General features: G+C 43.9%; 4 protein-coding genes across 6 annotated transcripts; 1 reads left to right on the top strand and 3 right to left on the bottom strand.

Annotated features, from left to right (window-relative positions):
- The first annotated feature begins 7,074 nt into the window (after positions 1-7,074).
- FAM184B (family with sequence similarity 184 member B) lies at positions 7,075-158,520 on the top strand. The gene is made up of 18 exons (XM_078446244.2): positions 7,075-9,634; positions 83,177-83,929; positions 84,685-84,820; positions 86,143-86,282; positions 86,807-87,013; positions 107,250-107,360; positions 111,654-111,761; positions 124,605-124,708; positions 134,854-134,983; positions 135,723-135,935; positions 144,458-144,611; positions 147,643-147,806; positions 150,368-150,540; positions 151,626-151,772; positions 153,632-153,749; positions 155,322-155,426; positions 156,441-156,640; positions 158,377-158,520. Exons 1-18 carry the CDS (start codon positions 9,488-9,490, stop codon positions 158,468-158,470), a joined length of 3,204 nt encoding a protein of 1,067 aa, XP_078302370.2. The 5' UTR covers positions 7,075-9,487; the 3' UTR covers positions 158,471-158,520.
- A 5,848-nt stretch (positions 158,521-164,368) lies between these two features.
- MED28 (mediator complex subunit 28) lies at positions 164,369-172,224 on the bottom strand. Of its 3 annotated transcripts, none has more exons than XM_078446246.2 (5): positions 172,037-172,224; positions 167,640-167,706; positions 166,855-166,967; positions 165,381-165,606; positions 164,369-164,535 (listed from the first exon to the last, which is right to left on the bottom strand). In XM_078446246.2, exons 1-4 carry the CDS (start codon positions 172,184-172,186, stop codon positions 165,409-165,411), a joined length of 528 nt encoding a protein of 175 aa, XP_078302372.2. In that variant the 5' UTR covers positions 172,187-172,224; the 3' UTR covers positions 164,369-164,535; positions 165,381-165,408. The 3 variants fall into 3 exon arrangements, with proteins under 3 accessions (XP_078302372.2, XP_078302373.2, XP_060511349.3); XM_078446247.2 differs by having other exon boundaries at positions 164,369-164,532; XM_060655366.3 differs by lacking the exon at positions 164,369-164,535 and having other exon boundaries at positions 165,148-165,606; positions 172,037-172,223.
- A 3,160-nt stretch (positions 172,225-175,384) lies between these two features.
- Positions 175,385-204,810, bottom strand: LAP3 (leucine aminopeptidase 3). Its single transcript, XM_060655367.3, has 13 exons — positions 204,659-204,810; positions 202,196-202,311; positions 200,815-200,869; positions 200,240-200,345; positions 199,008-199,167; positions 196,970-197,134; positions 194,177-194,335; positions 189,811-189,935; positions 188,291-188,379; positions 187,101-187,203; positions 179,872-179,951; positions 176,639-176,748; positions 175,385-175,940 (listed from the first exon to the last, which is right to left on the bottom strand). Exons 1-13 carry the CDS (start codon positions 204,758-204,760, stop codon positions 175,751-175,753), a joined length of 1,560 nt encoding a protein of 519 aa, XP_060511350.1. The 5' UTR covers positions 204,761-204,810; the 3' UTR covers positions 175,385-175,750.
- Positions 204,811-238,247: 33,437 nt separating this feature from the next.
- On the bottom strand, positions 238,248-248,601 carry CLRN2 (clarin 2). The gene is made up of 3 exons (XM_060655368.3): positions 248,113-248,601; positions 242,324-242,503; positions 238,248-241,679 (listed from the first exon to the last, which is right to left on the bottom strand). Exons 1-3 carry the CDS (start codon positions 248,363-248,365, stop codon positions 241,414-241,416), a joined length of 699 nt encoding a protein of 232 aa, XP_060511351.1. The 5' UTR covers positions 248,366-248,601; the 3' UTR covers positions 238,248-241,413.
- Between the last annotated feature and the right edge of the window lie 1,118 nt (positions 248,602-249,719).

Below are 249,719 nucleotides of genomic sequence, written 5' to 3'. Positions count from 1 at the left end.
TCCTTGAGTAGAAAGGATCATCTGTTGGCTTGAAGTTATTGCAGTGATGGAATCTTGGGACCAGGCAGAGAGACATGGGAGAAAACAGCAAAACATAATTAGAATAACTAGAAAGATTAGCTCAAATGAAAGTCCTTTGGTAGCTGTCAAAAATCCTCTAGTCTAGATGTTTAACCAATCATTAAAGGAAAAAGAGGGATTGTTTGTTTTTTTATACTTTTTTATAATTTTATTTTTTAAAATTTACATCCAAATTAGTTAGCATATAGTGCAACAATGATTTCAGAAGTAGATTCCTTAATGCCCCTTGCCCATTTAGCCCATCCCCCTCCCACAACCCCTCCTGTAACCCTCTGTTTGTTCTCCATATTTAAGAGTAAGAGAGGGATTGTTTAAAGCACCAATTTGAGAATTCATATCAGTTAAAATCCAGAAATATTTTTGTGGTAATATAGAATGTATACACAGCATTTTGTTTTTATGACAGTAGAAGTTCCACGTTGTGCAGCGGTTAAAACATCTAATGCCATTCTATTTTGTAGAACTATTTTATGCATTTGAGTTATTTTAGTATTTAATAATGTAATGTTATTTCGAGAGTCATTTAAGGCCTTAACCGTGTAACAGGTGGTGTTTAGCCATCATAAAGACTCTGTTTTGTTTAGTGAACAATCGGGTAATTAATAAGAGGTGTTTTTATGGAAACAAGAAAAATACAGTTTAATGGTTACAGCAAATTACAAACCCGGTGTCTGCCAGTGAGATTTTTTGGATGTCAGGCTTGAAGCATCCTCAGATGGGAGTGGGTCCAGGCAGCAGGTCAGATGGGTTTTTCTGGTTTGTAAGTTAAATGTCTGTGGTGATCCTTTTGAATGGCCCATTGTAAGAAGGAATTGTCCATATAAATCGGGGAAAGGAGAATGAAAAAGAAAGGTACAACCTGCCTAAGAGAAGTTTGCAGTCTTCTACAGGGTCACAGGAATAAGAAGACACATTAGTTTACTCATTAGTTTCCTGTTATGGGGATACAGGTTTTATTTTGGATACAGGAGCCCATGAAAAATGCCCCTCTAAGTTTATTGCAGTGGGAGTACATAATATGACCCAGTAGGGTCCCTTCCATTTTGGAATTAAATTCCCTGCTATTTTGGACTTTCAATCCTTTCATTAAACCAGGTCTCCTGGGTTTATATGGGGTAGGCTTCTAGGAACTGTCAGTTCAGGTTTAGGAGGGATTTAGAGATTTATTAATTAACCTGGCCTCAAGTGAATAACTTAATAAAGCATTATAGTCTTTATCTGTTGATAGATCTACAGTGAGTAAAGGTTTTTCATATACAGTTGTTGGGTGAGTTCATCCCATTTTCCAGTTGTTTAAATAATATACCCATAGGGTCCTGTTACTATCTCCACAAAATAACAAGAAGATTGTCCATACTTGTGCTATCGTGACAGTATCTCTTAAGTTTACCTCAAGTTGTCCAGCTTAGGCAGATAATAAACATTTAAAGACAATCAGAACTAGAATTTAACATCCATGAATGTGTGTTATTGAAACATAGTTTTTCTCTCTAAAAACCCTCATTTCCAGAGATAGCCAAATCAATACTAATTTGCTTGTAAAACAAGTCCAGTTTTAATAAAACTTGGCCTAATTATCTACATAAGCTCAGCAAGTATAGTGATTGATCATATAGATCTTTTAAAGTTTGCTTTGTTGGAACTTTTTATAAGGAATCACCAGATTGAACTTTTAGTAGCCTCTCCAGACCAGAAGCCAAGCCAAATACTTGCCATCAGACATGCCTGCAATACCTGTAGATTTGGGCAAATTCCTCTTCACCAGGTCCCCAAGATGTCCTGAGGTTCCTGCACCTGCCAGGAAGTAACATTCTTTACTCACCTGGTAAGGCTGCTGGGAACTCTGTAAGCAATGTATCAGGCCAACATTTCCAAGGGGCTCTATGGCTCCATGTTTCATAAAGTCAACCTTAGTTCCTTAAAGCTGTCTGGTCATATCTGAGTCTGTGCATATCACTCTCAAAGATGACATTGCAGCCTTGGTAAAATAATCAGCATTTTCAGTCGTGTCTTGTTACAAGGAGAATAGATTTTTACTGAACTTATGCAAATAAGAATGATTGCTGGAAGAATACCCACTGAGACTTTTTGAATTTTAGAGGGTTTAGGTAAAGAAAAGAGTTATCTTTTGCTTCAGTTTACAAATGAACATTTTATCACATTTCTGTATATCATAGATATTTTAAGAGAAAGTTTCCTTAATATAGAAGAACAGACATTAGAGAACCAGCAATATTTCCAACAAGAAATATAATCTTCACAAAACTATAATCTTCCTCAGTTCATTAGTCCCATGTTCCTAATTCTTGTTCAGTTTGGATGCAACTTTTTAGTTCTGGAAATTCTAACCCATTTTAGTATTAATCTTAAAGATGTCAAATACCTGTATTTGTCCTAAAAGTCCTTTTTATGAATCTCCTTGAAGATAAAACACATTTTGTTACAGCCTAAGTACAAAACTATTAGTGACAAAATCTCAGAAATGGACATTGTTAAAGATCTGGTAAGAGTTCATTATGATGCAAATGATAAGGAAATTCAGTTATTTTTATGACACGTAACACTTCCATAATAAGAATATCGGTCAGGACCTTATTCCAAAACATTAAAACTTTAGGAATTGCGTATATATTTGAGCAGTTATAGCATTTACCCATGCAGTACAACCTAAGGTTTACCATTATTTGAAAGTTCTTTTCCAAGTAACTTAGCAAACCAGATAAAAAAGCCTAATTGGTCACAAAGACTTCTTTTACAATTTAAATCTTGAAAGTTTGTTAAAACCTTAGAAAGTTATAAAGCACATCCTAACTAGGATTACAGATCATTACAAATCTCAAGACTTTAAATTATTTATTTAACCAAGATGGCAATAAGATTTCAAAAGCAAATATGTAGGATTATATAGTTGTTAGCAAAACTAAGCTCCTTTAACATTGAGAAGTTTTAACTAAGTAATCAAAGACCTGAAAAAGACAAAAATACAAGCTTTGGTTTTCCCAGCAGACAAAAGAGAAAAAACCTTTGTTTATATTTTCTTATCAAGAGCAGATCAGGGGCCCCTCAGTGGCTCCATCAGTTAAGGGTCCGACTTCAGCTTGGGTCATGATCTGGCAGTCTGTGAGTTCTAGTCCCACATCGGACTCTGTGCGGACAGCTCAGAGCCTGGAGCCTGCTTCGGATTCTGTGTACCCCCCCTCTCTGCCCCTCCCCCACTCATGCTCTGTCTCACTCTGTCTCTCAAAAATAAATAAACGTTAAAAAAAAAAAAAGAACAGATCAACAGTCCAAGAAAATTTTGTGTTTTGAACAGAGAGAAAAGTGGGAACTTCAACCTTACACCACTATACTTTTAAAATCCATTCATCTCAATCTTAGTCTATCCTGACCACACATAAAATTCTTTTCCAAAGATTTCCCTTCACGAACCTTCTACAACTTTCCTTTGCATTCAGATTTTGTCCCAAGCTACTTCACTCCAAACAACCAGTCTCATTTAGGATGCAATTACTTTCTTTTACCTTCAACAAAAGTGGACAGTCTGTGTTCAGAGACTACAAAATAGGATAGAAGGCAGGACGCTTTTGTAGGATAACGGATAAAGAACAAGCAAGAGAAAAAGAGAAAACACCTGATTGGCTGGGACCACAGAGTCAACCTCGTCTGGAGTGAGGAGGAACAGGAAATAAGCCCAGGGCCCAGAATTGGCTTGGGGTTTGAGGCTTGGCTGACTGCATATACTGATTCTGGTCAGGCAAAAAATTTACAAGGACACAAAAGGTATTTAAGTTTCAGTTGGCAGATGTGGCACTCTGGGCACTCCAACTTGGGCCTAGAAAATTATTCCAACATAAGGAAAAAAGCCCCGTGAAAACAATGAAAAAAGGTTTAATTCCAACAACTGATCAATTTGTGGAAAGGTGTTCCAATAGCCCTACTAATATTCACAAAAATGGTATGTAGGGAGAGACACGCTTCACCTATTAAAATGGAAGATATTTGAAGATCAGGAGCTGCTAGTGTGGGGCCCCTGGGTGGCTCAGTTGGTGGCTCATCCAACTCTTGATTTCGGCTCAGGTCATGATCTCACGGGATAGAGCCAGCTTTGAGCTGGCAGTGTGGAGCCTGCTTGGGTTTCTTCTCTCTCCCCTTCTCTCTCCTCTGCCCTGCTCTCTTTCCTTTTCTCTCTCAAAATAAATAAATAAACTTAAAAAAAAAAAAGCTGCTAATTTCGGCAAGGGTATGGGAAAACACTCATTTTTGTGCACTATTTAAAAAAATTTTTTTTTCATTTTAGTGGGGGGGAGAGTGTGCACAAGAGGGGGAGAGAGGCAAAAGGAGACAGAGAATCCCAAGCAGGCTCCATGCTCAGTGTAGAGCCCGATGCGGGGCTCAATCCCACAACCCTGGGATCGTGGCCCAAGCTGAAATCAAGAGTCAGACACCCAACTGGCAGAGCCACCCAGGCACCCCTTGTGCCCTATTAATGACAGTATAAGTTGGAATAACTTCAAGAGAACAGTATAGCAATATATATCAACATTTAAAATTTGCTGACCTATTGAAATTGGTTTATGAGGATTTATTCCTGTAGAAATATTTGCACATGTATGCAAAGATCCATGTATGATGTCATGTAGGAAGTTATCTCCATGCAATGGTAGCCCTCCAAATACACTATCCCATATGTCATGGACAGGAAGCTCCACAGCCCAAATTAAGGTGCTCAAATCACAAGGTTTACTGAGTCACTTTTCAATAGAAGTCAGCTGGAAAGTACAGTGAAGGTGAAGACATTGAGGATAAGGTGCCAGGGAGCTGGGAGGACCTTATTACCTGAACCCTGTGTCATGCAGTGTTATGTCCCGTCTGCTGCATCAACCTTCACTTCTGATAGTGCACTTAAAAGGGCAACAGCTGAAACTGAAAAGGGGGCTCAGCAGAGAGAGGGTGCCTAGAGCCGATAAGTGCTTCTATCAGAAATGTGCAGGGACAAGTATGCCTGGTTAGAAGTCTGCTGAGAGCCATGTTTTTTATCTTTTTCTGGACAGAACATTCATGGGGCCAGAATGGGTGTCAACAACGAATGGCATTTGAGGGGATAATGTAGCTATTGACCCGAAGTTGGTATCATCTTAATTGACAACTTGGCCTTCCCATCATTTTCAGTAATACTCTTGTTTGTGCCATCCTTTTTATATACATTCCATTCTCTTTATCGTGTCTTACAGTATACTTTCTGTACTTAACACTTCTTAACAATTTAAGCTATTTGTTTTTCCTATTATACTTAACAGATGAATATCATATATCCTTTTTGTTTCTCCTGTCCTTTGGGACACAATTGAATATTCTCAATACAGAAAATACACACAGCAAATAGGAACATATAGGAAACATTTTGCTTAAAATATAAATTTTTTTTCAATAGGGGATAGGATAAATAGGATATTTTGTATACAACAGAGTACTGGTTGTTAAACATGGGATTGTAGATCTTTCTTGCCAAAAGAGGAAGAAGATGTATATTTTATGTTGAGTGAATAGGGTTCAAAAACATTATGTACAGTATCCCATTTATGTTTTAAAACTGCATATATGAACATAACATTTTTTAGATGTGTGCAGAGAGACATCTACAAGAATCTTCTCTAAAATATTAATAGTTATTTTCTCTAAGTGTAGAAATTGGGGTAATTTTTTGCCTGCTTCTTATATTTTGTCTTATTACAGGCGAGGGTCTTTTTTTTTTTTAGGCAAAGACTACTGTAAGAAGCTTATATTTTTACAATCTAAAGAAAGAAAAATCAATTATGGCTTTAAGAATTTCATATTGCCAGCATCGTGCTCTGGGAAAAATAGCCTTCAAAATCAGACCCAGATCCATTACTAGCTGTATAAAATTGGGTGCTTAGCCTCCCTTAACTTCATAGTCTGTAGAATGACAATAATAATAAGTACCTCAGAGGAAGTAAGAACATGTGCCAAGAGCATAGTACAATGCCAAGATCATGTTAGTGGTCTAATAATTGTTCCCCACATACACACCCCATATGTGATACAGTGCTTAATTCTCTTCTGCCCTCTCTTTCATTCCTGATAGTGTGAAAGACCTACTAATCATAGCACTAGCAAATCCCAGCAGCTGCAGAGGACTCTTTCCAAGACGGGTCAGCTATGGTAACTTCCTTACAGCAGCTGTGGTCCAACAAAGCCTGATAAGGGAATCTGAGGTTTTCCCAGTCTTCCAGTATAAAGTTGAAAGTATAATATATCCTACTGGAAAAACATTTTGGCCCCTAGACATGATCATATTTAAATAAGTAAAACTTGTGGTTACATTGCAGTATTACTAAGCTTTAGTGTATATATGATCATCTACAGGAGGGATGCTCAATCCTATTCAGACCCAGTGTCACTTTTCTTTATAATGTTCATGTTACTATACTGAAGTTCAGAGATAATTTTAAAAATTTGTACACACATTTTAGGGGTGCCTGGGTGCCTCAGCCAGTTAAGCGGCAGCTTCAGCTCAGGTGGTCATCTCGTAGTTCGTGGGTTCAGGCCCACGTTGGGCTCTGTGCTGACAGCTCAGAGCCTGGAACCTGCTTTGGATACTGTGTCTCCCTCTCTCCCTCTCTCTCTGCCCCTTCCCCATTTGTGCTCTGTCTCTCTCTCTCTCTCTCAAAATTAAATAAACATAAAAAAATTAAAATTAGTACACACATTTTTAAAATCAATATAATTCCTTGACAGTAATATAAAGGAGAAATAAAAGGAAAATAATTATAATTAAGTCATATATATTTCAATATAGACATGCTCTGATATGATTAACCTTATGGTATCATATAGTATTCAGATGCTTGCACATATAGGTAAACCCCCCCCCATGAATGTGTCAAATATAGTACAAGGATGTTGCACTGGCAATCAAATACCATGAGTCATGTGGCCATTGTTGATGTGACTTTCCGAAATGGTGCACAACTTTTGGTAAAGTTTTGCACTAAAAAGGCTAATTTCCCTCAAGTTTACACAGTGGTGGAATTCCCATAAAATTTAATGTGTAATAAGATCCTGCAGAAACTACTCTAAAGGGAACTTGTGTAAAATGTCGATTCCTGGACCCTCAACTCCAAGTATTTTGACTCTGGGAGTCTAGCTTAAGGCTGGAAATCTGTGTCAGTCTCCTGGTGTAACGCCCCCGATTTCGAATCCAAGAGATCACCAAGGAGCCAATACCGATGCAAACGCACGAGGGTTTATTTGCAAGCTCGAGCTTGGGCCCAAGTATACCCAACACAGCAGAGCAGGGACTTGGACCCCTAGGTTAAGAGGCGTAGCAGTTTTATAGGGGCCAGTGGCCAATGAGATTGTAACACACACACAGAAAGTTGCATAGTCATGCCAGTCCACACGCAGGTGGCCAATTGAATTACAATCTACCTTATAGTAACTGTTTGAACTAGCCTATCACTCTGGTCAGAATTGGCGCGCAAGTTTGGCGGGCAAAAGGCGAGGTTTACATTCTTTGGCGGTTAGGGGCTCCGTATTCCTATATGAGCCAGTTTCCAGTAAGGGTGTGCTCAGCGGCTTGACTAGGGTGGGGGAGTGTGTTAAAGCAATAAGTAGGTCATGTGGGGGTTATACATGAGATGGTGGGTATAGCACAAAATGGAGTTAGTCTTGCTCTGCTTGTCCAGGGGTAGGGGATTTTTGTTAAATTCCTTGGGTCCCACATTGGCAGTGATTCTGATCCAGGCATTGTGTTTTCTAAATGAATCGGAAACTAAGATGTTGCCTTGGAGAGGGAATCTAAGATAATATACTAGGAGCCCAAAACCCAGATTGGCCTTTCCTACCCAGTGCAGTATACTGGGGTTAAAGTAAGCAATTTAGAAGAGGAATATCTTGGTTTCAGACACAACTGGGCTACTTTTGCAACTGCCTGACTGTACAAATTTTCTGGATCTATTCCCTTATCTATAAAAATGGGTATGGTTATCTGCGGTGTAGACGGATGGGATTGTGATTTCTGAAACCATTTGGAAGCTTGCTTGCTTTATCAAGATTATTAAAATTCTTGATATAAGGCAGTTTCTAAAATAAAATGTATTAACCATGAAAATTGCTTATTATGTTGACGCTGTTATTCATATGTTAGGAAAATCTGATGAGGGTGCTATCACTTTCCCCAAAGCCCACTGTTTGAAACCAGAGAAAGCAAGTCACAAAGAAATTTGGCCGCTAACTCTTACATTCAACAAACAAAAAGGCACAAGCTCGAAATCGTGACAAGATCTGCCTCCAGTTGGCCAGTGGCCAAGAGTGTGGAGAGGGATGAGTCACTTCCCTTTCACTGGGCTCTGTGTACTTAGACTTTCAGCTCCATCTGTTACTCAACTACCCCATTCCTCTTTGCTTCCTCCTTTCCCACACCTGCTACCATTGTTTCTATCTCTCTGAGACTTTCCCTCTTCGCTCCTGCGGCTTCTGGTACTACGCGTTCCGCGCTTTCTCTTCCCAGATTTCTGTCACCAGCTCCTCGGCCGCCCCTTTGGCTTCTTCCCTTTGTTCGGTGATCTCCGGCAATCCTCCCGCAACGTCCGGGCTCCTCCCCAAGATGGGGGAAGGGGGATTGCCACCCGCAGCCCCCGCTGGGGCCCGCACCGTGCGCCCTGGTCCCGGTACCTCCTTGCAACCGCGCGACTTGCTCTTTACCTCCCTGCCCCTCTCTCTATATCCCGCCCCCATCTCCGCCTTCAGCGCCGAGCTCCGAGGCTCCAGAGCCTCCGGCTGAGTGCGCCCATCAAGGTTGCCCGGTCCCTCGCCACCCGTTCGCCCCGGAGAACATCGCCGAGGGCCCCTTCCCAGACCGCGCGCCCCGGCTGCCCGAGGCTGAGGCCGGCTCTGATTCTTCCTTGGCTTGGGATGCGCACCGCCGGCGGGGGCAGTCGCTGCTGAGTCCAGAGCCCTGCGCCACCCACGTGTCCGAGAGCCCGGCGCGGGGCCAGCGCGAACCTCTCCAAGGCCAGCGGCTCCTCGTCGCGGAAGCACTTCTGTTGCAGGCGAAACCCGCACGGGCGGGAGAGCGGCGCGCGGGTCACTAGCGGCACGTGCGGATCTTCGGCGTGCCGCCGCAGGGTGCGGGTGCCCGCAGAGCCAGAGACCCAGCGAGCCAGCGAGCGAGCGAGCGCCGGAGAAGGGAGGGTGGGCGCGGGGACCGCCGAGAGGCCGACACCTCGGGGCAGTAGGGGCCGCTCGGCGGTGCGGGCGGCGGGACTGCAGTGCCACCGCTCCGGAGGAAGCCCGCACGCTCACACGCCCGCGCGCGCACGCACGTGCACACCACGGGCAGCGAGAACACTAGCGAGAGCCCTTGAGTGTCGGACGCGTTTTAGCCATGGCTTCTGTCCTTAACAGCAAAATTCACGCGTCCGGGACTTGCCAGGGCTCCAAAGCTGATGCCCGCGGTGGCACCGACTGGAGAATGGATTGGGATCCCGAGATGCACGTGAAAATGTGCAAGAAGATCGCCCAGCTCACCAAGGTAAGGTGAGGCGCTGCGGGCAGGCGAGCTGCGCGTCCAGGGGCCCCAGGTTGGGGGAGGGCAGACGCACCCAGGGGAGGCCCAGGACGAATCCGGGCAGAAACTTTGTCTGGGAGGCCAACCGGTTAGGGGAGCGGTCCTAAATCTTGGTAACTTGACCTTCTGGAAGCACCATACTTAAAGCAGCTGAGAGGATCCTTGCCAAGGAAACTCCAACAGACTGCGTGCCGAGCAGGTGGTCTGTGTTCCCAAGGTGGGAAACCTAGTTGAATCAGTGCGTGCGTGCGTGTGTGTGTGTGTGTGTGTGTGTGTGTGTGTTTTCCTTTGGCAGCTCTGCTCAAGTGATCGTGCCTGGAATGTTGTGATTTTATTCATCGTTGTACTTTAGAGCTGGGGAGGTCATGCGGGCTCTATTTAAACACTTGATTAATTTATTCTTTCATTCAACAAATATTTGAGCCATTTGTTGAGTGCCAGCAGCTTGCCTGGCACCGTACTAGACCTGGAAGGCAGCCCAGAGGACTTACTATCAAACTGGGTGCAGATGTGTGTAAGAGCATAAGTGGGGAAGTGTACGGCTCCCCCATTAATTATTGGATTACAAAAGACCTTGGGAGGTCAGCGGGCCCATCTCCCTACCTCCTCCCAGGAACTGGATTGAACCTCTCCAGACTCTGATGTCTTCCTTATGAAGACCAGCAAGAAAATACCACACTGGCCTTTGTTAGCCCTCTGCAGCTTCCCTATTAGGAGCTCCTTGTGGTAGGTTCCCTTTCTGTGCCTTGTGTATAGCTGGAAATAGCATCCCTCTCTGTTTTCTATACAAGGCTCCCAGTGTGAGAATGTAGCTTTTGCCTCAGGGTTTCCTTTTGATCTCATAATAAATTCCTAGTACCGTGCCTGCTAGTGGAAGGGTCAGGTCCAGATTCTGTCCAGTAGTGTATGGGACGTGCTCTCTTCCCTATCTTCCTTCACTTCCCCACACCCATTTTTTGATAGGTTCACAGGCATTTTCCTCTCTATTTTGCTGGAAGGAAGACAGCAGGGAGACTTGGAATTGGGCACTAGCTGCCTTCTCCCGCCCCTCCCATCAACTTGTCCACATTCTTTGCATATGACCCCGTCTCCAAACAGTGATCTCTTTAGTCAAGGATTGAAAAAAGAGAATGAAGATACCCCTTGAGACCTTGGCACCACTGATCTACATTTACTCAAATATGACATTCATCCCCCCACAAAGTATTGATTCAAGGTGCTAGGCACAGTATAAAACATCGTTATCTGTAAGGAATCTAAAATGCTTTTGGAAAAACAAGGTTTGAAATATGAAAAGAAAACTAAAAGACACTATTGTGTAATCAGTTGCTAAATTGGGTATTTCAAATTATGAGTTCTATAGAAGTGGAAACAAGGGGTAAGCCATTATAGGCAGAGACAGGGAGATTTTATGGAAGAGATGAACCTTGAATTCATTTGAATTTATGGAGTGCCTGCTGTGTGCCGGGCCCAGTGCTGAATATTGATGGCACAAAACTAAGACGGAGTCCCTACCCCTGTGTAGAACAAACACGTAAACAGATTATTTCAGTACAATGTGGTGATCATTCCACTCAGTAGTATTTATGGCACACCTATTATGTGCCGACCACTGAAGACACAGCAGTGACGAAAGCAGCACGATCCCTAGCACATAGTAGGCAATGTTTCTCAAAGGCTATTTTGCATTAGAAGTCATATTGATTCTTATTATGTAATGCCTCTCTCCCTCTCTCTGTCTGCCCCTCCCCCACTTGCACACTCTTTCCCTCTCTCTCCCCCCAAATAAATAAACATTAAAAAAATAAAAATAAAAATCATTTTTATAGTCAAGAGTTATTTAAATTCACTGACACTTCATCAGGTTCTTCTCACTATTTTTCCCTCAAATCCAAAGGCTTCTCTTTGGGTTTGCTTTTCTTCTAGCTGAAGTTCATTTTTTAATAATCCTTTCTGTTGGGGTCTGGGTGGGGGAGGGAATTCTTTGTATATTTGGAACTGTATTTTGCCCTCAGTGTTGGGTGAGAATGTATTTGGGTGTAAAATTCTAGTGAACAGTCATTTTCCCAGAGCGTGAAAATGTGTTTGGGTGTAAAATTCTAGTGAGCAGTTATTTTCCCAGAGCACCTTGATGAAGGTGCCCCATTGTTTTCTGGTACTGATTGTCACTGGTAAAAATTCTGCTGCCAGTCTAAGTTTCATTCCTTTGTAGACAGTCTGCCTTTCTGTTGAAAGTACTCAAGATTTGTGTTTGTTTTATTTTGACGTGCAGCGGTTTCACCAGAACTCTCTAGATGTGAGTGTCCCTTCTGGTGAGGACTGGTGTGCTCTCTTTAATTCTGGAAAACTATCAATGATTTTCTCTTCAAATATTGTTTCTCTGTCATTGCCTACATTCTCTTTTCTGGAACTACTGTTAGGTCAGTGAGAAAGCCAGCCAGTTCATCTATATCCTGAAATGTGATTTCAAAAAAAAATTTTTTTTTGCCTCTGCGTTGCCTCCTGGTGAATTCCTTAATCCAATCCTTCTGTGTGCCAGTTCTCTAAATAATTTATCCAGTCCAGAGTTTCTTCTACCTGTTAAGTTTTAGAATTTCAATAACTGTATTTTTCATTTCTAAGATTACTATTCATATTTCCTTTCTGATTTTAATAACTTCTTAATTTTTACAGTTTTATTCAAGTATAATTTACATATTATAAAATTCATCTATGTAAGTGTATGATTCAACTTTTTTAGTAAATGTACAGAGTTGTTACTCTATAACCATAATCCAGTCTGGGGACATTGCTATCACTGTAAAGAAACCTATCCTAGGGGGGCACCTGGGTGGCTCAGTCGGTTAGGTGTCTGACTTTGGCTCAGGTCATGATCTCACGGTTCATGGGTTTGAGCCCCACGTCTGGCTCTGTGCTGACAGCTCAGAACCTGGAGCCTGCTTCAGGTTCCGCGTCTCCCCTTCTCTCTCCCCCTCCCCCGCTCATATTCTGTCTCTCTCTGTCTCTCAAAAATGAATAAAAATGTAAAAAAAGAAAAAAAAGAAACCTGTCCTAGGTACCCATTAGTACTTAGTCCCCATTCCAACTCCAACACCAGGTAACCATTAATCTACTTTCTGTCTATAAATTTGTCTTTTCCAGACATTTCATCTCAGTGAAATGATACAGTATGTGGTATTTCCATCTAGCTTTTTTCACATAGTTGCTAAATCTTAGCAGAATGTTTTTGCAGTTAACCCATGTTGTAGTATGTATCAGTCATTCATTCCTTTTCATTGCTCAGTAGTACCCCAATGCATGAATATGTACCTTCTGTGGCACACATTTGGGTTGTTTCCACGCTGGGGCTACTATAAATAATGCTCTACAAACATTACATTCCTGTGCAAAGTCCTTGTGTGGACACACATTTTCATTACACTCAGGTAGATACCTAGGAATAGAATTGTTGGATTGTATGTTAAGTTTATGTTTAACTTTTGAAGAAACGGCCCAACCGTGTTTCAAAGTGACTCTGTCATCTTGCATTGTTCAGCCTACTTTTCCAAGAAAACCTAATCCAATTCCACGCACTCAGTTCTCAAGTCACAATGAAGTACACTTCTTTGCTTACTCCACGGTCACTCACTTCTCTCTATTGTCCTCTGGATGTCTCCTCTCCTGAAATGTCTTCATCTCTAAAAGTTGAGTCCTACTTATCTATTAAGTCTCACTGGCCCCAAGAAAAGCCTTTGAAAAACCTCACTTTTGAAATTAGCCATACATTCATTCATTATTAATTGTGCATTGATTATTTTTTTCTTACATCTGTTTTTCCAGAAGTTCGTACAATGCCTGGCACATAGTAGACTCTCAGTGAGCTTGTTAAATTTAATTAGAGTTTCCTCCCACAGACTTGGTAAATATTCTTTCATGATATTTATCCATCTGATGTTATAGTTGATTTGTAGATAGTATGTCCCTTAAAAATCATAAACTCTAATTTATTCACAATACTTTGCATCTGGTAGACACTCAGTATGTATTAGTGTGGTAAATATTCATTTACATGGGTTCACATTACAGTCATCTGGGGAGCTTTTAAAAATACACCAGGGGTGGGGCGCCTGGGTGGTTTGGTGGGTTGGGCGACCAGCTCTTGATTTCAGCTCAGGTCATGATCTCACGGTTCATGGGATGGAGCCCCACATCGGGCTCTGTGCTACCACCTCGGGAGATTGCGATTATTTCCCTCACGCTGTGGCCCTCCCCTGCATGCACACAAGCGTGCTCTTTCTCCCTCAAAATAAATAAATTAAATTTAAAAAAATATACACCAGTGAGCCGACAACTAGATGCCATGCCTGATTCCTAGACTGGAGTCTCTACTGGGTGGAAAAATTGTTGTGAGGAGACAGTGGAGTTGACTGACAAACTGGAATTTGATGACAGAGAAAGTAAAAGCATTTATATCACTGTGAAATTTGCTGGAGTTGACTGTATACCGTGGCTATACACCAACATGTCCTTATTCTGAAGTAATGCACTTTGAAATAGGTCTTACTTTCCAGGACATGAGTGTGATGTCTTACTCTCAGAGCATTTTATCTTATAAATAAAATATAGAAAATAGAATATAGAAAGAAAGCAAACGATAAAACAAAGGGCACTGATGTTAAGAACAGGTGAAAACAAAGGGCACTGATGTTAAGAACAGGTGAATGGGTGTGGGGATGTTCTTTGTGCTGTTCTTCTGGCAGTTTTTTTCCTAAGTTTGAAATTGTTTCCGAATAAAAAGTTAAAAACAAACATGAAGCATACAACGCCCCAGGCCCCACCTTTGAAGGAGACGAGAGAGAGGTGACAGGCATTGCTGTTTTCTCAAGGCCAAGAACAACCGTTTCAGAACAAGTGAAGGTTTAAACAGTAAAGTGGACGCAGAAGGGTTATTTGGGCAACAGGAGGTTCCAAATCCATCTCTATGAAAGCCTTTGGGAAGCTTTCAGTCTTGAAAACATCAGGCAGCTTGGCCCAGCCAAGCCTGGGACAGTCAGGCCTACCTCTGCTTTTGCTCTGTCCCAGCAATCTCAGGCTGATTCTTTTTTTTTCAGGGCTCTCCACATCCTCATACCCAGAAGGTTTGGCATCCCTCATACTCAGGGATTGCCCAGTTTCAACTTTCAAGGGATAGAAAGTCTTGCCCCATATAGAAGCTTTAATGAAGACCCCTTTAAATTAGAACAAGCAAATGAGTGGGAAAGTGTGCGTTCCCTGTCCATGAACCATTTCTCCAACTGAAGACTGACTCTCGGGAACCCGGACCACAAGTAACCACATACCCACGGCCCTCCCTCTCATCTCCCGATCAGAGAAAATGGGCCCAGGAGACAATGAGCAGTTCTGCCAGGTGCCAGAAGCTTCCCAGCTAAAAGTAGAAGGAGTAGACTAACCCTACGGGACCCTCTCAGTCACTGTTTTAAAAACATCTCCGCCAGTCTCTTGAAAGACCCTGCAAGCAAGGGCCTGCAACTTCCACACATTCATGATACCTTATGATTTGTTAGTGTTTGTAATCTTTTCTTTTTGAGCTTCAAGGCTTTATATTAGTTCCCTACCCCCCCTTTCATTTTTTACTTATTTATCTTATTATTTTTTTAAATTTTATTTATTTATGGGGGGAGGGGCAGAGAGAGAGAGAATCTCAAGCAGGCTTTGCATTATTAGTGTGGAGCTCGTTGCGGGGCTCAGACCCATGAACCATGAGATCATGACCTGAGCCGAAATCAAGAGTTGGACGCTTAACCAACTGAGCCACCCAAGTGACCCTATTTATTTATTTTATTAAGTATAGTTGACACATAAAGTTATATTAATTTCAGGTGTCCCACACAGTGATTCAGCAATTCCATACATGGCACCATGAAAATCATTGCATGATACAACATTATAATAATATTATTGACTACATTCCCTATGCTGTACTTTTCATCCCCTTGACTCATCTATTTTATAACTGGAAGTTTGTACCTCTTAATCCCTTTCACCTATTTCACCCATCTCCCCAAATCCCCCTCTTCTCTAGCAACAACCAGTTTGTTCTCTGTATTTATGAGTCTTTCTGTATTTGTTTGTTCATTTGTTTTGTTCTTTAGATTCCACATATGAGTAAAATCATATGGTATTTGTCTTTCTCTGTCCTATTCCACTTAGTGTTGTACCCTCGAGATCCATTTGTGTTGTTGCAAATGGCCAGATTTCATTCTTTTTTTTGTAGTGTGTGTGCTCTCTGCAAAGCCTTTGACACACTTACTCATCCTGTGCGCACAGCAGTTCTGCATGGCAAGGAGGGAAGCACCATCTCTAATTGAGAGAGAAGAAATCTGAGACCCAGAAGAGAGCCAGCATTCTTGCCCAATGTCACATTAGTATGTAGTGACAGAACCAGGACATCCAGAACCTAGTGCTGGGTGTGTGTGGAGGGTGGGGAATATTTCTTCCCTGGTCATCCTTATGTGTCCAGACTTAACCTCTCCCAATCATCTTTACTACTTTTTCCCATGGAAGGGGGAATGCGTATCCAATTACTGAGGCTAAGAGTAGGAATTGGGCAGAGCTCTTTCCTCTTCCTCCTTTTTTCTCATGGAGCCATCTGCCCATAGAAACGCACGTTGTCTGACATGCCATTGGTTTACATGATCTCCCCCAGGTCCAACGTCTACTAAGACATATTAGCACAGACAGTGGTACTAATGTGTGAGGGAGATAGTGGATGTCTGTAGGGATGGAGTGGGGGCTATTGTTATGGAGAGATTAAGGAAAAACAATGACAATTTCTACTCAAAGTTATCTTTTCAATCAATTTAAACTTGATTTGTTTCTAGAGGGATACTTCTTACTCTTATTTATGCTAATAAATAAAAATTAAATGAAAAAAAAACATGAAGACACGTGGAGAGCTAGCTAATGAATGATTTGGGGGTTTACTGTGGACTGTTCTTCCTCCTGATCTGGACGTGGCTGGTATCAGCTTAAATACCAACTCTTTAGAGAAGCCTTTTCTGACCTTCTGAGCCAAAGGGGCCAACTTTCCTCATCTCTAATTGGAAAAAATAAATGTTTCTTCCTTGGTAATTTGACAGAAGAGGTTTTACTGACTGCAAATGGAGCGTCTCGCCCAGGGCTGGTCATATTGTGAGCTTGATAGACACTGGCTTCCCATTCCTTTCTGGACTGGAAGAAGTGCAGAGGGACAGGACTCTTGCCCAGTTGTCCAAAGCAGCAGTGGGAACAAAGCCAGCCCTTCTCTGGGACAGAGAGGCAGGGTCCAAAGGCAGTAGGAGTGATGCCTGTTGCCACAGGAGTCCTCAGCCACAGGCTGCCACTTGAGCCCTGGGTTTTCATGGCTTAAAGGTGTGGAAGCTTTATTGTACCCCCTGACTCCCGTAGCTTCTCTGAAAATACCCTCCTGCTTGTAGGAGCTTGTTTGGGGACAGATGTTCACTCAGTTCCGTACCAGTTTGCTTTAGGATCCTAGATTTGGAAACTGCAGATCTGTTTTAACAGGTTCTCTCTGTTGGAATCTTTTCATTTAATGACGTGATTCATGGTATAAAGATGGCTTCCTCACAAAAATCTTTTTGCCATAAAACAAACAAATGAAGTACACCTTAAGTGGGGTGTCTGAACTCTACTAAGATAACCTCCACTTTTGCATGGCCGTTCTGATGTCTGCATCCATCCTTCTTCCACACAGGAGCCAGAGTGACCATAAAACAGGATCAAAGCCTCGGGGCGCCTGGGCGTCTCAGTTGGTTAAGTGTCGGACTCCTGATCTCAGCTAAGGTCATGATCTCACAGTTCGGGAGCTCGAATGCTGCGTCGGGTTCTGTGCTGATGGCGCAGAGCCTGCTTGGGATCCTGTCTCTCCATTTCTCTGCCCCTCCCCTGCTTGTGCGCTCTCGCTCTCACTCTCTCTCTCCTTCTCTCAAAATGAATAAACTTAAAAATAATTTCCCTTATATAAAAAAAAAAAAACAAAGCCTCACACACTGTTGGTAGGAACACACAACATTCCACCTGCTTTGGAAAACAGTCTGGCAGTTCCTCCAACAGTTAAACAGAGTTATCATATGAACCAGCAATTCTGCAGTACCCACGAGAAATTAAAACATACACCCACACAAAAACTCATACACTTTTCATAGCAGCATTATTCATAATAGCCACAAAATAGAAATGAGCTAAATGTCCATCAGTGGAAGAATGGATAAATGAAATGTGGTACAAGGTACGAGGTGGGGGGCAGGTAGTGGCTAAGGGATACAGGGCTTCTTTTTAGGGTAAAGAATATTATGTTTTTATATAATATATTTTTTAAGTTTATTTACTTTTGAGAGAGAGAGAGAGAGTGAGAGTGTGAGTGGGGGAGGGGCAGAAGAGATCCCAAGCAGGCTCTGTGCTATCAGTGCAGAGCCCGACACAGGGCTTGAACTCACCAACTATGAGATCATGATCTGAGCCAAAACCAAGAGTCGGATGCTTAACTGCTTAACTGACTGAGCCAACTGAGCCACCCAAGTGTCTCCCTGAAGGGAATATTCTAAAGACAGTTGTAGTGATGGTTACATAACTCTGTGAATGTACTTAAAGCCACTGAACTGTAGTTTAATTAGGCAAATTGTATGGTATAAGAATTGTATCTCAATAAAGCTGCTAAATTAAAACAACATTAAACAAAATAAACTGAATCCTATCTTTCTCCTGCTTGAATCCAGTTCTGAAAGCAAGTCCTGGTGACTTCACCCCATAAACAAATAACGAATCAGTCCATCTCCATTCTCCTTGTCCACCTCCACTTCTGCTCCAACCCTGGCTGTGGCCTCCTCAGGTTCCTGTGGTCTACCCTGGGCTCCTCACACAGTGGCGAGCATGAGCCTTTAAAATATAAACCAGAACGTGTCGTTCTTCTGTTTAAAATGTCGTGGCTTCCTGTTTCTCTTGGAATGAAATTTGTTCACCTAGAATACATTCTCAATGGTGGTCACTTGAGGTGGCTGCTGACCATGTCTCAGTGTCACCTACTGGGCCACATCGTCCTTCTCTTTGGCCTTTCAAATGTGCCCAGTTTGTGCTGCTCAGTGTCTCTGTCCTGTGGAGTCTTCTGCCCGACCCCTGGCTTGGCTGACCAGTCTCGGCTCAGATGTCTCTTCGGACCTGGCCTCCCTGTGCCCCTAGACTGTGCTGCTGCCCTGCTCATTTCTGAGGTCCTCTTGGCTCTATCTGCTATTTTCTTCTTCTCCTCTATTTATTGCCTTCTCTTCTCCGCAGAGGAAGTTCCTTGAGGGCAGGGATTTCTGTGTGCTTTCTTTTCTCCTCTACCTCTAGTGCCCAAAACAGTGCCTGGTTAGTGATCGGTGCCCACATGTGCTCATTGATGGACTAAATGAATACAGCTCTACCTTGACCTTCCTCTGCTCCTGGGATAAAGTATCAAATTTTAACCAGAGTCTACATACGTTTTGTGGGAAAGTGGGGAAGCTCTTCTCAAGGCCAGAACTCAGGAGGTGCTACTCTCTAATTTTGAGTGCTGTGGGGAACTGGTCAAATCTGACAAGTAAGTGGACTTCTTCCATTCCCTCCCAAGCCAGCATCTGACTTAGTCACTTCCAGCCCCTGACTACGGACACAGGGTCTGACCAAACTTGGTGCTTCCATTGGTCAGATTCCAATTCCTTCAGGACACCAGAATTATAAGGTAAAATAAAAGAGCAGTGACCAATCATATACTATTTTAGAAGAACGCATCCAGGGGTACCTGGGTGGCTCAATTGGTTGAGTGTCCAACTTCAGCTCAGGTCATGATTTTGCGGTTTGTGGGTTCGAGACCCAAGTCAGGCTCTGTGCTGACAGCTTAGAGCCTGGAGCCTGCGAGCCTGGAGCCGCCTTCGGATTCTGTCTCCCTCTCTCTCTGCCTCTCCACTGCTTGTGCTCTGTCTCTCTTTCTCAAAAATAAACATTAAAAACAATTAAAAAAAAAAAAAGAAAAACATCCATTTTAGAAAAATCAAAAATACAAACAGATTTTAAAGCATTTTCAAATATGTAATAACTATAGTGATACAATAACTAATATTTTTATACATCCTACTATATAATTCCCCATGCAAATATAGACATATAATTTCCAAAAATAGGGTTACATGATACATAACTATTGTGTTACCTTCACAATAGATCTTGAGCTCTCCAACATAATTTTTTTCAATGTTTATTTATTATCTACTGTTTTTATACAGCAAGCAAATTACAATTTTGATATGTTACCAAGCAAGAAGTATGAAAACATTGAACAGCCCGAGGCATCAAGGAAGTTTCCCTGAGAACTATTATTGGTGGGCATTTTGGTTGATTCCAGTTTTTCATTATTGTAATTAGTATTATGATGGATGTTCTTGAGACTGCACACATGCTATATTATTTTCTTTGGTTAAATTTCTATGAGCAAAACTCACCTTCGTTACAGGTAGACTCCTATGAAGGAATATCAGGAAGTTTGGAAGGGAGAGACCTGGAGAGAGGGGTATTTTGTGACTAGTTGAAAGCAGTCTCATATACAAGATGTTCTCCTGACTTGTTAACTGCAAAGCTTGCCATTTTTAAAGGCATTTATTACAGCTCTCTACCTCTATAAACTGCTGGAACAGTTCCATGAGAGCAACACTCATAGTTACCGAGACCATGATGTATAGTGGTCCCCCCCTTCTCCGTGGTTTCAGTTACCTAGGGTCAACTACAGTCCAGAAGCAGATGATCTTCCCGATACAGTGTGATATATATGTCACAATGCCTGTGGCATTTGCCTCACTTTGTCTCATCATGTAGACATTTTATCATCTCACATCACCACAAGAAGGGTGAGGACAGTACAGTAAGACATTTTGAGAGACAGAGACCACATTCACATAACTTTCTTTATAGTATAGCATTAAAATTGCTCTATTTTATTAATAGTTATTGTTGTTAATCTCTTACTATGCCTAATTTATAAATTAAGCTTTATCATAAATGTGTATGTGAAGGAAAAAACCTATAGCACGTACAAGTGAGTTCGGTACTATCTGTGGGTTCAGGGCATCCACTGGGGCTCTTGGAATGTGTCCCCAGCGGATAAGGGCAGGGAGAAGGGGCTACTGTAATTACTTTCAAACTACAGTGACATAATCACAGGCCCAGATTGTCATTTCACATTCTGACTGTGCAATGGACCTATTTGAAGTTACTGTTCTGATCCTCCAGAGTAAGAGGATGTAGCTCAAGGATGCTCCTGGGTTGCTCAAGCCATCAGAGAAGCAAGCAGCTTCCTCACAGCTCAGGGCTCCAGTGGAATCTGTGGCACATGAGCTGTTCTCCCTGTCTTGTCCCTGGTCTCCTGAGAACACCTTTTCCTTTGCTGTGGAACCTTCAGAACAGGAAGCAGGGAGGCCTGCTTGTGAATCATTGATGTCATCATCAGACATAGTGTTCTCCTTAGTCTTTCGAAGCAGAATGGTGGTAAAATTTTCCTGAAAAGCTATGCCCCTGCCTGCTGAATTCTGAACAGCTACCATAATAACTTTGCCCCTTGACCTTCGGGCTCCCATTTGGTTAACAAGCAAGCCCAAGAGACTGCTCAGTCTTTTACTGCTTCGTGCTAATTGTATGCTTGGCAGACGCTGTCTTCTCTTGTTGGTGACTGTGGTAGACACACACACAAATTGTGTCCCCGGTAGACACCAAAGCTCTGGAACCCGTGAATCCTACCTTATTGGGAAAAGGAGCCTTTGAAGGTTAAGTGTCTTGAGATGAGATAGTCTTCTATTGTCTGAGTGGGCCCTAAATCCAATGACACGTGTCCTTACAAGAGAACAGCAGAGGAAGATTTGAGATGGAAGAGGTGAAGGCCCTGTGACAACGGAGGCAGAGATTGGAGAAGTGCTCCTACAAGCCAAGAAACACCTGCAGCCACCAGAAGCTGGAAGAGGCCAAGAATGGATGATTCGCCCCCTGCGCTTCAGAAGGGAGTGAGGCCCTACAGGCACCTCGACTTTGAACTTCTGACCTCCAGGACTGTGAGAGAATAAAGTCCTGTTGTTTTACTTTATTTTTTAAAGTATTTATTTAAGTAAATTCTACACCCAGTGTGGGGCTTGAACTCATGACCCTGAGATCAAGAGTCCCACGCTCTCCTGACTGAGCCAGCCAGGCTCCCCTAAAGTTCTGTTGTTGGAAACCAGTCTGTGGGTGACTTGTTATGGCGCCACAGAAAGCAAATACACTGGCTTCTTACAATCCCCTTTTCACCGTTACTGAAGGCTACTGCTCTCTCAGATATCTGCTGAGCTGCTCTCCTCTCATAACCGTCAGGGTTTTTTAATGAAAATTTAGACCAGCAAAGTGTGGGGCTCAGGCAGTGATGCATTTTGAAACTGCACTGGTGGCTGTGACTTCAGCCTGACTCCGAGGCCACTGCCTCTGGCCTAGGCGATAGGTCCTGGTCCATTGCCGGGCCCTGGGCTTGGCCTGTCCAGTAGCAGCGAGATTGCATGTTTGTCTTATTTCCTACACTTCTCTAGAAGCTCTTGAGGCCTGTGCTGCTCAGATGTTAGTATTAAACACACGCGGCTAGGCCCACCTTTAGCATTTTGCATTCAGTTGGTCCCCAGTGAGGGCTGAGAATATGCATTTTCAGCCAGCTCAGGTGATGCTGCAGACTTCAGGTTGAGCAAGCCTGTAAGATAACCAGGACGCTCTGTTTTGTCTTCCTCATTTTTGAACTTTCAACAGCTTGGAGCATAGGGCTCTGCTCTCAATAATAGTAATGGGAGTCAGATTAGTTTGAACTGTTAAGCCTTTGAGGACAAGGTCCGCATCTTATACCTTTTTTCTATGTCTTTAGTGCTCCATGAGTGCCAGGACATGGCAAGTGCCAGCAGGAGACATGAAAGAGCAGGTGTGCCAGCAAAACTTCCATCTGCAAGAGGTGGCAGCACATCATAGGAAGGGCCCAGGGATGGCAGAAGCCGCTCCTTCAGAGAAGCATTGCATTGTTGGGGACCGTCATCAAAAAGACGGGACCACCAACTGACCTGTGAGCTGGACCCGGGCACCCCCTCTCCTGCCCTTGGAATGTGGGTTCCGCTTGCCTTTCCAGCTCCCAGAGGCTGCTCCGAGGACACAGCCTTGAGAGGGTGATGTGATGTTGAAAACCACCAGTATATACGTGACCGGGCCTGGTGAGGGCCTCTTAGTAACCTTTTAAGATTTGGAGGGTGGGTGCAGGCGTCCGTTTGTCTTACTGTCACCCAAGATAAGCCTCGTATGAAAGGTCCCTTTGCTGTTATTAAAACTGCCACCTACGCACCTGGAGTGGCCTGCCTCTTTCTTGGGTCTCTCCTCCTCATGTCATTCGCAGTGTCTTAAACAGGCCTTGGATCAATTCCAGGTTTTGAAGGAGTGGCAGGTGTTAGTCTGCTTAGTTTACCTGCGTGTCTTGGTCTAGTTTTGCACTCTGCTGATGGTTTTGTTATGATCAGGGTGACAGAAGCACTTGTGGGCGATATCAGCATGAGGGGCATGCCAAGAGGATGTTGGGGGTGGGTAGCATGGGGGCGGGTAAGAGCGATACCTTGACATTTTGAAGACAAAGTTTGTCTCGATCATAGTTTTGTTAGGTCAAACCAGTTCCAAGAAAGTGTGAAAGAACCTGTTTTCTGGTTTTCGTGCATCATCTTGCCAGGGTAGCCTGCCCTTGAGAAGCACGCCCCTGAAGCGTCTGCTTTTCCTTGCTCTTGCAAGCTCATTAATGGCGTTTTCCCAGAGACCCAGAAATAGCAAATTCCATTAAAAGCCTTATCATTAAACACAATACAGCTCTTTATGTGGGAGAAGGATGGCCTCTGAATAAGAGTCCATTAGGGCTGTGGGCTGGAAAAAATGGGTCAGCTTTCTTTTAAAGGAGAAATTAATACAGCAGGCAAGAGCCAGCAATACTGGCGACATTCGTCTTGCAAAGCTTTTCCTCTCCATGCTGCCAAAGTGCTCCTGTCCAGACTTGCTATTCCTGTCCTCAGCCTCCTGGAGCAGGGCCCATTGGTCCCAAGGAAGCCTATCAAATTATCTGGTGACAGCCTAAATAAAAATGAGTGGGGAAATTAGAACAGAGTATAGGGTTGTGTGTGTGTGTGTATGTGTGTGTGTGTGTGTGTGTGTGTGTGTGTGTGTATTTGTGAGCAAATGTAAACTAAACCATGCCTCAGGAAAGCAAATGCTAATCAGTAACTCATGTGCTGACCTCTCTCCCCTTTGGTGGGTCCTAATGTGAGTTCCATGAATAGTGGTTCATAGCCACATCCATGACATGCTGTCCCCAGAGAAGAGCTGATAGAGAGAAGCTTGTTTCCATTACAGCAGGTGAGTGCTCAAAAGGGCTGTGCAGTGTGTAGTATCCTCATTGTGACTTAGGGAAGCAAAAGCACAGGGCCTTGTGGGACCTTGGTAGCTGGAGTTGACTGGCAGGGGAAGAACCAGCATTGAACAACAGGAGCTGGGAAGTGAGCATCCCATTGAGATGCCAGGGACGCAGTGTCTGAAAAACCTAGGCAGCACAAGTGTGAGTCAGGCTGATGTCTGCAATGGGAGAGTTCTTCAGCTGTGTGGGCCAGGACAATGAGGGGTTCTAGAAGGTGGGTGATTCAGAATTCAGGGGAGCTGGCTGGTAGAAGTAGGTATTTGGAATTCTGTCCAAATTCAGCAGGATCGCCTGCTAATAGGACATGGACAGGGAGACGTCTCCAACTCTACAAAAGGAGGATTTGGTAGTGGCAGGTTCTTGGCAAATGACATGGAGAATTTAAGGACTTTGTAAGATATTCGAAGGGGAAATATCTTGTGGGAGATTCAATATATAGTTGTGCTAGCTTGGATGTTTGCATTAGTGTTCAGCAAATACTCCTATCCCCTTCCCCCATCCCATGAACAGAGTTTGCCTCCTCATCCCATTGATGATGGGCTTCTTCTTGAACCTGCTTTGGTCCATGGAATGTTAAAGGCTGTGAACATGGGCAGAGGCCTTCAATGTGCTTGTGCCATTTGGATATTGCCATGAGAAAACCATGTGCTGAGTGGCCACAGTCCCTATAGTCTGGCCCCAAAGGAGCAGACCTGAATCCAGCTCTCACAGCTTGGAGCCAAACCCGGATGATTCAAAATCTGAAACATGGGGCAGATCCACTCAGCCAAGACCAGCCTAGATCAGCTCAACCATAGTTAGCCTGCATGAGAAAAAAAAAATGCTTCTTGTAATAAGTCATTGAGTTCAAGGGTAGTTTGTTTTGCAGCTATGGGCAGTCCCTAAGACAGTAGGGTTGGACCTCAGAAGAAATAGCTAGGCTAGAGACTGGATTTTAGGAATTATTAACTTATAGAGGATAGTTTGTTTATTTCTTCATTTACTCCTTCACTCAGTAAATATTTGGTACAAACTGATTCTGGACTGGGTACTTCCATTCATTGCTATGGAGATTGTTTAAAATCCTTGTGGAAATAGGTCTTTTGGCAGCTTTCCCAGGGAGGATTTGCAGCATTAGAACAAAAGGCTGTCAAAAATGGAACCTTCAGGACAGCTATCCTATGAAAGAGAGAGTCTGAGTGAGCCTGAGAGAGCCCTGAGAGAGATATTGGGAGACATAGGTGAAGCTGGTGTTTCACACGGGAGGAGAGGCCTTCAAGAGGGAGTGTTGACTGGTGGCAGGTGGTGCAGAGATGGAAGGTGGTTTGAGTCCTGAAAAAGAAGCCATTATAATTGGTCATTGGTGACCTGGGTGTCATTAGAATGATGGGCCACGGTTGGGAGAGCCTGGCACAGGGAGCCAAATGTTGACATCTGTATTAATTGGCTCAGGCTGCCATAACAGAATACCACAGACCATGTGACTTAAACAATTGAAATGTATTATCTCACATTTCTGGAGGCTGGAAGTTCAAGAACAAGTTGCCAGTGATGTTGGTTTCTGTTGAGAGGGGTCTCTTCCTGGCTTGTAGACAGCCCCCCTCTTGCTGTGTCCACACATTGCTTTCCATTGTGCATATGCGGGGAGAGGTTTGTGGTGTCTCTTCCTTTTCTTATTGGGATGCTAGTCCTACTGGATTAGGGCCCCACCATTATGACCTCATTTAATTTTAATTACCTCCTTAAAGGCCCTCTCTCCAAATACACTTACACTAGGGGTTAGTAATTCAAAGTATAAATCTGGGAGGGCACCCAATTTAGTCTCTAAGAGCATCAGAAGACTTGGGTCTGGTTCCAGCTTTGCCACTGCTTGGATCACCTCTGTGAAATTCCCCGAGGACTCCCTGTCTGGATCTGTCTAATGGACACAGTGCCCACCTCACCTGCCTGCTTCAGGGTTGCTGCAGGGAGAACTTTGTGCCTCTTTGCTGCTGCTTCTGGTTGCCTTTTCCATCTATATTCCTTGGGAAGAGGAGCTCCCCAGCTGTCCCTGTCTACCCCCACCTAGATTCCTGCCACTTGCCTAGCCCACTCTCCTGAAGATGGGGAAACATCCCTTCCCCCTAGTGTTCAGCCACCACAGAAAGAGCTCTGAAGGCTCATACTTTAGTTCCCTTACATTCCCTTCTATGGGGGAACAAGCCACTTGTTTTTGAGGTTTCTATGTCAGAGAACACATGATAGCCACCACCTTGAGCTTGCTTTGTGTCGTCAGTCAACCAGGGCCCAGGATGGAGCCCGGGCATTACCTTAGGCTTATGGCAGGGTATCTCAGCCTGGGCCCTACTGACATTTGAGGCCAAATAATTCTTTGTTGTGAAAGGCTGTCCTGTGCATTGTAAATGTTTAGAAGCATCCCTGTCCTCTACTTATTAAATACCAGTAGCCCTCCCCTAGACAACAGAAAATGTCTCCAGATGTTGCCAAATAACCTCTGGGGGCTGGGAGGGGGGGTCCAATCAACTCCTGTTGAGAACCAATGACTTAGGCAGACTTTGTTCACTCAAGGCTCAAGCCATATTTGGACAGTGACTTTGAAGAGCCTTCAGTTCACTATCTTAGGACTTAATCAGAAGTCACAGAGTCCCCTGGAGAAGAGACATTTCTTCCCAGAAGCCCAGGAGGCTTCTGTGTAAATATGCAACAGTGTGGTGGTTCTTGCTGGTAAACCAGAGTTTCCAAGGGAGACCTGGGGATTGGGCTCCCCATTTTCCCAGAGGTCTTTTAAGACTCTAAGTGCTCTTAACATTAAAAGGACAAGTCACACATAAATAGCAATACCTAACAATGTTGAATGCATTGCCTGAGTCCAGGACGTGTGTCTTGTTTGGTTATTTATTTGGCAAGAGACACGGACAGACAAGGAGCAGCCTGGATGGTTTTCTGATTTGAATATCTGGTTGACTTTGAATTTCCTCTAGAGCTTCAGCTCCTCATGTGCAAAATGGGCATTTTAATCCCTACTTCCTCCACTGGACTGTTGCTCAGGTGAGAATTCGTATATGAATTCCTTACCAACTAAGCATGTTATGAAATCCTGAATTGTTTAGGGGCCCTAGTCAGTCAGGTCTGGATTCACATCACTCGTGTGCTCCAAACCGTCTGGAGCCTTAGAAAGTTACCCAACAGATTCCTTAGATTCCTCACCTGACAAATATTGGAAGCAGTACCTACCTTGATGTGTGAAGATGGCAACTAACTGACGTAGCAAATAGATTTAAAACAACAGCGAATGGCTGAAGATTTTCTTGAATTAACTTTAAGAACCTAGCTAGATGCCCTATACCCAACTTTGAGCTGCTCGCTGAGCTCTGATGCCATGCAATGGAACACTTCTCCTAACATTTCAGGCAAGTCTGCCGCCTTGACCCCCGTAGAGGTGGTTCTTGGGGGAGTAAAAGTGTCCGGGCAGTGTCCACTGCTTGACAATGTCTGAAGAAACTGGACAGCACTTCAAGGCAGTGAGCTAATCCCTAAAGGGAATGAGTCCAGTGGAAGCAGGGACGTGGAGCTGGTGGAGACCAGAAGAAACAGAAGCCAGTCCCCTAAAAACCCAAAGGATGGATGGTGCTGAGATTCCCACTGTCTGTTTAATGGGGGTTCCGGTCACATTTCCTTTGACTCCCAAGGATAGGATAGGATGCTCCAGCTGACGTCAGACTTCTACTGCTTCAGAGAAAAGATAAATGCATTATCTTTTATACCTTGGGGCGGGGGGCGGGGGGGAGGGGTGGTTCTGAATTGGCCGAAAGAGGCTGATCCATCTTTTCTCCACCTTTTCCCAACTATCTTTTATTCTCATTTATTTTAACCTTTCCCAACTTTTTAACCCCTTAAATCAAGTAAACCATCTAAGCAGAGAGACAGTGAAGTTGAACACCACCATCAGCGTGACAGTGTAGAGTGCCAAGGAAAGGGGAAGCGTGTTGTGATCCCTGAGCAGTGCGCACTTGTCACTCAGGCCTCCCTCCTGCTAAGTGCCATTTAACAGCCTCCAAGGATCTTATTTATCACCCCTTTTGGGGCGCCTGGGTGGCGCAGTCGGTTAAGCGTCCGACTTCAGCCAGGTCATGATCTCACGGTCCGTGAGTTCGAGCCCCGCGTCAGGCTCTGGGCTGATGGCTCGGAGCCTGGAGCCTGTTTCCGATTCTGTGTTTCCCTCTCTCTCTGCCCCTCCCCCGTTCATGCTCTGTCTCTCTCTGTCCCAAAAATAAATAAAAAACGTTGAAAAAAAAAAATTTAAAAATTTATCACCCCTTTCACTTTACTGTGGCAGTGCCCTCACTTATGCAATAAAAATGACGTCACCCTTCTGCAGATGCTTTAATAGGCACTAGAGGTCAAAACCATCTCTTCTTCCTACCTTGGAAAAAAATGCACCTGTCACATTTCAGAAACGGATACAAAAGCCTGGACCTGAAAAAAAAAAAAAAAAACCCAGTCATCTAAATTATCTTCCCAACAACAGACAGGCCCTTGGCTGTTGCTACAGGGAGGCAGGTGGTTAGCTACTTGGCTGGTTGGTTCCAGGATGCATGAGCCCATAGTGAAAGCAACGATGGGCTATTTGAAATTTCAGCCAAATACACCGCAGTTGCCAGTACTGAATAAATAATCTCTGATGGCTAAGCTGATGCTAAGATTTATCATGCAGTATTGCTGCTTCCAAGAATATATAGGAACTTAGTGTTGCCTTAAAAGTGGTTCAGTTTTAGAAACAATGCACAATTAAATTAGTACTGACAAATGGGGGCAAGTTTTAGTCCCACACATTCCTTCAGCTGGAAATGACCTAGAGATAATTTAGTTATTGGCCCAGTTCACACACTGGAGACTAGACTAGCTAAGAGGCTTCTCTGAAGTCACACAGCTAATTAGTAGCAAGGCAGATTTAGTTGGGGATGGGGAGGAGGTCATTTGTTTTGTTTTTGGCATGTTGAGTTTAAAGGTCTTATGAAACATCCAAGTCAAGATGTCAGGGAGGCAGCTGGTTATTTTTAATGGTCCTTTAAGAGAGAGGTCAGGGTTTGAGTTACAGATTTGAGGATGGACATTGCTAAATACCTTACTCACATATTTCACACATCTTTCAACCCTTGTTTCTTTTTAGTAAAAAATGGCATTAAGAGCCTGCAGTCTACATGCTGAGGGCACTCATTGCTACTAGGTTGTTCCTCAAATCTAGGCTTTTTTTTTAAAGTAGGCTCCACGCCTAGCGCAGAGCTCAACATGTGGCTCAAACCGATGACCCTGAGATCAAGACCTGACCTGAGATCGAGTCAGACGCTTAACCAACTGAGCCACCCAGATGCCCTGAATCTAGACCTTCCATGCAGATATATGAAATATGTATTTTTCTAAAGATAAATTGCATCATGGTTTTATATTGATACTTGTAAGTCAAGCTGAAAGTGTATAGGGTTTTTAATTCAACCTTAATGATTTTATATCTGTAGGTGTCATGGACAGAGGCCTAACTTGCATCAAGCTATTTGAGAGTCATTGCTCCTTGAACTGTTACAGACCTGCATCAGTTCATAGGCCCAGAGCCCCTTAATCTAGGGGAGAACAGGTCCCCTTAAGAAAGAACTCACACCTCGGTACTGAGTCTTTCCCCAAGGGGAACTGTTGTGTGAGTGTATGAGGGTAGCTGTGTCCTGGAGAAAGTTGGATACCTAGACCTTTGATTATTGGACATTGACTCTGAGAAAACTGAGGCACAGAAACGCTAAATAATTTTCCCCAAATCACACAACTAGTAAGTAGTAGAGCCAGAATTCAAATCCAGACATTCCATGCTATTAATTACTATGCTTCACAGACTCTCATGTAACCACCATGGGACTAGGATCTATTCTCACTGATGTTGGGGTGACCTCTCTGAAACCCACTGGATCATATATGCAGCTACATCACATCCTGCATTGGCTCCCTATTGCCATTAGAGTAAACAGGGCCATCTGTGATATGCCTTTTTTTTTTTTTGCCTTTCCAATCTCATCTTCTGAATACTTCCTGGCCTCACCCCATGCACAAGGCATGCCAGATGACCTAAAGATTTGTAAACACACCATTTCCTTCCACCTCTTCTTGTGTTTGCACGTTTCCTCAGTTTGATGTCCTCTCTACCTTAACACTTCCCAAGGTCATGTTCAAGTGGCTTTGTGAAGCGTTTATGAATCACCCAAGGCAAACAGATCCCTCCCACCTTGGGAACTACCACATATGGCACTCTCCTCCATGACAGCATCGTGGACAATACATTCCACTGGCACAAATGCCCATGAGCAACTTGAGGATACTGTCCATGGCTTGTGATCTTTGAATCTGTAGAGCTTCTTATATAGAGCTAAAACATGGTGGCCTTTCACATATTTGCTGAATTAATAAAAAAAAATGAATAAACTTAAAGGAAAGCTGTGGCTTGATTATAATGGCCTTGAATATGCTGCTGAATAGTCTGCTTTCCAGCCAACCATCCAAATGACTCTCCAGTGAATTCACTGTCAAACTAACTTCTATTTGTTTTCTTTAATGCACAGATATAAAAAATAAAACAAAAATGTCAAATTATTCCACAAGTCAGATAACCAATGTGAACTATTTAAAAAAATTTGTATAAATTGTCTTTCTCTGCAATTTTTTTAAATAGTCCACAGTAGTTCATTTTTGCTTTTGCTTCCCTTGCCTCCAGAAACGTTTTGAGTAAGAAGTTGCTGCGGGCAAGATCAAAGACGTTTTTGCCTGCTTTCTCCTCAAGGATTTTGATGGCTTCCTGTCTTACATTGGGGTCTTTCACCCACTTTGAGTTTATTTTTGTGTATGGTGTAAGAAAGTGGTCCAGGTTCATTCTTCTGCATGTTGCTGTCCAGTTTTCCCAGCACCACTTGCTGAAGAGACTGTCTTTATTCCATTGAATATTCTTTCCTGCTTTGTCAAAGATTAGTTGGCCATATGTTTGTGGGTCCATTTCTGGGTTCTCTATTCTGTTCCATTGATCTGAGTGTCTGTTTTTGTGCCAATACTACACTGTCTTAATGATTACAGCTTTGTAGTATAGCTTGAAGTCTGGGATTGTGATGCCTCCTGCTTTGGTTTTCTTTTTCAAGATTGCTTTGGCTATTCGGGGTCTTTTCTGGTTCCATACAAATGTTAGGATTATTTGTTCTAGCTCTGTGAAGAATGTTGGTGTTATTTTGATAGGGATTGCATTGAATATGTAGATTGCTTTGGGTAGTATTGACATTTTAACAATGTTTGTTCTTCCTATCCAGGAGCATGGAATATTTTTCCATTTTTTTATGTCTTCTTCAATTTCTTTCATAAGCTTTTTATAGTTTTCAGTGTATAGATTTTTCACCTCTTTGGTTAGATTTATTCCTAGGTATTTTATGGTTTTTGGTGCAGCTGTAAATGGGATCAATTCCTTGATTTCTCTTTCTGTTGCTTCATTGTTGGTGTATAGGAATGCAACTGATTTCTGTGCATTGATTTTATATCCTGCAACTTTGCTGAATTCATGAATCAATTCTGGCAGTTTATTGGTGGAATATTTTGGGTTTTCCATATAGAGTATCATATCATCTGCGAAGAGTGAAAGTTTGACCTCCTCCTGGCCGATTTGGATGCCTTTTATTTCTTTGTGTTGTCTGATTTCAGAGGCGAAGACTTCTAATAATATGTTGAATGACAGTGGTGAGAGTGGACATCCCTGTCTTGTTCCTGACCTTAAAGGGAAAGCTGTCAGTTTTTTCCCCATTGAGGATGATATTAGCGTTGGGTTGTTCATATATGGCTTTTATGATCTTGAGGTATGCTCCTTCTATCCCTACTTTCTTGAGGGTTTTTATCAAGAAAGGATGCTGTATTTTGTCAAATACTTTCTCCACATCTCTTGAGAGGATCGTATGGTTCTTGTCCTTTCTTTTATTGATGTGGTGAATCATGTTAATTATTTTGTGGATATTGAACCAGCCCTGCATCCCAGGTGTAAATCCCACTTGGTTGTGGTGAATAATTTTTTTTAGTGTATTGTTGGATCTGGTTGGCTAATATCGTGTTGAGGATTTATGCATCCATGTTCAACAGGGAGATTGGTCTATAGTTCTTTTTAGTGGGGTCTCTGTCTGGTTTTGGAATCAAGGTAATGCTGGCTTCATAGAAAGAGTTTGGAAGTTTTCTTTCCATTTCTATTTTTTTGGAACACCTTCAAGAGAATAGGTGTTAACTCTTCCTTAAATGTTTGGTAGAATGCCCCTGGAAAGCCATCTGACCCTGGACTCTTGTTTTTTGGAAGAATTTTGATTACTAATTCTATTTCTTTTCTAGTTATGGGTCTGTTCAAATTTTCTATTTCTTCCTGTTTCAGTGTTGGTAGTGTATATGTTTCTAGGAATTTGTCCATTTCTTCCAGATTGTCCATTTTATTGGCATATAATTGCTCATAATATTCTCTTATTATTGTTTTTATTTCTGCTGTGTTGGTTGTGATCTCTCCTCTTTCATTCTTGATTTTATTTATTTGGGGCCTTTCCTTTTTCTTTTTCTTTTTCTTTTTCTTTTTGACCAAACTGGCTAGTGGTTTATCAATTTTGTTAATTCTTTCAAAGAACCAGCTTCTGGTTTCATTGATCTGTTCTACTGTTTTTTTTGGTTTCGATAGCATTAATTTCTGCTCTAATCTTTGTTATTTCCTATGTTCTGCTGGTTTTGAGTTTTATTTGCTGTTTTTTTTCCAGGTCCTTAAGGCATAAGGTTAGGTTGTGTATCTGAGATCTTTCTTCCTTCTTTAGGAAGGCCTGGATTACTATATACTTTCCTCTTATGACCATCTTTGCTGTGTCCCAGAAGTTTTGGGCTGTGGTGTTGTCATTTTCATTGGCTTACATGTACTTTTCTATTTCCTCTCTAACTTCTTGGTTAGCCCATTCATTCTTCAGTAGTATGTTTTTTGGTCTGCAAATATTTGTTATCTCTCCAATTTTTTTCTTGTGGTTGATTTTGAGTTTCATAGCATTGTGGTCTAAAAAATATGCACGGTATGATCTCAATCTTTTTGTACTTACTTAGAGCTGATTTGTGTCCCAGTATATGGTCTATTCTGGGGAACGTTCCATGTGCACTGGAGAAGAATGTCTATTCCGCTGCTTTAGGATAAAATGTTCTGAATATATATGTTAAGTCCATCTGGTCCAGTGTGTCATTCAAAGCCATTGTTTCCTTTTTGGTTTTTTGATTAGATGATCTGTCCATTGCTGTGAGTGGGGTGTTGAAGTCTCCTACTATTATGGTATTACTATCAATGAATTTCTTTATGTTTGTGCTTAATTGATTTATATATTTGGGTGTTTCCACATTTGGCACATAAATGTTTACAATTGTTAGATCTTGGTGGATAGACCCCTTGATTATGATATAATGCCTTTCTGCATCTCTTGATACAGTCTTTATTTTAAAGCCTAGATTGTCTGATATAAGTATGGCTACTCCAGGTTTCTTTTGTTGACCATTAGCATGATAGATGGTTCTTCATCCCCTTATTTTCAATCTGAAGGTGTCTTTAGGTCTAAAGTGGGTCTCTTGTAAACAGCATATAGATGGATCTTGTTTTCTTATCCATTCTGTTACCCTATGTCTTTTGATTGGAGCATTGAGTCCATTGACGTTTAGAGTGAGTACTGAAAGATATGAATTTATTGCCATTATGATGATTATAGAGTTGGAGTTTCTGGTGGTGTTCTCTGGTCCTTTCTAATCTTTGTTGCTTTTGGTGTATATATATATATATATATATATATATATATATATATATATATACATACACACACACACACACATATATGTATGTGTATATATTTTTTCATCTTTTCTTCCCTCAGAGAGTCCCCCTTAAAATTTCTTGCAGGGCTGGTTTAGTGGTCACAAACTCCTTTAATTTTTGTCTGGGAAACTTTTTTTCTCTCCTTCTATTTTGAGTGACAGCCTTGCTGGATAAAGAATTCTTGGCTGCATATTTTTTCTGATTCAGCACATTGAATATATCCTGCTACTCCTTTCTGGCCTGCCAAGTTTCTGTGGATAGGTCTGCTGCAAACATGGTCTGTCTTCCCTTGTAGGTTAGGGACATTTTTCCCTTGCTGCTTTCATGATTCTCTCCTTGCCTGAGTATTTTGTGAATTTGACTATGATATACCTTGTTGATGGTCAGTTTTTATTGAATCTCATGGGGGTCCTCTGTGCTTCCTGGATTTTGACATCTGTGTCTTTCCTCAGGTTAGGAAAGTTTTCTGCTATGATTGCTCACATATCCCTTCTACCCCTATTTCTCTCTTCCTCTTCTGGGATCCCTATGATTCTGATGTTCTTCCTTTTGAATGAGTCAGTGATTTCTCTAATTCTTAAATATGCTCTTTTGCCTTCATCTCCCTCTTTTTTCCTGCTTCATTATTCTCTATATGTTTGCCCTCTGTATCGCTGATTCTCTGTTCTGCCTCATCCATTCTTGCTGCCACGGCATCCATCCATGATTGCAGCTCAGTTATAGCATTTTTAATTTCATTCTATTTTTTACTTCTTTTATCTCTGCAGAAAGTGATTCTAATCTATTTTCAACTTCAGCTAGTATTCTTATTATCGTGATTCTAAATTCTGGTTCAGACATCTTGCTTGTATCTGTGTTGGTTAAATCCCTGGCTATTGTTTCTTCGTGCTGTTTCTTTTGGGGTGAATTCCTTCGTTTTGTCATTTTGAAGGGAGAAAATGAATTAATGAGGTAGAAAAATTAAAATTAAAAAATATAAAAATTAAAAATATTAAAATTAAGAAATTAAACACACACACACACACACACACACACACACAAAATTGAATAAATGATGCTAGATCCTAGGTGTGTTTTGGTCTGGGTGTTGAAAGTGGTTTGACAGATTAGAACAGAAAAAATGGGGGGGGGGAGGAAATCATTTGAGAATTTGAAAAAATGAATACACTGAAGTAGACTAAAATGAGATAATGGGAGTAAAATAGAATTTGAAAAAATTTACACAAAAGTAAAGATTATAGTAGAAAAAAATTAAAGAAAAATATTTTTAATAAAAATTAAAAATAAAAATGAACTTTTTCTTTCTGTATTCAAGAAAAAGAAATGAAAAAGAGAAAAAAGAAAAAAAAGGAAATCATTTGAAAATTTGAAAAAATTAATACACTGTAGTAGACTAAAATAAAGTGATGGAAGTAAAATAGAATTTGAAAAAATTTACATAAAAACAAAAAATATAGTAAAAAAATTAAAGAAAAATATTTTAATAGAAATCGAAAGTAAAATGAAGTTTTTCTCTTTCTGCATTCAAGAAAAAGAAAAGAAATGAAAAAGAGAAAAAAGAAAAAGAAGGAAATCGTTTGAAAATTTGAAAAAGTGAATACACTGAAGTAGACTAAAATAAAATGATGGAAGTAAAATAGAATTTGAAAAAATTTACACAAAAGTAAAAAATATAGTAAAAAAAAACTAAAGAAAAATATTTTTAATAAAAATTGAAAATGAAAATGAATTTTTTGTCTTTCTGTATTCTAGAAAAAGAAAAGATGTGAAAAAGAAAAAAAAAGAAAATTGAATAGATGGTCCTGCTAACAGATTGAAATAGGACTGAAATCACTTTGTTTTCCCCTAGAAGTCAGACTGTGTAGCGCTCTATAGTCCAAAAACTAAGTAGGCAGTGAGACCTGTGTTCTTGAAGAGTGAGGTTGGCTCAGCTGGGTGGGGCTCAGTGTAACGGCTCTGTTCTCCACTAGATGGCGCTGCTAGCCGACTGGGGTGGATTGTTGCGTGCTCGTGGGTGCGTATGCCCATGCGCGGTAGTGGTGAACATGGCATCACCCAGCTGATACTTCTCTAGTATCAGAATTATGTTCTCCCCGATCAGCAATCACGGACCTGTCCTCTGTCTTCAGCTTTTGACCACTCCCTGCTTGTTCACTGTCCGTGACCGAGCCCCAGGCAGTACCTCTCTCCTGAGTTTTGTCTCAGATGCGGCTCTTTTCCCCGGCCCCTCACTTCTGAAGGACTGCGGTTTTGACCCGCTTCACCCCTCTGCAGGAGGGTCTCACCGAGCAATGGCCGAATGAGCAATGGCCGAATGTCAGCCTCAACCAAGAACACTTGCTGGACCCTGCTGCTGCCGGTGCCCCAACACTGCGGCCAGGTGCCAGCCCGTCCCAGAAAAGGTTCGCGAGACAGTGTAGCAGCAGCATTTCAGGGATTATGGAGAATCACAACATACGTCTGGCACCAGGCTTCACCTTTGATGACCTTGTTCCAGCATCAAAGAAAGTGGCCATTTTCTGGGGTCTGCTGGGACGAGGTGGCTTCAACAGTCTCTACCAAATGTCCTTCCAGCAGTGGAACCGCTTCTCCCCGTGTGGCCCGAGAACCTCCCGGACCCCACTCTGCTCCTGGGGATTCGCCCTTCCCACCAGAGCACCACCAGGTATCGAGCTGCGGAGTTGCAGCCTTTGCACTCCCCTTGTTTACAGTCTTAATGGAATTTAAACCCTCTCCTTTCTCCTTTCTCCCTTTTTAGTTTAGTCCCTGCGGCTGTTTCCAATTTTCCACTTTCTCTCCAGCTGCTTTTGGGGAGGGGTGCTTTTCCTGTATTCTCCCCACCCCACCCCCGTCTGTGTCCTCTCTCCACCCGCAAAAGTACCTCCCTTCCCGAGGCTTCTCGATCCCCAAGTTCACTCTCTGTGCCGTGTACCTGCTGAATTCTATGGTTCAGGTTGTGCAGATTGTTGTGTTAATCCTCCAATCAGTTTTCTAGGTGTGCAGGATGGTTTATTGTTGGTCTGGCTGTATTTCATGGACGCGAGACACACAAAAAACTTCCATGCTGTTTTGCCATCTTGGCTCCTAGCTTAGCCTTTTTTAAAAAAATTCGTTATTTCAAGTTTGTTTATTTATTTATTTATTTAAATTTTATTTATTTTGAGAGAGAGCACGCACAAACGGGGAAGGGACAGAGAGAAGGAGAGACACGGTCCCAATTAGGTTCTGCTCCATCAAAACAGAGCCGGATGCAGGGCTCAAACTCATGAACTGTGAGATCATAACCTGAGCTGAGATCGAGTCAGATGTTTAACTGACTATGCCACTCAGGCACCTTAGCCTTTTTAATGGCTGCAGAATGTCCATAATTCATTATTTGGTTCTCCTTGGGCATCATAGTTGGGTTTTTTTCTTCCATTCCAGATGGTACTGCAGTAAATATTCATGACCTACATCATGTTATGGCACCCATAATATAAATCCCAAGCAGTGGAAATGCTGGATCAAAAGGCATATTCATTGAAAATTGTGGGAAATGTTGCTGAGGTGCCCCCCAGAAAGGTTGTGTTGATTTGTATACTCTCATCCACATGGAGAGGCCTCTTTCCCCAACCTGAACCAACCTCATGAAACTTTTTCCTCTGATCATAGTTTTAGAAAGTAATCTACTTAATTAGATTACCCTTTAAAAATTTTGAGTTTGAGCATTCATTGATTTGATTATTGGCTGCTTGCATTTGTTTTTCTTTAGACTATGTAAGTCCCTGTCCATACTTGTATTGGGTTCCACATTCTTACAATTTATACATGCTTTTGTTAAGTCAGGTAATTGGTTGTCATGTCTGTTGAAAACATTTTTCCATGTATTACTGTCTTTTGACGTTTTTATACTTTTCCCACTTGGAACTTTAAAGTTTATTGAGTTTAAAATTTACTGGAATATATCCATATTCTTCTTACTGGCTTCTGGGTTTTATGTTCTGGCTATGTATCAGTTAGGATGCTCTTAGGGCAATTAACAGAAAACCTACCCAAATATGGTTTAAAGAATTAGAAAATTTCTTATTTTCTTTAACAGAAAATCCAATAGTAGGGAAGACTTTGTGATAGGCTGATCAAACAGCTCAACGATATCATCAGGACCTGAGGTCCTTCCTGTCCCTGCTTTGACATCTGTAGTGGTGACACCATACTGAAGTTGGCCTCCCTGCTTGTCATAAGACGGCTCCTAGTAGCAACGGGAGAGACACACCCCTTGTTCTTATTCAGTGAGAGTGAAATCTCTTTATCTGCCATGGAATACTAGTTCTCACTTTCTTGATTGTACCAATGAATTAGAGCCCATGACCATTCTGGATCAATAACCATCACTAGAGGAATGTTATGCATCAAATGTCTGAACCAGTCAAAACCCATTGTTGCAGCCAGACATGTGGTCTTCTTTTCCTGAGTCACCCAGACTGTATGGGGTAGAGGTGGCTACATGAATATAATTGATGTCCTGTTAATGAAGAAGGAAGGAGGGGTGCCTGGGTGGCTCAGTCAATTCAGCGTCCAACTCTTGGTTTCTGCTCAGGGCATGATACCATGGTTCATGAGGATCCAGCCCCATGTTGGACTCCATGTTTGACAGTGTGGAGCCTGCCTCAGATTCTCTCTCTCCTCCTCTCTCTGCCCCTCCCTCTCTGATGCATACACACACACACACACACACACACACACACACACCCATGTTCGCTCTCTCTCTCAAAATAAATAAGCTTTTTAAAAAAGGGGGAAGAAGGAAGGAGTAGCTATTGGGTAGTGCTATAGTAGACAGAATAATCCCCCCCCCCCCATTGACCAAGATGTCAGTGTCCTAATCCTTAAGACCTGAGAATATATTCCTTTACATGACAGAAGGGACTTTGCAGATGTGATTAAGTTAAAGTGCTTGAGATGGGTTGTTTTCTTGGATTATCCAGGTGGACGGAGTGTAATCACAGGGGTTCTTCTACGAGGGAGGTGGAAGGGTCACAGGCAGAGCGGGACCTGTGATAACAGAAGCAGAGATGGGAGTGATGCAGGAAGAGGCCATGAGCCCAAGAATCCAGGTGGCCTCTAGAAGCTGAAGAGGCAGAGTCATCCCTAGAGCCTCTAGAAGGGGTGCAGCCTTGCTGACACCTTGATTTTAGGTCTTCTGACCTCCACAACTGTGAGATAATAAATTCGTGTTGTTGTAAGCCACTAAGTTTGTGGTAATTTGTTAAAGGAATTAGCAAAAGGAAAATATAGTAGGTAAATAATACCTTAGGCCTTTATCCTTCTCTAATATTGTAAGTTATATAATATATAAAATAAATATAAATTAATCTATAGTTTCCTCTAATACTTATCTGGTTTTATTTTTTACATGTAAGTTGTAGTTTTGATATAAAGGGTGAAGTGGGGATCCGACTATATTCCTTTTCAAATGCTTGGCCAATTGCCCTATACCATTTATTGAATAATTCAGCCATTCCACATGGATTTGAAATACAATCTTTACCATGAATTTAGCAATCTGAACTCTCCTGTTCTTTTTTTTTTTTTTTAACACTTCTTTAATTTATTTTGAGAGAAAGAGAAAATGCACATGTGAGCAAGTAGGGAACGAGCAGAGTGAGAGGGAAAGAGAGAATCTGAAGCAGGATCCGCACTGTCATCGCAGAGCCCAATGCAGGGTTCAAGCCCAAAAATTGTGAGATCATGACCTGAGCTGAAATCAAGAGCCAGACACTTAACCAACAGCCACCCAGGCGCCACTGTCTTCTCTTCTAATCATGTATTTCATGTCTAGAACCAAGCAATTTAATTTAATTATTATAACTTTATAATAAGCTTTGATATCTTACTAAATATCTACCATAGATTTATAAAATGGTCCCTGGATTATTCACCTATTCATTTTTCTATGTGAATAGAAAAAAATCCTGTTGGTGTATGTATAGGGATTGCATTGCAATTATACATTAGTATAGTGAAAATTTACATACTATTATATTAAGTGTTCCTCTTCAAAACCACAGTAGGTCTTCTCATTTACTTTCACATCTCACAGCTTAAAATTTTCTACATATAAATTCTACATATTTCTTACATTTGTTCCTCTGTGTTGTGTGTGTGTGTGTATTTGCTGTTTTTGTAAATAGAACATTTCCTTTCTTAATGTTGGGAACCTTTGGAATTCTCGTGGTGAAAATCAAAAGAGGCCCCTGTATAGAAAGGACAGGGAGAGACTGAAGAAAAAGGCAGAGCACCTTAGGTTGGTGGATGGCAGGTGTAATAAGCAAGGAAAACTTACATATAAGGCTTCTCATGGATGGCTGCAAGAGGAGGAGACTTTCACACCCACCCCCAGAATTTTAAAAGTTTATATAGAGGCCCTAAGTGGGTTCAGTCACATATTCAGTCCAGATGGTGGCAACAAGTCCATGGCCTTGAGAATGGCTCCCAGTGTGGAAAGAATGGGCCATAACACATTCTGAGAACAGGGCAAGGTGTGAGAAACTTCCAGTCTCTCTGGTCCAGCTCATGGGTCAAGCAGCGGGAATGTCCTCTCTATGACCACCTCCAACATTTAATCCTTTTCAACTGGTTATATTTTATAATTAGCAAAGCTGTTGAATCATAGTCAATTATCTTAGTCAATTATCTTAGTCAATTTTTAAATTTTTTTTTTAACGCTTATTTATTTTTGAGACAGAGAGAGAGGCATGAACGGGGGAGGGGCAGAAAGAGAGGAGACACAGAATCGGAAGCAAGCTCCAGGCTCTGAGCCATCAGCCCAGAGCCTGATGTGGGGCTCGAACTCGCGGACCGCGAGATCGTGACCTGAGCTGAAGTCGGACACTTAACCGACTGAGCCACCCAGGCGCCCCACTTAGTCAATTTTTAAAGGCCTGCAGAGAGTGACAGCCATCCCAGTATTTAATAACCTGTTTCTCTGAATTACTTAATTATGGAAATTTTTGACAACAGAAGAGCTGATTTAAGTGAGTGGAAAAATGGCTTTATCTATATATTTTCAAGAGAATATTAAATTGTTTATTGATTATGCATGATAATGAATGATACACAAGCTTTAGTCCCATCTAATTTTAGCTGATACCACACTTCAATTTAGATATATTGCCTAGGATGTGTCAACAATCATATAAATAACCAAATAAACTCCAGGACTTTGCTTGGATGGCCCTTTTAACAGTGAACTACAGGTCACAACACATTAACTGTCAGTCCAGTTACACCAAAGTTTGTGGAGATCATGGCTTCTGTGCCCAAGCAGGTTGCAGAGAAATTTTGAATCAAACCTGGCATCACTGTGAAGGAATTCTAACTTCACACTGTTGGGTTAGTTTACCAAGATGGCTTCAAAGTAGACTAACTATACACAACACATTTTTAAAAAGACACATTTATTCGACATCCTGATAACACTATTTAGCAGTCAACAGCAAGGAGGCAACAACCAAAAAAATCTACATTAAAACCCTTTGTTGGAATGCTTTGCACTTTCCACAGATCAGCAACTAAAATAACCTGTTATACAGTTAGTCACAAATACAGTCCTCAAGGTTTTTTGCCCACACACATGAGTATTGTCTAAGACATGTCTTCTTTGTAGCAGCTAGGCCCTGATACCACTATGCTGGGCTGAGTTCACCTTATAATCTGTAGCTTCCCTGTCACTTCTCTGGCTCTCCTTTCCTGCTATGCTTTGTTTCCTGACTGTAATTAAAACCTTCTGCCACTGCCGTGGCTACTGCTCCTGCTGGAACCACGATAGCCACCTTGGTTTTGTGGTTTGGCAAAGTATTGGCCTCCACCAACATAGGGGCCAGAGCTCTGCCTCCAAAATTCTCTCCTTTCATGGGCCCAAAATTTGAAGATTGATCATCAAAATCATTATAGCTTCCACCACCTCCAAAGTTGCTTTCATCTTTAACAAATCCATTATAGCCGTCCCTACTGCCACCATATCTATCACCCCACCTCGATTGCCACCAAAGCCACCTGGCCCACTGAAGTTTCCTCCATGATGAAAGTTGTCATTCCCACCAAAACCACCTCCATGACCGCCATGAAAGTTTCCAGAACTGCTGGACGTCTTTGGTTGAATGAAACATTAGCCATCTGTTGCTCAGATAGGGCTTTCTTATGTCACAGTTATGACCATTCACAGTATGGTATTTTTGAATGACAGTCCTGTCTATGGAGTCGTGGTCATCAAATGTTAAAAGCAGAGCCTCCCTTCTTGCCACTGCCTTCGTCAGTCATGATTGCAACCACTTCAATTTTCCCATACTGTTCAAAATAATCTCTTACGTGATGTTCTTCAGTGTCTTCTTTAATGCCACCAACATAAATCTTTTTCACAGTTAAGTGGGTACCAGGCGTTTGAGAATCTTCTCTGAGACAACCCTCTTTGGTTCTGCAACTCTTCCATCCACCTTGCGTGGCCTTGTATCATAGCTGTATCCACCTCCTCCACAGTGGCATCCATGACAAACCCAAAGCCTCTTAGACTCCCATTGGTTGTTTCAAAGCTAAACCTCTGATGAAGGGCTTCTTCAGCTGTTCAGGCTCGTTGGGAGACTCTGACTTAGACGTGATGGTGGTGGGAGGGGAGACTTTAATGATGCTTGCTTGGCGGCATCCATGGGGAGAAAGGCTGCCTTATAGCTATCTTGAAAATAATGCTACATTTCATTTCAACATGTTTTAAAATTTTTTATTTGAGTAAAAGTTACATACAGAGAATGTTTTAAAACCTTTTTAAATAAAACTTGGTCTTGTTAGTTCCAGCTGATGTATTTGTTCCTAAAATATTTTTGAGATCTTTTCATGCTAGACACTTGGTCAGTAACAACCTGTTCTAGCTCCTCTCAACTACTGCGACTGTACTGAAGACCTCCAGTCTTGCCCACTCTGAGAGAGTGAAAACAGAGCCATCCTTCTGTACCAAAAGCTTCTGTTACCTTCCATGGTGGGCTTGAAATTCATCTGCTTCCCTGAACTCCTGGACCTTGAGGAGCAGCTTCCTTCCTGCCACACCTCTGTCTTTTTAGACCTGCTTACCTGGTTCTTTAGGACAAGAATTAGCTGTCTAGATTCCCTGCCCCTTGGTTGAGCTCTTTCTTCAACTGGCTGGACCTTCTGGAGCCATGTCTCTGCTTGGAGATGGCCCTTGTGGCCATGGGCTGCCTATTGCTCCAACTTGGATGTTGGAACCCACCCAGAGAGGAACTGATTTTACCACCTCTCTTGGGCACTGTGTTTGGGGTTCCAGAAAGTCTGTTAGGATGCAAATAGTGGAAGACACAACAATAACAAGTAGTTTAAAAGTTTAGAGATGTGTTGTGTCATGTAACAGGAATCCAGGAGGTAGAACCTCTCCATGGCTGGATGATTCAGTGTCTCAAGTATTTCCTCATAGGCTGAGTGCTTTCCATCTTCTTAGTCCTCTGCATGTCAGTGCTTTCTCCCATCAGAGTTCCAAGGTGGCTTCAATTCCAGGCAGCACACAGAGACATGACACCATCTGCTGAAGGTGAAGGGCATTTTCTCCTATGTGCTTCTTGTTGTTAGTAAGGAAATATTTCCCAGAAGTCCTTCAGCAGATATCTCCTTGGGTCCCATGGCCAGGACAGACTACTACACCCAAACCAAAAGTAATCACTGATAAGGGAAACAGGACTCTAGGGCCTGGCTTAGACAAGGAGTAATTAGTCCTAATTCATGTCCTGAGTCCATGGGAGGGGAACAGCTGAATGAAATAGGAGTTCTATTGCAAGGGAGAAACCAAGAAAGGGTGTTAGGCAGGCACTATCAGGTCGAAGATACTAAGAAATAAAAGTTTAATATTGGAATGGAAACCTGAGCTAACAGAACTCAGAGGCCATTAGTATTTTTGTATTAGTGTTTTTCCATTAGTCAGAGGCCATTTTCTTCCTAGGAGACATTCGATTCTCAGTTAGGGGCTATTTTCCCCCAGGGGACATTTGGTAATGTCTGGAGCCATTTTTAGTTGTCACAATGGAGTCACAGGAGATAGAGCTACTGGCATCTAGTAGGTCAAGGCCAAGGATGCTGCTTCACACCCTACAATCCCTACAACAAAGACTTATCTGGTGCAAAATGTCAATAGTGCCAAGGTTGAGAAATCCATCTATATGAAAATACAAAACATGATGAATTGCAAGAATCAAACTGCTTTAACGAACATTTGTAAAATGTTTTAGTCCATTTTTTACATACCTCGGATACTGGTTTGCAATGTCTAATGGGCATCTCTGCGAATCAAGGGTCATGGGATTAAAACAGGACCATGGGAAGTATATCAACAATTTTTGCCAATCAACTTGTAAAGATTAAAGGAAAGGAAACACACAATGATGGTGAGGGTGTGGTGAAGCAGACTGGTGGCAGAGTGAAATGGTCCCACTGTCAAAAGCATTTTGATGATATGTATGATTACTCTTAAAATCGTGCCCTCTCGGGGCGCCTGGGTGGCTCAGTCGGTTGAGCGTCCAACTTCAGCTCAGGTCACGATCTCACGGTTCGTGAGTTCGAGCCCCGCGTCAGGCTCTGGGCTGATGGCTCATAGCCTGGAGCCTGCTTCCGATTCTGTGTCTCCCTCTCTCTCTGCCCCTCCCCCATTCATGCTCTGTCTCTCTCTGTCTCAAAAATAAATAAACATTAAAAAAAAAATTAAAAAAAAAATCGTGCCCTCTCATCTTCAAATTCCACTTCTGAGAATTCTCCTAAGGGAAAAATCCAAAACATGAAAAGAGCCTTATTGCAAGTCTTTATTCTAAGCACCATTATTTATAAGCAAACATTGGAAATAATTTAAACTTCCAACGATAGGTGTATATAGCAATAAAATAGGATTGGGGTATATGATGGAATTTTATGTCCACAGTAAGAATAATGTTTGTGAAGGGAAAAAAACACTTATGTTTATGAAGAAAAGACGCTTATAATGGTAAGTTAAAAGTAAGGAAATGAAATTGAATATATTCCATGATCATAATTATGAAAATACCTTAAAACGTTAAGTACAAAAGTAACCTGGCAGGAAACACACCAGAATGTTAGTGTAACCATTTCTTTGTCCTAGTGGGTTTGGAGGTGACTTTTATTCTTCTTTTGATTTTTTTTATTGTGTTCGAGGCAACGAATGCAGAATATATAGGTTATGCTAACAATTCAATTTTTAGATCTGTTTCCAGTATTTTAGATTTATGATCTTTTCTGGCTTCCTTTTTCCTTACTGCAAAGTTTCCTGAACAAGGCGCCATAGACAGTAAGAGGCTTATAGATGCACTTCAGAGGGTCCTTAAACCCCTATGATTGTAGAATATGTGTACTCTTTTTTTTAAGGGTATATTTTTAAAGTTTATTTATTTTGAGAGAGGTGGAGACAGCGTGAGGGTCGCAGAGAGAGGGGGAGAGAGAGAACCCCAAGCAGGCTCTGCACTGTCAGCACAGAGCCTGATGTGGGGCTCAAACTCACGAAACGGTGAAATCATGACCTGAGCCGAAACCAAGAGTTGGATGCTTACCTGACTGAGCCACCCAGGCGCCCCTGAGGATATTTTAATTGGGAGAATATTTTTTTTTTAAGTAGGCTTCATGCCCAGTGTGTGGAGCCCAACATGAATTCACAACCCTGAGATCAAGACCTGAGCTGGGATCCAGTGTCTGATGCTCATCCAACTGAGCCACCTAGGCACAATGAGAGCAGTTTTTTTTTTTTTTTTAATTGTGGTTCTTTTGACTTACTTTTACCTTGATCATGTACTACTTTTATAATGAAAAATCAAACGATTTTTTAAAATTATACAAATGATTAAAATGTAAGGAACAAAACTGTGTCAAATGCAAGGTGACTATGGATCAACTTTGAAGACTTTCAGTGAACCAGAGGATCTTGATTCCCATTTCTTCCAGGGACAATCCTCTTGAGGATACCCTGATAGTTGGGCCAGATTAACCTTGGAAGACGGATGAGATGGCCAAAGCCAGTTAGATGCTCCCTCCTGGGACTGAAAGATGCCCCAGAAGGTCCACTGAGGGAATGAGAGCAGAGATCCTGCAGCCTCACAGAGCAGTTTGTTCAGAGCACCATTCTTTTTTTTTTTATGTTGATTATAAGAATTCCATTTTATTATTTTTATTTTTTAAATTATTTTATTTTATAATTTTTATTTTTATTTAATTATCTCTTTAAATTTAAATCCAAGTTAGTTAACATATAGTGTAATAATGATTTCAGGAATACAATTTAGTGATTCATCACTTACATATGACACCCAGTGCTCATCCCAACAAGTTCTCTCCTTAATGTCCCTTGCCCATTTAGCTCACCGCCCCCCCCACCCAACACCCTGCCAGCAACTCTCAGTTTGTTCTCTATCATTAAGAGTCTCTTATGGTTCGTCTCTCTCTCTATTTTTATATTATTTTTGCTTCCCTTCCCTCATGTTAATCTGTTTCGTTTCTTAAATTCCACATATGAGTGAAATCATATGATATTTGTCTTTCTCTGACTTATTTCATTTAGCAAAATACATTCCAGTTTCATCCATGTTGTTGCAAATGGCAAGATTTATTTCTTTTTGATCACTGAGTAATATCCCATTGTATATATATATATACCATATCTTCTTTATCCATTCATCAGTCATTGGACATTTGGGCTCTTGCCATACTTTGGCTATTGTTGATAGTGCTGCTATAAACATTGGGGTGCATTTCCCCCTTTGAATTAGCACTGCTGTATCCTTTGGATAAATACCTAGTAATGCAATTGCTAGGTCATAGGATACTTCTATTTTTAATTTTTTTAGGAACCTCCATACTGTTTTCCAGAGTGGCTGCACCAGTTTGCATTCCCACCAGCAGTGCAAAAGGGTTCCTCTTTCTCTGCATTGTCACCAACATCTGTTGTTGCCTGCATTGTTAATGTTAGCCATTCTGACAGATGTGAGGTGGTATCTCATTGTGGTTTTGATTTGTATTTCCCTGATGATGAGTGATGTTGAGCTTTTTTTCATGTGTGAGCCATCTGGATGTCTTCTTTGGAGAAGTGTCTATTCATGTCTTTTGCCCATTTCTTCACTGGATTATTTGTTTTTGGGGTGTTGAGTTTGACAAGTTCTTTATAGATTTTGGATACTAACCCTTTATCTGATATGTCATTTGCAAATATCTTCTCCCATTCCGTCGGTTGTCTTTAGTTTTGCTGATTGTTTCCTTCTCTGTGCAGAAGCTTTTTATTTTGATGAGGTCCCAATAGTTCCTTTTTGCTTTTGCTTCCCTTGCCTCCGGAGACGTGTTGAGTAAGAAGTTGCTGCGGCCAAGGTCAAAGAGATTTTTGCCTGATTTCTCTTCAAGGATTTTGATGGTTTCCTGTCCTATGTTTACGTCTTTCATCCATTTTGAGTTTATTTTTGTGTATGGTGTGAGAAAGTGGTCCAGGTTCATTTTTCTGCATGTCGCTATCCAGTTTTCCCAGCACCGTTTGCTGAAGAGACTGTCTTTATTCCATTGGATAGTCTTTCCTGCTTTGTCAAAGATTAGTTGGCCATACATTTGTGGGTTCATTTCTGGGTTCTCTATTCTGTTCCAGTGATCTGAGTGTCTGTTCTTGTGCCAGTACCATACTGTCTTGATGATTACAGCTTTGTAATATAGGTTGAAGTCCAGGATTGTGATGCCTCCAGCTTTGGTTTTCTTTTACAAGATTGCTTTGTCTATCCAGGGTTCCATACAAATGTTAGGATTATTTGTTCTAGCTCTGTGAAGAATGCTGGTGTTATTTTGATAGGAATTGCATTGAATATGTAGATTGCTTTGGGTAGTATCAACATTTTAACAATATATGTTCTTCTAATCCATGAGCATGGAATGTTTTTCCATTTTTTTGGTGTCTTCTTCAATTTCTTTAATAAACTTTCTATAATTTTCAGTGCATAGATTTTTCACATCTTTGGTTAGGTTTGTTTCTAGGTATTTTATGGTTTTTGGTGGAACTGTCAATGGGATCAACTGCTTGATTTTTCTTTCTGCTGTTTCATTATTGGTGTATAGAAATGCAACCTATTTCTGTACACTGATTTTAAATCCTGCGACTTTGCTGAATTCATGTTATCAGTTTTGCAATTTTTTACAGTCTTTTGGATTTTCTACATACAGTATCATGTCATCTATGAAGAGTGAAAGTTTCACTTCCTCCTTGCTGTTTTGGATACCTTTTGTTTCTTTGTGTTGTCTCATTGCTGAGGCTAGGACTTCCAATACTGCTGAATAACAGTGGTGAGAGTAGACATCCTTGCCGTGTTTCTGACCTTAGGTGGAAAGCTGTCAGTTTTTCCGCATTGATGATGATATTAGTTGTGGGTCTTTCCTATATGGCCTTTATGATCTTGAGGTATGATCCTTCTATCCTTACTTTCTTGAGGGTTTTTATCAAGAAAGGATGCTGTATTTTGTCAAATGTTTTTTCTGCATCTATTGAGAGGATCATGTGGTTCTTATCCTTTCTTTTATTAATATGATATATCACATTGATTGATCTGCAGATATTGAACCAGCCCTGCATCCCAGGAATAAATCTCACTTGATTGTGGTAAATAATTTTTTAAATGTATTATTGGATCCAATTTCCTAGTATCTTGTTGAGAATTTTTGCATCCATGTTCATCAGAAACTGGTCTGTAGTTCTCCTTTTTAGTGGAGACTTTGTCTGATTTTGGAGTCAAGGTAATGCTGGCCTCATAGAATGAGTTGGGAAGTTTTCATTCCATTTCTATTTTTTGGAACAGTTTCAAAAGAATAGATATTAACTTTTCTTTAAATGTTTGGTAGAATTCCCCTTGAAAGCCATCCAGCCCTGGACTCTTGTTTGTTGGGAGATTTTTGATTACTGATTTAATATCCTTACTGGTTATGGGTCTGTTCAAATTTTCTATTTCTTCCTGTTTTAGTTTTGGTAGTTTGGTAGATCTTTGTATTTCTGTGGTATTGGTTGTGATCTCTTTCCTTCACGATTTTATTTATTTGGGTCCTTTTGGGTCTTTTTTTTTTTTTTTTTTTTTATCAGTCTGTCTAGGAGTTTATCAGTTTTGTTAATCCTTTCCAAGAACCAGCTCCTGGTTTCATTGATCTGTTCTTTTTTTTTTTTTTTTCATATAATTGATTTCTTCTCTAATCTTTATTATTTCCCTTCTTCTGCTGGTTTTGAGCTTTATTTGATGTCCTTTTTCCAGCTCTTTTAGGTGTAAGGCTGGATTGCTGTATACTTCCCTCTTATGGCCACCTTTGCTGCATCCCAGAGGTTTTTAGGCTATCATGTTTTCATTTTCATTGACTTCAGTGTACTTTTTAATTTTCTGTTTAAGTTCTTGATTAACACATTCGTTATTTAGTAGGATGTTCTTTAATCTCCAAGTATTCATGGTCTTTCCAAATTTTTTCTTGTGGTTGATTTCGAGTTTCATAGCATTGTGGTCTGAAATATGCATGGTATGATCTTGATCTTTTTGAACTTCTTGAGGGTTGATTTGTGACCCAGCTATTCTGGAGAATGTTCCATGTGTACTCGAGAAGAATGTATATTCTGCTGCGTTAGGATGAAATGTTCTGAGTATATATGTTAAGGCCATCCAGTCCAGTGTGTCATTCAAAGCCATTGTCTCCTTGTTGATTTTCTTCTCACATGATCTGTTTATTGCTGTAAGTGGGGTGTTGAAGTCCCTTAATATTATATATAGTATTATTATCAATGAATTTCTTTGTTAGAAATTTGTTAGATCTTGGTGAATAGGCCCCTTAATTATGATATAATGCCCTTCTTCATCTCTTGTTACAGTCTTTATTTTAAAATCTGGTTTGTCTGACAAAAGTATGGCTACTCCAGCTTTCTTTTGACGACCTTTAGCATGATAGATTGTTCTCCATTCCCTTACTTCCTTTTTTTAAATAAGATATTACTAAGTCACTCAATTCTTTATTTTTTAATCTTTATTCACTTTTGAGAGAGAGAGAGACAGAGTCCAAGCAGGGGAGCAGCAGAGAGAGAGAGGGAGACACAGAATCTGAAGCAGGCTCCAGGCTCTGAGCTATCAGCACAGAACCCGATGTGGTGGTCAAACTCATGGACTGTGAGATCATGACCTGAGCTGAAGTCAGACGCTTTAACCAACTGAGCCACCTAGGTGCCCCTCCATCCCCTTACTTTCAATCTGCAGGTGTCTTTAGGTCTAGAATGAGTCTCTTGTAAGTAGCATATAGATAGGTCTTGTTTTCTTATCCATTCTGATACTCTATGTCTTTTGCTTGGAGCATTAGTGTTGGTTTTCTGGTGATATTCTCTAGTACTTTCTAGTCTTTGCTGCTTTGGTTTTTTTTTCTTTTGTTTTGTCTTTTCTTCACTCCAGGAGTCCCCCTTAAAATTTCTTGCAGGGCTGGTTTAGAGGTCACGAACTCCTTTAGTTTTTGTTTGTCTGGGAAATTCTTTATCTCTCTTTCTATTTTGAATGATAGCCTTGCTGGATAAGGAATTCTTGGCTACATATTTTTCCAATTCAGCATGTTGAATATACCCTGCCACTCCTTTCTGGCCTTCCATGTGTCTGTGGATAGGTCTACTGCAAACCTGATCTATCTTCCCTTATAGGTTAAGGACTTTTTTTTCTCCCTTGCTGCTTTCATGATTCTTTCCTTGTCTGTGTATTTTGTGAATTTGACTATGATATGCCTTGATGATGGTCACTTTTTGTTGAATCTAATGGGAGTGTTCTGTGCTTCTTGGATTTTGATGTCTGTGTCCTTCTCCAGACTAGGAAAGTTTTCTACTATAAGTTGCTCACATAAACCTTCTGCCCTTTTTTCTTTCTCTTCATCTTCTGGGACTCCTATGATTCAGATGTTATTCATTTTTAATAAGTCACTGAGTTTTTTAAGTCTCATATTTGCTCTTTTGTCTTTGTTTCCCTCCTTTTTTCTGCTTCATTATTCTCCATAATTTTGTCTTCTATATTGCTGGTTTGCTGCTCTGCTTCGTCCATCCTTGCCATTGTGGTATCCATTTGAGATTGCATCTTGGTTACAGCATTTTTAATTTCGTCCTGACTAGGTTTTATTTCTTTTATCTCCACAGAAAGGGATTCTATGTTTTTTTCAACCCCAGCTAGTATTCTTATTTTCATAGTTCTAAATTCTAGTTCAGATATCTAACTTATATCTGTGCTGATTAAGCCCCTAGCTGTCATTTCTTCTTGTTCTTTCTTTTGGAGTGAATTCCTACATTTTGTCATTTTGAGGGAAGAAAAAACAATAAAATTTTAAAAATTAAAATTAAAAAAAATAAAAACAAAACAAAAAATCAAATAAAGGAAGCTGGATCCTAGGTCTGTTTTGGTCTGCTTGTTGAAAGAAGTTTGATAGAATAGAGAAAAAAGGGAAAGAAAAGGAAAAAGAGATAAAGAAAAATTTTAAAATTAAAAATAATAAAATAGAATAAAACAAAATAAAGAAAATGGAATAGAATAAAAATTAAAAAAAAAAAGTAGAAGTAAAAATAAATGTTCTCTTTGTGTATCCTGGAAAGGAAGAAAAAGAAAACAAAAACAGAAGCAAAGAACACAAACCAATAAATGAAACCCGAATGAAGTTACATTCAGTTTCCCCTAGAACTGAAACTATGAAGCCCTCTATAGTCTGTACATTAAACAGGTGGAGTGACTTGTGCTGGTCTTCTAGGGGATGTGCTTGGAGGGCGCAGTTTGGCAGGGTTTGACATAATGGCTCCATTCTCCACTAGGCGGCACTGCTTAGCTTACTGGGGTGGATTAGTGTGGTGTGCATCCACTCACATATATGTGCACAGGAGAGGTGGAAATGGCTTCAGGCAGCTCCCTAGTCTCTGGCACAGGAACTTCAAGCTCTCACCGACCAGTGATCTCACCTTACCCTTCTTTGTCTCCAGCCTCCGTCCACTCCTTGCCTCTACCCTGGCCATCTCCAAGCTGTCCGCCAGCCAGGTGACACCTCCCTTCAGAGTTTTATCTCAGAAACCCCAAGCTTCAGAAACTCCCTCAGCTTGGACCTGTACCAACTTTCTGGGGGAAGGTCTTGCTGCACAATGGCCAGGTACTGGCTTGCCCCAGAAAACATTTCTGCAATTGTGCAGCAGCAGAGGTTCAGAGATTATGGCAAATCCTAACACACAGCCAGTGCCAGGTTTCACTGCACTCTGGCATCTTTGTTCCAATACCAGCAAACATGGCTGCCCTTCACAGCCTGCTGGGACTTTTGCCTGTGGGGAGGCCATATGGTCTCTACCAAATGCACTCCAAGCGGGGGAACCACTTCTCCCTGTGTGGCACATGGACCTCTCAGACCCTGCTGCCTGCTCCTGGGGATTCATTCTACTTCCTTACCAGGCACTGAGCTCTGAAACTTCAGATTCTGTGCTCCACTGTTTATCCAGAGCACCATTCTAAGTTCTAGCACATGTTATGCCAGAGAAGAAAAATAACATTCACTGCATCTGACTCTTTCTCTACTCTTTGTTGACCCTGTGTTTCATCTAGATGAGAGAGATGCTTCCTAAACTTTGAAGTGACATTCTCACAGATCTTTAGAATAAGGTCCAGGGGCACCTGGTTGGCTCAGTTGGTTAAGCGGCTAACTTCGGCTCAGGTCACAATCTCCCTGTTTGTGAGTTGAAACCCCACGTCAGGCTCTGGGCTGACAGCTCAGAGCCTGGAGCCTGCTTCAGATTCTGTGTCTCCCTCTCTCTCTGCACATCCCCTGCTCTCTCTCTCTCTCTCTCTCTCTTTCTCTCTCTCAAATAAATAAACATTAAAAAAATTTTGTTTTAAATAAAATACAGTCCAAGCCAGAAACTGGGATAGAACTGAGGGTCCACACTCCCTCCTGTGGTCTCTTCTTCCATTGCTGAAGTTTCTTGAAATTCCAGAATTCCTCAGCTTTCCCAGCTGTTATCTAAACATACTGGAAATGTCTTCACCACATTGCCACCTGGGGAACAAACTACCAGCATCAGAGTCACTAGAAAGCTTGATTGTTAAAAAGTGGGGCGGGGGCAGTTTCCCAGGAGCCACCACCCTCCTCTTGAGTGAAGCTTTCTATGGGTTGGGTTCATGAATCTGCCTTTTTAAAAGTGCTTCTTCTGTGCATTGAAGTATAAGAACGATTAGCTCAGGCAAAGTGATGGTGCAAGCCATGTGTAGAGTTTTCAGACAGTCTCTAAACACTTTGTAGCCATTTGAAACATTGCCCAGAATTATTTACCTTTCCTGATAAGGTATTAGCAACAAGAAGTTTCTTTATAGTGACAAAAATCAAACATAGCAAGCATCAGAGGCCCTAAATAGCGTGGGTCAGAGATCTAGTTGCTTAGCCCTGTTTCTCTTCTTTCATCAAACAGAGATAATCTTCTAGAATTTCAAATATAGGTGAAATTTCAGAGCTAGAAAGGATGCTAGAAATCTAGTCCAATTTCTTTCATGTTATAGATCAGAAATAGAGCATTGTCATGAGTGTCAGTTTAGATCCTCCAAAAAGTGGATACCAGGACCAATTTAGATGTGCAAGAGATTTGTTAGGAGAAATGTCTGAAGAGTAAAGGAGTAGTCAGGGAGCACCCACTTGATGCAGGCCTGACACCCATGAGAGGAGAGGAAAAGGGACAGGATTGAATAGGAGAGCCTGCAGACTGCAGTACAGCTTTAAAAAGGGTCTTGGCCAGGCCAATGAAGAGCTCCTGAAAAGATAGAACATTACAACAATCTTGTGTTGGGCAGAAATAGCCCAGACTTGGCATCACCATCAGGCTTGGTTGTTGGCTCAAAGCAGATTGGAGGGATCATTGTCTTGGTGTGAATGTCACAGTGAATCCAAAGATGTGAAAGTGGAAGCTGCCAAATGACTATACTCCTGATGTCAAGTTCTCCAGAAGAGAGTTCTGAGTTGCAGACCTCCATGGCTACCACATTGTGCTCAATGTCAGTTAGTAGCAGAACAAGAACTACTCTCTGGTGCAGAATTTTTTCTAGATTATTCTACAAGGCATTATCCCCTCACTGTCTAACCCCATCCCACACCCCCAACTGATGTAGGTTTGAACTCAATCTTGTGGGCAGTGGAACCATATCTCAATCCCTTGAGAGGTGGAGAAGGCAAGACTAGTCAAGTAAGAAAAGAAGGGAGAGATGCAGAGGTGATTTGAAGTCCTCGAGGGAAAGAGTGAGGCTGATAGCTGACTAGGGTCACAGTTGGTCTGTTTGTCTGTCTATCCAGCATACCTTCCATTTCTCTCCTTTGGGGAACTCTTATCCCTTTCCAAACAGCTCTGAAAGCATCTCAGTCTTGGTGCTCCACTTCCCATTCCAGCCATAGCACATGATCTAGTATCCTTCTCTGGATTGATATTCATACATAAGGAGAAAGAAATCCACTTTCTGCTGGAATAGCAGAACTGTGAGAGAAGGAACTAGAGCAGTTGATGGCTGTCTTTCTTGTTATATGGGGAAGGCGACTCTGCAGAAGAAAAATGAGCAGGAGTCAACAGAGTTAAGAGGTGAATGGAGAGAGAGAATGAGTAAGTTGGGGGTGCAATGAGTCCTAGTACCAGTCCCTAAGGCCCTGCTTGGCTCCCATAGCTGTGCCTTCCTCTCTGGAAGGTCTTTCCCAGACACATGGGTCAGTATGTTCCCTTTTAGTTGATGTATTAGGCAGAATTTTAAGATGGCCCCAAGTTCTCAGCCCCTGGTATTCAGGCATTCAGTGAATCACTAATCTAGGTTTTGCAGTGAACGGATTTTGCAGTTGTAATTCAGTTCCCAAATAAACTGATCTTAAAGTAGGAAGATTATCCAGGTAAACCTGACCTAATCCCATGAGCCCTTAGAGTCAAGTCTAGAGATTAGAGAGAGAAATCAGAGAGATCTGAAGTGTGACAAGATTCAGTGAGGGAGCTGGAGGGACCACGTATTCAGGACTGCAGGTAGCTACTGGGAGCTGAGAGCAGTCCCTGATGACAGTTCTGCAGCCACAAGTAACTAAGTTATTCCAACAAGCTGAATTAGCCTGAAACAGATGTCTCCCCAGTGCCTCCAGACAGGAACTCAGCCGACCAACACCTTGATTTAGCCCTTGAGACCCTAAGCAATAACCCAGCCACTCCATACCTGGACTTCTGACATATAGACCTTATATTAAGTGTCTAAATTTATGGCAATGTATCAAAACTAGAAAGTGAGTACAGTTGGATTAGTTTTACTTATACCTGAAGAAGTCCTGACCAAACAGTGGGAGATCATAAGCCCACTGTACTCCATAAAGACTCTACAAATTTTTGTTCATCATTTTGCTCTTCTTGGGTTTGAATTTGCCACAGTGGTATACATTGTTGACTATCTAGTGTGATTAAAGAAGCCCAAAATACATTTTGATGGGGACAGAAGAGCTTGTGGTTCTGAAGTGGCCTGGGGAAGAAGATCACAGAAGGAATGAAGAAGGTAGAATGGCTGGCGACAGACAGTGTCTGGAGATGCCTAAGAGAAATGAATCCTGACCAATCCTGCTTCCACTGGTCCCAACACAGGCACCTAGGTAATTGTTATAAAATACATCACATAGTGTCATCATGCTCAAAACTCTCCAGGGCTTCCACCTCACAGCAGGTAAAATCCCAACTTCTTCAATCACCTGTGAGATCTCCAAGACCTGGCCCCAACACTTCTCACCTGCTGAGTACTCTCCACTACTCACTCTGCCCCAGCCACACCGGCCTCCTGCTGATCGTCTGCCCACACACAGCCTCTCACCTCTGCCAGGAGGGCTCTTCCCTTATAAACTGCACTGTTTGCTCTTTCCCTTCACCTACACCTTCCCTCAAATGTTACTTTCTGAGGGAAGCCTTCCATCACCACCCTGTGTAAAATTTTAACTACAATCCCCCAAACATTCCTTTTTTGCTCTATGCTATTCTTTAGCATTTATCACTAACAATTTGTTTATTTTACTTATCTAACATATTGTCTGACTCTCTCACTAGAATGGTTAGCTTTGTGCACACCAGTGTTTGGGTGTCTTTCAAGCACACTGTATCCCCAATACTGAGAACCATGCCTAGCATGTAGTGGACCCTTGATAAATGTTCACTAAACAATTGAACGAAAAGGGAATGTGTGCATAAGGAAGATATACTCCACTTCCTAATGGTAACTTCTTTTTCCTTCAAGGAAATTGGTACTAGGTATATTTTTTAAGAAAAATAGTGAGTTGAGGGGCACCCGGGTGGTTCAGTCAGTTAAGCATCCAATTTTGGCTAAAGTCATAATCTCATGGTTCATGAGTTCAAGCCCTGCATTGGGCTCTGTGCTGACAGCTCAGAGCCTTGAGCCCACTTCAGATTCTGTGTCTCCCCCCTCTCTCTGCCCCTCCCCTGCTTGTGCACATGCACGTGCGCTCTCTCTCTCTCTCTCAGAAATAAATAACCATTTAAAAAAGAGGAAGAAAAATCGTGAGTTGGCTCTTTATTTTCTCCAGCTACAAAAATCCAGAACAAGGGACCATATGGTTTTGTACTTTGCTTTATATGTGGAGCCAACAGTGAAGGCCACTATGATGGAAAAAGAAATACATGATATAAAACACAACCCCCCACAAGGCTTTATGATACAAATTACCTGGTAGCCTGGAGATTGGATCCTGATGACAGTTATCTTTTATAAATATTAAATAAGTATAATCATGAAAACACTCACTCATCTGTCTCTCCCAGCCAGCTTCCAGCTGAGCAGCTGCCGCTCTTTCTTGTCTGTTTATTGTGACCAAACAATTAGGCCAGCCTGACAGCAGACTCTTCCAAAAGCAGGATTATGTGTTATTTCAAGAAATGAAGAGTGTAAACAGCACTCAACTGGGTCTTAACAGCTACAGTGAAAAATCTCTGTATGCCCCAAATGTTCCCTGAACTATAAATATCTTTGTATGTGTTACATATGTATGTACAATATTCATTTTGTATTATCTTTGTGGGGTGGGTCATTTAATACACACCCATTTTTTTATGAACATATGGGAAGGGGAGGGGAGAAGAGAGGGAAATAAACCACAAGAGATTCTTTTTTTAAAAAGTGTTTATTTTTGAGAGAGAGAGAGCGAGAGAGTGAGCATGAGCGGGGGAGGGGCAGAGAGAGAATCCCACGCAGGCTCCTCATTGTCAGCACAGAATCTAACGTGGGCTCAATACAACAAACTGTGAGATCATGACCTGAGCTGAAATCAAGAGTTGGACATTTAACCCCCTGAGCCACCCAGGTGTCCCAAGAGACTCTTAATGATAGAGAACAAACTGAGCATTGATGGAGGGAGGGGGATGGGAGATGGGCTAGATGGGTGATGGATACTAAGGAGGGCACTTGTTGGGATGAGCACTGGGTGTTGTATGTAAGTGATGAATCACTGAATTACCCTGAAGCCAATATTGCACAGTATGTTAACTAAAATTTAAATTAAAAGTAAACAACAGCAACAAAATAAAACCAAACACACACACACACACACACACACACACACACAATCACTGAAAATGTCAATTCTGATGAGGAGGGAGGAGAGGAGGATGGATGTCCAAGGACCTAGGTATTGGTTGCAGTTAGACAGGTATCCTTAACTTTTCTCCCACTCCTGTCTCTGCACTGGTCTGTGTGACAGTTATTCTTCTCCATGGCTTTTTCCATGTGATGGAGAATAAGGCCACAGGTCACTCTGAATTCACATCCTTCTAACCCTCAGACCCAACAGGGGAAAGGATGATTCTCTCCCACCTCAGTGAATAAAACCTCAGGAAGGACCCTGCTTGCCCTTGCTTGGATCACATGCCCATCCTCTGCCAATCACTTTGGTAAGTGGGATGGTATTCTAACATCAGCTTAGCTGAAAATGCCTACTCACCCCTCTGCCAGAGAGTCTGTCACAGATGGTGTATGAGGTATTATGTTTTCTGGGAAAATAGATAAAGTAGTCACCGTTCTAGATCCGGCCATTGTGTCATTTTGCACTGCTTCATAACAATTGTTTATGTATTTGTTGCTAAATTGTAGGGTCCCAGGACAGGGACCATGGCTTCCATATCTTTGTATCCCTTCACCACTAGCATGTTCCTAATGAAGGGAAGGAGTTCTATAAATGGAGATTATTGAATTGTAACTGTCTAGATCAGAGAGTAACAGATTTCATAGGTAATGCCCGAGGAGGTAGAAGTGGGGTTTCCAGGGAATCAGTCACATGGGCTCCAACTTTATGGTGTTCTGAGGTGCCTTCTCCTTCTCATGAGGGACTTTAAGGTTCAGTGGAAGTAACACTGAAGATCGAGAGATAAAGCCAATCGTGACTCTTCCCCATATGCTGGGTGACTATGTAGAAATCAGTGGACTCCTGAGGCCATAGTAGCCTTATTTATGAAATGAGGAAGATGGTCTTGGTGATATCTTGCTTACAATCTTAAAATTCTGTGAATATATTCACCTTTCTTTTGGCCTTCATTGACTTCTTTTGAACGTCTGTTCAACATTTGAGCAGTGTCACAACCGGCTGTCAGTCTTTTAAAGGTCATTGTGTTTATCTGGCACAACTTAGAATTTTGATGGTAACCTTTTCAATTTAATCTGAAGACTCAATTTAGAAAAAAGGAACATTGGACTGAAAGTCAGGGGACTAGCTCTAGATTCTTTTCTGCCCTAATGAGATGAAGGATACTGGCAAAATTGCTTAAACTCTCTGAGCCTTGCTTCTTAATCTGTACATAAGACAGTTGGTATAGAATCAGTGAAAGGCACGATCGAACTTTTAATTTTCTAGGGCACTGGCACAGAGGAAACAGCCTGTCTACCTTTTTTCCTTTTAGTTGTAGAACCATCTATGCTTTAGCTGGACATATGGCAGCCAAGCCAAAGACTGCATCTCCCAATCTCCTTGTTGGCTAGGTGAGGCCTTGGGAGAAAGTGCAAGCAGAATCGTGGGAGGTGAGTGGGTGATGTATGCACCTCCAACTTCATCCCCACCTAAGTTAAAGCTGCTTACCCTGGACCTCCTCTTTTTCCCTTTTTTACTGATTGAAATGGCAACAAATGTGGCAGAGGGTGTGGGCCAAGATAACAGAGGCTGCAGGTTGAGATTGATAAAGGATGAGCGTGGCAGAACTGAGCTGTAGACCAGAGCCTTCCACCCACTTCTGACCAGCACTCACCTTGGGACTGTTCTGAGAAAGAGAAAAATAAATCCCACCTTATTTAACCCTCTGTATTTCAGGGAGTATTTTTGTAACCCTTTACCATACAGCCCCTTACCATTTTTATAGCGCCTACCATTGAATGAGTAGGATTCAGCTGTACTTAAGATTAAGTAAAGATTAAGAATAAGATTCACTTTGGGATGCGTAGGTGGTGCAGTCAGTTAAGTGTCTGACTTTGGCTCGGGTCATGATCTCACCATTGTGGGTTCAAGCCCTGAGTAGGGCTCTGTGCTGACAGCTCAGAGCGTGGGACCTGCTTCGTGTTCTGTGTCTCCCTCTCTCTCTCTTCTCCTCCCCTTCACTGTCTCTCTCTGTCTCTCTCTCTCTCTCTCTCTCTCTCTCTCTCTCTCAAAAATAAATAAACATTAAAAATTATTTAAAAAAAGGAATAGGATTCACTCTTACCAATCATAGATTTAGAATTCACTTTTACTTAATTGGCCCTCCAGTTTTGTTTAAATGGTTTATGCAGTGGTTAAGAACACGGGCCCTAGAGCAAGCCAGAACAGAGTCTTGGTTTGTTTGGTTGCTCTCCAGTCCCATAACCTCAGGCACATTTCCCAGCCCTTCCTGTGCCTTAGTTTGCCAATCTATAAAATTGAGGAAATAATGTGATTTACCCACTGTGGGATTATTGTGAGGGTCAGATGGGAGAGGGTGTATCAAGCTGTGACCTCAGTGCCTAGCACCTTGTAAACCCTCAGGAAGTGTTAGTTGCTGCTACAATTATCATCTGTATTATAAAGATCATCCTGCTATTACCATCACCACCACCACCACCATCGTCATCATCATCTAGTTATGTCCTTTTAAAACTGGCTTGCTGAGCATCTCAGATTTTGGAAACCTGATGAGAACAGTCACCCATCCTGACTTCAGCACTCTGGGACTCTGTGTACCTCTGTTTGATGCAGGATGAGTTTAGCAGCACCATGGATGGGTATGCATCCTAAATACCTGCTGCTTTTGCATTTATTCTGCTTGTAGTGTCATCTGCAGAGTGATTGAGCATGGTGCTCATTGCACCCATGGTCCTGCATGGTCAGCATCCTTTCAGGAGCCAGAGTACCTGTAATGAGACAGGGAGCAATGAGGAAAAATGAAGAGTTGAATAGAGAATCATTTCTCTTCATAATTGTCATCCTTATATTTGCTTTTTCACTACAGGAAAAAAGGCCAATGACAGAGATTAAGGAAGTTACCAGCTTTTAACTTAAAACTTACCTGCTTAAGTTCCTTTTCTTAAGTTTTTATTTTATTTATTTTGAGAGAGACAGAGACAGCATGAGTGGGGGAGGGGCAAAGAGAGAGGGAGAGAGAGAATCCAAGCAGGCTCCGTGCTGCCAGCGCAGAGCCTGACGCAGGGCTGTAACTCATGAAACCATGAGATCATGACCTGAGCCAAAACCAAGAGTCGGACGCTTAACCAACTGAGCCATCCAGGCACGCCTTAAAACTTACCCATTTAATCAAATAGAGTATGGGTTATAGAAAAACTACATGGTTAATTAGTTCATATAGTTTTTGCATTTTAAAAAATATTTTAAAATGTTTCTCTCCCTTGGTCATTTTATTTTTTCAAAGTAATACATACTTTATAAGAAATTAGAAAATGCAAAAAAGCAAAAATTGCTTAAAAGTTCAAAGCCCCTGTAATGCTACCACCTAGAGCTAACTATGCTAGAATGCTGAGATGCCTTCTTTGAGTCTTTTTTTTTTTCTTTTGCCTTTTTTGAGTCTTATTTCTCCCAGCTCCCCACAGACAACATTTGTTCTCCCTGCACACCTCGACCCACTCTCTCTCTCCAGAAACTTCCTCACTCTACTCCCCCAGTTCCCGGTCCCCTCCAGGACCTGTCTGTGCTGACTATCCAGATGGAAAGAGCTCCAAGCCCTGAGCACTCCTACCATGTGCTCTCCTGTGCCTTTGACACTTTACTTCACACAGGTCAAAACCTAAAGAACTCTTGGCCCAGCACCTCCCAAAATACAATTGAAAGGACATTAATTGGCATTACAGTGAAACCTTGGTTTGTGAGCATAACTCATTCTGGAAACATTTTTGTAACCCAAAGCACACGTATATCAAAGAGAATTTCAGGAACCATTGGCTCAGTTGTGATCATGCCATGTTCGGCATCACATACTACTAATATTGCAAGACATTGCTCCTTTATCAAGTTAAAATTTATTAGAAATGTTTGCTCGTCTTGCAGAACACTCGCAGAACAAGTTGCTCGCAATCCAAGGTTTTATGCATAAGAAAAAGAACTCAATGGCTACCTTCTGTGGGTAGAGACAGCTAAACAAGTATCTTTATAACAGAGGTGCCCAAATCCTTTTCAGGCCTATTTGACCTTAGACTCCCTCGTTCACATCCATTCCCTTTGTGAAGTATCAGTTCAGTTTGACCATTCTGTTTACTAGGAGAGGAAACCATTTTCTCAGAGAAATTGAAGATCTTGTCTTTCCCAGGAGTACTGGCTGTAGTGGACATCTGTTCGTGCTGGCACAGTGTCCCCCACTTCAGTCTCTAGACCATATGGTTGAGGCAGGTAGGCCCCATTTTCCTGGATCCCACATGACCTGAGCTTACCTGATCAGTGTATTCTATCTCATTGGCCACAGAAGTTAGTGTTAGAAACCATGACTCTTCTTGGGTGAATACCTTGAGACTTTGTTGAAGTGGTTGGCAAAGGCACTCTCTTTCTAGGGGCATGCTAAGTTGGTAAAATGTATTCTTGAAGCTGCCTGTGGCTACTTTGCTAAGAACCTCCTGAAGAATAAAGCCAGCTCAAAGGGAAGCAAAACTATGAGATGGAAAGAGATAGAGTCAATAGACATTTGAGAGCCTGGATCTATCTGTACCAGAAGCCAGAACTGGCTCTGGACTTTTCAGGTACATGAGCCAATTAATTGCCTTCTTTTCCCCAACCTGGTGAATTTGATTTTCTGTTTTTGTATCTAGAAGAGGCCTGATTGTTAAATCTGTACATTGCTAGGATTTGGTTGCTAAAACATAAAGATTTTAATTTTTTTAATGTTTTTTTTTTTTAATGTTTATTTTTGAGAGAGAGAGTGTGAGTGGGGTAGAGGCAGAGAGAGAGAGTGAGACACAGAATCCAAAGCAGGCTCCAGGCTCTGAGCTGTCAGCATAGAGCCCAACGTGGGACTCGAACCCATGAACTGTAGGATCATGACCTGAGCCAAAGTCGGATGCTTAACCAGGTGAGTCACCCAGGTGACCCTAAAACATAAAGATTTTAAAGGGGAGTTTCACATATTTTTACTGGATCAAGAAGGATCAGGCCAAGAAATGCAGGGAAGGCATTACTCCATGACCTCTGGATCTTTCTTTCTCTTTTAAAAGCAAAGAAGGGACTTTCAGGAGTATGTAACAAATGTATTTTGGGCTTTCTAATGCTGGAAGACTTAAGATTGATTCAGGGAACTCAGCCAAGAGAAAGAAGACTGTCACCATCAGTGAAAATAGACATGATTTTATACTTAATGTTATTATCAGAACCCATCCTGGCAACCTCTTAGATGCTCACCCACAGAATGTTCTATTAAGGGTTTTTGTAACCCCACAGATAGCTATTGGATTTGAACGGAATGAAAAGAGCTCTAGATTCAAGGTCAGACTCATATTAGATGCTTACTAAATGTTTACTGAAGAATAATTTCTATTATTTTCTGACTTTACTACCTGGGGTGATTAAAATTGTTTTCACTAGTTAGATGAAGATAAGAATTGCGTGCCTCTCTTCCAAGGCAGCTCTATATAATATCACTTGCGTGTATCACATTTGAGTGATGTCCCCTCTCTGTCACATGGAGTTCTTCATTCACTTGTCCGTCACTTATTCATTCATTTATCTTCTGTCAAATTCTGGACGAGGGGTTCTGCCAGGTGGGGAGGATACAGTGCTGTGTAACAGTCCCAGCTAGTTCACTTCAGCAACCTGTCACGGAGGACCTACTGTGTGCCTGCTAGTTGCCTGGCCCAGGGTTTGGCATCTGGACACACAAAAGTGTGTCATGACTGTCCCAACAAAACCAACAGGCTCTACAGTGGTGAGTCCCCATAGGCCATTTCCTACCATCAGGGACACTGGGACAGCAAAAGGTTGAGGGCCACTGCTGTGGGTGATGAGGAGCCTCTGAGGATTGTTAAGCAGGACTGTCATATAGTCAGCGCTTAGATTTAGAAAGAACACTCTGGTGAGCAAGGGGTGAAGGGGTTGTCAAGTTGAGTAGTCATGGGGAGAGTGGTTTTGAGGGGACTATTCCAGAATTGTTGAGGCAGTACAGACAGCAGGTTGGCTCTCAGGTTTACAGAAGCCAAATGCTCTTGCTGTTGTTGTTACATTTGTTTCCCGAAGAGGTTTATGCGAGGTTGACCTCAAGAGCTCATCTCTGAAAGCAGAGAGTGGCCACCGAACATTGGCATCCATTATTTGTCTGTGACCCGTGGTTCCCTATCTCCTGGATCAAAGTTTTTCACACATCATTACACCCACAGCAGCAAAAAGACTCTCTTAAACTCTCCTTTTTTTCTTTAACTTTATTTTTTATTTTTTAAAGTTTACATCCAAATTAGTCAGCATATAGTGAAGCAATGATTTCAGGAGTAGATTCCTTAATGCCCCTTACCCATTTAGCCCATCCCCCCTCCCATAACCCCTCCAACAACCCTCAGTTTGTTCTCCATATTTATGAGTCTCTTTTGTTTTGTCCCCCTCCCTGTTTTTTATATTATTTTTGTTTCCCTTTCCTTATGTTCATCTGTTTTGTCTCTTAAAGTCCTCATATGAATGAAGTCATATGATTTTTGTCTTTCTCTGACTAATTTCACTTAGCATAATACCCTCCAGTTCCATCCATGTAGTTGCAAATAGCAAGATTTCATTCTTTTTGTTTGCCGAGTAATACTCCATTGTGTATATATACCACATTTTCTTTACCCAGTCATCCATTGATGGACATGTGGGTTCTTCTCATACTTTGGCTATTGTTGATAGTGCTGTTATAAATATGGGGGTGCATGTGTCCCTTTGAAATAGCACACCTGCATCCCTTGGAAAAATGCCCAGTAGTGCAATTGCTGGGTCATAGGGTAGTTCTATTTTTAGTTTTTTGAGGAACTTCCATACTGTTTTCCAGAGTGGCTGCACCAGCTTGCATTCCCACCAACAATGCAAAAGAGATCCTCTTTCTCTGCATCCTTGCCAACATCTATTGTTGCCTGAGTTGTTAATGTTAACCATTCTGACAGGTGTAAGGTGGCATCTCATTGTGGTTTTGATTTGTATTTCCCTGATGAGGAGTGATGTTGAACATTTTTTCATGTGTTGGTTGGCCATCTGGATGTTTTCATTGAAGAAGTGTCTACTCATGTCTTTTGCCCATTTCTTCACTGGATTATTTGTTCTTTGGGTGTTGAGTTTGATAAATTCTTTGTAGATTTTGGATACTAACCCTTTATCTGATATGTCATTTGCAAATATCTTCTCCCATTCTGTCGGTTGCCTTTTAGTTTTGCTGATTGTTTCCTTCACTGTGCAGAAGCTTTTTATTTTGATGAGGTCCCAGTAGTTCATTTTTGCTTTTGTTTCCCTTGACTCTGGAGACGTGTTGAGTAAGAAATTGCTGCGGGCAAGATCAAAGAGGTTTTTGCCTGCTTTTTCCTCGAGGATTTTGATGACTTCCTGTCCTTTGTTTAGGTCTTTCATCCATTTTGAGTTTATTTTTGTGTATGGTGTAAGAAAGTGGTCCAGGTTCATTCTTCTGCATGTCGCTGTCCAGTTTTCCCAGCACCACTTGCTGAAGTTTCTTAAACTCTTCTTTGTAGAACTAGAGACCTTAATGGAAAAGACAACACATTTATCATTGGGCCATTCAGACCAAAATAGACCAGCCAGGTGGAGGCAGCATGGTCGGACGAGGCCTCAGGACTTGATTCTTCTCTGTCAGAATCTGTTTCTCCAGGGCTTGTGCCTCAGGCCAGACCCTTGTGGATTAATTGATGCTGAACAGTTCAATGGTATATCCCAACCTTAAAATAAAAGAAAAACACATAGATTTTTTTTTCTGATATAACTGAAGTACACACTCATTATAGAAAAAATTGGAGAATGCAGAAAAACAAACAAAAAACAAAAAAGGAGAAAAATTGATCACCCTTCATTTTGTACCATCCAGAGATCACTCTGGTCATATTCTGGTATATTCTTGACCCTTTTCTTTGTTGATGTGTGTGTGTGATTTTAAAACACCATCTTGCCTCTTCAATTTTATATCTTTAATTTTAACTGAATCTACTCTAACTTTTTGAGGCCCCTGCTGTGTCTGGCTTCTGTGGACTCTGTTTTCTCACAGATGCTCCCGATAGGATAAGCCAGAGACAAAAGATGGTCTTGTCTGTGAGCTTGCCCCAGTGTGGCTCTTCCATTTCTTGTGCGAAGGTTAAGTGAGCCATGTCTACCCATCACCCATAAATTGAGAATTGAACAGAGCATCTAGCAGAACTCCCTGCTTGAGGGGGCACCTGGGTGTCTCAGTAGGTTAAGCTACCTACTCTTGATTTTGGCTCAGGTCATGATTTCATGGTTCATGACTTTGAGCCCCACGTCGGGCTCTGTGCTGACAGCATGGAGCCTGCTTGGGAGTCTTTCTTTTCTCTCTCTTTGCCCCTTCCCTGCTCGTGCATGTTTTTCCTCTCTCTCAAAATAAATAAATAAACATTAACAAGATAAAATGTAAAAGAATTCCCTGCTGTAGTACTCAAGGCCACCCATGGTCACAGCACAGAAACTCAGCTATGGCTGGGAAGACAATTTGCAAAGGAGACCCGAGTATTGTAAATGGGTCTTTGGGTTTTAAGGTGTTATTTGGACAAGAATATTTAGCCTGAAACATACCATTTACTGAACATTATGCAGAAGGTACAATAAATGGATTGGAAAATTCTTAAGGAGATTTTTTCCCCCAGAGAACAGTGAAGAAAATAAAAATTCATTTAGAATGAGCATTCAATATATTTATCTTTCATGCTGTGGGGTTTACCTTTAAAGTTGCTTTCTGAACTGTAAAGTGCTATGTAAAAATAACATTAGCACTCATTGTTACACCATTTGTATGGAGCAAATGGATATGCATGTCTGTATAAGATACACACACAACCTGCTTTCAGAATTTAACTTTATAAAATCGTAATTTAAACAGGTGAACTTGAAGAACTGCTGTTTCTGCTTTTGAGTTCACACAATTTCATTTGTGTGCGCTGTTATAGATTTTGATGCCCCAGTTTGGATTACTTGTCTGTTACAATATTCCCTGTGAGCAGTGTTAAGATTTCTTTGGATTGGCTTTATCCACAAAGGAAGTATGACTAACATACTCGTATCCATTGACCAGGTTAGCTAACCAAGGGAACTATCCCTAGTCTTCCCTTTCCAAAAAGCTGTAAACAAATAATTCCATGTTTACAAGTCAAGATGGCCACTTTCCAGGTCCCACATCTGCTTTAGTGCAGCTGACTAGAAGGCAGGAAGGCCCATGTCTCTGTGAGAGCAGGCCTGGACCAGGAAAAGAAGGTGCTCTAATTGAGAGCCTTTGGAGAGGGGCGCCTGGGTTGCTCAGTTGGTTAAGCGTTGGACTTCGGCTCAGGTCATGACCCCCGAGTTTGTGGGTTTGAGCCTCGCATCAGGCTTGTGCTAACAGCTCAGAGCCTGGAGCCTCCTTTGGACTCTGTCTCCCTCTCTCTCTGCCCCTCCCCTGCTCATGCTCTGTTGCATTCTTTCTCTCAAAAATAAATAAACATTAAAAAAAAAAGATCCTTTGGAGAAACTGCACTCACCTTTTAGCTAAGTCTCAGTCTAAACTGGTTTGAGAGACAGTGGGCGTCAGTTACGCAGAAGCCTAAGCCTCCCAGCACAGCCATGTGCAGTTAGGTACCTAGCAATGGCTCTCTGATGGGTTATGGGGAGATTTTTTTTTTCAACGTTTATTTTTGAGAGAGAGGGAAACACAGAATCCAAAGCAGGTTCCAGACTCTGAGCTGTCAGCACAGAGCCTGATGCAGGGCTGGAACTCATGAACCATGAGATCATGACCTGAGCCAAAGTCAGACGCTTAACCAACTGAGCCACCCAGGTGCCCCAAGGTAATGGTGAGATTTTAATTAGCATCAAGGACTCCATCTAGGAGTCCGTCCCAAGCCCATTTTCCTGCAGGAGCCCAGCCTTACTTGGAACCTGTTCTATCCCATTTCCACAAAGGAAGGGGTAGCAACCTCATGACATCTGCTCTTTCTGGGCATTTTGGCACTCAAATTCAGGTCTTCCTTCTTAAGAGCTAGCTAGTCCTCTATTCTGACTTGGTGCCAGGAAGTTGGGGCTCCACCATGTGTGCAGACATTTGAGTCAAGAGCAAGGACCACAGCCTTTCCGTGTTCTCGCATCCTACGATGCTATGTTTCCAAGGTGGGGTGGAATGGACACCCCCTCAGTCGTGCAAGCAGGAGAATCCTCTGGACTCTTTTCCCTCTTCCCCACCCCACATACAGAGCATCTCTAGGTCTGCCATCCTTCCTGGTACTTCCTCCCCTCTCTGGCTCTAATTCCAACTTTTGCCACCCCCAGCTTGTTCTTGGGCATCCTGCAGTCCTCTTCCTGCCCCCATTATATTGGGACTCCACTCTGCAGCCAGGGCGGTGGTCCCAAACTTATGAACTGGAGAGTGTATTAGGTTCTCCACAGAAACAGAATACACACACTTGCACACACACACACACACGTACACGTGTGAATGATTTCTTTTTTTTTTTTTAAATGTATAGCACCTAGAATAGTCGATGGAACTTTTTGTTTTTGTTTTTGTTTTTCTTTTTTTTTTCTTTTTTTTTTTTTTGTGAATGATTTCTTATAAGGAATTGGCTCACCAGGTTATGAAAGCGGAGAGGCCCCTGATGTCTGGTCTGGCAAGCTGGAGACCCATGAGCACTGGCCGTGTAAATTTCAGCCCCAAGTCCGCAGGCCTGAGGAGAACCAATGGTGCCCTGTCCAAGGGCAGAAGACTGATTCCACATGCGGCAGAGTGAATTCTCCCTCACCACGGCCTTTCCTTCTATTCAGTCCTCCATTGGAGCTGCGGAGGCCCACCCACACTGGGGAGGGCAGTCCGCTTCACTCTGCCTACTGATTCAAATGTTAATCTCATTCAGAAACACTCACAGACACACCCAGAATCCTGTTTAACCAAATAGCTGACATCCCATGGCCTAATCAAGCTGACACATCAAATTAACCATTACAGAGTGTGTTATTCACCACATTACAGACAGGCAGAATCTTATGAGAAAAGCTTCCTGCAAGACATGTAAACATAGTTCCCCAATGTATGCACACATCATTTTTCAGGGTCTGAGGACTCTGCAGATGAGTGTGAAAAATGCAGATCCCTGCCCCACCGCCACCTCGACCCCACGACCTACCACACCAGGCTTCCTGGGGAGCAAGGTCCCATGGGAATCTACATGATCACTACGTGCTAGTCACACAGGATAAACCCCTTAACATGGATGCTGCAGCCTTGAGGGTCCAAGCCCTGCCTGCCTGTCCAGCATTGTGTCACACTGTCCTCCCCTTTCTGCTAGTGTTCCTCCCCAGGAGGGCTCCCCTTGTGTGTCCCTTCCCAGCCCATTCTGTGTCATGCTTTTGTGCTACCTGCTGTTTCTGAGACTCCCCCTACCTGTATTCTCCTCCCCTCCCTGCCCACCTAGCTGACAACTGCTCATCTTTTTAAACCCAACTCATTCTGACGCCTTTCTGCTAGGATAAAGAGAAACTTCATTATTCGACAAATATTTACAGGGTCCTTTGCACATGTCAGGCACTGTTCTGCGATCTAGTAGTGGACTTGACAGACGAAAGTCTCTGCATACAATTCATTTTCTGGAGAGGGAGGCAAATAAGTAAATTTTTAAAAATATGTTAGATATATAATATGTCAGATGAAGGTGACATGGAGAAAAATCAAGGGGGAAAGATACGGGGAGAGCAAGGCTTTGGGGTAATCAGGGCAGGTACCACCGATAAGGTGGCATATGAGCAGAAACCCAAAGCCATGTAGATGTCAGATGGAAGGATGGTAATCCCCAAAAGGCAACAATATATGCACAGATACAGAGAGAAGGCCATGGCATGACTGAGGCGTAGCAAGGATGTCAGTGCAGTGGAAGGTGGGCGGATTGAGAAAGAGCATGAGGTGAGCTCAGAAAGGTCATGGGGAGCCAGGTCAGGTAACCCCTTTTTGGCCATTTTAAGGCCCTGACTTTTCCTGAGTGCACTGGAAACAAGGGGAAGATTTTGAGCAGTGGAGGGACATGATTCGGCTGACTTTTAGCAGACTGTATGGGGAAGGCAGAAGCAAGAGTTGGGAGGTCATTGCAGTGGTCCAGGTGGGAGGTGCTCATGACTCAGTTTAAGGGGAGGATGGGAAGGTGAGAAGTGGCCACGTTCAGGGAGTGGATGTGGGATGGGAGAGACATATTTGAGCCAGGAAATTTTAAACATGTTTTTATTCTGACAAAATATAAATAACATAAAATTTATCATTTTAAAATGTATAGTTCGGTGGCATTTAAGTACATTCACATTGTGCAACCATTATCACCAGCTAGCTCTAGAACTTTTTCGTCTTCCTAAACTGAAACTCTATACCTTGTCAACAATAACTCCACGTTCCCATACCTTCCTCCAGCCCCTGCAACCACCATTCTACTTTTTGTCTCTGTGAATTTGACTACTCTAGGATCCTCATATAAACAATCACACAATATTTGTCATTCGTGACTGGCTTATGTCACTTAGCATAATGTCTTCAAAGTTCATCCAAGTTCTGGCATATGTCAGAACTTCTTTTTTTTTAAGTTTATTTATTTATTTTGAGAGAAAGTGTGTGTGTGAGCAGGGGAGGGGCATAGAGAAAGGGAGAGAGAGAGAGAGAGAGAGAGAGAGAGAGAGAGAATCCCAAGCAGACTCTGCACCATCAGCACAGAGCTTGACATGGGGCTTGAACTCATGAACGGCAAGATCATGACCTGGGGTGAAACCAAGAGTCGGACACTCAACTGACTGAGCCACCCAGGTGCCCCAGAATTTCTTTCTTTTTAAGTGTGAATAACATTGTATGTATATACTACATTTTGTTTATCCATCCATCCACTGATGGATGCTTGGGTTGTTTCTGTCTTTTGACTATTGTGAATAATGCTGTGAACATGGGTGTACACATACCTGTTCAAGTACGTGCTTTCAATTCTCTTGGAATTGAAACTCTAGAAGTATAATTACTGTATCAACTGGTAATTCTACGTTTAATTATTTGAGGAACCTTCCTACCGTTTTCCAAGTGGCTACACCACTTTACATTCCTGCCAGCCATGCACAAGGGTTCCAATTCCTCCACATCTCATCAACACTTGTCTTCTGTTTTTTTAAAAATAACCATCCTAGGGCACCTGGGTGGCTTAGTTAGTTAAGTGGTAGGTCACGATTGGCTCAGGTCACGATCTCATGGTGTGTGAGTTCAAGCCCTGAATTAAGCTATTAGGCTCTGCAGTGACAGTGCAGAGCCTGCTTGGGATTCTCTCTCTCCTTCTCTCTGCCCCTTGTCCATTTGCCCTCACTCTCTCAAAACAAACAAACAAACAAACAAAAAACATCCTGATAGTTGTGAAGTGCTATCTTATTGTAGTATTGATTTGCATTTCCCTAATGATGAGTGACATTGTGTTGAACATCTTTTCATGAACTTGTTGGTCAACTCCAAAATTTGACCTAAGCAACTAGACGGAGGGAGTTGGAGAATATTGCATGAGGTGAGATGGAGAACATTGTGGGAGGAGCAGGTTTTGAAGGAAAAATCCAGAATTAAATGTGAGATGTATATTAGCTATCCGAGTGAAGATATTGGTAAGCAACAGGATACATGAGTCGGACGTTCAGCTGATGGGTCCAACCTGGCCATTTAATTTGGGAGTCATTAGCAAATAAGCATGCATGAAATCATGAGCTTGGATAAGATCCCAAAGGAATGTTTGTAGAGAAGAGTAGCAATCTGAGGCCTAAGCTTTGGGGAACCCCTATTTGAAGGGTGAGAGATGACAAGAAACTAGCCAGATGAGGAGTGGCCAGTGGTCAGTAGGTGGATGATGTATTATGGGAGCCAAGTGAAGACTGTTTTGGGGAGGAGGAAGTGATTTCTAATGTCAAAAAGCTGCCGAAAAGTTGAACAGTTGGAGACTCAGAATTGGCTACTGTTTTAGCAATGTAGAGATCATTAGTGAAAGAGTGAGGAGTTGGCTTGGTGGATTGGTCAGCTTGGAAGCCTGTTTGGAGAGGGTTCAAGAGAGAAGAGGGTGGAAGGAATTAGTGACAATAGGTACAAACAAAGTATTTGAGAAGTCTTTATAAAGGGGTGCAGAAAAATGGGGGACTGGGATTAAGAAGGATTTTTGTTAATGAAAAAAATTACAGCACATTTATATGTTGGTGGGAGTGATCCATTAATGATGATGCAGGATGGAAGGTGGGGGAGGATTACTGGGCAGTGTGATCCTTGCTTTCCTGTGCCTTTCCCTGTGCCCCTGAAGACTGCTAGCAAAGTACATCAGATACTGTTAAATATACTAGTTGTCTTTACATTTATGGCTCTCAGCTGTCAGCACAGACCCCGACATGGGGCTGGAACCCACAAACTGTGAGATCATGACCTGAGCCGAAGTCAGACGCTTAACCGACTGAGCCACCCAGGTGCCCCAATATACTAGTTGTCTTACTTGTTTCTTTCTCTCTCTCTTTGTGTTTTCCCGGCAATAACGCTGTGTTATAAACAACCCTAAAATCTCAGTGGCCTCCAACAACAGTGGTTTGTTTCATGCTCAGCCTGGCTGCTGCTCAGCGGCTCTCTGCTGAACTTGGCTGAACCAGGATAGCTCCAGGCTTTGAGTTGAGGTCTGGAAGGTTCCACTTGTCTCTCATTCTGGGAACTGTGGCTACCCTGCGTGTACTCTTCCAGTGGCAAAAGGTAGAAGCACAAGAGGGCAAGCCAAAACACGAACACATTTAAAGCCTCTGTTTGCAACAAGTACTCTCAAATTCCATTTGCCAAAGCAAGTGATAAATAAAGCCCAACAGGGATTCAAGTAAATGAGGTCCATAGACTGGGAGGGCCATGGTCAGGAAGGGGAGGGAAAGGGAAAAAAAATGGACAAATAATACATCTACCATATCTCATACAAGTTCCTAAATAGAATGATTTTCAGTTTTCTCTGTTTTTCCGGGGCTGAGCACCGTGACTGCTAAATTCTGCAAATGTGGTAAATGCTACAAAAAATCTTGTAGGGAAGAATATTACCAGCTCTTTTCTAACCACAGTTATGCTTCTGTTTCTTTTAATTTTAGATCCAGAAGGGTTTGGGGTTGAATTCCAGCACCCTTACTTTTTAGCTCAATGACTTTTGGCAATAATATCAATAATAGTAAAAATAATAACAGCATTTTTTGAGTGTTTATTGTGTGCTAGAAACACTGCTATAGGGTTTTAGGTTCACTATGTCATTTTAATCTCTAAGCAAATCTACGAGGTAGGCATTGCGTTTTCCACGCCTTAGATGAGGTTACTGAGAATCAGAGAGGTTCAATCACATACTCGAAGTCACACAGCTAGAAAGTGGTGGAGCTGTGATATGAAGCCAGATCCAGTAGTCTGTAAAGGCTCCTAGTGAGCACCATGCCGTAGGACCCTTGCACATTAAGTTAGGCCACCCAATGTCAGTTTCCTCAAAATTGTCAGTTTCCTTCCTGTAAAATAGGGATAATCATGAGAATGGTCACTTTCTAGAATCATTAGAAGATTATTTGAAGGGGTGCCTGGGGGCTCAGTTGGTTAAGTGTCCAACTTTGGCTCAAGTCATGATCTCATGGTTCATGAGTCCGAGCCCCACATTGGACTCTGTACTGACAGTGCAGAACCTGCTTGGGATTCTCTCTCTCTTTCTCTCTACCCCTCTCTCACTTGCATTCTCTCTCTCAAAATAAATAAATAAACTTAAAAAAATAATTAAAAAAGATTAATTGAAAAATCCTATGTCAGTTACCTGGCCCAGTGAAGCTTATACTCTGGGCACTCAATAAATATTATTTCCTTCCTTCCTTTTTTATTTCACTTCTGACTCCTGCTTCCAGACTTGATGGAAAACTTCCTCAGGATCTCATGCACATAATACATAAATTATGACTTTGTTAAACCTACAATACTCAACCTCTAAGACCCTCACAGGCCCTCTGCTGAAATTTTCTCCGGAATCAAACCATTAGCAGTGGATTTCTAAAACCCTTGGGAAGACTGTGACTGGCTCAGTATTTCTCTTGGCTGCTAAATTATTCATGTCCCTTGATGGATTCTGAAGTCGGCCTCCTACTGAGGAGGTGGATTTATAAATGAGGTTCGGGCAGTTCCTTTGATGTTTCAGTTGGCTAGGTGGTGAGTGAAAGAAAGCATGGCACCAAGCCCAGAGAAAGGGTGGGTCTGCTCCAATTCTGCTCAACAATTGCAGACGTAGAGGAGGGCGGGAGGAGCAGATTGAGTCTCCAAAAAAGGGGGACGTTTCTTTTTGAGAGCAGAACATGAGAAGAGAGGAGGAAGAAACATTTAATGAGTACCTACTATGTGCCAGAACCTCAGAGATGTAATCCTATCGTATCCTTAAAAAACAGGTCTATTTTATAGGCAAGAAACAGTTTCCAAGAAGTTAAATAACTTGAACAGTTTTTTAAAAAGATAAGAGTCAGAAAGTATATATATCAACTGAATTAGGTTTTCTGAGAGTGACAGAAAACCCAAATGCAATCCAGTTGAAATCAGTCCAGGGCTGGCATGGCCTTCCACGGCAGCAAAGGCCTTGGCTCCTCTTATCTCATTGTTCTGCCAATCTTAGCCCATGGTGTTCACAACATGGTCCAAGAAGACCGCTCAGAAATAGAGGACCCATCCTGGAAGAAAGGAATGACATGTCTGCTTATATCCAGCTGGGCAGAACTTGATCACATGGCTGTTCAGAGCTGGAAGGGAAGCTGAGAATTGTGGCAAACTTCCCATGGAAAGGTTAGGGCTTCTATTTTTTTCTTAAGTTTATTTTGGGAGAGATAGAGACAGCACGAGTGGAGGAGGGGCAGAAAGAGAGGGAGAGAGAGAATCCCAAGCAGTCTCCACACTGCTAGCACAGAGCCTGATGCAGGGCTTGAACTCACCAACTGTGAGATCATGACCTGAGCTGAAACCAAGAGTCAGACGCTTAACCTACTGAGCCACGAGGCACCCCTAAACCTTCTATTTTTAAGGATGTAGGAGAGAAACAGATACTGGGCACACCAGCAATCTCTGCTACCAGGAAGGTAAACCTACGCCCATCTCATTCCAGAGGATCCTGGCCAGCTCCATTGTTCCTACCATATTGCCTTCCTTAGGAGAAATGCCACTGCTGCAGGGACCTCTGTCAGGATTAAAGTGCCCTACGGGAAACCATAATAGTAACAGCGGAGTCTCATCAGATGCTTAATGTGAGCCCGGCACCATGCAACATGCCTTAGAGCAGTATCTCATTTAATTCTTCAATAACTCAATAAAGCTCCCCCTTATTCTCCCCCTTATACAAATGAGGAAACTGAGACTCAGCGAGATGATATAGCACGTGCAAGGTCACACAGATAGCAAATAGCATCTGGGTCCATACATCGAATGACAAACAGGATCTGAACTCAGGCAGGAGAGATTCCAAGCCTAGTATTTTCATTGTTATCTTTGTTTCCTGTATGTTCCCACTTGAGGGCCTCTGCTCCTGCAGGTCTCCCTTCTCGAATCCTATTCTTTTAGTTTTTCACTACCCCTTTACAAAGTCCTCCTTCTGTTTAACAGTAAACACTCTGAGAACCTGAATCAAGCCGGACATTGACTATACTAGGTGCCTGGGAACTATGTAATATAGAAAGGTCCTGTTGAGGGTCCCTGAGGTCCCTACTCTGATGAAGCTCACATTTTACTTCAACATCTAGCACCCAAGTGTCCATCTTGTGACATGAAAGGACCATAACAACCAAGTGCTGCAAAGTGCACTAGAAGAAAGATGAATGGAGTAAGTTTCTATTGTTTGTAGGGGACTAAAGGACACTTTATATAGGAAGTGAAATGTCTTATACTTTTTTCCAATGGTTCCAAATAAAACTTAGTTATATTGCATCTTTTCCGTTCTTCTAAATTCTTCTCATCTGCCTTTCTCTAGTGCCTCCCACTTGCTTTGATCCTGTTTGTCTATCTTCTCTGTTCCCCTTCCCTTCACCAGTGTCTTTGGGGAATAGTAGGCACCCATCAGTCACCTCCCTTTCCCTGCCCTCCATTCTCTCCTTAACTGTACCAGTCTGCTTCTGCCCCAACACTGCACTAAATACTTTTTCCCAGCTTATGGTTAAGAATTCAAGTCTTTTTTTCTCTGGATCTCAGGTACATTAATTATGCAGTTATTCAATATCTAGTGTTTCGGTGCATTCTCTCATGTAGTTCTCAATATAGCCCTAAGAGATTGATGCTGTTGTTAATGTCATTTTTAAAAATGTTTATTTATTTTTGAGAGAGAGAGAGAGAGCAGGGGAGGGGCAGAGAGAGAAGGAGAGAGAGAATCTTAAGCATGGGGCTCAGTCCCACAACTGTGAGATCATGACCTGAGCTGAAATCAAGTCAGATGCTTAACCGACTGAGCCACCCAGGTTCCCTTTGTTAATACCATTTTGCTGTTAAAGGAACTGAGCTCTAGAGAGGTTGAATTATCTTCCCAAGTCACCAGGTAGGAAACAGTGAGGCTGGAACTCCAACCTAGGTTGGCTAGCCCTGGAGCTCAAGCTCTTAATGACTGCTCCTCCAAAAAGCAAGAGATAACACTGTATGGTAGAATAGGAATGGGCCAAGAATTGGGGATGTGGCCTATGAAATGTGGTAGAGAATTAAAATAGCCCTGACAGGGAAAAGGAATAAGGAATGACTTCGAGACATATTGATTAAAGGTATCAGCATGGAGACCACAGGTGAAGTCAGGCATTTTTTTTTTTCAGTCTAACAAGGTCTTATTTAATGTTCCAGACTACCTCAAATCCATACTTGTCAAGTTTCTTTTTTTTTTTATTTAACATTTTTATTTTAATTCTAGTTAGTTAACATACAGTATTACATTAGTTTCAGATGTGCAATATAGTGATTCAGAGGTTGGGAATCTTACGGACCAGTTAGGAGTATTTGACAAGAGTTGAGGTGGTTGGGTTGATCTGCTGTTTTGAATACCAAGGATGTGAGGCTAAAGATGAGATGGGCAGAAGGTTTGAGGATGTCAATAAGAAGGTAGTTGAAATGATTGGCTATGGAGTTCAGGTTAAAAATTGGCAGTGGTGGTGGGGGGCAGTTAAGATGAAAACAGACCATTGCACCAGGTAAAGAAAGAGAGGTTAAACTCAGCAAACTTACAAGAGTGAGGAAGTGGAGAAGATAGAAAAAGAAGAAGATGTCTTGATAGTAGGCAGGATATCCCAGTGGAGCCCCCCAGGAATGCCCTTGCCATGGTCATAGTCGTGAACATTCACACATGTCTCCATGTTGCACAGGAAGACAAATTTGACACATTTGAATGTTCTCAAAATTTTTTGAGTTAGGTTTATGACACAAAATGGCGTCTCTTTCTCCTGCAAGGAGAGGAGACTCTTCCTCCGTCTCTTCACTAGGCTTCTGTATTAATTATGAAGATGTAGGTTGTTGTTTTTTTTTTTAAACGCCAAGCTCTAGAATTTCACTCATAAGCAGGGGCGCCTGGGTGGCTCAGTCGGTTAAGCGTCCGACCTCGGCTCAGGTCATGATCTCACAGTTCGTGAGTTCGAGCCCTGCATCGGGCTCTGTGCTGATAGCTCAGAGCCTGGAGCCTGCTTCGGATTCTGTGTCTCCCTCTCTCTCTGCCCCTCCCCTGCTCATGCTCTGTCTCTCTCTCTCCTTCAAAAATAAATAAAAACATTAGAATTTCATATGCAAAAAGCAGACCTCAAGTTTACTGGCAGGAATGGAAAAGGAAAAAAAGTTTGTTTCTTAACAGTGAAATAAGAAACATATCAGTAATCTTCCATGGAGAAACACCTCAATGTCTATCAGAAAGCAGCAGAAAAATAAATTATAGCACATCCATACAATGGCATATGAAGCAGCCAAAAATAAAAATAAGGAATTGCTTTATGTACAGAATTACATAACCTCCAAGATCTATTGCAGGGTAAAAAAAAATCACGGCCTAGATTAATGCACATTTGTGTAAAAGAGGGTGAGAAATATATGAAATATAACATAACATAATATACTTTCTTATTTGTGCATACACTATCCTTGGAGTAACCTTCTGGGTGAGGGAATGAGGGGAAAGGGAGGAGGGCACTTCTGGACTCCAGGAATTCTGTAAGTGGATCTCAGGCAAACAATTGGAGCAGACCCTTGGTGGGGATTAGTTGGGGACTTTTCATTGGGAGCCGCCATGAGTAAACGTGCATATGCGCAAGAGCTCTCAGACATCATGTGCCCACCCACAGTGTGATACTCTCTCTGCTACCTCTGATCTTGTGTTAATTCAAGGGTATGCACGTGGGGAGAGTTTTCACAGGACAGAGCAGACTCACATGAGCAAATGCTGGAAACAGTTATAGTCCTCAAAACCCAGAGGACAGTGGTTTCTACTCAAACGGGTGGAGTTCTTTCTTCTTTGAGTTCTTTGGGTTCTTTTTTCATTGAGTGCTTTTGTGGCATCAGGATATGCAGAATCTTCAACTAAGTTTTCTGTTCTACAGCTGTAGATGAATGTAGGAATTCCATTCTCCATGATCACCACCTACACCAGTTGATTTTATCCTTCATGGAATCACCTATGCCAAATTTCATGGAATAACCTTTTCAAGGATGTTTTGTTCTTCACCATGAGAAAGCCTTATTTATGTTCAGATTTACTCATGGCACAAGCTTGACTCTACTGAAGAGAATCTTTATCAGTTGGGTATTAGGCGCACAGAAAGAGTTAACTTAGATGGCCCAAGATGGCTTATGCTTAGATTGGCTGTCTTGCAAACTGGCCCTCACTTGGCATCTAGGAACTTAGCTCTCCAGAGGGTTCCCACCACCCAGACTGTTAAGAGTGACTCACTATGCCTAAACTGTTTATGCAAATGGTGTGATTTATACTGAGCACTTGCTTTCCTCCTGGGAATCTGGTATTTTTGTACTGCCAGTAGAAGTTGCCTACCTGGCTAGCCCCCAGTAAAAACTGTACTCAGCCTTTAATGAGCTCCTTTGGTAAACAGTATTTCACAGTTGTTGTTACAATGCTTTGATAGGGAAATTAAGCAAGTCCTGTGGGATTGTGCTGGAAGAGGTCTCCACTGGGGGAGGACTTTTGGAAGCTTGAGCCTAGTTTCCTCCAGACTTCTCCCCATTCATCTTTTCCCTTTGTTGAGTTTACTTTGTAGACTTTCACTGTAATCATAGGATTCTGACTGTATGCTGAGTCCTGTGAGGTTTCCTAGGGTAACAGTAGCTGTTGGAACAAATAAATGCCAAGACTTCAGAGGCCCAATACTATAGGTTATTTCTTGTTTATATAAAGATCAGTGCCAGTGCTCCTGGTGAGTAGATGGTCTTCCATCAATCATCAAGGACCTAGGTGCCTTCCATCTTGTATTCCACCTTCTTCTAAAGCCTCTGAGTCCTGTTCATTAAGTTTGTAGATGGAAAAAAGAGACTATGGAAAGTCCATACCCCCTTCTTAACCCTCCTCTTCACCTTAACTCCACTGTTGGCCCGAAGATGACACCACTACATCTGGCTACATTCCATTGACAATTATGGTCCCATGTAGATACAAGGGGGCTACGAAATGTGGTCTCTGCTTGGTGGCTGTTCCCTTGCAGCAACTCTGTGGAAATAAAGCATAAATCCTTGATGGCCTGCAACAGGATCATAATAGATCTATTTATTATGAAACTGTGGCACCCTCAACTTCCTCCCAAGTGCTAGGAGACAATACACAGAAGCCATACTGTTCTTGCCTATATGCAGGTTGACATGTAAAAGGAAATAGGTCATCCCAATTGAGTAGGCAAGGCTAACTTTTCCCGGGAAGTCTTCTTTCCAAATAGACCCCTTCTTCTGTGTTTCCATAGTAATTGGTGCTGATCCCTCTCATAGCACTTATCACAAGGTATTGAAACTTCACTGATTTCTTGTCTGACTTTCCCATTGAATCATAATATTTCTGAGGCTACAACTTTAGTTGTCTTATCGACCATATGTTCTGTGCCCAGAACAGAATCTGGTCCATCTGAGATGTGCAGTAAATGCATAAAGGAATAAGTGGTTGAATGGGACTGGGAGACGCAATGTAGTAGCAGGCTGTGAGCATGTGCTTCAGAGTTTGTGAAAATTTCTTATCTCCTGTGACCTTGCAAAAGTTACTAAACTTCTCTGAACCTCAAATTTTCATTCTTAGAATGGGGATAAAAATACTAACTTTGCAACATTGCTATGAGGATTTTCTGAGATTATGAATGTGTATACCGCACCTAACCTTGTTCTAAGGATATTAGTAAACTCTGTAAAAATGGTATTTATTATTGACACAAATGACAGCCAGTGGCATTACCAGTTTCAACATTCGGTTACTCCAGATACACTCTTAGATGCAAACTATTAGAAGCCGTAGAAACCAAAGGTGGCCAAATTGTGTGCAAGGGTGATGAGAGGAACGAGTTGTAGAGACAGCAGCTTCATTTCATTGGCGAGTCTTCCTGGGAGGACAAAAGGGCTTCCTTCCCTTGACCTTGACATCAAAGAGTATTAGATTCACATTCTCAAAACAGTGCTTATTCTCCCAAGACTTCACAAGATGTCAAGCTCATCTCACACCTTTAGAACAACATGGTTCAAGATAGAGCTCTGATTCCTTCTTCATTCACTCATCCACTTAAGAAATATTTTTAGAGTGTTCACCTTGAGTCAGGCACTAGGGATCATTAGTAGTGAACAAAGAAGACCAGTCTCCTCTGTCACAGAGCCTACATTTTAGGAAGGGAGACAGACAGCCAACCAATAGGTATGTCACATGTAGACGGTGAAAAAGAAGATTTTAGGAGTGCCTGGGTAGCTCAGTCGATAAAGTGTCTATTGATTTCGGCTCAAATTTGTGATCTCACGTTTCATGAGTTTGAGCCCCATGTCAGTCTCTGTGCTGACAGTTTAGAGCCTGCTTGGGATTCTTTCTCTCTCTCCTTTTCTCTCTGTGCCTCCCCTATTTGTGTTCTCTCTATTTAAAAATAAATAAATAAACTTAAAAAAATTGAGATTTTAGGCAGCATCCTGGATATGTGGTTTCTTTCTTTTTTTTTTAATTAATTAATTTATTTATTTATTTTTGAGAGAGAGAGAGAGAGACAGATAGATAGACCATGAGCAGGGGAGAGGCAGAGAGAGAGTGAGACACAGAATCTGAAGCAGGCTCCAGGCTCTGAGCTGTCAACACAGAGCCCGATGCGGGGCTCAAACTCAGGAACTGCGAGATTGTGACCTGATCTGAAGTCAGAAGCTTAACTGATTGGACCACCCAGGCACCCCTCAAGTTCTGCAGTCTTAAGGTAAACTGTTATTAAACGTATCACAGGTGTCAGCTCTAGTGGTGCCATTTGGCCTTCTTCAACAACTATTTCATAATTACATATACATACATACACACAATTACCCCAAACTTTCTCTCATATCATGTTTCTGATTGATTTATTCTCATAATCATCTAAGCCCCTGTGTGTTTTACTGTTTTAAAGCAATGGAAACATTTTGGATTATTTATAAACTCCATGTCTGGTAACCCCCCAGTGTGAAAGCAGTTCTTCTCTGGTTCAGGGGGGTCTCCACCTGCTTTGCCTCCACCTTGATCCTTTCAACGGCCTTCAGTCTCACAGAGGAACTTGGGGATATAAGGAACAGGATTTGAAAGCCATTAATGAAGTCTTAACTAAGTAGTGGGAAATTGATAACGAAATTCTAGTCCAATTCAATAGACAAGACTTATGAACAAGGGAAAAACAGCAACCTACAAAGGTCAAGGGTCTATAAGTGTGAAACTGTGTGACAGGGCTCCTGGGTGGCTCAGTTGGTCAAGCATCCAACTTCGGCTCAGGTCATGATCTCACGGTTCGTGAGTTCGAGCCCTGCGTTGGGCTCTGTGCTGACAGCTCGGAGCCTGGAGCCTGCTTCCCATTCTGTGTCTCCCTCTCTCTCTGCCCCATCCCCACTCATGCTCTGTCTCTCTCTGTCTTAAAAATAAATAAAACATTAAAATTTTTTTTAAAATTTGTTCAATACAGATTTCTTGATTTTCTTCCCCATGCCTGTCCTACCTGTAGCTTTTCCCTTTTAGTAAACATCTACCTGTTGCTCAGGCCAGTTCCTGGGCCCTACCATGCTCCCACCTTCCTTCCTTCTCTTCTCTGCAATAACAAAGTGCCCCTGTTTTGTTCCTGAAGTTATGGAGAAACAGTGTTTCACCATGGATACAGCGCAAACTGTTGCCTCTACCAGATTGAGGAGGCTCCCTTCTATTTCTAGGTTGTTGAGTGTTGTTGGTATTACGAAGGGGTGTTGTATTTTACCAAATGCTTGTCCTGTGTCTATTGAGACAATCATGTCCTTTTTGTCTTTTATTCTATTCATATGGTGCATTCCATTAACTGATTTTTAGATGTTAAATCAACTTTGCATTCCTGGGATAAATCCCATTTGGTCATGGTGTGTAATCCTTTTTATATACTGCTGAATTCTATTTTCTGATGTTTTGGTTTTTTTGGGGGGGGTTGTTTGTGCCCCAAAGTGTTTTCTGTTTTTAACAAATCTGAGCTTTAAATCTTTTGCTGGATTCCCATGGCACTCCAGAACTCCCCTATGGATCTCTGCCACAGATATGTGGCCTTTATGCATTAATCACTCCCTCACTTCACTTTGCTTCCACCACTTTCCTGTCTCACCTCCCTGCTTCCTTACTAGTCTCTCCTGGGGACAATTTTTTTAAATCTCTTTTTTAAAGTTTATTTATTAAGTTTTTTTTAATGTTTATTTATTTTTGAGAGAGAGAGACACAGAGGATGAGCAGGGGAGGGGCAGAGAGAGGGAGACACAGAATCCAAAGCAGGCTCCAGGCTCTGGGCTGCCAACACAGAGCCCGATGCAGGGCTCAAACCCAAGAACCGTGAAATCGTGACCTGAGCCAAAGTTGGACACTTAACCAACTGAGCCACCCAGGCATCCCTAAAGTTTATTTTTTGAGAGAGAGAGAGAGAGAGAGAGAGAGCAGGGGAGGGGCACAGAGAGAGGGAAAGATAGTATCCCAGGCGGGGATCCCCAACAGAGGGCTCAAACTCACCAACCGTGGACTGCGACCTGAGCCGAAACCAAGAGTCAGAGGCTCAACCAACTGAGCCGCCCAGGCACCCATCCCGGGAGGGGTTTCTACTAAATCGTTTCTACTAGTTTCTACTAAATCATTTCCACACAAATCCTCTTCTCAGGTGCCGCTGGTGGGGATCAGCTTAAGTCACTACCATGGGAGAGAAGCATCTCTGGCCACGTCGTCCCTCACATATCCACACTCCTCTCACTAACTGGGCTCTGTGGATTTTCCTGCAGGTGATTTACGCCCTCAACACCCGCCAGGATGAAGCGGAGGCCAGCGTGGAGGCTCTGCGGGAAGCCCACCGGGAGGAGCTCCAGAAGGCCGTGGCGGAGACCGAGGCCAGGCTCCTGCGGGAACAGGGCCACGCAGAGGAGGAGGCCCTGCTCCAGCGCATTCGGGCCCTGGAGAACGCCTTGGAGCTGCAGAAGAGGCTGACCCAGGAGGCGCTGGCTCAGTCGGCCACGTGCAGGCTGGAGACCAAAGAGAGGGAGCTGAGGGTGGAGGCGGAGCACGCCGAGCGGGTCCTCACCCTCTCCAAGGAGATGCTGGAGCTCAAGGCCGACTATGAGAAGAGGCTCCGGCACCTGGCGAGCCACGAGACGCCCCAGTGGGGCCAGCTTTCCCAGGAGGGCCCGGAGCCCAAGGGAGAGCCAGGCCACGGCCACGAGATGCGGGACGTCCTCCTGGAGGTGGAGAGGCTGCGAGCGGAAAACCAGCAGCTGAGCAAGGACTACGCCCGGAAGGCTGAGGAGCTGCAGGCCACCTATGAGCGGGACACCGAGGCCATCCGGCAGGCCATGCAGCAGTCCGTGAGTGAGGCCCTGTGGCAGTGGCAGGAGAAGGAGACGGACCTCCGCAAGAACTTCCAGGTCCAGGAGTCAGCCCTGCAGGCTCAGGTCAGGAAGCTAGAAGGGGATCTGGAGCACAGGGGCCGCAAGATAAGTGACCTGAAGAAGTATGCCCAGAAGCTGAAGGAGAGGACTCAGGTAAAGCAGGGTCTCGGATGGCTTGCAAATGAGATCATATTCGTGGTCCTTAATTTTAACACGTACTGTGTGTTAAAACTGTTTTTAACATCTACTGAGCTTTAAACTCTTTGTGCAAAGCCCTTAACTTCTACCAAAGTGACTCCTCTTATTTCCCTTGAGTTCAAGTACATTCTGTCAGCAAATATTTACGGAATGCCTACTATGTGCCAGGCCCAGGGCTATGGCCAGGAGACACATGGTGAGCGGGCTCCCTGACCTCAGAGAGCTTAGACACTTACAGTTTGCAGAAGAAAAGAAATTGGGAGGCTTAAAGACTAACCTCTCTGGTCAGCTGCATTCTATAGCCCTCTTCATTCCATAACAACTTGCCTGTCCTAAACTCCTTGGGACTTGGCTTTCCTGGACAGCCAGAACATTGACAAGGCAGATCATTGACAAACCCCACACGCTCACAACACCCTGTCTCTAAAACTTGCAGCAGCTAATATTCCTAATAATCCCTGAGCACTTTTTCTGTCCCAGAGACTTTATCTCATTTAATCCTCACCACAGAAAGGTTAAATATGTGCCCAAAGTCACACAGCCAATCTGGATGAGTAGGGATTTGATGAACATTAGCCACCGAATCGCAGGGACGCAGAGCTTATGCTGTGCACTGACCCACCTTTCAGATGTGATGCTGGTTCTGTGTATATTGGATGTCTCCACAGAGAACTGTTCCCAGAGAAATGAGACCCTTTCTGTCTGTTTAGGACCTAGATGTGCAGCTCAAGGAGGCTCGGCAGGAGAACTCTGAGTTGAAAAGCACTGCAAAAAAACTCGGGGAGAAGCTGGCCATTGCCAAAGACAGACTGATGCTGCAGGAACGTCATGTAACACTGAAAACCGGTCGGATGTGCTACAACAGCTTTTTTAAACATTTATTTATTATGAGAGAGAGAGCACGTGCATGCGTGAGAGTGGGGGAGTGGGAGAGGGGCAGAGAGAGGGAGAGAGAATCCCAAGCAAGCTCTGTGCTGACAGCAGGGCTCAATCTCATGAACTGAGCTGAAATCAAGAGTTGGATGCTTAACCAACTGAGTCACCCAGGTGCCCTGCAACAGTTTTGCAGCCTTGAGACTGTTGAGGGAGCAGAGCCAGGGGCGGGGCTGTTTGATCTGACCCCTGGTGAGCCAGCTCAATCCATGCAGGACAAAGGTGAGCTGCCATCTGGAGCCACCACAGTGCAAATAGCTAAAAGGCATGACGCAAAGGGACACCTTGCCCCCCCAAATGCTTCGTCACCAGGCCTACCACATGCCTGAACTCCTCAGCATTGGCTTTTCCCCCACGCTTGGGCAACACTTCATTCTTTTCCCATCATTTCACACAGCAACGTTACTGGGTCTTCCCAGTTGTTCTGTGAGTGGGTGTTGTCAGTATCTCCCATGGTCCAGACAAAGAGATGGGGCTGGAAGGGTAAGTGGCTCACTCAAGGCCACTGATTAATGGGATAACTGGTGTGTGTCTCAGAATATCTGACTCCAGGAGGCCTTCCAGTAGAGTCCCTCATCAGAAAGTTCTTGAATACCTACAGTGTGATCAACTTGATACTAGGAGATATAAAGAAGGCACAAAACATAGGCTCTTCCCCCAGGGAGCTTATGGGACAGTGACTCTACAGCCCAGAGCATGCTTTGGTATCATGCGGTGGCCCAGGCTGCAGGGAAGTGAAGCGTCCTGAAAAGAGGTCACCATGGGCTGGAAGGGTGTGGAGGAGGAGGTTCGAACTGGAGCCACAAGTGTGTGGAGGCTTTAGTGCAATGTTTTCAAAAGTAGGGCTTGGATACCTCTGAGAATATGGGAAGAAAACGGTGAGCATTTCTAGTTATATTTGTTTTTTGTTTTATCTTTTACATTTAAATATTTTGAATGTATATCTATCCAGGGATATGTTCATTTTTTTTTTTTTTAACCTATGGAAAGCACAATCAAAAAGCTTTGACAATGACTTGTTTAAGAAGCTAGCATTCGGGATGCTGCTTGAGCAAAGACAACAATCACCACCTTGACTATGCTTGAGGGGCCAGAAGGCCACAGAGCAGGGGAGTCCATCTGAGAGTGGTGGGTAGAATAGTCAAACAGCAGAATGGGTACCCGACTGCAGAAGACCTTGGACACGAGGCCAAGGCCAAGGACATTTCAAATGATGTTGAAACTTATGCTTGCAGATGAAATGAAGACAGAGCTAGTTGCAGAGAATGAAGTCCTAGGGAAGGCGAATGACCTGGAAGGCCGCAGTCTCCATCCTCAGCAGGACCCGAACTTTCCCAAGGAGTGTCCATGTACCAAAGGAGGCCCAGAGACACAGGTAGTGTCTCACCCAGCCCTGGGAATGGAGAAGTCACAGGAGGCTTTGCTGGAATGAGCTTCAGGCAGAGGCCAATCTCCTAACTATGACAGAGCCACTTGGAAGAAGCAGGTCCCATGGTTTCAGGGGTCAATGCATGGGTGTGAAGTTCCAGCTAACTTCTTGCCTTTGAAATTAGGAGACTAAGAATATAGCAGAACTTCTATCGATGGCTCCTGGGAAACTTGCATGGGATTCCCACTGTCTGTTCCCAGTCAAAACAAAGCATTCTTTAGACACTGCTATAGTGGGCTGGAGTATCTCCTTCTGTGACCATAGGTACACTATTCCAAAGGGCCCTTTGCTGATTCAGGTGGATAAAGTGGTCTCTTACGAATATCAGATATATAGTCTCGTGAACTTTATGGCACCTTGTGCTACATGCTGTAAAATCAGTGTGTAAATGTTGTACCCAAGAGAAATGGTAATTCCCTGCTCCTCACCCCATGCTGGCAGGTTTACAAGGCCCTTTTTCTTTTTTATAGACCAAGAAAGAGGCAAGTATTGAGACGGAATATATGAAGAAGCAATATGAAGAAGACCTTCGTAAAATCAAACATCAGACAGAAGAGGAGAAGAAACATCTCAAAGACCAGCTAGTGAAGCGCCTGGAAGACTTGGTAAAGAAGCACGCCATAGAAATCAAATCGGTTCGCTCTTCGGTGGAGGCCGAGAGGAGGAAGCTGCAGAAGGTGAGACCCCCTTTCATAGACCCTGTTCCGATTCTTTTTCCTTTCCTCTACCTCCCTCCTTTTCTCTTGTATTTCTTCTTTCCTTCCTTGGACATTTACTGAGCTCCTGCTGTGTATACATCTAAGTTATTTCTCTGCCCAAGGCAGTTCAGAGTCTTTTAGAGGAGACGGGGACATTCCTTAGACTGTGAGCCGGTCAGGGCCTAGAATCGTTGACACGATGTAGAATTGTGTCCTCTGAACATTTAACTGAGGAAATTCAACTCTCCTCAGCAAAGACAGAGAGAAATAACATGAAGCAAGCACTGAGGCCCTAGCAGACTTGCCTGGATTCAAATCCCAGCTCTGCTAGGAGCTTTGTGAGCACAGTTGAGTTATTGAACTTGGGCCCCTCAGAGGGAAAACTTGTGTGCCTTAGGTTCCTCATTTATAAAGCAGATGACGATAACAGCACCTCCTAGAGGAGCTGCGAGGATTAAATGAGGTAATCTGTGTGAAAAGAAACAAAGCATAGTGTGTGCCTGGGGCATAACAGGTAGATGAAGGTAATTAATCAGTGGCTTGCCAACATGAGAGAAGATTCCCAGCCTCTGGGTACTTTTCCGACTTTCTACCAAAGGAGGCAGCTTTCTGCTGAGAAGAAATGCAAGGCTTCATCTCTTCCTGTTTACTGGGAAGAGCAACTCACGTCTGTGACATTTTAGGAAAAGAATGAAGTGTAAATCAATAATATCGTGAACTTACTCTCTTTATAATGCAAGAGCCTGCATTATCAGCTTTGAGTTTTTGCTGAAAGACAATCAGATAGCACTGACGATTGCAGTGTTGTGTGGCGGTTACAAGTAGTAGGTACTCAATAAATGTGTGTGTTGGGTAAATAAATGAACTCATGAAAGATCCAAACTAGTCCTGGTCGAAGAAGTCCTAACACTTCCACCAGCTGTATGACCATGGCCAGGTCACTTAACCTCTCTGAGACATGATTTCTAAAATAAGGGCAAACACTTTGAAGGCTTGTTATGGATTCCTTATGGTATTAAATAAAAACTCTTAGTTCAGAGCACAGCATGTAGTAAAAGGTGGATAAACAGTGGCTATGCTGAGTTACCCTGAGCACCGGCTGACACAATGCATGTTAATATTGGTTAGCGCCTGCTATACTTTCTTTTTAATTTTTGATTTATTGTGTATGACCACCACACTTATAAGGCACTTCAGTCTCAGAAACACAGTGAATCTTCCCAACAAGATGACAAAATTGGTATTCATATTTTAGAGATGAGAAAATTAAGGCTCAAAGATGTTGCGTATCAACTCACACAGACAGAGAGTGCTGGAGCTAGTATTAGAACCTGATAGCTCGAGGGTCACCTGGCTCAGTCGGTTAAGTGACCGACTCATGATTTTGGCTCAGGTCATGATCTCACAGCCGTGAGATTGAGCCCCGCATCAGGCTTGCACCCAGCGCGGAGCCCGCTTGCTATTCTCTCCCTTCCTCTCTCCCTCTGCCCCTTCCCTGCTGGCTCACACTCTGTCACTCTCTCAAAAAATAAAACTTTAAAAAAATTTTTAAAAAATCTGATAGCCCAAGTCCAGAACCCCTGGTTCCCACCGCTGCGCTGAGCAGGAGGCAGCTGTTTGGAAAGCATTTTCCTCCCCATGAGCTGCTAGTGGTCACGCAAACCCGATCCTCAGACAAATAGCTGACTGCTCTTTCTATCCAGAGTCACAGTCAGTGGAAGGAACCATAGCTCCCAGAGCTACAGGTTGCCCTGGTAACCTGTCAGCGAAGCCTGACTGACTGCACAAATCCCATTTTGGCTTTAATCAGGGGGCATGAATCCATTTGGGAAATGAATCACATAGAAATAAATTGTGTTTCTCTTCTGGTTTGGGAGAGGGGCGTTATGCTTTTTACCCCACCCCCTTTTTTTTGAGGGGCATTTAGACCATTTACATTGAATATAATTATCACTAAGTCTACTATCTTGCTGTTTTTGTATTTGTCATATCTGTTTTCTTTCTCTTTTTTACTTCTTTTTCTGTTTATTTTTGATTCATCGAATTTATTTTTTGTATTCCCTCTTTTATCTCCACTAATGGCTCATTAGCTATTTTTCCTTTTTTTCTTCAGGGGTTGGGGGCTGCTCTAGTGGTTGCTCTAGGATTTACAACATACGTCTTTAATTTATCCCTGTCTGGTGCCAAATGTTATTTTATTTCACATATATAACTTCGCTGTACAAACCTCACAACAATGTATTTCCATTTATCCCTTCCTGATCTTTGTGTAATTGTTGTCATACATTCTAATTTAGACATGTTACAAACGAGACAGTATATTGCTTTTATATTTCCTTAAAAGTCAATTATTTTTTTGAAGTTTATTTATTTAGTTTGAGAGAGAGAGAGAAAGAGCACATGAACCAGGGAGGGGCAGAAAGAGAAGAAAAGAGAGAGAATCTCAAGTAGGCTCCTTGCTGTCAGCACAGAGCTGGACAGGGGCTGGAACTCATGAACTGTGAGATCATGACCTGAGCCAAAATGAAGAGTGGATGCTCAACAGACTGAGCCACTCAGGGGCCCCAAAAGTCCATTATTTTTTAGAGGAAAGTTTTCAATAAGAAAAAAATATTCCTTGCATATTTTATTTTTAAATTATAATATTATACTTATTCTTTCCCATTTCCCATTTCTACAGTCTTTGTTGCTTTGACCTGAAGCATTTCTTGTGGTGTAGGTCCACTCATGGCAAATTCTGTTTTTGTATGTCTGAAAATGTCTTTTTTTGCCTTTATTTTTGCTGGATACAGAATGCTAAGTTTACGGGTTTTTTTTTTTCTTTCAGAACTTTAAAAATGTCATTTGACATTTTTTGGTTTGCATTTTCTTCAAATGCAAGAAACCTTGGCAGTCCCCCTTCTCATATTCCCCCTATTCATAATATGTCTTTTTGTTCTCTGACTGCTTTTAAGAGTTTCTCTTTGTCACTGGTTTCCACACCTTGATTATGGTATGCCACGTATGATATTTTATATGTATGTTTTTCTGCTTGGGATTCATGGAATGTCCTGGACCTGTGGGTTTATAGTTTTTTCCAGTTTGGAAATTTTAATGCCATTATCTCTTCTGCTTCACCCTCCTTCCAATATTGTCCCACAAGTCACTGAAGCTTTGTTCATGTATTTATTTATTTATTTTCTGTTCATTTATTTTTGGTCTCCTTGGCTCTCTGTGCTTCAGTTTGGATAGCTTTCATAGCTGTATCTTTTAAGTACACTCATTTTGTTTCTGTATATTATGCAATTTTTTTAAAGCCTATTTGGTATATTTTTTCATTTACAATATCATGTTTTTCAGCTCTTGAAGTTCCATTTGGTCTTCCATTATGGTTTCCCTTTCTCCTCATTATGCTTATGTCTTCCTTTAAATTCTTCGGCATGAGTGTAATTGCTCTTTTAGCATTCTCATCTGTTATTTTGGGTTTTTTTTTTCTCTATGATTGATTTTTCTCCTGGTTACAAGTCCCATTTTCGTGCTTCTGTGGATATTTAGTAATGTCTTATTGGGATGCTGGACATTAAGAGTGTTAACTTATTGAAAGACTGCATTTTGTTATCACCCTTTTAGGAGTGCATTTTGTTTTGGCAAGTGGTTAAATTACTTGTGACTCAGCTTCATCTTTTCCAGACTTATTCTTTTTATTGTGTTAAAAGGTACCACTTTTGAGATTTATTTTTTTTTATTTTTATTTTTTTTAACGTTTATTTATTTTTGAGACAGAAACAGAGCATGAACGGGGGAGGAGCAGAGAGAGAGAGAGACACAGAATCGGAAGCAGGCTCCAGGCTCTGGGCCATCAGCCCAGAGCCTGACGCGGGGCTCGAACTCACGGACCGTGAGATCGTGACCTGAGCTGAAGTCGGACGCTTAACCGACTGAGCCACCCAGGCGCCCCTGAGATTTATTTTTAAACTTGGTTAGGATGAGTGTAGAGTAGCATTTGGGCTGGTGCCACTTTAGCTTTACTACTGAAGTGTGACCTTCATGGGGTCTAATACCTCATGTATTGATTAATACTGGGGTTGTTGTGATTGCTGACATTTTTGGCTTTGTACTGGTTGACTGTTGTTGCCGCACCATGAACTTTATAGATAGATTCCAAAAACAGTAATGTTTCTTCTCCAAGCAAGTTTACATATTTTCCTTTAAAAACATGGAGGCCAGGTGATGACAGCAGGTGGGCCACGGCGAGAGCCATCTAGTGATTGGCCAGTTGAGCTGCCTGGTGATTGGCTGCATGAGCAAGACCAAGCTGAGAGCCCCCTGGTGATTGGCTGGGGCACAGTGGTGCCCTCAGGAGGTGTTGGGATGAACCCTGATTGTTGGAAAGGCCCAGCACTGACCCAAGGCTGCACTGGAGAGAGGGCTCCTGGGTCACAGCTCCTCCTATTCAGGTACGCTTCAGGGTTCTCCACCCCCCACTGATCCCATCCCAGCCTCTCACCCACGCCCTGCACTCCACCTTCATGTTTGCTTCTACCCTTCTGCCCCTCTGGGGTTGCGTGAGTCCTTATACCAGCAGTGGGCCCCACCTGGATCCAGACGCCACTGCAGGGCTGGCCAGAACACCCAGTTACTCTGGCCCATTTGGCAGAAGGGTAGGGGGTTGTGAGAATCAGAGTACAACAGACCCTTACCCAGCCAGGCAGAGCCTCTCCAGTGCTCTGGGGTCATAACCTGGCTCAGCATGAGGAAGCTGGAGGCATGTCCTGAGGGTACCCTGGACATTCTACTGACGTGGAGTCTTCTGTCAAGGGTCAGCACAAACTAGTCCTCTAGATACATGACCAAGTGCGAGCACACCAGACCACAGTGCAGGATAAGAGACTCTCCCAGAAAGATGGCTTGTGAGGACTTCTCTAACCCAACTCAGCATGGAGCCAACAAGCCTCCAGGACTCTAGGCTGACCAGGAACCCTCTAGTTGGGAGCTCTCTGAATCAAGACTACAGGGCAATCCAGTCTTCCAGCTGGGCCAACCAGAAGCCCTGCCACCAGGAGCCAACTGACCTTCATCAGCACAAGGCAATAAAGTTTCCCAGACCCCCGGCCAATGTGGAATTGTCTGAACCAACTTAGCATGGGGCAATGGAGTACCCCAGACACTGGGCCCACCAGGAACCCTCCGACCCAGTTTAGCACAGAGCAAACTAATCTCCTGGATACCTGGCTGATGGCAAGCCCTTTGACCTAGATCAGTACAAGGCAAGCAATTCCCCTGGACACCCAGCCAACAAGGAATTCTCCCAATCAACTCAGCATAAGGCTAACGAGTCCCTAGGACAGTGTGCCCACTGGGCACCCACATGCCGCAAGCCCTCTGACCCAGCTCAGCATGGTACAGATGATTTGCCTGGACGCTGGGCCATCCGGGAGCCTTCCATCTGGGAGCTCTCAACCCAGAAGAGCACAGGGCAATTGAGTCTGCCAGACACCAGGCCATCCAGGAGCCCTGGGACCTAGCTTATCACAGGGTGAACTAACCCTCTGGACATCTGGCTGACCAATACTTTCTGACCCAGATCAGCCCAAGGTGAACCAGTCAGCCAGATCCCTGGCCAATGGGTTCTCCTAACCAACTTAGCACGGAGCTGATCATTCCCAGGGACAGTGGGCCTACTGTGCGTCCTTGTACCCAAAGCCCTCTGACTCAGCTCAGCATGTGTCAAAAAGTTGGCTGGGCCAACTGGGAGTTCTCCAACCAGCAGAGCACAGGGCAATTGAGTCTACCAGACACCAGGCCAACCAGGAGCCATCCGAACCAACTAATTGAAGGGTGAACTAATCCCCTAGACATTCAGCCAACCACTAGCTTTCTGACTCAGATCAGCACAAGGCAAAGGCGTCCCCCAGTCCATTGGCCAATGGGTAATTCTCTGAACCAGTGTAGCACAAGGCAGTAGAGTCTCCTAGACACCAGGCTGACCTGGAACCCACTGACCCAGTTCAGCACAGGGTAAACAAATACTCTGGACACTTGGCTGATGGCAAGCCCTTTAATCCAGGTCAGCACAAGGCAAGCAAGGTCCCCGGATTCCCAGCCAATGGAATTCTCTGAACCAACTCAGCATATGGCTAACCGGTCCCCAAGATAGTGGGGTCACTGAAGACCCACATACCACAAACCTTCTGACCAAGCTCAGCATGGGGCAAACAAGTTGCCTGAATACTGGGCCAACCGGGAGCCCTCCTACTCAACAGAACACAGAACAATCAGGTCTTCCAGCTAGCCCAGCCAGGAGCCCTTCGACCAAGAGCCAACTGACCCTCATCAGCACAGTGTGAACGAATCCCCCAGGCACTTAACCAACTACAAGCTTTCTGACCCACATTAGCACAAGGCAATCATGTCCCTACTGCCCCCTGGCTTGTGGGGATTTCTCTGAACCACCTTAGCACAGGGCAAAGGAGTCCCCGGGACAGTAGGCTGACTAGGTGCTCTTGGACCAGGAGTACTCTGACCCCACTTGGAATGGGGCAAATGAATTCCCCAGACATCTGACCAAGTGGGAGCCCTCCATCTCACTCAGCTCAGCACAGTGCAAACACGTTTCCCAAACACACTGACGACCAGAAGCTCTCCTACCAATCAGAGGAGGGCAAATGAGTCCCTGGAACACTGGGACAACCATGAGCACACTGACCTAGTTCGGCACAGAACAAGTGAGTCTCACAGACACTCCTGTTTGGGAGGCTTCTGACTCCCTGGCTCAGTTCAGGGCAGTGAGCCCCTGTATACCCACATGACTGGGAGACTTTTGACTTGGCTCAACACAGGGAAAATGAGGCCCATGGATACCTGGCCGACCAGGAATTCTCCAAACCCGCTCAGCACAGGACAAATGAGTCCCCTGGACCACTGGCTGAATGCAAACCCTCCAAAGTGGGAGCCCTCTGACCCAGCTCACCACAGGACAAAGGAGTTGCCTGGGCACCTCACCAACTGGGAGCCCTGCCACCCCAGCTCAGCAAAGGGTGAATGAGTCTTCCAGACACTCGACAAACCAGGAATTCCAGCCAACTCAGCATAGGGCCAAAGATTCCCCTGCATGTCTGGCTGACTGAGAGCTTAGTGCAGGGAAAATGAGTCCCCAGAACATCTGTCTTTTAGTGGAGGAGCCAGGATAGAGGCTGTCTGCGAAGGTAGAGGTTCTTCTCTCTGCTGGAAGCTTGCTCCCAAATGTCACTCAGCTGTGGCTCAAGGCTGAGGCCTGACGAGTGCTTGAAACCACTCAGACTGCAGTCCCCACAGTCAGACCTCTGGCCCGGGACCAACTTCAGCCTGGTATCCTGATGGCACTTCATTTGAGGAGCCTTCATCTTCTGGGGAGTTGTCTTCAGAGGGAGCAAAAGATACCATGCCTTAAACGAGATAGACTGAAAGCTGGAAGAGTTTTCCATGGAAATGAAGTGTATGGATAAATCTTTGACAGCATTTGACAGAAAGTTTGAATTTATGAAAGAAGCTTTCAATATAAGGAGGGAGAGGAATAAATCCTTCAGAAAGTGTCTGAGCTAAAAGATTTACTCTTAATGTGTGAAGAAGAAAACCAAACATTGAGAAATCTGCTTTGTCACTGGGTGTCACAAGAAGGACACAATTTAAAGAACACCTTGCCAGAGAGCCAGGTCTCCCTGGACAGGGGCATGAGATGCAGAGGGGGCTGAGAGCAAGTTCCAGAGGGAACCCAGGCCCTGAGCATGGAGAAGTCATCAGCTGAGCTTCTCCAGGCTAAGGAGAGGTGCTCCAGCCTCACAAGAACAGGGCGACCAGTGGGGTCAGAGGCAGGCTGATGTCCATGAGCCGGAGAGCTTCATCAGCAACATGCATGGCTTCCTGGGAGCATTTGCCTTGCAGGCAACATTTTCAAAGGGGTGATGTCCCTGCACACGCCCACCCTGAAAGGCATGGAAAAGGAGCTGGGGTGGATTGGGGGTCACCTCCCAGAATGGGAGATGACATGAGTTTCAGGATTTATATGAACTTCAAATAAATAATTTTAAATAATTATTTATGTTTTTAATGTTTATTTTATTTTCGAGAGAGAGAGAGAGAGTGTGAGTGGGGGAGGGGGAGAGAGAGGGAGACAAAGAATCTGAAGCAGGCTCCAGGCTCTGAGCTGTTAGCACAGAGCCTGATGCGGGGCTGGGACTCAGGAACCATGAGATCATGACCTGAGCCAAAGTCAGATGCTTAACCAACTGAGCCACCCAGGTGCCCCTCTGATGTCTTTTATAATGGTGCTAATTCCATCATAAAGGTCCTACCTTCATGACCTAATCTCCACCTAATTATCTGCCCAAGTACTACCTCCACAAATTCACAGAGGTTTAGGACTGCAACATGTGAATATGGGAGAGGACACAATTTAGTCTGGAACATGTGTCTTCGTGTGAATTTCTTTGGGTTTATCCTGTTTGGGTTTTTCTCAGTTTCTTGAATCTTTAGGTTTATATCTTTTGGCACATTTGGGAGATTATCATCCATTTTTTCTTGAAATACTTTTTCATTCCCACTTTTTTCTTTTCTCATTCTTGGATTCCAATTTGGCAAATGTTAGAGTTTTTGCTGCATTTTCACAGGTTCTGTTCTTTTTTTCCTTTTTTTTTCAGTCATTTTATCTCTCTTGTTCAGATAAAGTAATTTCTGTTATTCTGTCTTCAAATTTATGACTCTCTTCTAGATTCCTCTCCTTTTTGCTATTGAGCCTATTTATGGTATTTTCAAAATTTCAGTTATTGTATTTTTTCAGTTCTAAATTTTCAAGATAGTTCTTCTTTGTATCTTTTGTTTCTTTGCTGAGACCTATTATTGTTCTTTTGTTTCAAGCATGTTTGTGATTGCCAGTTGAAGCATTTTTTATGATGGCTACTTTACAATACATCAGGTAATCCCAACACCTATGTCATTTTGGTGTTGGGCATCTTTGGATTGTCTGACTTGTACAAGATGACATTTTCCTGGTCCTTGGTATGATGAGTATTCTTAATCGTATCCTGGATATTTTGGGTGTTGTTATGAGACCCTGGATCTTCTTAAATCTGGTGCGTCAGCAGATAGTGGGTCTACAGGAGTGTGGCTAGCAAGTGCAGTCCCAGACATGTGCCCAAACCAGAGGGAGCACGTTGAGGCCCAGAAAGAGCTACTGCCGCTCAGTCTGGCCAGACACAACTGGGAAATAGAGGACAAACTGCGTGGAAAGTCACACCATCGTGGCATTCTTCCCTGCAGGCAACAATGAGGACACATGACAACTAAAAACATGCTGTTTGCTGAATTTACCCCTAAGGATGGATCAGAACCCTGTAGTGATCAAAACTCTGGTTGGAACTGGGGAGTCCTCAGGAGATGCCTGTTTCTGTGTGTCAAGTGCATTTGGCCAATTTGGTGTATGCTGGTCGAAATCAGTAGGGACGGGCTTACTGGGATGGTTGGTATTGATGTTGGACTTGCTCAAAACTTAAATCAAAAGGCCCTGTCTTGCGGTGCCTGGGTGGCTTAGTTGGTTGAACATTCGACTCTTGGTTTCAGCTCAGGTCACGATCTTCCTATTCGTGAGATCCAGCCCCAGCTGGCAGTGTCGTGCCTGCTTGGGTTTCTCTCTCACTCTCTCTCTACCCTGCCATGCTCATGTTCTTTCTCTCTCTCTCTCTCCAAACAAATAAATAAGCATTAAAGGGAAAAAGGCCCTGTCTTACTAGTGTCCTCATCCTAGGCTTCATCCCACCCAACACCACTCCCCACCCTCTAGAGGGAACCTGACCAGGTTTCCAGCCCAGGATGGATTGGCTGGCTCTGCCGGTGGGCTGGTGTGCTCCACTGATGTGAGACACACGTTCCCCTCCCCACCTACTCCCCCCAGTTTCCGGCTTGAGGATGACCTCTGCCCTCATTCCCATTATCAGAGTACAGCTACAGAGGAAGAATAGTGTGGCGGTCGGCCCACCTGGAAACCCCAAAGGTCAGTGTCTCCTTCCTCCACATCAGCTTGGGGCAGCCTTGAGGTCCTCCCATACTCCCCTGGACACTCTCGCAGAGAAGTGAACTCCAGGACCAAGGGTCTCATGGCGGGTTTTCCCTCCAGGCAACCACCCAAGGCCATTCCGAGGCATGGCCCCAGCTGGGACCCCCAAAAGCCTGCCTCCCGACAGGTTCCCTCTTGCTCAGGTTGGCCAAGGCTAGCCTCTCCACTTGAACTGAAGAACCCAGGTGGCATAGGATCAGACAGTTCAACCCGAATCCATCTACAACCAGAACACCTGCCTACATGCCCCATCATGTCTGGCCCCACAGACAGAGGAGTACATTCATTCAGGGCTAATGAAAACGTATCTTTGGGAAATTCTTTTACAGAAAATAACCCTGAAGTTTTCCTGCAAGGAAGTGGGGGTTTTTTTGATTGTAGGTGATGGCCCGAGCCACACTCTCAAAGTCAGGCATTTCGATTCCACAAGAGAAAACTGAAGATGAGCTCACCCTGTTCACACCACACTCCTCAGCCGGACCGCAGCCGGAGTGCTGACTGCAGGGTGGCAGGCTGAGGGGGTGGCTTGGGGGCAGCTGCAGCGTTACTGAGGGAACAGAGTTCTGCGGGTGTCACAGGACAGTCAGCCCGAAGGGAGCATGGCAGCACAGCACCTGCAGAAGCCTTCATAGACGTCTGCTTTCCACTGTGAAAATGAAGGAAACACCTTGGGACAAAGGTGCACAAATCCACAGAGATAGTCCCCCTGACTCCCCGTTAGCAGGTGGCCCCATTCTCCCACTTGCTCATGCCCCAAACCAAAGTGTCCTCCCTCCTCCCTCCTCCCAGCGCATCTGTCACCCCAGCTGAGCTCCTGTGCACCTGGCTGCTGGCTGTTGTCCTTTCCCCAGGAGACTGAGCAATGACTACGTATATTCACTGCATCCTGCCTGGCCATGTTTGGACTTCTAGCTTCCAGGGCACATGCTTCTCACTCTGCCTGACCCTGGGGAGCCCCCCCCCCCAGGCCTGTGTGTCACCCCCTCCTTTGCTGGCCACCTCCCCTGAAGTGATCTTCCCCATCTCCGTGCTTCTGGGCCTCCTGGGGACCCCCCCTGAGAATCCCCACATAGAGGACCTCCCCCCACAAACTAGCCCAGTGCCCAGCTTGGTCCCTCCATCCCCTGAGCTCACACACCAGCCCCAGTTGGCTTTTAGAGCCACTGTGATTGCTTTGCTTGATTGTAGTCCATCTCCTAGAATGTGAACTTGGTGGGCCCGGGGACTGAACCCCTCAATCTAGTCGGTGCCCAGTAGGTATTTTGCACTAACAAATGCATTGTTCTTTAGGACAGGTTATATTTAAATAAACAGTCGAACTCAATATAGTGCTATGTGGTAGAGAGTAATATTTGAACAAATGTTTATTTAGCACCTATGCCTTAAAGCACTGTGCCAGTGAACAGGACGGGGTACGCCCCTGGACGCAGTGCGGGCCTGCTCTGTAGTTGGGTAAACTTAAATTGAATGCAAATAGAGACACCCAGCTCCTGGCCAGATGGAGCCTCAAGACAGAGGGACGATGGGGTTGGGTGGGATGAAGCCACAGCTCCAAGGGGCCCGTAGTCACACATGGTAGGCACCTTCCAGGCTCTGGGGACTTCACACAGACATGGAGGAGGTACCCGCTTGCCTGCCTTCCAGCCCAGCTCCTCAGGGCAGCAGGGCTGGCACAGCGAGGTGGCCGGCTTTTGCCCTTGTGTCCCTCTTACTGACTCTGTGTGCCGCCCCCCAGCTTTTACATTTCTGGCCCCTGCAGCCTCTATTAGTAATTTTTAATTGGATGCTGGACATTCAGAATGTTAACTTGTTGGGTCGCCTGGGTGGCTCAGTCGGTTAAGGGTCAAACTTTGACTCAGGTCATGATCTCAAGGCTTGTGAGTTCAAGCCCCACATTGGGCTCAGTGCTGACAGCACAGAACCTGGAGTCTGCTTCGAATTCTGTCTCTTGTCTCTGTCTCTCTCTGCCCCTCCCCCATTCATGCATTTTCTCTCTCTCTCTCTCTCTCTCAAATATGAATAAATAAATAAAAAAGAATGTTAACTTGTTGGAAGTATGGATTTTTTAAAGCATCCTTTTATGAGTGCTAAATGTTTTGGCAAGCCGAGAAGTTAAATTACTTGTGAATCGGCCGCATCTTTTCCAGACATTTTTTTTTTCATTGTGGTCAAATGCATATAACAGAAAATTTACCATTTTTCCCGACTTATTTTTAAGCTTTGTTGGGATGAGTTTAGAGTAGGGTTTACGCTAGTGCTGCTCCAGCCCTACTACTGAAGGGTGACCCTTTATAGAGCCACATGCCCCACGTATTGATTAATATTGGTGTCATGGTGATCGCTAATGGTGGCTCAGAGTGACTTAGGTCACTTAGGTGGCTTAGGTGGCTTAGGTTTTGTACTGACTCTTTCATGGGCTTTACTATAAGTGCATTCCAAATCATATTTTTTCTTCCTGAAAAACAGTTAATACGTTTTCCTTTAAAACCCCAGTTGAAAGGTCTGTTTGGTAATTTTCTGTGGTTGCTCATTTATTGTTCCCATTACAGTGGCTCCTTCCTGTGTCTTTTTTAAAAAATTACCTGTAATTGTGGACAATCTAGACAAGGAAGCAGAAGATGGGTGTGAGTCCTGCTTCTACCTTATGGGATTTCTTCCATGTGAAATGGATGTACTAAAGCTTTTTCCCTGCGTACCATGAGAGTTCAGTGAGAACAGAGTTTCTGGAAGTGCTCTGTGAATTCTGTAAATTAATGGCTCATGGAACCCTGTTCCAGGTATGGATAGGAAGCTGCAATTTTTAGATTTGAAAGCACTAGTCTCCTTTTTCCTCATGTTCATATCCTGGTAGTTGTTTTTCCTCTTTGCCTAGCTGGGAGGATGTTAAAATTTCCTGCTGAAATCCTCAGGTTCACTTTGGCCTGAGCTGGCTATGGGGATGCTTTCTTTCCAATCTGTGTTCTGGAGGCAACCCAGAACCATTCATCTTCTGACAGTAAGTCTCATTATTCAGCACCTAAAATGAAGCTTACTGAAATATCTCCAAAAATTATTAATGAAATCAGCTATTTCCATCTGTGGGGACATTTTTTTCCACTTTAGGTCCATTTGTCAAGGCGACAACTGAAGCTGTGATTGATTACATGGACCCTGGGAAGGTGGGCTGCATAAAATTAGAAATAGCCATTGCTTTCTGCTAAGAATCTGTCTCACAGGAGTCTACACTGTCGTTGTAGTGAACATGCTTTGGCAAAGTCAGTGAGTATCTGCACCAGGAAGCATGTTCAACAAAACTTTTCAACAAAAGCTTCACTGACTGAGAAGTTAATCAATGAAGTAAAAAAAAAAAAAAAAAAGAAAACAAAAACTTTGCTGGGGGGATGGCTTTGTTTCTGATGGTTCTTGGGACAAAAGGATAATTTATATATATATTTTTTGCAAGTGATCTCTCCGAACAACAAGCCATGCAAGAGGGATCATAGATTCACTGAAGAGACTGTACGCATGCTAAGTGTCCACCTCATGTGACCTTATAATCTAATCACTTCTCTCTTTTCTTCTAAGTGACTGACCCCAGGGCCACTGGCCTGACCTGGACTTGGCCCCACAGGAAGTGCAAAGTGTGTCCTCCAGGTGATCAATAGCAGCATCTTTTTAGATGCCCGAGTCAGAAACCCAGGAGTCAGACATGACTTCTCTTTCATGCATTACATTCAGCCAGTCATCAAGCCCATGTCGTCCACTCCTTTGATGGCCCTGAAATATCTCCATTTCCTTCCATCCTCAGTGGTAGCACAATGATCCAGTCACCCACCATTTCCTGCCAGACCATGCGATGATCTCCTTACTGGTCTCCCTGTGTCCCCTCTCCCACTTCCTTGAACCCAGTCTCCATTCCAGGGGGGATCTTCTGAAAACTCAGCCTTGGTTTCAAACTCTCCAAAGGCCCTCTATCGTCTTCACAGTGTAGTTCAAATTCCTTAATGTGGCTTTTTAAGACCCTACATCACTGGACTCCTGTTTGACTCTCTTGCTTCATCCCACACCTCTCCCCGGTTTAATTCTGCCTTCCAGCCTTTTAGGTCCTTCCTCATTCATGACAAATCCTTTTCCTTCTTGGCCTTAATGCATAGCTCTTCCTTGATGGGGAACACTCCCCCACCAACTCCCAAATTCATCTGTCTCATTTTGCCTCGTTTTTGCTGATCCTATTGGTCTTGGTTTAAATATTGATCTTTCTAGAAGCTGTCACTTGCCTGGCCTAGTGTTTGGTACGTGGTCCCCTCTGTACCTACCTTAGCTTGGCTGTTACTACACTTCATTGTAATCGCCTATTTGCTACTTGTTTTCCCCACTGGGATACCCTGTTCACTACTACCTCCAGTGGTGTGTTAGAGTCAACTTGTACTGACTCCTAAGAGACAATTGTTACATCTTTTCCCAATTCTGTGTTCAGTGACATCATGGCAGTAGCTTGAAATTGGCCACAGTAGGAGTTCTTATGCCACAGAAATTAACAAATGCTACAAATCAAATTGATTGGTTGGAAGCCAGCTAAACATTTACGAGTCACTATATCTCTAGCCTCTTCAATACTTGGCCTGTAATAGACATTCAGTTAATTTTGGTTGGTTGAATGAATGAATGATAGGTTTCCATTTAACCCCAGGTCATCCCCCATCACATAAGCCTTTGCCTCTCCACATTCCCATATGTCAGCTCAAGTGCTGACACTCCTTGGAAACAGAACAAGGCTCCAGTTTCTGAAGACTGGACTTCCAGCTTCTTTACCCTGCTTTGGGGAGCATCTGGGGCCTGCCCACAGGACCTCCCTCAGCTTTGCTGTAGCAGAAGTAGGATGGCCTTTAAGTCAGGCGTTTGCCTGTGCTGCATGCCACATTTCCCTTAGGATGGCGGGGAAGAAGTGCAGCCAAGCAGCCAGCCTTCCCTGAGTTCAACTTTGACTTCTCCACTTACTGGCTGCACAACCTTGGGCAAATCACTTAACCTCTTAGAGCTTCATTTCTTCATTATATAATGACCATTAACACTGGTACCCAGTTGATAGGGTTTTCGTAAGGATCAAAGTGATTATTTGTGTAAAGGAGCAGCAGATGGCATGCACTCGGTAAATGTCAGCTGGTATCACTATGGCCATCTCTCAATGAGAGCATAAAGGTCTGTAATCAATTGACAGCATAGAAGAACTACACTCCAGGTAGCTCTCAGATACTATAACCTCAACTTCACGGGAAATTCTTGAGTGTCCCAGGGCTCAGTTCTTGAATCTCTCCTACTTTTCCTTTTTATTCTCTCTCTAGCATTTTCATCCAAATACATGGCGTAATACGTTCTGTATGCTGACTCCCAAATGCATACCTGCAATCCAGAACTCTCCCCTGATTTCCAGACCCATGTGTCCACCTGCACACAGGACATCTAACAGAGGTCTCAAACTCAACAGGTCCCCGAGCTCCTCCTGCTGACCGTAAACCTGCTTCCTTGTCTGTGTTAATGGTGGCATCATCCTCCTCCACCCCGCTCAGGTTAGAAACCCTGGTGTTGTCCGTGACTCCTCCCTTTACAGCAGGTCCTTGCAGTGAACTCTGAGAAAACATCCGTGGTTCTATGCCCGTCACCAGCCACGCTGCTGCCTCAGTCCGGCCCCCTTCTGCTCCTGCCTTGGTTACTGTAGCAGCCTCCACGCTGGCCTGCCTGCTGCCCCGCCTGCCCCGTCCCCCCTTCAGTCTGCCCTCAAGACAGAAACCAAGTGACCGTGTTAACGCCGAATCATCTCACTCCACTTTCCAGCTGTTGGCTGGCCTTCATCTTACTCGTCTGTCTCTACCACAATGTATGAGGGTTCCTGTGGTCTCCCCCGTGTCCTCTAACCTCATTGCCCACCCCTTCCCCCCTCGGTCATTCCACTCCAGCCAAGTGGCCTCCTGTCTGCGCTTAGAACATGCCAGGGTCTGTGCAGGTCCAGGAGGGCTCACACCAAGACATCTCATTGGTTAGCCTCCTCACTTAACACAAGCCTTTACTCCAGAGTCGTTTCTCCTGAAGACTTCTTTGGCCAACCTATGTGAACTGAACCCAACCCCTCGACCTTCCATAGCCCCCTTTCCTGCTTTGTTATTTCTCCTTGGCACTTGTCATCATACAACATAGTGTATACTATGTTGAGCCTATTGACTTTGATGCCTGTCTCTTTTATGCCAATGTAAGTTCCTGGTGAGTAGATGTTTCATCCGTTTTTTTTTTTTTTTCTTTCTGAGTGTGTGTGTGTGGGAGAGAGAGAGAGAGAGAGAGAGAGAGAGAGAGAGAATAAAGGGGGAAGAGGGATAAAGAGAGAAAATATTATGTGGATGTGGAGCCCCATGCGGGGTGCGTCCAAATGTTTCATCTGTTTTTATCCCCAGCTCTGAGAACAGTGCTTGGCACATGGTAGGTTTCAGTAAGTATTTGTTGAATGAATGATCTGTTTTCTACTTATAAAGACCAGCTAAGAGGAACAGAATATTTCCTCCTTTTCCTCAAAATAAGCTAAATTGGAAATACTATGCATCTGTCAGAATAAGAGTAATACTTCTTATTTATGGGTCCCTCATTACTTATTTATCCACCCCTCACCTGCTGGCACTGTGCTGGGCATGGAAAGAACACACTGAGTCACAGAGAAGTTAGGAAATGTGCTCCAGATCACATAGATAAAAGGCTGTGCCACTCACATGGTCTCCAGAATGTTCCTCTACCTGGATCTTCTATGTGAGGTTGTCAGTCTATGGTGAGAAACTGTGGAGGAAGCAACCCTGTGAGCCTCATCATTTTGACTAAAGTATGGAAGTTATTGAGAAGACCACAGGAAAACTTTGTTCTGATTTTAATATTTCCCTGCATCTGAGAATGTAGTTGGCTTCTTGACTTATGGAACACTGAGAGTTGTGTCAATGAGCATTCCTCTTTTCTCATTTGACACTACAAAACTTAAACCTGGGTGTCTACCATGCCCTCTCCAATATAGGTCAGATTTTGGGTATGATTTTCACATTTGTTTTCTTTTGACCTGCGTATGTATCTCTAATTTCTATTTTCCTGAAGTATTTTATGATTAAGTTTCTTTTTTTTAACTTGAAGTAGATATTTAATAACTTTGCAGTTATTTCCTTTAAGTAATATTAAAAGCTGAGCTGAGGTACAAAATTAAATTGGTGCCAGGAGTGAAGTAATGGTTTATATAAAATGCTGCTGACTCTGGACTTGCTCATCCCAGCAACTTTTTAAAAATGAATTATTAAAAAAATTTTTAATTCCAATATAGTTAACATACAGTGTTGTATTAGTTTCAGGATACAATATAGTAATTCAGCAGTTCTATACATTACTCGGTGCTTATCATAATAAATGTAGTCTTAATCTCCTTCACCTATTTCACCCATCCCCCCACCCACCTCCTCTGGTAACCATCAGTTTGTTCTCTATAGTTAAGAGTTTGTTTTTTGGTTTCTCTCTCTCTCTCTCTCTCTCTCTTTTTTGTATATTTGTTTTGCTTCTTAAATTCCACATATGAGTGAAGTCATGGTCAGTCTGACTTATTTCACTTAATATTATACTCTCTAGATCCATCAATATTGCTGCAAGTGGCAAGATTTCATTCTTTTTTATGGCTGAATTTTATATATATACAGCACATCTTCTTTATCCATTCAACTATTAATGGACACATGGATGCTTCCATAATTTGGCTATTTTTTAAGTTTATTTATTTTTGAGAGACAGAGAGACAAGTGGGGGAGAGTCGGAAAGAGGGGGAGACAGAGAATCCCAAGCAGGCTCCATGCTGTCAGAGCAGAGCCTAATGTGGGACTCAAACCCATGAAACTGTGAGATCATGACCTGACCCTAAACCAAGAGTCAAACGCTTAACTAACTGAGCCACCCAGGTGCCCCATTTTGGATCTTTTAATTAATGTTGCAATAAACATAGGGGTGCATGTATCCATTTGAATTGGTGTTTTTTTACTCTTTGGCTAAATACCTAGGTGGAATTACTAGATCATATGGCAATTCTATTTTTAATTTTTTTGATGCACCTCCATACTGTTTTCCACAGTGGCCACACCAGTTTGCATTCCCACCAACAGCACACAAGGGTTCATTTTTTCCCCACATCTTCAGCAACACTTGTTGTTTCTTGTGCATTTTTTAAATCATTCTGACAGGTATGAGGTGGTATCTCATTGTGGTTTTGATCTGCATTTCCCTGATGATGAGTGATGCTGAGCATCTTTTCATGTGTCTGTCAGTCATCTGTGTGTCATCTTTGGAGAAATATTTGTTCATGTCTTCTCATTTTTTTTAAAGTTTATTTATTTATTTTTGAGAGAGAGCACAAGCAGGGGAGGGGCAGAGATAGAGAGAGAGACACAGAATCCCAAGCAGGCTCCAGGCTCTGAGCTGTCAGTGCAGAGCCCGACGTGGGGCTCTAACTCACTAACCATGAGATCATGACTTGAGCCAAAGTCAGATGCTTAACCAACTGAGCCACCCAGCTGCCCCTCTTCTTCCCATTTAAAATTTTTTTTTAACATTTTGTTTTATTTTTTTGAGAGACAGAGGACGAGCAGGGTAGGGGCAGAGAGAGAGGGAGACACAGAATCCAAAGCAGGCTCCAGGCTCTGAGCTGTCAGCACAGAGTGCAATGCAGAACTCAAACCCACAAACACAAGATCATGACCTGAGCTGACGTCGGATGGTCAACCCACTGAGCCACCCAGGCACCCCTCTTCTTCCCATTTTTTAAATAGATTATTTGGGGGTGTTTTTGGTGTTGAGTTGTATGTTCTTTATATATTTTGGATACTAACTCTTTATTAGATATGTCATTTGCAAATGTCTTCTCCCATTCAGGAGGTTATTTTTAGTTTTATTGATTGTTTCCTTTGCTGTGCAATAGCTTTTTGTTTTTGTTTTGAAATTTTTTAATGTTTATTTATTTTTGAGACAGAGAGACAGAGCATGAGTGGGGGAGGGGCAGAGAGAGGGAGACACAGAATCTGAAGCAGGTTCCAGGCTCTGAGCTGTCAGCCAAGAGCCCAACATGGGACTCAAACTCACAAACCATGAGATCATGACCTGAGCTGAAGTTGGACGCTCAACCAGCTGAGCCACCCAGGTGCTCCAGTAGCTTTTTGCTTTGATTTAATACCAGTAGTTTATTTTGCTTTTGTTTCCCTTGCCTCAGGAGACATATCTAGAAAAATGTTGCTACAGTAGATGTCAGAGAAATTACTGCCTGTGTTTTCTTCTAGGATATTTATGGCTTCAGGTCTCACACTTAGGTCTTTAATCCATTTTGAATTTATTTTTGTGTATGGTATAAGAAAGTGGTCCAGTTTCAGTCTTTTGCATCTAGATGTACAGTTTTTCCAACTCCATTTGTTGAAGAGATGGTCTTTTTTCCCATTGCACATTCTTGCCTCCTTTGTCAAGGATTAGTTGACCATACAATTCTGGGTTTATTTCTGGCCTATCTATTCTGTTTTGTGCCAGTACCATACTGTTTTGATTACTACAGCTTTCTAGTATATCTTGGAATCTGGGTTGTGATACCTCCAGTTTTCTTTTTCTTTTTCAAGATTACTTTGGCGATTTGCGGTCTTTCATGGCTCCATGCAAATTTTAGGATTATTTGTTCTAGTTTTGAAAAAAATGCTGTCAGTATTTTGATAGAGATTGCATTAAATATGTAGATTGCTTTGGGTAGTATTGACATTTTAGCAATATTGGTTCTCCAAATTCATGAGCATGGAATATCTTTACATTTGTTTCTGTCATCCTCAATTTCTTTCATTAGTGTTTTATAGTTTTCAGAGTACAGGACTTCCATCTCATTGGTAAAATTCATACCTAGGTATTTTATTTTGTGGGGTACAATTGCAAATGGGATTGTTTTCTGAATTTCTCTTTCTGCTGCTTCACTATTAGTGTATAGAAATGCAACATATTTCTATGTATTGATTTTGCATCCTGTGACCTTTATTGTAAGCTTCTTTGAACTCTTTTGGGAATAGGGCAGGGTGTGAATAGGTACATGTCCTGTCCATGCATTCGTGACTTGTGTGGATAACTCTACTAATCATCATTTAGGAAGTAGAAGCACAGTTGGAGGAAGTGAAGAAGAAATCAGAAAATGAAATCAAGCAGCTGGAAGAAGAGAAAGCAGCCCTAAATGTGAAGCTCCAGAATTCTCTGCTCGAGGTAAATCCTGAATTAATGCAGTGCTTGGGAGTGATGGTTCTGGGTGGGAGTCTTGGTTAACTGAGATGCCAGGAATCTCAGAAAACTGGCCCAACTTCTGTACGTTCAGCATCCTCAGCAGAAAGGAAAGGACTTCATCCTGACAAGAAATATGTCTCAGGAGGCATAAATTTAGCTGCAAGTAACAGAGAGCCTGATTTATGGAAGCTTAACAAAGAGGCGTTTAATGTCTCGCATAAAAGAAGGAGGCAGAAGGCTTCTGGGGTTGATTCTGTGGCTAAATTATATCAGGCCTGGTACATCTGAGATTCCCATAGTCCTGCCTCCTCCTGGGCTCTGTCCTCACTTTCAGGAGTATTAGGTGCTTTGCCTTCATGGGCTCCTTCCTCTACTGGAAAAAATATCAAAAAGCATATTTTGGGGCGCCTGGATGGCGCAGTCGGTTAAGCGTCCGACTTCAGCCAGGTCACGATCTCGCGGTCCGTGAGTTCGAGCCCCGCGTCAGGCTCTGGGCTGATGGCTCGGAGCCTGGAGCCTGTTTCCGATTCTGTGTCTCCCTCTCTCTCTGCCCCTCCCCCGTTCATGCTCTGTCTCTCTCTGTCCCAAAAATAAATAAAATAAAATAAAAAAAAAAAAAAAAAAAAAAGCATATTTTATGACTACATTGGTATGAAGATGAATATAGCCAAGCTGTATTTTTACCTTCTGACTTTAAAAGAAATTAAAACATTGTCGTGGCCCCTAAAAGTATTGTGGGCCCTAGGCCCTGTGCCTTCTGTGTCTAATGGAGAAATTAGCTCAGATTCCCCCAGACTGGGAAAATGACTGTCACTGCTTCATTGTTGAGCCCAAATTTACACCAAGAAATGGGGAGAGGCAGTGAAGACCAGGCCTGTCCACTTCATCAGGAAACCACCAGCCTCCACAGAGGGCTCCCACTGACTCTTCCTCCCACTGGTAATGTCTGCATCACGTGACCAGCCTGGGAAGCGAGAGTGGAGGCAGGGAAGGGAGAAAGGGGTAGAGAATGCCTGTAGACCAGCTGAACATCACAGTTTGCTTGGTAGGGAAGTCCACCTACCCAGACCACCCAGAAACCAAGTCAAAGTTTAAAAGACCTGTTGACCCTGTTATGGTGGGGGAAGAACTCTTGGGAGGGCCTGGAAACAGGCTTCATTCTTTTTTTTTTTTTTAATGTTTATTTATTTTGAGAGAAAGAGAGAGCATGAGCAGGGGAGGGAAAGAGAGAGAGAGGGAGAGAGAGAGAGAACCCCAAGCAGGCTCCATGGTGTCAGCACAGAGCCCCATGCGAGGCTCAATCTCACAAACTGTGAGATCGTGACCTGAGTCGAAATCAGGAGTCGGATGTTTAACTGACTGAGCCACCCAGGTGCCCCCCGGCTTTGTTCTTGAGCCTAATTAGACCCTCAAAAAATGTAAAGAGGTTTCCTTACTTCCCCTGTCCTCCTTCACACACTCCAGATGAGCCCTGAGTCCACCGTCCCCTCAGGAGCCCACGAAATTGGTTCCTCAGCCCTCATCGAGCACTACGACCTCCTAGGGGGGTTTTGAGAATATAGAAGCCGTGTGCAAAATAGTCTGGATTGTTTAAGGATACCTCTAATGGAGTTCGGTCTGGAGACATGCATGGTGAGAGAAGAAAACCTGAACTGGTGGTTATTTCTAGAAGGGAGAGGGGGTGGTGGATCAGGGAGAAGCTCAGGGGCCTGCAGCGGTGTCTGTGATGTGTTCTCCCTTCAGCTGAGTGATGAAGGGAGAAAAACACATTCGGTTTTTCTATGCCACAAGTTATCATTTTTCTAAAAGGTGAATGTGCCAAGCCTTGAACTTGATATATCAGGGGCTCTGGAGGAGAGGTCCTGGTGGGAAGTCTCTGCTCCGGAGGCTTTGGTTCCACCTCAGCCCCAGGTGGCTGCACAGCAAAGATGCCCGTTTTGCTCTCACTCCTCTCTCCCTCCCTTGGATTGGAGTTATACTGCCAATCTTTACACCGGATCTGGACTACTCTGTGCTGAAGAACTTAGGGAGGCTTCAGCCCAGTTATCCTTCTGACATGGGACCCTGGGGTCACCACCTGATGATTTCCCCGAATGCCCCTCAGGACCCCTCAAAAAATGACAAGAGTGAGTTTCGTCAAGTGCTTCGTTTAGTTCAGGTACTACCTGAGCAGTTTCCATATATCAACTTTTAGTCCTCACAACTGCCACACAGTAGGTGCTGTTGTGATCTGTGGTTTACGGATGAGTTAACTGAGGCACAGAGATGGTAAGTCACTTCCTCAAAGTCACACAGGTAATGAGTAGTGGGTCTCAGATTCCAACCCAGGTTATGCGGCTCTGAAGACCCCACTCTTAACCGTTATGCTAACACTATGTGCAGCACAGTATGCCGTGTCTCTGATGCCCCAGGATCACTCAGGACATGAGTATCTGCAGATGGCTGGTGTGACCCAGAGGCTGACCTTGACAAAGTGCCTGCCCGTCACCCTCCATTCCTTCCACAGCCTTGGTGGCGACATCATCTATTCACCCGCTTACCAAAGCAAGAAATGGAAGCGTCAGCCCTGACCTCCTCCTCTCCTGCTCCTCTGTCCTCACCTATAGTCCCTGCCCTGCCCACCCTCACATCCACTCAGCTGTCAAGTCCTGTGTGTCCTACCACTGAAGGCTCTCAGTCCCCCTCCCCTGTCTTTATCAGCCTCCCAGGATGGCTCACCTAGGCTCTGTTTTTCTTTACCTCTTATAGACATTGTGTGAACAAGTGCATAGAACTCATTTGAGTATTTCAAAAGCCTTAGCAAGATGTAGTGTAAGTAGTTGCATAATCTTCTTCTTCTTCTGTGATGTTGCCTGGAGTCTTGAAAGTCTTGGCCTGTATCTCCCTGCCTCTACCTTCTCCCTAGGCTGGCTAATTCCAGAACTAGCATTCTAAACCCCAGATATGCTCAAGGCCCCACTCCTCCTTCTCCCAAATCTTTTAATCGCCATGTGTTTCATAATTTGGGCCTAACCTAACTCTCCACCACTACCCCCCAGGACTCTGTTTTCTCCCATCCATTCCTTCATGCTGAGCCCCTGACATGGAACTTTCCTCCAATTCTCACACACATCCTACCTTCCCTCTGCCATTGTACCTACTATTCCTACCACCTGGAATGTCCTTTCTCACCCCGGCCACGGATGGACTCCTATTCATCCTTCAGTGCCCATAAAGCTGCCCTGGACTCCCCTCGGCAGAGTTTATTGCTGTAAATTCTCTGCAGTAGTATGTGTCTCACAGTAATTGTTGTGAGGGTTAGAGGAGTTTATACTGTCAAATGCTTAGGTCTGTTCCTGGCACAGAGCAAACTCAGCATCAAAGGTACTATTATTAGTTTGTCTTCTGAATGTTGCTGTGATTATAAACGTGTATCTGCCTCCTCCATAAGATGACAACTCCTAGAAAGCATGGGCTATATTTTATTCTCTTACCATCTTGCTCTCACTCTGTCCCTCTCCCTTATCTCCTCATACCTGGCATGATGCCTGAGGAGCACTAGCTTTCCTACAAAGATTTGTTAGCAACATCTGAGTTTCCTGTATGGTTCTAGGCCTTGTTCTTCCCAAAGTCTAGAGCAGAGAAGCCAGTCTGTTTAATTGAGACTCTACAGTTAATTGGTTAATAATAATCATCATAATTAAGGCTCTACAATTTAATAGCACCTTCTGCCACTGTTTCATTTTATTGGTATAATTCTTTTTTTTAATATTTGTTTTGAGAGAAAGAGCAGGGGACGGGGAGAGAGGAAAGAGAGAATCCCAAGCAGGCTCTGTGCTGTCAGCACAGAGCCCGACATGGGGATTGATCTCACGAACAGTAAGGTGACCTGAGCCGAATTCAAGAGTTGGCCGCTTAACCAACTGAGCCTCCCAGGCACCCCTTATTGGTATAATTCTTAAATACTGTTCCTTTTCTTTACCAACTAACTTTTTAAAAAAAGAAATAGAGTGACCTTCCAGGAATGGTATGAAAGCCAGTGAAAACCACCCTGCAGCTCTAGTATAGGTGTATTTATATAAATAATTTAAAAGGAAGTATAGGCTCATCTATTCCAGGAAGACGAAGCAACTTGCCAATTAGAAATGCCCTTTCCAGAAGCACATTTGGAATTTGTCTAATGGAGCACTGTCCCCAGAACTGATTGACCCAGGAGAATGGTTTCCCAGATTAATGACCCCATCAGGAGATGGGACTTTGTTTCCATTACCAAGCGTTTCTTTTCTTCCATTTTAGGTTTTAAGACTGGAAGAATTTATCCAACAGAATAAGGTACATCCCCGAAGAGGCAAAGAAAGGCCCCAGGAATTGGACAGCCAGCGCTGTAGTATTTTAGAGACCCAGGTAACCTCTGTTTTTTCTGCTTTAATTAAGGATATTTCTCTTCTTTCAGCACTTCATCGTCCCCAGTGACACATGCTGGCATTAAGAGGTTCTTTTATTTCCCCCCTCAGAGCTGCCAAAATGCCTGGAAAATAAAAAATCACCACAAAATCCATTTGCACAAACCGTGAAGAAAATAGAGTTCCAAGTAATTATGCATGTGGTTTGAAAAAGAACAAGGCTTGTCAGATGAAACCTTCTCTCCCTCTCTGAGAGCAGCTTGCCTGGCAGATAGAAGGGCACTCACCAAGAGCTGGCCTCCTGTTCCGCCCAGCAGGAAGCATAGTAATAATGCTGTCTGGCCACCCCCCTCCACCTCTGTGGTATCAGTTACTCTCATACTAGCTCTTCCCCACGATGCTGCCCTTTCAGGGACTCTGCCCCAGGGCGGAAGCTGGTTCCTGTTTGTCCTCTGTCAGCTCACGATAAGCTATTTTATTTTCCTAGGGACACCATGATGAATTACCACACACTTGGTGGCTTAAGCCACAGAAATGTGTTGTCTCACAGTTTTGGAGGGGAAACATCCCAAATCAAGGTGTCAGTAGGGTTGGTTCCTTCCTGAGGCTCTGAGGGAGAATCTCCTGCATGCCTCTCTACCAGCTTCTGATGGCTGCTGGCAACCTGTGGCACTTGTGGTTTGCAGATGCATCACTCCAAGCTCTGCCTCTGTCATCACGTGTGTCTATGTGTCTGGCTATGGAAGACCTTCTTCTAAGGACCTTCTTCTAAGGACACCGGTTGTTGGGTTTAGGGCCCACCCTAATGCAGTTTGACCTCATTTTAACTAACTACATCCACAAAATCTTATTTCCAAATAAGGTCACCTTAGTAGGTAATTGGGGCTAGGGCTTCAATATATCTCCCTGGGGGCACAATTTAATGCAAACCACAGGCACTCATTTAACATTTGTTGCATGATGTCAAAAACAGATAATTCCTGTGAAGTTAGTGTTTGAGCGCCCTGGCTTGGATGATCCTCTTGCTTCAGCTTTCCTATTATTAACCTTCGCATCTGGAGCCATGAAAAGTCCACCACTGTAAAATTTTACTTATTACTGCCCTAAATTTTCAGTCCGCTTCATACTCCATGTGGGAAAACACATGTGGGTCTGAATCTCATTGTTTCACCCTCACCCATCTCTTATTCATCACATCCGTGTGCCTGAGTGTCTACAGAAACAGGCAGTTTCTCTTCCTCGACCTCAGACTTCCAGAGCTTGAGCCCTGATCCTGCCAACAGTCCCCTGGCTTGCCCCACTGGGATTGCTCATACTTAACCATGTATTCATCAGGGTAAAAATGAGCCTAAAATCTGGTGGATAAGGACTTGAATAACAACATTTGTATGGGACCTGGTCAGTTCTAGAGCACGGTCCCCATCTATGACTTCATTGGAGTTTTACAATAACCCTGTAATGTACTCATTTTACAGAGGAAGAAACTGAATGACAGAGCAGTTGGGTGACTTGCCCATGGTCAGAGGCATCCAAGCAGCCAGGACAGAACAGAACTACTTGTCTATGGTTCTGATCCTCTACTCTTCTTGTGAAAGTATCAACACATGCCCAGATGCCTCCCAGATAAAACTGACCTCAACTCTGTCTTGGGGTTGAGAAGAGCGGCAAGGATTCCCTGTGTTTCCTTTCCTGACACCCAGAGACTGGGGGGAATCCTTGAGCAGCCCTCATTGCTCCCACATAAGCCTGTAGGAGAAAGCTGAAGGCACCTTCATCCGTAGGGCTGGTCCTTCCTGATCTGGGGCTACCCATCCTTTCTGATGATGTCTTCCTGAGAAGTAGGCAGATATTTTCATTCTCCCGCAGTTTCTCAAGAACCAGCCTCACGAGCGAGCCGTCTGTTGGAAGAACTGCTAGCCCCAGGGACAGCTGAACTTCCCGCCAGCACACTGTGCAGTTTCTCAGAAAGACTCTTCCTCAAATATTTGAATATTTCTCAGCTCCTCACACTGACTGTGGCAGGGAGATCAGATGGAGTTGGCTGGGATCCTGAGTGAGGAGATTCCAGTGAAAATAAGGTTGATAAGCTCAGGAATATTGTGCATTGGCTGCATTTTCAGGGGACAATACACAAACATAGAAATTCTAGGTATGTTCCAGGACTGATGAATAAGGGCCAGAGCTGGTATGGCAGCTCAGGGTTTCTCTGCCTGATCCCCAGTCACTACCCACCAAGTGCCAATAGCATCTCCCCAATAAAAATGTCTCAGCCAAAAATGTCTCCAGATGTCATCAAGAGTTTCTTAGGGACAAAATTGCCCCCAGTTGAGAACCACTGATGTAGCTAAGAGCCCTGAAGAAGTTCAAAATCCAAGTGCATGTTGACAACCATGAATTGGTTCACCATGAAACTTGGCTCTCCTACCACCCTCCTTGGTCTAGAACATTGTCCCTTATGAACCCAGTTTCTAGAGAGTGGTATGTATCTCTCCTACGTAGAATTGCCCATGGAACCTTGAAGAATACCAGTTCCATTTGGTTCAACTCTGCATGCACATTATTCATTCATTCCCCAGTCATTTGTGGAATAGCTAGGAGGTATCAGCCTCTGAGCTAGATGCTGGAGGAGAGAAAGATTCATAAATCAACAGTGTTAAGACTATGTGGACATTTAGAAATAGAATTAAACTTCTATTTAAATTTAATTTAAATTAAATTAAACTATGTTTTCTATTAAGCAACTATTATATACTTTACAGGTAGAGTTTGTTCTTTTAACTTGTTTTCTTTTCAAATAATCAATCCATGTTTGTGGCACAGAATTTAAAAGGTATATAAAGGCATACTATGAAAAGGATCCCTCCTCCCCCCAGTTCCCTATCTTGTCTATCTGCTTGTCTATCTGCTCAGAGCTATACTGTGCGTATGCAAGCATAATTATGAATATATTATTTTTTCTACAAATGATAGCATACTGCCTTGTGCTCTACTTTTTGTACCTTAAAATTTCATAGAGAAAATTTAAGGAGATTGTAACACGGCAGTAAACCTCCATATCAACCTCATTTTTTTAAAAAGAAAAACCGTAATATATTTAACCTTTCCCTTATGATAGATATTTTGGTTGGTTTTTCCCTTACAGGGACTACTTCACTGGATAGCTCTGTAGTGGGATATAGTGTAGTATAGTGGTTAGGAAAGCTCACCCCTGAACCAGATGCTTGGGCTCTTACTGGCTAGAGAATCTCAGACAAATGATTTAGTCTCTTTGCTTAAGCTTCTTCATCTGTAAAATGGGGCAATGATACCATCTATCTCAGAGGGCTTTTGTGAGAACTAAATGAATTAATATATGTACAGTGTCAGAAAGTACCCAGCATGTGGAAATGCTCAGTAGGTGCCAACTCATGATTGCAGAACTTTCTGGCTCCTGTGGCATGTGATTTTTTAACTTTGATAGTTATGCCACATTGCCTTCCATTGATGATGTCCCATGGCACACTCCCAATGGCAGCTCATGTGAGTGCCTGTTTCCCCACAACTTGGCCAACACAGCACATTACAAAACTTTCTGAACATGACCAGTAAGAGAAAATTTAGAATTTAGTTAAAATATTTTTGACAAGCCAACTATATGCCAGCCAAGGGAGTCGAAGCTTTGCTCAGGCTCTAGAGAGACAAAGTCCTAGAGATTCTCTGAGGCTGGTGCAGAGGATATGTTAGTGGCCCTCTGCTGTGCAGTGATAGCTTTCACTACACAGGAACCCGCAAGGGGCAGAGTCTTGAAGAGAAGGCTCAGAGGGGATTGAACCATCTGGCTGCTCATCCAGAGGTGGAAACAGGGACAGCACGCCACTTCCCCAAAGATATTCTTGCTGAACTGGGGGCTATAAAATTTAAGTTTGTTCAAGACTCAGGCATTCTGGGGCGCCTGGGTGGCTCAGTCGGTTAAGCGTCCGACTTCAGCTCAGGTCACGATCTCGCGATCCGTGAGTTCGAGCCCCGCGTCGGGCTCTGGGCTGATGGCTCAGAGCCTGGAGCCTGCTTCCGATTCTGTGTCTCCCTCTCTCTCTGCCCCTGCCCCGTTCATGCTCTCTCTGTCTCAAAAAAATAAAACGTTAAAAAAAAAAAAAAAGACTCAGGCATTCTGGGGTGTCTGGCTGGCTCAGTAGGTTAAGCATCTGAGACTTCAGCTCAGGTCATGGTCTTGTAGTTCATGAGTTCGAGCTGCGCATTGGACTCTGCACTGGTGGTGCGGAGCCTCCTTGATATTCTCTCTCCCTCCCTCTCTCTCTCTCTCTCTCTCTGCCCCTTCCCTACTTGAATGTGTTCTCTCTCAAAATAAATAAATAAACTTAAAAAAAATACTCAGGAGTTTTAGTTTAGGCCATTGACTCTTCTGCCAAAGCAGTGCAGAGAGTCAAGAAGATATAAATAATAACGCCGATTGAGAATCGAGCTGTTTTCACTCCACTCCCAGAACATGCAGAGAGAGGGTTGCCAAGCCTGGGTGTGGCTCTGTCCCTGGGACAGTTAGCTGGGACTCTGCTGAAACTTTTGTCCTTGTCTCTCATGTCAAGTCTCTTTGATTCTCTTAGATTCATAGTTTTATTCTCTGGGTTTCAGAAAGCCATGTCAGTCTTGCTAATTCTGAAGGAAAACTTTCTTTTTTTTCTGGAAGACTCCTCTGTTGCCTGGTTCACAGTGAACTAGGGAAGATAAGGGAGAACTTTTCATATTCTTGTGCCTATACCTCTCCAGAAGAGAAAGGAGAGTCATTTGTGGTAATTATTATTCAAGCCTTTTTTGCCTCAACAAATATTTCTGTGTAGTGTCTGTGCAGGGCAGGGGGGCTGGATGCTGGGGTAAATGAGATCCTCAGAGAGTTGGTCCTCAGAGAGTTCCATTGCAAGTGGGGGAAATAAATTTTTATTTAAATAATAACCCGGTATGAGAAATACTGTAATAATGGCAGGAAGATTCTTTGCAGCCAATATGGGAGAGGCAGGTTTCTGCCAAGGGGAGTCCAGGAAGGTTCCACAGAGGAGTGACATCTGCTGCCATCTGCCTGGACACTGAAAGTTGAAGATGACTTCATCGGCAAAGGGAAGGACCACAGTGAAAGGTCCCAAGTCGAAATCGCCAAGACTGTTAGGAAGGGAGATGAGGGGTACTCCAACACTTTCCCAGGCCTGAGAAGTGTCCCCTGGTCACAGGAGGCCCTGTGCACTTTGCCGGGTAGCTGTCACCAAGTACCATAACTGGATCATATGAATCCAAGGGTGTCAGCTGTCCTGAGGGCGGGCAGACAAATAATCACTGAGCCCTTGAACAACTGCAATGTCTCTGTGTGATGTGAGTAGAGGGGTCTGGTTCTATCTGACATGGAACAGGCAGGCTGCCCTGAAGAGTTACTCTGTGGAGAGATTCCTGGCCGAGAATCAGACTGAGATCTGCTGATCCTGGGAAGACAGCATAGGGAGGGCAACAGCTCCTGTCTGAGATTAGGACATGGATTCCACCCCAGCTGTACCCTAGACCTACTTGGGGACCTCAGGCAAATCCACAAGCCTGAGATCAATTTCCTTATTAATCTGATAAGGCCCTGACTATGTGCCAAGAACTTAGTGCTTTACACGGTCACACAACAACCCTAAAAGACAAGTGTCATTATTATGTTCATTCTGCAGGTAGGGAAACTGAGGCCCAAAGAGTAGCATCATGGCCCATGATATCATTCCATACTGCTTCTCATTAGTAAAATGGTGGCTATAATCCCTGCTTGGCTCCACACCCCAGGGACTTTTGGTAATGAACAGAAGAATGTGTATGAAGGCGCTTTTCAAAACTATTCAAGATTCTATAAATGTAAGGTGACTTTATAGTATCTATTACAGTCCCCTGTAATCATTTCAGCAAAACCCCATTGCATTAGGTGTTCTATTTTAAGATGTACATAATGCTACTTTTGAAAGATTGTCAACTGAACTTGAGGATGACTTTGAATATTCCCTTCCAGGAGATTTCCTGGGCGTGGGTGTTCCTTTAAAATAGAAACAATCCAGAAGAGGTTAGCTGCCTGGAAGATGAAAGATGAAGACCTAATGTGAACACAAGTTTAAAATAACCAGCTATTTGCTTGGGAGGAGTTGGGAGGAGACTTTTATGATGGATGGTTGCAGAAGAAGCAGAACTATTTATTTTTCTGTGCATACCTTATGCCCAGGCCACTTTGGCTCTGGACAGAGAGTGCTGGACTGAACTGGAGCCTGATGGGGAAACCAGGAGTGTGAATTAGGGTTGGATAACTTAGAATACACCAGGAGTGGCTCAGAGTCCTTCCTGGGAGGAACTCACTGAGACCCTAGGCAGATAACCAGGAAATGGGCAGCTGGAGAGTCTGCTCTATTTGAAGGTCAGAGAAGAACACACCATTGACATGAGTGGTGGTGGGCTTGAAAGCATTCATTCAGCCAACTGGTGATGTCCATGGTCATATCCATTTGTGAAATACTCCAATGGCACCCTAGTGCCTTTTGAATGATGTACTTTGTCTTCAAATGCCAGGCGCACAGATAGGGGGAGAGAGGGAGGAAATATTTTTGACATTTATATGGTCTATTGGTCCACACCCCGCCTCCCCACATCCCGCTACACCAAAAGTTTGCTGAAATCAAGAACTATGTGTTCTTAATCTTTACCCTTTCCAGTACTTAATGTATCTGCCTGTGGCAGATGTTTAGCACCATCTCATACACAAATTGATACATGACATGACAACTGAATGAAGGAATTAAGGGTACCATTTTGGGTCCCGATAGTTAAAGGTTGGATTAGGAACCCCATACAAAATTTGCCTTGGCTGGAGGATGATTTAGAAGAACACTGGGGTCCTTCTCCAATTACATGTGGAGGAAGAGGAGGATTCACCTTCCTCTTTGGGAAGGATGTCCCTGTCTCTGGCCCTAGGGGATGGAAAAAAAAGCGAATAGACCGAAAGGATTACTGAGTTCACCTCCCTGTTGATTAGGAAAACAGCTTTCATCTGTCAGGTTGATTTTGAGCATCTGTTTCACAGACAGTTCTCATATCACATTTGTACAATGTGGTTTGAACTCATACCCAGTTAAGTCCCAGTGCTGGCACCTGGCAATCTTCCCAACATGGTGATCACATGGAATCATGGCAGGGAGTGGGACAATCCAGGAGTACAGTCCTCATGCCACCCTCCAGGCTATGTGACCTGAGGCAAGTAGCTGGACTACTTCTCTGACCTCACATCCCCATCTGTAATGTAAGGATGGCAGTGTCTTTCCTGCCCACCTTACAGAGCCATAGGCATCCATCAGTTAATGTATGGAAATAGAAAAATGTGATGCAGCTGGGAGCCGGTGCAGTCATCTGGGTGCATCATCAGCTCTTTATAGCGTTTTCCATTCTCTCCTGTTTCTGGACTCCTGCCCAGGATGCCTTTAAATATATCAGTTGTTGATAAGGTGGCCCAGAAATTACATCCTGCACATTCCCTTTCATGATCTTCACAATGGCTCAGTACATTTGAAATTCTTTTTCATCTCTATAATAACTTTCGTGAGATATTTGTTCATTATTCATATTGCTTTAAGTTTCTTCTTTTTCCCTTGATCAGGCTTCATGTGTCTTTTCAAAAAGTCACCTTTCAGATGTGTTGGCTGGATCTCTTCTTTTCTATGTCGTTAATTTTGTCTTTCATATCTCTTTCCTTCTACTGACATGGGGTTTATTATGTTATTCTTTTTCTAACCTCTTGAATGTTTTCTAACAAATACATTTAAGGCTGTATATTTCCCTGTAAAAATGTATGTCTTTAGCTGTATCCCATAGTTTACTTTTTAAAACTTACTTTCTTGTTGCTTTCTAATTTTATTGCGTTGTTATCAGATCACGTGGTTTGTAGAACGTCAACACTCGGAACCATGGTGAGATTTCCCTGTAGACTGCTGTGGGGTCATTTTTAAAAGTAACCAATGTGATAGAAAAAAACCTATATTCTCATTTTAGTAACTTAAGTATACAGTTGACCCGTGGACAGTGTAGGGGTTAGGGATGTCAACTGCCCCACATGGTCAAAAATCCACATGTAACTTTTAACTTCCCCCAAAATGTAACTATTAATGACCTACTATTTACCAAGAAGCTTTACCAATATCATAAACAGTTGATTAACACATATTTTAAAATAAGCTACAGGAAAGAAAACGTTATTAAGAAAATCATAAGGAAGAGAAAATACATTTATAATACTGTACTAGATTGTGCTGAAAAAAAAATCCACGGATAAGTGGACCCTCACAGTTCAAATCTGTGTTGTTCAGGCGTTGACTGTATGTTTGAATTGTTGCTCTGTGATATGTTCACTGTATGATCTTAGCGAACTTATGTATTCTCTCTTGCCTCAGTTTCATCACCTTTAAAATGGGATGATACTGCCCATCTCATAGTTGAGGGCCTGGCAACATGTAGCACCATGTAAATGTTAGCACTGATTAGTATTTCTTTTTTAGCTATTATGTTTGGGTTACTAACTTTGTTGTTCAAATATTCTATATCCTAGCTCATTTTGTCTACTTAATATATCAATTTCTGAGAGGTGGTTATTAGATTCTCCCATTACAGTTACAAATTTGCCCATTTCTCCATACAGTTCTGAACATTTTGCCTTATGTTTTCAGGTTTGATTGTTAGATGCCTACAGGTTCATTATTAGAGAGTTTTAGTGAACAATTCTTTTTACCAGGATAGATACCATGTTGAATTTAGCCAGTTCATGTTTATCATGCTTACTGATACCATTAAGATTATTTCTGTCAATTTATTTTGTGCTTTCTATTTGTCAACATTTCCTGATAACCCTCAGTTTTCCTTTAGAAACTTGGACTAATTACCTTTATCATTATTTATGTACTTATATTGTAGTATTATACTATTCTGATTTATTGTTGCTATTCCACATTTACTGCGTAATTTTCCTTGGATTATATCGAACATGTATTTATAACAGGTGTCTCAAAAAGCTGTTTTGCTTAGACTGTGATATTAGCTCCTGGCCTTTGTAGGAATTAGATATCCAAGATCCTTTTAATGCCCCAGATGCCTCATAGTGAGAGGCGAAGGTGGGTCTTTTAGCTTACAGTCCACATGGAGGTTGTAAGCTGGTCAATGACGACATTTTTGAAAGTGCACAGCCAGGAACTAAACTCACCGGGCCCTGCAACTAATGGCATGTCAGCCAGCTGGAATTTAGTATCCCGTTACACACAATAAAGAAAAAAGATTCAGGCAAAGGAAAATGGCCATGCAGAATGTTCTCAGTTATTGGCTGTGGGATTTATAACATTTTAAAAACTGTATATGGGATTACTTTTACCTTCTAGGATGGGAGACAGAGAACACTCCTATAACTAACGCAAAGCAGAAAAACTATTTTCTGTTTTATTTATTGCCGTGTCTCTGGAATAGTGTTCGTCACCTAGTAAATGACCCATAAATATTTGTGAGCAATTTACAGTAGCAAAAAAGAAAAAAAATTTTATGGGAACTTCAAGAGCAGAGGGTATAATTGCAGCAAAAGAGATTGTGAAGGCTTCATGGAGGAAGTGGCTGTTGAGTGGGGCTTTGGAAGGATAAGCATGATCTAGAGATTAAAGAAACAGGGTACTAGAAGTGATAGAAAATATGGGATTCATTTTAGGAAACAACGTGGCATGACTGTGGGAGACATTCTATATTCCACTGTTGCATCTGCGCCCGGTGTTGGGCTTAAAGAGGGCCTACAGCAGGGCGGGCAGTCAGAAGGACAGAAGGACAGATGTGGAATGGGGAAGACCAAGGACGAATACAGCCCAGGAGGCTGAGCTGAAATGGTATCAGTTTCTGAGGCCGATGAGCCTCCAGCTCTGATGATTTTGGTGACCTGTAGGAGAATCCGGCATCCTTCATCATAGGGCTAAACATGCCCTGGGCCCAGGGTGTGAGAAGCCTATGGAGGGTCTGGTGAGAGGTAGAGGAGCCGAGAGCCCCAAGCAGCCCAGGCCAACCAGCCGAGCCAGCAGATCAGCGACAATGTGCACCTACATCAAGCATCCAAGCATGAAAAGAAGCAGGCTGCTCCTTCACGCCCGTATTCCAGGTCTTAAGCAAAGTCACATGGCCCAGAATTATGCAGGGAAGGAAAACCTGGAAAAGGTAGTTTTGGCTTAGCTAAGGACCCAGACAGGGTTTTGAAAGTTTGGGTGTGGGAGGCAGAGGGAACTCTTACTCTCCAATGGGCCACCACCTCTGGGCACCCCTGAACACACCCACCCAGGTAGAGATGGGCAGGGGTTCCCTGAGGGCCACTTCTACCCTGATTCTCTAGAAATGAAGGGTCCAGGATCGCATGGTATCTGCTATGTTTAGAGGAAACACAAATGATTCAAACAGAACTTGGAACTTAAGAATCATAAAGGCACAAAGGGCCCCTGAGTAGCGCTGGAAAACACCCGAACTCTGGGCCATGGGATGTAGTGGGAGTGTGGGGCAGGTGTGGAAGAAAATGGCCCTCCTGCTATCCTCTAGTGGCCCGTGATTTGTTTCGGTTTATTCATATAGTGTGTACTGAATGTTCTCCATGTGCCACACACTGTTCCAGGAACCAAGGAAAGGAGCGTGAACAGAGCAGAGTCCCTGCCGCCCTGGAGCTTACCTTCCAGAAAGGGAAACCGAAGAAAAAAGTAGACAAGTAATTAACATGAGGCCATGATTTGCACTTTGAGGAAGTTATAGAGCAAGGTGGGAGACAGAAAGGGAGAGGGGGTGGTATTTTAGAGAAGGTGATCAGAGAACAATAATCTTGGGAAATATTAATTTGAGTATTCATTCTATTTCAAGGACTTTACATTTATTGGTTTATTTAATCCTCATGACAACCTAAATAGTTTTTCTATTTAGTATTAGATATTAGATAGTATTACTATCATTAGTAATACAGAGAACTGGGATTTAAACATAGGTATCTGGTACCAGAGCCCAGAATTTAAACCAGGGAAAGTCTCTCTGTTGTGGTGAGTGAAGTGAAGGAGCAAGGCATGCCAATATCTTAGGAAAGAGCATTGTGGGTGGTGGAACAGTCTGTGCAAATGCCCTGAGGCAAGTGCATGCTTGTTGTTTAGGGAGGATGAGACCAAGAGTTCAGATTGGGACATGTTGCAGTTTGAGAAGCTTGTTAAGCATCATAGCGATATCTAGGATATCTCTTGGAGATAAGCATCCAAGAGATATCTGGAGGACAATTGGGTATCCGAGTCCAGACTTCAGGGGAAAGCTTGGAAATAGATTAAATTTCTTTGTCATCAGTATTCTTGGAACTAGATGAGATTCTGGGGAGTGAGAGAGAGAAGTCCAAGGACTAAGGTGTGGAGCAGAAGAGCAGGTGGCTTGAGCAGAAGAGACTAAGAAGGAGCAGCTGGCAAGGGAGGAGGACAGAGGGCCGCATGCAGAAGGGAGTGACCAGATATTTCCAGTTCTGCAGGGACTGGAAATGGCCCAAGGAGTGGCCATTGAGTTCGGCAGCACAGAGGTCATCACTGGCCTTGACATTGGTGACTTTTAAACACTTTTTTAATGTTTATTTATTTTTGAGAGAGAAAGAGAGACAGAGCATGAGTGGGGGAGGGGCAGAGAGAGAGGGAGACACAGAATCCGAAGCAGGCTCCAGGCTCCAAGCTGTCAGCACGGAGCCTGACGCGGGGCTTGAACCCACGGGCCTTGAGATCATGACTTGAGCCAAAGTCGAACACTTAACCGACTGAGCCACCCAGGCGCCCTGACATTAGCGACCTTTGATAGACATTGCAGTACCTGGAAATACAACCAAAGCAATTTCATGTCAGGTTGAGAGGGAATGGGAGCCCCAGGCCCCATCCTCCAGCCTCTGTTCTGCCCCTTGCAAACCCTGAGGGTCCCAGGGACATGTCCCAGGGTCTCTGGAGCACAAGCTGAAAACCACAGATGTAAGCAACCTGTTTGTTTCACAGCGGATGAAGCTTTTGTCCAGAAAAGGGAGAAGGAGGCTGGCTCAAGGCCATACAAGTAGTTAGCGGAACCCCAGGTTACAATTTATCATTATTTAATGAGATTTGCCCATAAAGAAATCTGTTCCTAGCTTGTCTTATAATAGTGTGTTCCATAGACAGTGGTTACTATGACAAATAGAAAAATCAAAATAAAAAAGTCTTTTTCACCTTTTATCTCTTTGGAAAGGGGAGAATGCTAACACGAACAAATTAGATTCACAGAAAAGTCTGAGGCCTCAGTGATCATTCCTGGTTTCCACATTCTCCTCCTACCACACCTTGTGTCTCAACATGTACGGTCATTCAGAGAGTCCCATGTTCTCCGATCCTATGTAATGAGATGTCACAGGCTGCCACCTTAAAACAGGTATCATGATAATAGCAGTTGTTCACACTGATCAGTAAGCTTTGCTGGCAGTGTTCTCTGATCCCCACAGCAGCCCCAGGGTCAGACCGCCTGATTGTATGTCCCATTTCTGCCACTCACTGATGGTGGGACCCTGGACAGGTTACTGATTGTCTCTGAGCTTCAGTTTCATCAGCTATGTGAAATGCTTGGTCAGCTGAAAGACAGGACAAGGGGACAAGGGCTGCTGCTAAACCAGGCACTGTGCTGGGCACTGAATCAAACCAGGCTGTGCACCGATCGTGGATCACTGGGGGCCCTTTCTCCTCCACTCTCTGGTTTGATAAGCCACAGGCTGAATCAGGGAAGTGTACTTAGTCTCATCTTGCAACTGTTTTTGCCTTAGGATCCATGCTCGAAGCTGAATAAACCTCAGACCCCACCCAAAGGAGAAGAGTACCAGGACAAGTTAGCAGCTGAAGAAGGAACCAGCAGTGATGAAGAGGAAAGGTACAGGAGGCCATACAGGCTTGCAAGTGCTCCAATGAATGAGAACTCAGATTTGGAAGGACTCATTCATTCATCCATCCATTCATTCATTCCTCAAGTATTTATCACTGCCCTTTACATCATGTCCTCAGTGCAGCTTTGGATTTTACACAATTTATCTTATTTAATTGTTATACCAACCTGGAGAGTCCATTTATATATTAAGAACCTGAGACTCAGAGAGGTTAGTAAGCCTGTCTAAAACTCAGACCTGGACTAGCCTCAAACCTCTATTCCTTATTCTTCCAAGTTTTTTTAAACTAGGGGAGATATGGGGACTCTGTCACCGATGGGAAACCCCCATCTCTATCACCTATATTAGTCAGCTTTAGCTGCTGTAACAAACATCCCCAAAATATCAGTGATTTTTAACTCATAGGTCAACTATGTATAATCTTGGCTCCTGGCTGAGGGTCCCATGTTATTACCTGCCCCAAACCTTGGGTAGAGTTCAAGTCTCATCCACATGCTTTATCATTCTGGGACCGAGACTGAAATATTAGCCCCTATTTACGGCATGTTGTTGTCATGGTAAAGGGAAGAATCTCAAAACAGCTGATGAAAATATGTAGTGGCTTTTAAAGCCCACACTCAGAACTGCATTCTCTCATTTCTATTCGTATTCCACTGGCCAAAGCAAGTCACATGACCCAAACTATCACTGGACAGAGAATATGCTGTCCACATGCCTTATAGTCAGCTCTGGCTGCTATAACAAAACTCCACAGATCGGGTGGCCTAAACAACAGAAATTTGTCTCTCATAGTTCTGGAGGCTGGGAAGTCCAAGGTCAAGGTGCTGGTCCTGGAGAACTCTGCTCTGGCTTGCAGGTGGCCATTTTCTTTCTGTGTCCTCACATGGTGAGCAAGGTTGAGGAAGGGGGGTTAGAGGAGAGAGAGGGTGGGAGAGGAGAGGTCTCTCTCATGTCCTTTGTTTTAAGGGCATTAATCTCACCACGACCAACTCCACCCTCATGACCTAATCACCTTCCAAAACCCCCATCTCCTGACACCATCACATTGGGCAATAGACCCTCTGTCCCCTTCTCTCTCTGCCCCTCCCCCCTCACGTTCTCTCTCTCTCTCTCTCTCTCTCTCTCTCTCTCTCTCTCTCTCTCTCTCAAAAATAAATACTTAAAAAAGGATTAACCTGGGGCGCCTGGGTGGCTCATTTGGTTGAGCGTCTGACTTCGGCTCAGGTCATGATCTCACAGTTTGTGGGTTCAAGCCCCGCGTCAGGCTCTGTGCTGACTGCCTGCTCAGAGCCTGGAGCCTGCTTCAGATTCTGTGTCTCCTTCCCTCTCTGCCCCTCCCCTGCTCACGCTTTGTTTCACTCTGTTTCTCAAAAATAAATAAAATGTAAAAAAATAAAAAATTTAAAAAAATTTAAAAAGGATTAACCTATCTAATTATTATGTAAATACTATTTTTGAAGTACCTCACTTGAAAGATGAGGAAAATAGAGGAAAGGGAGGTAACTTAACAGGGAGGTTATTGTCTCCCAAGGTAAACAGTAGGATTGGATGAGTGTCTCTGACTTCAGAATCACGGTTTTAGCCACATCTCACTTTAGGGCAGCTAAATTGAGTGTGTGTAAAACCAAGAGCCACAGGCCTTCCACCTCTCCAGGGTCACTTGATCCACTAATAGTAATAAGAACTGAAACTTCCACTTCCAGCCATGGGCTTCCAGTCTGATACTAGTTACTCTTTCTGGAAACAGCTATAAAACTGGAGAAAACAGGGGCCCCTGGCTGGCTCAGTCGGTTGGGCATCTGACTTCAGCTCAGGTCATGATCTCACGGCTCAAGGGTTCAAGCCCTGCGTCGGGCTCTGTGCTGACAGCTCAGAGCCTGGAGTCTGCTTTGAATTCTGTGTCTCCCTCTCTCTCTGTCCTTCCCCTGCTCAGGCTCTGTCTCTCGCTCTCAAAAATAAATAAACGTTAGAAAAAAATTTTTTTTAACTGGAGAAAACATGAATGCATGCTTGAGTAATGGGACAACATGCAAGGAAGGTTTGTCTTCTTGAGAAGGGAACTGTAGGTCCAAGCCCACGACCACCCCCTCTTGCCCCTGCTCTTCTGCCTGTGTGGAGATGCCAGCTGCGGCGGGGGGAGGTGAAGTCAAGCTGAGCTGAGAAGGCAGACAGCAGGGCTCAGGGCAGCTAAGGTGGCTGGAATTTATAAGGCAGGGTATCAGAGGAGATGGTCCTGTGGGGGGCAGGAAGGGCAGAGATCTGTTAGGACTTTCCACAGGTCCTCGGCCAAGGGCTTCAGAGAACATCTACAAGATGAGACCCCCACGGGGCCCAGATGTGTGCCTGCTGCCGTGGCACTGAGAAAATGCGAATACTGGAGGCGGTGCTGAGCTGGGAGGTGGTTCTGTCCCAAGCACTACGGGCCTTCGGTGGAGACGTCGTGGAGGTCATACTTTGGGGGTATGAAGGCTGTGAAGAAGAGACAGTTATAATCAGGGAACCAATAGGGAACTCAGCCGAGCAATGAAAACCTTGAAACAAAAGGAAATTCTGAAGCTGTAAAGTATAGTGTTCAAAATGAAAATCTCACGGGTGTGTATAATAGCAAATTGGAGACCAGGAAGAAAAGTTAATCACTTAAAGACAGATGAATAGAGGGGCGCCTGGGTGGCGCAGTCGGTTAAGCGTCTGACTTCAGCCAGGTCACAATCTCGCAGTCCACGAGTTCGAGCCCCGCGTCGGGCTCTGGGCTGACGGCTCAGAGCCTGGAGCCTGCTTCCGATTCTGTGTCTCCCTCTCTCTCTGCCCCTCCCCCGTTCATGCTCTGTCTCTCTCTGTCCCAAAAATAAATAAAAAACGTTGAAAAAAAAAAAATTTAAAGACAGATGAATAGAAACTACCTTATCCAGAGAATGAAGAAGAAGAAGGAAAAAAAAAAAACATTTTAAGGAAGAGATCCTCAGTGACCTGTGGGACAAAATCAGATGGTCTAACATGCATGTAGTTGGGGCCCAGGAGGAAGAAGAGAAAGAAAATGGATCAGGAAAAAATATTTTAAAAAATAGTGGCTGAATATTCTCTCAGAGTGATGAGGAATGTCAACTTACATATTCAGGGAGCACAGCAAACGGCCAGCAGGCTGAATCCAAAGACAGTGTCACAGATACATCCCAGAAATCCCTAGATACATCACAGAAAAGCTGCCAAAACAAATATACCCCCCAAAATCTTAAAAGTAGCCAGCCTTTGAAAAGACATTACAAATATAGGGGACACTTAAATGCTCATGAGTACTAATGACAACAAACTTCTCTTTGGCCTTCCAGCCTTATTCTCTTTCTGCATTCCAAAAAAATCACTTGAACACTATCATTAAAGTACTAAAAGGAAAAATAAAAACAAAAACAACCTGTCAACTCCAAATTCTAAATCCAGTGAAAATATCCTTCAAAAATGAGAGTGAAACAAAAACATATTCGGGCACACAAAAGCTAAGAGAATTTTTCACCACCCAACTTTCAGTATGATAAATGCTAATGGAATTTATTTAAGCCAAAAGGAAGTGACTGGATTTAAACTTGGATCTAGAGGCAAAAATGAAGAACAACAGAAATGGTGAACATTTAGGTAAAAGTCTATTGTTTTACTTTCTTTCCATTTCTTTAAAACACATCTAACTGCTTAAGAAGGAGCATGATGATAATGATATTACCATTTTACTGGGGGATTCATAATGTATGTTACTGACAATATATGACTACATTAGCACAAAGGACAGGGATAGGCTTTTTTTTTTCATTTTTTTGTTTGCTCTCACTTCTTTTTTAATAGCAGTATAGTTGACAGGCATGTTACATTAGCACAACACAGTTATCCCAAAACTCTATGCATTATGCTATGCTTTCCACAAGTGTAGCTACCATCTGTCACCATGCAACACTGTTACAATACCATTGACTGTGTCCCCTGGGCTGTGCCTTTCAACCCCATGACTTCTTCATTCCACAACTGGAAGCCTGAGTCTCCCTCTGCCCTTCACCTGTTTGCCCAATCTCCCCACCTCCTCCCCTCTGGAAACCATCAGCTTGTTCTCTGTATTTATGGGTCTGTTTTCTGCTTTTTAAAAAATTTGTTTGTTCATTTGCTTTGTTTTTTAGATTCCACATATAAATGAAATAATTTGGTATTTGTTGTTCTTTGTCTGACTTATTTCACTTAGCATAATACACTCTAGGTCGTTCCACATTGTCACGCATGGCAAGATCTCATTCCTTTTTATGGCTGAGTGATATTCCATTATATATGTATATAATGTACCATAATATACATACACATATTATCTTTATATACATACATATCCATCCATCCCATATTTTCTTTATCCATTCATCTATGGATGGACTCTTGGGCTGCTAGGATTAATGGAATTATATTGTTGTAAGGGACTTATGTGTTACATCAAGAGGTACCTTTTTTTTTTTTTTTAATGTTTTCATTTACTTTTTTGAGACAGAGAGAGACAGAGTATGAGCAGGGGAGGGGCAGAGAGAGAGGGAGACACAGAATCCGAAGCAGGCCCTAGGCTCTGAGCTGTCAGCACAGAGCCTGATGCAGGGCTCAAACTCACGGACTGCGAGATCATGACCTGAGCCAAAGTCAGCCACTTAACCGACTGAGCCACCCAGGTGCCCCAAGAGGTACCTTATTAACTCTAATAGATTGTGATAAGTTAAGGATACAAATTGTAATCCATAGAGCAGCATTAAACATTAATACAAAGAAGAACTAAAACAATTCAATAAAAGAACTAAAATGGAATACTGAAAAATATTTGCCAGGTAGGAAGACAGAAAGGAAGAAGAGAAGAAAAACAGTTTAAAAAAAAAAAAAAGATTGGGCAAATAGAAAGCAAATGGCAAGACATAGATTTAAGCCCAACCATTTGAATAATTACAATGTACATGAACGAAACATAGCATCTAAAAGAAAGAGATTGTCAGGAAAACAAGGCAAGATGTTGCTATGCACTGTCTACAAGACAGACATTTAAATACACATGAAGACACTCACGAGCAAAATTGTATCCCCCGCAAAACTTCTATGTTGAGGCCCTAACCCCGCGGACTTTATAATGTGACATATTTAGAGCCAGGGCCTTTCAAGAGGTAATTAAGTTACAATAGGGTTGTAAGGGCCTTCCTACTCCAACATGACTGGCGTCCTTATGAGAACAGACCAGCACACACACAACAGAGACGGAGGAGCCACCACATAAGAACCCAGCGAGAAGGGAAGCCTCGGGAAAACCAAATACGGCACCTTGATCTTGGACTTCTGGCCTCCAGGATTGTGAGAAAATAAATTTCTGTTTTTAAGCCGCCCGTCCTGTGGTATTTTGTTATCGCAGCCCTTGCAAACTGATAGAGGCACAGAGAGGTCTGAAGGGAAAAAAATGAACTATACCATGCAAACAGCAGAAGGAAGCTAACGTGGCTACATTCGTATCAAAGTAAGTTTCAGAACAAGGAATGTTGTCAGGGCTGAAAGGAGGTATGTCCTAATGCTAAAGGGGTCAATTCATCAGGAAGACATAACAATCCTAAATGTGTTTGACCTTATAACAGAGCTTCAAAAATAATGAAGCAAATAGTGAAAGAACTAAAGGGAAAAATCCACAGTCGTAATTGGAGATTCATGTCCTAAAAAATATCGCTGCCTACCCCAAATTGCACAGATGTTCTGATTATGCTTTATAGTTTTATATTGTATATTTAGAGTTAATTTTTGTGAAGGAAGGGTCAAAGTTTATTATTTTCATATGTTTGTCCAGTTCCAACACCATTTGTTGAAAAAATTTTTCCTATCCCCACTGAATTGCCTCAGCACTTTTTTTTAAGTTGATTTATTTATTTTGAGAGAGAGAGGGAGTGTGTGTGCGTGCATGCATGGAGGATGGGCAGAGAGAGAAGGAGAGAGAGAATCCCAAGCAGGTGCTGCACGGGCAGCACAGAGCCCGACTCAGGGCTTGATCCCACGGACTGTGAGATCATGACTGAGCGAAATCAAGAGCTGGATGCCCGATCTACTGAGCCACCCAGGTGCCCCAAATTGCCTCAGCACTTTTAGCAAAAATGAATCTAACCTCTTTGCATGCGTCTGTTTCCGACACTGCGTTATTTTTCATTGATCTATTTGTCTATCTGTGCATTGATATCATACAGTCTGTATTATTTTAGCTTCATAATGTCTTGGAATCAGTGTAGCCTGCCTCTTCCAACTTTGCTCTTTAAGATTCTTTTTTCTTTTTCTAGGTCCTTCACCATTCCTCATCAGTAGTCAAAATAGCCTATTTATTTCTACAAATAAGGCTGTTAGGATTGTATTCTGGACTGAACTAAATCTATAGTACAGGGGCACCTGGGTAGCTCAGTGGGTTAAGCGCCCAACTCCGGCTCAGGTCATGATCTTGCGGTTTGTAGGTTCAAGCTCCGCATCAGGCTCTGTGTCAGCTGAGAGCCTGGAATCTGCTTCGGATTCTGTGTCTCCCTCTTCTCTCTGTCCTTCCCCCATTTGTGTGCTTGCTCTCTCTCTCTCTGTCCTCTCAAAAAATGAATAAACATTAAAGGAAGAAAAAATTGGGGCACCTGGGTGGCTCAGTCGGTTAAGCGGCCGACTTCAGCTCAGGTCATGATCTCGCGGTCCGCAAGTTCGAGCCCCGCATCGGGCTCTGTGCTGACAGCTCAGAGCCTGGAGCCTGTTTCGGATTCTGTGTCTCCCTCTCTCTGACCCTCCCCCGTTCATGCTCTGTCTCTCTCTGTCTCAAAAATAAATAAATGTTAAAAAAAAAAATTTAAAGGAAGAAAAAAAATTTAAAAAATAAAAAAATAACTCAGTAGTTCACTTTAGAGTAGACTAACATCTTAACAACATGGAGTATTTCAATCACTATCATTCTGTCTGTAAATAAAGACATTTTTACTCTTCTTTTCCTCACCTGTAGCTCTTTTTCTTACTTTATAGGACTGGCCAGGACAATGTCAAGTAGTGAGAGCAGAATTTTTGCCTTGTTTCCAATCTTAGGAGGAAAGTGTTCAACATTTCACCATTAAGTATGTTTGCTGTAGTTTATCATAGATTATCTTTTTCAGGTTGAAGAACTTCCCTTCATTAGCCGTATCCCCCCAAATAAAGATGTGTCCTTTTTAAATTATCATTGAATTTGAAATAGGCAATTATTTTTTAGGACATGAAAACACTAATCATCCAAGAAAAAATTGATGAATTGGTCTTCATCAAAATTAAAATTTCTGCTCACTAGAAAAGTACTGTTAAGAAAATAAATATACAAGCTCAGAGAAGTTATCCAGTCTGTATCCAGAGTATATAATGACTTCCTATAAATCAATAATAGCAAAGATAAATATATTTGTAAGTGGATAAAATGCTTGAACAGACACTTCCATTAAAAAATTACAAGAAACAGGGACACCTGAGTGGCTCAGTTGGTTAAGCATCCAACTTTGGCTCAGGTCATGATCTCATGGTTCATGAGTTCAAGCCCCGAATCAGGTTCTGTGCTGACAGCTCAGAGCCTGGAGCCTGCTTCAGATTCTGTGTCTCCCTCTGCCCTTTGGCCACTGGCACTCTGTCTCTTGCATTGTCCCAAAAATAAACAAACATTAAAAAAATTTTTTTTTAATTACAAGAAACAGACACGTCCAAAAAAAAGTTCCATAAGCACATGACTATGTATTTCACATCAGAGTCATCAGGGAAATGCAACTTAAAGTTACAGTGAGATACCATTTCACACCCACCAGAAAGACTAAAATGAAAAGGACCGAAGACCCAGAACATCGGCAATGATGTAGAGCAACTGAAGCTCTCGTACGTTGCTGGTGGGAGCGAAACATGGTGCAGCCACCCCAGAAAACCATTCGATGGTTTTGTAAAAAGTTAGTCATACATCTACCAGCAATTCCCATCCTAGGTCTTGAAGCAAACGAAATGGAAACACAGATCCACGAAAATACTTGTACAGGAATATCTCTAGCAGCCTTATTCACAATAGCCCAGAAATGTAAATGACTCAACATGTCTATCAGTAGGAAGATGGGTGAACAAATTGCGGCATATTCACATAATGAAACACTACTCATCCACGCAAGTGTGCCCCACTGATAGGCTCAACAATGTGGGTGAATCCTGGAGACACCGTGTTGAGGAAAAGAACCAGACAGAAGAACGCATACCATATGATTCCATGTGTATGATGCTGAAGATTAGGAAAACGTATTCTGTAGTGATGGAAGTCAAAACACTGGCTACCTGTGAGTGGACATTGGCAAGAAGAGGGTGCAAGGGGAGCTTTGGAGTAATGAAAGTGTCCTATATTTGGATTGGAATGTTGGTTTTATAGTTGTATATATTTGTCAAAACTCATTGAATTGTAGACTTAAGATCTGTGAGTTTCACTATATGTAAATTTTATCTCGATAAGTCATTTCAGGGCACCTGGGTGGCTCAGTCGGCTGAGCGTCCGACTTCGGCTCAGGTCATGATCTCATAGTTTGTGGGTTCGAGCCCCACGTTGGGCTCTGTGCTGACAGCTTGGAGCCTGGAGCTTGTTTCAGATTCTGTCTCCCCCTCTCTCTCTCTGCCCCTCCCCTGCTTCAGATTCTGTGTCTCCCTCTCTCTCTGCCCCTCCCCCACTTGTGCTCTGTCTCTCAAAAATAAATAAATGTAAAAAAAAAAAGTTTTAATAAATCATTTCAAAAATAATAGCTGAGCCCTGGGAGGAAGTCCAGTGTCCTCCTCAGGAGTCGTCAAGGTGAGCTAACCTGGTCCACATATCCAACGTGGTCACGTGGCTTCTCACTCTTGCTGGAGGCCTCTTCCCTGCTGATCCCCTTCTGACGGTCTCCTAATCCTTGGTTTGTTTCATACCCAGAGCTCAGACCCAGGAGGCTTCTGTTTGTTTCTCCTTCAAGGTAGTTATCCTCAAAAGCTTGAAGGATTACCTAAAAGAAACAGAATGCAGAGAAAGAAACCTCTCTTTGCTAAGTGTTTGGTTAATTCTTTATATAATTCTTACTATGTGCCTGACATGGTTTTAAGTTTTTAAAAGATATTTACTCTATTAATCCTTACAACATTTCATGTGAATGTTACCATTACTAACCCCACATTACAGATGAGGAAATTTAGGCCCAGATAGTTTAAAGGCCTCACCCAACATCACATAACTGGTCCATAGTAGGACTGAATTTGACTCTGGGGAATCTGGTTCCAGTTCATGCTCTGAACCACATTGCTGTGCTGCTCTTGGCTTCCTGTCTTCCCTTTCGGGGGTCCCTGCTGACTATCTATTCCTTTACCCCCCAGCTTGTGCCCATGTTGCTGGGCCTCCCTGCCTCTGCCAAGCCAGAGTTCCCCCTTCTCAATGCCTTTCTTCCCAGATAAGGGCCCTCCCCTCTTAACCTCTGGTCCTCTGGCCTAATGTCCTTGCTGGAAGGAGAAAATTCCACCTACATCCTAGCAATCTCTGCAGAGATGCCCACGGCATGGCATTCTTTCACACTGCTACACAGGATAAATACTTAAAATCCCAGTTCGCAGTCAGTTATATTTGAATTTCTCTGCTGGTTTAAAAGTTCAGCATTAAGTAAAGGAAGGTCTGCTCCAAAGACCTCCTTGAACATCTCTCCTGGAACAAGAAACTCCTGCAGCTCTAACCCAGCATCTTCTTGTTCGTGCTGTATATGTAAAGGCCTCTTTGCAATCCTCCTATGTATTCCTGGGACCGTCAATAAATGGTATGAGCATGCTTTGAAAAGTGTAAAGTGCTGTATTCAAGTAAAACATTATTATTTCTTTTTTTTTTCATCTTCAGGAAGAGTTGTGAAATTAGGCCATAGAGACCTCTTTTTTGGAGCTCCCAAGGGCCCCATAAGTAACTCATAACTGAGAATTGTGATAACACTTAGAATTGTGTGTCAGGTTACTTTTTAAAGCCAAGGAAAATGTTTCTCACCCCACTCACTGCCGTGGCAGGTCCCCTCTCCCAGCCCGAGGTGGTCACGTCATTCTCCACCCAGGACTTTGTGTGATTTGAGCCTCTCTCTCTTCAAAGGATCAAAGTGCCCCTCAAGGAAGGAGATGGCCTGCAACCTCCACTGAGCTCTTTGCTGGAGGAGAAGGCACCCGACATCCAGCGTCTGCAGGAGGAGTGGCAAAGCCAGAAGGCCAGATTGCAAGCCCAGGTAGGACAGCCATGGGGGGGTGTGCCCTCACTCTGAAGGAGACCCTGCCTCCTTCTCATCCCTACAGACAGCCTTGGAAATACATGCAAGGACTGATTCATGGGGAGGGCATTCCGGGTCAGGGCAAGGTGGGATTCTTGGCTTCATTCATTCATTCATTTATTCATTCATTCAACACATCCTGTGGCTCATGAGTACCTGCCATGAGCCAGGAACCCTTCTAGATGCTTGGGATACATCAGTGAACAAGTTAAACAAAAGTCCTGCATTACAGCGTTTATATTACAGTAGAGGAAGTGGGTGCAGACTGTAAATACTAGACATACGAATTAAGTAAAGCTCATGGTGTATTAGAGGATGATAGGGTTTCAGGAAAAAGGAAAAGCAGAACACGATAAGAAGGATTGAGAGGCTATCTGGTGGTGGGCGGGAGGGGGGGTGTAATACTAAATGGGATTGTCAGAGAAGACTTCAGCGGTCCCCTCTTTGGTTTCTCTTGGATAGTTTACATCCCAACCCCCCTGTCCCTCTCACCTGGCATCTGTGACTCTAGCCAGGAAGCCCCGCGGAGACTGGCCATCCCCAGGTGTTTCAAGGTTACAGGTGCCCTCCTCAGAGTTCCCACAGATAAAGGAGGCTCAGCTGGTTTGAGATGCTCGGAACACTTATTTTTTTAAAAGTATCCCAGGAAGGGGGAGGGAGGGGAGCTAGCCTGAGGGCAGGATGCCCTGTCGGGCAGGTCTCCCAGATGCAGCAGGCTCTGGAGCAGTGCGCCAGCAGCTACCGGGAGGACCTGCAGGAGCTCAAGCAACTCTCCGACCACGAAAGGGAGAAGCTGCAGCACGAGCTCCAGGAGACCGTTCAGCAGAACCAGGCCATGAAAGCCCAGCTCGAGGCCTCCCACCAGCGAGCCTTGCGCATGCTTGAGAAGGCCAAAAATCAAGAACTCAAGGTAAGGGTGATAGTTATGAAATCCACTATTTACTGAGCGCTCGCTATGCAAGCACCTGCTATGCACTACATGGGGTGCCTTTCTTTTTGTACATTATCTCCAATCCCCACATGAATCCTACAAGGTCACTGTTCTCATGATCCCTTTTTTCAGATGAGGAAAAAGGTTCAGAGAGATTTATTAACTTACTTAGGGTCACACGACTCGTAAGCGGCCAAGGAAGGATTCACACATGGGTTCTGTTGTGCTTCTTGTGCTGCTTCTCCTTATTCTCGTGTGATCTTGATAACATGAGAACTACTTTCTTTATGACTTGGGCAATGTCATGTGTGATGCATGCTGGGAGAGGCAGGCTTGGCCCAGAGGTAAAAACAGAGAGGACAGCTTGGAAAGTTGGGATGAGGTGGTCAGGCTCATGACAATGTGTTATCCAGCAGGAGCACTTTTCATCGATCTCCTACCTCCTGCTCTCTCAGGAGCTGAGTCTCCTACTATGTCACCTTGGTCTTTCTTGGTCATGGCAGTCTGCATGCACTGACGAATGACTTTTTTATATGATCAGATCTACTAAGTGTAGCTCCTTGAGGCAGGAGCCATCTGTATTTGTTCATCACTGATTCTTCACCTACTTCACAATAGTTGTTTAGTAAAGTGCCTCACTGAATTAAAGTCTCAAGTGTTTTTTTTTTTAAGTTTATTTATTTATTTTGAGAGACAGAGAGAAAGCATGGTTCGTGGAGGGGTGGACAGAAAGAATCCCAAGGAGGCTGTGCCCTGACAGTGCAGAGCCCAACACGGGCCTCAAACCCACCAACCATGAGTTCATGACCTGAGCCAAAGGAAACGCCTGGATAAACTAAGCCAGAGAGACTCTGAATTAGGAAATACCAGTCACAGAGGCTAGGGTGAGGCTTGGGTCTGAGAACAGGTGTAGGTGAGAATCTGTATACTGAGCCATTAGATAGACTGCTGCCACCTCTGTCCTGTCCCCAGAAGTGCATTCTGCTGCTCAGCTCCAGAAGGCAAGTAACTAGAACTTAGACCCCCTAAGTAGGAGACTGGAGAACCTTCTCTGGAGAAATTAAACCATCCTGGAGAAAAGACCTGTAGATTCTCACATTTGTGGGCTTCTAGTAAAATTGCTGGTTGGCCATCTGGTCAACCTCCAGAGGGTGCCCGCCACCCAATGGGACCCTCTTCCAAGTAGCCTTCAGTGCTCCATCTTAAATATGAAAGGACAGCTAAACTTTTTATGGAAGCCACTAACATGGAAGTTGGAATCCAAGATTATGGAGGGAGAAAGAAAAGATGCAGAGGGGCACCTGGGTGGCTCAGTCAGTTAAGCCTCTGACTTCAGCTCAGGTCATGATCTCACAGTCTGTGAGTTCGAGCCCCGTGTCGGGCTCTGTGCTGACAGCTCAGAGCCTGGAACCCACTTCAGATTCTGTGTCTCCCCCACTCTGTGCCCCTCCCCTGCTCATGCTCTGTCTCTCTCTATCCCAAAAATAAATAAAAACATTAAATAAAAAAAAATTAAAAAAAAAGATGCAGAAGAAATGGTTAATGCAGTCAGAAGAAAAAGAGGAAAAAAAGCTTCTGAGGATTGATCTCCTCAGAATTAAAAGATGATCTTGCATCCGTGAAACAAGAACAACACGCTATTTGTAAAGGAGGGGCAATTAGAGTAAGGAAGAGCTCTTTATATTATATATATAATGTCAGAATTTCTAAAAATCCAGAAACGATTTGAAATGTAAAAAATGAAGAAACTTTCTGGAAAGCAAAGATGGAAAGAACATGAAATGGATGATGGAGGAGAAGGAACAAGAAATGGAGAGACTAGATGTCAGCTGGGACCCTGATATCTAACAAATGGGAGTTCCAGAAAGAGATAATGGAGGGGAGAGTATTTTCAAAGAAACAATGAAATCCTTAGACCTATATGAGAAGGACCCCTACCGAGGTTCTTCTTGAAATTTCAGGACACCAGGGAAACAGAAGCAATTCCAAAGCTTCTAATGCGGAAAAGCGATACCAGGCACAAAGTACTTGAATCAGAACGTCATCAGATATCTCCACAGCCAACACAAGAAGCTAGAAGCCAACGGGCGATTTTGAGAAATTTAATTAAAACTATTCATAAGTGTGAGAATTGATTACAAATATTTACTGGGATATGAAGTATTAGGAAATTTACCTCCTGTTATCAATTTATTGCCTCTCAGCTCCCAATTCATTCTTCAGTGCTTGTCCTGAAATAATGACCAGATTCTTGAAGCATTGCTCCTTTGCAGAGGGCTCAATGTTAAGCTTTGTCAGTAGAGGGCGCTGGAGGCACCTTGTAGGAGGAAAGAGGCTTCTCTTCCTGGTTCTTGCAGCTGTGTTTTTGCTTTGTTTCTGGCTTCATTTGCACAGTTGAACAGTGATGTGGCTGTGTGAGGACATCAGGTGTTACTCTGCCCCTGTAACCTCGCAGTGACTCCACAACCATGGCCAGTGACTACCTTCCTGTGGCCTCCCCTTGTGGACACAACACACTCCAGCCCTCACGCGTACACACCCTGACTCTCCCTGGGATCCTGCCAATGTCCACTGTTGCCTACAGCCCAGAGATCGTTCTGTGCCAGCCTCCTGAGAAAAATACTGTCTGCTCTGGCCCTCATGCCTTCATGGTGCCCCCATGTCCTCTGAGCATCACCAACTGTGGCTCATCTGTGCCATGGAGGGTTGTTCCTGCTTGACCAACTCTGGCCTGGGCAGCCCAGTGATCTTCTCCCCCAGTGAGCTGCCAGCGTGCCTTCTCCAACAAGGTCTGGACCCAAACTGGGGAAGGACTCCCGCCGTCCAAGTTATCCTTGTCTTGGGTGCTCTCTCTCAGCCTCAGGACACCTGGAGTTCTCTTTGCATCTCTAGAGTTACTCCCCTGTCATAGCGCAATAGTTCTTTATATTGAGCTTCTCCAACTTAAAATACCGTGTGGTTTCTGTCTCCTGTTGGACCCAGACTGGTATACCTTCCATGTACTTTTTCTTAGGAAGTTCCTTGAAGAGTGGCCCACAAAAAAAAAGGGAGCAAACCAAGGACGAGGGAATAAGAGAGATCTAGGATAGAGGAATCCAGTGTAGGAGAAGGAAAAGGGAGGAGCTCAGCTATGCTGCTGGCTGAGCCACAACCCAGTGTGGGCTGGAGCAAGAGGACGGAGGTCCCGGGAGAAGGGCTCTGGGGGAAAATAGAACTGACGGGTTCTCTGATCAACTTGGCCATGTGGAAAGTCGTATTGGCAGTGTTTACACACACACACACACGTGGGTTTTTGGAATTTTTTTTCATGTTTATTATTTATTTTGAGAGAATGTGAGGCAGGGAAGGGCAGAGAGAGAGAGAGAGAGAGAGAGAGTCCCAAGAAGGCTCCATGCTGTCAGTGCAGAGCCCGACACGGGGTTCCTCTCATGAACCGCAAGACCATGACCTGAGCTGAAATCAAGAGTCGGATGCTCAGCCGATTGAGACACCAAGAGCCCCCCAACACACACACACACACACACACACACACACACACACACACACACAAATGTTTTACAAAGCTTTTAGATGTTATAGGAAGTTTTAGCCAAATATTCAAAGAAAGCTAAGCAACATTTTTTAAGCTTAGCAAAGAAAGCTAAGCAAGTTATTTTAATACAAGGAAAAAGAAAAAGTTGTGCAGGTAGGCTTTAATCATAATAGTTTATTTCACTTGGGAATGAACTGTATTTACTCATAATAATAAAGGTATTGAATTTATGTCACTATAATGAAAAAGTAATTTAATGAAATATGAGGAATGGAAGGGGGAGAGTGTATGAGACCTGAAATCCTCATCTACCCTAATGGGAAGATAATTCCTAATGTCTAAAACAACTAAGATGAAGCAGAATGGAGATTCTAGCCTGGTGATGGTAGTAAATCCCAGAAGAAGCAATGAGAAGAGTTGTCATTGGCGGCCTCCAGAGAACAGAGGGCGGAGAGGAAAAGGAGGGTTCCAAGGTGCTGGTTTTCCTTACTTTTAATACTATTTAGCCCTTTATACTATGTGTATTCATTGCCCTGATAAAAATACAAAATAAGCTTTAACAAAAAAAAGAAAAATGAAACAATGCATGTGGACTACTTGGCACTTGGTAGGTGTTCAAAAAATGTGAGTTCTCTTTCTTCTTTTACAAGAGCTCAGGTTGATGAGATCCTAGATTGTTAGTGGTGGGTAATTCTGGCCTTTGTGTTTTCCTGAACTTTACCCATTCAGGCTGCAGACCTTGACCCTTGATTTCAGGCAGAGGAAGCTGGGAGGCGTGACCCACCGGTGGGGAGGAGAAGTTCCAGGGGCTTTGGTTGATTGGAAGAAGGAACATGTGAGGTCTGGCCTCAGGAGAGGGGGATATCCTGCAGTTCTTAGCTCCAGTCCCTGGAGACCCTGCAGGCTCACGGGGTCCTTGTTGCTGGCTCAAATCTGATGATTCCAAAATGACACCAAGGAAATCAAGTTCCAGTTCTAATTAGAAATAGCAGATAGAGGGGCGCCTGGGTGGCTCAGTTGATTGTCAGACTTCAGCTCATGATCTTGCAGTTTGTGAGTTCAAGCCCCGCATCGGGCTGTCAGCACAGAGCTTGCTTTGGATCCTCTGCACGCCCCCCCCCACTCTCTCTGCCCCTCCCCCACTTGCATGTTCTCTCCCTCTTTCTCTGTCTCAAAAATAAATAAACATTAAAAAAAAAAAAGAATGAAATAGCAGATACACAGTCATTCCTGGGACAGGATAGTGATGAAGGGTGGGATGCATGTGTTCAAATCCTGGGTCTACCACTTATGAAGTGTGGGCTCAGGCAGTCACTCAGCTTCTTTGTGCCTCAGTTTGCTCATTTATCAAATAATAGCTAATAGGACCATTGAGAGCATCAAAAGAGATAATACATGTCAAGTACTTAGAACCATATGTGGCTAAGAGCTTGTCTTTGTCCATTCAGGCTGCTGTAACGGAATACCATGGACTGAGTGGCTTGTAAACAACAGAAATTTATTTCCCAGAGTTCTGGAGGCTGGAAGTGCAAGACCAAGCACCTACTGGTTTAGTGTCTATTGAGAGCTCACTTTCTAGTTCACAGACACCTGTCTTGCTGTCACCTCACATGGGAGTAGGGGCAGGGAGCTTTTTAGGACGTCCTTTACAGGTGCACTGATTTATGACGGCTTCACCATCGTTGACGTAATCACCCCCACAAGCTCCACCCCTAATACCATCATTTTGGGGATCAGGTTTCAACATATGAATTTGGGGGATGGGAGGTATAAACATCCTGTCTGTAGCAGAGCTCAAGTTTTTGAAGATCCCCTGTCACTGCTCACTCATGATTCTGCAGTTACTTATTGAGCAGTGACCACAAACTACCACGGAGCTGAGCTCCAGAGATTCCAAGATGATAACACACTCCTGTCTTTATGGAGCTCACCTCTAGGGGGAAAGGCAACCACTCAAACAGGCTGCTGCAATTCAGTGAGTTGGGAGCTATGAGGCAGTTGCCCAAGGTATTTGGGGAGCACAGGGAAAGGAGACTTTACCCAGGATGGGGCACGGAAAGAATGATATTGTGATTTATAACAAGAAATATTATTTAGTCTTAGTCTCATTTCTGACACAGAGCTCCTAAAACTCTTGGAACTTCCTAAGTGATGAGAGCAGCTAAGGTGTCTTTTGTTATGTTAAGGAGGTGGCTTCTGGACCCCACCTGAGGGTTGGGGAGCTTGTGGCCAGGGGAACCAACCTTAGGATTGGAGGGTTGGAACTTTCAGTCCCACCCCTGACCTCTGGGGAGAGGCTGGAGATCCAATCAATCAAATGGCCAATGATTTAATTAATCATGTCTATGTGATGAACCCTCTTAGAAACCCAAAAGGAGGAGGCTCAGAGAGCTTGCAGGTGGGTGAACACATCCAAGTACCAAAAAGGTGACACACCCCAGTTCCCTGGGAACAAAAGCTCCTGTGCTTGGGACCGTCCCAGACCTCTTCCTGCATATCTCTTCATCTGGCTGTTGATTCATATCCTTTAATATCCTTTGCAATAAATCGATAATCTAGTAAGTAAATGGGTTTCCTGAGTTCTGTGAGCCACTTTAACAAGTTAATCGAATTCAGGGAGGGGGTCATGGGAACCTCTGACTTATAGCTAGTTGGTCAGAAGCACAGGTAACAACCTAGTCTTGCAATAGTTACCTGAAAGGAGGGCGGTCTTGTGGGACTGAGCTCTCACCCCGTGGGACATGCTGCTGTCTCCGGGTAGATAGTGTCAGGACTGAGTTGAATTGTGGGACACTTGGGCTTCGATCATTGCTTGTTGGGGTAGGGAACCCACACCCCCCACCACCCACATACATTGTAATTGGTGTCAGAACCTTTGTAGAGAGACAGGGTGAAAATGGGCCTTTGGGGTGGCTCTAAACCGACCACAGCAAAAGCAGAGCAAACTTCCCATAGGTTTACTGGAGCAACTCACCAGGGATGAGGGTCCAGTTTTGATAAAAACCCTGGGTGCTAAACTTTGCTTAGTCCTCACTGCTAAGGGCTACTGCCCCCAGGCACCGAGGGCCTGGGTCACAGACTGAGAGACTTTGGCACTGTCTTGGGGCAAGCCTTAGCTCATACTTCTCGGTTCCCATTTCCCTTGGGATAAAAATGCCACCAGTTGGAGTTCTCTGAGCCTTGCAGCAAGTGCAGGAGGAGGAAATATCAGAGTCTGAAAAGCAGGAGACTCTTCTTTCTTATTAAATAAACTCAGCACCGTTTGAGTTTCCCATGGGAGGAGTAAAACCGGTCCCGTTTCTAGGAAGCCAAAGGCACAAGTAAGCATCTGGAGGCCCTGCTGCATTCAGCTAGCTGCCTGGGGGGGGGGGGGGGGGGGGGGGAGGTGGGAGGTGGGAGGGCTCAGTGCTCCCCAGCAGGAGCCTCCTGCCTTTGCTGAAACCCCATTTCTCATTGGGCCCAGGACCGCTGCCGCCCAAGGTTGCGATCCTGCCTCCAACTTTACCTGTCTGCAGTCAGGTCAGTCCCTGCAGCTGGCTCTTAAAAAGGGGGAGGGAGGCGATATTTGCCACATCTTTCCTGTGTGACTTTCGAAAACCAGTCCATCTCCCCCAGCCTCAATTTCCTCATCTAAAAGGTGGGCTGTGTCTTAACTGGAATTCTCTGTTGTAAACAAACAAACAAACAAAAAATAAAAAACAGAAACTTAATACATTTCCTATCGCTGCCATAACACATTGGTGGCTGAACACATCAAAGATTTATTACCTGACAGTTCTGGAGGTCAAGGTGTTGGCAGGAATGTGCTCCTTCTGAAAGCTCTCAGGGAGGATCTGTTTTCCTGCCTCTTGAGGCTTCTAGAGGCTGTCTGCTTTCCTTGGCTCCCGGCCCCTTCCTGCATCATCAAAGCCAGCAGCCTAGCATGGAACATCTTCCCATACCCGCCTCCCTTCCCCTCTCCCCCATCACCCTCCCAACTCCTCTTCCCCTCCCCTCCCCCTCTGCTTCCTCTTAGCACCTCTCCTCTCACTGGCTCTCCCGCCTCCCTCTGGTAAGGACCTTTAGGACCACATTGGACCCTCCCAGATAATTCGGGATAATCTCCCATTTCAGGATCCTTAACTAAATCACACCTGCACACTCCTTTTACATGTAAAGTAACATATTCACAGGGATTATTCCAGAGATTCCAGTAACATATTCCAGGGATTCCCACATGGACATTTCAGGGACCATTCATGGTTCCTACCCCAGAAACCACCTTGAGCTAGCTTTGCTGTGGAGAGATTTCTATTAAAGTTTACACAGCTGCTCATAGAACCCACTTTGGGTGTTTGATATATAAGAGAGTTTCAATAAATGAATGTTGAGTAAAAGAATGACTGAATGAATGAAATAATTATAAATGAAGTAAGTAATAAAAGAATAAGTGAACCTAAAGGCAGAGACCCAGCCAGTTCCGAGGACCAGACTAGACCAGAGACTGAAGAAGCTATACGGGCCCCTCCTTCTGTCACTGCTGCTCTGCTCTGCACTCAGCCTTTGGCTGTCCTCGCACACAGCTCTCTGCACCTCTCTGGTCCTGGGGCAGGTGCGAGTGAGATGGTCACCTCACTCCTCCCGAGTGTGTTAAAACGAACCAACCAGTCAGTGTCTGTCTGTCTGTTTCTTGCTCGCGCTCTGCCTGGCCTCCTAACACCAAATTCCCAATGACTGGCTCAGGTTAGAACAGGTGTCCACTCTGGTCTAATCAGCTGTGGTTTGGGGTCAGGTTCACATGGCACAAAATGGCTGCTGGGGCCCAGCTGTCACTGTCATCCCAGATGGGTTGGGGAATGTCCTCTGTAGCCTGATAAGGCCTCCACCCAACAGTGGTGAGTGCTCTGTGGGCCCTGGTGCAGAGGCAGAACTTGGCAGAGGGGACAGGTCTCCCCTCCATTCCCACTTTCTCCCACTTTCCCCCCCGCAGGCCGCAGAGGAGCGCCTGAAGAAGGAAGCCAGCCACAGCCTGCAGATCCAGCACCAGGCACACCGGCTGGAGCTCCGGGCCCTGGAGGAAAAGGCCCGGCAGGAGCTCCAGGGAGAGCGGGAGAGGACGCAGGCTCAGCAGGCTCTCGTGTTAGGTATACGGCCAGCCAGCCGCCCCTGGGAGGGCCTGGCTACCCCGCCGAGTCCACGCGTGGACACCTGGGGCAAGATGGGGCCCGGGGGTCTGTGGGCACACAGGTCAGGGTGGGACACCGGGGTTGGGAGGCGGGTGTCACTGCCAGTCTCAGTTTCCTTTTCTGGAAAGTGGAGTCACAGTTGTCCCTACCTCATAGGGGCGTTGTGTGGACTTGAAGAGAGATTAAATATAAAGTGCCCAGCATACGACAGGAGCCCAGTGAATGCGGACTGTAGTGTAGGTTTTCTGCTACCCCAAAGCAGAGCGTTCCTGTGAAACGTGTCATGAGCCGAAATGGCAAAGAGCGAAGAAGCAATTACCATTAATTTAAATGGAAAAAATGTTGAGCGTTCCCAGGCCCCCCAAATCACCTCTCTGAGGCTTTCCTCATATCGTAGGACACATCTGGCTAACGGATGGACACACTAGATGGAGAAACAGCCCAGATGCTCACAGACACCGCTCGGAGCCCCGGTGCTTGGGCCGGAGATGCTGGGTGTGGTTCTCGCGGAAGGCGCTGGGGGGCGCGCGCTGCCTCTGGACCTCTCGCTGCAAAATTAGCAGTGAACGCTGTTGTCGCTTTTCACTTTGTTATATAAAAATTAAAATCCTCTTCAGATTTCTCTGGGCTAGTGAAAATAGGTTCTAATGTAGGTGAACTTTAAGTTTTAAAAAAATTTTCAACGTTTATTTTTGAGAGACAGAGACAGGGCACGAACGGGGGAGGGGCAGAGAGAGAGAGGGAGGCGCAGAATCCTAAGCAGGCTCCAGGCTCTGAGCGGTCAGCACAGATCCTGATGCGGGGCATGAACTCACAAACTGTGAGATCATGACCTGAGCTGAAGTCGGATGCTTAACCGACTGAGCCAACCAGGCGTCCCTGTAAGTGAACTTTTGAAAAGTAGAGGCACCTGTATTATCATCATCATCATTATTATAAAATATAACCAGATCGCTGAGCCTTCATGAGAGTTGCATGGGATTGTCTCAGCCTCTCATTTCCGTTCGGAAGATTCCTGAAAATCTGGGCAACTTACACCTCCAGACTCCTGTAGTTACTCTGCTTCCTTTGCCTGCCCGGCCCCCCATGATCCTTGGCATGAAACTCGCCTCCTCTTTCCACATCCAAAACCAGTCACACAAAGCATTCTGGAAGTTACCAGAAGCAGTAAAGATCTCCTGAGTCAAATCGTCTGGACTTGAAGCCCAGTTCCAACACTCACTAGTTGTGTGACTTTGGGCAAGTTACTTACCTACGCTGTGCCTCAGTTGCTCATCTGTAAAATGGAATAACAGCATCCACCTAGCGTGTTACACAGATGTGGCTGACCCTAGAAACTTCTGTTTTTGTAGATCAACTTTTCCCTCATTTTCTCATCTTCCTTCTCTCTTTTTTAAAAAATATTTTAATTTTATTTATTTATTTTGGGACAGACAGAGAGTGGGGGGGGGGGGGCAGAGAGAGAGGGAGAGAGAGAATCCCACGCAGGCTCCGCACTGTCAGCACAGAGCCTGATGCAGGGCTTGAACTCTTGAACCGTGAGATCAAGGCCTGAGCAGAAACCAAGAGTCAGATGCTTAACCGAGCCACCCAGGTGCCCGCCTTTCTCACTCTTAGGAGCAAGACAAATGCCTCCCCTTATTTCATGCCTAGCATTAAAGATCGTATTGGCCTTACTAAATATTTCTTTTCACACCCAGACGGGGGTCTCCTTAAGAAAATTTGGGAGAAGAGCATTTTCTTTACCTGTGTAAGTGAGTAAGATCTACCTGCTGCTTGGGTGAGCTTTCATTAGACAGCGTGTCCCGCTGACTGAACGTCAGCACATCCACTCTATTTCTGGAGGAAGTGATGCAGGAAGCAGGCAGGAGAGAGAGAGAGAGAGAGAGAGAGAGAGAGAGAGAGATTCCCCAGTTAGTGTCCAGGTGGGACGTGCTAAAGTTAGCAGCATCTAAAAGAGGCAGATTACACAAGATAAGGCCCAGGGTGTACCATATGTCTCAGGTACACGACAAAATTCAGATCCGGTTGGGCACCCCTGGTGATTCCAGCACCCGACAGCAGCTGTCCCTGCTGCCTGTCCCCTGGCCCCTCTGATCCCACAATAGCCTGGTCCTTTCCTGGACAAAAGAGTCAGGAGAGACCCTGGGTACATGCCGGGATTCTCAACACAATCCCAGGAAGAAGGGGGTCAGTGGACTCTATAACAATGAGAGCGAATCACTGGCTTTATGAGTGGTATTGGGTGGGTGAGAGCACCTGCCACAACAGGGGGGGTATTAGACATTCCTGGTCTCGATTAGCTACTGCACTGTCTGTATGAGACACACCCGACCTGCTGGTCAGTGTGTGAGGGGCAGGGAGTGTCCATCAGATTACCTGATACACTGAGGTGGAGACCCAGACATGCTGGACGGACAGGTGGATGGGTGTGGAGGGAAGGAGGGAGGGAGAAGGAGGCCAGGGGAGACAGTGGGTAATAAATGAGCCCACTGTAGTTATGCTTTGCTAAAGAGTTTTATTGCACATATTTTTGTGATAAGGGATTTCAAAATATTGCATTGGGTGTGGATTTTTTAAAGAAAATAAGCTGTAGAAATCACTATATTAAAATCCTAGTGGGGAAGAAAGATGATCAAGTAAAATTTTCAACATATCATCAGAATAACTAAGCTTTGCTGTGTTTGATATACTCTAACTTTCAGAGAAGTAAGTTTATGGGAAGTGTTTTGCAATGGATATGCTTTTACACTGTCATTAATTTCCACTCTAAACATCACTTGGTTATTTAACAAATGTGTGTGGAGTATTTGCCCTGTGCTATCTTACGGGTATCTTACGGCTTACGGAATTATTGGAACGACGTTTCCAAAGTTAATTTGCAATAACTAAAATACAGAGTCTCGAAAGTCCGTAACAGGAAAGTATCAAACTTACTAGCCTTGAAAATCATCTTCTCTTTAAGAAATGACAGCCCTTCCTTCTGCAGAGTCCCTGAGGCAGGAGCTGTTGGAGCAGCGGGCCGCCTGCTCTGGGCACCAGAAGGACCTGGAGGTGCTGCAGGCCGAGCTGAGGGCTCTGGGCAGCTTGGGCAAGCCGCAGGCCACCGCCCAGTGTCCAGGGGACAGTGAGGACCACGCCGTCGCTGCAGAGGTCAGCACCCCCACTCTGCCCACACCGCACCCCTCTGGGAGCAGTGTCCAGGCTGCAGAGAGAAACTCATAAAGGAGGGGCCCCGGGTGCTCCCCATTCCTGTCTGAAATGGGGAAGAGCCTCGCTCCACGGTGCTGGGAGACACTCGATGGGCCTGCGGGCTCCCGTTTTGAAAAGCAGAACACAAGTTTTTCGTGCTGCGTGTTATTTTTAAGGCAGATACAATAGCATTTCAGAGTGTCACTGCCTGAGAGGCCCTGGGGACAGACAGTCAGGGTCACTCCCTCAAGTCTGCAGAGAATGCCTCAGAACACCTTTCCAGACAGACTCCCTGTCTGTCTGTTCCCATGAGTGGGAGCTGCCTTTTTGTCACTGAGGTTCAACACTGACTCTCTTTGAGCCTCGTAGTCAGACTTGGCCCATCAACCCCTTCCGGGTACATCCATATTCCCACATGGCTGGCAGTACAGTGACCTCCTAACAGCCCAGGCCTCTCTCCCCCCTCAGCCCACCATGCACCATATGGTGTCAGCTATTCATCTGTATAAAGGCTTCAGTGACTCCCTCTTGCTATCAGAATGAGCTCCAAATGCCTAAGCCTGGCAAGGAAAAGCCTTCACCCACTGGCTGCACTTTGTATCTTCAGTCGTATCCCCTTCTGCTCTCAACGTGGGGCCTGCATCCTGCCTCTGGGCCTTTGCATGTGCCCACTCCCTGCTTGGGACACCGTCCTCCCTCAGTGCCCAGCTTACCCTCTGTGCCAGTGGTCTCCTCTCCAATTTTAGTATATGTGCTGCCGAAGTCAGCTCTAGGGGGCTCCCCTCCACACCTGGGACCCCACCAGTCTCTGAGTACTTCTGGTTATAGTTCAGCTGGCACTGGTGTCTACCGCATGGCCCTGTTAGGCAGCCAGCATATCATGCGTGTTCTTCATGGATGTTCTCAACTGGATTAGGAGTCTTTCGAGAATCAGCCACGTCTGCCTCATTTCATCCCTGCCCCCACTCATCACTCTGCACGAAGTCTGCACATGGGAGAGTCTTCTCCAGGGTTTGTGGTGGCCAACAGTGGGTTCATGTCCCAGCCCTGCTGAAGATCCGGGGGACGTGGGCATCCTTTGCTCAGGATTGTGTCAGTACTGAGCACCTGAAGACAATCTGTGTTTAATGAGAAATTTAAACGATGACTCACAAGGAGCTCAGCCCAGTCAGTAAAGTCTAGCAGAGGGAAGACAGAGTGTGTCCCAGTAAGCGTTCTAGATTGGTGGGAGCCACCCCTACCTATGGGAGGGGGCAGGAGAAATGTGGGGTCGTGACGTCTGCAATGACAAACTCCCTCCCCAAGTGCTATGGATCCTTGGATGGGTGGGATGACACCCGGCCACCAGGTGCCAGCCTTCACCTTCACCTCATTGGAGGGAAGCCCTGACCCCTCTGGGAGGAATAGCAGGGCCTCAGATGAAAACCCACACAGAGAAGAAAGGTGGGGGCGTGAGCCAGGAGGAAAGCAGCCCCGGGCAGCAGCACGAGTGAAAGACGGAAGGGAGGGTACCCAGTACAAGGATGCGTCCTTAAGTCGGCCACCACTGCAGGTAAGTGGTGTCCCGCCTGCTGGGATCTTCCGAGGAGCCCTGTGAGATCATCCTCATACCTCTCCCAGCTTGGGACAGAGGGGGATGCATTTATCCAGCAGGTTCTTTCTCCCATTAGTCAAGCATGGCCCCCCAGGACCTTAACCAAGCTCTTCCTTAACCAAGCTCTTCCATGGCCCCCCAGGACCTTAACCAAGCTCTAACCATGGCCCCCCAGGACCTTAACCAACCAGGTGAGTGCCAGGTGCCCACGTGCCCATGGGTGTCACACACACACAAGCCCCAGGGCAGGAAGCAAGAGGTGTGGGGCATGGGCCACAGATGTTCCCTGTGCAAAGCTGTTCCGTGTGGAATGAACAAACGCAGAAACCTTCAGGCATGTTTGAGTGAACTTGAAAACTTTAACATTCACTAAACAGGGGTTAACTCTGTTGAATTTCTATCTGAACCACTGGTGTTCAAGTATCATTTCATTTAGCAAGCATTTATTTGGCCCCTTCTGATCCCAGCCCCCGAGCCAGGTGCCATCAGATTGGAAAACTCGAGGGGAGACGGTGCCTTCGGGAGGCCCTCCCAGGCTAGTGGAGGAGACCACCATTAAACAAATGAGCGCACTTCGGTGTAATCGCTCCACAGACGGGATCGGGATTCGGTGATAGCAGAGGAGAGCGGGCTTGTCGCTTCTTCCCCGACGCAGTGCTGTTGAAGTGGGGAGGGCGCTCCGGGTGGAGTGTTTGGCTTGCCTTGAGTCACGTTCCTGGCTCACCAACGTTATTAGGCTTTGTGAGGGCGGATCTGGCCAACTCGGAAAGCGGGAAAACCTGAAGAGCCTGGATGTGAGCTCCTCAATCGGGAGCAGGAGGCTGGTGAGGGCTCCAGGCTGGGCGGAGCACGGGTCCCCGTCCTTCGGCGGCGCATCTGGGGCCCTTGGCGCCTCCTGAAAACGCCTCTCCCGGGTGCTTCTCCCCAGGACGCGGGCGGCCCGGGCCAGGCGGGCTCCCCGAAGGGCGCCGCGGAGCCGGGTCCGAGCGAGGGCTGCGACCCCTGGGAGGAGAACTCGCAGCTCAAGGACGCAGTGCAGCGGCTGCGGGCCGAGGTGGAACAGCATCAGCAGGAGGCGCTACAGCTCCGCGAGCAGCGCAGGTCGGTCTCCGGGCGGGGCCGGAGCTCCCTTCTCCCTCGCTCCCTCCAGCGCCCCGGGGTGAGCCTCTGAACCTAAGGCTCACCCCCTGGGCTTCTCCGCAAAGGAAAGACTCCCTAACACGCTAGCACTGCCCTGATGTTACTCCCGACGCATGAAAAGGATCAGTGCTCTAGGAATTCGTCTCAAAACTGCAGGGTTTGCCCTGGGATAGAGGAGGGAACTCTGTTTCCTACAAATCAAGGAATTTCTGGGATCAGACCTTACCGTACTAGAAGTCCCTTCAAAACCAGCCTTAGGGAGGTAGTGCGGTGAAATAGCTCAAGCGGTGCCGTGTGAGCTCAGGTGAGTCCGCTAGCTTCTCCACGCCCCCGCCCTCATCCGCGAAGGAGGTAAGACCGCCACCTCTCAGGGCTGTCCTGGAATGCAGTGACAGATGAGCAGGATTTAGCACCCGCCCCGGAATGCATGGAGGAAGCGCTGGGTGAACCGCTGTTACTTTGTTCTGGACATGTGTTAGCATGATTCATCCTTGCACTAACCCTGTAAGCTAGCCACTATCATCACACCCATTTAACAGGTGAAGAAACTGAGCAGGGTGTGGCTTGCCTTAGGTCACACAGCTAGGAAGTGATGGAGGAAGACTTAGCCCCTATCCCCTCCCTGCCTTTCAACACTGGACTGGTGACTCCCCAGGCCTCAGAGTCCCAAGGATCAGTAATTACGATACACAATCTCAGCCCCCAGGCCTCCATTTGCCCCCCCCCCCCGTGAAGGGAGGATTTTCCAGAACCCTCCAGAGCTGTCCTCCACTGCTTGCCCCTGAAGGCTTCACAGTCGGGTTTCTCCTTCATGGGATGCTGGGGCAGGAGGTGCTGAGAAGGGGTCCCACAAGCAGGGTGTATCCTGGACCCCACAACTCAAGAGATCCCAGGTCTCCTTCCCAGCATCCTGACCTCATTCATAATCACCCCCACCCATTGCTTCCCACCCCAGCCACCCAGCAGAGCAGGGAGAAACCCCAGTGCCCAAGAGGCTCAGTCCCTAGAGCCTGGGCCAGCCCGGCTGTGCTTCCCTCCACCCACAGGCTGCTGGAGGAGGATCAGCAAGCCCAACGGGCCCGGGAGGTGGAGAAGCTACGCCAGGAACACCGGAAGGAGATGCAGGCCATGGTGGCGGATTTCAGCAGTGCACAAGCCAGGCTCCAGGCCCGGCTGGCTGCCCTGGAAACTGAGTAAGTGAGGCCTTGGGCCCCAGGTTAGGAGGGACTAGTAGAGGTACATTTTATTAGGGCGACCAACTCATCCCACTGTGCCTGGGACGCTCCCAGTTTTAAAACTACAAGTTCTGAATTCCAAGAAGCACCTCAGTCCTGGGCAATTGGGGATAGTTCGTTACCCCCCATCATTTTATGAGACTGCATTCTCTCCGTGCAGGGCACTGGGAATCTGTGAGGAATGAACACCGCCTTATGGGCTTGGTTTGACCCCTCACCCTGGGAAGAAATCAGCGGGATCAAGTCTACTTTTTAATGAACATTTGCCCCATTCTAACATGCATCACCTCACTGAATCTTCACAGTCTCCTTCATGGACAGATAAAGAAACCGAGGGGGTCTTGTGCCTGTATGCATACATCTTTATTATTCAACAGATGTTTATTAAGAGCCTACTGTGTGCCTGGAGTTACAGCCAGAACTAAACAAAGACCATGCTCTCATAGAGCTCAAAAATTCTCGATGGGAATTCAGACAAGAAATAAACAGATGAATATTTTTCATATCAGGTATTGAAAGTACTAAAAGAAAAACAGGATCAGTGTCTAGGGAGTGGCAAGGGTGGGCAAGGAAGGCCTGTCTAAGGAGGTGACATTTAAGCACAAGGAGGCGAGGGAATGAGAGAGCCGTTTGGAGGAGGAACATTCCAAGTGGACGCAACAGCAAGTACAATGGCCCTGGGGCCTGCTTCACATGACTGAACAGCCAGGAATAAGTGAGAGGGTGAGTGGCAGGAATTGAGATTGGTGGGCTAGCTGGGAGGGATGAAGGAGACCCGCACTAAACAGGAAGGAGTTTGGATGTGTTCAGGGTGCACTGGAAGCCATTGCAAGGCTTTGAGCAGGAATGACATGGTCAGATTTACCTTTCAATAAGGTCACTCTGGCTGCTGAGAGAAGAGACTAGGGGGTCAGGGTTAGCAGCACGGAGGTGGAAGATGACAGGTAAAACCACCTGCCCAAGGTCAAGCCACACTAAGTGAATCTGTTACCTGTCTGTGCTCTTAAAAACATGTTCTCCACTGTCTCCAGTACAAAGCAAACCATCCAGAACCCAGAGTGAAAGGTTTTATCAGCTACCATCTAATGGGCACTTACCACAGGCCAGGCGCCCATTATCTCGCTGAATGCTCACAACCACCCAGTTTCGTGCCCCTTTTAAAGAATAGGGAACTGATGATCACAGGGAAAGGCTACGCAAGGTCACATAGCCTTTTCCTAAAGGCAGAGTAGGGATTAGATCCCAAGTTATCTCACCCGGAAGTCCCGGCCCTCTTATCACTACAGTCAGTAGGTCACCTGCAGCCCTCACCCCCTCCCCCACCGTGCGCAGATTTACTTCTCTCTGGCTTCGTGCTGAAAGGGCTGGGGGAACTAGCTGCCCGCAGCTCTGAGGGAGAACCAGCTCATCCCGTTCTCCGTTTCGGCCAGCAGATGGCGCCAGAGCCACGTCGGCATCAGCCCAGACTTCGGGCGGCCGCAGTGGGGGACATTTTTCTGCTGAGGCCTCTCTGCCCAGGCATCCCTGGTTCTTGAAGCTTCACTGAGGGCAGTGTGTGCATCAGCCACAGGCCTTTGGTTCCTTGGCCCCGCAGCCTTGGGGTAACTGGCAGACGTCAGACTTGGAGTTGGGGCCCTGAGCTCTGCAGCCAACTCACTGGCTGGTCCCAGGCAGGGTCCCTCGGCCTCCATTTCCCCTTTTGTGAACGGAGATATTAGCTGGCCAGGCTAAGCTCACAGCAGCGTCCCCACCCCATGCACCTGCTTGTTGTTGGGCAACGGCAGCAAGGAGACTAACTGCATGCCTGTTCCAAACAGACTGAAGGATTCCGGAGAGAAACCAGGGAAGGGGGCGTCCAGGCCAGAGGACGTTCAGCTCATAGGCCGCCTGCAGACCCGCCTGAAGGAGAGAGAGGAGATCATCAAGCAGCTCATGGTGAGGCCGTCAGGGCCACCAGGGGGTCTGCAGGGTTCCTTCCGGAGGGCCATCCACTTTGTTCTTGCCATTGCTCTGCCTACCTAGCAATTTTAATCCTGATAACTCTAAAACCACCTTCGGAAGATCCTTGATTACTTTTGTATATTATCTGAAACAATATATGCTCACTAAAAAAATTAATACAGAAAAATAGAGCCCCCCGCCCCCCAAGCACTCAAGTCCTACAGCATCTGCCCATGGTTGATTGGTTCAGTTTTTTCATCTATGGAATTTGGGAAAATCCAGAATGGCTTGCCTTCTGTTGGAATTTTAGTAGACTCAATCAAGCCAGTTATTGTTTGTTGATCTTCCTTTTGTAAAAATGACTACCTGTTTTCCAGTTCGCAAAGCCGCCCCGGGGCCCCTTAGGAAGAAGTTTTCTCCCTCGGGGTCTGTAGCCCACAGCCACCAAGGCCTGAGGCCATTTCTTTGGAATGCCCCTCCCTCCACCTGCCCCTGAGCTTTCACGCAGTCCACCTCCCTCACATCCGTCTCCTGATACTCCATCCATTGCTTTGGGCTCTAACCCGGCGGCCCCGTGCTCCCTGGTCTGGTGGCAGGTTGCTTGTAGCACCCCAGCTGAACCGGCGGGCGCTGCTCCTCCTGGCTTACGTCCAGCTCTGCAGACGGTGGCTCTCGACTGGCGCCTGTCAGTGCAGCCCACGGTGGGAGGGCTAGTCGGCCACCTGAGAAGTCCAGCCACCTTCCCCACCCGTCTCTGTCTCCACCGCTTTAGTCCAAGCCCCTCTCACGCGCGCAGTGAACCACTGGACTCCCCACTCACTCCAGCCTTGCCCGCACGCTGACCTCACATCAACCAGGGCAGTCTTGGGAAGCGTGTCAGATGAGAGCTCGGCTCCATTCTGCACCGCTCACGCCTCCCGTCCTTCCCCGAGTGAAATCCAGGATCTTCGGCAGCCTGCCAGCCTCACGTCCTCCCACAAACACACACCCGTCTCCTCTCTCACTCCCATCCCTGCCCCTACCACGCAGTTCCGTGTCAGGACGCTGAGACAGGAAAACTTCACCACTAACTGAAAATTAAATGATACTAAGGAATAGCTTGTTTGCTAGGTGTGACAAGAGAATTGTGGTATTTTTTTTTAAAGAGTCTTTATCTCTTAGAGATAGATGTGGATGTTTTTAAAGATGAAATTATACAATGATTAGAATCTGCTTTAAAAATAATACAGCAGGAGAGAGAAAAGTGGACAGTGACACGCATAAACAAGGTTGGTGATATAGTGATTGTACCAGCTTTGAGTCTTCAGATGCCCAGAGTACCTGTTTCTCTAACTGCCCAAGACGTTTCAAATAAGCTCGCCGTTCCCTATACAGAAGCTGGGGACTCAGGCCACAGGACTAAAGGTGCTTCCTCAAAGCTTCAGTGGACGGCAGCTGGATCCCCACACATCCTCCCCCTTCCCCTGGGCTTTCCCTCACGGTGTTCTGCCCTCACTCGACCATCTTCCATCAGGTCAAACCCAGTGGTGTGGTCAGGCTCATTTGGACTCAGTTGTGTTTTTCCAGGAGGAGAGAAGATTTCACTGTGCAGCCTTCCCCAGCGCCATGTCCCATCGGAACCGGTCTTTCTCTTTCAACCCTCACCCAGGATATTTGACCCCCTCCATGAAGGTAAAGTGGTTCTGCCGATTTCAGGCATTACAGTGCTGCTGGTTTCATTTTCCTGAAGGTAACTACAGCTTACTTATCGGCGTGCTGGCATACAATCAGAGGAATGTTCACTGAAAATAAGACTCATGGGGAACGGTCCAAATTATTAACAAACAGTATTTATATCTGGCGAGGCAGATTACGTGTACTTTTAATTTCTTACGGGTTTTTGTATTCTCCGAGTTTCCTATAAACATGTCACTGTTAATAATGGTTATATCTGGATGATGAGAGAAACAAACAAGAATCTCCCACTTTTTAAAAAATGTTTGAGAGAGAGTGGGAGCGAGTGCAGGAGTAGGGGAGAGGCAGAGAGAGAGAGAGAATACCAAGTAGGCTCTGTGCTGCTGTGCGGTTAGCAAGAGCCTGACACGGGGCTCGACCTCACGAACCAGGAGTTCATGACCTGTCAAGAGTTGGATGCTCAGCCAACTGAGCCACCCAGGAGCCCCAGGAATCTCCCACTTCCTTTTTTTCCTTATATATTTTTGGAATTTGTTATAATGAGAATATTCACATCCAAATCTCTCATCTGCTGTAACAAAATCCTAAAAGTGCTTAAAATGTTTAGTAGTTCAAAGGACAATAACCCTACCCTAAGCTGAACAGATGTGAGCTCATTTATGATTTTTATGTATGCCTCTCAGTGAAACAATGTTGTTTCACTGCAGAAATATTAATGCATTTGAAGACAATGGACCCAGCTCCTGTTGGGGGTCTTATATGGCCTTCTAATGTCTAAAAAAAAAATTTGAATTACCAAACACACGTCCCCAGAGGTTTTGGGCAAGAGATTGTGAACCTGTGTTTCATAAAACAAAGACTGGAGGAAGAAATGCTTTAAAAATAACATGTAGGTATATAAATAAAATTACTGCCTCTTCTACCATATAGTTTTGGTTGGGTGGGCCTTTTTTATTTACAGTAATGACTCTTTAGGGTGGAACTAACTGGCCTTTCTTTTACTACAAACAGAAAAAGAAGCTGGAGGAAGTGCCCAGCCGAGTGGTCAGCGTGCCAAACCTGGCCTCCTACGCAAAGAACTTTCTGAGTGGTGATCTGAGCTCCAGGATCAACGCCCCTCCAATAACGAAGTCACCCAGCTTGGACCCAAGCCCTGGCTGTGGCCAGCCTTACAAACCCACCCAGGCTCTAGATGCGAAAACTGCCACAAGGTGGGGGGGGGGGTTGTGATTCCAGTTTTCCATAGATAGGGGGGGAATTCAGATTCCTTTCTGGCACCTCTTCAATACCCAGACTTTGGGCAGGTAAAAAGGACAGGGAGACAAGCCCCTCCCTGCCTTGGACAAATTACAATCCAGCCAAATGGGAAGGTGGTGTAAGAGGAAGGAAGTAGGTCATTCTTTAGACAAGTACTATTCTTGGTACCAAGTTCCAGAAAGTCTTTTTTTTCCTCTCATGGATGATTAGATCACTTAGCTAGCCGTGTCAGTGTGGGTAACACAGAAGATGGACTCTAATCGCCTGGCCCTGAGGTCTGGATTCAAATTCTGGTCTCTTGTTCTTACCTAGGTGACTTTGGTCAGGTTACTTGACCTCTCTAGGTCTCCATTTCCTCACCTCTAAAACAAAGATAATACGGCACCTGCCTCACCAGACTGTGAGACTGACGGAATTAATCCACAGGACGCAGTTAGCACAGAACCTGGTACAGAAGCATTCAGTCGATTTCCACTATTACTGCCACTGCTATTATTATTAAGGTTATTTCTCAAGATTTATTGTATCATCTTGAGAGTTTAAGGCCTCTTAATCTGGGTTGGTAGCTCATGCATGATCAGTCATCTCAGATACTACCTTATTTTTCCAGAAACCCTTGCAACATGTTTCTCTTTCACAATCATTTCCCCGTTTATTAATTCTCCCTCCTATCCAGTCTTCTTTTCAGAGGCAGAACTTGACATTCTGTGCTTTGAATTTTGCATTTCAGAAATGGCTCCTTCTAAAATGTTCTTTTTCCAGGGATGCCTGGGCGGCTCAGGTGGTTAAGCATCTGACTCTTGATTTTGACTCAGGTCATGATCTCACAGTCGTGGGATTGGGCTCCAAGCTGTCATCTTGGGATTTTCTCTCTCTCTCTCTCTCTGTCTGCCCCCCGCCCCCCACCCCCACTGGCACTTGTCCTTTCTCAAAATATAATAAAAATAAAGTGTTCTTTTTTCAAAGGCCCTGCATACCTGCGGCTATTGGGACAAATGGGAGGCACAGACCTTTATAAATGTTGAGTGGCAAGGACCTCCTGTCAGTCAATGAAGGAGGCCAGCCCTTTTGTTTCAAAGCTGCAGAAACTGAGGCCTGGAGCCCTAAGCACACCCCTGTATTAACGGCTAGAGCCAGCTCCTGACTCTGGCTGTGGGTTCATCTCAGTATCATACACCTGTGAATAAGCTAGGTCCCCAGTTTTATATGAAGCTTCACAAATGCAGACAGAGACCAGTCAGCAGGTATACATCATACTTTCTTGCTTACGGTTTCCTCTTTTCAATTTATTAGGCTAATGTCACAGTCTTATTGAGGTGCGAACACATTAGATAACTTCTGAAGAAGCCAGACATTATAAGGCTGTGTTGATTAACTGTTTCATTCCTTACCTTTTTTATGAGGTTTAGTGTTCAATTTGTGCCTGAAATATAAGTTTATACAATATGCTCATTAGTCTTAAGTAAAACAGTGGAGAACCTCATTTTCGAAACAGGAATTAGACGTTCCCTTCCCACCCCATCTTTCACACCTTGTTTCTAGCCATGAGTGTTAGCCAGTTATACTCACGGTCTTTCAAAGAGTAAAGCAACAGCTTTACTCCCTGAAAGATAGTGGGGTATTAAGTTGTTTACTGAATAATTTTCAAAGCCATCTAAAACAATCTTTTTGTTTGTTGGTTTGTTTTTAGGACACAAGATGGTGAAACAGCCCAACCCAAAGAAGTCCAGCAGAAACAGGGCTCTGCCCACCAGGAATGGTTTACCAAGTATTTCTCTTTCTAAACTGAGTCTCAGGATTCCATCACAAAGAGGACACCTGAAACACATGTAAAGCATCTGACTGAAGGAATGAACTAAAAAACCAAATTAACTTGCTTGTGATACGATTTATATATAATAGCCAAAACAAATTTTGGCATTAACATTTCATACTGTTTCATTGTGAAACCAGTGCTTAAACAAAATTCTTGACATTAAGGTAAAAAACAAAACAACATAAACCAGTGTTATCAAAATGCACCCACAGAAAATATTAATGTTACTGATGACCCTCACATTGTATTTCTAGTGTCCATAAGATTTCACTCCACTTTGTGGAATGTCAGGCTTTGTGATTTCCATGATCTACTTTAAAAGTGGTTTCACTTGTCCTTAGAATGCTAGTCACCTCCACTTGAAAAGTATTTCTGTGTAAATGACAGAATTCCAAAATGCACATTCAACCTCACTAGGAAGAAGAATAAAAGTTCGAAATACTCATGAAAACCAATTACAAACACAAAACAAGGCAAAACTAGGAGTGGATGACAGCAGCCCTTGGCACACTTCGACTGAGTGCTCTGACTTCCTAAGTCCAGGACCTGAAGTAGATGAGAGAGGGGATAACACCTACCTCAAAAGGGGCTTTTGGAGAAGTAAGCAAAATAGGATAGGTATGACACCAATCACGAACTGGAATGAATCACTGCCAGAATTTTTCTGTGAATAACCGAGCCTCACTCTGTCATATGACTGTAGTTTCAACTTGGTCACTTGTGAAAGTTTCTAGAGTATTCTTTGAAGTCAAAGATCTACTGAGCCCATAGTCTTTGGGCCTGGGCCCTTTGCCTCATGGTGCATTGCTTCCCCATCACATGGATGCTCAGTACTGTAAGGGAATCGGGACTGGCCATTCATGGTGCTGACCCATGTCAGTCCACACTGAATAGTCTGGCCTTCTGATGGAGCAGTGTGATTTGACAAGACTCAATACAATTTGGGCAAAATATGTTCTCAATCCTTTGGTGCTGGCCCCACACGTGGCCATAAACGTTTATTCTATGCACTGTCAAATCTTTGCTCTTTGAATAAAACTTTAAACTGGGCAATTAAAAATGGCTGTGACTTGTATTGTTTTCCCAAAGAAAGGTGAAAGTAGATGAAGACAGTTTGGAAATAAGAAATTCACATTAATCTCAATCAGGTCAACTTTAAATGAAAAGTAGCTGCTTACATAATTTTGGGAGAAATGCAATTACAACTCAAATTACAACTGACAATTTAAAGGTAAAATCACTATCTTTTTTAATGTTTTTAAGGTTTATTTGTTTTGAGAGAGTGAGCACACGTGAGAGGGTAAGAGGCAGACAGAGAGGGGAGAGAATCCCAAGCAGGCTCTGACACACTGTCTCCAGGGCTCGATCCCACCAACTGTGAGTCATGACCTGAACCAAAATCAAGAGTCGGACACAAAACCAACTGAGCCACCCAGAGGCCCCTAAAGGTAAAATTCCTATCTAATCAAAACACGTGGCCCTGATAATTTCTTAAATGAAAACACTTGTTACCATACATGTAACATGCCATGTTATTTCTCAGTATCAATTTTTTTTAGTGATCTTGTTTCCTGCTTAGGGTGAGCACTGTAGGATTATGCTTGCGTTTTGTGTTTTAAAAACTAAACTACGTACAGATAGTTGTACTGTTTATTGAAACATTCTTCCAACACTGCAACTACTGATGACTAGCAACGTAGGCTGCACTTTAACTCAGCATGACACCTGCTGCAGGGACAGAATTTTACTGAGACTCTACATCTGTTTGATTTCTTTCTTGTTGCAGGTTGAGTGAAAGATTCTGTTAAATTTCTAGATTCCACACTGCAATAATTGTATCTGTTAACTAAATCTGAGCATGCTTCTATCATTTATCTCCTTAGGACACATTCCTTGGGTATCTAAGTAAAGCATCAAAGGATACATGCTTAAGCTTTTTGATATAGCAGAATTATCATCCAGAAAGTTTCTTTCAAGGTTCCACCTTCACCACAGTGAATAAAATCCTCTCTGTACCCTAGATAATACTGACAAAGAAACTCAATTTGATAGATAAAACATTCTTCTGGTTTTTGTGTATACAATCAGATTCCATCAATCTCTCAAGAGTGAGTGGTCCAGACATGACAGTGATGGCTTGGGGAAAACAGTGCAGATGAAGAGAAATGAACTGATTCAGGACCGAGTCAGGAGGGAGAAACAGCAAGATTTGGTGATAAATCTTGTTAGGCTCTTTTAGGACAGAAGGAGGGGCTAACATACGGCTGGAGCAAAACTGGAAAGGAAGATTGCTGTAAAGTGTTTCTTAATTAGGGTAGAAAAGACTGAACTCGCTCAAGAAATGGCTGCATATTGTGTACCTGAACCCTTTAGCTGCTCTAGCATTGATGTAACATCCAACACAGTAGTTGTGAGTGAGGCTACTTGGTCTATATTCTCTCCAGGATCCATCTGGATTCTGCAAGGGCGACGTTAGGAAATTAAATGGAGCTGTGGTAAGGAGCTGTCCCTGCATTCTTCAGATTTCTTACGGTAGCGCTAATCTCCACCATCACCCCTGGGGATGCAATACTATTTTTGATCTACTCCCTCCTGCTAGTTCCTCAGCTGTCTCCCCTCACCCTACAGGTGATAATCAAAGATGCCCCAGGCACTCAGAGTGGCCGTTGACTATTAAGTCCTGTTAGTCATTATCCCTCCATGGGGAGTCAAGACAGTGAGGTGCTAACCAGCCAACTCCACTGTTCTTGTACACAGTATGCCCCCTTACCTTCCAATGTTTGGTCCTTGTACTGACAATGTTCCCTTCCACTGGGACATCACCCTGTGGCACCACTGGTGGAATCTTCAGCAATTGGGCCACTGGCAACTACACTGCCATGGGTCTTCGTTGCCAATTGGGACAGTGCATGAGCCAGTCCCCAGGCCCCATCCTACTGCCTGCTCTCAGACCACGTCCACTAACAGCCATGTCAGTCAGGTCCTCCAGGAGCTATCTCCCAAGACACAATTAGAATTAGAAGACATTTATTGGGGATTTCAATGGCCCTCAGCCAAGGACCACCAGAAACACATCTGCAGGGAACAAGTTGGGTTTATTACTTGTTGCAATAGGGAGAATGCTCATTGCGGAGATGGTAGGGCTTCTCAGAAAGAGGGTGTTAGAACCTATTTCAGAATTCTGGCTTTGATGAGTGATTTCAGACAGCCTAAGGATGCAAGGGTGCACTCTAGTTTGGATGCTGTAAACAAGTCGGGGCAATTCTATGACTGGGTGCCTAAAAGAAAATTTTATTTGTTCGGAGCACAGACTAGAGTGAAGATAAAGCTGAAAATAGTTAAAAAAAAAAAAAAAAAAAAAAAAAAAAGCAGTTACTCACTTCAGTCAGAAGAATGTTTGGTGGGTTAACACTGTGACCTTATTTTTTCTCTGAGCCTAGACAAAATAATGAGGTGCTTTTGTTTTGTCCTACTTTATCATGGTCTTGGGGCAACTCTGAGTTGGTATTCTGAGATTGTTCATGTCCAACAGGAGAATACCATGGCCTAGTTGGATAAGTGTCCATAACACAGATCAGTATCTGGATGTCAGGGACAGGTTTTTCTTCCCCTTCTCAAGAAAAACCACCTGTAACATAAAGGGAAGAGGAAGCCTAAGGCAAGAAGAGCCTTCAGACTATGGTGCAGGTTGACACCAGTGAAAGGGAGGCCAAGGAAGATTTGAGCAAAGAAGCTCAGACAATAAGACAGCACCAAGAAGTCTTGGCCAGGCCAGTTGGAGCTCCAGAGCAAAGACTGCCCATGAGGAGTCCCATGTTGAGCAGGAATGACCTGGCTTCAGTACCCCACCTGTGTCTGATCACAGCCAGGGAGAGCACGGCCTCCAGGGAACCCTGCAGCAGATGCCCAGAGGTGGAGCTTTGGTAACTGTACTCCCCACAACGACTCTCTTGAAGGGAGAGCAGCATTCCTCCAAGGCCTCCAGAAGCCCAGGACCAAAGGCTCAGAAATGTCAACACTGAGAAGCTGGATAGAAAAGGAAAGAGAAGGGAAGACGTATCAAAGAGAATGAATTCAAGTAAAGAAGATGAAGTGGCCAGTACCCATCATGAGCACAGTGATGGTGGTATGGAAGGGGCAGGCTGGAAAAGGAGGAAGAGAAGGAGAGATGCCGGAGACTGTGAACGAGGGGCAGGGAGATAGGGCATCAGCTCAGGTACCGAAGGAATGTTGAAGATGGGAGATGAAGAACTCGTGAGCCGCAGGGAATGATCCAGGAGATGGGGGATTCGGAAGATGGACACCGCCCAAGGATTAAGCCCTAGAGAAGGTGACTGGCCTGGGGCCTAGAACCCTGGTGGAAAGGCTGGTCCTACACAGGGTAGGCACTTCAGGAGATGGAACAGGAAGGAAAAAAAGGAGACCCTGAAGATGTGGGTAGGTTTGTCCTTCTGGGACTGGAAAAGTAAGGGAAACCCTAGCTGATGGTTTCTTCTCACTAAAGACAGCAACTCAAGAGTGTTTTCGATGTTAATCACCAAGAAATTAAAATGATATTCATAGCTAAGATTGAAAAGTTGTATTGACAGAAAACTCTGAATTCATAATAAAGAAATGGCAATAACTGGTTCTTGAATGAATTCAAAATATTTTCACTAAGCACCAAAAAGAATAGTTCCCAATATTTTCACTAAGAACCTCTTTATTACTCAAAGACTGCCTAAAACTTAAGCAGTTTATTTAGGTTTTTAATCAAGAAATCAAAGCTGTTGGGATGCCTGGGTGGCTCAGTCGGTTAAGCGTCTGATTTTGGCTCGGGTCATGATCTCACATTTCGTGTCAGGCTCTGTACTGACAACTCAGAACCTGGAGCTTGCTTCAGATTCTGTGTCTCCCTCTCTCTCTGCCCCTCCCCCACTCATGCTCTGTCTCTCCCTCTCTCTCTCAAAAATAAACATTAAAAAAAAAAATTTAAAAGGGGCACCTGGGTGGCTCAGTCGGTTAGGCGGCAGACTTCGGCTCAGGTCATGATCTCATGGTTCATGGGTTCAAGCCCCGTGTCGGGCTCTGTGCTGACAGCTCGGAGCCTGGAGCCTGCTTCGAAATCTGTGACTCCCCCTCTCTCTGTGTCCCTTTCCCAGCTCATGCTCTGTCTCTGTCTCTTAAAAAATAAACGTTAAAAAAAAAAAAATTTTTTTTTAATTAAAAAAAACAAAAAAGAAATCTAAAGCTGCCAATCAGAGCTTCGAATTGGCATGAAGTGACCAGGTTAACAACCCTGAGGTCATATATTGTGAGTAAAACCTTTTTTTAAAAGCTCTGTTTAACCTATACTGAGGGGATTTGTTAGCCTCAGGCTGTGTACCCCACACATGGGCACACAAACAAAAATGAGTAAAAAGTATTACACATAAAAAATAAATAATAAGTGGTCCCTGTACATTCAGTGAGGAACAATGCCTACTTCTAATGAGAGGCACTGAGACAGATGCAAATCACTAACCTCCACAAGGAGAACCATGCAAGGTTGGTAGAGAGAGAGGTAGTCCTGTGTCTTGGGGGGTGAGGCAGAAAGCATGCAGTGGCTTCAGGGACCAGATGGCATCAGACCAAACAACCATGAATGGATGGGTAGCAGTGTTATATAGGGAGGGCCTTCAAGGCTGAAGGAAATAAAACACTTCAGGACACTGAGTCACAGAAGTATTGCCTGTTCGGAAGACAATAGAGCATCTGTTTTGGGTAAAGAGATGTAATCTGATTAGATTGTAAACAACGAGAAAGGAAAATCTCATCCAAGGAGAACCACACACAATGCCGGTCTGTATTTCTCAACGGCAGCTCAACAGAGAATCTCATTGGCCCATGTAACCAACAAGAGGGTAAAATGTCTTCCCAAATGCTGAGATCCCATGATCTTCGAGGATGGTGAGTGGCTGAGAGTCACCTGCAGCCCATTCTCCATCCCAAGACCCCAGTCCCTTGGAATCAATGTCACTCATTAGCAAGATCCTTCCTTAATGAGAAATTCTGCTACAAAAAAAAAAAACAGAAACAAAAACAACACAAGCACACAAAACTGAAAGTGAAAAGAGATAACCAACCATAGCAAGCTTTAACCTCTCATACTGCGCGTATACCTCAACTGTTGTGCTGAGCACAAGGTCTACCCCCTTACTTAAAATGGATGCATCACTGCAGAACCTAACAATTTACCATATCACTGCTCTTGCTACACACCCCCACCCCAAAAGTGAAAAAAACACCACACAAAATATAAACTTACCCCAAATAAAAGTCAACATCAACTTAAGGATCCTATGTATTAATACTACACTAACTTAGGATATGATAGTCCTTTCAACCTATTTACAAAATACCCTCATTTTGAGAGCTCTGGAAGCCTTATGGACATTGCTGCATTAGATTCCTCTTCTTGAGGTAATTCAAAGTCTTAAAATATGCAAATTTACCTATTTTACTATATTACCATTGAGGGGTAATTGTTATAAAAGGTCTACAACCAAAATCCTCATCCTCTGATTCTCAGATCAAATCATACAAACTTTTCTCTTCATAAGCTAATCTAAAATTGGAAACACAAAAAGACTTAGTCATAAAAAAAATACAAAGAAACATAAAAAGGAATCTGTAAGTGGCATCATATTAACAGCCTAAACTTTGCTAAAGACAAAAATTTACTTGATCTACCAAAACCATTTTATAAAGTACTCAAGAAAAGATGTTTATCAAACTAGGGGAACGTTTTAGGTGAGACCATCAAACAAAAATCATCTCATTCTTTGGCAAAGAGTTCTTCCAAAATGTCACGTCCACAAGAAGTGATGTTTGTCAAAACTGTGCCCAGGCTGACTCACACCAGATCCCCTTCAGGCCCGCTTTGAGTCAGCTTTGCTTCATGGGTGCAGGGATGTTAGCAGACGCCTGCTCGAGGTAGGCCAAGGAGCCCTGAGGGATTTCGGCTGGCTTTTTGTGCTGCGCGTTGATGTCCTCCAGCACCTGCTGCCAATGCCTCAGTTTTGTCAAGTGCTTCTGGACCAGAGCATCCTTCCGCTGCAATTCATTCCTTAGTTCTGAGACATCCTACAAACAAAGACGATTAAGTCAGGGCAAACTCATGAAAAATGAAAATAGTTCCTGATTAGGTAAGAGCACTAAGAAGTAAACTCAAAGAGAATCAATTCAACCTTTGTACATCCAACACTCTGCTTGGCTCCTCTATCCGAGTAATACACAGCAACTCCTCTAATGGAAGATGCTGCGTAACGCTGGGAGCTTTTACTTTTCATTTTCTTTTAATAAGTAATACAGACGTTCCAGTATTCCAAAGTACCAAAGGGCAGGCAAAGAAAATCAGGCTCTTTCCCAACCTGATCCCCAGGCACCCAGTATTTCTGTCCAAAGGTCACTGCTGAGAATCTGAAACATATGTTAACAACCGTTTAAAAGAGTCCACACCACTATTCTATCAGTTTGGGCTGAAGTGTTAAAATCTCATCTTCAAGAGCTTTTTAAATGAATACCAGCATTGTAATTCTTTATGAAGGCCTGGCATTGAACACACCTATGTTCTCAGTCAAGTACCAAATCAGGAAATGCTCTGACATAATAAATTATAAGAGTATCATCTTATCATTCACATTCTCATCAGCTGATATCAATTAATAAAAAGAAGGTTTTCATTTAATTCAGCAGCTTGTGGGAGTAGTTACTTCAAACAGTACCAAAAAACAATCATGTCCATTTAGTGTTTCTCATCAGGGGCATGACTGGTCTCTTGGGCAAGACAATTCTCTCTTCCACACTGCATGGGGCAGGCTTTGGCCCAACACACTAAATGCCAATGAAGCTTCCCAGTCATCATGGCAACTCCAACACATTTCCAAATGCCCCAGTTTCAAACAACTGAGATAAATGAAACCCTGAGTCTCAAGGAACCTGGGACAGAACATTTAAATTTTGATTCCTTGAACAAAACTTGAGCCCTTCCTCTGTGTAAGGCAGCTGGGGATACACACAAATCAGTTTCTGTCCAAAATGAACTTATCATCTATATTAATGACTTTTCAACCTTTTTCAAGCAGCAGAACCTTTTCTTTAAGAGAAGTCATCCAGCAAATGAAACTCTGTTTGAAGCCCAGCCTTCCACCTCCACCCCTGGCTCCACTACTTGCCCAACTTGTCGTGAACACTGACATCTAGCAACATGTGTATTCAATCTGTAAAGCCTACTATAACTCATGGGAAAAGGGTGTATCTCATTTAAAGCACAGATGGAATCCTGACCATATGTGCTCTTCCTGAAAGTTGAAGAGAAAGTTGAGTTCATACCTCTTTGATAACTTGCTCTGGTTTCTGGACAGATAACTGCAATCTTTTTTGTAGGAAAAAACATTCTGTCTGTCTTGCAATATCCAGAAATTTCTGGATACACTGATCAACACCTTATAAAAAAAGACCAAAATATTAAGAAAAACACTAGACACATATATCGTCCTCATAAATGAACAGTCAAAAATATCAAAACAGCACCTTCCCAAAGATGTAATCTGGAATTTTAATTCTGACAACAGAAATACTGACTCCCAACCCCCATGTGTTAACCAACATTAAATAGCAGATAATTTGCGTTTACATAAGGTTAATGAGACCTCAGCACAACACAAAAGTTCTTCTGAGGAAAGACAATCCTGACATCCAGCAATTAGAATCATGACTTCCAGTTAAAATGTAACATGTAAAATATAGTAAAAAACAATCAGAAACAGAGGTTGCTTCTTGGGACAGAACTTGGGCAAAGTCAGGGAAACACAAGAGACTTTTCTCTGTAACACCTTCAAAAAATAATCAAAACTTATTTTTTTAAAAAAACAGCACGCACTGTTGGTTATTACTGTCCTATACAATATGGACAGCACATTATAACTAGCTCATTATGAGTGTGACATGTCAGTTGATAAACCGAACAAAGAACCAGCAGTATATAGAAATGACTGCATAAATCTCATTCACTGGAAAAGTTCTCTAAGGATACAAACAAAACTGTGAAGTGTAAAATAAGCAATCAGGAATCTTGCTGAAGGCAAGAACGTGGTCTACAAAGAGTGAATTCTTACCAGTTCTAATTTCCTCCTGATCTGTGCCATTGACATAGTCCTGACTCACAAGAGAAGCAAAGCAAGCCTGTGTGATTCAAACATATAAGAAAAAATGTCATTCACATGTCAAAAATACTACTTCAGAGTAACAACTTCTCTTGAAGTTATTCAATGAGTTGACACAGTCTGGGTTTACACATTAGCTGACAAGATATCCTGCTAATGAAATAACTTGGTAAACTAAGTCCATGAGACACATGGAGGGAGAGCCTCCAAATGAGGCAGCTGGTATTTGCAAGCATCGCAACCAGGCCTCTCTCCTGCCACTCGCCCCTTTCACCAGGATCCCATTCCATACCAGAGCCTGGGCCCCTGGTCCAACTCCACTTAAAGCCCCTCCCTCTGATGCTTACATGAATTGTACCATCACCCTATTAGGGCTCAGATAAATCCTTACCTCCTCAGAGAGGCCATCTCTCTCTACTCTTTTGAAATGGCTCGCTCTATCCTCATGGCCAGCTTTATTGTTTTTCATACGGTTAACGGACATCATTCCATTCTTCTAGTCCATTATCAGTTGTCCCCTGCCAGCAGGTGGGAATTTTGCATATCTTGTTCTCATACTCCTAGAGCAGGAATACTGCTCGGCACTAAGTGGGTGCTCACTAAATACACGTTAATGACAGACGGGACAACCTAAGAGCTTGCTATCACATGGGTAAACAAGTCCGAGAGAATTTCTCTCAAGGGGCACTGATCTAGAGGAATACATGATTCAGCCAAGCACTTCTGTGCACAGGAAACCATCAGGAAATGCATAAAGAGGTCTATCACAGGGCAGTGGGATCAGAAACAGAATGGGAGAGCTGGTGGGGAGCAGTGGTCAGAAAGGAAGCCTCAGGGCGTCTGGGTGGCTCAGTCAGTTAAGCGTCTGACTCCTGATTTCTGCACATGTCATGATCTCGCAGTTTTAGAGATGGAGCCCCGTGGGCAGCTCTGTGCCAGCAGCACAGAGCCTGTTTGAGATTCTGTCTCCCTCTCTCTCTCTCCCTCCCGACGCTTGTGCCTTCTTTCTCAAAATACATAAATGGAAGGAAGGAAGGAAGGAAGGAAGGAAGGAAGGAAGGAAAAAAGGAAGGAAGGAAGGAAGGAGGGAAGGAAAGAAGGAAGGAAGGAAAGAAGGAAAGAAGGAAACCTCAGGAAAGCACAGCCCCACCAGCAGTGAGCAAAGTACACTGGTGTGAGGCAGGCATATCTGGGCCCAAATTTAGGCCATCACCCACATGTGAGGGCCCTTCGGGAAGCAACAAATCTGCTGCCAGAAGTTTCCCCTATTTGATTTATAGAGAAAAATCACAGGATTCCTCCTGGGAAATCCCTGTAACACCTCAAGAAATCCGAAAAACAAATTGCCCATTCTGTGTATTACATGGAAAGATGACGCCTGTTGGAATTGGGGTATGCCTAGGGCACATCTGCTCTGTGAAACCTGTGGGTACTGGAAAACATCCCACCCAGGAGGCCAACCAGGCAAACCAATCAACAATGGTGGAGCTGCTCCCTCACAACCAGCAGGGCCACCAGGCATAGTGAAATTTGATCTCAGGAATTTTCGCTCCCTCTTCCCTCTTTAAAAAAAAAAAAAGGAAGAAGAAATCAGGGGCCCCTGGATGGCTCAGTTGGTTAAACATCAGACTTGGGCTCAGGTCACGATCTCATGGTTCGTGAGTTTGAGCCCCGACATGGGGTCTCTACTGTCAGCATGGAGCCTGCTTCAGATCCTCTGTCCCACTCTCTCTCCCCTGCTCTCATGCTCTCAAAAATAAACAAACATTAAAAAAAATTTAAAAATTATACATACAGGTCTTCACAGACAGGTGAGCAGTTGTATGGAGAAATGTGTGGTAGTCTATAAAAAGAATATGCTTGGGGCGCCTGGGTGGCTCAGTCGGTTGAGTGTCCGACTTCAGCTCAGGTCATGGTCTCAGAGTTCATGGGTTTGAGCCCTGCGTCTGGCTCTGTGCTGACAGCTCAGAGCCTGGAGTCTCCTTTGGATTCTGTGTCTCCCTCTCTCTCTGCCCCTCCTCCTCTCACACTGTGTGTCTGTCTCTCTCTCAAAAATAAACATTAAAAAAATTTAAAAAATAATTAAAAAAAAAAAGAATATGCTTCTTAGAAGTATGCGTAGGGAGGCACCTGGGTGGCTCAGCCAGTTGAGTGTCTGTCCAACTCTTGGTTTCAGCTCAGGTCATGATCTCAGGGTTTGCGGGTTTGAGCCCTGCATCAAGCTCTGCACTGACAGCACAGAGCCTGCTTAGGATTCTCTCTCCTTCTTTCACTGCCCCTCCCCCATGTGCATGCATGCTCTCTTTCTCTCTCAAAACAAATAAAAAAAAAAACAACTTTAGAAGTATGCGTAGGATGGACAGTAGGGAGGCCCAAGTAATAGTCCTCATTTGCACAAGCCAAGGGGTTGGCTTTGGGCAAGTAATTTCTCCTCTGAGCCTCAGTTTCTCCATTCATAAAAGGAGAGGATGGTCTCCAAGACTTCCTCCCACAAGAATGCATGATCTCAACAAACTCATTACATTGAAGAGCATTTACTGAGCAACTAGAATGAGAAAACTAGAGACCTAAAGGGAGAGCCCCCAAATAGAAACGAAAAGTGGGCAAGCAGGTGCCATGAACCACTGCAGGTTACAAAACAGAGGCCCACACAGACCACAGTGAAATGAAAAGGAAATGAAAATGTGGCCTTTGAGCAAAGTCCTGAGAAGACCAGATGGGTGATCATGCAGCAGCAGAGAGCCAGCCCAGGTCGCACCACTCACTCCCTGTCACCTGGCTTTGTCTGAACGCCCTTTTGGGTTTCACATTCCCTGGGAAGTGCCTTTGGCAGCCACACCCATGTGTGCTCTCAGAGTACCCCGGGTTTTCTTCTACCAGAGCACTGATCCCCCAACACAGCAACTGCCTGCCACTCATCTGTTTCTTCCACCCGGCGGCTGTCTTGAGTTCCTTGATGGCAAGGACTGTTTTCTCTGTATTCTAAGCACCAAAGACAGGGCCACAACAGGCTCCTTCACTGTTTGACAAATATCCATCAAAGCTATTGCTACCTGCTGCCATTGTATTAGCACTGATGGGAGAATGAAGGACAGATCCATTGGGGAAGTGATGCGGGACTTGGGAGAAGGCAGCTGGAAACCCAAAGGGAAAACAAACAGCACATGCAGAAGGAGTCTTAAGTGCCTAGAAGGAAGAGAAAGTTGGAATGAAGCAGAAAGCTGAACATGCAGAGCTGGGAAGACCACAGTAACCTTTTGGCTTTAACTCAAGAGTGACAGCATTAGGACGCTGGTGGTTGGCTCTGGCCAAGACATCTACAGGGCCAGTCTTTCAACAAGCTCTCATGACTGACAGCCACCTCACCTCAACGCTAAATGCTGCTCTAAAGCTTACCAAACCCCTTCCTTTCTGGCTTGGTACCACTGCAAAAGCATCTCATTCTCCTCCCAGATAGATCTGGATATCCTTCAAATCAGTTCGTTATCTCCAAACTTTTCAATGTACGCTCCCCAGTAAAAACATTTTTGCCCATGCAGCCCCAGTAACACAGTCATTTACAAACCATATTCATGTTCTACTCTGCTATTACACATAGTATAAAACTCACACGACTAGGATTTAAAATGTGGAAAAGGGGCCTGCACTTATAAGTTCTTTGATTTCCGCACAATAATGGCTCATCTTTCACTTTAGGGACCACTGGAAACCATCTTATTTTTAAGCACTAACTTATTTTTACCTCTCCTTTGTCTACTACCACTCCCCATTTTCCAACTTCTAGAGCAGAACTCGGTTTGGGTCATCCCTGCCTCCCTCGCTCCCTAACCCCCAGCTTTCCTTCTCCCCCTCCCCCCTCTCCTAGTACCAACTTCCGCACAGCAACTTTTACGTAAGTCCATTTCATCTCCAAGAGTCCATTACTTCAGGGCCGTTGAAGGGTGCAGCCCAGCGGAAAGGAACAGGACGTAGCAGTGTGTCGTTACCCTTCATAGATCCACCAGTACCCTACACGCAGGGATGCGGGGAAGAGCGCTCAGGGATGGTGCCAAGAAAGAGTAAAACGGGAACCACCGACTGGGAACCTAGAAGGGTCCAAGGCTGGGGGTGGGCAAACTTGAAGTCCACGTGCTTCCAGAAACAAAGTCTAGGTCTCCGCCAGCAGACCTGCGCACACTTCCGGCCACCACTCAAAGTGGACATTAAAGCAAGTAACTTACGTTCTCTGAGCCTCTTCCCCGATCTGGAAGACTGTCGCGAGCATCACTGAAAGGGGCAAACTGCCCAGGTGCAGCTTAGGTTTCAGGTAAGAAAGGAGGCTGGGAACGGACGCCGCAGTCTCATCTTACCTCAAAAGAGGACTCCAACTCGTCCACCAACGTACTGTTAGAAGTTCTCGGAGGGCCTGGCGCTGCCTGAAGAAGCGAAGCCTGGCCCCTGGAGTCTCCGGGATGTCCAGGCGGCTGTCCGGAGAACATACCTCCCAGCGGCGCCGCCATTTCTGAAAGGGCGGGCAGGAGGCCCACTGCGCCTGCGCAGGAGCTGGCGCCCGCGGGTCACGGGGCACGCACGGTCACGTGACACCGCAGGCCGCCGCGGGCTTCCGTCGAGCTCCAGGGAAAGCGTAGGTTTGGTGGCATCTCCCTTTTCTTCTCGGCCAGTAGGCAGCCAGACTTTTAGTGACCTTAACTGAAAGCTTTGACCGCATTTGACGCAGTTGTGGGAGTGGAGAATTCAGTGACTACGATGGAGCGAGCCCTTCTCCAGGAGTCAGGATACTCCTGTGCAAATCCCGCCTTTGCCCTTAAGATTTGGAAGGACTTTGGCCAAAGCTTCTCTCTACGGGCTGAGGTTACCCGTTGGTAAGAAGGAGGGAGGCGCCCCTTTATTCCACAGTTACCGAGCGTTTACTGTGTACCTATGACTAATCTAGTCAGTGTGGGCAGGGCGGGAACAAACTGGCAAAGTTACGCCTACATTTTCTGTGCGGAGAGACCGGTAACAAAAACATTAACATTGTTCAGGCTCCCTGTGTGCCTGGCATTGTTCACCTTAGATATGTATAGTTAATTAAAGCCACTATGCTAATGTCTTTCAGTAACTTGCTTTTTAACACTTATTTATCTTTTCAGAAGCTAAGTGTTTGTCCCATTATATTTAATTTCACAGTTTTCCAGCACATTTATTCTTGGTCCTAGACTCTGTTTACTCTGGGATTTTAACAGTCACCCCAAGTCTCTGTTCTCGTGGAGTTCACTACTGTTTTTGTGGGAGAGAGAGACACATATATAGCAATATCATGTAGAGATAAGTGTTTTAAAAAAATGAAACCCGGTAAGAATATGCATAGTGATGGATTTGAGATGGGTGGCTGGAGAGGTCCTCTCAGAGATCCTGCGCTAGAGTGACAAAAGCAAAAATTTACATAGAAAAATCTTTCTAGACGGGGGCAGGGGTGCCTGATGAAAGAAACTGCCTGGCATATTTAAGGAACCACAGAAAGGCCAGTAGGGCTGGAGCGAGGGAGGCAGGGCACAAGTAACCAGAAAAAGCAGAGGCTCCCCTTTGTGAATCAGGTCTCAGATCAAAAGTCATCTTCTCAGTGTCCATCAAAATTAGCCCCACACGCCCAGCCACTTCACCCTGCTTAATTTTCTTTACAACATTTAAGCATCACCTGAAATGACCTTGTTCATTGTCCTTCATTAGCAAAAGTCACCAGACACATGTGCACCAACAGGAATGCAAGCTCCATGAGATCAGGGCCTGCCTGTCTTGTGTACCTGTACTCTCAACACCCAAAACTGCCTGGCATGTTTGTTGACTGAACAAAAATATAACACCATCATGGAACTAGTGGACTCCAGCAGTTCCCAAACTCTTTTTGGGTCTTAAGACCCCTTTATGCCTCTACAATATTGCTGAGTACGACAAACATTTTTGTTTGTATGGGTTGTCAGTATTCAATTAAAACTTAGAATAGGTAAAATATCTATTAAAACAGAATTTAAAATATTTATTTAAAAATAAACCAGTTAATGTTACCATCAATGTTTTAATATATATAACTTTTATAAAACAAAAAAAACCCATCGGAACAATGGGAATCACTTCACTTTTTTGCAAAAGTAAAAGACTTTAACGCTTCCCATCCTCATGTGGTCTCCAACCCCAACAGCCACCTGGGACCGTGAGAGAGACTTGAGGCTGGGGGGGGTGATTCGCATTTCCCAGTCTGGATATCCAGCCGCCATGGATGGGGCCGCTTCAGTTTGGGGGTTCTCTACTTCAGCTACCACGTAACACTATCACATTCTAAACCACTACTGTTTTGGCGTGCAGCGCAGCCATGCCTAGACCTCCCTGATAGACATGGGTAATACCACCTGCCTCAGAGCGTGGTTCTGAGACGAGCGAAGGGTTTGTGAAATACCTGGCAGCCAGATGCATGTGCAATGACAGCTAAATTTCATCTCAGCCAGACTAGATAAGCACATGAATCCAGGGCTAAGTCATGCTTTTTGGATCCCACGCTCTAATAAACATGAGAGTTGTCGTTCCTCTCTTTATAAAATGCCTTCGATAGAAAGCTTTCTATCAAATCCCTGCTTCACCTTCTGAGTCACCTTAGAAGAAACCGAAATGCTTCTAGTTTCCCTTCACAAGGTGGTGGTTCCACCTTTTTCCATCTTTCCTGACAAAGTACCTTCTGGACATGGATAGTCAGGGGTACCTGTGTTTACTCACTATTCCTGCATGATTTTAATGCTAACAACACAAATGTGCATTCCCATACCCATTCCCTCTCTATAAACCACTTAAGACACATAACATCCTCTTACATGTCACATTTCTTAAATATTAAAAACAACTCCAATAAACATGTTTTCTGTCAAATGTTCAGTCTTAAGAAAAAAGGTATAGATAGATCCAATTCATGGGTAACTTGTTCACCTAGATACAAAAGTAAAAAAGAGGAGAGGTTTGTTCTATCCTAAATCAGCACAAGTAGAATTTTGTTGATTGGTTGTAGTCCCAGGTGATAAGCAATACTCTACCCATGAACATTCCTTTTATTGGTGGTGGGTTTTTTTTTAATGTTTATTTTTGAGAGAGACACACACACAGTGTGAGTGGAGGAGGGGCAGAGAGAGAGGGAGACACAGAACCTGAAGCGGGCTCCAGGCGCTGCGCTGTCAGCACAGAGCCCAATGCCGGGCACGAACCCACGAACCATGAGATCATGACCTGAGCTGAAGTCAAACGTTCAACCGACTGAGCCACCCAGGTGCCCCTCTTGGTCTGGTTTCTTCACTTAAATATATTCCACATCTATTCAAGCCACCGTATTGACAGAAAGCACTACAGTGTAATAAACAATTAACAATGCCAGCTCTGGAGAGAGGCCCCCTAGTGTTTAATCTCTGCTTTCCCACTTACTAGCTTGGTGACATTGTTGGCACGTTATTAACCCTCCCTCTGGTGCCTCATTTTCCTCATCTGTAATCTGGGGATAATAGTACCTACCTCACCAACTGATAAGCTCATCACTGAGTGCTCTAAAGTGATCATTAACATTGGAGAAAATACTGTATCACCATGCCCCAACTTACTTAGTTCACATAACACAGCCAGAAGAGACAAGTTGTAATTGTCACTGAGTTGACAGTAATACAGAATACCAGAGCCACACCAGCGAGCATAAAAAGTTGGATTTATTTTTTCTGACAAGTACATAGGAACCTTTAGTTTGTTCCTAGCATCACAAATCTAAAATACATTTTGCTCCTCACTTAAAAACATCTACTCTGAAAATCAGGTAGTTTTTCAACATGTAATCATTTATAGAATATCTTAAAAGTCATTGCCAAGCAAGATTATTAGCTTTACCTTTATAAATCTCTACATAAAACGGAAAAAAATCAAGATAATCAAATTTTCTTTTGTTCTACATTTTTAAATACCATCCCTTGTTTCTTTTAAGATTTTCATCCATTCATTCAAAAATATTTTGAGGCTCAACTGCTCATTTAAGAGAACTGAAAAATTTTAGAGGATCTGAACTAAGCACTATCTTGACTGAAATGAAGCAAGAACTCTATCAGGGTCCTTGTGGGTCTCCCGGTCATGCCCTTCCGCAGATACGGAACCTCATCTTTGTTGGTCATCACACCTGCTATATCTAAATGTGCCCACTTAGGATGAGTCACAAATTCTTTCAGGAATGCTGCAGCCGTACATGCTCCTGCAGACCTGAAGAGAAAGACAAAAACCATTGTTTAATGCCATGTAAATGTGCACTGACCATTTCATTAAGATCCTCCATTCGTGCTAAGTAGCTCCTATGAGCAGACAGCAAAAGTCAAGCTTATGAGATCTACTAAGAACTTAACCCAGAAACCACTTTCAGAATATTTATTCTCAGACACAGCTTTAAGGTAAAGAATAAATTCCAGATTCCTCTTCCCCATGGTAATGAATTCACTTATTTTTCATCATTTTCCCTTACCATTTATTTAAAATAACTTTTAGGGGTGCCTGGGTTGCTCAGTTGGTTAAGCATCCAACTCTTGGTTTCAGCTCAGGTCATGATCTCATGGTTTTGTGGGTTTGAGCCCTGCTTCAGGCTCTGTGCTGGCATTGCAGAGCCTGTTTGGGATTCTCTCTCTGTGTGTGTCTCTCTCTCCCCTCTCCCCTTGCTCACGCTGTCTCTCTCCAAATAAATAAATAAACTTAAAAAAATAAAATAACTTTTAGATTTGAAAACATACAAAATTTTGAGAACCAGTTGGAAAACACCTTGAAAATTAAAGACATTAGGAATTAGTGCTTATGAACACTGCATCAAAAGAAAATTGGCTACATTTTTCTGTGAAAGGGCACAAAATTAAAGTGATCATTTTGGTAACCAATGATTATAAAGGCGTACTTTTATAGCTCATTTTACATACCTGTATTTTCCAATGTTATTGACATCAGCAAGTTGGCAGTCTACAACTTGTCTTGTATAATGCTCAAAGAGAGGCATCCTCCAGACACGGTCCCCTGTTTCAATGCTGGCCTAGAGAAGAAATAGGTACAATAGAAGACTGCATGAAGTAGGTTCTGGTTAAATTCATGGCACTGATGTATTCAGTGCAGGAAAGAAAGAACTGTTCTCTCTGACCTATTACTCTAAAACAGGAAACTATACAACCAGGTCCAGAATCATTTCAGTTAATTCAATGATTTACTTAAGAATTATAAAAGAAACCAGGAATGTTGTAAAATGTCCCACAAATTTGTAGGATATCTGCTAAAACCATCAAATATGGATTTCAATTTACAATAATCTGGTATCCAGCAGTACATCCAGGCTTTGTGGGACTGATTAGGGGGAAACAGTCTTCGTGATGCTCATCACCTCAGTGTGCTGGGGAAAGACATGTCTGAAACTGCACCACTGAAGACCAGAGCCTAAGACAAGGTGAGCTTATTGAGCTTATTCATTCACATAATCAAAACCACACCCGTTCACATTCACCATTTACTGAATCGCTACAGAGCACCGCCAGGTGTTGGGGATATAAAGAAATTTAGTGTCTGAGCCATCAGAGGGCTCAAAGGCTAGTAGGAGAACCAGATACACAGACAGTTTTAATACACTGTGGTCAGAAGTAAGACCCAAAAGTGGAAAGTCAGGAAGCGGCAACAGAAGCTGTTATTTTGAGACATGAGTAAATAGATGAATCAGCCCTAGGGTTGAAAGTGTCTGCCTCTGGGAAAACAGACTGTAGACTGTTGTAGATTGCTGACTGGGATTTAAATGTTTATACACATATAACTTTGATTTTTTTTAAAAAGAAGCTTATTCTGCACAGCAAAGGAAACAACCAACAAAACTAAAAGGCAACCAACGGAATGGGAAAAGATATTTGCAAATGACATATCGGACAAAGGGCTAGTATCCAAAATCTATAAAGAGCTCATCAAACTCCACACCCGAAAAACAAATAACCCAGTGAAGAAATGGGCAGAAAACATGAATAGACACTTCTCTAAAGAAGACATCCGGATGGCCAACAGGCACATGAAAAGATGTTCAACGTCATTCCTTATCAGGGAAATACAAATCAAAACCACACTCAGATATCACCTCACGCCAGTCAGAGTGGCCAAAATGAACAAATCAGGAGACTATAGATGCTGGAGAGGATGTGGAGAAACGGGAACCCTCTTGCACTGTTGGTGGGAATGCAAATTGGTGCAGCCGCTCTGGAAAGCAGTGTGGAGGTTCCTCAGAAAATTAAAAATAGACCTACCCTATGACCCAGCAATAGCACTGCTAGGAATTTATCCAAGGGATACAGGAGTACTGATGCATAGGGGCACTTGTACCCCAATGTTTATAGCAGCACTCTCAACAATAGCCAAATTATGGAAAGAGCCTAAATGTCCATCAACTGATGAATGGATAAAGAAACTGTGGTTTATATACACAATGGAATACTACGTGGCAATGAGAAAAAATGAAATATGGCCTTTTGTAGCAACGTGGATGGAACTGGAGAGTGTGATGCTAAGTGAAATAAGCCATACAGAGAAAGACAGATACCATATGGTTTCACTCTTATGTGGATCCTGAGAAACGTAACAGAAACCCATGGGGAGGGGAAGAAAAAAAAAAAAAAAAAAAAGAGGTTAGAGTGGGAGAGAACCAAAGCATAAGAGACTGTTAAAAACTGAGAACAAACTGAGGGTTGATGGGGGGTGGGAGGGAGGGCAGGGTGGGTGATGGGTATTGAGGAGGGCACCTTTTGGGATGAGCACTGGGTGTTGTATGGAAACCAATTTGACAGTAAATTTCATATATTAAAAAATAAAAAAATGGAAAAAAAAAATAAAAAGAAGCTTAAATTTTAAAAAGTCAAGGGGCGCCTGGATGACTCAGTTGGTTAAGGATCCGACTTTGGCTCAGGTCATGATCTCACGGTTCATGAGTTTGGGCCCCGCATCAGGCTCTGTGCTGACAGCTCAGGGCCTGGAGCCTGCTTTGGATTCTGTGTCTCCCTCTCTCTCTGCCCCTCCCCCGCTCGTGCTGTGTGTGTCTCTCTCTCAAAAATAAATAAACGTTAAAAAAATAATTAAAAACAAATCAAAACAGCAGCATTGTGGGTGCTTGATAAAGAGGGACATGGGGTGCATGGCAGGCTAGAGGAGAGTCCCCCCCACCTGCCCAGCCTGGCAGGAGACAACTGAGCTGAATGTTCCAAGTGCTGGGCGGGGAGGGCAAATTCTTAAATATCAAGAATGTATTCAGAGACATTTTGTATTTGTCCCCCAGTGGCACGCAGGAAGCTCCCATTCATTACTTGTTGAAAGAGGAGGGGTCAGATGGAGCTGTCTCATTACCCAGCAGATACACCGGGTCTGGAGCTCAGGAGAGAGACGGGAGCAAGCAGCAGAGAGGTGCCCGCTGAAGCCGCTGGGCTTCCCCGTGAAGACTGGGAAGAGCATGTAGCCTAGGGCTGAACGCCCATCAAAGGGGCAAAGGAAAAAACTGGCAAAGGAGGCTGAAATAGAAGTCAGTGAAGAAGGGAACCCGAAGAAATTGTCACAGAAGCTAAGAGTAGGGTGTCACCAAAAGGCCGGGGTGGAGTGCTGCCCCCAGCCAGGCTAGTGAGGCTGAGTGGTGCTGACTGGGGAAAGCCACCGGCAGTGGGGGAGCGGGGGGGAGGGGTGACAGAGACTGCTGTCTGGAAGAGGCAGGCTGGCTACGAAGGGGTGTGGAGGAGGCACAGAGCACAGCGGTCAGTAGACATACTTCACGCCGCCCACAAATAGCCAGGACAAGCCCTGTCGACTCACAACACGCATTCACTGAAGACTATCCCTTCCTTTACAAAGCTGTCCTCAAAACCTTTCCTACCTCAGGGATTCTACAGTGGCCGTGGTATTTGAGTCACTTTCACATCAGTCTGAGGCCACAAAAGGAGAAGAGAAATGTGGTATCATAATTATAATTTTGGAATGTTTACAGAGAACCCAAAGCACACTGAATAGAGTGTATTGTACTTTCAATTCAAAGGCAAACCTGCGACAAAAAAATCACTAGGTCACATAGGGGTTGAAGAAAGAATAACTTCGGTTTAATCATAATAATTTAATCATCTCTGTAATTTCAGTCTCTACATATTATTCCTACCTCAAATAGTCTGTTCCACAGCCAGGACGAATTGGTAAAGACCCCAGTGGCACCGGACCCCAGAGCTATGTCCATGGCACCTGCAAGACATAAGCCCTCAGGTCAATGTTCAGCGTCTTCAGGCACGATGTGTTTCTCTGCTGCTCAAACCAAAAGTTCAGTCTTTAATATGATTTTAATGTATGCTTCATTTTCAAAAATAGGTAACCTTAGAAAATCCTTACTGTATATACTTAAGATCTTCCTAGTTCCTCAACTGGAAGTCAGCTTCAGTGATTAGAGAAAACGTAAAAAAGGAAACAATACCAAATATCACCAATAATCTCATCCTCAGCATAACCATTATATATTTTAAATATTTCCTTCCAGGGGCGCCTGGGTGGCTTGGTTGGTTAAGCGTCCAACTTCGGCTCAGGTCATGGTCTCACGGTCCGTGAGTTCAAGCCCTGCGTCGGGCTCTGTGCTGACAGCTCAGCTCAGAGGCTGGAGCCTGTTTCAGATTCTGTGTCTCCCTCTCTCTCTGCTCCTCCCCTGTTCATGCTCTGCCTCTCTCTGTCTCAAAAATAAATAAACGTTAAAAAAAAAAATTTTAAAAATAAATAAATATTTCCTTCCAGATTTTTTCTAAACTTAAAAAAAAAAAACCCAAAACATAAGACCATACTGTTCATGTCCAAATATGTGTTTTTCCTCTATGCTTTAAGCATTTATTCCTCTTGGGGTGCCTGGGTGGCTCAGTTGGTTAAGCATCTGACTCTTGATTTTCGCTCAGGTCATGATCTCATGGTTCCTGAGTTCAAGCCCTGCATCAGGCTCTGTGCTGATAGTGTAGAGCCTGCTTGGGACTGTCTCTGTCTCTCTATCTCTGTCTCCCTCTCTCTGTCCCTCCCTGGCTTGTACTCTCAAACAAACTTAAAAAAAATTTAAACATTTATTCCTCTTTTATAAACAAAAATTAGAAACTAGTTTTAATGACTTTAAAAGTCCACTGGGTACAGCTATCATAATTTACCTTTTATGGAGCACTTAAGCATCTCTAATTCCTCAGTATTTCTAACCACATCTGCTGTAAGACTCTGCCTTTTAAAAAAAAGTGTTCTTATTTTACCATACTTAATTTGTTTCATCTTCATTTCCTTCTCCAACAAATTTGCATCACATTGGAAGACTTTTCTTTTTACATTAATATATATATATATATATATATATATATATATATATATATATATATATATATTTTTAAGGTTTATTCATTTTTGAGAGAGACAGAGCGTGAGCAGGGGAGGAGCAGAGAGAGAGGGAGACACAGAATCCGAAGGAGGACTCCAGGCTCTGAGCTATCAGCACAGAGCCCGGCGCAGGGCTCAAACCCATTGAACCGTGAGATCATGACCTGAGCCAAAGTCAGACACTTAACTGACTGAGCCACCCAGGTGCCCCTTACATTTATATACATATAAATGTATACACATATATACATATATACATATACATATATATATATACACGTATATACATATACATATATATATGTGTGTGTGTGTGTGTGTGTGTATATATATATATATATATATTTATATATATGGGTTTTTTTGTTTTTTGTGTTTTTTTGAGAGAGAGAAAGAAGAGGGCCAGAGAGAGAGGGAGACACTCTGAGCTGTCAGCACAGAGCCCAATGCGGGGCTGGGACTCACAGATGGTGAGATCATAACCTGAGCTGAAGTCGGACGCCCAACTGACTGAACCACCCAGGTGCCCTACATTAATATATTTTTTAAATCAAGTTAAAAATCCATATTTCCAGGTCTTTGTGGGTACATGTTCCTGAACGCCAACCACAAGTAGATGCTACAGCTTAGCGGCGCCTTCTCTGGTTCCAGTATTGGCGCCAGGCAATTTTGTTTGTTGCCTGCCTGGTCCTGCTGCAAGCTCTGGAGCAGGGATCACATTAATTCCTAAGTATTCACGTAGGGCCTAGCACTCTGCCTGGGACACAGGAGCTCAGTATTTATGCGAAGGGAAAAGCCAACCCTAGTACCATTCGGTACTAGGATACTCCTGGAACGTCAGAGGAGACACCACAGAAGATGAGGGAAATTCTATAATTTTCACAAGGTGGCACCTGCTACCTATAACACAAGGCATGTCCAGGGTGCTCCTTAATCCTTAACTGTAGCTTTGCGTGGTGGCTTTTCATGGAGCGGTTGTTAGCATCTCCCCCACGAAAAACTGAAACTTGAAGACAGAATTATATACACTGTTTTGTCAACTTTTTGACAATAAACAAAACTTCCCACATTCTTCCATTTCTTTGCAGTTGGGATTAGTGGCCGTATGACACCCCAATGAGTGATTCCCTACACTTCCATGTTTGTGGTATTTGCACACTTCTCTGACTTAAATAAAGCTTAGCAATTCCTACCAAATAACAGCAGCATTCTTCACAGAGCTAGACAAAACAATCCTAAAATTTGTATGGAACCAGAAAAAAACCCAAATAGCCAAAGCAATCCTGAAAAAGAAAACTGAAGCTGGAGGCATCACAATCCTGGACTTTAAGAAGTATTACAAAGCTGTAATCATCAAGACAGTATGGTACTGGCACAAAAACACACACTCAGATCAACGGAACAGAATAGAGAACCCAGAAATGGACCCACAAACATATGGCCAACTAATCTTTGACAAAGCAGGAAAGAATATCCAATGGAATACAGACAGTTTCTTCAGCAAATAGTGCTGGGAAAACTGGACAGCAACATGCAGAGAAATGAACCTGGACCACTTTCTTACACCATACACAAAAATAAACTCACAATGGATGAAAGACATAAACATAGGACAGGAAGCCATCAAAATCCAAAGGAGAAAGCAGGCAAAAACCTCTTTGATCTCCGCCGCAGCAACTTCTTACTCAACATGTCTCTGGAGGCAAGGGAAGCAAAAGCAAAAAGGAACTACTGGGACCTCATCAAAATAAAAAGCTTCTGCACAGCAAAGGAAACAATCAGCAAAACTAAAAGGCAACCGACAGAATGGGAGAAGATATTTGCAAATGACATATCAGATAAAGGCTTGGTATCCAAAATCTATAAGTAACTTTTTGAATTTAACACCCAAAAAACAAATAATCCAGTGAAGAAATGGGCAAAAGACATGAATAGACACTTCTGCAAAGAAGACATTCAGTTGGCCAACCAACACATGAAAAATGCTCAACTTCACTCATCATCAGAGAAACACAAATCAAAACCACAATGAGATACCACCTTACTCCAGTCAGAATGGCTAACATTAACAACTCAGGCAACAACAGGTGATGGCGAGGATGCGGAGAAAGAGGATCTCTTTTCCCTTGTTGGTGGGAATGCAAACTGGTGCAACCACTCTGGAAAACATTATGGAGGTTCTTCAAAAAATTAAAAATAGAACTACCCTACAACCCAGCAATTGCACTACTAGGTATTTATCTGAGGGATACAGGTGTGCTGTTTCAAAGGGGCACATGCACCCCCATGTTTATAGCAGCGCTATCAACAATAGCCAAAGTATGGAAAGAGCCCAAATGTCCATCGGTGGATGAACGGATAAAGAAGATGTGGTATATATGTACAATGGAGTATTATTCGGCAATCAAAAGGAATGAAATCTTGCCATTTGCAACTACGTGGATGAACTGGAGAGTATTATGCTAAGTGAAATTAGAGAAAGACAAATGTCATATGACTTCACTCATATGAGAAATTTAAGATATAAAACAGATGAACATAAGGGAAGGGAAACAAAAATAATATAAAAACAGGGAAGGGGACAAAACATAAGAGACATAAATATGGAGAACAGAGGGTTACTGGAGGGGTTGTGGGAGGGGAGATGGGTAAATGGGTAAGGGGCATTAAGGAATCTACTCCTAAAATCATTGTTGCACTATATGCTAACTTAGATGTAAATTTAGAAATAAAAAATAATAAAAAAGAAATAAAGCTTAGAAGAATCATTTCATTTTGTTAATCTTGATCAACCCATCACCACACCCATGCCATGAATAAGTTGACTCTTCAGGAAAGAGAGCAGTACTTTGGTATCCGATTACTCTGTGCCATGAGTGCATGGATTGTACCTTTTGCCCAAAACATCACAAGTAAACTACATTAATAATTCGTTAATAATAAGGAATTTTGAACAGTTGACAATTTAAAACAAAAACTGGTGACCCATATGCAAAAACCCATAATTCTGCACGACATTTGGTAACTCAGGTCTGTTTGGGTCATTTGTTCCTTCAGGTTTTGTTACTCTCTACCTCCCAATTCTCTCTCAAACCTATCTGCTGCTCTCTTCCACCACTGTTACCACTGTTATCCACCACCTGGACTACAGTAATAATGGTCTTTAAAACAAAAAACAAAAAACTCATAGAAATGTCCAAATATACACAAAGAGAATAGTACCATACATGCACAGACACCCATTAACCAGCATCAACAGTAACCAACTCATGGGCAAGCTTGTTTCATCTATACCCCCTACCCGCCCACCCCCCTCCTGCTCAACAGATTATTTTGAGGCCACTTGCAGATACTACAACATTCATCCTAACACACGCACTCACACATCCACAAGAGTCAGCAAGTACACACTGCTCACCGCCTAGCTGGCCTGCCAGTCACCTCGTGCCCTTCTCCAGTGCATTCTGCACACGGCCAGCATGAGCCCTGATGGCGCCAGTTTCATGGAGCAAACTTGATCTCATTGTCCCAGAGTTTCCTGCTGCACTTGGCTCAGGACAATACCCAGTAACATGCCAAGGTGGAGCCGGGGTCTGGCACCTCCTAGAATGTCGGCCTTGTGTGCCTGCCCCAGCTGCACTGTGCTCTCCTCAGTCCCATTCACCATTGCCCCCATAAGCCCTTAAGTGAAGGGTGCCCTCTGCTGGGATGCTCTTCCTTCCCTCCTCCACCCAGTGGTGCCTCTGTTTTCAGATCCCAGCTCAAGCAGCAGTTCTCAAACAAGACGCCCAGCCCTCAAATAAGAATGTGATATCTTCTACTAAAGGAATAGGAAGTGATACACATAGATATTTAATATGATCCAACTGAGATCAAGGTTCTGAAGCTGACTTCATTACCTACTTTAGAAAATGATTTTCTTTTTTTTTAATTTTTAAAAAAATTTTTTAATGTTCATTTATTTTTGAGAGAGACAGACAGAGTGCAAGCGGCGGAGGGGCAGAGAGAGAGGGAGACACGGAATCTGAAGCAGGCTCCAGGCTCCCAGCTGTCAGCACAGAGCCCTACACAGGGCCTGAACTCAAACCATGAGATCATGACCTGAGCCGAAGTCGTATGCTTAACCGACTGAGCCACCCAGGCGCCCCGAAAATGATCTATTTTCTACATAATTACAGAACTGGTACCATCACCAATTTCAGAATTACCAATAGCAGAGGCATACTTTCTGTTTTCTTTTCCAAGGCCCATTTGGAGCCGTTTATTGAGGTACTAACTGATCAAGTTACCAGAACTGTCATAGTCTCACAGAAACATCAAAGCTCCAAGGATGTCACCCCTCTTACTCCATCCCAAATCAGAAAGTTGCACTAGAAAAATGAAATGAAATGAAATGAAAACAGGTAGCATGACTGAATGGTCATCCCCTAAACACGCCATCATTCCTACGGTCTGATACGGGCCTGCCTTTTCAAGGACAGTAACATTGGTTCAGTGTCTGGCAGGACAGTAACATCAACCTAGATCATCTCACCTCATCTGCACAGAAACCCCTCCTGTTAATGGGGTGCTATTATACCCTTTTTACAGATGAGACAACTGAGGCCTTGTTCAAAGTCACATGCTGTTAAGATGCAGGACAAGTTTCAAAATTAGGTCCTTTATCTCTGAAGACTATGTACCTCCTCCCACCATGAACCTGGGGTTGGAAAGTGTTTCTTACCGCCCCCTTTGATCACAGCTACTGGAACTCAGAAGGGGCCAGTCACTGTGTGGGGAGCTTCCGTTGGGCCAACATCTGGGCAGTGTAAAGGCTCACCCATCAGCTTGCTCTTAGTTACCTGAGACCAATTTTCTCACCCTCAGACTAGACAAAAAAAAAAAAAAGGGGGGGGGGGGGACTGTGCTTCCTCATTTACAGGAAAGGTGCACTATACCACCCACCTCACTGCCACCCCCCAAACACCAGCCTCAGCACCTCCACCCTTCAGCTCACTTGTTTGCTAAATCAAACAGAAAGACAAAAGACCACAAAAATACTACAATGCTAGCTTAAAAAAAGGCCTCCCAGCAAATAAATCTATGCAGTATTGTTACAGTCACATAAAAGGGAAAACATGAACTGATTTCTGCTAAAGTAAAGGCTCACATGATCAGAAGAATAAAAACCAAAAGAGAAAAAATGGTCTGAATTTTAACCTTCACAGAGGCAGAAACAACAAATCTCGGCAAGAGAACTGCTGGATGAAAGACTCCTAACATTCGCTTTGTGCAGCAAGGCAGTGTCTGCTGTCACCCCTTTGGGAATGAATTTGTTACTCTACCCAACAGTGGTGGCCCAGCCTTCCTTCATCCAATGCCCGCCCCGTGTGGGCACTGTATTAGGCTTTCTAAAAACTCCCTATCTCCCAATCTGCCAGGCAAATGCACTTTGTCCCAGGTACTGATGCTCCAGGGGGTCAGGTGACTTGCCCAAGGCTGAACGACCATTAAGCGGGAGACGCCCAAAGCCAGCCTTGGAGCTTATGCTTCGCACCACACCACCTGTTAAATGAGGACCTCCCTACCCACCCTCCGAGGTTTTTGTTTCTTTGTAACGTCAAGTACAGGAAGTTCAGAAAACTCAGCTGGCATCGGTACGTTATGATTAACCCAAACAGCTACCGATTTGGGGATTTATCACTAACCTTTTCGGGTCTGTATCAAATAGCAATAACACCACAAACATCTCGTGTCATTTTTAGATGTCACTCTGGGTGGGCTGATACAACCCACTTGTTATTTCTTTTTTTTAAGAGATATAGCCTGAGATGTTTTAAAACCACAAATCCAACGTCCAAACCAGTTTAAGCTGCAGAACGATTCCTCTGGTGAAAGATGTCTGAATGCAAGTGGAGCGAGCCCACGTTCAGCAAAATCACGCCCTGAGTTAACGTGTGTGCCCTATGCCAACAAATACAGCTTTCCTCAAACAAAGGTAGGAAAAGCAGGCTGTTTGACCTGTTAGGGTGGCAGCATTGATGATGACCTTTGGGTTAAAGGTGTGCGCATAACAAAGTGCATCAGCCAGTATGAGCCTCCCCTCTGCATCCGTGTTATCGATCTGCAAAGAGAAGGGTCAAAAAAAAAAGGGTAAGATAACACAAACAATGAGTATCAAAACTGGATACAACACTGTTCAACTTAAATGTAAGAAAAGCCAGTGTGATATCTGTTACTCGGTATCAAAACATACTTCAATTAGAATAGGAACGGATTTAGGGGCACCTGGGTGGCTCAATCGGTTAAGTGGCCGACTTCGGCTCAGGTCACGATCTCACAGCTCGTGAGTTTGAGCCCCGCATCGGGCTCTGTGCTGACAGCTCAGGGCCTGGATTCTGCTTCGGATTGTGTCTCCCTCTCTTTCTGCCCCCCCCTGCTGGCACTCTGTCTCTCTCTCTCTCTCTCAAAAATAAACATTTAAAAAAAAAAAAAAGAATAGGAACGGATTTAATCTGAAGAGCAAACATGCTTTAATAAGCCCTGTACCAGAGCTGATGACCAAACGCTCATTCATGGCTTTGAAAGCAAGAATAAATAGAAAATGTCTGGTCCATTTTACCAACAAGTTTCTCACAGGATAAAGGAAGATTTCAAGATTTCTGAAAACAAAGAGGCTAAAGAGTTTAAGAAAGTTACAGTGAAAGGGCAGCCTGGATCTCCAGACAGAACTCTTTGCAACTTAAGCAACTTTATATATATTATATTGCCTACTTTTACACAGAGGCCCAGGCATTATGGGCAGTGCGTGCATGCATGCAGGTGCCCCAGCAGAGAACCTGCTGCCACATCACCAGGAGTGCAGGGTCCATGATTCAGGTCGGTGTGCCCCGCCTGAACACCAAAACAGAAAAAGCTAATCATGGCACAGGTAAAGACAGCTCTCGCTTTCCTGCTTTGCTGTGCTCTACAGGGCCTGCTGCAGACTTGTAACTTGTGTGTATAGCACATAGGAGGAACAGTAAGACAGGGAAAATGTTCTTAAAATTCCCCATAAAATACTTCTAACTGCATGGAAGGCCACTTAAATAAAGACACCGCCCTCCTCTAAATGGAGCTCACGCTCTGCTTCCCTTCAAGTGTGTTTATGTGGCCACTGGGGATTCCTTTAGGAACACCCGAATGGGGAGGGCTGTTTTCCACTCACACACCTGTATGGTCTTCCCGTTCCTGGCTTTAACGACATCCCCAGGCTTGTTGGCCTTACCGCTGGGCATGTTTTCACAGAGAGGGGCCAAACCTATTGGAAAAGCATATATGAATGAACATGGAATGTGCCGGGTCCAAACTCACCCCCCCTGAGGACCGAGGCCACTGGTGGGCCATCAGAAGTATGCCAGAGACATCACCTTAAACAAGTGATCAACTTTAGCATCACCAGTGACCCAAATGACATCATGTGCACCAGCAACAGGAAGTGCACACTCATGTAGCGTTCTTATCAAGGAGTCTAATCTGATTCTATCCTGAAGACACAACCAAATAAATCCAAATTATGGACCATCACAAGACAAGCCTGGACCCTTCAAAACTGCCAATGTCATGAAAGAATAAAATAAAAGGGGAGGAAAAGATTCCAAAATAGAAAAAAATTGGAGACATGGCAACCACATGCAATGTGTGATCCTTAACCGGCTCTCAGATTTCAAAAATAAAAACTTGTGTGTGCCTGTGTGCACAAAATAAACATTTTTGTGGACAACTGGGAAGTCTGAATTAGGGGACTGTGTATCAAATTCCTGGAAATAATGGTATTGTTGTTGCACAGGGTGTCCTTGTTCTTAGGAGACAGACACACGCTGAAGCATTCAGGGGTGACCTGGCATATGTCTGCAACTTACTTTCAAAAGTTCAGCAAAATAGGACGAGGATATTGGCAGGACGGGGGAGGCACCTGTGAAACAGACCTGACTTCCAAGTTCACCTTCCCTTGGTATAAACCACGGATGGGACACCGGGCAGTCAGTTAACCTAAGTCCTCCCCCGCCATCCCCACACTCCTGCGACACAGCGAGCCCCCAGCAGCGTCTGTCATCCTGAATGACACAAAGGGTGGCTGTGGACGGAACACTTCTTGTGTCCCAGGCATTTTCTGTATTTCATGCCTTGTAATCGGCCACAAGCCCGATGAGGCCACCCCTGAATGAGCTGGAGGTGTTCTTCCACCCAGACTGCTGAGCAGTTTTCACTGGAGTTAAGTCACAAGCCCCACATTGGGTGCCCCTGACTGCTAACCACCGTCTGCAGAAGTACAAAAACTCAATTCTAGTTACGGCCCACATTTAACTCCACCAGTCCAGACAAGAAGACACTTAGCTACCAGCTTCTGCTCGAGGAAAAGCTATTTAAAAACTATTTCTTGGGGCAGCTGTTGGTTAAGCTCAGTCATTTAAGCAGCCGACTGTGGATACTGGCTCAGGTCATGATGTCATGGTCGTGAGACTGAGCCCCTCCTTGAGCTCCATGGTGAGCACGAAGCCTTCTTGGGATTCTCTCTCCCTGTCTCTCTGCCCCTCCCTCGCTTGCTCTCTAAATTAGTTTATTAATTAAATCTTAAAAAAACAAACACATTTCCTGATTCTTTTCAGGTTAGAGGAAACTATGTTTGCTGCCCATTCTGCCATTTGACTGGATTCCAGAACTCTCCAGGACACGCCCCTTGTCCCCTCACCTACGATGTTAATGGGTAGGTTCAGCTTAGCAGCAGAGACGATGGCTGAGCAGATGGTGGCAGCTCCTCCCATGTCAGCCCTCATGAGGTCCATATTTGCAGAGGCCTTGATGGAAATGCCGCCACTGTGGGGGGAAAGGACAGCAGCCGTATCAGTGGCGAAAGAGAGGGCTCATGTCCCTTTAAGAAAGAATATATAAGCTGAGGCATCATCTACCTGGCAAAGAAAATTCAAGTTTCTAAATTGAGAATCTGAATGACTTAACATTTTAAAAGATGGTATCACAGTGTTTATAAAAACATAAATGGGTGTCCTGGCTCATTTTATTTCTTGTTGAATGAAACACAGCAGTGTCAGTGGAGCCATTACTAAGTCATGTAATCGGTGCTGCTCAAACCCATCTCTGTATTAGCTCATTAGCTCCTGACACCCACATAGACGTGTCTTTTCAGCAAATTTTGTGAGTCAGTCAACTTATTGAACCTGAGGGTCACAAACTGTTAAGAAAAGCCAACAAGCTCAGAAGACTGGGAGGATCCCTCGCAAGCCACAGAAGGACACAAGGACAATTCCTTCCGACACCCCTAAGGTGCACTCCATCCTGCTGATGGCAAAATACAACCTGAATCAGGCAGAGGCATGAGGAAGATGCTCCCCAGAAGCCTTAAAGACAGTGCTCAAACCCGAGAGCCGAGATGGGTTTCAGTTGGCAAGAAACCTAAACTACTGCCCCAAACAGGCTTCTCTGACTACCTAGTGACTTTTCTGCTTCCAGTCTGCAAGAGTCCGGAAGCCACAGGCTTTGCAGGCTGGGCCTGGAGCTGGGGCTCGCACTGTGAGTTCTGAGATGTGCTGCTGACCTGACCTGGCGGTTCCAGAGTCTATTCCCTGCACTGAGGTCTGCTTTCCTTAGAGATTAGGTCCTAATTCTCACTCATCTCAGAAGCTCTGGATAATTAGATGGCTGTCAATTACACCTAGAATTAAAGACGATCCACTGGCTCAGAATAAGAAAAGAAATACACTGTTGGTCCAAGAAGTCCAGGGAGAACCCCATGGGGGCAAAGGAAACACACTGGTACATGAGGTCATTCTGTCTACTGGCCACATCCTTCTCAACCTTCCATTCATGGGACTACAGTTCAAAGTAACCACCAAAGAGCAGCAGTTCTCACTGCTCACCTGTTAGACTGCTCTCAAATCCATCCATTTCTATTGAATCCATCCTGGTGAGGACATCATCACGTCATGGAGATGTCTGCCGCAGCTCCTATATATTAAGGTCTCCCTATGTCAATCTTATTACCCCCTTCATTTCATTACCCACACAACGACTTTTCTTACCAAAATACAAAATATCTCAACCAACATCCCAGCAGGCTTTCTGTGTGTGTGTGTGTGTGTGTGTGTGTGTGTGTTTGTGTGTGTGTGTGTGTGTGTGTGTGTATAAAAAATCCTAAGCGGATTCTAAAATTGATATGTAAATGCAAATGATGCAGCCAAAAGAATTTTGAAAAAGAAGAGCAAAACTGGAGGGTCATGTTACAACATTTCAAGACAAAGCTGTACTCATTAGACACTTGGTTGCAAGGTCCTGGGGAAATGACAAAGAGGCCAGAGTTAGACCCGTAATTATATGGTCAACTGATTTAACTACGGTGCAAGGTAGTTCAATGGAGAAAGGACAGTCTTTCAAAGAGACAGGTTTGCAACAAAAAGACATCCATATGGAAAGAAAAAAAAAAAAAAAAAGCCATGCTTTTCACAGCATATGCAAAATTTCAAAATGGATCATAGTCTTAAATGCTAAAACCGTAACACTTAGAAAAGAAAACACAGACCTGGGCATTGGCAATAATTTCTTAAACAGGGCAACAAAAACATGAAGTATAAAAGTAAAAATTGATAAATTACACTTCATCAAAATTAAAACTGCTCCTCGAAAGAGGTCACTTAAAAAAATGAAAAGGCAAGCCTGATAGTGGGGGAAAAAAAGATACTTTCAAATACTGATCCCACAAAGGGTTTATTATCTAGAATACAACAATGTATACAATGTATAGTTTTAAAAACTTCTAACTCAGCATGACCATCAGTCCTATTAAAAAAAAAAAAAAAAAAGGCGAAAGATTTGGACACTTCACTAAAGATATACCAACAGCCAATACTCTCAGTGAGAATGCTAAACACCATTAGTCATTAGGGAACTAATCACACTCAAAATGAACCTCCGAGCTATGCCACACATCCCCAGGAAGAGCTAGAATCCAAGAATGACAGTATCAGAGGCTGGGGAGGACGCGCCACAGCTGGATCTGTGTGCAGGAATGCAAAATGGCACAACTACTGTGGAGAAGTTCGGTCACTGTGTATAGTGAAACACGCAGTTACAATGAATATACTTTGGTGTTTCCATATAACGGAATACAACCCAGTGATAAAAGACAACCAATTACTGATGTGACCAACATGAGTGAATGTCACAGACACGATGCAGAAAGAAAGAAGGCTTAAAAGAAAAGAAGAAAAGAAGAAAGAAGACTTAAAAGATCCCATGAGAATGAATTTCTAGAACAAGAAACACTCATCCACAGCCACACAAAGATGACTGCTGGCCTGAGGCAGGGGTGGGAAAGGGACACCTGCAAAATGCACCAGGCCGGTGTTTGGGGTGATGGAAGGATTCTGTTTTCACAGGAGCAAAGGCTGGTGCAGGGCTATGCATATTTGTTAAACTCCTCGAACTGAATACTTCAAGGATGAATTTCACTACACACATAAATCCCATGTCCTCCTTTGCCTTGGCCAGAAACCCTTCAGTTACTTCATACTGTTCTTAGGGCCAAGTCCAAAATGCCACCGGTCCCAGAAGGACCCGGCTCTACCAACCTCTCCAGCCACTGTGTCCTCTTCCCTGTGAGGCTCTGCTGTAGGTGCTCTTTCAGCTCCAGGGGCTCCCTCGTCCTTCCTGCCTTGCAGCCTCCACCGTCCTTCCTTCCTCTGCCCGACTCCCTGCTGCACTACCCTCTCCTTCCCTTCCCAACTTTATCTGAGCCTGTCACTCCTGCGAGGAAGCTTTCTACTTTACCAAGGTCTCCTTGCTCAAAATTCTCACAGCAAACACTCAAGTATGGAATTGAATTAACAATAAACTTCACACTGAACGTTAACGCTGCATTGAGATATGAGCCCAAGACAATATAAAATCATCACAATTGGCAAGACCATTAAACACAGCACCATTTTTGTGCTCTAATTTTTCCTTGCCGTAGTGTTTTAGAATAAACACTTAAGTGACAATAGCATATGAATGGAACTGAAAATCAATGTGCATATTTTGAATAGTATGAGCTTGAATCTTTTACTGAGGATCGTTTGGAGCCCAATGCTTCAAAGGAGAGGAGGTGGACCTGTGGGCGGAAGACACAGGAGGCTAACATCAGGAAGACTCTGCTGGCAGCCAGCTCTGCCCAGGACGGGCGTCACCGTGCCCAGCACACTCCTGTAAGGACACTCCATTCACGTACCAGAGTCTCTGAATGGGTGTGCACATGTACTGGGGACACCCAGATTTAACGGACACGTAGCAGCATTTTCCAAAGTAGTTTCCAGGGACCATGAGCCCCACGAGAAATAAATTCCCACCGAAGGGAATTTAGAACATGCTACATCCTGTGCCCTGAGAAGTCCCATAGTTAAAACAAAGCAAAACGAAAATCTCACGTGTTTTATCCACCGCAATCTTTGGCCAAGTAATCCTTTTTAACTCTCACACTCAATTGGCATCTCTGAGCTAGTATTCAGCAGCCAACGCTTCCTCCGGAAATACCCACAGCATCTTCTCCGCCTCAGTTTCTGCTTGCTTGAAACGGTCAGTTTCCAATTCTAAGGAATACTTACGGCTTAACAGGATTAATGGAAGCCAGGCCGGTCAGCTAAACAAAGCAACGTGAAACAGGGCAGACAGGAGGCTGTATGGTCCAAACAGCTGCATCCCTGCATCCACACGAGGGATCTTTAACATCCACACGGGGAATCAAAGTGTATGGTGGAAAGATCAAGTCATATTAAAGACAGACCCAAATTTGACTTCCAACACTAGGTATTAGTTATGGGGCTCTGAGCAAATTATTTCACCTCTCCAACTCAGGGTTTCCTTATCTATACAATGTCTGCCTAACTCCTAGAGGATAGACCAGGGGTGACATATGTAAAGTGCCTAACAGAGTCTCTGACACACAGTAATACATTTAAAGTAACGTAAGATTTGACCAAACACTGTGCTTTTGAAGCAAAGTTTACATAAACAATACAAGTCCACACAAAGCATTCACCAAAATACAAAGCAAAGACATAAAGAGGTACCTGTCAAAGGTAATTCCCTTCCCAACAAACACCAGGGGCGCTTCGCCTGCATTGGGGCTGCCTCTGTAGTGAATTTCCAAGAAGACTGGAGGCTCATCGGATCCTTTGGCCACACTTAGGAACGATCCCATTTCCTGTTCCTCAATCCAAGATTTGGGTCTACAGGGCAGAAAAGGTGAAAAGTCAACACACTTGCGGTCAGCTCTATTTCAAAGTAGCTTAGAAAAAGCTCATCTGCATGTAAAACTCCTAAAATGTGCGACATAATGCTTCAATGATCACTTCCTAATTGCTTTCTGCATGTTCCTGAGCCAGTCACTTGATTCTAAGTGTTTCCTCATCTATTAAATGAGGTCAAAGATGCATCTGTCAGAAGATTAACTATAGAATTACTAAGAGAGCTCATCCATGGTGCGTAATACAATGTCGGATAACAGTACAGACTCGGTAAGTGCCTATTACTTGATTTGCTCCCCCTCATCTGCTCACACATATCCAAAGTTTGAACGCAAGATAAAGTTAGCGAGGCTCTCAAACCACAAATGGTGCTTAAAAACAGTTACAGGGTCCACTGCTTTATTTTTTTGTATTTCTAAAACGACAAAAAAAAAAAAAAAAAGAACAAAAAAACCTAACCAACAAAAGAAAACAACAAAGAAAAACCCCCACAAAGCTACACTTCAATGAGTGAACTAAAGTATCGCCTTTCTTTGCTTTTTTAGAATTGCTGGAATTTGATCTTTTCAATGTTGTGACACCATTTCTCACGGTTTCAACTGCAGTTTGAGATGTCTGCTTGAAATGGGAAAACTAGTAATTATTTAACAAACACGGGATCGCTGGGGATGATCTAATGGTGGTGCCAACCAGAAAACAGACGCCATATTGCTATTCCTCGTAGGCAAGGGATACAAAGGGCTTTGTACTGGTTTCTGGCCACAGTAACTAGGCCAGGAGAGAAATCCTACACTCCTACCGGCCAAGCAGAAACAGCCATATCCAAGGAGTGCTCCTCCCACACTTGACTGCCCATTCGTTCAAACTATTAAACTAGGGGGGCGCCTGGGTGGCTCAGTCGGTTAAGCGTCCGACTTCGGCTCAGGTCATGATCTCGTGGTCTGTGGGTTCGAGCCCCGTGTCAGGCTCTGTGCTGACAGCTCAGAGCCTGGAGCCTGTTTCAGATTCTATGTCTCCCTCTTCCTCTGACCCTCCCCTGTTCATGCTCTCTCTCTCTCTCTGTCTCAAAAATAAATAAATGTTAAAAAAATTAAAAAAAAAAAAAAGAAACTATTAAACTAGGGCTGTGTCATGGAGAGATGGCTGCCAGACTCTAGAGAGAAAAGAACATAAAGACAGAAGGTTGACAATTAAAAACAAAACAAAACCCACTTCAAAAGCAGCAAGGCTGTATAACATGGGCATTTTTTAATCACAAACTCAGTACTTGATGCCTTGTTAAAATCCTGTCCTTCTGGAAGTCCTGTCTGTATTTCTCTGATTCGTACCCATCCACACTACAGCCGTCAGATGCAGCTGCCTCAGTTTAATGAATTATACCGACCTGACCCACCTCCTCTCTGGCCGAACCTCCCCTTGGCTGGGCCACCAGCCCCGCAGTTTCCAAGGGACCACCAAACACATGCTTCTGCACCTGAAATGCCGCACCCCACTCTCTCCATCTGCTAATTTCCAAGGAACCTCCAGACTTTGCTTAGGCACCCTTTTCATTGGCAAACTTTTCAACTTTCCCAGAACCCTCCTTGACTATCTGCTTGGGCAGGATCCTCCGCACACCCCCATTTTCCTGCCTGTTCCTTCCTGTAAGCTCCTCACTTCTTTGAGGTCAAGGACCACCACCATCCGCATTTGCGTGCCCAATTCCCAGGCACACAGGAGGCACCCTCACTGGTGTGTAACCACACAGTCACTATCCGCTGACACAAAGTAGCTCTGGTGTCTCCTCAGATCAAAAAAGTAACAGTCTTTGCCAAGATACCTTTATAGAGAGACTAAATGTTGCTACAAATTAAACATATGCTAACTGTTCCAAATATCTTATCAAGCTCTGGATTTTATCTTATCAAGTGCTGCATTTTCTAAAAACTATACATTTTTATTCACTCTATCTAGACCATAGGGATTTCCCCAAATAACGTGAACTCCAGTCACAACTAAGTACTGAAGATATTTTAAATGGAAGCTCCCCTGAGATACAACACTGGTAGTAAACAATTATCTAGGTAAAGCAAATATCCACTGACTTATTTTAATCATAAATTTCCCCCAAGGTCAGACTTGTTTTGCTTACAGGGTTATGGGGAGATCACAAGAGGGTAACAGAACCTGGAGGGGTAGCTTTTACCTCCCACAGCCCAGCTGCTGACGATGACCACACAGGGCTGCCCAGGAACCAGCTCTGGTACCCAATTTAGGAATCTACAAGGCAGAGATTCTCATTTCATGCCAACTTAGGCATGCTGTGCTCTTTACTTATGTCAAAAAACGATAGAAATAATTCACCAAAACAAGATACACAAATTATCAAAAAGCTAAACGGTTACAATTTGATCCAACAATTCAACTCCTAGGTACACACCTAAGAGACATGAAAACATATGTTCATACAAAAACATGGACATCAATGCTCAGAGCCGCTTTATTCATGGTATCCAAAAGGTAGAGAAGCACCCGAATGTTCACCAACTGATGGCTGGGTGGGGAGATGGAAATGAAGAGTGCCTGCTAATGGGCACAAGGTTTCTTTTTGGGGTAACTGACATGACGCTGAATTACCTGACATGAACCTCTGTCTTACTACTAGCACTCTTGAGATTCTTCTCAATAATTTCAGCAAATCTGGTTGGCGTCATCTCATTGGCTGGAGTCTCCATCAGGTGGCGTGCCAAGTTCTGTCCAGAAGCAAAGAGGACTCCCTTCTGCCAGGCCTCCTGGTCCCCACTGGTAGAAGAAAGCACAAGGTCACCACGAGACAACCTGTCAAGACACTAACTGTGTCGCAACTAGGAGGGCCCTTACCCTATAAAAACAAAAGACAAAGACTACAGGTGCAAAACGGACACATGGGACCTGGATCATTCTCTGTGCTCTGACCTGGGGGAGGGGGGGGGGGCAACGTATAAGAGCTAGAAAACAGCCCTTGCTGAGCTGAGTCAGAGGTGGTAAGCATTTTGCATTTCATGTGCATGAATAAGGGGTGGACTGATGCGTCTCTGAAGCCCTAACTCTAACACACACTGATGGAGGAGGTTTCCACATTTCCAAAGGCCCGTGTTGTCTTCCTTCACTGCATCAGGGATGATGCAGCCCCCAGTGCTCACTGGAGAGCAAGCACACTGCAAAGTCCTGAAGTGGACGTGAAGGTCTTTCTGCCTTCTCTGTGCCTGGGTCAGGGCTCTGAATACCACCGCACCGAAGGGCAATGACCAGCTTTAAGAGAAAGGACATGCGCATGTGTTTCACGATCCCAGCTCTTCTTCCTTTCTTTAAGTTTGTTTGTTTATTTATTTATTTATTTAGAGAGCAAGTGCGCATGGGGGAGGGACATAGAGGGAGAGAATCTCAAGCAGGCTCCTCACTATCAATGCAGAGCCCAACCCGAGGCTCAAACCCACAAACCATGAGATCATGACCTGAGCTGAATCAAGAGTCAGATGCTTAACTGATTGAGCCAACCAGGTGGCACCACCACCCCCCGCCCCCACCAGCTCTCCTTATGCACAACAGGAACTAATACAGGTGGCATAGAGACAGATAAAACAGCTCGTAGTTTGGAGGGTTTGCCATGTGCCATACGCTTGACAGTGTCTTTCCATCATCATAAAGGCCCTAGGAGGCTGGAATTGCAGCTCTACTGAACAAACGAAGAACGTGTAACGGAGACTTCAATCACTTCGCTGACGTTACTCAGCCAGCAGGCAGGGGAGCCAGGATTCAAAGCCCGACTGACTGGTCACGGGGCCCTCATTCCAAACCAGTCCACGACAGCTGCCAACCACCGGGCTGTGTCCTCACAGCCCCACCTCTTGAAGGTCTCACCTCTGTCTGTTCCTAACAAGAGAGGCTTTATCTCCCAGACCCCAGGATAGGGCTGCAATATAGCAGGTGCTCATTAAGTCGGCTGAGAAATGAGTCTCCCCACTAGACCACAAGAGCAAGGACCATAGCTCTTCCTCTGTGTATCCTGGAATTTAACTCAGTGCCTACAGATGCTGGCTAAATGAAAACTGTTTGTATCAAAACCCGCTGGGGGGCGCCTGCGTGGCTTAATTGGTTAAGTGTCCGACTTCAGCTCAGGTCATGATCTCATGATTTGTGAGTTCAAGCCCCAAGTTGGGCTCTGCACTGAAAGCATGGAGCCTGCTTGGGATTCTCTCTCTCTCCCTCTCTCCCTCTCTCCCTCTCTCTCTCTCTCTCTCTCTCCCCCTCTCTCTTCTCTGCCCCTTCCTGGATCATGCTGTCTTTCTCAAAAATAAATAAATGAATAAACATTAAAAAAGAAAGAAAGAAACCTGCTGGGACCTACCTGTCACCTTATTCCCTCCCTCTTCAGAGAGCTAACTGGGTCTGGCTTCCTAGTAACCAGCAAGCATGGAGGGAGTAGGAAGCCATGGGTCAAGACGTGCACATGGCGAAAGCCAGGAGCAGAACATGGACAGTTACCATACTCTTAAAATGGCTAAAGTGATGCAGGAGGTCACAGATAAGCCATGTCGCAGTGCCCGTACTGAAAAACTCGTATGTGGTCATATCCAAATGTCCCACTATCTGAAGGTCAAGAAATGCAACCCCGGGCCTGGCTTCGTTCCATCACCTTCCGTGGAGCTTTGCCGATACAACCACTTTCTTCTTCTGCTTCAGGTCATCATACTCATAGAGACCGAGCACTGCTCCTTCTGCAGCCGCCTGCGCATCTCCACAGGGATCCACCTCCACCGAAGAGATCTCCAGGTCCTGAATCTGCCTGCACCCCGCTTCAGAAGGACAGAGGAACCAGAAAACTGGAGTCAGTCAGAGGCAACTCACTAGCGAAAGGCAGAGGCATGGTTGTGGGCTGAGAAAAGAGGACTGGGGCTCAAATCCCAGCTGACACTTGACCTTTCTTAGCCTCCATTTCTCCTTCTGTAAAGTGAGGATGTGTACATGCCTCACAGGTTGTGGAAGACAGACTCACAGACAAAAGGACGCATCTAGCTCCTGGCAGAGGGGGCCATCAGAAGTGGCTGCTGTCACCATATTACTTCAGAAACACTACAATCTCCTGATGAAGCTTCCCAGTCACCAAGAGCTTGCCAGATTAGCAATAGCAAAGAACTGAGTCAAGTACATTAGTAACACAGCACTTTATTAAGATCAGGTCAGCAAAAAGTTGCAAATAAAAGTTATGAACGAATCACTCCCCGTGAACTTTGAAAGTAGATTTAGCAAGCACAGATGAAATACACAGAGCCAAAGATCAGTCAAGCTAATTGCCACCGCCTCGGCGATGTCTTCAAAGCGTCTTTAACCACAGTCTCTGTGGTAAAGGCCTCACTCTGCTGCTCAGCTTTGCAGTGACTCAGCTGCGTCTTCCTCAACTTGTAAACCACGCACACGGCCAAGTGGGACAGGCACCTACCTTTGGTAAGCAGTAATAAACAAGCACCCTGCACTTTGCAGCCCTTTTCTCTGACTGGTAAAAAAGAGGAATCCACATCATTTAGAAGTTGGGCAACAACAGGTTCGTATTACAAAAAGCAGAAAATCCACTGTAACTTTCTGGTAAAATCGAGCTCTAAGGTCCTACTACACGAGTGAATAAATGGTCTGAAAGCTCCAAACACAAGCTATGGAAATACCCAAACTAAAACTCCATAAGCTAACCTTCTGTAGCCAACATAAGGCCAGGCATACGGTGTAAGAGAAACTGAATATTTACTCAGATGAGGGTTTTCTCTGTGACCGCAGACGGGTGGTGATTAAGAGGATAAAATGAGGGGAAGAGAGAATTTAAAGACGACATCCTCCAGATTCTCCATCAACCTTACACTTCACAACGGTAATGACCTGCCACAGCAGCTCTGATGTTTTCTTTGCCTTCATGCCAGTTTTCCTGGTCATCAATTCCAGCTGTCTTTCTGCCGAGGCCGACCACCACCACGCTCGGGAAGTCCTGTTCGGCACACACACAAAATCAACCACTTCCTGTCTTTAAAACATCCTTTTCAAGCAGGAATGGTACATGAGCTCCCACACAACTACCTTCGCCTCAGCACAGGAACTTCACCGTGTAATTCGGTTATTTTGGTTTTTTTACCCTGTATCTTGGTAAAATTTTATCACTTGTGTATTTAAAAGGTAGAGTGAAGATAATCCTGCAAATAATTCTATGTAATTGAGTACAGAAATTCTATGGCAATTGAATAAAGAAAGTCGATAGACTGAGGAATGCAGGAGATGCTGTGCTATTTGACCGCAAACTGCCTGTCAAATCTAACTAGTATTTATGGCTTAATATGGTGACAAAAGCATGCAAACAATCTGATAGGAAATTTTCTCCATGACTACGCAGTCCCCATACTTGGCACTCAGGAGGGTGCTCACTGAGGCTTTGCCAAATGAACCTAATCTTCATCTCATACCTCATGCAGACCATAAAAGGTTCGGGTTTTGCCTGCCTTCAGAGGAGGTCCAGATCTAAAACAAGAGGAAATAGGTTTTAAAATCTAGTTTGCTCTGCTCCTTTGGGCAGTGACATATTCACACCTTTAGGTTTATTATAATACTCTGCTGCTTCTGTGAGTTTGCTGCATTTATGCTTTTATCAACATACAGAATTCTCACAGGTCTGATTTTTCAGCTGCAGCACTTCTAATTCTAGCTCAAAAATTATTCAGCAAACTTCCACATTACAGTTCATACAAATTTATATGAAAACAACTACAGGAAGCAACACCATGGATGGGTAACGTGTGGCTACAGACGAGAGCGGAGCCCCAGATGAAGGCGAGCCTGAATCTCCCATCTTCGTCATGGTTGACCTGACTGCGGTGTTCAGCCTGGAGACTGTTGGGGCGGGTGGGGGGTTATATACAGATGGGATACAGTTCAATTTCAAAACAAAGCAGATGGCAAAGCCTTATAGCTAGAGGGCTGGATGCCCTGGTCCCAGAGCTGATAGTTATCGGTCAGGAAGGCCAGGTTGAACTATACTTTGTCAGGCTGGCTTTTGCATTAATGACTTAATCACAGCATTTGAGAAGGTGGTCTACTGGTGAAGGACTGGTCATTGAGAAGGGACACAAGTTCTGTTGCCCGGTGATGAGACAATTACTACAATTATCAGATTACATCTATTAGATTCTAGTAGGTTGATCTATAACCCACATAGTATGTACTTGCTGTGGCTTTATGTTAACACTTCTCTTTCTGCCAAAAGTGGCCCGCAGCTCAGAAGGACTTAGAAACTCCAATGTTTCCCTACCTTCTTTAAACTGTAGCTAAACCAAAAGTGCTCCAACTATAGGCCCCACCCAGACTTACTGACTTAGAATCTGTAGTCCAACTATACCCCCAGGTGATTCACTTTGAGACTCTGAGAAGCTCCTGAAACCCAAGGCATGCCAAGAAAGGAGTGACACCCTCAAGCAGTTTTGAACTAGTCCAGGGACACTGTGGCCCATAAGTGAAGGGGCATTAGAGGAGGTAGACAGGCTGGTGGGAAAACAGGCGGGTAGGAAGAAGGTGAGCTAAGGAAATCTGGTACTTTCCAGATCCTTCTGGGTCAGTCTCTCATAACATGTTTGTGATCTGAAGTAGCCTGACTTCCCAGAATTGTACACCCACCCCTACTAAAAGGCAAAGTACCAAAGTGCATTCCAGGAATGAATACTTTCACTTCTACTGAGAAGATAGCAGCCAACTTACTTCCGTTCATTTTTATCTACTAACAAAGCATTAAAAAAAAATTCTCTTTCGATTTCAGGGCGTTTTAAAAACCAGAACCCATAGGTGAATACTTACATGTTCAAAACTTCTCTCAACTTTCCAGACACTAATTTATCGAAATTCTCTCCTGCACTTGTAAACTGCGGCACATCGTCTTCTTTTTCTTTGTTATAGATTCCTAAAACAAGACCCTGAGAAAGAATAAGCCGGAAAAAAAAAAAAAAAAAGAATATAATTACAGTAGATCCCTTAGGGAGACTCAAAGGTCCCCACATTTCAGAAGCAGCAAATAATTCCACCCAAACTGCATTCCCCTCAAGGACAAAGCTGAAAAAGAAGTAGGTGCTGGGCAGTCCGCTACACTCACATCCTGCCTAAAAGTTTCAAATTCCTGCCAAAGCAAGGCTGTAAGTACTACCTGTCCTGGGTCTTCCTGGTCTCTGCCAACAAATGACTTTCACCAAATAAAGCGTTTCCTTTTTTACTTCCAAATAAAGAAGGGCAGAAAGGTGTTTTGTGTAAGAAAACAAATTCATTTTTTAACCAAGTTAGACCTCAAAAGGGGTTCAGAACAGGCCACCCCAAAATATGTCACTTGGGCATATTGATTATTTTGAGCTAAAGACTCATGAATAAAAAGCAGGTGCAGGAAAGGCTCTCTGACATCCCACTTTCCACCTAAAAGCAGGGCAAAAAATTTCCCATAAGAAAGGTACTTTCCTGTACTGAGAAGAGAACATTCTTATCACCAGAAACTGGGAGTTGACATTAAAACAGACCTACACAAACAAACCTACTAAAATCACCCTTATCTTCCATTAATTTCCGCCATATACTTCCTAGTCAGTTACATAGCTTACTGCCCCAGCCCAAGCCCCTTTGTCTTGTCACACCCCCACAATTTCTCACTGTTTAAAAAGGTATGTAAGCTTTTAGGCCTCAGGCACTTTGGGTCTTCATTTTCCTTTTGAAAATTCCCATGTACGTGTAAAAACATCAAAAAAATTTTGTTCGCTTTTCCCTGTTAATCTGTCATATGTCCGTTTAATTGCCAGGTCCAGCCACAGAACCCAGCCAAGTAGAGGGAAGTTTTCCCTTCCCCACAATCTTCAAATGCAAATCTCAGGTATCCTGGGATGCGATCACAGCAAAGCCAATGGCTGCACCTGCCAATACAAATAAGCACTCTGGCCAACTCATAGGCTGAAAGAGAAGAAAAGAAAAAGGAGGCACCTTCACAGAGAGGCAGGAGAGGCAGGAGCAGAGCACTGTGCCCAGTACTTAGGCGGCTTACCCGTCAAGTCTCCAACAACTGAAATAAGGAAGTCACCCTAGGAATCACTATTTGCCTTTGCACGACAATTTTTGACTTTAAAATGTTTTCTGCCTTACAGCAACTCTGTGAGGTAGAAAGGACATGTACTCTTCTTCCCACAGACCAGGAGACAGAAACCTGGTGCAGTAATACTAGCCCATGTGCAATAACAGAACTGAGCAAGAATCCTAATTACCTTCTCTGACAGTCCTTCATCTTTGCCACAAAATCACACTGGTACTTGGACCAAACAGCATCCTTTCTCTTTTCCATCAAACAAAAACACCGCTTCCTCGGCATAGCTTTCCGGGCTTCTAATCTTCCTAAGACTGCCCACTGCCCGGTATTTGGTGAAACCAATGAGGGACTGAGGAGACGGGAGCCAGCTGCTGTCTGGATAGGATGTTGCACAGTATTGGAAAGAACAGGGGATAAAGTATCTGGTCCACCTGCCATACAGAGGGAGGCCTGAGCTCAAGCCGCATCTAGAATATTCCTCACCAGGGTCATTCTTTCTGGTTCTCAAGCATGACTCCCAAGTCTGTGCTCCTTTCACCGAACCATCCCCCTTCCAGATCCTCACCCCAATAGTGACCTTCATAATTTTTTTTTTGATCAATTGGATGGAAAAGGCTTTTCTCCCGCCAAGACGCTCTTCTTCTGATTTCACGAAGATATAGGTGTCTGTGCAAAGTCCTTTTCCCTAGAGAGACACTATTTTCCCTCTAGAAACTCTTTCAGGCAATTTGCTCCCGGTGGACCTGTTTTCCTGGTCTTCCACTTCAGCAGGCGGTGGGAGCTCGTGGGAGTGGGGCCCGAGGCTGGCCGCCTCTGGGACCTTAGAGGACGCTGCGCTGCACCTCACGAAATGTGAGCTTCGTCCTAGCTACTGTGACAGCCACACTGGCACCATCCCTTCCTGGGGCACAGCGAGGACTAAACAAAACAATGCATCAGGACGCGGTAGCTACAGCTATCACTCTCTCTCGGCCAGAGCTCGGATCCTAGCACTCCCCCAAGCAAAAGAAGGAAGGGAGCGCACCGCTGAATGCTCGGGGGATGGGCAGCCCAAAGCCGCCCGCCCCTGCCAGAGCCCAGCTCGGCAAAGACAGGGAACTTTGGAACCGGTTTCGGCAACTTGGCGCAGAAGCCCGGACACCGCGGTCTCGACCCGCCCCGAAGCTCCGGTCGCCCCGCGCAGGACTCCCGCGGCGGCCTCTCACCTTCGTCATGTCTGCGGCAGCGAAACCCCGTCCCCAGACACGATTCACGCCCAGACGTCGGACGACGACTCGCCCAGCAGCCGGAAGGGGCAGCAAGAACATCTTCCCGGCTCGGCCCCAGCACCGCCCTCCAGCGAGCACGTGGCGCTTCGGGAGGACGGGCGCGTGCCGGGAGGGTGGGGCTTTCGGGAACGGCGGGCGCGCGCCCAAGGGGCGGGGCAGGTGCCAGAGAGCGTGCGGGGCTGGAGTCAGAAACTGGGCACAAGGTCACCAGGGGCGCGGCTTTTGGGTGCGGCCGGCTTGCGCGTGCCCGAGCTTGGGCGGGACCGAGTGTGCTTTGCGCCTGGGGTGGGAGAGGGCAGATGCCAGGGGGCGGAGCGCGCAGGCACGCACCATCAGACTGGACGGTGCTGGGACGGACGCTAGGGCGTGGCGAGGGCTCGGGGGCGTGCCAGCTCTCCGACGAGAGCGCGAGAGAGGGGCGGAGTCGCGGTACTGGCGTACCACGAGGGGCGGGTACGGAGGCGGGGCTCCAAGGAATCCCCGGGAGCTAGGAAGAGGAGTGTGGTTTTACCCTACAGGTCCGAGTAGTGAAGGTGGTCCTATCGAGTTATTTTTATTCATATCCTCTTGGGGAACGTTTTTGAACTTCTGTCTGGTCCAGGAGTGTAATACGTCAGTTAGCCCAAATGCTATTTTTGAAAACAGGGGCTTTGTGAATAGTGTTCAATATTTTAACATCATTTTCCTTTTTCTAAAAAAAAAAAATTTTAATGTTTATTTATTTTTCAGAAAGAGACAGAACACGAGCAGGGAAGGGGCAGAGAGAGAGGGAGACGCAGAATCTGAAGCAGGCTCCAGGCTCTGGACTCAAATCCACAAACCGTGACATCATGACCTGAGTCAAAGTCGAAGCTTAACTGCCTGAGCCACCCAGATGCCCCCATCATTTTCCTTTTTTTAAAAGGGTTTTAGGGGTTTCTGGGTGGCTCAGTTGGTTAAACATCGGTGGGACTCTTGACTCTGGCTCAGGAAGGAAGGAAGAAAGAAAGGTGTTTAAAAATATAAATAAGAGGATTTTAAATTTTTATTGTAAAAAAACCCCCACACATGGTGGAATGCAACTCTGAGAACTTAGAAGCACAAGGTGAGTTACAAAACCATCCATAATGTTATACCAGTGTCTGATCCTAATTTTAGCTGGATCTTTGATTTTAGCTTAGGGCACAGGGTGGTGGCAGGGATCCACCAACTGAAGTGTGCTTCAAGGACCATAGCATTTACGTTTTCATATACTTAATGGGAAGGAAGAAATAAATCTCACAGCCCCCAAGTAACTTTAGTCCTTACCAAACAGTATTTATTATTGGCCACTTAGGGATGTAAGACAGTCTTTGATCAAACCTTAATTTTACAAAGTGTTCACTAAGGTACAACAGGATTTAAAAGGGTCCCTGGCCACAAGGACTCTTATGTAGTAGAAGCAAGATATATCATGACTGTGAGAGATAAAAATAGACGGTATTTCATTGAGTGATATGTGCCTATGCTCCAGTTCTTTCTGCCCCCTTCTCTGCTTGACTAAGACTTTGTCTGATGCCAGGAAACCTTCAATAACATTCCACATCTGGGTTATGTGCACTTCTTTTGCTCTGAAAGCAGCTTGTCTCAGAGAACTAATTACTGTGTGCTCATTGTATGTTTCCCCTCAGGCATTTTGGGAGCCAAGGTTTTCATGTCTTGATTTCCTGTCCCTAGATGTAGAGTATAGATGGTGGCTGGCACATAAACAAGGTGTTCATAAAATGAATGAAAGCATTGATCAAGGTCTAGTGGACATAGCTTTGATAATTAAAGAACAGGATAGGTCTCACTTGTAGTCTTTAGATACTAAATGCAAAACTAAAAAAGTTTGAAATGAGCCAGGCGAATGAGAAGGATTTAGATGATTGAGGAAGATATGAAAATAGGGAGGAGTGTGTGGGAAGTTATTGGCTTGGCTTGGGGAGAGTGATCAGGCCTGCCTAGAATGAAAGGTGGTTATAAAAGAGAGTGATGCTGGATTAAAGAGGATCTTGAAAGGCTGGCAGAGTTTATTATCAATGTGAGAGTCCACATGGACTCGATAATGTACTTCATAGAAGCTGGAGGACCTAAAACCTATGTTTTAGTACACCTGATAGAGGTTGGCATGAAGGGTAGAAGAAGATTGAACAGTTTAGGGGAAAGTTACACCTTCATGGAAACCTGTGCATTGTCCAGAGAGACTATGAGGAAACTCCTCTGGCGTATCTGATTTAGATTCCAAGGAAGTTCTTTCACAACTCTGACAATTGTTGGGCAACACAAGTCTTGTTTATAGACATGCAAATTATGTCCTGTCCAATAGAAGTGAGTTGACTGCCCTCTCTCTCCCATGGAACCACATCCTCCACACTTGCATTTAGATGTCTGATGGAGTCTCATACCTCTGACCACACCCTGCAAACCTGCTCCAACCACAGCCTTCCTAGTCAATAGCCTCCCTGTTCCCATCCTCACTGATGACAACTTGTCTCCATGTGCATATTCATTTCAGTATTCTTGATCTATAAATTCATGGGTTCTCAGAATTATCTTTTGAGCTAGTTATAAACAACAATCTGTTTCCTTCATGAGTTAAATAAAATCTTTAACATGTATTCATCTCTATGTCCATATAAGAGCCATGATTATAACTTTTTTGGGAAAATTATCTTCTAACAGCAGGGAGGCTGACTAAAGGCATGAGTTTTTGACAGACTTTCTAGATGACTCAATTTGGGAAATGAAAGTTAGAATCAGCTAGACACAGCTTATGGATGTGAGACAACATACACCACTACCCTGTTTAGGACCCAAACACTCTCTTCTTGCTTGGGGAAAAGCGATGAAGGTAATGGGCGATGGGGAGTTTAATTATAAATGTTAACTCTCTGGTTCTTGGGTGGGTGGCTCGGTCACTTGAGCATCTGACGCTTGATTTTGGCTCAGGTCATGATCTCAGGGTCATGAGATTGAGCTCATGTTGTGCTCACCACTGAGCATGGAGCCTGCTTAGGAGTCTCTCTCTCTCTCTCTCTCTCTCTCTCTCTCTCTCTGTTCCTCCCATGCATGTGCACGCTCTCTCCCTCTCTCTGTCTAAAAAAAAGAAAAAAATGAAAAAACGTTGACTCTAACGTAACAATGGGACATTGGAGGGAAAAGCAGAAGGAAAGAAGTCCAGTGGAACTTGAGCTGATTATGCAGACTTTCACAGAGTGAGTTCAATAGCCAGGAGTCTGATGGTTTCCCTACAGATGCCATCATGGAGCAAGATGAACAAAGGGAAAAGACAGAGCTTGTAGCAGATACCCTCTGTCAGGAGATGGAGAAACCCAAGAAAGAGGCAAAGTAGGGAGTGGTCAGAGAGGCAAGAAGAGGACCTGATCATATAAACATTGATGAGTAACAGTCATTTAGCACCTCATGGGGCACCCTGGACAGGTAGTAATTCAACACTGCTTCTAGCTGATACGTTTAAAATATCAACACTTATTTAGACGGAGAAAGGGAGAAGCATTTTCTAGTAATAAAAATTATATACTTTTAGCTATGTTCAAGTTTAGGAAGTTGCTACATGCAATAACCCTAGCATAATATTTTAACTTGTTTCACATCTTCTTTCACTTTATAGCCTCCCTCCCCCCGCCAAGCCAAATCATGACTGGATGATGTTAGTCACTCACAGTCACTGAGGATAAAGGTAACCTTCACCCTGTGGTAGAGTCTGTGAGTTGTCCCCCAATATTAGTCTCCCTCCTTTCTCTAGTACTGGAAGCTTTAGCCAGGCACTTTGCCATCCAATGAAACTATATTTTCCAGTCTCTTGCTAGTAGGATGGTTCTGTGATTGGGTTCCAGCTAATGGGAGGGAATGGAAGTGAAGTATGCATGTGAGACTTACAAAGCACGGCCCTTCTTTGTCCATTTGTTCATTTAAAAATACTTATTGAATATTCAGTGCCAAGCACTGTTCTAGGCACTTGGGATCCATCAGTGAATAAAAGAGACAAAGATCCCTGATAATTTGGAGCTTATATTCTAGTTGGGAGAATCAAACAATAAACATAAGGATTATGAGAAGTTATCTACATAAATTATGTTGTGTGTGAGAAGATAATACACGCATGCAATAGAAAAAAGAAAAGGCAGAGCAGAGCAAGGGGGTTGAGAGCAATCAGTGAAGGGGAATGTGATGCAGTGTTCAATAGGGTGGTCAAGGTAGGCCTCATTGGAAAAATGACATTTGAGCACAGCCTTGAAGGAGGTGAGAAAATGAATAGTGAGAATATCAGGGGAAAGAGCTTTCCTGGCTAATGTCATCAACTAGGAAGGCTGTGGGCAGAGCAGATTTGCAGGAGGTGGTCAGGGGTATAAGATGTCCATTAGACATCCAAGTGGAAATGTGGAGGAAGTAGCTTGATAGAGGAGTCTGGAGTTCAGGAGAAAGTTCTGGGTTGGAGATACATATTTGAGAGTCGTTGGCATGAAGACGGTACCTAAAACCATGAGTCCACAAAAGGAGACGTGTAGATAGAGGGGAAAAATCAAAAAGTAAAGCACCAAGGATTGAGCTCTAAGGTCCTTCAACACGAAGATGTTGGAAACAAAGAAGAACCAGCACACAGAATAAAATGTCACAACCAATGGGGCAGGAAGAAAACTGAGAGAGTAGTTCCTTGAAAAAAGCCTTAAGATTTCTGTAAAATGGAAAAGGGAGCCTTCCTCCTCCTCTTCTCCCCTTCTCTGTCACTGGAAGCACAGGCTTAGTGGAGGGGCGAGAACAGCAACCCTGTAAAACCATAAGCCACAGGAAGCTGGTCACCAACAGCAGGAGGCCAGTGAATCGTATCTGGACTGCTCATACCCCGACTGTCACTTTGTTTAGGCCACTGATATTCTATCCTTTGTTATAGCAGCTGAGTTTGAATTCTAACTAAAACACAGATAACAGATAACATTACAAAGCTTTGCTTAAAATCGGTTTTCAATTCTGGGACACCTGGGTGGCTCAGTCAGTAAAGCATCTGACTTTGGCTCATGGCCTGATCTCACAGTTTGTGAGTTCAAGCCCCGAGTTGGGCTCTGTGCTGACAGCTCAGAGCCTGGAGCTGGCTTCAGATTCTGTGTCTCCATCTCTCTCTGCCCCTCCCCCACTCACACTCTGCCTCTGTCTCTCTCTCTCTCTCTCAAAAATAAACATTAAAAAAAATATTTTCAATTCCCCCACCCTAGTTTCAAGCTGAAATCTTTCCCACATCTTATTCGTTCTCATTCTTACTTTGGTTTTCTTTTTTCTTTTCCAAACTGGACAGATTCTTGTGGGGGAGTATTGGACGTTTTACAATTCAGATAATAAAACAAATCACTATGCCATAGTACTGTTTGCTTTCCTTTGATGGTGAGTCTAGACAGAGAAGCTGTCAAATGGGCTGGTCTGAAAGTGTGGGGTGGGGTCTGCCGCTGCTCCCCTTAAAACATACACGTTTAGGGGCGCCTGGGTGGCTCAGTCGGTTAAGCGTCCGACTTCAGCTCAGGTCACGATCTCACAGTCCGTGAGTTCGAGCCCTGTGTCAGGCTCTGGGCTGATGGCTCAGAGCCTGGAGCCTGCTTCTGATTCTGTGTCTCCCTCTCTCTCTGCCCCTCCCCCGTTCATGCTCTGTCTCAAAAATAAATAAACGTTTAAAAAAAAAATACACGTTTAAACTAATATAACATTGTATGTTATTTATACTTTGGTAAAAAAGAAAAAATTTAAAGCCTTATACATTTGTATCACACAAAAAATAAATTCACAGAGAAGAGGACCATCATGAGGAGAATTTGATTTTCCTTTGAAGGTATTATGTACCTTGACAGGAAGTAATCAATTTTTATTTCACTAGATGTATGGTCATCAAGATGGAGGGGAATTTGAGTTAGCTGGCACCATATTTCTGATTTGGTTCATTAGCATGTTAGAGTCTTTTACCAGGCCTAGCTACCTGATTTTCAGAGCCCAGTGCAGAAGGAAAACGTGCGGCCCCCTCTTCAAAATGATTAAGAATTACAAGATGGAACATTAAACCAAGTGTTGGGCCCTGCTAACTGTGGGGACCTATGCATCACAGATCACCCGCCCATGAAGTTGGCCCTCCCCCTTACGGTACAGGTTTGTGTGCTGAGAGCCTCGTGGCTGGACAACCCCCGTATGTAGCCCTATCACCGAACACCATGCACAGCTTCCTAACATTCATGGTGCAATGTCACGAAAGCCGAGGAAGGAAGGAGGTTGACTACTGATTGAGAGTTCAAGGGTTTCAAATGCTCCCAAGATTAAGGAGTCCGGCGACAACATTTCATCCTATTTGTCAAGAAAGAGGCCCTTCATTCACATCTCCGTGACAACACCTACCACTTGCTTGTTTGTAACTTTGCCCTAAGTTAGGAACAATTTCAGGCACAAACAGCAGAATATTTGACCAACGGAGGCCCAAACGAATAGCAGTTTGTTTTCCTCCTGTAACAGCAAGTCCAGTGATAGGTTTTTCCAGTGTTAGTTCAGCTGCTTAGTGATGCCTGGCTGTTCCTGCTCTTTGCTTGGTCTTTCCTTCACGGTTGCAGGAGCTTATCAGCAGCGTATCTACACTCAGGGTAGCAGAAAGGAATGGCACCGGCTGCATCTGTCTTCCATTTGCTTCAAACCTACCCACAATTCTGCTCCCACACGGGCCTCCCTCCTCAGGTTGCTCTCCTCTGAATTGAAATCTGCTGAGGGGGCCACCACGGGCAGAGTGGGGCCACCTGCCCGCCCCCAGCTGCTGGGAATGTGAGGCCTCTGGCTATTCCCTAAGGAGGCAGGGCTCCCAAGGTGGGCTGTTCCCTAAACGGAAGGAGTTTGTAAGAGGTACTGGGAAGCCAGCAAACCTGAGATGCCCACACAGCCCCATACGGTAGCCACCCCCCTTCTTTGCAGTTTTGTTTTCCATGGTTTCAGTTCCCCTCGGTCAAAGGTGGTCTGGAAGCAGGTGACCCCCCTGACCGTATCAACTAATGGAACGTCTAACCTAACGCTCTATCAAGATGCCTACGTCCTTCAATTCATTTCATCTTGTCACGCAGGCATTTTATTGTCTCACATCATCACCAGAAAAAGAAAGGTGAGTCCAGTACAAGAAGATATTTTGAGACACACCTTTTTTTTACAGAATATTATTATAATTATTCTATTTATTAGTAGTTATTGTTGCTAATCTCTTATTGTACCTAATTTATACATTAGTATGTATAGAGTTTGGTACTGTCTGTGGTTTCAGGCGTCCATAACCCTTACTGTTATGCAACTTCCTGTGTGTTAAGAAATTCTTCAATAGAGACTTAAACACATTAGAAATCTATCTTCTCATGTGAGAGAAGACAAAGGCTGGTACCACAGCTGCCTAAAGTTCTCAGAGGCTACATTTCTTCTGTCTTTCTGCACTACCATATTTAGTGTTAAGCAAATGACATCTGTTGCCTCTTATCCAGAGTAGGAACCTAGGCTCTTCTGCCCACTGCATCTTGGTATCCGAGTTTTCAAAGAAAAATGCAATGCAGTCAAGCACTGGATGGAAGTACATTATACTCACAGAGAGGAGACACAGCAAGGTAAGGTTCAGCAGTGGGCGTCAGTCCCCGATGGCCAGTGGGTTTCCCTGAGAGCCAATGCAGGGCAACTGGCTTACCAGCACTTCTCTCTTGCCTCAGTAGCAGGACCCCTCCCCTTCCCCAGTGGAGTCTGAAACACTGAAAGCTAGGGGCATGCCTGTGGGCCATTGACACACACGTTTCAGAAGAACAAAGGAACACACACTGAGCCTACCCAGGATGAAAATCTGCCTTCTGAAACTAACAATGAAAGGGAAACTGGATATTGTTTCCACCACAAGCAGTGTCTGCCCACGCAGTATTTGCTACTCCTCTCTCAGGTCACAGTTCCAATTTCACTTCCCACAGGAATTCTTTCTTGATGCCCTTGTTAGATCAGGTCCTCTTTGTCTATGTTCTTTTAGAGGAGGTAAAATTTCTCCTTTACCCTCTTAGGGTCTCTGGTTGGGCCTGAAAATTAAACTGACATGACTGATTAACAGGAACAAAGCATACACATTTTACTTATTAATTTTTACATGGGAGCCTTCACAAGAAAAACAAAGACCCAAAGAGGCAATTAGGGCTGCAAGCCTATACACTAGGTTGTTAATGTTGTTTAAACCAACGCATTGCAAAGTATATTGCAAAGGCTGAGCGAATTCATTGCTGTGTACAAATCTAAGATTAATGTTCTAAAATAATACACGTGAAACTTTGAAATTTATGGGGTTTTTAAATTTTTTTATGTTTATTTATTTTTGAGAGACAGAGGCAGACTGTGAGTGGGTGAGGGGCAGAGAGAGAGGAAGACACAGAATCTGAAGCAGGCTCCAGGCCCTGAGCTGGCAGCACAGAGCCTGATGAGGGGCTGAAACTCACGAGCCGTGAAATCACGACCTGAGCCGAAGCTGGAGGCTTGACCGACTGAGCCACCCAGGCACCCCAAAATTTAGGTTTTAATAAAATATCCCTAGAAGACACATTCCAGTTGGAAGGAATCTCATGTGCAAAGATTACTGACACATTTATCTTTTGAATGAGATGATAATAGCTACTATATATTAAGAATCTATTGTGAACAAATAAAGGCTGAACATTTGCTTCATGTATTTTTTTAAGTTTATTGAGACAGAGAGTGAGAGAGCGAGCATGAGTTGGGGAGGGGCAGAGGGAGAGGAAGAGAGAGAATCTCAAGGAAGGAATCTCCTGACTCAGGGCTCGACTCACGAACCATGAGCTCATGACCCGAGCCAAAATCAAGAGTTGGACGCTTAACTGACTGAGCCACCCATGCATCCCTTAACACGTTTGTTTGTTTGTTTGTTTGTTTAACATCAATCCTATTTCCCATCTTCTTGGATTTTGCCCTTGAATTTCTTATTTCTGTTATCAAAATTTTTCATTTCCTAGAGCTCTTTCTTTTCTCATTTTTGCCCTATTTACAACTATTTTTCTGTAGACATTAATAACACTTTCTCTGAAGTTTGCTCCTATTCTCTGAATTGTCTGTTTCCTCTGAGACCTAGCTCTTCTTTGTTTTAATCTGACTTTGATGTTGGTGGATTTCCTCAAATGCCTGGTGATCTTTGGCTGTCTAATAATATATAAGAGTGAGGCACTACAAGGCTAAATGGAACCTCTTTGACAATTAGTAGCTGTCACCTAAGGGTGTTTAGGTAGGATCCAGTCATTTCATGGGGACATCCCCAAATATCAGAATTGACAAGTCTTTCCTCTTGGGCTGCCCCTTTTCCTCAAAAAGGATCCTTTGATTGTCTGTCCTTCAATAGCCTGACTGCTAGTTTTTCTGGAGCATGTCAAGTGGAATGTGTCTTGATTCATAATTCAGTCTATAGATTTTCATTTAATTTCCCTATTTTCATTTTTTAAGTTTATTTATTTATTTTGAGACAGGAGGTGGGGAGGAGCAGAGAGGGAGAGAGGGAGAAAATCCCAAGCAGGCTCCAAGCTGTCAGCTCAGGGCCTGACACAGGGCTTGATCTCACAAACTGCAAGATCATGACCTGAGCCAAAACCAAGAAAGAGTCAGATGCTTAACCGACTGAGCCACCCGGGCACTCCTTCCCTATTTTCAATTACGTGCATCCCCCTGATGGATCTGGGCCCCCCAAATCTGGAGTATCTATGATTCAATCCCTTTAGAGAGAGAATCTAGTCTTCAACTAAATTAGGAAAGAAGCATTTATGTGGGGGAGAGTGAGTATAATGTGTAAAGATTTATTGAGGTATCATTTCATGTTTCTGTTTACAGTTTCTTCATTGCTGTGTAATTTGGCCTCATGATGACTCTGTAAATTAAGGATTAAAAGGATGGTTCTCAATATAATCTCATCACGGACTGAATAATTTACTACTCCTCAGACCACTGGAATGGAATTTTGCTATATGTGTTTGTTCATTTATGAAGCAAATATTTATTGAATACCTACTTTGTGTGAGATACTGTTCTAGGAGCTGGGGAACACAGCAGTGAATAAGACAAGCAAGAGAGTCCTGAGTTACATGAGCCCCAGGATCTATCTATTTACTTCGTTCATTCACTTCATAAATATTTTCAGGGCTTACAATATGGCAGTAGTGAGGTAGCCCAATACAAGATAAATAAAAGACACAATCTGCCTTCACTCAGCACATCATGCGGGAAGGAAGAAAGACCACTAAACAAGGCAATCCCAAGGGTATGTGATGAGTGAGGGCTGTGATAAGGAGACTACAAGAGCACAGAGTAGGAAGCTCTCACCTGATTTGTGAGGCAGGAAAGTTCTCCCAGAGAAATTAACATTAAAGCTGAGACCTGTACAATGAGTAGGACAGATGGAACTGAAGAGAGAGGAGGTAGGTGAAGAGCTTGTTAATAGGCAAGAGTGTGTGGCTGGTCTTTCAAGGAACTGAGAGTCGATGTGGCTGCAGTGTAGACAGTAAGGGAAAATGGAGCTGTACAGGTAAGCAGGGTCTAGCAGTTGAAGACTTGTACTCTGGGGAGAGCTAACGGTGGCTTGGACTGCATGGGGGCTGCAGCAAAGGAGGAAAATGGAGAATTATCATGCACTTAAGGTGGAGTCAAGATGACTTGGTGATGGACTGGATTTGAAGAGTGAGGGACAGTGAGGATTCAAAGGTGACTCCTAGATGTCTAGCTTAAGCAGTAAGGTGGATGTCATGCTTTCAGCTGAGATTGAAGACCCAGGAGGAGAAGCAGTCCTGGGAATGGGGTTAAACAAAGAGGCAGTAGTAAAAAAAAAAAACAAAAAAAAAACCCCAAAAAACAGTTCCATTTTACTCAAGGTGAGTTTGCAGTTGGAGACATCCAAGTGGAAATATGCAATAGGCAGCTGGATGTAAGGGTTGGGAGTTCAGGTGAGTCATGCTGGCTAATGATACAATTTTGCAAGCATCAGCCGGAATGGAACCAGGGGAGAGGGTAAGATTCCATTAAGGAACAGGTAGAGGAAGAAACAGAGAAGGAGCGGCCTGAGGGGTAGCAAGATAAAGACAGTGACTAGAGAACAACAGTGCTCAGCAAGCTCCAACACTGCCTGAAGATGAGTCAGCAAGAAGAAAAACGGGCAAGAGTCCAACAGATGATACAATGTGGAGGTTCCAGTTTACTTGGCAAGAGCCATTGCAAAGGTCTATTCCATCCGTAGCAGATTCTGGAAAAATGTAGGTTACCTCATGTCACTCCCGAGTTCAAAATTCACCAAGGTCTTCTGATCATTCACTTTCAGACTTACAATGTCCAACAAGGGATCCAGTCTCTCCACCTCCAACCAATTATCTTCTGGGTCTCATCTCCTACGACTCCCTCTACTCCTATCACTTTACCACCTCACTGTGTCTTGAAAAAGCCAGGGAGGCTCCTGCCACAGGGCCTTTGCAGTTGCTATTTGACCTGTCAGGAATGATGTTCCCAGATTTCTGCCAAACTCCTCCCTTTGCTTCCTTAAGGTCTTTGCTCAAATATTACTTTTTAGTGAGGGCTTATCTGACACTCTGTTTAAATCACTTTTGTAGGGTGTCTGGGTGGCTCAGTAGGTTAAGTGTCTGACTCTTGATCTTGGCTCGGGTCATGATCTCACGGTTCGTAAGTTCAAGCCCCACATTGGGCTCTGATCTGATAGTGCAGAGCCTGCTTGGGATTCTCTCTCCTCTCTGCCCCTCACCTGCTTGTGCTCTCTCTCTCTCTCTCTCAAAATAAATAAACTAAAAAAACACCCCAAAACATAAATCACTCTTGTTTCCATATAAGCACTATTCCTCCTTACTATTTTTTTTTCATGGCTTTTACCACCATTGAACATACTATATGTTTAATTTATTTACTTTATTGCCTGTCACCTCCACCTTTCCTCAAATGTAAGCTGCATAAGAGAAGAAATTTTGTTCACTTATGTGTCCCAAGAAGCTAGAACAACGCATATGACATCATCATCACTTAATAAATAGAAACTAGAATAATGCATATGGCATAATAGTCACTCAATAAATATTTGGTGAATAAATTAATGACTCAAGTAATGGTTCAAAAAAGTAGATATGGAGAATGTAAATTAAAATTTTTTCAAAAGTTTGGCTGAAAGAAGTGGAGAAAGATATTGTTGTACTTAGAGGGAAATGTGGGGTCTAGGGAAGATGATGTTTTTGTTTGGTTGACACTCATATTTTTCCTTTTCTTCTTAATGTTTTATTTTGAAAAAAAAAATGATCAGTTTGCAGAAAGTTGGAAAGGAAATCCAGGAGACTCCATTTACACTTCACCTGTTTTCCCCAGTGGTTACTTCTACATCTACATAATTATAGAACAATACCAAACCCAAGAAGATGACATTGGTATGTGAATGTGTGTCTATACAGTTCTATGTTTTATCACATGAGTAGGTCTACATTCGCATCTATATAACTACAGTACAATATCCAAACTAGGAAACTGACGTTAGCATAATGTGTGCGTATATTTCCATGTTACTTTATCACATCAAACTATTACAAAGATCTCCCTCATGCTCCCTTCTCCCCCATCCCTAACCCTTGGCAACCACTAATTTGTTCTCCATGTGTAGAACGGTATCATTTCTAGAGTGTTATGTCAATGGGATCATATCGTATGTGACCTTTTAAGATTGGTTTCTCCTACTCAGCATGTGCTCTGGAGATCTGTCCAATGGTTCATTCCTTTTTCTTGCTGAATAGTATTCCATGGTATAGATGCTCCACATTTTTTTAGCCATTCACCTGCTGAAGGACATTTTGATTGTTTCCAGTGTTTGACTATTCCAAACAAAGCTGTGGGACACTTGGGTGGCTCAGTGGGTTAAGCGTTCAACTCTTGAATTCAGTTTTTTTTTTTTCTTTTTTTTTTTTTTTTTTTTAAATTTTTTTTTTCAACGTTTTTTATTTATTTTTGGGACAGAGAGACACAGAGCATGAACGGGGGAGGGGCAGAGAGAGAGGGAGACACAGAATCGGAAACAGGCTCCAGGCTCCGAGCCATCAGCCCAGAGCCCGACGCGGGGCTCGAACCCACGGACCGCGAGATCGTGACCTGGCCGAAGTCGGACGCTTAACCGACTGCGCCACCCAGGCGCCCCTTGAATTCAGTTTTTAAGGAAACCACCAAACTATTTTCCAGAGGGGCTGTACCATTTTACATTTCTCATGATTGTTTATTTATTTATTTATTTTTTAAGTTTTATTTATTTTGAGAGAGACAGAGACAGCGTGAGCAGGGGAGGTGCAGCGAGAGGGAGAATTCCAAGCAGGTTCTGCACACGGTCAGCGCAGAACCCAATTCAGGCTCAAACCCATGAAACCGTGAGATCATGACCTGAGTCTAAATGAAGAGTTGGGTGCCACTGACTGAGCCGCCCAGGTGCCCCAGATTGTTCTGTTTCTTAAGGTGGGTGATGTAAAACATGTTTATGTGTTGTAAGGGAGGAGCCAGTCACCAGGAAGGGGAAAGGTGCACTGTTTGGGGGGTGGGGGGTGGGAGCAGAGTCCAAAGGCAGCAAGAGGGGTGGCCCTGGAGTGGAAGAAAGGGACATCCCTTGACTGAATAGCACACACTAGTAACCAGAGGAGGAAGGGGTGAGGTCAGACACAGGCTGCTTTATAGGTTTGGTGGCAGGAACTTACTGGCTTCTCTTCTCACTAGTAAATAGAGAATGAAGGCCAGGCTGAGAGTGACATGCTCTAAGATCAAAGGGTTCTGAGTTCAAACACAGTTGGGAAATGCTTCTTGTTAACGCTGAACCCTAGCTATGAGCTAGGTGGGAAAGGTGAGAATGAAAACTGGCCACACCCTGTGGTTTGAACAAATGAATGTGTGTGGTGAAGGATTAATTGTTTGCTCTCCTCATATATTTCTAGGCCCTCCCCTCACCCATCCAGAGAACAGTGTTCTCGGCACACCACTTGGGGAAGCTCTGGAAGAAAGGATAGTTGCCATGAACACTCATGGGCTTCCAGCCTCCCCAACAGAGGCAGGAGTCCAGCTATGTGGGATCAGAGTATTGTGCTCAGATTTTTAGTAAAATCTCCTAGTATTTAAAAAGTATCCCAATATAATTTGGCATATGCACTAGTTATACCAAACTGATACTTAAAAATGAATTAACATCTGGGGCGCCTGGGTGGCTCAGTCGGTTAAGCGTCAGACTTCAGCTCAGGTTATGATCTCACAGTTTGTGAGTTCAAGCCCTGCGACGGGCTCTGTGCTAACAGCTCAGAGCCTGGAGTCTGCTTCCGATTCTGTGTCTCCCTTGCTCTCTGCCCCTCCCCCTCTCACACTGTATGTGTGTTTCTCTCTCTCTCTCAAAAATAAACATTTAAAAAAATGAATTAGCATTCTTAGGGGCACCTGGGTGGCTCAATAGGTTGAGAATCCTACTCTAGATTTTGGCCCAGGTCATGGTCCCAGGGTTGTGGGATTGCATCAGGCTCGGAACTAAGTTTGAAGGCTGCTTGAAATTCTCTCTCTCTACCTCTGCCCCTCTCCCCCACTCACATGCTCTCTCTCTCTAAAATAAAAAATAGGGGCCGCCTGGGTGGCTCAGTCAGTTAAGCCATCAGACCGGCTCAGGTCATGATCTCACGGTTTGTGGGTTCGAGCCCTGCATCGGGCTCTGTGCTGACAGTTCAGCCTGGAGCCTACTTCGGATTCTGTGTATCTCTCTCTCTCTCTCTCTCTCTCTCTCTCTCTGTCCCTCCCCTGATCATGCTCTGTCTCTGTCTTTCTCTCTCAAAAATAAATAAACATTAAAAAATTTAAAAAAATAAAAAATAAATTAAAAAATAAGAATAAAAATGAATGAGCATTCTTCTATGAACACTAGATTTGTTACAAAAGTGGTGCTGCAGAGCAGCAGAGAAACAAGTCTTTTACGTAATTGAAGCCCTCGGATCTCAATTAATGAAGTGGGGCCAGGTGGGTATGTGTCCAGGAAAAAATTAGTTTTGACCCTTACCTCACAACAAACACAAAAATCATTTCCAAGCAAATGTGAAAGGTAAAACGGTAAAATCTGTGGAAGAAAACAGAGGACACTATTCGGATGAACTAGGGGTAGGCAAAGATTTCTTACACATGGTTCAAAAAGCACGACCAATAAAGGAAGAGTGATGAATTACATTAAGAACTTCTGTTCAACAAAAAGACATTCAGACAGTGAAAGGCAGACCATAGCTTGGGAAAAGATATTTGCGAGCCATGTAATCAGCAAAGAATTTGTATACAAAATAAATACCACACATCGGTTACTGACAGACAAGTCAATAAAAGCTGAGCTCTGGAGCCAAAGTGCCTGCAGCTACATCCCAGTGTGACTTTGGGCACATTATTCAATGCTTCTCTGTCTCCCTTTCCTTACCGTAAAGTGCGATTAACAGTACACCCACCTCCTAGGCTTGCTGTGAGAATTAATCCATACAGAATTAATCTACTTGGAGTAGAGTTTTGCACACCAGAAGAGTCTGACAAAAGTTACCAATTATTTATGTGTTCTCTACGTTTTCAAAGAAAGGTGAAAGCTTGATGCGGAGAATTTACGACTTAGTGTACTTCCATCATCAGGGTGACTGTCGTTGATGCGCAGGACGTGCTGCGCATCACATTTCCAATCACACAGCAGCCGTGTGTGCGCATGCGCGTGGGTACAGGTAGTGAGACGCCAGCAAAGGTGCCCCACCCTTTCCGTAGTAACTGGGAGTCATTTCGGCTTAACCACCAGGTACCTGCAGTGATCTTGCCTTTATCCTCCTCTACCCAATAATTTTGACGCCTTTATGATACCCTTAGACAATATCACAGCATCAATTGTAGAATCGTACAATTCACTGCTTCTATCCGTGTTATATTTGACAGTTTTACAGATATGTGCAGAATTCCTGGAGAACATTTTAGGCTTACCCTTGCCTTGTTAGGAGTTTGCACTTGTGTAGGTGTTTATCTTAAAGGAAATGCTTTCCTCAACTTTACCATTTCCATATGGGTAGTCTCGTGAGTCACTGTTCTCCCTTCTGAAGGCAGAGATTCAAGTTCAAGGTGCCCTTGCCAGGGAAGCATTTTCCTTGGCTAAGGTTCACCAGGCAATTTTCTCCAAGTGCCATAGGTCAGCTGGATTTCATTGGCACCGCTTGTGTAACAGAAGCACTTGTAAAGCCAGTATGTCTCTGGGGCTTTCTAATTAATCTGTCTTCACTCCCCAGGGGGTAGCCTGTGTTAACAAGAAATGATCATACACAAGCAGACCCACGTTTATCAAAATGTGGTTGTGGCCCATGTGGGTAAGTCTCACTGGAACTGCTTGTTAAAAATGTAGATTTCTAGGTCTCACCCTAGACCTGAATCAGAATCACCCTAGAACTTCTGAATCAGAATCTTCAGGAGTGTGAGTTGAAAGTTTGCATTAAAAAAATATTTCTAGGTGAGTCTGAAATTTAAGAACTACAGAAATGTAAATTTCTGAGTTCCACAGCATCTGCTTCTAGAGCTAGGAAATCAATGCCCAACAATGCCGCTCGAATAGTTTGTGAAAAATTGAGGCGAGTTGAATCTATGTAAGGATTACATTCACGGAGGATGAATATGTGAAGTGGGTAAAAAAGTTACTGGAGCAGGTGAGTACCCAACTTGTCATAGTCAAGAACTTGCTAGAGCTAAGGGAGTGTTTTGCCCTACCACTGTAAAGTGAATTACTCAAAAAATAGGGTACTCAAAATAATTCACTCAAAAATAGAGTGAATTACTCAAAAAAAAAAAAAAAAAACAAACTTCATCCTTATCAATTCTACCACTGAATAAAAATAGAACTAAGTTTCTATATCTCGAGCTCTCTGTTTAAGAAATGGATTCTTTTCTGGGGCGTCTGGGTGGCTCAGTCAGTTAAATGTCCAACTCTTGATTTCAGCTCAGGTCATGATCTCACGGTTCACGAGTTTGAGCCCCACATTGGGCTCTGTGCTGATGGTATAGAGCCTGCTTGGGATTCTTTCTTTCTCTCTCTCTCTGCCCCTCCCCTGCTCTAGCTTTCTCTCTCTCTCTCTCAAAATAAATAAATAAAAGAAAAAAAGAAGTGGACCCTCTTCTTATGTGGGGATACAGAGGACAGAAGAGATAAAGTAAGGCAAGAGCAGCGTGGGCTGAATGCAACACACGCTGAACGTGGTATCTGCTCAACCAAGGAAAAAACAAGACATGCCGGAAATAGCAGAAATGTTTTTCCTTCCAAGATGAAATGCTTAGGTTACTAAGGAATGTCGAGCCCACCCTTACCCATTACTCCACCCCATGCATTTCTTCCTGAGTTTGCTAATGTATATGCATAAGCAGTCACGTAATTAGAGTCATGGTATGTCAGCATGACTCAGTAACTTATTTTTCTGCTTTCATTTCCACATACTACTATTCACTCCCCAACAAATACAGGAGAGCTACCCAGGTCAGGGCTGCACACAGCCCTCTCTTGCTTAAGGGAGTTTTTCTTGGTGCAGTCCCTCTGGGCCTCTCATTGTTCCAAACCATTTGGACTCTGAGTAATACTTTTGTCTCACTTCGCACGGAGCAGCACAACATTCTTATGTCCAGGGAGTGTACTGATCAACCTATGGAGTCGGGTAATTCTGCACTTACATTCAGGCACTGTATATTTCAAACACTGTATATTGTCTTGATTGTATCAGTAATTCCCAAATGCCAACTCTTAGCTGTCAGCTGGAGAACTCAGGAAACACACACATGCACGCACACACTCACTCAGAAATCTACCTTTCCTTTTCTCCTTCCTCCCCCACAACAGATTCTGATTTAGTTTTTAAAAGCTCAGCAGGTAATTTTGACCGTCATCCATGTTTGGAAACTATTGAGATGGTTCCTTGTGCCTATCTATCGATCTGTAGATCTATCAATCTATCTATCCTATTTATTCTGCTTTCCTTATTCCAGAAAACATTTAAGATATGAGCTTAATTAAATACAGTATCTTAGGAAACCATTTAATAAAATAAATAAAATATTTATAGTAGTTTAATTTTTACCTTCTCTCCCATAATTTTGTGCTTTCCAGATTTTCTTAATGTGTTTTTTTTTTTTCTTTGACAGAGAGAGAGGGAGAGAGAGAGAGGGCACAAGCAAGCAAGAGGCAGAGAGAGAGGAAGAGAGAGAGAAGCAGGGCACACCTGAAGCAGGATTTGTGCTCACCCAAAGTGGAGCTTGAGCTCAACCGATTCGGGACTCGAACTCATGAACCCTGAAATCATGACCTGAGCAGAAGCGGATGCTTAAACGACTGAGCCACCCAGTCGCCCTGGCATGTGTTATTATAATGATAATAACTTTTAAAGTTTTCTTAATGTTTATTTATTTTTAAATGTTTATTTATTTATTCTGAGAGGGGGAGGCAGGGAGAGAGGGAAAGAGAGAATCCGAAGCAGGTTCTGCACTGTCAGCCAAGAGTCACAAACTGTGAGGTCAAGACCTGAGCCGAAACCAAGAGTCGACGTTCAACCAACTGAGCTACCCAGGTGCCCCTTATTTATTTTTGAGAGAGAGAGAGAGAGCATGCACATGTGAGGGGCAGAGAGAGAGAGAGAGAGAGAGAGGGAGAATCCCAAGCAGGCTCTGTGCTGAGCCTGAGTCAGGGGGGTGTCTCACAAACGGTGAGATCATAACCCGAGCTGAAATCTAGAGTCAGATGCTTAACTGACTGAGCCATGCAGGTGCCCCATTAAAGAGTAAATTTTTATGGGTAAAAAGTTGATTCAGTGACTTGTCATGGTTGCCCTATCTACTCTTTTATACTTGGTGAGTTATCAGTTAACAAAATATTTTTAGTTTTAGGACTCTCTTTTCCCTCAGAAGACTAAAAAGGAATACTTTAATGGCTAAGACTTTACAGATTACTGGTAAGATAGAAGACCTCTAAAGTTCTAACAGTTTCTGTCTTAACGGTCTGTCAGCACCCCCTGAGAAATGATGGCCATTGTACTTAGCCAGCAATGTTATATGTAAAATATAGAAAGGGCTTTCCTTCTCTGATTGGAACTTGAAATTGAAATCTATCCTGTTAGAATCATAGACTGAATCTGAGTTGGAAGACCCGTTCAACATTCCCTATCCCCCTGGAAATCATACCCCAGGACACAATGTATTTGTTTCCAGTGGATTGCTTCCCCCCAGTGGTGAAAGATGGTCCTACCATGTCAGTTTTTAAAAGTAGTTCAACTTCAAAATCAGTTTATCAATTTTTGCACAGCATGCATTTCTTTGACTGTGATTATTACAACCTATGCTTTTGTGACAGTATCACATAATATCAGTGCTAAAACAGCCCATGATTTTAACAAAGCAATAAGGCAGGTGAAGCTCATTACTTCTCTAATTTCTTTTTGACTCACTGTTTCAAATGAAACGACTTATCTCTGATTTACAATACTCCTACTGTTAAGATATCTTAGAGAAATGCATGTAACTGTTATAGTTAAAAGTCAGCCCTTATCATACTAAGACAGCATTATAAGCCAGTGTGGTTAAGTTTCCAGAAATGGCCAATTGCCACCCTGTGGTTATAGCCTTCAGTGACAGAACAGAACAAAACGAAAAGAAGCAAAACAAAGGGATCCGGACACAGTTTACTACCAGATCCAGGATTTGGTAAATGGTTCATGCCTAGAAAACAGTTGTTATTTGGAGGCAGATTGCTCTGAAGAACCTCAATGAGCTCGGCGAAGTTTTGAAAACATCCTTTGGTGTCCTGGAATAGGCAGATGTAATTATAAATTTTTCTTAAAATAACTGCTTTTCTACCATTTTCAAAAGGTGTTTGTATACATTGTATTATTATTTGATCCCTCAGCAACTCTGCAAGGTAGACAGGGAAGGTATTATTATCTTTTTTTTTTTTTTTTTTTTCTGGTTGAGGAAAGAGCACACAGCAAAAACAGTCCCAGAAATGAGGCAAGAATCACAGGTGTCCAGTGTTTGTGAAATGCTTCAGACTCAACATTCAATTTCCGGCTGTGTATTACTTGGATGACCCGTCCACAGGCTCGAAGATGTAACTCATCCCAAACTATTCCTTCTCCTGGATTCCTGTGACGGTCGGTGGTATCACCATCATCACTAACCTCCTCAAATGAGAAATCTGGGAGGCCTCCTGGATCCTTCTCCTTCCTCTGTCCCTGCTTGCAACCAACAAATCTTGTTGGTTTTCCTGACCCTCCTTCACATCCTGCTCCTCCCTCGTTATTATTCCCTGGAGCTGCCATAACAAAGTGCCACAGCTGCTCAAGGGTTCAATCAGAGAAGTGGCCCTGCTTTCACATTTTAGCCAACCCCCAACCTCATCATAAAGGTTAACCCTATCTAACCTTTAAAATAACACCATGTGAGTACTTCCATACCCGCAACTTTATTGGAAACTTTACCCTCACTCCAGCACATGATTACTATTGGTGACTTTACTTACAAACCCCACCACTGTCCGCGTGAAGCCGTGTCAGGAACCAACTTGGTCCACGCCCCAAACTCATGTAATAATCAAATGGGATGTTTGTGTTTTTGCTTTCTGGTCTATAAACTGCCCAAACAATGTCCTATTCATCTTTGTGCCCTCAGGACCCAGTGCTGGACACATAGTGATTCTCCCCAAATATCTATTGAAAACAAAGTTAAAATAGTCATATCAGTGGGAGGACAGTGTAGGGGCATCCCAAGGAAATATTTGAAAATAGTTTTAGTGAGAAGCTAAAAGGTGTCCCTGGAGGTGGGAGTGTGGAGGTGAAGGTACAGACGAAACAAGATTAGCCATGGGCTGATCATTGAAGCTGGGTGATGGGACTGCATTATAATAGTCTGTCTGCTTTTAATTAGATTTGAAAATTTCCCGATTAACATGTGAAAAAAAAAGAAAGTCTATTTGTTTATAAACAGGCATGAGAAAGAAGTCTTAATGTTATAATGAAGATGCCCGGGAAAGCTTATTTTTTGCATTTTGTCATAATGGCCCTTTGTTGAGGAACGATGGCAGTGACTTCCATATCTTCCGGGGAGAAGCCCAGGCAAGGGTGTCACTGCCGTGGAGCTTGAGATGGTGTCACAGTTTTCCTGAGGATAAAACCTTCATTTAGCTGCAGAGGAAACAATTGAGTGTTAGAATGATCATTGTTACACGCTATCCTTTGGCTCCGATTTTGTTTTGTCTTTAATGATGTTTTGTCTTTAATGATGGCATGAGTAAGGGATTATAGGATCTGATGGGATCGTCTGAAATGTCAGCCCTGGAAATTTCCACTGCAGGGGGAGGTCATGAGGTTAGATACTGATATAGCCCTTAAAAGTTATAAAGAAGAAAACATGGAAATTAAAAAAAAAATAGGCTTGATATTTTTATGTGAAGAAAAGGGAATGAAAATAAGTACAGGCTGTACACTATGTGGGATGAGAGACACAATGATGGCATATAAAAATTATAATTTAGGGGGCGCCTGGGTGGCTCAGTCGGTTAAGTGGCCGACTTCAGCTCAGGTCACGATCTCGTGGTCCGTGAGTTCGAGCCCTGCGTTGGGCTCTGTGCTGACAGCTCAGAGCCTGGAGCCTGTTTCAGATTCTGTGTCTCCCTCTCTCTGACCCTCCCCCGTTCATGCTCTGTCTCTCTCTGTCTCAAAAATAAATAAACATTAAAAAAAATTTTTTTTTTAATTATAATTTGGGGACATTATGCTACAACATGGATGAACCTTGAAGACATTAGATTAAGCAGAAGAGCCCAGTCACTAGAACCACATATTGTCTAAATCCATTTATAAGAAATGTCCAGAATAGGCAAATCCCTAAGACAGAACGCACATTAGTGGTTGCCTACACTGGGCTTGGAAGAGAGGGAGCAGAATGCTAGAGGACCTGGGCTCCTTTTGGGGCCGTGAAAATGTTCTAAAATTGTGGTGATGTTTGCACACAATTCTACAAATGCTCTCAATTGTACACTTATTTATGTATTTATTTATGAATTGTCTACTTTAAATGACTGCAGTTTATGGTGTATAAAGTCATCCTCAATGAAGCTGTTAAAAATGTTGGGGTTTTGGGATACAATATTTTTTTTAATAAAATTATCTTGTTACATCATGATGTAATTCATTACATTATCTTCTCCACAAACACTGCACAATTTATCATCACTCATAGTGAAAATCCAGCAAGGATGCGTCCCATTCACCAATGGTAATGAATTTTTATTAAAAGAAAATCCCAGAGACTATGTTTCTGATAAACCATAAAATTGAAGACACTTTGTTTTTCATATTATTTTTTTTAATGTTTATTTGATTTTGAGAGATAGAGAGAGAGAGAGAGAGAGAGACAGATTGCCAGCAGGGGAGGGGAAGAGAGAGACACACACACACAGAACCCAAAGCAGGCTCCAGGCTCTGTGCTAACAGCCCCTATATGGGGCTGGAACCCATGAACTGTGAGATCATGACCTGAACCGAAGTTGGATGCTTAACCGACTGAGCCACCCAAGTGTCCCAAATCAAAGACTCTTAAAATTAAGTTCAATCAGCTTTTCACTGAGTGTAAGCAATGACTCAAGGTGTGTTTGGCTTTCTAGCAGATGCTGCACAGTCTGCTGACACCATCTTCTCTCTTTCTTCTGTTGCTTTGTCAAGGATAAGGTTGTCAGGGAGAGTTCTCATACTAGTTGGTCCCCTTGGTGGGTGAGCAGTGGTCCCTCATCCCAAATGGGACTTAAAGCCACCTCCCCCCAAACAGTTGTTATTTTAATGGCAGTTCCCTTGCAGTTTTTTTGTCTGATGGCAAAATGTTACTGAACTGACTTCCTTTTTCTGACATCTGTAACCACATACCCAACTTCTTGAGCTTCTGTTTCTGGTCTAAAAAATAGATGCATAGTATGAGCTACCTCAAAACACAGCCATGCTGATTCAGGGCTGGGACAGGGAGAGCACAACATAAGCCTAGAATCTTGCTGTGCCAAAGGTAAAGAAGTGCTTAGAGAACAGTGGGGACCTGTCAAAAGGAGCTACCAGAAGGCTCTCTCGCGGGTCACATTTGGGACAATTTGAGCATCAAAATAAACAATGAACTAAGAATGGATAATAAACCATAGAATGACATAGGAATCTATGAGTCCATATTCATAAAAACAAATGAACAAATACATAAATAAATTCTACCTTACAGTAAAATGCCAACTAATACATGTAAGAAGGAATAATGCAATTAGGAAAAGAACCATTTGGTAAACATCACAATAACAGTGGATTCAGGCAGGAAGCAGTCAACAGATGCTAAAACTAGTGGGTGAGAGGGGCGCCTGGGTGGCTCAGTCAGTTAAGCATCTGACTTCAACTCAGGTCATGATCTTGCGGTTTGTGGTTCGAGCCCCGCGTCAGGCTCTGTGCTGACAGCTCAGAGCCTGGAGCCTGTTTCGGATTCTGTGTCTCCTCCTCTCTCTGCCCTCCCCTGGACCATGACCATGCTCATGCTCTGTCTCTCTCTGTCTCTCAATAATAAATAAACGTTAAAAAACAAAAAAAAACTAAAAAAACTACTGGGTGAGAATATGATGGGAAATAAGATGTTTACATAGGCTCAAAATATCTCTCAAGAAGATACTGACTAATGTGAATGGGAAAGGTAGTAACCACAGTGGAGAAATCTGACAATACCACTCTCCAAGCTATCACAGTTAATACCACCAGGACAAAAAGATATCAAGCGCCTCCTATAGGTTGTATTGAGATGGTTCCAACATCATGTGAAAGGTGATTCCTGCCGAGAAGGCACAGCTAAATCTAAGGAAACACAAACCCAGAGAGAGTCTATAAAATAAATGTCCTGTGTTCTTCAAAAAATGTCAAGGTCATGAGAGAAAACAAAGGACTGATGGATTGTTCTAGTTTAAAGGACACTAAAGAGATATGATACTAAATGCAACCTGGCCCCTGCATCATGTTAAAAGGAACAAACTATAAAGGACAAAAGAGGACTGTTGGCAAAATTGGAATAAGATCTGTAGATGAGACAACAGAACTGTGTCAATGTTCATTTCCTGATTTTGCTGATTGTGTTGTAGTTATATAAAAGAATGCCTTTAAAAATATTTTTAAAGGAAATACACACTAAAGTATTTAGAGGTAAGTGGTAAGATGTCTGCAACTTACTCTCAAATGCTTTAGCAAAAGTCTATGCACACACCCTTGCGTGCATACACACATGTACATAGTGCACATCACACACACACACCTGCATACATATGCACATGCACACACATATGCACACACATGCACATGCGCACACACAGAAGAAGAGAGAGGTGAAGAGAAGAGAGAGAGAATGTAATAAAGAAAATATGGTAAAATGCTAACAGTGGAGAATCTAGCTAAGGGATATGTGGGGATTCCTTGTACCACATTTACGAGTTGCTGTAAGTCTAAAATCATGTCAAAATTAAAAGTTAAAAAATTGCCACAGGCATCAAATGTGATAGCATAGGTAAAGCTCATCAAGTGCTTAGCATAGTGCCTGGAATATAGGATATATTTCCTGCAAGACTGCTAATGTTACAGACTTATCTTCTGATATGCAGTCTTCTACTCTGTGCAGCCCATCGTCTCACTGTCCTCAGAACACAGCTCAGTCCATCTTTCCTGGATGCCCTGCTTGCTTGTGTCTCTGTCTTTTCCATGCATCCTCTCTGCCAGCATGAAACACATTTACTTGACCTCCAGTCACTTTCCCAAGAAACTTTATTGACCACTGCAATATGTACCTTTCTTATGTGTACCTTTCTCTTTCCTGAATTCTTACGGACCAAATGATCTAAAAAGTAAGCAACAGGGATGCCTGGGTGGCTCAGTTGGTTAGCATCCGACTTCAGCTCAGGTCATGATCTCACAGTCCGTGAGTTTGAGCCCCACGTTGGGCTCTGTGCTGACAGCTCAGAGCCTGGAGCCTGCTTCAGATTCTGTGTCTCCCTCTCTCTCTGCCCCTCCCCTGCCCACACTCTGTCTCTCTCTGTCTCAAAAATAAATTAAAAAAAAAAACATTTAAATAAATAAAAAAATAAAAAGTAAGCAACAACTCATTTGTTGTCATATATGATTTATCTGTTTATAAAAAGAAGAAAGTTATATTATCCACCACTTTTTTTTTCCAGAAGAAGTTGGCTTGTTTAGAAATATGTACTGGAGGGGCTCCTGGGTGGCTCAGTCAGTTAAGCATCTGACTCTTGATTTTGGCTTAGGTCATGATCTCACAGTTTGTGAGTTTGAGCCCTACATCGGGCTCTGTGCTGACATCGCAGAGCCTGCTTGGAATTCTCTCTCTCCCTCTCTCTCTACCCATCCCCTGCTCATGCTCTGTCTCTCTCTGCCTCAAAAATAAATGAAAAAACATTAAAAAAATAAATAAAATCAAATCAAAAGTAAGCAACAGCTCATTTGTTGTCATATATGATTTCTCTGTTTATAAAAAGAAGATAGTTAATACTATTCCAGAAGAAGTTGGCTTGTTTAGCCCTATGTAGGGCTCTGTGCTGACATTGTAGAGTCTGCTTGGGATTCTCTCTCTCCCTTTCTCTCTGCCCTTCCCCTGCTCTCTCTCTCTCTGTCTCTCTCAAAATAAATAAATAAACATTTTAGAATTACAGAGCAATATGTATACAAATAATCCATTGTGTAAGAGAAAAGTGGATGTATATTTATAAAAGAGTATAGGAAAATTTACATAGAGATTTTAGAATGGTTACCTTTAAAAGTGGGGGTTGAAGGAGGAAAAGGGGCACTTTAAAATTTTTATTGGTGTTTTAAATTTTTTTGTGTATATAAAATCTTTGTTTTCTATATAATTTAAGAACAGTTCGGGATGCTTTAGATACATCAACAAGAGAAAAACCTAGAAAGATCACTGTCTTAACAGAGATGACATTCTTTTTTTTTTAAAGTTTTACTTATTTTTGAGAGAGAGACAGAGAGACAGAGAGACAGAGAGACAGAGTGCAGGCTGGGGAGGGGCAGAGAGAGAGGGAGACACAGAGTCTGAAGCAGGCTCCAGGCTCTGAGCTGTCAGCACAGAGTCCAATGCGGGGCTCGAACCCCAAACTATGAGATCATGACCTGAGATGAAGTCAGACACTTAACCGACTGAGCCCCCCCAGGCGCCCTGAGGTGACATTCTTAACAGAGAAAAAAGACAATAATAACACAACACACACACCAATTATGTGGCATGTGAAAATTAAGTAAAAGGAATATGTAGAGCAGAGCAGGCCGATTGGCAATACTAAGGAGGTGTGAAGCAGGTTTCAGTGTTGAATTGGGTTGTGACTTGGAAGGTGACATTTGAGGCAAGACTTAAGATCCTCATGTGACCTCAAGCCTTCTGAGAGTTAATTCCCAAAATATATGGGAAAGCAATTCCTAAAAAATTGGTATAATTATTTACTTGGTGAGTAAGCATCTTTCCCTGACAAGATTTCTCATTGAGTGCAAAAATAAAAGGAAGAAAGGAAGAAAGTCGAAGTAGTGATATTTTTGAGTTTAAAATCTGTGCAAATTTACTATTTTAGGTATTGGTGATGATTAAGAGGAGTTGGTCTGTGAGAAATAGGTCAGCCTTGCAATTCCAATTGATTTGGAATCCTACTCCATTTATGTGTAGTGTTAGAACAGCTACAAGAATTTAAGGTTCACAGTACTTTAAGTTTCACTCATTAGAAGACTTATTAAATTTTGTCAGTTAATTGGAGTGCTTAGAAAAGAAATTGATTAAAGGTATACAGGCTATTTCAAGAGGTTTATTTAACTACATTTGTAAATGGCACCAAGTAATCAAAAGCCCTTTGAAAGTGACCATTAAAATTTGCTAGCCTTATAAATAGAATAATGTGATTTGTAAGCTAAACTTCAATTTAAGAAAGAACTGATTCTGGGGCGTCTAGGTGGCTCAGTCGGTTGAGCGTCTGACTCCGGCTCAGGTGGTGATCCCGCGGTCCGTGAGTTTGAGCCCCATGTCGGGCTCTGTGCTGACAGCTCAGAGCCTGGAGCCTGTTTCAGATTCTGTGTCTCCCTCTCTCTCTGACACTCCGCCGTTCATGCTCTGTCTCTTTCTCTGTCAAAAATAAATAAACATTAAAAAAAAATTTTTAAAAAGAAAACTGATTCTTTGAATGTATAACTTTAAAAAGTGTAATATTATTTGTCTGAATGTAGTATTTTCATTTATACTGATGGGTATAAAACTTGATACATAAAGGAAACTTGAAAACGTAATGCATTCCCACTCTGCTTTCTCAGCTATAAAATAGTGTTTTTGCTATAGCTTTATAAGTTCTAAGTAACTTGTTAATATTTGCTATAATGATGACTGACAGAGAGAACACCTTCTAGATGTGACTCTCAAAGAAAAAAAAGACACACTTAAAAACAAAATGAAAAAGTGAACAATTTATGAATTTTCTAGGATTTTTTCCACTATGAGAATCTACTAGAGTGGAACCCCTAAAGTTGGGTGTTTATTTTATTTATTTATTTTTTAGTAATCTCTATTCCCAATGTGGGGCTCAAACTCACAATTGGAGATCAAGAGTCCCATGCTTTACTGACTGAACCAGCCAGGTGCCCCGAAAGTTGGGCTTTTAAAATGGCTCTGCTGACCACTCACCACAGAGAACACTGCTTTTCTTTCTTTCTTTTTTTTTTAATAGAAATCTAGCTTATTTTAAAGTTTATTTATTTTTGAGAGAGAGAGAGATAAGCATGAGCAGGGGAGGGGCAGAGAGAGGGAGACATGGAATCCGAAGCAGGCTCCAGGCTCCGAGCTGTCAGCACAGAGCCTGACTCAGGGCTCGAACTCACGAACTGCGAGATCATGACCTGAGCCATAGTCAGGTGCTTAACCCATTGAGCCACGCAGGTGCCCCAGAACACTGCTTTTCAAAACCGAAGTAAGGGGGCGCCGGAGTGGCTCAGTGGGTTAAGCAGCCGAATCTTGATCTCTGCTCAGGTCACCATCTCACTGTTTGTGAGTTCAAGCCACATTGGGCTCTGGGCTGGCAGTGGGGAGCCTGCTTGGGATTCTCTTTCTCCCTTTCTCTGCCCCTCCCCGGCTGGTATGCGCTCTTGCACTTGAACTGGAGCCACGCTCTCTCTCTCTCAAAATAAATAAACTTAAAAAAAAAAACCCACAAAACAATACTTTGAATAATTTGCTCTGGAGACAGAAATTACCCTGACAGTACAGTTAATAAATAGTGGGTATAGAGCCAACTGCCTTTCAACATGGGCTGCTCTACCTGGAAGAGCCCAGGGTGACCATCAGCAGGGACATCAGGGTTTCCTTACTGATTGGCGGCTCCCCATTCCATAGAGCAGTACCAAGAAGGTCTGCTGGCCTCACATAATCCTCTCCTTTTCAGTAGAATGAACACGTTTTGGCCTATTAACTTCCTCATGCCTCCCACCCTTTCAAAATCTTCAGGGTTGAGAAACTTGCTACAAAAGAAAAAAAATGGGGGCGCCTGGGGGGCTCAGCCTGTTGAGGGTCTGACTTCGGCTCAGGTCATGATCGGGGTGCCTGAGTTTGAGCCCCGCATTGGGCTCTGTGCTGACAGCTCAGAGCCTGGAGCCTGCTTCGGATTCTGTGCCTCCCTGTCTCTCTCTCCCCCTCCCCGGCTCATGCTCTGCCTGTCTCTCAAAAATAACTAAACGTTAAAAAAAAGTTTTAAAATAAAAAACAATAAAGAAAAGATGTGTTACATCCTATTTGTTCTTCCCGAAATGGCAAAAGAAAAATCGCTGTTGTTGCAAAGTTGTTTGTCATTGTTGCTTATCACTTTTTCCAAAACAAAAAGCAAGGAAACAAATAATCCCATGCTGTGTATAAATTTGTTTTATTTAGCTGAGAATTCAACCCATGACGATTACAGAAATGCATGTGTATTCAAAATATCATTGAACTGGTGGTTGGAATCCTCCAAATGTTGAATTTTTAGTTTATACATGTAACATCTCCATCACACATTACCAAATAGCCCACATGAAAATGCTGAGCTTAGTGCCGGGGATATACTAGGTGCTCCGTTTATGATAAATCTGAACATATTTTATAGCATTAAAAATCATAACATGTTACAGTGGGAAAGAAAATTAGAGATGATCTTATGCAAGCTGGTTATTTTCCAAATGAGAAAACTAGATTTCTAATTTCAAAACCAGTAATTAGAGTAAGTGCTTCTCAGGGTTTTGGTGGGGATGAAATGACATAATGCATGTGGAGTACTCAGCACAGAGCCCAGCGAATGCTCAGTAGGGATCCAATGGTGTTCACGTCAAGTGGAGACTCTTATTTGCTGACTGTTGACATTATGGTAGAAAATAAATTATAGGAGCAATTATAGGAGCAAAAGAGAGCGTGAAACCTAATTTATTTGGCAAGAATTTTATGTGCGTCAGGGTTACATAGGTTACTTATGAAACTCTACTTTAGTTCAACAACCAAAACTAAAGGGAGGAGGAAGAGGAGGAGGTGGAGGAAGGGGAGGAGGAGGAGGGGGGAAGGGGAGAGGAGAGAGAGGAGGAGGAGAGAAGGGGAGGGGAAGACGTCTTTCCTATACAGTAACTCATCTAAAATGGGCACAGTAACTTCTCTAAGTGGCTGTGTCCCTCTCCAGCACCATATCCTGAGATCATGGTTCACCTTGAGATTCCCTGTGCCTTACTTAGTCTCCTGTCCCTCTCTGATTTTCAAAGATGTACTCCGAATATTATATAAGTATTTGAACTCCATGTGGGTGATGTAGGTGAGCACTCCACTTCCAGCAAAGATTTTCTAAATTATGATGCTAATCTACTAGTGTTGACTAATAATAATACACTATTTTGCTCATGTATTTTATATCTAAATATTTTTTTTCAGGAATGTTGTTAGAACAAGAAATTCTGGATTTGAGTAGCATTGCTCTGGTAGGCCGAAAAATGTCCCCCAAAGATGTCCTGGATTAGCTGAGTGGGCCCAATGGGATCACAAGGACTCATATTATGAGAGGGAGGCATGAGGGTCAGAGTTCTCAGAATAATCACCTGTATGATGGAAGCAGAGGTTGGAGGGACAACATTGCTGGAAAGAGCCATGAGCCAAGGAACGCAGGCAGCCTCTAGCAGCTGGAACAGTGAGAAAACAAACTCTCCCCTAGAGCTTCCAGAAGGAACACAGCCCTGCTGATGGAACGAAGCCCAGCTTTACTTACTCCAGTAAGACCCATTTTGGACTTCTGGCCTCCAGAACTCTTTTTCTTTTTAAAAATTTTATTAAAATTCTAGTCAGTTAACATGTAGTGTAATATTGTTTTCAGAAGTAGAATTCAGGGGCGCCTGGGTGGCTCAGTCGGTTGGGCATCCGACTTTGGTTCAGGTCATGATCTCACAGTTCGTGGGTTTAAGCCCGTGTCGGGCTCTATGCTGACAAATCAGAGCCTGGAGTCTGTTTCGGATTCTGTGTCTCCCTCTCTCTCTGCCCCTCCCCTGTTCACGCTCTGTCTCTGTCTCAAGAATAAATAAACATTAAAAAAAAATTACAAAAAAAAAGAAGTAGAATTCAGTGATTCATCAGTTACATATAACACCCAGTGCTCAGGACAAGTGTTCTCCTTAGTACCCATCACACATTTAGCCCAACTTTCACCCACCTCCTTCCATCAACCCTCAGTTTGTTCTCTATTGTGAAGAGTCTCTTATGGTTTTTCCGCCTCTCTCTCCTTCCCCCCTTCCCATATGTTCATCTGTTTTGTTTCTTAAATTCCACATGTGAGTGAAATCATATGGTATTTGTATTTCTCTGCCTGACTTATTTCACTTAGCGTAATACTCTATGGTTCCATCCACATCGTTGCAAATGGCAAAATTTCATTTTTTTAAAAATTTTTTAACATTTATTTATTTTTGAGAGAGAGCGAGCGAGCGAAAGAGCGAGCATGAGCGGGGAAAGGGCAGAGAGAGAGAGAGAGAGAGAAAGAGAGGGAGACACAAAATCTGAAGCAGGCTCCAAGTTCTGAGCTATCAGCACGGAGCCAGATGAGGGGCTTGAACTCATGAACTGAGCCAAAGTTGGATGCTTAGCCGGCTGAGCCACCCAGGCACCCAAGATTTCATTCTTTTTGATGGTTGAGTAATATTCCATTCCAATCTACATTCCATTCCAATCTATATTCCATATATTTATATGTATAATCTATATTCCATATATAATCTATATTCCATATATTATATATATTCCATATATTATATATATATATATATATTTATATATATATATATATATATATGTTCCATTCCAATATATATTCCATACATTATATATAGTCCATTCATCAGTCAATGGACATTAGGGCCCTTTCCATAGTTTGGCTATTGTTGATAGTGCTGCTTCAAAGCTCTTAAGATAATAAATTTGTATTGTTTTCAACCACCAAGTTTGTGACAATTTGCTTCAGCAGCAATGGAGACTAATACAATTGTCATTTTGGATTGTGTAGGAAACTTCTGTTAAAGTTTAGTTCTCATTGATCATCAACTGTCATGCAGTGACCTTATGATTTAGAGAATGGTTTATTTTTTTCAGGGGAAGAGCTAGCATTTTCATTACATGCTTTGGAAGTATGAAAACTTGTTTAATTCAGTTTTTGGAGAGTTTCACATTTTTCTGGAATGAGAGAGAAGTATATTTGTAACATAACTCCACTCTGATTTGACCTGGAAGGGTTCTTGCTATCCAAAAGTCTTTAATTGTATGCTTTTTTGGTATATTTCCATTAACGAAAATCATGTGTTATGGCCTGAGCACGTCCCCCCCAAATCTGTCCATGTGTTGAAATCTTAACCCCCAATGTGACATATTTAAGGGGTGGGGTGTTTGGCAGGTTCAGGTCGTGAGGGTGGAGCCCTGATGAATGGGATTTGTGCCTTTATAGGAGGAGAGAGGAGATCTTGCCCTAGCTTTGTCTCTGCATAAGGCTACAATGAGAAGCTGGCCATCTGCAGACCAGGACCCAGGTTCTCACCAGCCAGCAGGGTTGCCAAGGCCCTGATTGTTCTTCTAGCTTCCAGAACTGTGAGAAATAAATTTCTTTGTTGTTGTTGTTGTTTATTTATTTTTGAGAGAGAGAGAGCGAGAGAGCGAGCACAAGTGGGGGAAGGTCAGAGAGAGAAGGGGCAGAGGATCCAAAGTGGGCTCTGCTGTGACAGCAGTGACCCCAACATGGGGCTTGAACCCACAAACCATGAGATCATGACCTGAGCTGAAGATGAACACTTAACTGACTGAGCCACCCAGGCACACTGAGAAATAAATTTCTGTTGTTTAAGCCAGTCTACAGTAATTTGTTATTGCAGGCCAAAAGGACTGAGACATCAGCTATCACCCATACGTCCCAGAGTGGACATAAAGTGGGACTTCATTTCACTGATCATGAATTACTTCTCTGAAATTAGCTAAGTTTCACTAGCTTTGATCCCCCCCCGCCCCGCCACAGTGTCAGTAATAATATATCAATGTATGCATATGATAGCTACCTTTAAAGGACATATGAAAATTAATCATTATTGTCACACTCTAACCAATATTATAGAATAGTGTTATGATTAACAGTTTGACTTTACGTGGACTGCTAGGCTATAAGGCATGGGGCACTGTGACCCCATCAGACACTTTGGTGAGCATTGGGAAAATACATCCCCTCTGACTGGAAACATTCCTGAGGGTGCAGGCCATGACAAGCCAAGGGAGCATGGGCTAGACTTGAAGAGTTACCTCTTGGACAGGATGTAATCTGCACAGCCACCTGTAGAAACCCTGGGAAGGAGACTTAGAAGTCTATCATTCAGAAAGGCAGTTATGGTGCAGTGAAAAACGGTGGCCTTGATGTTACATAGTTGGAGGTTGAGACTTTTCTCCGTTATTTACTAATAGTGTGGCCTGAGCAAGTGACTTCAGTTCTTTGAACCTAAAATCGCTCATCCGTAAAATAAAAACAATGATATTTATTTTGAATAATTGTGGTCAGAATGAGGGAGACAGCGTGGAAAGTCCCTGGCCTACAGTAGATGATGGTCATTATCATGCAGTGTAACTGCCTCATTTTGTAATCAAGGAAATGGAGACTTTGAAAGGGCTGGGCCTCACCTAAGGCAAATTACCACCTTTCCCCCCCTTGGACCTTCTGTTAGCAGCAGGGAACCACTCAAGTGCGAAGTGTGGTTGGGGGAAATACAGCCAATGAATCACCTTAGTTACTTCATAAGAGGGAATGAATGGAAAGGTGTCCCCAGGGCCTCATGGGACAGGATGCTGTGTTGACACCAGGTGGGGCTCCTAGACTGCACGTGGGTGACTGCAGCAGAGCCTGGCTGTTGACAGGTGACAGCTTGGACAGCAGATGGCGGACTTGGTTGTCACTCAAGGTCTGCAGCCAGTAGGATCCAAGATGAGGGCAAGTCTTCCAGGGAGTGACCAGGCTCTGGCCAGTTGACAGAACATTTCAAAAATTACTCTTCCCTGAGACAGCCCTGGGATGACTAGCAGGTAAGCAGCAGCCGGGGGACAGGACTCCAAAGAGCCCAGCCAGTGTACCACCACCAACCAGGAGGACAGGGGATACTTCCAGGGAGTAAGTGTGTGCATGATCTGCTTTCCCATAACTCTAGAATCATCTTCTCTCCCATAACCCTAGTACCACCTGCAAGAGAGAAGTTACCTGAAGAACTAGCCATTTTATCCCAGAAAGCTTCACATTACCTGAATGATGGTATAAATGATAAGGTTGGGTTAAATTTAAACTGGACTGGGCATTTATTATTATTTTCTCCTTACTCAGGAAAAGAGAAGATTAACTATAGTCAAAATAAAGGGGCTATATTTTCTCTATACGTTTGAGTGATCATGTGAGCAAACCGTGTGACCCAGATAACCTTCCCATTCTTTCCTCCATCAAAACTGGCTAAATTCCATACAGCAATCTCTTTGGCAATAACCCTGAGAGATGCCTTTCAGACCGAACCTGATTATCTCTGGTAACATTATGGCTGCTACATGATGGGTCACGGTTTGAAGCTTTTAAGGTGTTACAGATGCTTTTGAAACCCAAAAAGCTCTGGACCCTGTCACCGGGAAAATTCACAAACACCTGCATTTTGGCTCCTTGGAACACATCCAACTTGGTCAAGAGTACCATCTTAATAAGGGAATTCCACTACTAGAGGCAAAATTCAATTTCCTCTGCCCCTGTGTGGCAGTCTGCACATACCTGAGCAGTGATCAGGTTGAGGGCTGTGGCCGGGCTACCGATGTTATAAGCGGTCTCCGTGTGAATCACCCCCAGGCGCTCAGAGAATGAAATCTCTGGGGGGCAGACAGGGATGTTTGTCTGTTCTCTGCCCCACTCCCAACCCCTAGATCAGTTTCAATACTCACTGAATGAATAAATGTACCAAGAGTCTCACATATTTATCGTAAAATAAATTGTTGCCACTCTTGTGTGATTTTTTTTCTCAACTGTCTGCAGGACTTTATGATAAACTTGAGAGGACATTGACATTTCCACTTGTTTTCAAGACAGCACTGCGGTCTGTCACTATCTTTTGGCTCCGTCTCCCATCACGCTGTTAGCTAGCCCTTCCAGCCATGTGCCATCTGCATATTTGATGAGCCATGTCAGTCTGTTAAACAGTACTGCGGCCCTGTGTGGGATGGGGAGAGAGGGCTGGAAGGGGCGGAGGGGCCCAGCAGGGAATCACAAGCAATTAGAACAGAAAAGATGCCATGGAAACCTCCTGAAGCTCAGCATGTAAGCAAAGGTAGAGCAGGTCCAAATCGGGTGTCATGTTAGATGGAACTAATTTAGGGGATTAGATGACTTTTACTTGGCATGAAGACAGCAGATCTGAGAAAGGATTCACCCCAGCCGGCACTGTGGGAAGATGAACAGATGAGCTTTGTACCTGTATGAGGAAGGGTTGTCCAGACGAATAGGACCAGTTGGATGTGTGTGTGTGTGTGTGTGCATGCAGAGACAGACAGGCAGAGAGAAAGATAATTGTTTTAGAATTGGCTCACATGATTGTGGACACTGGCAAGTCCAAAATCTGCAGGGTGGGCTGGCAGGCTGGAGGCCCCAGGGAAGAGTTGCAGCAGCAAGCTGCTGACAGAATTCCCAATCCCTTGAGGGAGATCAGTCTTTCCTAAAGCTTTCAACTGATTGGATGAGGCCCACCCACATGATGGAGGGCAACCTCTTCTACTCAAAGTCTACTGATGGAAATGTTAATCTCATTCAAAAAATACCTTCACAAAAACATCTAGAATAGCATTTGACCAAATATCTGGGTATGGTGGCCTAGCCAAGTTGGCACATGTGATTAACCACCACAGGACCACTTAAGGGAAACCCAACACAAAGCAGCAGGGTTGATCTAACTGGTGAGTTAGAACAACATTCTGATACCATCGCATATTCACATGCTTCCAAGCCCTCTTTGTAATTTCATACCTTGTGCCTCCCCCTCGTTACTGACTCATCCTGAAATGCCCTTCTCCAGACCTGCTTCCTTCACCACTGGAAAAAGTCTACTCATCTTTCGAAGTTCAGATCAAATGTCAACTCTGTGATACTTTCTTTAATACCACATCGCATCTGGAAGAGTTAATCCCTTCCTCAGTCTTTTATGCATTTACCGTCACAGTGTTTATCCCATTGCATTCCAATTGCTTGAACCTCAAACAACAGATTAGCAAAGTGGGTTACAAGTATAAACTTTGGTTGCAGACTTCTTCAACTGAATTCTTGACGTCAGCAAGTTACTCAATGTCTGTGTACTTCAGTTTCTTCATCTATGAAATGGAAATAAAGTAGTACCAATGATCTGAATTTGTAGTGAGGACCTAATATATGTAGAACTCTTAGGACAGTGTCCAGTGTGTAGTAACTGCTAAAAAAAGGTAAGTTACTTTCATTCTGAGTGTTATTGTTGCCATCTGATTCCTGTGTCCTGTGGAAAGTTTAGATGTTTCTGGCGGACAGACAGGAATATTACCATATGCCTGTTTATATCCCCCGTAACATTGTGTGGAATAGAGGGGTCTGCAGGCATTTAGTGGAATGTTCAGTACCTTGTGTTTGTAGAGTGCTCTGATTGTAGATACATATATTGATTCACAGGTTGGCAACATTACTGCCCCTTTAAACCTCATTACAACCTTGTGAGGTCCTTACCACCCCCACTTTACAGAGGCGGAAACTGAGAAGCAGATATTAAGTGAGTCGTCTGTGTCCACACAGCTGGCAAGAAGCAGAGTCTCTAACTCCAAGGTCAGTGAGAGGGAAAGGCAGGGATGCCAGGGGTTGGGGAAACCTTTCTGTTCTGGTCCAGGCACCGTCCTTTCTCCTTCCATTTCCTTCTTCTTAGGAGCACAGGTGTTCCGGACTGCAAAGCCAGCACAAAAAATGAGGTCCCCGTTCACACTGCAGAACTGACTCAGGCTCGGGTGTGAGCAGGAGAGGGCGATCAGTACAGGATATCCTCAGCCGTGACCGTGGCCTCCTCGATTTTGGTCTTAATCTCGGGGAGCGGAATTTGACTGATCGCCACCACTACCAAATTTGCTGCATGGGCCGAGGCACTGGCCACACAGATCCAGAAGGACTCTTCGTACTGTTCTTCCACCACCACGAAGCGGAAGAGCTTCTCCTGGAAGTTGGCAATGCGCTCGGTCAGGTCGTGAAACTTCACGGAGGCCATGAAGCTGGCGATGGCCAAGGCCACGACTCCGCCTGAAAGCCAACACGTCACCCTCATACACCTGTGATGGTGGTATGTGAGGTGGCATTTCTGTGGCACAGGTGACAAGCTTGCTTTGGGCTGAAAAAATTCTTAGGATTTTGTTTTTTTCTTAAGTAAACTCTATGCCCCCAAGGTGGGGCTCGGACTCAACCCCAAGGTGAAGACCTGTAAACATGGGTGTAATAATTCTGCCTCCTAAGGAAGCTGTGGGGTTTAAATGAAAAGAGGCCTGTAAAATCCCAGGTGCCTCCTCTGCTGTCATTTAGAAGGGCCCCTCCCACTCTTGCCGCGGTAGCCCCACCTCCCCACCTCCTCCCACAATGCCCTCCCTTCCACCTTCCACCCCCACCTCTCTGTCTTCTCTTTTCTCCTCTTACCCCAACCTCTCTTTTTTGCTTTAAGTCCTCAGCCACTCATGCGTGCCACCAATTTGGCTCTTTACTGTTACAGAGATCCTTCAACTTTCAGTAAAGAGGACATTCGTGCCCATGAATGAAAGGTCATAGACCAGGGAAGCAAAGGCTGAGGCAGGCATTTTAATTCCTTCATGCCCCCACCCATCTACTTGGAATTCAAGTGCCACCACCTGGTGGTGGCAGCGCCTTGAATTTCTCTCCCTGGGGGCCTTCCTTACCTGCGAGGACGTTCCATAGGCAGATGCCCCCGGGGCCGTTGACTGCCCTGTATGGAACCTCGATCATGTTGAGAATGGCAAATCCCATGCTGACCAGAGCCAGGGCCAAGGCCAAGAAGAGGAGCAGCAGAATGGTCACGTGGAGGCCTGCATTGAGTTCCTTCACCAGGTGTGGGAAGACTGGGGAGAAAAGACACAGACAGAATTTCCATGTCAGAGCTCGGTTGGAGCTCATAAAGTCCAGGCTTGCTTACCACTGAGGCTGTAATAGAGGGGAGTGAGGGCCAGGCAACATGTACTGGGTTTTCAAAAAGCAGGAGAGTTCCAGAGACAATTCACGGAGCCCGATTGGCCACTTGTCAGTTGACTAACAGTCCTCTCTTCCTTGCACTGGATGCAGAATCAAAATGTGCCCCAGCTGGCGATTTAAGTGGCACTGCCCTCAAAGCCCCGGGATCGGGGTAAGCTGACGTACATAAGCCCCACACGGTGCCTCTTTAGCAAAGGTGGTTGGCGAGAGAGTCAGCCAAGGAGGGCCAATTGAAAAGCTTTAACCTGGGTCAGAGAGTTGCCTTCATTAAATCAGAGCGGTAGAAGAGATTTCAGGTACATCTGTGAAGAGTATAGAAGGGCGTCCCAGAGGGAAGCCTAGACCTGGCACCCAAAGATCTGGGTTCAAGTGCCAGTTTTGCTCATTTGCCACAAGTATAAAATAGGATCCTCTAAGCCACTCCCCTACCCATCTTACCAGGTCGTTGAGTGGATTGAGTGGAGTGCATAGGAATAATAATAGCACTTAATAAGCACTAATAGGAAGCCAGGAGCATCATCTTGGATCCCGCAGCAAGGTGGGCATTTTTCCCATGTATGATGGACACTAATTCTCATATTGCACAGAATATATGCTGTGATGAATAATATTCTATCAGAATATTAATTTCCCATATTAATGTGGCAGGATAATTTAATCAGATATTAATTTGTATCTGATTTCTCTCTATTGGCCACCACACAGTGGCTGTGGAGATGAAATGATAGGATGTGATAGATACTGACTGGGAAAGAGTGAGCTCTCAAAATGGCGGCTGTGGCTGTGGCTGTTATTACTGTTACTCTCTGACTTGGGGAAAGCCCTCAGAGCCTCAGTTTTCTCATCAGTCCAGTGGGGTAGCAAAAGCTGTGTATGAACTGAGGGTAATCAACGTTTACTGGACACAGTCATGTAAAGAGCTGAACCCTTTACATGGTTATCTCATTCAGTGCTTGTGACAAGGATATAAGGTGAATTTTATTAAACCTGTTTCCCCACATGCTTGAACCTTAGGTCCCTTCTTTTTGGGCAAGGTGACTCTGAATTCTATATAGGAATATAGACCTAGATACTATATGACATATGCAGTTTAGATCGCTGTTTTCAGTAGTTACACATGAAGAATGAAAAGTGACAGACGTTAGAGTGCCCGGACATAACCCTTCCTCTGAAGCTACTGCTGGGTTTCTACTGAGCACCTGCTGGTTAAATTGGGGTCCACTTTGTGAGCTCGAACTCACTGGTTCATCATTTGATGTCATGACCTGCCCCTCCTTGTCCCCCCTTGGGAACCAGGACTCAAAGCTTTCCTGGTTCCACTCACCCACCCCCAGCCCCTTTCCCCTCTGGTCCTTTGCTGGCTCACCAGACTCCCTATATTCACAAGAGGTTGGTGTCTCCCAAGCTTGAGAACTAGAATTGTCCTTCTCCCTTTGAAGTCCTTTCCACTGAGAAGTTTCTAGACACTGCACATTTACATCCTAGTTCCAATCTAACTTTCTTTCCAGTTCCGTATTTCCATTTGTAGTTATCTCCATGCGGTTATCTTGCCAACATCAGAAACTTTACCCAGAGCTTCTTTCCAAGGGATTTTTCTTGGCAAGGCTTCTCTTTAACCTTTGCTTCTCTCCCTTCTTAGTGTCCCTTAGGGTTTTTTTTCTTTCCTTTTCTTTTTTAACTTTCAGCCCTTCCTGAGAGAACACTTTGTGATCAGTGCAAAGTCTGTCCCTGACCAGCGGCAGGTGCAAGGCCAGCCCACACAGGAGGAGCCCGCCCCAGCTCCAGGGGAGTCACATTCAAGTGCTGGGAATGGAAGTTTTATACCCTCCCCTGGGACACCCCCACGGCAGCTGGGAACAAAACTTTCTTGAATATTGTCCTACTCAGAGGTGACATTAAAATGTCCTTTATGATCCTCACACAGTTCTGCTGTTTCAGAGATAAACCCTGGGGGCTGTCTCCTATCCACCTGGGAAGGAAGAGGAGGAGGAAAGGAGCATTTACTGAGTTCCTCCAGGGGGCAAACAGAATGTGCTCATCTGGTTGGGTAGCTTACGTTTCTGTGAGCTGGGATGGCAGGGGTTTACTTGGTGCTGCCGTGGAAGGGCTCAGTCTGTCTGTTCTCCTTGGGTCCCCTTCTCCCGCAGAGCTGGTCTCTGCTCTGGCTGCTTCTCCAGAAACAGTGTTTGTGCTTCAGGGATTCCTAAATTATGCCAGGCCCACCATCTGCCACCTCAAACCCTCTGTGACGGGTTGATTGTGCCCTTCCTGCCATCCCTTCCCCCAAAAGATGGGTTGAAGTCTTCAGCCCCAGAACTCCAGAATATGACCTTATTTGGAAATAGGGTCTCTCCAGAGCCAATCAAGAGGAGGTTGTTAAGATGGGCCCTAATCCAATGTGACTGGTGTCCTTATAAAAGGGGAAATTTGGACACAGAAACATGCAAAGGGAAGACCATGTGAAGAGACACAGGGAGGATGCCGCAAGCCAAGGAATACCCGGGGCTACCAGGAGCTGGAAGAGGCAAGGAGGGGTCTGCCTATAGGGTTCAGAGGGAGCACGGCTCTGTTGACAAGCTGATTTCTGAGTTCCAGCCTCCAGAACCATGGGAATACATTTCTATTGTTTAAGTCACCCAGTTTGTGATAGTACTTTGTTATGGCAGCTCTAGGGAACTAATACACCCACCATTTGTTGGGGTAACCACTCTGTCATTTCTAATGGGATCTGTCCACCCTGGCTCCTCCCACCCTTGAGAACTCCCCATTCTTCCACCACCTCCCCGTTACCCTTTGCTGAATTCCAGGAGAACAGTAAAGACTGCTAGGCTGATGCCCTGCTTTGGTAAAGTTGCCAGTCACAAATTCCAGAAGGAGCAGCATATGGTGGAAAGTAGGAAACTTTGGGGTCAGGCATACCTGGGTTGGGGTCAGCTCCAGCATTTGGGGCTCTGTGACCTTCAGCAAGTTGCTTAACCTCTGAGTCTTAGTTTCCTTCTAACTAGGAGGGTTGTGGAGGATTGGTGTAGCACAGGTCACAAGTTTGGTGTCTTGCACGTGAACATTAGTACAAATGAATTTAAAAGTACTTATTGTTATTCATTCAGCCAATGCTTTTGAGTGCCAATGTTTTGAGGCACTCTTCTGGGAACTTGGGATCATGGATGAAAAAACCACAATCTTTGCCCTTGTGGTATTACATACCAAAGGGGTGGAGGCAGATAATAAATAATAAACATAATAGATAAATTATCTAGTAGATAAGAAAGCAGTTGCCATGGTCACATGACACATCCGATATATAATTATATATTTTTACTACATTCCCTAAGCAATCTCTTACTCATTAAAGTCTTTGGAACTGTGCTGCTTTTGATGGTCCCTCCCTAATTCAAGCTTTGGAACTTCTTTTGTGAGATTTGTTAATTTCAATTACCTACAACTATTAAAAAGTGTGCCATTTCTCCCTTAAAACGTGTGTGTGTGTGTGTGTGTGTGTGTGTGTGTGTGTGGTTTTGTAAGAATCTTAAACTTCAGAAAATTGCAACAATGGTACAAGGGATTTTTTTTTTTCTCCTGAACCATTTAAAGGTAAATTGTCCCTGATCCCTCAGCACTTTAGGGTCTATTTCATTCAAAAAGAGATTCTCTTACAGAACCACAGCACTAAAATCACTGAGTTCACTGGTACAGACCTGCCATTTAATCCTGATGCCCCATTCAAATTCTACCAATTGTCTCACCAATTGATGTCTTTAACAGCAAACGGATCTAATTCAGAATCACCTGCTGTGTATAGTTGCCATGGTCTCCTTTTTTTTTTTTTAATGTTTATTTATTTTTGAGACAGAGAGAGACAGAGCATGAACGGGGGAGGGTCAGAGAGAGGGAGACACAGAATCTGAAACAGGCTCCAGGCTCTGAGCTGTCAGCACAGAGCCCGACGTGGGGCTTGAACTCACGGACCGCGAGATCATGACCTGAGCCGAAGTCGGCCGCTTAACCGACTGAGCCACCCAGACGCCCCTCCATGGTCTCCTTTTAACATGTCCTTTATTTTTATTTTTATTTTTTTGCTTTTTTATTATAAAATGTATCTTTAAAATTTTTAATGTTTGTTTATTTTTGAGAGAGAGACAGAGAGACAGAGTGGGAGCAGGGGAGGGGAAGACAGAGAGGGAGACACAGAATCTGAAGCAGGCTCCAGGCTCCAAGCTGTCAGCACAGAGCCCAAGATGGGGCTTGAACTCACGGACCCACGAGATCATGACCTGAGCCAAAGTTGGATGCTTAACTGAGCCACCCATGCGCCCCTATTCCTCTACGTGTATGTGTTTTCAGTTTTTTGTGTAATGTTTTTAATAAAGCTATTTTTACAATATCCCTGGTCCAATTCCATTGCTGGGTAAATAGAAATATTCCCAGAGATTTTTTTTCCTGGATATCCATAACAAATATGTATTTCCTTCATGTATATAAGTAATGCCAATTCATATTATTGTGTTTATCAATGGCTTCAGTTTTGTGTCTTCACTCATTTAATAAGATACTTACCCTGGGCAGGATTCTAAAAACTACAATGCTGAAATACTGAAATCAAATGAGTAAAATTCCTTATCTCCTTGCATTGCATTATATTGATTAATTATTGTTGTGTAGGACACTGTTCTTGTGAGCTATCTAATGGATTCTAAAGGCTTACAGAATATTGTCTTTTTTTGCTTTGTTTTTCAATTCCCAGAAGACCCTCCATAAGCTGGGCTTGGATTCCTGCTCTATTTACATCCAGAGCAGCTGTGACGTGAGACTGGATGTCAGCGGAGGACTGTGCCTGCTCATGTTCACAGAGAGCCTCCAGTGCCTTGCGCCAGGTCTCCCCTCCAGTGAGTGCCCAACTTGGGCTTTCAACCCAATAGTCTGATGCCAGAGCCCAGGCACACAGACATTTGCCCGTTCTCAGATAAGGGAGCTTTTATATAAACAGAAGTGGGAACGTGCGTGCTGGGCTGAGAACACCCAGGTCATGTGCCAAGGGTCTGAAGTCTGGCTGTGCTATTTCCTGGCTGAGGGACCTCAGGCAAGTTATATAACCCCTCCAAGTCTCAGTGTAGTCCTCTGCAAAACGGGAACATTAAGAATTCCTTCTTTATAAATGTGTTATAAGGCTTAAAAGAGAGAAGCCATGTAAAGCATTTAGCAGAATGGCTGACACACGTAAGTGCTCAATATGTTAATAGTTATTCCTAATAGAGGTCAGTTACAGAAGTATAGAAATCCCTATTTTTAATGTTTCTATAAGTCTCTGCAGAGAGAAAAAAGGTCTCTTCTTGGTGCTGAACAGGAACCCTTCGGTTACTGTGGACTTTGTCATTATGCCTTAGGTTGAGGCAGAAGTCAAATTTCACAGTTAGACATAGGCACCCTTACAAAGTAAAACAAAGTGTTCTAAAGCAGCTTGCGTGCCCCCCAACATACTCACTCGTGAATTGGGACTGGCGGCCCCCGAGCCCGCACTGTCGTACTTTACATCCTCGGAAGAGCCCGTAGTAAATATCCCCAATGAACTTGATGAGCTCTGGATCCGTGGCATTGACCAGGTCCACTCCAGTCTGACAAAGAATTTTCCCACTCAGCCAGTGGGGCACTGCCAGGGCCACAATGATCAGGATAAAGGAGGAGAAGCTGAGTAAAGACGCCAGCCCATACCACGCCTTTTTGAACCATCCAGGCATTCTAGGGGATGCAGGTCAGCCCACAGGTGTCCAAGCAGTGGCGGGGGTCGCTGACATTTTCTGGACACTCTGCAATCCCCTGCTCCAACGTCAGCTCTTCCAAACACATCATTTCAGAATTTCGAGCGCATCTCCTGGTCCTCCCTCAGTGCCTGCCTCCACAGCCCATGTTTACTACAACCACATCCGGAAGTCTCTACAGAGGTCGCCTTCACCGGACTCTCTCGAGTGTAGAGGAGTGTGTTACTGAAGGGAGTAACCCTATATCTCCCACTAGACTAATGTTTCAGCAGAAGGTTTAATTGTTCCCCAGTTCAGGTATTTAAATAACCCTGGCCAGGAAATTATCAGCAGGCAAAACTAGGTAGGTCTGACTATAAAGAGACACTAACTATTCTCAAAAAATGCATACAGTAGAAGGAAAACAAACATGTAACGATTAGCACTTGAATACTGCCAACAACGCATGGTGTCGAATGTCCATCTCTTTGCTGCTCGCCTGGGCATTTCTTTCTCTAAAATGTCACTGCTGTCAGAATCTCCAGAACTGTTATTAATACCATGGTATGACCTCTGTTCTCAAGGCTTTTAACTGAAATGTGTATACAAGGCTTTATGATTCTTGGATTTATCACTGGGTGAATCTGCCATGGGTAAAACTGCAGGGGGAGTGTGTGTGTGTGGCTGCTGGGGAGCCTGGACCCCAACACTCACAGTCCTCTCCCCACCTCCACCCTTGTGGAGAAGCGTTTTCCTAATGTGTTAGCAAATGATCACCTTGCTGGGGGCTTTGTTTCTTCTAATACTAAAGATCTGGTTTTTTTTTTTTGTTTTTTCCTTTAATCTGTACCCACTAGTAATGAAATATTCCCTACTTTCTATCTTATTCTGTGGCTTTTCAGTTTTGATTTTTGTTATGCCCAGAATTAGTGATCCCCAAAGACCACCAGGGAGCCGAGTCCGATGCAAAAGCAAAAGAGCCTTTATTCGAGCTAGCTCGAGCTCAATCCCCTACCTGCACCGACGGCAGTGGTGAGCTACCAGGGAGAGAGAGCGTGTTTCAAAAGGACAAAGGTTTTATTGGGGCCTAGGGGCAGTTGGTGAGGTAATGGCTATGGCCTCAGCTGATTGGCTGGGGAAGGGTCTGAGTCCTGTTAGGCAGGTGGGGGGGGTTACTCAGGGGGAGGAGGTGTGGTCAAGGTGAAGGACACAGAACAAGATGGAGTCGGCAGGCGTAGGCCTGCCCTTTCATTCCCCCCTTGTCATGTAGCTTACGGACCCAATCATGGGACTGGCTGCATTTATGGTGACAAGGGGAACAGAGTTTGGAGGTTTACGCAACGTTCTGGGAAGC

Source organism: Panthera onca, chromosome B1 (assembly GCF_046562875.1).
Source record: "Panthera onca isolate mPanOnc1 chromosome B1, mPanOnc1 haplotype 2, whole genome shotgun sequence".
NCBI classification, from domain to species: domain Eukaryota; kingdom Metazoa; phylum Chordata; class Mammalia; order Carnivora; family Felidae; genus Panthera; species Panthera onca.
Note: the sequence above shows the minus strand (reverse complement) of the source record. Positions and strands in the feature narration are given on the sequence as shown.

Coding starts and splice junctions, on each gene's coding strand:
- FAM184B (XM_078446244.2), top strand. CDS start 9,488: ATGGCTTCTGTCCTTAACAGCAAAATTCACGCGTCCGGGACTTGCCAG. Junction 153,750..155,321: donor AGATCATCAAGCAGCTCATG/GTGAGGCCGTCA, acceptor GTGTTTTTCCAG/GAGGAGAGAAGATTTCACTG. Junction 156,641..158,376: donor GATGCGAAAACTGCCACAAG/GTGGGGGGGGGG, acceptor GTTTGTTTTTAG/GACACAAGATGGTGAAACAG.
- MED28 (XM_078446246.2), bottom strand. CDS start 172,186: ATGGCGGCGCCGCTGGGAGGTATGTTCTCCGGACAGCCGCCTGGACAT. Junction 166,968..167,639: donor TCAGGAGGAAATTAGAACTG/GTAAGAATTCAC, acceptor TTTTTTTATAAG/GTGTTGATCAGTGTATCCAG. Junction 165,607..166,854: donor CAGAGCAAGTTATCAAAGAG/GTATGAACTCAA, acceptor CTTTGTTTGTAG/GATGTCTCAGAACTAAGGAA.
- LAP3 (XM_060655367.3), bottom strand. CDS start 204,760: ATGTTCTTGCTGCCCCTTCCGGCTGCTGGGCGAGTCGTCGTCCGACGT. Junction 202,312..204,658: donor CTGCCGCAGACATGACGAAG/GTGAGAGGCCGC, acceptor ATTCTTTCTCAG/GGTCTTGTTTTAGGAATCTA. Junction 175,941..176,638: donor AATAACATTGGAAAATACAG/GTATGTAAAATG, acceptor CTTTCTCTTCAG/GTCTGCAGGAGCATGTACGG.
- CLRN2 (XM_060655368.3), bottom strand. CDS start 248,365: ATGCCTGGATGGTTCAAAAAGGCGTGGTATGGGCTGGCGTCTTTACTC. Junction 242,504..248,112: donor CCGCCAGTCCCAATTCACGA/GTGAGTATGTTG, acceptor TTTTCTCCCCAG/TCTTCCCACACCTGGTGAAG. Junction 241,680..242,323: donor CCTATGGAACGTCCTCGCAG/GTAAGGAAGGCC, acceptor GTTGGCTTTCAG/GCGGAGTCGTGGCCTTGGCC.